The following is a 263,603-nucleotide window of genomic DNA, read 5'->3' as shown; positions in this document are numbered from 1 at the left end:
TAAAGATCAGCAAAACTCGTTCCTGTAAGAGAAGCTCATCTGGGAGGCAAGGTCAAGCCCTGTGGTCCTCAGAAAAGGATCCTTGCCTGGAGGTGCTTCTGCTTGTGCCCCTGCTGTGGCCGACTGTGATGGCTCCCATCTCCCCATTCCTTCCTCCCACCAACGACTGCCTGGTCGTCTTGGTTGTAGGCATTCCCATTTTGCTCAGGAATTGACAGCCATTTCCTTCAGGGAGTCCTGGCTTCCTTTCCAGTCCCAGGGGTTGAACCTTGATGGTTAGACAAATTGTGGTAATTCCATTTCCTCCGTCAGTGATTGGTTTAGGAGTGAGCATAGAACCCGCAATTCAGGCCAATAAGACTTTAGAGAAGATCTGCAGGGAGAGCTTCTGGAAAGTTCTATGCTGTTCAAAAGGAAGGTGAAGAAAGTTTTTTTGTTTTGTTTTATTTTGAGTTTCTGGAGATTGAATCCAGGGGCTTACATATGGTAGGCAATTCCCCTCCCATTGAGCTATATCCCGACCCCAAGATGTTTCTCCTTTGAGATAGTTGGATTAGGATATGATGCTTAGAGCTACCATAGCCATCTGGCAACAACAGAGAAATAAGTCTGGGGCCAAAAGCTGCCATGACAAAACAAATAGTGTATCAGTCAGGGTTCTCCATAGAAACAGAATCAATAGGATATATAGAGACATGTGAGGAGATTTATTACAGGAATTGGCTCACACAGTCATGAAGGCCAAAAAGTTCCACAATCTGCCATCTGCAAGCTGGAGAACCTGGAGAGCTGACGATGGAACTCCCAGTCCAAGGCTGAAGGCCTAAGAGTCAGGGTGGGGTGCTGGGATAAGTCCCTAGTCAGAGGGACTGAGCACCAGGAGCTCAATGTCCCAGGGCACCATAAGGCATATAACCAGATGTGAAAGAACTTCGTATTATAGTTAGTGTCTACTAGCAGCTGCTCAGTAGCACTGGGGATTTACCTGTTGGGGGAAAGAGTTTTTAATTCATTCCTTTCTTAGTTTTCTCCCTGACTGACATAGTTTGTCTCCACATGCTGTGTCTCAGTGAGTACTTCATATTTGCCATTCTTACTCATGAAGATGTGACTGAGCTACTAACTTTGTAGTCCATCCACGCCAGACACCGATACAGTAAAGGACAGGCTTTACCCTGCAGGTGCCAGCATCTTCATTATCTGTTGTTGTTATCCTTGACATTGTCATCACCAAAGCAATCAGTCTGAGCTCCTTGAGAGCTTCTCTGTGCCCTGTGCTTCATGCAAAATAGGCATTCAAAAAATGCTGGATGAATGCGTTGAGTGAATTCTTTTTGCAGATAGAAGACCAGAGAGATTTGAGACTTTAGAGAAATGTTTGTGGCTCTATTTTTGAGACAGAAACCCAAATGCTAACTAGTTTTGTTTTGTTTTTGCCACATTTAATGAAAAACCAAAGGACGAAAAGTAGGTACCAACACCCCCTTGCAAAAGAAAAAAAAAAAAGAATAAAATGTCCTCTCACCTTTCTCTTGGTCTGTGTGCTCTCTCTGGAAGTGTTGGAATCTAAGTGATCTGACCCTGTGAATACGTTTAAAACAGGCATTTTCATGTCTGCAAGAAGATCTTTCTTTGAAGCCCAGAGAATTCCATCTCTGCTGGTTACAAGCCTTGACTGCATTGGGAGTGGAGAGAGGTACCTTTGTGTGTGTGTATGTGTGTGTGTGTGTGTGCGCCCGCATACACAGTTAAGAGGAGGATACACTTATGCCAGTTCTACAGTATTTATTGGACAACTTCAAAGACACAGACTGTATATAACATTGCTTTGAAGAAGTGCCTTCATTGAAAATGTCTCAGCCAGCAGACAGGGTAGCTACAGTAAAGAAAAGATTGGCTCTATTCACCTCTGAGTACCTCTCCCTGAGAGAAGGGCAGATTTGTGACATTTGGGCATACATGGGCACTAAAGAAAATGTCCTCCTGCATTCTCGTGGAAACTTCATTATCTGCCTCAGAGAAAAGAGGCTGCTTCTTGCTAAGATTAAATGTCTCAAGAACCAGATCCTGCTCCCTGAGAGCGATTGAATGACCTCAACAGAGAGGAAGGAGCCTCATGCTGAGACCAGGTTTCTAGGAAGCTAATTTTGCTTCAGAAATGAAGTTTTCAGTGGGACAGCGTGTCCACAAAAGTTTCATGGAGGCAGGGACATGGCAGAGCATCATGGTGAACTCTTTCCTCATTCCTGGTCATCTGTGTGAGGATATAAAAATGACTGGCTGAATTACCAACCATTAGCACTAATCCTCCAAGCAACGTTGTTTGAATCTCTTCCCAACACTTACTTAATGTTCCTTATGAAATAGTGACTTGCTTATATGTATGTCTCTTTCATTAAATTTTAAGTGCCTTGAAGCCTGGTCCATGTTTCAAATCATCTTTGAACCCCAGGGCCTGAAGATACTTACAGTAGCAAGCACTTGGTAAATATTTTGAAATGGAATTAAATCATTATGTAATAGTGAAAAGGCCCAGACTCAATCAGTTGACAGTTATTTACCAAGCCTAAAAGAAATAAGGCAGAGACTGTAACTGAAGGTATTTGGCTTAGACATCGAGAAGAGCCTGGGGGTTGGAATCAGACCCTGTTTTGAATCCCAGCTTCCTCACCACTGATGGTTCTAGGCTGAGGTGGTTAGTTATGCAGCCTCACTGATCCTTGGACTCAACCTTTGTAATACGGAGATAAAACATTTCTCAGTGGGTTGTTGGAGAGGTTAAATGAGGGGTTGTTATGAATTGTATTTTGTCTCCCTCCAAATTCATATATGGAGCTCTAACTCCTCAGTATATCAGAACGTTACACTCTTTGGAAATAGGTTCATTGTGGATGAAATTAAGTAAGATTAAGTATACCTATCCTACCCTACTCCAAGATGGCTGGTGTCCTTATAAAAAGGGAAAATTTTTAATCAGATACACAAGAGGAACACTATGTGAAGATTGGGGGAGAGATCAGAGTGCCTACAGGTCAGAAATCACAAGCCAAGGAACACCCAAGATTGCCAACAAACCACCCCAACAAGGGAGGCCCGCAGAAGGAACCAACTTGATCTTGTCTTCTAGCCTCCAGGGCTGGGAGATAATACATTTATTTCTGTGGGAGATAATACATTTATTTCTGTTTAAGCCTCTCTGTGGTAACACGGAGATAACACATTTCTCCATGGGTTGCTGGAAAGGTTAACTGAAGGGGCGTTTTGAATTTTGTTAAGACCCTCCGAGCAAAGTCAACTAATGTAAGTGGCATAAGCAGTGTACACAGGGCAATGCCTGCGATAACAGGCATTAAAAAATTGTACTTATTATTCTCTTTTTCTATTGTGCTTCCCTACAAGTTTATGTTTAAGAGTGACTTTGACAGAAGGAAAGCACTTGATGGTGACAGGGACCACTGAAAGCCACCGAGAGTGGTGATGTAATGATTTGTGTTGGGAAGGTGGAGTTTGGCTAATGAGTACAAGTTAGAATAAAAATGTGAGGAAATGATATTAGGTGAGGGAATGTTACATGGTTGGAGAAGTATCCTCCTCGAAAGAATCACAATTTCAGGAAGTTACTAAAAGTTTCTCTTTCTTCCCTCCCCCCCAGTATTTTTCTTATTAAAGCTAGACATAATGACAACTGAGAATTTGTATTCATCCCTTTTCTATTGTTGTAATGAAGTACCTGAGGCTGGGTAACATAAACAGAGAAGCTCATTTAGTTCATGGTTCTGGAGGTTCAAGAGCAATGGTGCCACCATCTGTTTGGCATCAGTGAGGGTCTCGTGGTGGATGGCATCCTAACAGCAGGAGTAGGTATGGAAGAGGTCACGTGGTGATAAGTGAAGCCAGTTTTTTTAATAAAAAAACCACTCTCATAGGAACTAAACAGGATCCCATAAGGGATATGCTAACTCTTTCCCAAGACAGCACCCCCAGTGACCTAATTACCTGGCACTAAGCTCCGCCTCTTAAAGGTTCTACCACCTCTCAATATCACCATTGAGGATCAATGCATGAACCTGTAGGGGACAAACCCAAGCCATATACAGACCATAGCAGTCTTCACAGCATATCCTTAAAGCTAAAAGAAAACCAACTAACCAAAACTGAAATCAAATAAATCATGAATGTTTCCCAGTTTACTCTTACAGTTTGGGAATAAGACCACTACAGCTTTGGTGGAAAAAGTACAACAAATTCTTATTCTATTTCCCAGCAAAACAAAGATCTTCTCTTCCCATGTCCAAGTTTAAAAGCAGTAGATTATTTATGGTTTATTCATTCATCCAGAACGGGGTTCTGAGCAGGATTCTCCCTCCATCATAAGGCTGCAAGTTGAGGTGCTGCGATCTCCTCTGAGCAGCTCTCAAGCTAGTGAGCGAGCAGTAGAAATGGCCCCACCAAGAGAACAGAGCACGGAGAGGCTTAGAAACATCCGTGGTGAGCTGGGAGAAGCAACCCGAGCAAAGGAAGTGGGGTTTCTCAGGGGGTTTCTCTTGAAGGATGAATAGGAGCTGGTCTAAGGGACATGCAAAGAGCAGATGAAGGGTGCTGAGTGCAGCATCTGGAGGGGGGAGGAAAGGGTTTCTCCTGAAGGAGGAAGTGGGAACTGAGATTTGAGGGAAGGAGGAAGCCTGGAACCTCAGAGTGAAAGAAGAATAGTTCTCGGGCTCAAAGGGACCAGGCAGGAAGAGGCGGGAGATGAAGCTGAAGGTAGTGGCCGGGGTGAGGGCATGGAAGGCACTCTTGGCCAGTCTTGGTTTTATCTTGTGGGGCAAGTAGATAATTTTTTATTGTGGTAAAAAATACATTAGTCAGTCTTGCATCACTCTGACCAAAATGCCTGACAATGACAACTTAGAGAAGGCAAGGTTTTGGCCCACAGTTTCAGAGGTCTCAGCCACGGTCGGCCAACTCATTGCTCTATCCTGAGCCGAGACAGAATACATGGTGGAAGGGCACAGTGAAGCAAAGCTGCTCAGCTCATGGCGGCCAGGAAACAGGGAGAGGCAGGTGCTGGAGAGAAGATAAACCCTTCTGGGACACACCTCCAGTGACCTGCTGCCTCCAGCTAGGTCCCTCCTCCCAGTCGTCCAGTCCCTGATGAATATATTAAACAAACCACTGCCGAGGTCAAAGCCCCCTGATCTAATCTTTTCCCTAGAGCCTCCTCTGAGCACACGAGTCTTTGGGGGACATTCCAGATCCAAACCATAATAATATACATAATATAAAATTTACCCATTTTAATGATTTTTGAGTATGCAATTTAGGGATATTAAGTGCCTTCAGTACGACAACAATCATCTTACCACTATCAGTTTCCAGAACTTTTTCATCACCTCAAGCGGAAACTCTACTTGTTCATCACTTCCCCTCCTCCACCCTCCTTCCAGCGGTAGCCACAATTCTACTTTCTGTCTCTATGAATTTGCCTTTTCTAGTACCTTATATAAGTTGAGTCCTACAATACTACAATACATGTTTTTTTGTTTTTTGGGGTTTTTTTGGGTTTTTTGGTCTAGCTTACTTAGTTCACTTAGAGCGTTTTTGCAGTACATCTGTTTGTAGCCTATATAAGAATTTATAGGCTAAGGGCTGGGGCTGGTGTTCAGTGGTAGAGCACTTGCCTAGCACATGTGAGGCATGGGTTTGATTCTCAGCACTACGCATAATAAATAAATAAAATAAAGGTTCATTAACAACTCATATATATATATATATGCATTTACATATATATATATTTAAGAATATAGAATTTAAGGGCTAAGAATTTTCAAAAATTTCATTCTTTTTAAAAGATGAATAATATTCCATTTTGTATGTACCACATTTTGCTATTGCCCTCATCTGTTAATGGACTTTGTTTTTGCCTTTGGGCTATGGCGAATGATACTGCTGTGAACATGGGTGTACAAGTATCTATTTGAGTCCCCACTTTTAATTCTTTGGGGATATATAGCCCAAAGTAGAGTTGATGATTCACATAATAGTACTGTATTTGACTTGGTAAGGAAAAGCCAATTGTTTTGTACAGTGGCTGTGCCATGCGACATTTCCACAAGCAATGCACAAGAGTTCCGATTTTTCCATATCCTTGACTATACTTACTATCGTCTGTTGGGGGTGGTAATCGTATCCATCATACTGTGGGGTGTCTCCCTGTGGTTTTGATTTGCATTTCCAATGCATAGTTGATATTGAGCATTTTTTTTTCATGTGCTAATAGTCACTTGTATCTCTTTGGAGAAATGTAAGTCTTTTGCATAGGGACTTTTGCATTGGATTCTTTGCTTTTTTTATTACCGAGTTGTAGAAATTCTTTGTATATTCTAGATATTGATTGTTTATAAATACATGATTTGCAAATATTTTCTTCCATTCCATGGGTTGCCTTTTCAGTTTCCTTATAGTATCTTCTGATGAACAAGAGAACAGGATGTAATTTTAAGAAAGGAATTGATATTTTCTCTAGAGGGTGGGTTGAGTGGGACAGGGTCAAGGGTCAGGGAGACAAGTAAAGCCATCACAACATCCAGGCAAGTGGTGAGGGGGTCTGAGCTGGACCAGAAAATAAATGGAAAGGAAACCTTACTCCGGAGGTTCAAACACAGAGAATTATGGAGAATAAAGGGGCAGAAGAAGGAAGATGTGTTGGGCAACTTCAATACTCAGCAAGAGATAATGAGAACCTGACCTGAGGGAGCAAGAGTGAGAGGAGGAAAGAGGAACACATTTGACAAGAATGAGTCCTAACTGATCGGATAGGTGTGGGGAAGGGAGAAGTGATTGATGATTCCAAGCTTGGGCAACCCTGTAAAATATTGCTTTAATTTACAGTTAACAACCTACATTAAATTAGTGTTTGACACAGACTAGACTAGAGGTGTCTTCCTGTAGCAGGATGATGTACTTGAGCCTGCCAGGAATCCTCCCTCCAACCCTCACTTTCCACTAGAATCAGTTCTTATAAAAGCATCGTCTGTGATTTATCACTGCTGGCAATACCATTCGCAAATCCTTTTAGGAAGGGCATGGGATAATTAATAAATGTTTTTAAAAAGGAAGGAAGGTCCTTGCTTAGCATCTGGACTGCCATCTTAAATGACAGCTGCCATTTTAAGAAAAATTTCACTTTCCCGCCTAAAGGTAGTTCTGAGAAAGGCTCACCACTCCCTCAAACCAACCCCAACCTTAACCTCCACATGAGGACCCACCCGGCTCTAATCCCTGAGCCTGCCCCATAAAAGTACCGACTGAAAAGTCAAGGCTCGTCAACGGAGATTAAAATGCACACACAGATAGCAGTGACAAAGATGAAGCACTGTATTGCAAGCTGCTGCTAGCTTAGATAGGAAATGAAAGTCAGTTACCCTAAAACGGGAACCCCCTGGGACCAATCATAGTAATAGTCAGGTCATCATCTGTGGTGCATGAGATTCATGGGGGTCACGAGCTGTTCACAAGCCCAGATGGGTGAACCAACTGGAAAATTTTTAAAACAACCTGTTATCCGCCCATTGGCAATTTGCCCGCCGCCATGTTACATTCATGAACCCATTATTAGAAAAACCCAGGGAATCCCCAGGGAGACTCCCAACACCGACCCCAAGCCTGTTTTGCCTCTCTCTATCTATGGAGAGATGTGCCTTTATTTGTCAGCTCTGACAAATAAACTCTTGTGTGTATCTCTGCCTGGTCTCCATCTTTCATTTCTCATTCACCTGTCACCTGGTTCCTCGCTTTTCTTTCAGAGAGAAAATAGTGAGAGATCCAGAGAAGGCTGGGACAGCCCATCTGGCTACAATGAAGGAGGCCAGGTGGGTGGAAGCAGCCTAGGAGGCTGAGGAGCCTAAGGAAGGTTCAGTAAATGGCAGGAGAGACTTGGGGGTGGGCAGGAGGAGGACTCAGGAGTAGGTCTCCCTCAGCACACCAGATGCCAGTGAGGGCCTCTGCACAACCAACCATGGTTTTCTGAGCGCAGCCCCTGGGCCTGGGTCACTTGCCTTCGGCCTAGCTGGAGGTCTGCAAGCACATTCCCACAGCTACCTCAGGAGCCATCCCTGGTATCTAATAGGATGATTAGTTCATCTAGAACAAGCACGGGCAGCATATTCCTTGCAAGACTCAAAGACTTAAAATAGCCACTCCTTTCTCTCGTGTACTCAAGGACAAAAGACCAGCCCCAAAGTATATTAATTACAGTATAAATTGTAGTTGCTGAATGAGCTTGCAGTGAACAAAAATGGGGGTTTGAACTAAAAATCTTAAAGGTCACTTTGAATTCCAGTAGCTAGACTTTTCTAATTGTTTTCAGGGAAAGAGTCTTAAAGGAGTGGACTCCTTTTTCAATAACCTTTTTCTCTGACTACAGAGTAAAATGTGCACTTTTTAGAAACTTTGAAAAATGAGGAAAATACATATTTTTAAAAGTGATTACTCAAAATCCTACCACATTGAAATTGCCATTATTAATATTTCATTTTTTTCAAAGCACCAAGTTTATATCTTATTTTATTTATGATCATTCTACATATACAATTTTCATGCTCTTTTATAGTATAATGTATCATAAATATTTTCCCATATCATTACAAACTCCTTAGCATAATATATATTAGTGTAGATCTTTGATTATGCCTATGGTAAATTCCTACAGGGCTACTAATTGCTAGAGCAAAGGACATAGAACTCTAATGCTTTTGGGTTTTTTTCTTGCAGACCTTGGATTTGAATCCAGTGGTAATCTACCACTGAGCTGCATTCTCAGGCCTTTCTATTTTTTATTTTGAGACAGAATCTCACTGATTTGCATAGAGCCTCACTAAATTGCTGAAGCTGGCTTTGAACTTGCAATCCTCCTGCTTCAGCCTCCCAAGTCTCTGGGATGACACGCAGGTGCCACCGCACCTGGCTCCTGTATTTAACTTTGTGAGGAAACATCAACTGTTCTGGGCGGTTTCTATTTTGCCAAGTACAGTGGCTCTCAATCACCATGAACTACTGAGTGGTATATTGCAAAATATATTACTGTGACTACTAAGATATTTAAATTTGTGGATGATATATAATTTTGTCAGAGCATTTTTGATGTCTCAGTCACAATATCATCCCGTATAACCATTTGTCACAACCGGGAAGATTGATGGGAACTATGTGAGGTCACATCAGTGCCTGCTTGAGGCTTCTAAGGTTCCTTTGCGTTTGGGTCCAGGAGGCCTGGCCTTTCTACAGTCTCTCTTCTTAAGTTTTCAAAAAGTCTCTCTGCTTCCCATGATGCTTCAGAGAATAATTACAGTAATTCTTGGTCTCTCTGACTCAAGCTAGTATGATTAAGCCTTTATTCCTTACAATTAAAAAAAAACACACACACAAAACCTAATTGCAACACCAGGCACATCCTTCAGGACTGAAAGATACCAGGCTCTATCAGATAAGTAGCCTGAGGAGGTGGACATGGAACTCTAAGTGGACGTCTCAGAGAGGCAGGCAGCCCGGGCAGAGTGGGAACACCTCACCAGGCAGCAGCCTGTAGAAGGGGCCGTGGGGTGACCCAAGCTTGGCTGGGCTGAGGCCTCTCTTCAACAGTCCCCCACAGCGGCTGAGTCTGGAGCTCCAGTGGGAGCTGCATCCTGACCTTTGCTGTTGGTGCCCTTGGTAAATTCCACTCCCTCTACACTGGCTGCTTCGGCTCCAGCTTCTCCAGCGCCTGTCACAGTGAGATTCTACTGCAACTCCTTTCTCTTGTTCCTGAGCTCTTTCTTTTGTAAGTAATGAATGGAAGATTGTCCCTCCACCACCCCACCGCCCCCCAAAGAGTCAGCTTCATTGGAAGAGAGTATCTAACAAGAAGTTTTTAGAGTTTTCTGGAATGTAGTAGCCTCTCAGTTGAGTTTCTGAGATGACAGAATTCCCCCTGTTGTTCCAATTCCTTTGAACGTGGATGTCACAGGAGCATGAGGGAATTAGGTCCTTGTGCTCCAATTACTAGCATGAATTGAAAATTTCTTCTCCCTTTTTTTTCTCATATAATAACTAAGAAGTTTTAATTTTTAAATAATACCTCCTTGCATTAGGTGGAATCCCGCCAGCCAAGCCCACACTGATCCTTGGGCCGAGCACGGGATCTCAGAAGGGGAAGGAAGCGGTACAGTCCCATCCCCCACAGCAGACACTCCACCGAGGCAGTCAGCGGCCACCATCCGGTAAAGCTGAAGGATACACCGCCACTCTCCTTCAGAGTGCAACATCAAAACAGGTTTGTGTCAATCAGCTCACCCCCCAGACATCGGGAATTCGCATAAAATCTCTCCTAGGCTTTCCTGGAGAGGGAGTATCAAGCTGAGCCTCCATAAAGACTAGGGGGAAACTAGAGACACCTGACCCCCAACCCCTCCTCCCAGTAGCAGCCAAAACGAAACCTGGCTAGCCAGCGCTGGGGGAGGGGCAAGCAGAAAAAATCAAAGTGATCCTCCTTCCTGTGGAGCACAGATAACTCAAGGAGAATAGGAAGATGGCGGCGAAGGGAGTGCATCACCCCAGGGCGCCGCGTCACTAAGTGGGAGAAAGACAATGCAAAACGGCTGAAGGATATCTTTGGGAAGTTCCAGTGAAATTGAGGTGCTCCAGAATCTAGTGCACAGATTTCCATCGTGCGAAGTTCGGCTCTGAGAGCTCCATTTCCCCGCACGGAGGGTCGCATAGCCTGACAGGCGATCGCCCGGAGGCTGGAGTCTGTGGCGCGTGCCGGGGAGCGGCAGGGTGCCGGAGCGGGGGATCAGCGATACGGATCCGGGGGGGCTCCCGCCAGTGGTACATCAGAGCCCTTAGTGCTGAGTTCCGGCTTTGAAACAGAGGAGAGAAGCGGCCCAGTTTGGTTCCAGACACCGGTCGGACCACAGTGGAGGACAGCAGCCGCCATTTGGGAGAGATGATGTAATCATCCCCATGTTCTACCCATCTCAGCTCATTCAACTACGGAACAGGTGATATCAGGCTGGTATTTGCCTGCGTCTAACAGACAGATTTCTTGCTCAGGCTCGGGGCGGGGGGGTTCTTGTGGAGAATACTCCTAGAGGCACGTGCTGGGCAAGGCATGCGCTGGGCACTGAGCAGCTGGATTCTGGTTCCCGGGGCTAACCTGGCCCAGGTCTGAGGAAACTGCGGAGACTGCCGGTGGAGGCCAGCTCCAAGTGGAGTGTGCGCTGAGCTTGGGGCGACTGGGTTCTGACTCCCGGAACAGTTTTGGCCTGGGGCTGGGGAACCCGTGGGGTCGCTCCCTGGAGCCAGCTCCCAGCGGAGAGTGTATCGGGATCGGAGAGGCGGGGTTCCGGCTACCTAAGCTGCTTTGGCCCAAGGCTAGGGAACCGGCAGTGACTGCTTCTCAATCAGGGTCCGGCGGGGTGCTGTAGGGGCAGAGTGGAGCTTTCACCTGCGCCCAGAGCAGGCCAAGTGACCCGCCGGCGTGGTACCATGACACCCCAAACGCAGCTGGGGCTGAAGAGAGCAGCCGCCCACGCCTAGAATAGGACCAGCGATTCCGCGGCGCGGTAGCCAAGTAACCTCATTTGGAGTAGAGGCTGTGCAGAGCTGACATCCAAGCAAGCAGGGCAGGCAGACCTGCAGCCAACTGGCAAGACAGGCCAGGTAGCTTGCCAGCGTGGTGGACACGTAACACCGAGGCAGTCGCGTCACACTGGTTGGAGTGGGGATGGAGCAGGGTCGCCGCCCGGGTCCGGAGGGGGCTCAGCGACCCATTGGAGAGGTAGTCAGGTACCCCCATTGGGAGTGGGGGCTGTGCAGAACTGCGACCCACCGGCCTAGAGGTCTGCCAGCGCGGTAGTCTCGTCACACCAATTGGAGTGGGGGCCCAGCAGAGCCGCCACCCACATCCAGATCAGGACCAACGACCCCAGGGCGTGGTAGTTACGTTACCACAATTGGAGTGGGGGCAGAGCAAAGCCACCACCCGTGCCCGCAGCGGGGGCAGACCTGCGACCAATCAGCGGGGTAGACAGACCACCATAATTAGAGGAGGAGCACAGCCAATACCTGCCCTGCAAGGGAGACTTCCCAACTATACAAGAGCAACATAAATAAATAGGGGGTAAATTTCAAAAACACAACAGTTGCACCAAGCAGAAAGAAACGCGAGCAGTATGAAAAGACAAGGAAAGAAAGGACCACAAGCAATGCAGGTCAACTCAACTTTAGAAGAGGTAATAGCTGCAACAGATGGAATGTCAGATAAAGAGATCAGGATTTATATGCTTCAGATGATCTGGAGTCTCAAGGAAGACATGAGACAGCAAAATCAGACAATGAAAGATCACATTGACAAACAAATCCAGGAAGTAAAAGATCAATTTCACAGGGAGATAGAGGTAATAAAAAACAAACAAATAGAAATTCTAGAAATGCAGGAAACAATAAACCAACTTAAAAACTCAATTGAGAATACTACCAGCAGAGTAGATCACTTAGAAGAGAGAACATCAGACAATGAAGACAAAGTATTTCAACTGGAAAAGAACATAGACAGCTCAGCAAGTCTGCTAAGAAACCATGAGCAGAACATCCAAGAATTATCAAAAGACTAAATTTAAGAGTCATTGGGATACAGGAAGGCACAGAGCTCCAAACCAAAGGAATAAAAAGTCTATTCAGTGAAATAATACGAGAAAACTTCCCAGACTTGAAGAATGAGACAGATTCCCAAATCCTAGAAGCCTACAGGACGCCGAATGTGCAAAATCATAAGAGATCCACACCTAGACACATTATAATGAAAATGTCCAACATACAGAATAAGGAGAGAATTTTAAAAGCTGCAAGAGAAAGAAAGCAGATTACATTTAGGGGTAAACCAATCAGGATAATAGCTGATCTCTCAACACAGACTCTGAAAGCTAGAAGATCCTGGAATAACATATTTCAAACACTGAAAGAAAATGGGTTCCAACCAAGAATCGTGTATCCGGTGAAATTAAGCTTCAGATTAGAAGATGAAATTAAAACCTTCCACGATAAACAAAAGTTAAAAGAATTCGCAGCTAGAAAACCATATCTTCAAAAAATCCTTGGCAAAACATTACAGGAAGAGGAAATGGAAAATAACATTGAAAACCAACAATGGGAGATAGGACAGTAAAGAGGGGAAAGTAGTCAAAGAGGATAACAAATCAGGGTTAGTAACATCAATAAACAAATATGGATAGAAGAACAAACCATATCTCAATAATAACCCTAAATGTTAATGGCTTAAACTCACCAATTAAGAGACACAGGCTAGTAGAATGGATCACAAAACAAGACCCAACAATATGCTGTCTACAGGAGACGCATCTGATAGGAAAAGATATTCATAGACTGAAGGTGAAAGGCTGGGAAAAATCATATCACTCATATGGACCGCGGAAACAAGCAGGCGTGTCCATACTCATATCTAATAAAATAGATTTCAAGCCAATGTTAATCAAAAGGGACAAAGAAGGACACTTCATACTGCTCAAGGGAACCATACACCAACAAGACATAACAATCATAAATATATATGCCCCAAATAATGGTGCAGCTGTGTTCATCAAGCAAACTCTTCTCAAGTTCAAGAGTCTAATAGACCACCATACAATAATCATGGGAGACTTCAACACACCTCTCTCACCACTGGACAGATCTTCCAAACAAAAGTTAAATAAGGAAACTATAGAACTCAATAACACTATTAACAACCTAGACTTAATTGACATATATAGACTATACCACCCAACATCAAGTAGTTACACTTTTTTCTCAGCAGCACATGGAACCTTCTCAAAAATAGACCATATACTATGTCACAGGGCAACTCTTAGACAATATAAAGGGGTAGAGATAATACCATGCATCTTATCTGATCATAATGGAATGAAACTGAAAATCAATGATAAAGGAAGGAAGGAAAAATCAAGCATCACTTGGAGAATGAACAATAGGTTGCTGAGTGATCAATGGGTTTTAGAAGACATTAAGGAGGAAATTAAAAACTTCCTGGAGTTAAATGAAAACACAGACACAACATATCGGAATCTATGGGACACATTGAAAGCAGTTCTAAGAGGAAAATTCATTGCTTGGAGTTCATTCCTCAAAAAAAGAAAAAACCAACAAATAAATGATCTCATACTTCATCTCAAAATCCTAGAAAAAGAAGAGCAAAACAACAGCAAAAGAAGTAGAAGGCAAGAAATAATTAAAATCAGAGCTGAAATTAATGAAATTGAAACAAAAGAAACAATTGAAAAAATTGACAAAACTAAAAGCTGGTTCTTTGAAAAAATAAATAAAATTGACAGACTCTTAGCCATGCTAACGAAGAGAAGAAGAGAGAGAACCCAAATTACTAGCATACGGGATGAAAAAGGCAATATCACAACAGACACTTCAGAAATACAGAAGATAATCAGAAATTATTTTGAATCCTTATACTCCAATAAAATAGAAGATAGTGAAGGCATAGATAAATTCCTTAAGTCTTATGATCTGCCCAGATTGAGTCAGGAGGATATTGACAACCTAAACAGACCAATAACAATAGAGGAAATAGAAGAAACCATCAAAAGACTACCAACTAAGAAAAGCCCAGGACCGGATGGGTATACAGCAGAGTTTTACAAAACCTTTAAAGAGGAACTAACACCAATACTTTTCAAGCTATTTCAGGAAATAGAAAAAGAGGGAGAACTTCCAAATTCATTCTACCAGGCCAACATCACCCTGATTCCGAAACCAGACAAAGACACTTCAAAGAAAGAAAACTACAGACCAATATCTCTAATGAACCTTGACGCAAAAATCCTCAATAAAATTCTGGCGAATTGGATTCAAATACATATCAAAAAAATTATACACCATGATCAAGTAGGATTCATCCCTGGGATGCAAGGCTGGTTCAATATACGGAAATCAATAAATGTTATTCACCACATCAATAGACTTAAAAATAAAAACCATATGATCATCTCAATAGATGCAGAAAAAGCATTCGACAAAGTACAACATCCCTTTATGTTCAAAACTCTAGAAAAATTAGGGATAACAGGATCATACCTCAACATTGTAAAAGCAATCTATGATAAGCCACAGGCCAGCATCATTCTGAATGGAGAAAAATTGAAGGCATTCCCTCTAAGATCTGGTACAAGACAGGGATGCCCTCTCTCACCACTTCTGTTCAACATAGTCCTCGAAACACTGGCCAGAGCAATCAGGCAGACGAAAGAAATTAAAGGCATAAAAATAGGAAAAGAAGAACTTAAATTATCACTATTTGCAGATGATATGATTCTATACCTAGCAGACCCAAAAGGGTCTACAAAGAAGCTATTAGAGCTAATAAATGAATTCAGCAAAGTGGCCGGATATAAGATCAACACGCATAAATCAAAGGCATTCCTGTATATCAGCGACAAATCCTCTGAAACGGAAATGAGGAAAACTACTCCGTTCACAGTATCCCCCCAAAAAATAAAATACTTGGGAATCAACTTAACAAAAGAGGTGAAAGATTTATACAATGAAAATTACAGAACACTAAAGAAAGATATAGAAGAAGACCTTAGAAGATGGAAAAATATACCCTGCTCATGGATAGGCAGAACCAACATCATCAAAATGGCGATATTACCAAAAGTTCTCTATAAGTTCAATGCAATGCCAATCAAAATCCCAACAGCATTTCTTGTAGAAATAGATAAAAGAATCATGAAATTCATATGGAATAATAAAAGACCCAGAATAGCAAAAACAATGCTAAGCAGGAAGTGTGAATCAGGCGGTATAGCGATTCCAGACTTCAAACTATACTACAGAGCAATAGTAACAAAAACAGCATGGTACTGGTACCAAAACAGGCGGGTGGACCAATGGTACAGAATAGAGGACACAGTAACCAATCCACAAAACCACAACTATCTTATATTTGATAAAGGGGCTAAAAGCATGCAATGGAGGAAGGATAGCATCTTCAACAAATGGTGCTGGGAAAACTGGAAATCCATTTGCATCAAAAAGAAGCTGAATCCCTATCTCTCGCCATGCACAAAAGTTAACTCAAAATGGATCAAGGAGCTTGATATTAAATCAGAGACACGGCATCTGATAGAAAAAAAAGTTGGTTATGATCTACATACTGTGGGATCGGGCCCCAAATCCCTCAATAGGACACCCGTAGCGCAAGAGTTAACAACTAGAATCAACAAATGGGACTTACTCAAACTAAAAAGTTTTTTCTCAGCAAAAGAAACAATAAGAGAGATAAACAGGGAGCCTACATCCTGGGAACAAATCTTTACTCCACACACTTCAGATAGAGCCCTAATAACCAGAATATACAAAGAACTCAAAAAATTAGACAATAAGATTACAAATAACCCAATCAATAAATGGGCCAAGGACCTGAACAGACACTTCTCAGAGGAGGACATGCAATCAATCAATAAGTACATGAAAAAATGCTCACCATCTCTAGCAGTCAGAGAAATGCAAATCAAAACTACCCTAAGATACCATCTCACTCCAGTAAGATTGGCAGCCATTAGGAAGTCAAACAACAATAAGTGCTGGAGAGGATGCGGGGGAAAAGGGCACTCTTGTTCATTGCTGGTGGGACTGCAAATTGGTGCAGCCAATTTGGAAAGCAGTATGGAGATTTCTTGGAAAGCTGGGAATGGAACCACCATTTGACCCAGCTATTCCCCTTCTCAGTCTATTCCCTAAAGACCTAATAAGAGCATGCTACAGGGACACTGCTACATCGATGTTCATAGCAGCACAATTCACAATAGCAAGATTGTGGAATCAGCCTAGATGCCCTTCAATAGATGAATGGATTAAAAAAAATGTGGCATTTATACACAATGGAGTATTACTCTGCATTAAAAAATGACAAAATCATAGAATTTGGAGGGAAATGGATGGCATTAGAGCAGATTATGCTAAGTGAAGCTAGTCAATCTTTAAAAAACAAATACCAAATGACCCCTTTGATATAAGGGGAGTAAACAAGGACAGGGTAGGGACGAAGAGCTTGAGAAGAAGATGTACATTAAACAGGGATGAGAGGTGGGAGGGAAAGGGAGTGAGAAGGGAAATCGCATGGAAATGGAAGGCGATCCTCAGGGTTATACATAAGGACATATAAGAGGAAAGGAGGGGTAAGACAAGATAATACAAATCGAAGAAATGATTTACAGTAGAAGGGGTAGAGAGAGAAAAGGGGAGGGGAGGGGGGATAGTAGAGAATAGGACAGACAGCAGAATACATCAGACACTAGAAAGGCAATTTGTCAATCAATGGAAGGGTAACTGATGTGATTCAGCAATCTGTATATGGGGTATAATTGGGAGTTCATAACCCACCTGAATCAAATTGTGAAATATGATGTATTAAGAACTATGTAATGTTTTGAACGACCAACAATAAAAAAATAATAATACCTCCTTATTGAATCTGCTCAAGCAATCATGGAGAGAAGCAATGAATGGGGATCGATTGATAGAAAACCAGGACATTCAATAGCTAAAAAGCATGAGTCAACATAAACCTTGGATACTCTCAGAATAGTAGGGGCCATATGATTTCTTTCTTTATTTTTTGCTCCACACTTTTCTCTATACTTTCTTTATTCTCTCTCTTTTCCCTTATAGTCAGTTCATATCAGGATATCCCATAGGTGACTTCAGAAATAAGTAACTCATCCAATATTCACATTTGGAGCCCTACAACTTTGCTTTGAGCAAAAGATTGTAGGAGATCCCAAGGATAGCCAAAGGGCTGGCTATCCCAACTGCCATTGTAAAACTAGAAGCACAGCTGGATGTAGCTCATGGTACTATGTGCTGTTAACATAGGCAAGACCTTGGGTCTGACTGTCAGGATTTAAATAAATAAATAAAATTTATAAGCAGACTTAAAAAGACAAATACATGAAAATCCACACTCAATATGATTAATGTTATGGTTTGGATATGAGGTATCCTCCAAACACTCCTGTTAAGGCAAAAATATTGGTTTGGATATTAGGTGTTCCCCAAAACTCACATGTGAGCTGATGCAAGAAGGTTTAGAGGTGAAATGGTTGAGTTATGAGAGTCTTAACCTAATCAATGCATTATCCCTTAATAGGGGTTAACTGAATGGTAACTCTAGGCAGGTAGGGTATGGCTGGAGGAGGTGGGTATTATTGGGGGGTATATATTTTGTCTGTGGTGAGGCCATGTGTCTGTGTGTCTGTCTCTCTCTCCATTTCCTGGTGGGTGTGTCCTTAGCTGCTTTCCCCTGGTACACTTTTCCTCCAGGATGTTCTACAGCATCTTGAGCCCAGAGCAATGGAGTAGGCCATCTGTGGAACTAGACCTCTGAAACCTGAGCCTCAAAGAAACTTTGCCTCCTCTAAGTTTGTTCTTGTTGGGTGTTTTGGTCACAGCTACTCAAAAGCTGACTCAATTAGTCATTAAATAAATGCAAATTACAGTGAGATAGGGTTTCACATCCACCAGGACAGTTGGAATAAAACAGACCACGAAAGTGTCTGTGAGGATGTGAAGAAATTGAAACCCTCCTGTGAATTAGGTAATGGTGATGACTGTATAGTCTGCTAAAAAACACTGATTTGTACAATTTATGAAATGCACATCTGCTTTGTATTCGTCAGAATTGGTTAACTACTATAAAAAATAAACTAAGTTTAACTATTTTAAAAAATACCTCAAAATTTCACAAGGTGAGAGAGGAGATGCTCAATTTCAACAAGGAAGATTTTAGAAAGTTTCTCAGGACAAACAGGATTGAAACCAGAACCTAAAGAGCATGGGTTATTGTGATTAAAAACCATTCACAGAGTGTTTATGACTTTTCTGTGAATGTGCAGAACACAAGTCCTTTTTCTAATTCTCCATAGACATAGTATGATCTCTTCGTTGCAGATGAGGAACCCAAGGCTCAGAGAGGTCCAGGGTCCAGAGCTAGTAAGTGGCAGGGAAACAGCAGGATTGTTTGAGAGGCAGCTCTTGAAATGTGTCGGGTTCGAGTTGTCTTCATGGAGGAGATAACATGTGCAAGGGCAGCAGATGGGTGAGACCCTGCAGGTAGGCTGGGTGTTGGGACCATCCCTCCAGTCAGCGTTTAGAACTGGGCGGGGATCAGTATGAACGGACAGGCAGGGGTGACACGATGGGAGGTGTTGTGTGCATGGTGGAGAATTTTAGATTTCATTCTGTACTCTTCAAAGAGCCAGCGCCTATGAAGCCAGAACAAGATATCTGTGCTTTGGAGAAAGGACTCCAACAACAAGAATGGTGTGAGCCCACGGAGTCTGAAGCCGACACAACTGGTTGAGTCCAGGAGAGAGGGGCTGAGCCTGGGTGGGTGCTGCAGAACTAAACAACAAGGAGAGAAGAAACTATAAAGCCAATGTCTCAAATGGCTTAAAGCGTTTTCCCCTCCCCTTGCCCCTCCCCCTGCTCACATGTGCTAGGCAAGCGCTCTACCACTGACCCCCTGCAACCCCAGCCCTAGAAACGCTGTCTTGTCCCAGGCCTGCGGCCACCTTTGCTCTGTGATCTACCTCGAGGAAGTCTTCTGTCTGGAAGAGGCAAGGGGAAACTTCTGATTAGCTAGCAGGTGGCATGGTCCAGGAGCGGGAACTCTTTGTAGAAGGTGCAAAGCGTATTGATGGAGTATACCATTCAGCAGATTCCAGACATAAATCTGTTCTTTTCTTTGCCCAGAATCATGACATCTGGGATGAACCTCAGTGTGGTGTTGGAGTTCAGTGCCAGGCCTAAGATCAAACTCCAGCTCTGTCCCTTGTTAGTTAAGCAGCCTTGGCTTTGGCTTATTAAGCTTTGTGTTTTCCATCTAGAAAATAAAGATGAGAGCAATGATACCTTCATGGCATTGTTGAGTAGCTTAAGTAAATTAAAACATGCAGGAAGAGTTTTAAAATTTTCCTAATTGTCATGGTTTAGATATGAGGTGTCCCCCTAAAGCTCATGTGTGCGCCAATGCAAAAGGGATTGGAGGTGAAATGATTGGGTTATGAGAGCCTTAACCTAATCCCTGTGTTAATCTGCTGATAGGGATTAACTAGGGTGACTGCAGGCAGATAGCGGGTGGCTGGAGGAGGTGGGTCGTTGGGGGGCGTGGCTTTGGAGTTCATATTTTATCCTTATTGAGCAAAATTCTCTCTGCTTCTTGTTGCCATGTTCCCAGATGCTTTCCTGTGGCCCCCCTTTCCACCACGACCTTCTGCCTCACCTCGAGCCCCACAGAGTGGATTTGGCTTTCTTTGGGCTGAGACCTCTGAAACCATGAGCCCCCAAAAAAACTTCCCCTCCTCTAAGATTGTTCTTGTCGGGTCTTTTGGTCACAGCAGTGAAAAAGCTGACTAAAACATCAAGAAGCTGTTTGAAACTCTTGTTTTGGAATCTCCCAGATCCTTTTAGAAAACCATCGAAGAACAATGTTTGGCTTATATCATTATGGAAGCAATATTGTCCATTCGTTCTTCAAAGATTGTCATCAATAATTGCATCTGAAATCAGTCCATGCCATGAGAACCAGCGCAGGTTTTGAAAACCATGGTGCAATCAAGGCTAATGACGGACTGGCTGTCTCGCAGGTTGCTGTTTAATTACGGTGAGTGGCACGGCGGCGATCGCTGTGTGTTTATCTTCTCACTCTGTGAAAGAGTAGGAAGGCAGGGCATTTTCAAAGAAGTAAAGCCGAGATGGAAATTAAAAATACTGTTTTTTTTTTTTTTTTTTTTTTCCTGTGGTGACACCCTTTCTTCTCCAATTTCTTTCTTTTTCTTCTTTTAGCCGCATTCTTATGCCTGTGTCATAGTGGTTGAAGCTTCTGGGTGTTATTATTTGCTATCACCACCAAGAGGATTGCTCATCGTGGCCACTTAATGGACTGATCCCTCAACTCGTGAGATCACACTGAGCCTGACTCCTGTAGGAATGGCAAGGCCACTCAGGGAGACCAGTGTGCCACTGGGCCTGGCTGGCCACGCATTTCTAATGAGCTTTCCATGGAAAGTACAAACGTCCAAATGCTTCCCAGCAGCCTGCTGTGTCCAGAGCAAAAGGACTGGAGACAGCTTCAGGACAGTACCATAAGCAGGTATCAGTGTGGACAGAGGACAGTTATACCCACAGAGGTGGCGCTGGTGGTATGACCTGGGAGAAAAGGGCTCCGTTCTGGAAAATCAATTCCCAATATCTTGGCAAAGCAAAGATCATGAAACAAAAAGGGGAGCAAACAGCAAAATAGGGTCTGAATTCCCCCCTCCTCTGCCTCATTCTTCTCTTCCATCCGTGGCTGCGTCTGGGTCCCTGATTATGGGCTCCTATTACTCCTCCCTTCAAGAGTAAATGCTCCCTGCTTTCTTCTGTCAATCCAACTTTTGAAAATGAGATAAAAGAAAATATCAGATTTTTTGCTCCTGTGATAAAATACCTGAGAAAATCAACTTAAAGGAGGAAAGATTCATTTTGGCCACATAGTTTCAGAGATTTCAGTTCAGGTTTGGCCAGCTCCATTGCTTTGGGCTTGAGATGAGGCAGAGCATCATGATGAGGAAGATTTGCTCATCTTATGACAGCCAGAAGCCGACAGAGAGAGATAGGAAGGGACCTGGGACAAGATATGGTGCCCAAAGACGTGCTCCCAGGGACCTACTCTGTTCAACTAGATCCCACCTCCTACGGTTTCTACCAACTCCCAATAGCCCGTCTAGCTATGAATCCATCACTAGATTAGTCTATTGATGGTCTTAGACCCCTCGTGATCCAGCCACTTCCCAAAGGCCTCACTCTGAACACAGCTGCATTGGGGATCAAATCTTCAACGAAGGAGCCTTTGGGGGACATTTCAGATCCAAACCATAATATCAAGGAAATAAATAAATTGATGGTTGGGTGCAGAGGCACATGCCTATAACCCCAGCAACTTGGGAGGCTGAGGCAGGAAGACCAGGAGTTCAAAACCAGCCTCAGCAATGGCGAGGCACTAAGCAACTCAGTGAGAACCTGTCTCTAAATAAAATACAAAATAGGGCTGTGGTGTGGCTCAGTGGTTGAGTGCCCCTGAGTTCAATCTCTGGTAAACCACCCCCCCCCCAATAGAAATAAAAAGCTGTAATATTCAGAACTAGAAAAGCAAGTTACGGGGCTGGGATTGTGGCTGAGCAGTAGAGTGCTCCCCTAGCATGTGTGGGGCCTGGGTTCGATCCTCAGCACCACATAAAAATAGAGGTATTGTGTTGTGTCCATCTACACCTCAAAAATAAATATTAAAAAAAAGAAAAGCAAGTTACTCAGAGGAATTCACACTTCATTGAAATACCAATTAGAACCATTAGCAAGATGTTAGCACTGACTCTGAACTCTGTTTAGGTTTAGCCCTGAACCATTCAGAAAGAGATGGGTGTCATCATTATAATCAAAATACACAAACAGTTCTCACTTCATAGGTGTTTATCAGATATATTGGACCTGTGTGTGTCTTGTAGTTATCCCAAAGGAAGATTTAAACACACACACACACACACCAGTCTCAAGCCTTCAGCTAGGTTGGATTTCCCTTTAAAGAATTAAGAGTTTTGACTGGGTGTGGTGGTACATGCCTATAATCCCAGAGATTTGGGAGGCTGAGGCAGGAGGATCGAAAGTTTGAGGCCAGCCTCAGCAACTCAAGGAGACCCTCAGCAACTTAGTGAGACCCTGCTTCAAAATTTAAGAAACGGCTGGGGATGTAGCTCAGCAGTAAAAACCCCTAGGTTGGATCCCCAGTACTAAAAACAGAGTTTAAGAGTTTAAACATGGCCTTGAAGGATAAATAAAACTAAGGCAGAAAAGCAAAGAAGACTAAAAAGAAAACATGTTTGTTAATAGTTAAAATATTGGCATCTAATTAATAAGAATCAACCAGTTGGCTTTGTGCTGATTCCCCTCTCACCGTGGACCTCCATTTCCACGCCTGCACAGGAGTGTTGATGGCATGAGCGTCCATCTGACTGTGATGCTGGGAAGACACAGTGAGTTGGTCCACATGTGCTATGAATGACCCACTGCCATCCTGATGCAGCATGGAGCAAAAACGAACAGGGCACATTCCGGGTATCTTAGGATCACAGGTGTGGATTACCCCGCCAAAGCCACTTTTAATTTCATTATTCAGAAAAATTAACCGTATTGGAAAACCTTTAAAAAAAAACAGGCAAAACGAATTCATTTAGATTTATATGGAAAGCGCTAGGAGAGCAGTCTATTCCTTTTAGTACCTTTCTTCAATAAACCTCTGTTTTCCTTGGTTTCCCTTTTATAGACAAAGGTAATGGGTACCTCCAGTGTCTTAGGCAGCTCAGGCTCCAGCCACAGAACAGCACAGACTGTGTCACTTGAATGATAGAAGCTTATTTTTCTCCGCTGTGGAAGTCCAAGGTCATGGTGCCAAGCTGGTCAGATTTTGAGGGGGACCCTCTCCTAGGCTGAAATGGCTGTCTTCCTGCCGAGTTCTCACATAGGGAATGGGAGGGAGAAACTCTGGCTCTTCTCAGGGCACCAGTCACATCAGGAAGACTCCATCTTCAAGACCTCATCTAAATCCAATCATCTCCCAAAGGTCTGACCTCCTAATACCATCACATTGGGGGTTAGGCCTTCAATGGATGAATTTTGGGGAGACAAACATTCAGTCCACAATACAATTATACTTAAGCTAGGAGTGGTGGCACATGCTGTAATCCCAGCAGCTCAGGAGGCTGAGGCAGGAGGATTTCAAGTTTAAAGCCAGCCTCAGCAAATTAGTGAGGTGCTTAGCAACTTAGTGAGACCCTGTCTCTAAAATATGAAAAAGGGCCGGGGATGTGGTACAGTGGTTGAGCACTCCTGGGTTCAATCCTCAGTACCAAACAAACAAAAAACAATTATACTTAAAAATAAGGAGCAGGGGGCCAGGCCTGGTGGCACATGCCTGTAATCCCAGCGGGTCAGGAGACTGAGGCAGGAGGATCACAAGTTCAAAGCCAGCTTCAGCAGCTAGGTCCTAAGCGACATAGTTAGCAAAAACCTGTCTCAAACAAAAAATAAAATAAAAAAGGCTGGGGATGTGGCTCAATGGTTGAGCATCCCTGGGTTCAATTCTTGGTACAAAAAAAGAAAGAAAGAAAGAAAGAAAGAAAGAAAGAAAGAAAGAAAGAAAGAAAGAAAGGAAGGAAGGAAGGAAGGAAGAAAGAAAGAAAGAAAATAAACGCACAGGGCCAGGTGTATAGCTCAGCGATATAGTTCTTGCCTAGCACATACAGGGTCCTAGGTTCCATCTCACTAACTGAAAATGGGAAAAAAAAAAAAAAGAAATAAAAAGAAAAGAAAAAAAAATGAAACTGATGTGCTATAAATGGTTTCATAGGACCAGGCATTTAGGAGCAAAATATAAGCACAATGTTTAGAAATAAGAGAAAATTTATGATGATAAGGGTATCCTTGAAGATTAACATGTAACTTTGCTGGGGAAGGAGAATACTGTTTTGGAAAGCTGTATTTATAGTGTTTGAAGATGTTTAGAGATTCTAACAGTATGGAAAGTCAAAGAGGTGACAAGGCCAAGAAAACATTTGGTTTTCATTCTTTTTATGTAAATATGTTTATGGTCAACTTAATGATTCTGGCTCATTAGGAAGTTTATTTTGTAATAAAACATGGAGCAGATTCAGCCTGTGCTGACCAAGGAGATCTGCTGCTGCTCCTGCTTCATGGGGAGGGCAGCTGCAGATGTCCACCAGTCTGCACCTCCCTCCGTTCTTCCCTCTCTCTTTTCCACATCCCTTGAAGAAGTACCGAGGTCCACTGTCCCTGCTGTGGCTGGGTGTGAGAAAGTGCGCGGTGATGGTGGGAGTCCTCTCCCATGGCTTAAATTAGTCTGGGAAGGGAGCAAAGGGATCCCGGGGATTCCCAGAATGAGTTTTCACAGTGAAACAATACTTATCAAAGCAGTTAATTTCGAGAGAAATTCCTGTCCAACAAATAGGCCAGTGTGGCTTGTTTTGTGACCATCATGTACATGAGTCCCTCCACAGAAGTTTCATAATTTCGCCCTGAGTTTCAAGTCCTTCAAGCTCTGCTGGGTACTTCTGTAGACTATTTTAAGAACCTCACTATCATATAAAATGTTGCTTTTAAAGAATAGTTTCTCTGAGAAAGAAACAATACAAGCAAAGTACAATCTGTCCAGGACCTGGTAAATTGTTTTCCACCTAGGTGCCTAATACATGTTTGCTGGGCTGGGATTGGAGCTCAGTGGTAGATCACATTCTTAGCAAGTGTGAGTGAGGCCCTGGGTTTAATCCCCAGCATACAATATGGCAAGAAGTAAGAGAAGGGAAAATGAATACACTTGAAGCACATATTGAATGCTTCTCTAGATAAAGGAATTATGATGATTTTTAATTCTCTTCAGACTTAGCTGAGCTTTTCACATTAACAAAAATTTCCACAACGAACATGTAGTATATTGAATAATATAAAAACTAGCTTTAAAAGTTCACAGTAGGGATAGGCTTTCATCTACACAGGTAGGCAGTGCTTGTTCTATGGCCTTCTACTTCTGAAGATATCAAGTCAAAGGAGACCCTTAAGAAATCTTTGGTGCCCATCACTGTCTGAGCCTTGAATCTCTTCAGAGTTTAACACGGGTCAATAGTAGAGAGCTTGGTCCATTCAGGGTGGTCTATGCAGATGAGAGAAAGAGAGAGGAGGGAAAGAACAGGGTGTGTTGTACTCAAAGTTCCCTTCATGTGTAGATACAGACAGAGAGGCATGTGCACACACATTATTTATTTCATCACAGGAGAAGTTTTCAGGCATGGCCTACAAACCCCAGGAAGAGGTTGACTGTATTTGGATAAATTCAGCAGCAATCCCCCTTCTACTTTAAGAGGGAACATGGTGAGGGGGGTGGAAAAAAGTACTCCAAATTTGAGGTTCAAATGTATCTTTGAAATAACAGTAATTATCATTAATAATATAATAATATTTCAAAATTCTATTTACTGATTTCTTACCATGAGTCAGGCACAATGCAAAGTGCCTTACATCATTGCCACCTCATTTTATCTTCCATTTACTTTCACAACAAGCTTGTTGAAGAAGGAACTACTAGTTATCAATCCCATCTTACAGATGAGGAAAAAGAGGGAAAGATATCAAACAAGTTACCAATGGGAACAGGGATGGTGGCTGCCAGCCCCTGATTGAAACTCAAATGTGTCTACTCTCCCCTCTTAACCACTCCTTATCAAGTGGCTACACTACAAAGAATTCGGGTTACAAAGAAAAAAATAAACTAGAATATGTATAATAATAATAACAAAGAATATCCAAGTTTCATTGCAGGAACAATGTGACACTAGCCCTTCAGGCTGATAAAAAGATGGAAAACGGGAAGACCATTTTTTAAAAAAAAGCTAATTTCCTAGACATTAATGGGTGATTACTAAGTCATTTCATTAAGCTGAATTATGAATTTGCTTTTCAATTAAGTGTCTCATCACTGCCACTGCTCTGTGTCTCTTTCCACTTCCAACTTCATCTTGGCCAAACGTGGGAAACGACTGGGTTTGTGAGTAATCCGCGAGGCCCTGGGAGGACCTTTTGCCTCTATTGTTTTCTTGGGTGTCCTCACTCTGGGTGCCTGACATTCCTCGCGTGTCTAAGGCAATCAAGGAGCAGTGAAGCGCGGGGGAAGCAGCACAAAAGACATCCAAGGCTATCGGTGTAGGGAGATCAATTCAGGGCTCACATCAAACACGCAGCGTGCCAGGGAGAGAGAAAAACACGCTTTTCCAGAGAGTAGGAAATTGGTTGACCTTCTGTGAGATGCCGCAAAGAACTGGACGCATGAAGTGGTGGACAGTGATATGATAATTTTAGACCCCAAACCATCCCCCAGCAGGCGCGGCCCCAGCCCTTGGGTCCTAGGAGGCCAGCAAGGGGAGAAGGGCGCGGGGCTCCGGTCTTGCCTTCCAGCGAAGCGTCCACCCAGTCGCCGGTGCTTCATTCATCATGCAGGCGCCGCAGCTTCGGGGCAGGGTGGAGGCGGTTGGTTGGCCCGGCCGGGGAGGCTGGCTGCGCCCGCAGGTCCAGCGTAGCCTGGGAGGGGAGGGGCCGCGCGCAGGCCAAGGATGCCCAGCCTTCTTCCCCCGACTGCTGCCACCAGGCACAGCCACGCGCCGGACCCGGATCTCCCGCAGAGCTGCGCCCGCGCGGGCCCGCGAGCAGTCCCTCGGCTCCCACGTTACCACCCAAGTGACAGGCCCAGGAAGGCCACAGGGACACAGCTTTGCAGTCCGAGTCTCCTCTCCAGTTGGCCTCCCCGCGCGAGCGCGCGCGCGCGCAAACACACACACACACGCACATGCACACGCACACACACACACACACAGATATCCCTCCTGCAGCCCGGCGGCCCCCGAGCCCGCGCCCCAGCCCTGCCTCCCCTGTGCGCCGCGCCCGGGCGGCCTCCGCAGGCCCCTCCCCGGGGGAGGGGAGCAGGACGCGCGCGGGAGCCGGGCGCGGGGAGGGACTGGCGGCGGGGGAGTGTCTGGCTGCCCCCGCCCCTCGAGTGAGTGACTGGGCGAGGAGGTCCCCTCCCTCCCTCTCTCCCAGCCAGCTCCCGCTCGCTCCCTGCCCACTCCCGGGGGGACGATCCGTGCCGCGGCCGCCGCGGCCACCGCTTCTTTCACACTTTAGTTGGGAGCTGCGCGCCGCGCTCAGTTACTGGAGAGCTGGCCGCGCGCCGCCGCCTCCTGCACGCACGCACGCGGGCCCGGCTTCGGGGTTTTCTGCTGTTACTCCAAGCAGCGGGGAGGAGGGGGAGACCCGGACACACTGTGGGGAGGAGGAGGAAGAGGAGGAGGAGGGAGGAAGAAAAAAGGCGAGGAGGCAAGGGGCGGGGGGCGGGAGGCTTGCCACCTTCAGCCCCCCCGCGAGCGCCCAAGGTAAGCGGGAGCCATCACCAGCCAGCCCTGGGGCGGGGGGAGTTGTCGCCGCTGCCCGCCCGGGCTTGGCTCCCCGGGCATCCCCGGGTAGGTTGGGAGGGAGGCCTGCGGGGTGTCTGCCGCGCGGAAGGGATGGGAACCGCGGTCGTGGCGCTGCCGGCGCTGTGCCCGGGCCGGGGCTGCTGCTGGTGCGGGGCTGGTGGGGCTGCTGCAAGGGACGGAAGCTTGGGTGGGGGAGCTGCAGGGGGCGTCTGCCTGCCGGGGTGGAGGGGCTGGGATGCGGTTGGGGCTGCTGACGACTTTCGTCACGTCGAGGCCTGGGTGGCTGGTGTTAGACACCCCTCCCTTCCCACCCGCACCCCCCGCCGCCCTCAGCCTTCCTGCTCTTCTCTAGCTTTGCCTGTAAGCACTGTACTTTGCACGCCGGAGCTGCAAAGAAAAAACAAAATTTAGATCCTTTGCTAAGTATCCAAGTCCCTTCTCTTGGCTCGTACCGACTGATGTGTTTATGTGGGTGGTGGGATTCCGGGGTTCCTGAAGTTTTGACCTTTCCGGGGTGGCTTGTTTCTGTGCATGTTTGCCCTCCTCGGCGTATTTATCATTCGTGCTCATTCGAGCAGCCAGAGGGTGCTTGGTTATTGTGTACGAAACAGATTTCACTCCCCTCTGCAGGCAGTTTGCGAAGTGCGGCCGCCGCGGCTGCCTTTGGTCTGCTGGTTAATGCCCTTCCCTATCATCCACCCTGCCCCCTCTCTCTACAGAGGGACTTTTTTTCTTTCCCTTTCCCCACTTACTGTTTGTGTGAGAGAAGTCCCTGGGCTCAAGGGCTCTCACCACCCATTCATTTCTTTTCTAAAGCTGTGAATGGCTCAGGCATCTTGGTAAAAATTGGGGTGGTTTTCTTTGCTCCAAGAGTTGCACGGTCAAAGATAAAAATAGACCCACATAAACACGCATTAATCCTGAGAGATGGCAAGCACCGTTTGAGAGAGAAGTGATTTATTTCCAATAGGAAGTTGACAGCCTATGAGATACCTCCATGCATGTGGGGTAGGAAAATTGTTTTAAAATAGATAGAGCTTATGTTCTCTGGCTGGAAGACAGCCATAAGTTCAGTTATTGGAGCAACTCTGAAAGTGATCCGCCCTGATCAACCAGAACCTCAGTGAAGACACTTACTGTGACTCAGACTTGGGAGGGGGCTGACACACCATAGATTCCAAGCAGTACTTTTGTTTTTCTTTTTTCTTTTAGACCATTTGGGGAAATGACAAGTTCATTACACAGACATAGGTAGCGAGCCTTCCTGTTCAAGGGGATGGGCTCACCTTCCACCTAATGAGAATAACCTTTCATTTCGGTAAATTTGGGATGTACCAGGATGGGAAAAATCATGGGTGGAGAGGGCCTGAGCTACTTCAGCTCCAATGGGGGAAGAAGATGTTTCTGAGGGTCTTTTAGGTCCAAGATGCTGAATTTGGGGTTTTTCCTCCCCTTTTTTTTTATACTACTAGAGCTGAGTTATAGGATCAGTAAGAACATGTTCTGTATTGGTTGTTTAGAAGTGCTGGTGATCAGACATGGAAATGAATTTGGACTTGATCACCTATTTTTGTTTTGCTGCTTATAAAGTAGGAAGTGCTAGTGTGATAGAACAACCCAGTGTATTTATAGGCATTGTACTGATGCTGGGACTAGCACTTCATGGATCACAAATGCAGCACTGAAATGTAATCTCCCCTAATGTTTCCTGCTGTGCAGACCCAGCAGAGAACTGCTCTAGAGGGCTGCTGGGAAAGTCATGAAGACAAGGGATTGGTGGATGCTGCAGGAGGGGTGAGGTGCCCATGTTGTCTAGATGCCCATCTCATCTGGGGAATAGTTCCCCTCCATTATGGCCTTAGGTGGTAGAGAGGATTCATATCCTCCCGTGTAAAAAGTTCATCCTAAAAGGATGTGAAGGTTCTAGCTTCCTTCTTCAGCACTGACTCAGTTTCACTTTGAGTTGAGAGAACGGATTTCTGTTTTCTAAGCCAGTCAGTAATTCATCCTTCCTCCCCTCCCACCTTATTTTGTTTTATAAGGATTTTTGGCCACTGTCAAAGGTGATCTGGGCGTCTTGTATAAATCAAGAGTTTGCCCATTAATTCTTGCCATTTGTGGTGGCTGATTAAAACACTGGACCAAGGCATCATTCGCAGGTTGCTGGGGCCTCTGCACTGGGTTGAATTTGGGATCAGGCAAGCTCTGCCATGTTATAGTCAGAGCAGCTTGTTCTAGGCCCTTTGAGACCCCCTTTACTGGATATGTTTTTTTTTTTTTTTTTTTTTTTTATCAGAAAAGACAGCAGCAGGGGCTGGGACAGGGAGTGTTACCATTCCTCCCATCAGAACAGGAGAGAGCAGGAGACTTACTCCTATAGGGTCTGAGTATCCCAGGCTTCATTTGAACCTGTTATATCACTTGCAACCATATGAAGCACCTTTTCTGGCACACACATTTAAATACACAGATCGTGGGTCTCTCTCTGTCCTTCAAAGTTTCCTTCCAGCTCTTCTTTGAGAATGGCCCCAAGGAGAGAATATGACAATTAATTCTGGAGGGAGACTATAGAAGGAGATTGCTGACTAACAGAGAAATAGTCCAAACCTCATTGTCTTCTGATACAGTACTTTGTTTTTCTCCAGCTTGTTAGCACTAAACAGAAGGGGGCGGGTGGCATTGCTTTTGGGTGTCTTCAATGTATCTTCCCTCTTGCTGTTTTGCTGACATCTCAGATTGTGGGCACTGCTTGTTTTATATGGCTTAAACTGTTTAATTCTGGACCTCCCCATGGTGGAATGAAATCAGACTCATCGGAGAGTTAGAGATGAGGAGAGCACGTGGATGGACGGCAGCACTCCAGTGAGCCCTCTGCATGGTACATTGCTGCCTATCAGTTGGAAGTGAAGATGGGACTTAAAATACCAGTTTACATGAAAATAGTTTAGATATAAAAATTGATATACCCCCACCTTTCAGGAATATATTGACTATGTAAATCAACTCACATATCTTACAAATAGGAATTCACTCAGACATTTCATGAAACTTAGGTTCATGAAAATGCAGAAATCTTGAAAACATTATTTTGGAAATGGATCTAATGAAGGTTCCCAAGGTGAATGGAGGGCTACAGGAGACGTGTCGGTGTGTTTATTAATGTTTATTAATGTTTTTAGCAAATCAATGCATTTTTTGTTATTTCATGATTCTTCTTTGAGCTTCAATTTTAAAGCCCGATAGCATGGGGGAAAAAAAGTTGTGTTTAAGTAGATTCTTGTTGAAACATGGAAAGCAAGTTGCAATAGATAGTATAAAATACTGCTTAGAAAACTTCAAACCAGGGCTTGAGTGCAGGAAAAATTGAGACAGTGAAACTCTATTTTTCAAAATGGTGACAGTTTGACTTTCAGATATCATAATTCAAGAGCTTATCTGAAGTGGCATGTAAATTATATATATTCATATTTTAAAGTAGGCAATTATTTAGCTTGACTATCTCAGTTCTGAAGTTTAATTTTACAAGTTACAGTTGCAACAAGAAGCAACATGACATGATGTGGTTATGCAATTAGGACAGGAGTTGTTGGACGGCTGCTGGGCCCGGAGAGACACAGGCATGAACACACATAGTGTCTGTCTTTAAGAAGTTTCCTTACTTTCTTATTTAGTATGTTGCTGGAAAATGCATGTCCTAGGTTGTGGGCTGGTCACATAATGTGAGGTTGCTTTCTCCTTTCATGTATGGAAGGACATATCACTTCCCTTGTCTGAAATAGAAGCTGAGAAGCCTGATGAGCCAGGCTGCTGGAGGGCGGGGTGGATGGTCTTGCTCATCTCAGCAGCCCCCCCCAGCAGCTGGCACACAGCTCTGCACTTGGAAGTCACTGGGCGAGTGATCAAATTGAAGGAATTAACCTAATTAGTTAAGATCTGTAATGTGTCAAAACCTTGGAGACATACATTAGATGCAGACATAAATTTTAATAAACCTGTGTGATGGTTTATTAAGAGTTCCCTATTATGCCTCAGGTAGGTTTTTTTTTTAATGTTGAAACATATTTGACAAGTAAACATATCAAATGTGATGTTCTGTCAGATATCTGGTATTCCTAGTGGGGGGGGGGCATCTTCACTTGGAATAGACACAATTTCCCTATTTGAGGAATACTCATTTCCTCATGATAGTGGCTTGGCCTTGTTTGTAGGAGGGTTCCTGAAAAACAGTGCCTCCTACTTAGCGTGCCTTGTGGTTTTCAAGGTCCTGTCTCATCTGACACTTGACTGCAGTCATAGCATTCAGGGTTTTCCATGCTGGGGTCTCTCTTGAGTGCCTGGATCAAGGAGAGGTGGAGACATACCGGGAAGCTCAGGTAGCCCCAGCTCTTGATTTATTACACTCACTGCTGCTGCCTCTCAAGGAACTTGGGAGAAGGAAAAGTGGAGCCCTGCCTGGTTCCTGGAGCTCCCCCAGGCTCCCAGCACCCTGTGGCTCTCTTGGAAATCTGTCCCCTCCCTTGGGCTGACTTGACCTCTTGGTCCTGCCCAACATCCCTTCCACCTTCCTCTTCTTTCTGAAGCTTTTTCATTTCTACATATTTCCATCCCTAAATCCCTCCTGCTTTTTACCCCGCCACCATACTTGAGCCTGCAGGAGGCGAGTCTTTGGTGCCCGAGGAGCTGTTCAGGCATTTCAACCCCTTCTCCAGAGTCACTTTCTCTCGGACTCCGCCCACCTGTTTGTCCAACCGTAGACTTCCTGCTCCCAGCCTGCGTCTCCCTTCTGCCCTCGGGCCCCTCTGCTGCTGTCCTACTTTGCCCCACGCCTCCTTCCCGGTTCCTCCCACCCACTTCTCCCCGTCCAGCCTCAGATCTTGCAGCGCTTACCTGCCTCTGCCTGTCTGCCGGGCTCCCGCCACCTGAGCAGATGTGTTTATGGCATTCACGAGTTGACAGCCGCATACTTCACGCCTGGTTGCGGGGTGGGGTGGGGATCAGAGCACCTTCCAGCTTAGGGATCTTTGTGTCTTTGTTTTCACTTTTGATTCTCCTGTGTTATATTGTTGACTTTTTAAGCCTCTTAAGCCATTTAATAATAGCCGAAGTACTTTGGTTCTTCACTTAGCTCTTATATCCTCTGTTGGAGGATAGATAAAGGAAATATCTTGATGATTATTGTTATTTTTAAAGATTTGGGACAACAAATCTTGGAAAGCGTTTCTGAGCTTTTCATAATAGCACCCTTCCCAAAGCTGCAATGCATGCCAGATTCTCCTTGCTAATCACTCAAGTGGAACGGTATATTTAGAATCATCTTCCTTACCCTTTTCTCCCCAGTTAGTTAGATAAATATGACTGTAACTTGAATCACGTTTTCTCCCCCCTCATTGTTGTGGTTTTACTGCTGTTCATGAAAATTTTGTAAAGCTCACAAGGGCACATTTATGCCTAGTAAAGATTCTTTGGCTAAGACCTAACTTTGTTGATTTCTCCTGTAAGTTTGTAGCCTATGTTGTGTTTATTAGTAAGGTTAGTGGGGGGGGGGGAGTGGTAAACTGAGGATTACTACTGGAAAAACATAACTCATTAACTTATCGTGTGTGAATGTGGATTGGTCTTTTTAGAAAATTGCACTTGAAAAAGTAGATCTAACGCAAATTGTGCAATATCCTTAGTGCTGTAGGGCTTTTGGAAGAAGGCGCTTTAGGTAAAGCAGGGAGATGATTGTAGTAAAGTAAGACTTCCCTTTTTTTCTTTCTCTCTCTCTCCCTCTTGATTCTTCCCTTTGTAATATTGGGGTTTGAATCCCAGGGCACTCTATCACTGAGCTATAGCCCTAGTCCCTTTTTTTTTTTTTTTTTTTTTTTTTTTTTTTTTTTTTTAGACAGGGCCTTCCTAAATTGCTGAGGCTGGCCTCTAATTTATAAGCCTCCTGCCTCAGCCTGCCTCCCCAGTCACTGGGATTATAGGCAAGTGCCACTGAACCTTGCTGAATTCCATTTTTGTTTTTGTTTTGTTTTTAATGAAGCTGGTTCTATTGGAGTATGGTGGGTATTGCTGTAGTTTCAGTTCATTGTTAAAGACACAGTTCACTTCTCTTGGTGATTTATGGCTTTGCCAGTCAGAGCTGGGTAGGAAAAGGGGACTGAGAAGTGGGTAGTTTTCACTAAGATATGGGAACTTTTTTTTTTTTTTTTGGTATTGGGGATTGAACTCAGGGGCACTCAACCACTGAACTACTTTGTATTTTATTTAGAGATAGGGGCTCATTGAGTTGCTTTGTGCCTCACCACTGCTGAGGCTGGTTTTTAACTTGCAATCCTCCTGTCTCAGCTTCCCAAGCCGCTGGGATTAAAGGCGTGTACCATGGGGCCTGGTTTGGTTGCTAAGGATGGAACCCAGTGCCTCACACTTGCTAAGCATGTGCTCTGCCAGTGAGCTACACCCCCAGCTTTTGGGGATTTTTTTATACTGGCCATCACAGATGCAAGTGGTAAATGACAGTGTCAGCAACAATTTAGGAGATATCATGTGTGCTACAGCCACCCCTTAAACCCCAAAGTCAACAAGGAGGTCTATGTGTGCGATAGAGCCCCTAGAGTCACACTACCATTTCTTTCATGAGAGGGTCAAGAGGCCCAGGGTCGAGGGAGGAGATGCTGCAGGTGAGGTCTGCACAGAGCTTTTTTGAGAATAGATAGTTCATACATGCCAAGGAGCGTGTGACTTGAACACTTTTTTTAAAAAAAAATTTGCCAAAAAGTAATTTTCCCAAGATAGTTGTTGTAACAGTTCTTACAGTTAACAGGTTATAAAGGAATAAGCAGCACATACTTTGTCCCATGTCTCAGGCAGACACTATTTTGATGAAGGAATTGACCAACCAGGAACCTTTTTGAGTTGCTTCATATTTGCTGAAAATTCAGTGTTCTGACATGTGTCCAGGAGTCCATGATGGTCTAGATAACAACTCCCCAAACACATCTTACACTTACCACCTTCAAGGTCTCCCCAACACCAACCCTCCTTGTCTTGGAATATCTCCCTTTTATTGTTTCTCTTGAGGTTGAAGCAGTTTCTCAAATCTCAGCTCAAATCCCATCTTTTTCAAGGAACCCTTTTTCTGCCATAAGATTAGGTTATCTATTCCTTCCATGAACTCCTGTGAAGTTTATTTTGTCTTTTTTATTTCATTATTCATTCTTCATTTACATTCTTCTTTTTGTGCAAGTGCTGAGCATGGAACCCAGGGCCCCCGTGCATGCTAGGCAAATGCTCTGCCACTGAGCTATACCCCAGACCATCATTTCTAGATTTTTTTTTTTTTTGGCCCCAACCAAATGTAAACTCTTCTATCTTTTCTCTAAGCCTGAAGGGTCAATTGTGCTGAATAAGTAGCTATTGGTTAATTGACAGCTAGTCGTTGATCTGAGGCTTGGGATTTTTTTTCTTTGAAAATCTTGCTCTCATGTACCAAAAGAGGAAGTAGAGTCTGGACTGAGAAAAGATAATGGGAATTAGAAAAAAAAAATTGTTGGTCAAGGTTAAGGCACCTAATCTTTCTTATTAGCTCAGATAATTTATTGAACAAACATTTACTTTTGTTTGATGCTTTGTGTCATCTTGGTGCCTGGCACTAGAGAGATGCTGGAGATACAGAGATAACAAGGCCCAGCCCTGCTTTGGTGCGGTTCTCAGATAAGCAGGGGAGTTGACATGCCAGCCATGATGTATAGTGAATAGACAGAGGTGCTTTGGGAACTGAGACAAGAAAACACCCAGCTGGGTCTAGAGATAGGCCAGCAGTACACCCCAGTTTCCCTGGGGCGGTCTTGGTTTAGTCTCACTGTCCAAATGTTAATCATAGCACCCCTTTACTCTTGAAGAAGGTCCCAGGTTGGGCAATAGGTTATATGGTTCCCCAGCATCGAGAAGTCTAGAAGGCTCCAGAGAAGGAGGTATTTGGGCTAATCTATTGAAAGCTGCACAGGAGTCCTCTGGGCTAAGGCTCACACTTCCAAAAATATTGGGGCACTAACATTGGTTCAGTCGTTTTATTTTTATCATTTTACTGTGGACTTGTAGGTTGGTTTGTAGATTGACATCTGGGGACAAAAGGTTTGGGGGCAGATGGAAGATGAAGTAGGGCATTTCAGGCAGAAGACACACCACATGGATGTAGATCACTGTGGCTGGACTTTCCGTGTGTGATGGAAAACTGGGGAGATGAGGCTCTTGGACCATGCAAAGCCTTTAGGTCGTATTATAGGGTTTGATGTTTGCTCAAAATACAAGCAATGGGCTGGGTGTGGGGGAGTCACATGCCCATAATTCCAGAGATTTGGAAGACTACGGCAAGAGGATCCCAAGTTTGAGACCAGCCTCGGGAACTTAGTGAGACTTGTCTCAAAAAACGAAAAGGGATGGGAATGTAGCTCAATGGTAAAGTACCCCTAGGTTAAAATTACTAGTACTCCCCTTCTGCCCCCCAAAAAAGGAAAGAAAGAATATATATATATATATATATATATATATATATATATATATTCATTCATTCATTCAATGGAAGACGTTGAAAGATTTAAAGAAGGAAGAAACAGAATTTTCCCACAGATGGTTCTTTTGTGAATGTAGGTAAGCGACTAGAATAGGGACAGAGACAGAACGGTGAATTCTAGTACCAACTTGGTAAGCCATGCTGAGAGCTGAGTTAATCCCTTCCAGTGGAGAAAGGAAGCACTTAGGAGAAGAATTTCGTAAGCAGAATTGATAGGTCTCAGTAAAACTGGGCATTAGTCAGAGTGATGAAGGGAATAAAGGATAATTGCAAAATTTCTGGATGGATCCTACTTGAGGTGGGCAGACATGGCGTTGTGTGGGGAAGTAGTAATTAACTCAGTTTGAAATCATGATGTACTCTCTTAGGTGGAGGTACCTGCTAGATCATTGAAATTCTGACCTGAATTTCAGAGGCGAGTTTAAGATAGAGTACAAGTTTGATTTCTCAGGGAATCGTCTGATCTCCATGGTGAGGTCAGGTCCCTCCCTCTGGCCCTCTTGCTGCACCACCACTTCTCCCCGACACGTGTTCCCAGTATTATAACCGCACCTTCATTTCTGTGATTCTTTGATGATCATTAATCTTGGTAAGATTTTTACCTCTTTTTTTTTTTAATCCTCTCGATTCGAAATGACACCCATCACACAAATGAAGTGCAGCACCTATTTGTTGGAATAGATGAGGGAATGAATCAAAGTTTTTTTTCAAATGTGGGGTCACCATTGTGGGTCGATGTGAGATCGATCACTCAGACCCAGTGAATTCCAGGAAAGGCTACCCAGTAAGATGTGTGATAGAAAAGGATGGGGATGGAATTTGAAAGGTGCAGGGCCTCAGAGGCAGGAGAACCAGGCCAGAGTGGGGAGTGTCAGGAAAGAAAGAGGACCAGTTCTGGTAGAATTCTAAGCACTTAGAATTCTCGAGTGGAGAAATAAAATGATACCGAAGAGGGTTCCTCAGGATTTAATGTCTGTTACTAATAGAGGTGGAAATCTTTACCTTATGTTGGAGGATTCCAGGTATTTCCTCACTGTTTAAAAGGCTGCCTGGGTACTTTGCATTGTGATGTTATATTGGCTTATGGGGAGTCTGAATTTTTATCACTTTGTTAGTTTTGTAGGCCTTCTCTAATTTATGCCACCACCTGATATAGTAAAAATTTGGAGCAATGTTTTGGGAGGATAATGAAACAGCATGTTTAATCATTTATGAGTGTGTGTATTGATTTATAAGGGAATAAAAAAATGGGTATTTACATCCTAGCAGATGAATAACCGTCAACAGTAGCGACACATTAAGCTTCAACTTTATAACAAAGGATGGTTAATTGTATAATTCCAGAAGTGGAGGCTGAGAAGCGGTGTCATTAAAGGTATGTCATATAAATAGGGAAATCTTTTTTTTTTTGCTCTTGACATATCATATTTCATACATTAGATTCAAGTGGGTTATGAACTCCCATTTTTACCCCAAATACAGATTGCAGAATCACATTGGTTACACATACCCATTTTGCCATATTAGTAACTGTTGTATTCTGCTACCTTTCCTATCCTCTACTATCCCCCGTCCCCTCCCCTCCCATCTTCTCTCTCTACCCCATCTACTGTAATTCATTTCTCTCCTTGTTTATTTTCCCATTCAATAGGGAAATCTTTGGCAGAGATCATCTGTCCTTGTTCTCAGTCTCCACTGAGAGTCTCCCCCTAGAGGTGTGGGAGGCCTCTTGATATAGAGGCTTTAGGTTCAACAGACGCTATCCCAGTTCATCTTCCTCTATCTATCTTGGTGATTCTGAATAACAATGGCAATAATTGAAAACAGTAATAATAGAAGCTAACAGATCTTGAGTGCTTACTCTGTGCTCAGGTACTGTTGTTAAGTACATGACATGTATTATCATCTTTAGTGCTTGCAACACTAGTTACAACAACTACTAAGAGGGCCATTGTGTTTGGGATCTTCACCAAGGTCTTATGGCTGATAAGTTGGCGGTGCTGAAACAGGAATCTAGGATCTTCTGCTCTCCAGAAAGCTTTTAATGATCAACTACTCTGGGCCAATTCTGCTCTCCCTCTCCCAATTTCCCCTTACCTACTGGGTCTTTCTGGAGCCAGTCACATTGTATTATCTTGTCTTTGCATAATAGATATGTCTAAAAGATGAGGCCTGGGCTGGGGATGTGGCTCAAGCGGTAGCGTGCTAGTCTGGCATGCGTGTGGCCCGGGGTTCAATCCTCATACAAACAAAGATGTTGTGTCCGCTGAAAACTAAAAAATAAATATTAAAAAAAAAGATGAGGCCCCTTTTCTTTTAAAATAACCATAATATCAATACCATACCTAAAATTTTTAAACAATAATTCCTTCTTGTTGAATATCCTGTCAGGAAGCAAATTTCCTTGATTGTCTCACAATTGTTTATTAATGATTACTTTGTCGTATTCAGGGTCTGAACAGTTTCTGAGAGATGAATGCATGGATTTTAACAAAATTTATGTGTTTCAATTCCTTGCACTTATTTCCTTTGAAGCTCAAATTGTCTTTGGTCAGCAGGATACTCTTTATTTATGTCTTCCATTTTCTATTTTTCCCTCTTCCTTTTCGACCCTAGCAGTTTGTGGAAGAAGCCCCCCTTTTTGGCATACAGGATTCCTTGCATCGTGTAGCTTGCTGATTGCTGCTTCTTTTATTTTCCTGTGTTTCTGGTATTCCCTGTAATCTGGTAGTTTGACCTGAATTGGAAGCTTGATCAGATGCTTGGGTAAAAGTCCATGGTAGAAAGTGTTATGTACGGTTCTTTACGTCACCTCTGCATTTGTGGACACACAGCCTCTTGGGGAAGTTCAGACTGATCATTGGATTTAGGCGTTGTCAGCCTGATTTCCCACAATGAAGTTGTCCCAGGCCCTTAGACACCATTGGTGGCCCCTGTCATTTCAGTAAGGGTTATAAAATTCTGATATTCTGTTCTCCCTTCTACATTTGCTAGCTTGAGTTTTTCCCTCAAGAATAACTTAATTGCACCAATTCTGAGGTTACTTGAGTTCTTGTTTGTGTGGGAAGGTTAAGGCTTGGTTTTCTCCATCAGTTTTAACCACCATCAGCATAAGTTAATTTTCTAGTATTCTCCAAATAAAACCAATGAGGTATTTTTGGTTGTTTTGTTTAAGTATCATTATGAATGCATGGATTTTAACAACATTTATGTGTTTCAATTCCTTGCACTTATTTCCTTTGAAGCTCAAATTGTCTTTGGTCAGCAGGATACTCTTTAAATTGGCTTCTGAATCTAATAGACTTTGATGGCTTCTTTACTTTCTGGTTTATTATTCAGGATATTCAGGCTATTTCAGACTTATCTTGTACTTTATCTACCCCAGCTCTTCGTAGTGGTAAATAGTATTTAGAGACCAAAGTCCATGTTGTAGGGGCTCTCGTTGCCTCAGGGCCAGTCGTTATTTGTAGGTTTTTTTCAGTGGACAAAATTAGAAAAATATATATGTATGCATATCTATCTACTGAGACACAGATATAAGCTCATGTGTATGTATATATATATATATGTTTTTATGTATGCATTTGTGTAAGACATTACACATGTACATAAACATACGTGCATTTTGCATGTTGTTTTCTGTTAAGTGTAACAATCATCTTTATTTTTTTCCTCTTAGAAAAAAGGTAACAGACTGTAGTTACACATCTTCCCTTTTGCTCTAAAGAACATATTTCAGAGATTACTCTGGAGCCGTATATGGAATTTTGTCACTGCATTTTACAGCAACAAAAATTCTGTTGTGTAAATGTATCTAAGTTATTTATTTGGATAAACGAGGTTGTTTCTAGTGTTTTGATTTTTGCATTGTAGTGGAGAGCCTTTATTTTTGTTGAGGGGGGTTTATTTGCAAATGAAGCTAAAACCTGAGCTGAATTAGATGCATAGCAGAACTAACTGTGTAATGAACAACAGCCTTGGGAATATTTATGTTGGTGCCAATCTATCTTTACAATAGTTTTCTAGAAGTGGAGTTGCTGGATCAGAGGATAAATGCATTTCAGTTTTGCCAGATATGGTATTCCCTTCCTGTCCTCAGGGTATAGTTTCACAACCCCAATTGGAAGTGTGATTTAGTACTACTAAATCCTGTAAATACAGTTTTTTTTTCCTATATGTTCATATCTATGGTAAAATTTAAGTTACAAATTAGGAATAGTAAGAGGTTAAAATAGAACAATTATAAACATTATACTGTAATAAAATTTATTTGGAACTTGCAAAATATTTATTTCACACTAAGTGGATGCTCACATTTGGTATTTTTGGATCCTCACCAACAGGTATCAGTGAAACCTTTGTGTCTTTGTTATCTAGATAGTGAGAAATGATACTCTTATGCAACTTTGATTTGTATCTTGAATATCATGAGTCGGCTTGAGCTCTTTTTCTTATTTTTATAGATCATTTGCTTTTCTTTTTCTGTGAATTGTCTTTTCATAGGGATATTATTCTTAATATTTGAACTTTTTTTTTCAGTTTAGCATCTTCTCTTCTTTTCCAATTATGCTTTTTTTTCCTGTTATACAAATTATTTCCCTTGTTTGGTCAGTTTTATGTCTTTAATTGCCTCATGGATTTGAGTTGGTTTGAAAAAAATTCCCTTACTTCCAGGTTATAGAACAGCACTGTCCAATAGAAGTATAATCCAAACCATATCTGTGCGTTTTCAACAGCTACCTTAAAAAAAAGTAAAAAGAAACAGGTGAAATTAATTTTAATAATATATTTTATTTGATCCAGTATTTCAAAAGTATTATTTCAGTGAGTAATGGATATTTGAAAGGAATTGGATATTTTACATTCTTTGTTTTCTGCAGTAAATTTTTAAGAATGATGTGTGTTTTAACTTTTGACATACCTCAATCTGATCACTAAACTTTTGTTTTAAATGTTTTATCTGTATTTAGATTTCACATATCCAAGTTGTTCCAAGTGTACTTGGAAGTTTTCCAGTACCTGAATCATCAGTTTTTCAATTAAAATATAAAGTTAAATGAAGTGATATTCAATTCCTCAGTCACATTTGCCACATTTTAAGTGCTCAGTAGCCACCTTTGGACAGTGGCCGCCATTTTGGAGAGCATTATGATACGGAGGGTCACTCATATTTTCTTCTAGTACTTGTGTGGTTTTATCATTAGCATTTAAACCTCTGACCTTATTTTGATGAATGGTACTGGAAATGGATCTAGCTATCTTTTTTCTACATGATTATCTGGGTTTCACAAACATTATTAAAAAGTTCATCTTGACCCACTGATTTGAGATGCGCTTCATTATAGAATTAATATCTGTAAATAATCAGCTGTATTTTTGCATTTTCTATTTAGTTCTGTCCCTTCATGCTCCACTGCCCTGCTGTGTTAATCACAGAACTGTATAATATAACCATTCATGGTGCGATGCTATCTCTTGTCTACCAGATTGGCAAACCTGTCAATCTCAGGCTTTTGGCAAGAATGTGGAATAAAAGGAATATGCATATGATGCTGGCGACATTATAAATTGGTACAGCGTTTTGGAAAGAGGCTTGGAATGTTTTGCAAAATGGTCCTCTGATTCCCCTTAGCCATCAGCATGGCAGGGCATGCTCTTGATTGAGCAGGTAAGGCTGGAGTGGGAGAGTTTTTCTCTAATAACTCTGTTTGCCATGCAAATATTATAATTTTTTTCATTTGAGTTGGGTCACGTAAGAGCTTAAACTCTGACACATGTGTGAGGACCAACAGAGCAAGCGGAGCCATTCATAATAGCACAACACTTGAAGCAGCCCACGTGTCCATCAGTAGTACATTGAATAAGGACATTGTGCTACGTTCATCTTAAAGCATAGTGAGAGTAACCACAGGTGTGTATGTCATACTATATTATTCTTCTATCTTGCTTCTCTACCCAGCATTATGCTTTTGCGATTCAGAATGTTGAGTGGAAAAGTAAGAGAGAAGAATAATGAATGCAGTATGATTCTATTCATGTAAAGTTCAAAAATGCTAAAATAAAGCAATGTATTGTTCACATGTGAGAAGACTGTTCAGAAAAACAAGGGGATGATTGAAATAATCTGCAGGAGGGCTGTAGATTCTTCTGGGGTGAAGGGTAAGTTGTGCTTGGAAGGGACTCACACAACACTTCAAAGGTACTTGTGATGATCGGATCAGTAGGTAGGTACATAGATACTCATTTTGCTTTTATACATTAAGAAAAATGTGTATCGCGTGGTTATTTTTTAACAAGAGAAACAAAACAATAACAAAAATCCAGACCCAGGAATAGGCCAACGAGAGCTCAAATAACCAAATTTATGCTTGAGAAGAACTTCTGTCAGGTATGAAACACGGGCTCTTTTTCTTACTTAGCAGCAGTAATTTTTGATTGGTTATATGGAAGATCAAAAACAAAAATTTGCTTTTAGTGTCTGTGTCAAGCAGCAAGAAATTTGTCATCGTGTGGTATGCACACTTAAGTAACTATTACATGGTACAACTAGTCATGTGTTTGTGGGTATTTTGACATTAAGTAATTTTTTTGGTACCACTTACACAAAAATATCATCATGGCCAATTGTTGGTACCAGCGATTGAACCCAGGGATGCTTTACCCCTGAGCCCTTTTTTGTTTTTTATTTTGATAGAGGGTCTCACTAAGTTGCTTATGACCTCCCTGAGTGCTGAAGCTGAGTTGGAACTTTGAATCCTCCTTGCCTCAGCTTCCCAAGTTGCTGGGATGACAGGTGTGTGTCACCACGCCTGCCTTCATCATGGCCAATTTTAAACTTTATTTATTGAGAGAAGATTATTGAAGCACGTGCTTATTCAGCATATGTTGTATACCAGATGCAGCATGTGCACTAAGTCATTAATCTGGAAAATAGTCCTGTGAATAATTAGGTACAGTGTTCCTCTTACGGATTAATAAATTGATATTCAGAGAGAGTAAGCAGCACGTCCAGAATCACACAGGAAATACATGGTGGCATTTTAATGCAGATTTATCTGGTTTCAAAGCCCATTTTCATAAATTCTGTTCCAAGTATCTTATTAAGAACTTCAGATGCTGAGACCCATCCCAGGAAATTTTGTTTCAACTCTTCTCAAAATTTCAGAGAAGGAAATCCCTGACTATATTGGGGCAGTTCTTGCAGTATCTAAATGAGTTGTTTTTTTTTTTTAAAGAATAAGTTATACTTCATGTTTGTACACCATTATTCTATCCTATTCTATTTATTTATTTGTTTGTTGTTTTTATGTGTTGTTGAGCACTGAACCCAGTGCCTCACATGTGTTAGGCAAGTGCTCTACCACTGAGCCACAACCTCAGCCCCCTGAGGGAGTTCTTGCTTCTCTGTAGTACCATTAGGCAGTTGCTCTCCACCCCTCTGACTTTTACAGATTTGCAGGCCTTAAAGAATTTGATTGACTGGACTGTGGGAAACTCGCCTGGGTTTCGCTCCTTAGTTTTCTAGTATGAAGCCTTTCCTAGTTTTGCATCCTCAAGATTAGCCTGAACTACAAAACCTGTCTCTGATTGGCCTGTGCAAAACCTTTGCAGTCCATTTTCCCATTTTTGCATTAAGACTATATGTGTCTATTTCTCCAACTTGTCAGACTTTAGTACCTCTTGTGGTATCTTCATTCTTAAAGAATAACCTGTGTATCCCAGATTGTAATAACTAATTAAACTTATTCCCCTCTTTTATCTGTGTCATTAGTTAGCATGTTTTTAATCAGACTCAGCACTAATAATTCTTTTTTTTTTGCTTTGAAGTCTGTAGATGATTATCTCCACAATTCTCCTGTTCCTACCAATCCTTCCTTCTGATATTTTCACCGGAATATGCTGCTGATATAAGGGATGGGGTGGGAAGTATGCAAATGAGCATTTGGTTGCTAGGGAACCATTTACACAGAACTGGTGACTTCCACCAGTTATGTGGAAATCACTGAGGAGCTGCCTGGGGTCTCTGGCCATTCTCTTTACATTGGTGCACCTCCAGCTTTGAGCTGGCAGAATTTCCTGGGTACCTCGGGCTTGCTGTTTCAAGGGAATGAAAATGACAATAAAGCTGGCATTGGGGCTGGGCTCAGAGGTAGAGCACCTGCTCAGCATGTGCAAGGTCCTGGGTTCCATCCCCAGCACCAGCAAAACAAAAAATGATTTTCTAATCAAAAGGAGGTCAGCGTAAGAGAAAAATGATAAATTTCTCTTCTGACCTTTTTGATCTGTGGTTCTTTGTGTGCCACTCCATGCCCAGGAGGAGAGAGATTTCATAATGACTCTGAAACCATCTTTATATGTTCTTCCTATTTTCATTATGTTTGAGTCTCTGCCAAGTTTGCTCTAGGTTCGAATGTTGAGGAAGATACTTTCTTCTAGTACAATCTCTTTTAATTTTTTTTTTCCTTTTGTGGTGCTGAGGCTGGAACTCAGGGCTTCACACATGTGAGGTAAGCCCTTCACCACTGAGCTGCATGCCCACCCCCTCCTTATGTCATCTCTAATAAAAGTTCGATGATGCTGTTATCTCCAGATAAAATCTCTTACATGTGTTTTGATTTTTCACTTTTTAAAAATCATCATGTCTCAGACTACTCAATTAAAAAAAAACGAACCAGATTTTCATTTAGAGAATCAGATAAACTCCTGTGATGAGCAGGGAAGTAAATGAGTGTATCCAGAACGGAAGGGCACTGAGGTCCATCTTGGCTACCTGATCAGATCACGTTGGGGACCATTCTTTAGATCTTAAATGTCAATCACAATTAGAGTGAGGGCAGGGGAGAAATGTCCTTAGAAAAGAAGGAAAGGAAACCTTGATATTTATGACCAAATAATGGTCATAATGGTTCTTTGGAAGATAGAATTTGCATTAGAAGATGTGGCAGGTTACTTGCTCAGTGCCATGGAGGCTCAGAATCACAAAGGGATGCATCTGGATTAGTGCCCCTTGTCTCCACACAGCCTGAAGATAACCTCCAAATGTACACTGTGAAGTGCATTCACAGTGTTTTATCCTGATTGTTCCTTTAAAGGGCTGTTCAGGAAGGACCTGAACCTTCTGTGTCTCTTCATGGGGCTTTGAGGGGCCAGCCACACCTGTGAGGAGGAGTAAGAGGAAATCTGGGCCGCCAAGCTCCAAATTTGGATGTGTTCATCAGAGTAAATGCATTTCCCCCTCTTTTGATTGTTTCTCACCCCTCCTTCTCTATGGAGTTGAGTCTTTGATGTGGAATCAACTATAGCTATACCATTTAGTATGTCTAAAATGAGGGGGGAAATTAAATAAGTATCTAGATGGCATTTCCCATAATTGAATGAATATACAATTGCATTTAGTCTGGTGGCATTTAATGTGAAAAATTCTGAAAATCTCGCAGGAAAGATTTTTTTTTTTTGCAGCTGCATGAACATCCCCCACCCCGCTTACCGGTCACATCCTGAACTCAGCCGTATCCACTTGGTGCAGTGTAGACACCTGTTAAACAAGCGAGTGCATGTTGGTCCAAAAACCCACAAGCACTGTTTCCTCCAGAAGCCAATAAAATACATCATCCTGGGTGATTTTGATGCTTTTAATAAATATCTTACCTGTTCACCTGTGAAACATCATGCCTTTGGTGGGAATGGGGGAAAAGGTGGACAGAAGCATTTAAGGAGATGTATTAGGTTGCAAGCAAATCATTCATGGCTATCGGGATACCAAGTGAATATTGTGTTTGACATAGCAATTTATCTTTCTTGTATTAAATGTAAAGAACTCTCTATAAAAAGTCCCATCTATCAATCAATCTACGTTGGTTACAGGGAACAGTGTGAAGAGGAACCAGGGTTTAGTTTTTGCACTGCTTAGACAGATGGATTTTACGGTAGTTGGACTAATGGATATCTGGGGAAGAAAGCCATAACCTTCCACCAAGGTGTGTGTGGTGGGGTGGGGGGGCCGCAGGGGAGTCTGAAACCGTCTGCTAGGAGCAGGGAGTCTGGGTTCTTATTTGCACTTTTTATTAACATGGCCTCTAACGTTGTTATCTCAGATGATAAACACAAGATAGAGCAGTTGGGGAATTAATAATTCAGTAGGACTGAGATTAGGCAGCTAAGATAGAAAAAAAAATATCCTAAATAGAAATTACAGCGATTTGGTATCACCTTGTTGAGTAGGTAGCTGACTCAGTACACTTAGCAAAACATTCAAATTGCTGTATTAAAACTGGAAAATGTGTAAGCATGATATTATTTCATCACAGTGGGGGACAGTTTATTTTTGTTGATGGTGGTTGATTCGCAAATCAAACATAAAGCCTGAACTGAAGTATTACTTTTCATTAACTAGACAGACAACTAAATGAATTGGTGCTACAGTGGGCACCCTGGGAAGATTTGTGCCTGGAGCAGACCTTACCCCCAAAGACTCCTTCATCCCATCAGTGGGACCCATCTGAGCGGAGAGCCGGCTCTGCTCTACTGGACATCTTATTGCTTTGATTTTATTTTTCATTCATCACTCATTTTGTTGAATCCATATCAACAAAGGATTATCATTTGGATCATTGGCCAGGGCCTGCAGCTTTGCTAAATTGAGCTATCAGTTGAAACGTTCATTATCAAGGAGGGATTTTTTTTTTTTTTTTTAAATCTGAGTGAGGTGTTGGAGAGGAGAGAGAAATTCCCGATTAGCACTTGGAAATGGGAATAGTGCATGAGCTGCTGCTAGCTAGATTGAATGTCAAGGCATGTCCTCCCCAGGCTCTGCCATCCTTTGGGAATAGTCGTCTGACATTTGAAAAAAGCATTTGTAAGGCTGGTCAGGTTTCGCCACCCCTTCTCTTGCATCCCAATCTGATGAAGTCTCATGCATAACAAGAGTGGCCAGTTAGGGTCCTTTCATTGAATTTTGACAATGGTCCCTCAGAAAAGTTTAGAACAAAGGCTGTGTCTCTGTCACAGAGCTGTTCTGGCAGTGACCTCTAACAGGTGGGTTTGGATGTCAACATTCTTTCTACCACGAGTTATTGTAGCAGAGAAGGTGAAATATGGGCAGTTTCCAACTTGTTTATCTCCTATTCATCACTTTTCTTTCTCACTCAGTGTTCAAAGAAAACTTTCTTCCTTAGTGTTGTGATGACCTTGGCCTAGCAGGGGGCTAAAGTGGGGTGGGCTCTTGCTCTAGTTTCTTCTTAGTTCAGATGAGGTTCAGCTGAGGAACCCAGAAATAGATTGTTCATTCTTGGTAGAAGGTTCTTCAAATGTCGGATGGGCTTCTGATCTTGACCTTTTGTAGGAAGAAATCACCTCACGGTATTGAGGGAGTAAATGAATTAAGGTAGTGATGGAAATTTGGGGAGTGTATAACGTGGGCTGGAGGTGGCCGGGGGATGTCTGCAGAAAGTGACCTACAGGCAGATTTTCAGCACTAGTACTGTCTTAGGTGGCTTACTAGAATAAAGGGGTTTGTAATAGAAAATCTTGGTGAATTAAAACAGATAGAATGTGATATTTACAGAGTAGAACTCTTTTTAATTCTTTTTTTTTGGGGGGGGGTACTGGGGATTTAACCCAGGGATGATTTACCACTGAGCCACAGCTTCAGCCCTTTTGAGACAGGGTCTCACTAAGTTGTATAGGGCCTCGCCAAGTTGCCGAGGCTGGCTTTGAACTTGTGATCTTCCTCTTGGTCATGAATTAGTAACTCCTTGCAGGGTATCAGTTAACTGGCAGAGGAGAACCTTGATCTGCATGCTCTGCCCCACCTTTGAAGCTCATCTTCTACCTCCCATACCCTGGTTCGTTTCTGAAGAAAGACTGCTGAATTGAATTCAGTGTTGTGACGCCAAGGGCTCTGGATAGTCACTGTCACTTCCCATCTCAGTGACTTACTGTCCTAAGCTCTTCCTCTGGTTGGCCTTGCTCTTATTTATGTTCCCTCCCTAGCAACATTACTGAGGAGCTACCAGCAGAAGAGAAACAAAACTTTGATATAAATTGGTGTAATGGCAAGGACAGAAATACAGCAGGATAGGGATAAAGTATGAAAAATTGGCAAACATGAGAAATAAAAGTGATGTATTAACCTGTTCTATGGAGAAGAAGCTATAGAGACAGTAGGAAATTTATTTTTCAATATGAATGGAAATAAAGCATCTGATCAGATATTTTAAAATAGTATCTAGTAAATATATTGCAATGTTCTTTTTTATTTATTGTTCTAGTCAATAAGAGGGAAAAAAAACATGTTATCAATAAAAGATCTGTGGACTAGTTTGTCTGTTTAGGAAATACAGCTCTGGAGGTAATGTCCTGATAGTTACCTAGGTAAAGGTGTTTGGAGTAGTTAGAAATTAGGGTGTGCTGAAATACAGGATGTTTTCCAGGGAGATTCTTGGATTTTATGCTTTCATCCTAAGTTTTGGAGATGTTGAATGAGTTTGACCAAATTGGTAATAGCACAAGAAATATAGTTTCAACCTTGGTTTGGTTTGTGATATTGAAACAAACCTGGTCCATTTGTTACCAGGCAGACATATTTGTGTAAACCGAAATAAATCACAGTAAACTTTATTTGGACAAAGTTTGTGATTCATGATGGTGTTGAACACGAACTTGTAGTCAGTCTTCAGATTTTCTTCTAATACAGCCTTTATCTGATGCATTGAAAGGCTAATTTGCCAACAATATTTGTTCCCTAAATTTCTGCATCCACCAGAGTCGCTTCCCTTAGGCAACACCAAAACCCTACATTGAAAGGAAATTTTTCCAATTTAGACAAAAATGCCCCATCGATTGTTTTGTTTTGGTAAGAGGGATTGAATCCAGGGGTGCTTTACCCCACTGAGCTACATCCCCAGCCCTTTTTATTTGTTATTTTGAATCAGGGTCTTGCCGAGTTGTTTAGGGCCTTGCCAAGTTGCTGAGTCTGGCTTAGCACTTGGAATTCTCCTGCCTCAGCCCCCTGAGTCACTGGGATTATAGATATGTGCCATGACTCCAGCTGGTTCTTTGTGTTTCACTGTCTTTGTTTAAAAACGAATACAGGGAACAGAGGGAAAAGTTTGTGATCAAATGCAAGACCCTTGGGGTTCTTGAGGTTCTATCTGGTTACAGGTTTGGTCTTTAAACAGCCTTGGAAAAACCTGCCGGCTTGTCTGAGCTCTTCTGCTGGAGAGTTGGTTCTGTGCATGTCTTCAGAGACCATCAGCTTCTGCTCCATCACAAGCCAGAATTTATCCTTCGTCTTCCAAGTTTTCCTTAGAAGGTTCTGGACTGGATGTGAGATACGAACTTATTTGATGTTTTCCTGCTGTGCTAATGATATAGCTGGGATACCTAAAATTATGCAAGAAGGATTATATATTTAGGAATTATTTAATAAGGCTGTTCATCATCTAATAAAATCTCAAAGAGAAACTGGGAGAAACATACTTTGTATCTACTTCTCTCTTGCTTTATTGTAGAAGTACAGATGACTTTAGGTGGCTACTTAAGATGATGGTGGATTCTCTCCTCCTCCTCCTCCTCCTCCTCCTCCTCCTCCTCCTCTTCTCCTTCTCCTTCTCCTTCTTATCTTTTCTTTTCTTTTTTGTTGCTAGAGAATGAACCTAGGGCCTCACACTTGCTAAGCAGATGCTCTACCACTGAATCCCATCCCCAGCCTCCAGTGTGATGGATTCTGTGGAGAATATTGTCATTGGGTGGTTTTTCCATTTCCATTGTTTTTAGTTTTTTAGTTCTTTAAGTTCCTTAACCTCCACTTTAGAAGGCATCCCTGTGAGATCCAATAAGGACTGTCTTAAAAACATGAAGCCACATTTAATTCCCATTTAACGGAACATGGTATTGCCACCCCTGTTAAGGCCAGGGAAAGTCACCTCCCAGTGATTGTCAAAGGCCAGGTTAGGTCACTTCCCAGTGCTGTTCGCAGGCCAGGAATGGGTCTTCTTGTATAAGGAATGTGAGCTTGAAGGTGACTCAGGATAGCACAGGTACCTCTCCATGCTTGGGAAGGCCTGCAGCGGGGAAGCAGTATCTAGGTTTTTATTTACTTGCTTGTTTCTTAAAGAAAAGACAAAGAAGTTAAAACAAAAAGGGCGTATAGATCCAACAGATGAAATGGAAAGAAGTTTCTTTCCGTATTTTTTATTGATGCATTATAGTTGTATATAATGGTGGCATTTGTTGTTAACAACTTTTTACTTGCACACAATATAACAATAGAATTTGGCCAATACTATTCCCAGTACTTCCCCTTTCCCTCCCCTGGTCCCTTTATTCCACTGAGAAGCTTTTGATTTATGAGATCCTTTTCCCCTCCTTTCTAGTGTCCATCTATGAGAGTTTGGCTTATTTTGCTTAACATAATATTCTCAAGTTCCATCCATTTTCCTGCAAATGATATAATTTCATTCTTTTTTATGGCTGAATAAAACTCCATTGTGTATATATAACACATTTTCTTTATCCATTCATTCGTTGATGGACACCTAGGCTTGGATCCAGAGTACAGTCTCTAAGTCTCTTATGGTATTAGAGGTAGTCTGTGGCTGGGCTTGGTGGCACACCCCTGTAACCCCAGCTACCCAGGAAGGGTAAGGCAGGAGGATCCCAAGATCTCTAGTTCTAGTTCAGCCTGGGCAACTTAGCAAGACCTAGTACCAAAAAAAAAGAAAAAAGTCTATAAATCTAGCAGCCCTGAGTTTCCCTGTTGTCATAAGAAAGGAAAAAACACTATCAGTTACAAGTTTTAGTTATAAGATAAAAATATACCATTGCTTTGGACAGCTGTGGCTGTTTTTGCTACTCACAGAGTGAAATTTCTCCTTATGAAGGGACACTGCATATTGACACCCTAACTTTGCTGGGAAAACCCAGGTGTCTTCTTGAGCTTTTCTAGAAATAATTCTGTTGATGAGTTCAGGCAGGGAGTATTGTAAGACACCACATTTTACACATCCAGAAGAATTAACTCTCAGGATATAGTCAACTTAAGATCCCAAGAGCAAGTGGAAGAAACCGAATCTCTGTTGCTCTTCTTGCTCTCTGCTCCGTGGACCCGTGTGCTGGGGCGATCCTGCAGTGACCCTACGAGCCGTGCCTGAATTTCTTCAAGCAGAGGAGTGGCTGGGGCGCCATGCATGCTGGGTCACCTGTGTGTGGACGTGCAGAGTAAAATGTATGTGTGAGAAATCCTTAAAATGCTAACCTTTGTCTTGAAACTGCAGAGGTTAAATCTCATCTCACACCCCCATAAAAATCATACAGTGTATTTGTAGTCAGTTCTGGAAATTATTTGAATGAAATCTCACAGTATTAAGAATGACTGAAGTAAGAGAATGAAGAGTTGCTTTGGATTAGCATGGAGGTCCTGAATTAACAGGTTAATGATGCGAGAGTTGTGGGTTTTTTTAAGGTTCGTTAATGTGTCTGAAATCTGTAGACTATTTCTTTCTTGTTTTGCCCAGCTACAGAGCTTGTCAGTAAATCTCTGAAATAGCGGTAGTCAGATTTGACCATCTCAAGGGAGGATGTTTTATACTGGAAAATACCCAGAAACCTGAGGCATTGGGTCTGAGGATGCGGGTGGCTGTCTCTCCACAGGGATTCTGGGAGAGGGATGTAGGAGATGTGGCAGGGCATGTCAGCCTTGGAAGAGGCTTCTCGACCCTGGAGAGTGTGGACTGTGTGTGTGTGTGTGTGTGTGTGTGTGAGAGAGAGAGAGAGAGAGAGAGAGAGAGAGAGAGAGAGAGAGAGAGACTGCAGCATCTTCAGGCCTGTTTTTCTATTTATACTTTGCCAGATATGTCAAAAGAAAAAGGAGGAAGGAGTCTCAAAGCCAGAGAGGAGGAGCAGGAACAAGTCACTCTGTCTCACATTCGCCTATTTCCCCTCCGGGTGCACGTTGAAGTTGCTTCCTTCTGCCACCCAGGCGAATCCTGGGTACTACTGTGTACCTTCTTGTGTGGTTTATAATAATAATAACATGATGCTCATGGACACACAGTGGTCTTCAGAAATAGAACATGTGACTTGAGAACTGTAGCATCTCTTCCCACCTCCTGGGCCTAACACTGGACCAGAAGTTAGAAGTTGCTCAATAAATGCTAATGGGATTAATATGAGTAGACCCCGGGAAAACCATCTTTGGGCTGCTTCTGGAAGAGAGGGCCAACATTCATTGGCAGAATCTCTGTTGAGCATTGGCCTTACTGTGGGGATTACTGTGTGTGTAAATACCAAAGCTTGACTCTGTAAACTTGATCTAAGTTGGGGAGCCCTTCTAGGGGAAAAATGATATTAGAAAGGCAAAGTCATAAAGCCAGCCCAATCTTAGGATCTGGCTATACAGGTCCCAAGGTAAAAAAAAAAAAATTATATATATATGGCTTTATTGAACAACCAAAGTTGACTGCTTCTTGTTGGTATTATTACTTTTCTAAAATCTTAGAGGGAAAGCAAAGCACCATTATTTCATTTATCATCTCCTGAGATAATTTGTTTTGTTAGGTCAGAGGTGCATTTGAAGATCAATACTTACTGAACAGTGTGATGTGAGGGGATCTCTCCCCACTTCCCTAAAGCCTAAAACTGGAGTAGGAGTTAGTATTTGGCTAAATATGTGATTTTTTGGCTCTTGTCTTCTTGGAACATTTTAAAAATGGTAGGACGTTCCCATGGCTTTCCTGACTCTCACCCAGACACTCAGGATTGTGGGCTCTGGAGCACAACCGTGGAGTGCAGTGTGTGTGGGGGTACTGGATTAGAGGTGGGCCTGGGTGGTCAGATGAGCTTTATGTGTTTAAAGACAGGAGGCAAGGGTCCCCATTGTTGGCTTTGCTATTCATTAGACGTGTAACCTTGAAAAAATCTCTTAACCTCTTTGGAGTTATTTTCCCTAGGACTCATGACCAGATAATGGTCAGCAGGGTCAGCTGGGAGGCTCACTGAAATGACAGTGAGCTTAGTTCTCATGAGTGGACTGTTAGGAAGAGACACTACCTTATGTTCTTGGTCCCTTCTGCACTCAGCTTGTTCCCTGTCTGCTTCCTGGCCATGTTGCGATGCAGCCTGGTGGATCCTTGCCAGGTCACTAGTCTCATGCTCTTGAACCTCTGGAACCGTGAACTAGACAATCCTCTTCTTTATAAAGAAAGTAGCCTCGGGTATTTTGTTCTAGCCACACAAAATGAGAGAGGTCCTATCTGGTTTGAGGTATCCATTGGAGGTCTTGGAATGTACCTCCCACAAATAAGGGGGAACTGCTGTAATGGGGGCCCTTCTTCCTTCTACCTGTTGAAAACAATTCAAATAACATAAACAGCAGTTCCAGACCAAAAAGATTGCTGGGGTAAAATCTTCACAGGACCAAGATCCTCCTCCTAAAGAGATGGTGTATTGAAAGGAGGTCTGGATGGTCACTCTTGGCAAACTGTACATCTGCCTGTCTCTTTGCTGGTGTTTGTTCAGTAGTGTTGTTTGGATGAAGGCTCTCTAAACACTTCAATTCCAAGATGTCAGGTAAGACTTATGCTTATTTAATCATCTGTTCCTTGAAGGAATCATGTATTTTAATATTTCATTTCCATTCAGTAGAGGACATTAACCTAAGAGAATGACAGTGGGAAAAGAATCAAGTTTTGTGAAAAAATAATCAAAATGTTAGAGTAGGAGGCAGCTAGCAGAAATCATTCATTTTAATCATTACATGTATGCCTATGTGTCTAGACGAGAAATGTTTTCAGTGTAGCTGTGGGGATTGTGTGCTAAATCCAAAGACCTTGCCATTGCATAAAAACAAACTAAAACCACGAATGTCCATCACCAGGCACTTTTGGACTTCCCCTTCAAGGTCAAGTTATGGTCCTCATGAGAAGCCAGTTTCGTGACGTCACGGTTACATCTCATTTCTGTGAAAATCAGCATTCCTCACCATGAGTTGGCAAGACTGGCTCTGAATGCCTGTTGCTTGCTTCCCAGAGTCAAGTACATCTTCAAAGAGTGGCAGTTTGCTGCCCCTGAGCCATGGGAAGGGGTCACAGGCTGTGAAGGCAGCTTAGCAGAGTTTCAGAGATATGCACCTAACGTGTCCTGTGTTTCTGGGAGACGTGTGAAATACTAAAGAGGACCACTTGGAAAGGCTGGTGTACATCAATGTAAAATTTCAGAAGCACTCACTTTAAAACAAAAATTGGTCACATTTATGTCTATGATTTTGATTGACTTTGATTGGCAGTTGCTAATGAAGGGTTAGAAAATGAGAGATTGGAATGAAGCCAGTTTAGTGACAAGGACCGTTCAGGTCCTTAATCATAGTTAAACTCTGATTTCTTCGAGGAATGAATGATTGAATGAGAGTGTGTGTGAGTGTGTGTAGGGGGGCATGGCAGAGAGAGAAAGATGAGAATTCTGGTTCATTGATGTTCTGTCATCAGTGATTTCTGCTCTCTCCTCCTGTTTTAGGCTTAGCAATACCTGGGTAGTAAGAGGGAGGGGGTGACAGACTAGGGCAAGGCAGGGCATGCTGCAAACTAGTTGGATTACTGTCAAAACCCTTTTTGGTGAAAAGAAAAGCTGCATATAAAGAATATGGCCTTTGCTAGCATAAGGGAAAAACAGTCAAAATTTAGAGCTGCTTCCATAGCGACAATGCTATTTTTTAAGTACAGTGAGATCCTCAGTACACCCTTCCCCCAAACATACCCGGGTGTCAAGACAGCTCTCAGAATGGTTATGGAAGTCTTTTCATTTAAAATCTTTCCCCCTCTCAGGACAGCCTGTTTGTTTCACATTACTAACCAGGGGAAAAAAAATCGTTGCAAATTATAGACCTCAAAAATTAGTATTTTAGGATTGCTATCTGGATTAAAACAGTTGGAGCCGGGTTTTAAAATTTGGGGGTTTTAACAGTTATCACAAAAGGAATTCTTGGCATTTCTGCGTAATCAAATCTAATTTGAGTCTTTGATCTCAAGACGTAGAATTAACAAATAAACGGAAAACTTGTGTTATCCGTCTTTCACCTGAGTCAGGCAGGGTCAAACATGGAAATGCTAGGTTACCCTTTAGCCTGTGTCCCTAGTCACCAAGATCACCACCTCCCATCTCAGAAAGGTGACAGCAAATGCTTTCTTCTGCAGTGTCTGGTGGAGAAACCACCAGGTGAACAAGGAGGAGAAGATGGTGAATGCTGTTGGACGGGAGGCCCCACAGGTGGCCAGGCACCACGCTCTGTGATGGTGTTGGCCTCTCTCCCCTTCCTCCATGTCTGTCAGGAGTTGGGGAAGGTGGCGATGTTAGGTCAGTGGTGGCCTTACCTCTGGCTGGACTTTCCCAGTCTCTCTCCCCATGCAGCCTATTCTGAGCCAAACGTGGGTGACTGGTTGGATTGTTTGCCCTTCTGCAGAGAACCCCAACCCTTTGGGAAACTTGCTCATTGACCTGGTATCCTTTGTGGCTGGGTGTCCACTAAGACTTTGGTCCACCAGTGTGATGATTCAAAGGATAGAGCTTCCAGTAAGATTATCTTCACTTTTCCTGCTGCCCTTCGGGACCTACTGGGCTCAGCTGTCCAAGTTGACTTAGCTTTTGCTTGGTTAGGCTTAGGAGTGGGCTCTCCAACTACTCCCAACCCCACAAACTGATAAGAAATGATTGCTGGGCATGGTGGTGCATGTCTGTAATCCTAGTGACTCTGGAGGCCAAGGCAGGAGGATCACAGGTTCAAAGGCAACCTCAACAGTTTAGCAGTTATTGAGGCTAGGGATATAGCTCAGTAGCAGAGCGCCATGGGTTCAATCCTTGGTCCCCCTGCTTCACACACACAAAGATTGATTTACAGAGTGGCATCTTTTGTAGATTTTGATTTTGCACATAGACTTTTCTCTTTTGATATCAAGATCTGTACCCCTGAATCTGTAAAAATCCCAGCAGGACCATTTGCAGTGGTGTGGTCTTGGTTTATTTATTTAATCTTTCTGAGTCGAGTTTCCTCCTGTGTAAAATTAGGATCACAATGTCTTGCTCACTGGCTTTCGGTGAAGTTGAAATGAGAAAACATGTTCAACACAGAACCTGGGGCATAGTGAATTATCATTAGATGGTGACAGTCAAGTGTTCCTGTTCTTTAGTATTTTTTAATCTGTTTTGTGTTGTTGTAACAAAAAACCAAGGGCTGGGTAACTTACAAAGAAAAGAGGTTTATTTGGCTTATGATTCTGGTATCGAGAAAGTCCAAACATAGTCTCACAGGAGCTGGAACTTGGGAGAACTAGTGCTTCCTAGAAAAGCACTGGTTCTTCTTTAAGGCTTTGAAACACTTCTCAGAGTCACCATATTCCAGCACCACCAGTTTGGGGACTGAGCTTCTAGCATGTGAACCTTGGGTGGACAAACCATATCCAAAACCACAGCATTGAGTAACTCCCTTTTTGGGGTTGGTTTCTGCAGGGAAAAGAAACCAGTCACCGGTTTACTAAGCAGGAATACTAAGTACTTCCCAGAATCATAAGAAGTCGAAGCAATAAAAGATCTTAGTTTTTCATTCCGCAGATATTTATGGGATACCTGCTACATACCAAGTGCTTGAGATGTCACTGGGTAAGCCACCCCGACAATCCCCAGCCTCAGAGGGCATAGCCTCTGTCTAGCAGGGGAGAGCAGATGGTAAGCGACTGACACAGGAAGTCAGTCAATTTTGCCATTTGTTGGAAAGTGTTAAGTATTGCCTAACACTTAAAGAAAGAAAAGGAAAAATAGGGCTTAAAGGACATGTAATGTTACACTAATTTCTAATCGTGAGGGAAACATCTATTCAGAGATTTGAAGGAGTTAGCCTTGTAGCTGGGGAAGAGTGTTCTTGGCGGGGGTGGGGTGGGGGGGAGCCAGGACAGGGGAGGTCACGGGCATGGAGGCCAGTGTGGGGGAGGGCTGAGGGCACAGGGGCCAGAGAACCTAGGGCCTGGGGGCCGGCGGAGGGCTGCAATTTTTCCTCTGAGAAGCTGAAGAGTTGCTAGCGGAGGCATGAAGGACCTGACCGTTTCCATAGCACCCCTGGCTGCCCTGGGAGTGGGCAGTGGAGCTGGAGGGTGCACGCAGCAGAGGACACCGTCAGCCCCTCCCGGGTAAGCACAGGCTCTGGAGCCAGGGCTCGAACCCCGAGTCGGCCTCTGTTCCACTGTGGGTGTCAGACATCCCAAATCGAGGCATCTTGGGGGACATTTTCAAACTACCCTGTTAATCTCTGAGAGCCAGGGTGTAGGCTGGGCCAGAAGGAAACTCACAGGCTGATTTCATTTATTCTACTGATGATGCATTTGGGGGGATGAAAGCAGGGGCATTTAGTTTCGGGGTCTTTGTCCACACAGCTGTGGGTTTATGGATGGCTACGTCGTGTAAGAGGTAGGATTTCATTAGGTTGGTGATGACACGTCATTAGACTTCAATTCCCTAGGTCTGGTTAGCCACAACCAAAATGCCTGAGTGGTGTTAAACAGTGAGGTTTAGGAGAATATATCATTTTTACCTAAAGAAAGGTAGCATTGCTGAGGCATCTAATTTTAGAGATAAGAGGAAAAAATAGCTTAGTCTGGATTTGCCTTTTCATTTTTAGCAGCGGTCAACACTGGATCCTCTCAGACTCTCTCTCCTCTGCTTCCGGGAAATCCCCAAAATGTCTTTTTTGGCATCAAAATATACTTTTATCCTCCCTGATGTTTAACCTGAAGTTGTTAAAAATAGTTTAGTGTCTAAAATAACCCGACATTACTCTTCCCTTAGTTATAATTTTCTGAGTTTTTATTTAACTTATTTTTGTGGTCCTGGGGATTGATCCCAGGGCCTCATGCATGTTAGGCAAGTGCTCTACTACTGACCTCCTCCCAGCTCTTTATTTATTTTTTGTTTGTTTGGTTGTTTTGAGACAGGATCTTGCTGAGTTGCCCAGGCTGGCCTGAGTCTTGTGATCCTCTTGCCTCAGCCTCTCAAGTAGCTGTAATTACAGGCGTGTGCCACTGTGCCTGGCTCTGAAGTTTAAAGCCCGTGATTAAAAATAGATAGGTAAATAAATAAAAGCGATAAATAAGGAGAGTTATAGTAATTAAAGATTAATCAGTGCACAGATGTCAATCATTTGGGAGAGGAATGATTGTCTAATTTGGGGTGTTCTTGGTCTTTTTTGCTTCCTGTGGTCACTTGGCTTATCTCGTGACCACAAACCTAACTCCTTTTTACTGTGATTGAAGGGAAAGTGATGGCATTCTTATTTATCCATTGGTATCCATGAACTTTGTTAGCTGCTAAGTGAGGCGGACATTAGGGGCAAACTCCTACACTTAAGAGGGGGAAAAAAATCCCTGCTGTCCCCTGAAAAGACTGGAAATGCACTTTCCAAGGTGTTCCTTCCTTTGGTTTCTACTAAAACTCTTTGGATAAGCTAAGGTCACCAAGTCACTTTGACTTGTTATTTTAGGTCACCGACAGTAATCATGATAATGGTACAGGGCTGGGGGCTGCCACAAAACTGAGGCATCACAAAGGTCCCCTGGTTCTTGCAATCATGCCAGAAACGTTTCAGTAACAGGCATGAGTTTACCAGGAGGAATAGGAATGGGGAAAAAGGGGACACTCTGAAGGGAGAGGGTGGGTCCTCTCAGAGAGGAGAGGGTGGCATGTCCCTCCTGCTCTTCAGTTTTATCAGGGGTCCCAGGGAGTTTCTAGAGCCCTGCCCAACTCCATCTTCTGACTTTTGATTGACAGCATAGGGAATTGCATGGACCGACTCCATGAGAGATGAGTATGGTGTCAGAGTTGGAGTTTTTAAGAAGATGGAGTCCTGCTGTTTTGGCCTCAATTTCCTGCCCTCTTAATCAGTTCACTATCCTTTAAGTAGCCCCCATCAAGACTGGGAGGGTCCACGTAGCCTGGCAGGCTGTGACGTGATCTTAAAATAATAGTTTGTCTTAAGAGGATGTAATTATGGCTGGGGGAGGTTTTAACATACCAAGCCCTGATCTTCCAGGTACTTATCTCTCAGATAAGACTCTCTGTGGTTTTCAGTTGCCCTCATTATCTTTGCCCTGCTTACCCCTTCATGGCTGACCAGCTACCTAACGGTGATACTGAGCTGAGCCTACTCAGAAATACGTCTGCCATCTTTCCCTTTAGGACATGTGCTCCGGGACCTTGATAGTAAGCAGACTCAGAAATGTGTCCGCCATTTTTCCTTTCTAAATGTTTGATCTGTGACTTTAAACTGAGCATGCTCAGGAAAGGGCCCACCCCCTGGGCTTTCCTATATGTATAGGTCTCATAGTAGAATCCCTATTTTTCCCATGTTTGGAGGGAGCATGGCTCTCAGTACCCCTAGTGCTTTCCATACTCACTGTGAGTAGTAAATGTTTCTCCATTCTTTTGTACCCTGGTTGTGCTTTTTGGCCTTGTGCTCACCAAGATGCAAACCCATTGTGTTCAGTTACAACCTCACACTTTTGCCATCCTTTAGGTGCGTTTTCTGTGCTCCGCACCCCACCTGCTGTTACCCTTCTTGAGTGTGTCCTTGAGCTGCTTGATCAAACCAAAAGTTGATTTTGAGAAAAATGAAGTTCCTTCAAGCTTTAAAACAAAACAACAATACTTAACATCTGCTGGCATTTGGCAATTTCTATTGTTTCTGATAATTTTAAACATAAAATTTCTCCTTGTTTTCTTCCACTTTACAAGCAAATTAGGAAAGCAACTGTGTTGCTTTTTAGTAAATATGTATTGGGGAGGGTAGAGGTTTCTTTATTTCCGGTTCTCCTTTTCTACTTAGACGGAGTGGTAGTTTTCAGTATCAAATCACTGCTTACCGCTCCCATTGGTCAAAAATTCAAGATGATGAGTTGGATGAGTAGGAAATATTGTTCACAGCGGGGCTGTCTGCAGTTTGGGGATCGTTTCAATTTCAGCTTTGGAATGGTAATTAAGTATAACAAGTATCTCTGAACTTGAGCCAGAGAGTTACTGTGGTGCTTCATAAAATCACCTGCTCCTGGGAGCTCTGGTGTATCTGGGCATGTGTGTGCATGGGTATGCACATTTGTATGCATAAAAGTGTGTAAATATGAACTGTATACCAAGAGAGGTATCAACCAAATATTTGGGAAGGAGATCAGAGGAGCATTCTTATACAAGAGGTCTCATGGAATGGCTTTGGATGATGGATTAGATTTCAGTGGGTCAAGTTTGCTGGAGAAGGAGTATCAGGCAGAGAAAAGAGTGAGCGATCGTGCTGGGGCAGGCAAGAATGATGAAGGTCCCCCCATGATCCTTTCCACTCCTTCTCTCTTCATTTGCCTTTTAGAACTCAGGTTAAACTTCACCCTGTCCCAGGTGCATTCCTGAGGAAGAGTGTGGTTGGAATGGATACTGGAATCAGACTTTTATTTGCTGTGCTCTTGAGCAAGTTCCTTAAATAATAAGTGAAATTCATATAACCCTGTATGCCAGGCAGTTTTGTTGGTGCTTTGCTTTGGTTTAGCCTTTTAATCTCTACAACATCCCTACGAGTGAGGAACTGTTTTTTTTCTGATTTTACACTGGGGGAGCTGAAGGTCTGAAAGGACAAGTTTGTGCACATAGCTCTCAAGAAGCAGCACTATAAGAGTTGAACATTGGCACCTGGATTCCAGAAACGATGCTCTTGACTACTGCATCTAGCTCTGCTATGCCTCACTGTGTTGATTTGTGAATCTGTGGTATGGTTTTCAGCACTGTGTTCAGCATGCAGTAGGTGCCCCATAATTGCAATTCACTGCTATCATGAATCTTCCCTGTCCTTCCCGTTTGAGGGGTTTTTCTTCTTGTAGATGATTCTCTGATAGCATTGTTGCAATGGGCTGTAACTTATTTGTCTGCTTCATGCATTAGACTGTAAGCTCCTTGAGGGCAGAAGTTCTACATACAGAACTTGTCCCCTAATGGCCCAGACAATGCTTGTTGAAAATATCTGGACTGCCATGATAGTCCTGCTGCAGGAAAATCAGCACTGTGGAGCGGCTTGTATCCACAACTTGAAGTCATTCACTAAAATCCGGTTCCTACCATCTATTAGCTTTGTGTCTTATTCAAATTGTTTGTCCTGCCTTAAGCCCCCTACTTCCTTATTTATTTGATGGGGATGATAGAGTTGTAGACGGTCAAGGAGCTAATCCACACCAGGGATACACCAGAGTGTCTGTGTATGCTAAGCAGTGAACTGTTGGATTTACTATTTTGGTGTGACTGCTGAAAGTTAGGTCCTCTTCTCCTGGTTGGAGGTACAGGGATAAAGATTGTCCCCTCATTCAGGGACTTTGCAGTCTCACAGAAGAGTCTGTCATCAAATGCATTCATCATACTTGTGTGCGGTAATATACAACAGTAGACACAGCTTGGAGCAACTGTTGTGGGGGGAAGGGGGCAGCGGAGGAGATGTCTAAGTTGGGTTTCAGAAAATGAATAGAAATTCACAAGGCAGAGCAGGAATGAGGCCCTCAAATGCCAGAATTGTGGACTTCATTGAATAGGCAATGGGGAACCATTGAAATTTTTTGAGTAGCAGGGTGACATCAACAGAACTGTCCTTTAGGAAGACTAATCTGACAAAAATATGTAGGATGAGTTAGTAGGGAGAGAAGTGAGGAAATAAATATCACATAGACCTTTAGTGGAACCTCCTACGTGGCTTAGAAATCCACTCTGCAGTGTGGCCCTTACAGATGGTCATCCAGCTGAGGATGGATGCACCCAGCAGAGGAGGTGTGCCACCCACTGAGGCAGCCCCCCTTTCCTCTCTCCCTTCTCTACCTCCCTCTCCCCTTCCCACCCACCCGTCCATGTATCCGTCTATCTATCCACCTTTTAAGAGTGCCCTGTGTGGGGTTACTGGGGTAAGTGCTGGGAGCTTGAGGTTGAATACCATAGTCCTGGCCTTGAGGATTTCACAATCCCGGGGTCACATTTTACTTATTATTGAATAATGGTTGTTGTTGGAAAGTTCTTTTTTCTTTGGCCTGAGCCAAAAATCTGCTGTCCTTGAAGCTTCTCTCTTGCTGGTCCTACTTTTTCTGGTTTTCTCCATACACGGTGTTCACTCCTCTTTTATGTGACTGCCTTTGTCGTATTCACAAACTCTGTCACAGACCTTCCTGATCTTCTTTTTAGAAAATCCCAGTTCTCTTATAACAGCCTCATAAATCAAATTCGTAAAATTTAAGGCATTCTGGAGCTGAATGAGACTTTGGAAGTCATTTAGAATTCATACCTCAGCCCTCATCTCTTTACAAGTAGGATGTGAGTCACAAATAAGTTGTGACTTGCCTAAGATCACAGAGCTAGTGAGGGACAAAACCAGCACAGTGTCCAGACTTGCAGTACTTCCAGGGCTTTCTCAAACTGTCTGTCCTGATAACTGTTCCCAAAACGTTCTGCAAATATTTAATATCGTTCAAAAAGGTGGAACCAAAAGTTGAGTGTCGTGTCTCTAGTGACCTTGACCAGAAGCCAAGATGAGAGACAACAAAAGCCAATGTCGATAGGGGCCGGCTTTGCACAGCCTCACGTGGATTTTCTCACTCAGCCTCCCAGCAACCCGCAGAGGGTACAGTAGTGTGCCAGTTTCAAGATGGAGACACGGAGCCTCATGGGAGCGAAGTGGTTTCCAGCCCATGGCCACAAGTTAAGAAGTGGACAGCTGGAACTCTGACTTGGGGCTCTTTGACTCCAAGGTCAGTCACTGAGCTCCTGCCACAGGACACCCTCCTTTACACTTGTCATCTCTGAGCATGTCATAATGGAGGTGCACTAGCTGAAGCCTAGTTTTTGGAGTCCTGTGTTGAGTTTGTGGTCCACAGTTGCCTAGCCCTTTAGAATGGGGCACTGAGGGGCACTTCTGCAAGTTTTTACACCTGCATGGAGGGCTTAACTTCTACTGAAGGTTGCACATTGGTTTTGCCCAATCTTGTTGATCAGGAGTGAAGTAAGACTCACGAATGAGGCCCGCTTGGGCGTGTCTTCTGGCTCTGACCCATGTGGTTGGGTGATGGGTGGCAGCGTTCTTAGATGTCAGTCGAGATCAGTGGTACTGACCTCAGTGTGGAAGTGAGATGAGGCAAGACAGTGTATGTGGGAAGACTCCAAACCAGTAAGTGAACACTAATCCCGGTGTTTTAACATGTGAATTGGAGCCAGCCTCGGGCTCCCTCAGACCGGCTAGCCTTGTTCTTGACTTTCTCAGATGATTCTTGCTGCCAAGAATGTCCCTACCCTCGCCCCTCTCAGTCCTCAAAATACTACTCAGGCTTGATGAGGTGGTGTGTGCCTGCAATTCTGGCAACTCTGGAGGCTGAGGCAGGAGGATTGCAAGTTCAAGGCTAACCTGGGCAACTTTGTGAGAACTTGTCTCAAAAAAAAAAAAAAAAAAAAAAAAGGAGTGGGGGAGAGGGTTATAGTTCAGTGGTAGAGCACCCCTGGGTTCAATTCCTAGTGATCCTCCCTTTCCTGGGTCCACCCCCCCCTTATACACACAAAGTTAACCTGCAAAAGCAAAGGTAGAGGGTGATTTTGAAAAGCCTCCCTTCTCCACCAGAACTGACTTTTCTTGCCAGTGCGTGTTCATGCAGACTCTGTTTACAGCCTGCAAAAGCCCTTCCCTGAGTGGGTCTTCATTGTGTTTTGCCCAGACCTCCCTCTCCCCCAGCTGGAGAGTTCTTGAAAACCCAACCTGTAGAGAGTTCCTCTTGGTGATCTTCCCTTCCCTGCCTGTGAAAGTCAAGGAGTGCTTCAGCGGGACCTTTGATGGTGGCCTCCCAGATCTATGTGCCTGGAACTTCCCTAGGTTCCCTTTTGGCATCAGTCCCATCAAGATAAAGATGTTGGTAAGGGTGGGGACCAAGGAGAAATGTGGCCCTCTGAAGCTCTTCCTCCAAATTATGACCCAAGCATGAACCAGCTGTGCCACTGTGATGTAGTGGTGAGTCCTAGAATGGTAAGAGCCTGGTGTCTTGCCAGGGTTACTGCAGGAGCCTCCCAGTGGGGCTCGGGGAGAGCCTTCCCCCAGAGGAGTCTTTGTCAGAGGCCTGTCTGTTCACATTGCTTTTCTGCTTTAAGCCCTCTGGTACCACACCTTTTTACTTTTGGACCAGGAGTTCTCGAGAGACTCAGCCACCCCTCCTGGTTGGCCCTCTCTCAGCCCGTATTGGGACGCACTCACGGGCCTTCTTTCCATTAGCTGAGCCTCACGGGTTCTTTGTTCTTCTAGACATATTCTTCCCCCTCTATTTTAATTTGCTAACTCCTATTTTGATTCTTGGCTTCACTGTCATTTCCTTCTGTAATCTAAGTTACCTGGGAGGCGGAGGCAGGAGCATCACAAGTGTGAGGCCAGCCTGGGCAACTTAGTGAGACCCTGTCTCAAACTAAAAAGTAAGAAGTGCTGGGGAGGCAGTTAAGGGGTGGAGTGCCCCTGGGCTCAAACCCCAGTACCAGGAAGAGAAGTCATTTCTTCAGAGAAGTCCTGATGCCCCTCTCCCAGGTCCCGGTGCCTTTCCTTCATAGTTCGGATAAGTACTTGTTTAATTACTGTTCACTTACGACCTGAACCTTCCAGTAGATTTCAAGTTCCCCCAGGGTAGGCAGGGACCTGGAGAGTCTGTCTCTAAGCAACGTGCTCCACACAATGGCGGACTCACTGGAGACGCCCAGCAGGTGACAGCTGAGTGAACATAAATGCAAAGTGTGATCTCACCCATTCCGGTTCATTTATTGAGAGCCCTTTGTGGGCACAGGCTGCAGCTCCAGCTCACAGTTTACCTGGCAGATGCCATCTTCCCGAGTTCCATGAGTCCACAGGGAGTCCAGAGGCTGAGTTTCCCACGTAGGTGTTGCAAGGTGGTCCTGTTTGAGCTGAATCCAGCTCATACTTCGCCATGTTACTCTCCAGGTATCCGACTGTCGCCTGCACTGCCAGACTCTTGACACTCTCGTGGACCAAACTCTTCCTGCCCACCAAGACCTCTATCAAAAGCAGGATATAAAAGTTAACTTGACATGGGATTCTCAGTGAATCCTTGATAGAGCCTTGTGATTATGAAAATTTGCTAAAGGCCCTCTTCAGCTTTGACAGAAACCTGGCTACAGGTTTGGTCTCCTGAATCCCCCACTTAACAACAAAAGCAAAAACACCTGGCCCTTGTCTTTGTGTTTGCACAAGCTTCTCTTCCTCCGTGGATCCCTGAAGCTTTTTCAGAGAGGCTCCAAGGTCAGGATGTCCTCATCTGTCCTGGGTTTCCCGCCCCCCCTCCTAGATCTTTCTAGTTATTTTGCCTTTCACTTCTCACCAGCAGGCGTAGGGAACTGAACCCTGGGTTGTTAGCTGGAGACCAGGGTCGTCTTTGGCCAGGTGCTCTCGGGAAGGATATTTAACTTTCTTGGCCTTGGTCCCTCATCTATTAAATGATGTGGCTGATATGAATGAACTTGTTGGTTCTGCCTGTAGCTCCCGGTATTAGGAAGCTCTACTTCCTAATCTACTGACTTTCTAGCTCCAAAATATAGACTGAGTAGCTCTGTCTTCAATTTTAAGGGTCTGCATTTTTCCATCTTCACCAGAACTTGAATAAGTTCTGGTTGTCTTTCTTCTTCCCAACCCCACCTTGTTTTCTCCTAGGATTTTTAGCTCATTGGGGGCGTGACCATCCTAACATTCTTCCAGATTTGAACCACTTCTGAGCAATGACTTTTGTGTGCTTCAGTCCAGAGCTAGAATGCTCAATGACTTATAGAAGCCAGTGGCCCAAGTTTTAAGTCCTGGCTCAGCTGTCTGGCCTTGGGCAAGATACTTCACCTCTCTGAGTCTCCTCTCAATGTCTTTAGAATGAGGATAATAGATCCCACTTCAGCTGATGTCGTTGAGACATTAGTACCTCACTGAGCCCAGTCATGTGTGCATGGTAGGCACTCTGTCAAAGTTAGGCATTTTAAATATTTGTGTCTCTCCATTTTTCCACCACTGGGACTTTTCCCAGTAGACCTACACTGAATTCTTTAGCTGTCCCGTATGGAATGTCGCTGTATAGCAGACTGTGTATGGATGAAGATTTGCAGGCCTACAGGTTTGCTGCATGGAGAAGAGCATTACTACCTTGAGCAGCTTTGAGGAGGAAGGGGAGAGGAGGCAGGGAAGGGCCAGAAGAAACGATTCTTTTTCTGAACATCGCGAGACATGGTCTATCTGGCGATGCGCATTGGGATCAAAGCATTTACAGAAGGGAGGGAGGAAGTAACGTGGACTGGTTATACTTCGAATAAAATGTACGCACGCATTTAACAATAGGAGCATTGAGTTGCAGTTGATTATCGACTTAAGTAATATTTTGCAGACATTTAAGCAAGTGTTTGTTAATTTTGACAGTCCAGATTTCCTCTGATGGTCTGGAGCGGATTGTTCTTTTTCTTGAGTCACAGGTGTTTTGATAGGTCTGTGAGAAGCCTGTGACCCACGAGAGAATCTGGGTCCAGAAAGGGGAAGAGGCTGGCTGAGCTAAACCCAAGCTGAGATTTGGATGTTTTCCTGGGGATCCAAATGGAGGGTGCCATGCCATTGCTGCATGGTTGAGGCTTGTGATAAACAAAGGATCTGGCTAGGAAAATGGACTGAGGGCAGGGGCTGTGGTCACATGACCGTGGCTGCCCTCCCTGTGTGCTCCATCTGGACTCCTCCCTGTCCAGCACACACTGGGTCCCAGTGTCCCAAGACTCCACACACACTCATTCGTCATCAGACATCTCAGGTGTCCCTGAGTGTCCAGCACTTGGGCTTCGTGGGTGGATTCCACACCTGTTCTGTCCTTGAGAAGCTCCCAGTCTATTTCTTTCCTATTTATGTCACCACTCGGTAACGCTGGCCCTCAGGTCTAATGTTGGAAGAGTAAAGAGAATCTGGGCTGCAGGGAGATGGCGTCTTTGCTCTCCTGAAGCTGACTGTGGTGTTCACATCCTTCTCCTCACCCCCACCGTGGCGGCTGGTCATAGGAAAGTTCTTTGTGCTTGCGATTGACATAATTTTTTCCTTTAAAAAAAAAAAAAAGAATCTTTGCGATTTTCCGATTCTAAAATTCGGTGATTGTATGATTCTGAATTAATTTAGGAAAGCAGGCAGACAGTTTTTGAACGTGTTTCCATGGACACTGTGGATGTTGTGTTGAGGTGTCTGCTTAGTCACATTTGGCGCCATCTGGCATAGAATTACTGGATTTTGGTCTGAGGGCAACTCAAGGTACTTAGAGGGATTTGCTGTGCTTCTGATTCTCAATTGAAATGTTATAGTTGCTTAGCCTAACCACCAGACAGTATTTGATTTGCCAGGTAAAGCATAGTATATAATAATCACAACAACAACAACAACAACAACAACAACATTATTTTTTTGCTTTCAATAATTAAAAAATAATTTTTGCATAAGTATATATCATGTGATTGACTTTGGGATATACTTACACTTGAAAAGTCATCCACTGTTGATCTGAAATTCAAATTTTACTGGAGATCTTTATTTATTTACTTACTTATTGCAAAATTTGACAGCCCTGCATGGCATCTGTTTGTAACTTGTGACCTTGCAAACACATCCATGCAGGTCATAACACTGCAAAAGGTGTTTATCTAATGGTAAGAAATTTTTCTTCCAACTCCAATGCATGTCCTCTACTCCAAGGCCCTCCTCAGACAGAAAGAGTTGTTGATGCTGCAAACATAACCCATTATATTTTTCCTGGGACTTTGGTTAATGCTTCTTTTACCTCAAGGTTGAGTATTTCTGCTGTTAAGGAAGTGATGAGCAGTCATTCTATCAAAATTCTCAGAATGTTCATAAGTACAGTTTATCTTAATTAGCAGCCAGTTACTAACATTTTGCAAAACAGTCCTTTTAAAAAAAATTAAACCGTATTTGGTGAAATTTGAATGTATAATAATTTATGAGTGCTTTCTTAGCTTTCCTTTTCTTATCTGATAAAATCACTCTGGAATTTATATGGGTCAGGACCTGTTACCTGAAGTGCACGCCAACATCTATCCCCCAATACCAGATTTTTCTACAGTTCAACTTTGGTTCTCATTAGCCTTGGAATATTTATAACTATACCCATTCATCATTTCTTCTTTTAAGATCTGGTGCCTCTGTGAGGAAGAAGGAAAAATACAGCCCCACGTCTTTGCAAAATTTATAGGCTTTTGGTGAGTTAAAGATATTTGCTGAAGTCCTGACGAGAGAACATGAGAGGTTTGCAAAATTCTTGAGATAATTAGGAATTCCTCTGCCTTAGCTTTTGCTGTTTTTAGTGAAGGGGAGTGAGGCATGGAATATGAATTTGATGTTTTTCATTGTTGTATTTGATTTCAATAGATAAGTTACACACGCACACACACATTTTTAAATCCTCATTCAATCACACATTCTTTGATACTGAAATTCAGGACCAATGGTATCTAAGCTAGACCCAAGACCTACATGCTGGTTCTCTCAAGTTCTTGGGGGAGAAGAACCACATGTAGCATTCTTTTTGAGGCTGTCCCCAGACATAGGTAGATGGACTTTTTTCAAGGCCTGGAGTCACCAGGCAGGCAGTTCTGCCATGACCCAAGGAGACAGAGTGTGGCCATTTCCCTTGGCCTGTGGTGGCATAGCAGGCCTGGCAGCCCTTTCCCTGGTCATATGGACGGAGTTTTGTATGTATGCATGGTGATTAATGGCCTTCATGATCTAAATTCAGCCATGGAAAATCCCATCTCCTTCTGCTCAGGCTGCCCAGAGCTCTCTGCTGGCCTGGTGTAGAGAAGAGTCCATGTGCAGACGGCTTTCTTTCCCAGGTCTTTCTTTTAAGAGGACGGAGGGAGGACTGAGTCAGATATATAAAGCATACATTGCCTGCACAGATGCTTCCAGTGGCTCTATTACCTGTAGAATGAAAGGCCATGGAATCAACTCCAGTTCCAAGTGTAAGATGGAGACCATTCTCTATCTTTCTAGAACATTGTTATCCAGGGGGACTATAAAGCAAGCCACATATGTATTTAAAAATTTTAGTTGTCACACTATCATATGTAAAAACAAATGAAATTAATTTTAATAAAATATTTATTTCATCCCGTGTAGCCATAACATTATTTCAATATCTGGCACTAGTCACATCTGGTGCGCTCAGTAGCAGCATGTGGCAAACAGCTCCCACATGGGTCTGAGAAGTTCTAATCTTCTGACCTTCATTTTTCTTCCCTCCCTGTCCCCCAAGGGTGGGACTGGAACTCAGGGCCTTGCACATGCTGGGCAAATGCTCTGCCATAAGCTACCTCCCCGTGGTAGTCTCTTGACCTTAGCTCCCTTGCAGTCTGTTCCCCACCTTCCCTTTCAATCCTAGGAACAGTGCTTGCCTGTTTCATACCTGGGATGATTTGCAAGAACCTCTCCCCTGCCTGAGGAATTCCTGTTCTTCTTTTAGACTTTTACAGTGTCACCTGTTCTAGAATCCTTCCCTGGGAGCCTTCCCTGCTTACTCCACTCCCAGGCGCTATCCGATGCCTTACTCCTTCAAGGTTCCCCTCCCCCTACTGTAATTAGTTTCCTGATTCCGTGTCCATCCTTCACTAGACTGTGAGCACCTTGTCATAAGGGGTCTGTTTCCTGTTTATTTTTCTTTAACTAGCACTTAGCACAGCATTGGAATATAGTTGGCATTTAATGGCTCTCCAGTGAATACCGGGGAAGAACTATCAGTGTGGCTGAAGGCAGCAGGCGTGTGTCAGCTAGGGTCTGTGTGGTGTCTGTCAGTGTTTGTGTGTTACCCGATCCTGACGTTACGTGGTCAGGTAGATACTGCGATTAACACTAGGAATGCAGAGGCTGAGGTTCCATGCTGTCAGTCAGCAATTGTTTGTGCCTACCAGCTACATGCTGGGCCTCCCCTGGACTCTGGGGAGTTGGACAGGCCACCCTTGGGGAGCTTAGATTCGATGGAGGGAGGTGGGCTATACATATGTAAGCCAATGAGATCATTTCAGGCAACTGCAAAACGCTAAGTAGAAGATAGTGTGGTGGATTGTCTGGGTTGGGATGTGGCCTTGAACCTAGAGGACCCTCTTAAGAAGCAGTATTGGACCGAGAACTCAGTGTGGAGAGGGATAGAAAATGAGAAGATGTCCATAAAAAGATCCAGGAAAGAGCCAGAATGGGAAGCATATGTAGAGCATGTTCCTGGGAAGGAGCTGGACGTGACTACAGAACAGAATATCGTCACACGGAGATGGCAGTAAGCAAGGAGAGCGGTGGAGGGATGAAGGGCAGAGTGTAGGCAAGGCCTGTGAGAGTTTGTTGAAAGATGCTGGATCATCACTGATTATCCTTCCAAAATTACCCAGAATCCCCCTACTTCCCTCTTTTATGAAGAGGATGTGTAAACTTTTAACTCTCTGGTCCTTCTTTGACTTCCATATTTAGTGTGTCTCTTGTACCAACGTACACTTAAAAAATCTGTATGCTTTTTCTCCTGTTTTTAAAAAAAGAAGAAAGATGTTGGATTTTATTCTAACTGTACTGTGAAACCATTGGTGGGTGTGAGGCAGGGAAAGGCATGAGTTGTCTTATACTTTTTTGGGGGGGTACCAGGGGTTGAACTCAGGGGTGCTTAACCACTGAACCACATCCCCAGCCCTTTTTATTTTGAGACAGGGTCTGGCTAAGTTGCTTAGGGCCTTGCTAAGTTGCTGAGGCTGGCCTTGAACTTGCAATTCTCCCAAGCCACTGGGATTACAGGTGTGCACCACTGCATCTGGCTGATTTATGGTTTAGAAATATCATTCTCCCCGGTATGTGGAAGATGGTTTATAGAAGTAAGTAGCCATTGCTGTCGAGTCTGTGAGAGAGAGAGGTTATGACTTGGACCAGGTGTGGAAGCAATGGGAGATATGGGATCATGTTAGATTCGGGATATAATTGGAAGTATTGGTAAGCTGTGTGAAGAAAATCAAAATGAATCTCTGGATTGGACGCGTCTCATTGGGTGTATTGACGGAAGTAAGAAAGTTATAAGGTTATTTTGAGGGAAGGGAAATCCCTAACTCTGGTTTGGCCATGTTAATTTTGGGAGAGGGAGACGTTGGTGGAATTTAGATATTCCTCTGCAGAGCCCGGGAAAGTGGTCCAGGATGGTGGCTTATGTTTGAGAGTCACTCATCTATAGACAGTGTTTGAATCCAGAGGCAGGTCTAGGACTGAGCCTCCAAATTTGAAGGATCAGGTAGAAGAGAAGGTCAGAGCAAAGGAACCTATAAGATGGGGGCATGGGGGGGAACCAGGAGAGTTTGAGATGGCTCTTAGCTCAGCTAAGAAATTGTTTCAAAAGGAAGGAGAGCAATTTTCTTCATTGGGAAAAACAAATCTGAAAAATGTTTTCCCAGTTAAACAAGAAAGAACAATTGGTGTCCACCAACCCTGCACCCAGGTGAGGTAGCCTGACACAGAAGACCCTGTGGCCGTCGCTGAGTGGGAAGAATGGTACCAGGTGAGGACAGCAGTAGAGAGGGACCAAAACCCAGCAGGAGCGCGAGAAGAGAATGGATTTGAGGATGAGAATGAGCCAACAGAGGTGGGAGGTGGGGATGCCGAGGGAAGAGGGAAGGGGGAAGACACAGACGTCCTTGAAGGAGAGGAGGGTGGGGAGGCCATCGGCCTGAGCAGAAGGAACCTTCTTGCCCTCTAAGTGGTTGGAAGGTGGGGCACCGGGAGTAGATGTGGCTAAGTTCGTGGCATTTCTGCTGGGCAGTCAGAGTCGGTCTCTTTATGTGTGGCACCTGTTTTCTTGATGAAGAGCATCATAGTCGTAGCCAAGGGGAAGGGATGAAGTGTTTGAGGTTTGAAGATTTGGGAGAGATCAGCATGGGGAATAGGGAATGGGAACACGCACATACAGGGGAGGTGGGAAGGGCATGTGGCACATCCAAGAGCCCATTAGAAAGGTTCAGGACGGGGAAGACTGGCTTCTCTCCTTGGAGTCAGAATGGCTTTGGAACCTAAGTCTGCCAGGAAGATCCCATGACTTAGGAACTCATTTCCCTGAAGGTCAAAGAATGAATCTGATCTGTGTCTTACTGTTGCAACCCCCACTGGATCGACCAGTTAGAACATGAAGGTAATGACCTTTTGCTCCCCTTTGCCCTTCTTAGGACTTCCCTTCCAACTCCTGCTTATTCGTTCACTCCATAAATATCTGTGCGACACCTAACCAGTGGCTGGCAAGGTTCTCTGTGCTGGCAATAGGGCTGTAAACAAGGTAGAAGGTCCCCTATCTCAAGGAACAACTGTTCTAAGAGAGGTGTCAGCCACCACCAAGTAAAGAAACAGTTGCAGGTGCTCCTATCAGATACTGATAAGTGCCCTGAAGTCAATAAACTTGAGTTGAGTGGCAGTGAGATCGAGTGGCTGGGCTGTGGGCAAGTACTCAAAGGTCCCTTTGAGTGGAGACCTGAAGGGTAGGAAGAGTCAGCTGTGGGGGAATCTTTGACAACCTGGAACTTTTTTCAGTCCATTGTGGAGAAGAGGAGAATAGATGAAAGAGAGCCTGCGGGGTGGGATGATGAAATCCTTGATTTTTTTTTTTTTTGGTTGTGGTTCTGAAGGTTAGAATGTTTGAATCTCACCATGGAAGAAATTTCAACCTAACCCGCCCTCTCTCCCTTCTATCTCTGTCTACACACACACACACACACACACACACACACACACACACAGTCACACGCACTTCATCAAACTCTTCATTTCAGGAAACAAAATCAATCCTGTAAGCAGAAAAAGGGGTTTGGTATTCAGATCCAGCCTGCTCCAAAGAACACAGAAAATTGACCCAAAACACAAAATCAAGGCTCTTGTTTCAGAAACGCAAACAAACAGCAATAAATAAGAAAATCTTTCCCTAACCGGAAGTTCCTCCCGGACCTTCCCTAGCTCTTGTTTTTCCTCCTATCTTAACTCTTATGCGTTGGCTCCCATATGGCCCCAGCGCCTTTTCCCCTGGTTACACCCTGTGTAAAGGCCGCAGCAGCTGTGGGCTAGAGGTGGGCGGCGGGTGGCTTGTGTGCTTGCTGGGTGGGGCCCAGAGGATCTTTTGTATAATCTGCAGCCATAACAACATTTTATGGGCTTTTCCCACTTAAAAAAAAAAAGAAAGAAAGAAAGAAAGAAAGAAAGCTTAAGAGTTCATAGTTGCAGGAGCTCTGAAGAGTCTCTTCTTTCTCCTGATCCATGGAATGTGGGACTCAGCTCATTTCCAAACTCCACGCTGCCCTGGTACTCGAGCAGGTGCTAGGTTTGTGTTAAAAGTCTTATTCTGCTGTTGTATTCCCTCTTCAGGATTCTGAGAGCTGGAAGGGGTCTTGGAACTTGTCCAGTCATCCAGGGAGGTCCCTTGGCTCCTCCTTGGTGGCAGTGCTTCTTGCCACCCAGCCCCTTGAATTCCACAGTGCTATCCTCCTCACCTTTTTGACTGTGCAGCGCATGTAGCTGATCATATCAGTAAGCCATGCTGGGTCAATAGGCAAGTTTGCTCAAAGTCAGACGCAGACTGGGCTCTGGGGCTGGAGGTGAGGTGTACAGGGAGGAGGAGGTAATATGTCGGCAGAATTTCAACCCATTGGTGCCCATCTGGTCGGGCAGCCCCGTAAGCTAGCCCACTGGATTGTGGGCTCTTTGAGGTAAAGGGTTGTTTTGGTCATTCTTGAATACCTTTGTGTCAGTCAGCTTTCTGTCACTGTAACGAATGCCAGAGATGATCCACATATAAAGAGAAAAGGTATACATACCTTGACTCACAGTTTTGGAGGTTTCAGTCCATGATTCATTGGCCCCGTTGCTTTGGGGCCTGTGATGAGGCGGCACATCCTAGAGCGAGCACATGGTGAGAGAGGCCCATTCACCTCCTGCCCAGGTGCAAAAGAGAGACAGGAAGAGGAAGGGGCTGGGGTCCCATGATGCCTTCCAAGGCACACTCCCAGTGCCCCACAGCGTCACCCCAGTCCCCACCTCTTCATCTTTCCACTACTTCCCAACAGTGCCAAAGTGGCAACTAAACCTCTACTGTGTCGGCCTTTGGGGGACATTCCAGATCTAAACTGGAGCTCCTCAGTTCCTGGAAGAGGGTTTCTCTAGCTGGTAGGGAGCCCATGATTATATGCTTCAAGTGCAGCAAGTCTCTTCCGTGGAACTGGACTACAGAGATTGATTTATTAGCTTCGTTGATAACTAAAGATAAACCCCTGGGTTTATCTTTGGTTATCAACTAAAGATAACTTTATCTTTATCTTTATATGTTGTGAAAACTGTTGATCCGTTTGTCCCTGTCCTGTTTGCAGCATTGGTGTGAGTCCTGGTCTGCTCCCGATTGGCCACTCTGTCAGGAGCACTTGCCCTCATCTGGCCAGCGGCTTCCTCATCTCTACATGAGGCTAAGGGCGGAATCTCATGTGTGATGGTCGCTGGGCCCTGCTCCAGGGCCATTTGACTTCAGAGCCCTGGCCTGTGCCACTACATGTATCACACACAAGAGAAGGAGGGATTACATAGCAACAGCAACAGCACAATTCTGTGATTCAGTTAAAACTAGATTTTGACTAACAATGCTTAATTTGAAATAAAATACCAGAGATCAATCCAATCATTTATAAAGTACTTGTGATAATAACCCAACACATGCAGCTGGACATTATTTTATGTTTGGAGTTATAAAGATGATTAAAATGAAAATACTATGAAAAGTGGCATAGAGTGTATAATGATTTCTTGACTATTTGTTGTTGTTTGTTGTTGTTGTTGTTGTTTGTGGTTGTTCATTCAGAAAAATTAAAATGAAATAAGAATTCAGCTTGGTAGTAAGTTACTCCAAAGAAACCAAACCCTGAGAAATGATAGAAGACATGTCTCTTGATTCTACTTCTCTAATTCTGACTGGGGCTGAGTCTCCTGAGAATGAGGAGCCACTGAGATGGATTTTTAAATGATTGTTGGGAGAAGGAGGTGGGAAGTGATTTCTGATATCTACACAATAGATACTGATTGCTTTGGTAGAACTCAGCATGAGGAGAATCGCTTTTAAGATAATAGCACTAGAAAACATGTCGATTTCTTTAAAAAAAAATTAGAGGAATCTAAATATTTGCTTTGAGGAAATTCAAAATGCTATCAGCTTTTTTTTTTTTTTTTTTTTTTAAGAACTTTACTAAGCAGTTAAACAAACACATTCCAGTATGGCAAGACAATAAGTATGGAAAAATGTCACTGATTCTGTAGAGGCCCCAGTATGACAGCATGAGAATGTGTGTGTGTGTGTGTGTGTGTGTGTGTGTGTGTGTGTGTGTAGAAAGAAAGGGAGGACAAGGAGACAGGAGAGGGTTGCTCTGTGAAGTTTGTGAAGTGTATGTCACTTAAAAGTACCTGTTAACTTACACCTTCAGAATTTATCTTAAAAAATTATCAGGAAGCATGGGTTTATCTTTTTTTCAATTTAAGGGACCTGGCTGAGAAGCCAGCCAGATTCTAGTTTCTGTAAGAAAATCAAGTCCTGAGAAGATCTTGCATTTCCTTTTGAACACTGGTGCCAAAGACACATCAAAGATGGGGGCGGGGGCTTCTCCCTGTATTTGGAACTGAGAGGGTCCTCTACCTCCTAAGTAAACTGAAATTCCACTTACTCCCTTTGAGAAGCATCAGGGGAGAAGTGCCTGTGGGAATTCTTCTGAAGGAGGAAAGCTTCCTCTTTTGTTCATGGAAATTTCCATCCCCAGCATACGTAGGCATTTTCACCTCGACACAGGCTTCTTCCTCTTTGTGATTGAGTTATTTTTAGTGAGTTGCCATGTTTCCCCTAGTCCCTGTTTAACGATGCTATGTCTTTTCCTTCTCTTTCTCCATTAATTAATTCCCACAGCTCTTTTCTTAAAACATTTCTTACACTGAGAGATACTTGAAACATTTTTATCTCTTAAAAGAAAAAAAAAAAAGAAAGAAAAAGAGAAACATCTGGTTTGTCTAGAAATCGGATATCAGATCTGTCCCGAAATAAGAAGCTTGATTCCAGGTTCACACCTTTGTGTTAGGAAGCAATTCAGATTCATTCACTGGTTAGTTCCTTTATTCTTATTTGACCTGAAATCACTTTTTTTTTTTTTTTTTTTTGCTTTTAGATAGGAGAGCACTAGCAATGCTGTGTGATGGTTATGTGGAGTGACTACAGTGTTCCCCACGTGCACGACTTTGCTTAAATCGCACGTGACAGCCTCATGGGATCAGTTAGTTGTATCCTCTCCACTTAATCAATGGGGAGGCAGAGCTAGACATCTTAACCCCTGTGTTTATACTGCCTACTGATATTGTATAGTAAATATTTAATTCTGAGCTCTTTTTTGTTTTGGAAATTTATTGGTGTATGTAAAGCTGGTATAACTCCTAGCTAATAATGGAATTTAAAAAATCTATTTTAGAAGCAGGTCAAAGAATTTGACAACAGTAACAGAAGGGTGCAGGCCCTTTTTGCTGTAGTTTGCATCCAGCAGGATTGATGTTTGTAGGACTTGACACTCACTGGTAGTGTGAAAGATGTCAATGAATGTCACAGCCAGATTCTGGGACTTCATTATGTAGTAATCGGTAAATGGAACAGACTCATAATACAGTGCACTACTTCGGATTTTCAGGTCGCATGGAGCTAATCCGAATCCCAACATGCTCGCTGCTCTCCGATGACCTTGCAGAAGGCCCTTCTAACCTCAGTATATTCATCTATAAAATGGAAGTAATAACTGAATAGGAAAATGTATGTGAATTGCTTAGAGCCTTACACATAATAAATATTCAGTAAAATGGTAGCTGTTAGTAGTGATCATCATAATCATATGATATGAGTTGGAAAGGATCTTATTAAAGGTCAGACAGACAGTACAAGTTCTGGGTCTACTAGTAATTAACTAGAGACTAGTTAATGCAAAGTGCATTTTCTCAGAATGGAGATAATACGTAACAAAGGATTATACTAAAGACACTATGTCTGATATCTGAAAGTGTTTAGCACTAATTGATCGGGGTTTTCTTGGTACCAGGGACTGAACCCAGAAGTGCTTAACCATGGAACCACATCTCCAACCCTTTTTCTTTTTTATTTTGAGACAGGGTCTCACCAAGTTGCATAGGGCCTGGATAAATTGCTAAGGCTGGCCTGGAACTTGGGATCCTCTTGCCTCAGCCTCCCAAGCTGTTGGGATTAAAGGCATGTGCCACCACACCCAGCACTAATTGATCTTTATAAACAGTGTGGACCCCCTCCCTTTGCTCAATGACTTTTTGGGACAGGGCAGCTCTAGGGTCCTGGAATTACCAGAGAGCGTTTTTATACAGAACTTTGGTTTTCCTGTGACATTTGCCAGTTAGGCTTTAATACTATGATGTCTGATTGAGAAAGTTATTTTTATTCTCTGGGTTGGTGACTTTGATGAACTCTGGAAACAAAGGATTCACTTGATTTTTAAGATTGAAGTTCTTATTCTTCTGTAGCTGATCTTTATCTTCCTGGGTACATTCTGTGCCAAACAAAAATATTCATGTATATGAAAAAAAAATTCCAAATCAAAGAATATGTCAGTGCCTCCCTTTACATCAGCATGTGAATTGGAAGGTTCAGGATGCATTTGTTGCTGGTGATTCAGAATTTGATATTGAGATCATCAGTATTTTAAATAATTGACATTGTGTGACATTTTAATTTCTTTCCCCTTCTCTGCTTCTCCCTTCCTGTCCAACTTTGCACGAAGCACTATAGTTTGAAGTCAGTAATCACAATAGTAATATGCAGGGCTGGGAATGGGAAGAAATAGTAAGAAAGCCACTACATGAAGAACTTTCCTGTGCATTTTTCTCAAGGGAGCTCCCTCCTTAAGGGCTCTTCCCTGGGGTTTGAGTGCAAGGTCCCTCATCATTTACTTAGCCCTTCCACTTTTCCGTGCACATTTATTTGATTCCTGAGGACTACTGCTGTGTGCCCTGCATGAAAAACTCTGGGTGAGATGATTATGTGTGATGTAAGCTCTTCCCTAACCTGCTTTTCTGTTTTGGAAAACTCTGGGGAATACATTGCCTGTTCCGAGATGTATAGTTATCTGGTTTTAAAATCCTAAATTTGGTTCACCACTGAGTGCCAGATATTATATTCCTCTGCCTAACAAGTCCATAAATACCCGGTTAACTTTCCTCCATTCTCCCTCAGACGGGTTCACCCACTGTAGCATCATTCCTCATGAACATAGGCTTGTTGATCTCAAAGCAAAATTTTCTTTATAAACACAAAGTTTCCTTTACCTGTAAAGATCAAGTGTGTGCGTGGTGTCACTTAAAGTGCGCTGGGACAGCTCTTCACTCTGACTTTTTTCTCCAGTAATTACCCTGTTGTATTATTTCTCTGGGGTCCGTATCCCTCCTTCCTAGAGCTGTCCCCTGCTTCCTTGGGGGACCATACTGAAGTCTCTGGAAATTTATTATTTTATCCCTTTATCCAACTGTCCTGCAGAAAGGATGGTGAGATAAGGTAGGTTCCCTGGGCATAGAGTCCTGGAAAGGGGGTATCAGGCACAGAAATCAAAACAAAGTACAAAGCGCACCAGATTCCACTACATTTGGAGATGTGTCCTGCCTGGGCAGGAGGTGAGGGGACCCAAACCTGACAAGTGGCCCTGTACCTGGGCAGCACTTTCCGTAGTAACTGGAAGTACCGCAGGACCTTTCAGAATAAGCTGGTAATTGAAATATTTTTCAATTAAAAAATGTTTCTGGGGGAGTACAGACTCCAGAAATGCTTTTCATCTCGGGTTGGTTAGCCTGCTCCTCTGGAAGGTTCTACCTCCTCATGCAGGCGGTAGAATGACCCCAGGGTTTAGCCAGCAAGCCAAGGGGGACTTTTAATAATAACCCCAGGGTTGTTATAGGAGCCATCCCAGTCAATCCTTCTTCCCATCCATCTACTCTCAAAATGGACTGGGTCCCGGGATGCCTACTTACTAGATGTGAGGCTTTGGGGGAGTCACATTATATTCGAGCCTCATTTCTTTATATAAAAATGAATGCCCATGTCAGAGGTTGTTGCGAAGAAAATCATGAAAGTGCTTCATCCTGGCGCTGAAGGAACACATGCTGAGCCCAGGTAGGGGTCAGGCTGAGTGCACAGGCAGACTGTTCCTGGACTCCTCCAGGCAGAGACAGTTCTGCCTCTACCTGTGGAATCCTCGCAGGAAGAGGGGTAGAGCATTTTGCTCAGCGGTCTCTGGGGCATGGTTTGTGCTGTAATATGTGGTGCCATATGGGAAAAGAGCAAGAGGGTGGATTACCACTTTCAAGGGGGGTAGAAAGACCTCCCAGCAGAGGTGACTTTGGGATGGACCTTGATAGATGAGTAACCTCATGAAAAACGTAATCCGCTGCCCTTATGTTTTGCACTCATGGTGGACTGTCACTCGTCCTTGATATTGGTATCCTGCATTAGCTTTTGACTTGTACATTCATCCTAATAAAGCGGCCTCACAGTTGTGTCTGTGAATGCATGAAAAACAGACGTGTTCAGAAGAAAGTTTTCAGGGTATAAAATTTTAGAATGAAAAATCAATTAGTTTATCTTCACCCGTTTTCATGAGACGCCTGCTCTCCAAGTCAAAGCAGGCTTTTTTTTTTAAGTCTGGAGTTGTTTCTGAAGACACAGTGATCCCAGTACGCGGGACACTTCATGCATTGGAGATGTTGCAGTGTGTTCTTCTCAGGCAGGGACGGGAGAGAACTCCAAGGCCAGGAGGGACACCGTCTAAGTGGGCGAGTGGATGCCTCACGTGGGCCCCTTGGGTGGGCAGTAGTTAGTGGAGCCTGGTGGGTCTTGTGGGTGCATTCTGTAAAATGAAAGTTTAGATCCCTAGCGGGAAAATGTCATGTAAGGATAATGGTGACAATTAATTACAAGGGTATACACGACTTTGAATCTCTGTTATCATTTCATTATCATAATGATGTCAATGTTTTTGGCAAAATATTTTCCTTTCGGGATAGAAAGAATGTGATTATATGGACTCTGTTGACAAGATAAAAATAGTTACCCCCTTGAGTGACATGGTAGAGACTTCTTTTCCATTAATTTTCTTGGGACAGTAAGCATAAAAATGTCTGATTTTGACAAATTCAATGATAGACTTTAAAATTTAGGGAATGTTCAGGATTCTTGATTAAAGTACATGCAAAATAAAGGACTATAGTATTTTCTTCTTGATGCCTTTAGGATCTCCGTGGTGGGTGCCAGTTATGGCCTCACTGCTGTGCTGAGGTGTGCAGGGCTACTTGAAATGGCCCCAGAGGGCGGTGCTTCGTGGGTGGAGCGGGCGGGTTGCTTTTTATATTTCTCTCCTCACAATCCACTGCCTTTTATTGCCTTGCTTTTTCTTATTCTTCTACCTCACCTTTTTCACTGTGATTCATCAACCCCATCTTAGGAAAAAAAAAAAAAATCCTACTTTTGTGTCTTCCAATGGAATTCAGCACTCCCTGTAAATTGTTCTTGCCAAAACATTGAACTCTAATCTGATTGAAACATCATAACAAGTTCAGTCTACAGAATATAAAGGAATCAGAAGAACACGTTCAGCAACACTTCAAGAATGCAGTCAGCCACCTCCCAGAACAGCAAAACCCAACCCCCAACCTTTACCCAGTGACCAAGAGAAAAAGACAGGCAGACACGCAGGGCAGGGGGAACCCGTCGCTTAAAAGAGATGGAAGAGCCTCGTGGGCCAGTTACAATGTGAGGACCTGACTTGGATCCTGATTTTTTAAAAAAAACAAAAACAAAATGAGAATAAAGAAATGAGGCCAATGGCTACTGCCAGTTGCTCCCTCCCACCTCAGAGATGGCCCCTGGCTCAGGTGTCCCTGACATTCTGCTTCTCAAGCACTCCACTCGGGAATACTGTCATTCAGGATTGTCATTAGTGTCAGTTGCTTTCTAATTGTTCACGGGGCTGTAAATTCACTTGCTAGTACCTTCTTAGCATCTCTGGGAACGCCTAGCCTTTGCTGAAGACCCAGGGTTTGTAATCCCTGCGAGGTTGCTGAGTGCTTGTGGCCTGGGCCTCCAGAGGCTCTTGCTTTTCCACCTCTGAAGGTCACCTTGAGCTCTCTCAGGGAGATGGTGGCTGGGAGACCACAGAGCTTTATCTCTTGGCTTCCATTCTCCAAGGAGAAGAAAGTGAGAAAGGAAGTGTGTGCCCTGGAAGGGGTGGTGAGAGACGGTTTTTAGCAGAAGTTGTTAACTTCTGGATTAGGGTAACTGGATTGTGTTCCTCCCCCAGTTCCCCTGCTCTCTCCTGTTTCTTAGTGACCCCTTTAAGATATGTGAATAAAGCGTTTGAAGTAAGACTGTTTTCTTAATTTTCCTGCCTGAATATGTGTCTTTTAAAATGAATTAAGCAGATCAAATTCTATTTTAAATTTATGTTATAGTACTTTTAGCAATGAAAGTAGGGTTTGACGAGATTCCTTAATATCCAGGAGCCACGGAATTCAATAACGACAGTGGGCCCCTTTTCCCAGAAAATTGTCATTTAAGTCTTCTGAGAACCGTTTTCGGCAGAAAAGGCTTTGTCAGTGATTTTGACATTACATATATAATACCGGTCAACATTAAGATCACCATGTCTAATATATTTAGAAATCCATGGATTAGCAACTCTGAGTTTTATCTCATTGTGTATTATGTATCTCCATGTAGCTCTCCTTCCCTGGTTAGTAACCTCATCGTGCCAGGGGCTCGGTGGGAAAGGCGGTGGATGCTGGGACTTATTAATCCTAAAACTAGGGAAAGAAGGCTTGGATCTTGGAAATCACAGAAAAGCCTCCCTGTCTGGGAGGAAAAAGCATGGGAGACAGAACACAAGATGGCAGGGGCTATTTGATGGTAAGATCGGAATGTGTGGTGTATTAAATTCCAGGCATCATTGGTCGCTTGCCTAGAAGAGAGCATGGTGGGGGCCTGGGTGGGGGGCTGATACCGCCATGGAAGATGGCGGGTGTTCATGAAGGGCTGGTCACCCAGGCTTCAACTGGAGAAGCTCTTGTTGCCGGACTCTCTGGAGTCAGTGAGGTGGAGAGCACAGCATGTTTCTGCTTCTCAGTAGCCCCAGGCCCAGTGCCCCTGATCCTGCCCTGTCCTGGACTCCCCATGCCTCCGAGGAACTTGCTGCAACACTGAATAAGAACAGTGCTAAGGAGAGAATGTGTCATCTGCCCACTAACGTGTACATTTTAATGGATGTCAACAGTGCCTTAAAATGAGACATCTGTGAGCTTTATGGTGACAAGTAGCAGAGGTGCTATTCCCACTGAAATACCTGCTTTGAAGGTTGTGTGGCACACCCAAAATCGAACACACACATACACATGTATACACACACACACACACACACACACACACACCCCTCCAGGTAAAGGTCATCAAACTGAACATAACCATATTGCCTGTCCTTTCGCTTTAGCTTTCCTGTCCTCCGCTATGGCCATGTCAATATCATACTCCATGAAATTTTATGTGAATGTAAGTATTTATAAGGATTAGGATAGAACCTAACCTAAATGAGTTATTTTAATCTTCAAAATCAGAAGTGAGGATGAAGGCAAGAAAGTTTCAGGTAACCCCTGAAGTTACCACCAGTATAAAAATTTCTTATTAAAACTCTGATTTTTTTTTTAAAAGAACCACATAAAAATAATGGACTTGCCTGTTATTCTCAGTTTGAAATGTTGGTTTTAATCTCAATCTATCCATCAGTAGTTGTAATATTATATTTTGTGATCTAATGTATTCTATATACATATACGTGTAAGTGCACACCCCCACTCTCCACATTCACAGGCTTGGCAGTGGGGTTGCAGAGCATGCCAAAAACACAGTTGAGTTTTGATGATGCATGCCTGCAATCCTTGGTGGGCTAAGGCAGGAGGACCACAAATTCCAGAGCAGCCCAGGCAACTTAGCAAGGTGCTGTTTCAAAATACAGAAGAACAAAAGAATGGTCATGAGCTCAGAGGCAGAGCGCCATAGGTTCAATCCCAGTACTGCCCCCCGCCCCCCAAAAAATATAGCTATAGAATATTCCCCCAAATGAGTGTCTTGTACATTGAGGGCCTCTTTTGCTCCAGGTTCACAAAAAGGGCACTCACAAATTATAAGCATCTGAAGGTTCAAGTTCCCCATGTTTATAAACTTAATGAGCAAATGCTTCACTGATGATTACATTCTTTATAAATAATTTTGTTTTTAGAAATAAATGTTAATGTTAGTTTGTTGTTGGAGAGGAATAAAAGTGCTAATCAGTCCCCAAGTGATCCTTTGCTTTCCTGGAATGCAAAATATTTTGTGACATGGAAATCACAAGTCAAAGCTAGAGCCGATCACTTCTGTGAAACTTCTCTTTTGGTGGGGTATGGAAATCTTCCCAAAACTCTTTGGCATGGGCCTTTGCACAATAAAGTGTTCCACATGAGAACCCCATCAAGAGCCTGGGGGAGCTTATTTCTTATTCACAGGATAGGAAGTGGGCTGCTGGAACGCAGTGAAGGATGGTGGTCATCATGCCTCCTGGGAAGGGCTTAGTCCTTTAAAAAAGATGTTGGGGCTGGGGATGTGGCTCAAGCAGTAGCGCGCTTGCCTGGCATGCGTGCGACCCGGGTTCTTCGATCCTCAGCACCACATACCAACAAAGATGTTGTGTCCGCCGAGAACTAAAAGATAAATATTAAAAATTCTCTCTCTCTCTCTCTCTCTCTCTCTCTCTCTCTCTCTCTCTCTCTCTCTCTCTCTCTCTCCTCTCTCACTCTCTTTAAAAAAAAAAAAAAAGATGTTGGGTTTTAGAGTCCCCAAAGCCCGGTACCAAGCCAAATCTCTTCTCCTTTTGCAAGTGTGTGTGTGAGAACAACTCTATCAGTCTCAGCTCATTGACAGTGTCCCCATTGGAGATAGGTCAGTGGACATCATCTTGTTTGTCAGAAATAGCAAAACGAAAAGATTGCACCAGGAACAAACTCTATATTTTTGTGTTTGTGAAATAAGATCATATTTTCCCCCACATAAGATCAGCTTCACCCCATCATGGCCAAGTGACAAGGGGAAGAAGTAACCACCACGTTCATCATTTGCACATAGGAAGGCTGTGATTCGTACCTTTCCCTTTATTGAGGCAGAGTCTGGCAGTGTTGCCCGGGCTGGCCTCAACCTTGCGGTCTTCCTGCCTCAGCCTCCCCAGTAGCTGGGATTCAGGCTTGGCAGTTCGTACATTTTTCGTCATATATCTCTATGACTCTTGGCTCGGAACAAACTTTGGATGATCTTTTTATCAATAAATAACACACACAAAAAAGGTTCTTGATAGTATTATAAAAAATCGATGAAATTGTTTGGGTTATACAGAGCAGGAGCAAATTCTCCATTTTCCTTTTTTTTATTTCTTCTGTCCTTTGCCCTTTGAGCTCGCTTTATCTTCCCAGTGACCCAATATAGTTTTATCATAAACTGCTCTATTGGATGAGAGATTCTTAAGGGCTTTAAAAAATTCAGTAGCTTTTCCTCAACTCCATTGTTTTGTACCTTAAAAGCTTTCCTTGGCCTTGTAAGTGGAAAACTTTCAGTCAGAAGCAAGCATGAAACCTTTTGCTGGCAGCATTGCTGTGTTCCAGAAGCAGTGAGTCTCTATTCGGCCAGGGCCATTTCCCTCCTAAACAGTACCCACCGGGAGCTATGGTCTGCCTCTAGAAAGATCTTGTAGCTGGGAATCGTTCTATGGAACATCTCTAAGTGATGAAGACCACAGCCACAGTGAGGAGAGGAAGCCGGAGTTGCTATGGCCACGTTCATCTTCATCAGCTGAACCCCATTTCCTTCTGCAAGAGATACTGTGAGCAGCCTGGAGAACACACTTTTAATTGACTTTTGCATTCAGACTTCTGCACCTGGAAGTCCCCCACCCCATTATTGCAGCATTGCCTGGGGCACAGGTAGAGAAGGAACTGGTGCTTTGGAGGTTCAGCTTTTGGTTTGCAAGTGCTTCTTTGCTTTTTATAAAATGTTGGTTTGAAGCATTGCGTAATAGCCAGTGTAGTAACACATTTTTATTAGAACTGCTGTTCTCAGGAAACTGGGGTTTTGTTTCCCTAAAGGGAACCACTCAATGTAAATATTGGTCTGTGTTCTAATGTTCTGTCTTTTCATTAGTTTGCTGACTGTACTGATGTTAATATCCTCTTTATCTTCCAAAAAGCCTCGACTTTGTTAGATGCTGTCACCTAGTTTAGTTTTTAATCTCTGAAGAAATCTCAACCAGAACTGTTTTTTTTTTTTTAATTTTGATTATTTGGTTTGAACTGTCATGTTTGACTTGCTCTTCAAGACAACAGCTATGAGTGTTCCTGTGTGAAACCTCAGAGGTGAAGGGACAGTGAGGGCCAGTTCCTCACAGTCTTTATCTACTTAGGTGGGTTTCAGCCTAAAGGAAGCTGTTCCCCCTGCTCTGTCTAGATGGTGCTTTTTAAATTACAGTTTGAAAAGTGAACTCTGAAAGAGAAGAGAGATTATATTTAGTCTTCCTTTGCAGATGTTGGAGAGATTGAACTTTCTTGAAGACAAGTAATTATTTTATGGAAAGAAATTCAATCTGCATCATATGGGGACTCTAAGTAGATTTATGCAAATATCTCCGACTGGCAGCAGATCCATAGGAAGATGCTAGAAGGAAAAAAAAAATGTACAGGATGGATTTTATTTGTTTATTTACAAAAGTTGTGAGTAGAGAGAAGAGAATTTGGGATATTTAAAACTTAACCCTTGTTCAGTATTTTGAAATAGAATTGAAAAAAAGGGATAGGACTATTTTAAGTTTTAGTATATTTTTATATACTTCAGTAGGATATGGTAGAATGAATTAGAAACTTTTTTTTTTATGGATAACCTATTGTCACAGGTACTTAGGGCCAATTTAATGGTAGGTCTCTTAGCAGTGGGAAATATAACCCTACTTATTAGCATGTGGGAGAGACTGGGTCCTTTGAAAGGTTCCAAGCATCATGACATCCTTACCCCAAATTCCTTACAAATGATAAGCCACCAGTCAGAAACAAGTGCAAAATTATTCTCAGACATCTGCATTTTTGGGGAGGAATTGGAGAGTAGTAAATACCTTTCTTTTATATAGATCATTTTAAATCAGTTAATTATATCCTTTTTTCAAAACAGTCTAGATTTTGAAAGTAGGAATTAAAGTTTAATGAGATGTGATTAGTCATGAGTGTCTAATAATAGAACTATTCTGACATCTGAATTTTGAATTTTTCCGAGTTCTGCTGTTAATGATAGCAAAGGTGTTTGCAGGTTTGTCCCTCACCTTATGACCTGACAGTTCACAAGGGCGGGTGGGATCCCGTCAGACTTTGGGTACCACTGTCATTGTAAAGGGCCAGAGGGAATGTAGAGCTGATTATGGGTGGCTTTCAGATTCCTTTGGTTACCTCTTCTACGCAGAAACTGGCCCTTGGTCTCGATCTTCTTACTCATCTATTCATGAGGATCAGTTCTGTCCAAAGTAAATAACCACTTGGAGCCATTCAGAAATGGCACACTCGCAGTCAGGCCCAGCCATGAACTTTCACCTCCGGCAGTTTCACCTCCTCACAGTCAGGTTTTCAAAGTCTGGGTCTCTTGAATGTGGCAAGGAGCTTCAGAGGTCTGTCTTGCCAATTACTAGGCAAGCTGCTTAGCCACTACACTTGTCAATAAAATCTATGAGAACCACGCTTCTTCAACTTCAGCGTGCCTGTGAATCACTTGGGATCTTGAAGGGATTGCAGCTTCTGAATTCTAGGGTGAGGCTGCCAGGTGCATCTCAGTCCTGTTGGTCCCCAGAATCACACTTTGAGAAACAAATTCTTAGACAGTGGCTATGAGACACCCAGTCTCCTTCCACCCTCAAATCAGAAACTCTCTCTTTATACATTCTTCCCAACTGTTTTCTTGGTCATCAATATTTTCCCCTTTGGGGTCCACAGTGAATGTAATGCCACAAATAGTTAACCTTTCTGGGATTGCTAATATCAACATCTACTGTAAAACCCTTCCAAGTAACACTTAAAACTTCATGTCTTTTTTTTTCTTTTCCTCACATCTCCTGTGTATCTAATACTGGCACATACTGAGCCCTGGATAAACAAATATCTGTTGAGTGAGGTGGGGGCGGGCGGTGAGTATCTAATGCTTGACTTTGGGGTGTTACGAGTCCCATTCACTTTTGGTTTTCAATGAGAGCACACCAAGAAGCTGCAATGGTTCTTGGTATCAAGTCTAAGTCCTGAAACTTGGTTCTTGCCTGCTATGGATTGTCCCTTTGCTCTCTTTTTGGTGCCGTGTGCTTATCATTTAACTTTTTTTTTATAATTTTTTTTTAGTTGTTGATGGACCTTTATTTTATTCATTTATTTATATAAGGTGCTGAGAATCAAACCCAGTGTCTGACGCATTGGAGGCAAGCACTCTACCACTGAGCCACAACCCCAGCCGTTAACTTCCTTTTTGATTCACCAAGTTAGATAATTCCATCACCAGATCTGACAGCTTAGAGGCATTATGAAAAGTTTGCTTTTGAAATAGAAACTTGATGATCTTCAGAAAACTGTGCCCCTATTCTTTTATGGGAAAGGTATTTTCACCTTTCCTCTTGAGGAACAGTTGTGATCTTACCAGCCCCGGATCTCACATTTTTCATGTTAAAATTCTCCCAGACTGCAACTCAGATTCGACTTTCTTTGCAGTCTTTCTTGATTCCACCCAGAGAACACTCTGTAACTTCACCTCCTGTACCAGATGGATGCTGGCTAAGCCAATCATCTTATCGTGCTGCAGTTTCTTACCAGCTCATCTTTTACCCTCTGAGGATTAGTTTCTAAAGACAAATCTTTCCTGTCTACATTTGATGACCTCTGGGTGTGCCTAATATAGTGCTGGCTCACAGCAGTAGCACCTGTGATCTGGAAAAGACTAGCATATGAATGGTTTGAGTATTGGAGGGGAGGGGAGAAGAGCAAACCAGGCAGAAAATAGCATCGGGGGCAATTTTCTGGAAAAGGCAAGGGTGATCATTTGGTTTGACGTTACCTCTTGACCTATAATTGTGGTAATCGCTCTCAGTATTCTAGAGTTGTAAATAAATGATTCATTAGACGGTGTTACCCTATAAACAATAAACTGAAGACACAAGAGTATTCTAACATAGTTCTTATTTAAAGGAAAGAAAACTTATGGAGGACACGGAAGTGATGAGAATTTCATCTGTGATCTTGAAAGATACATTGGTATGTTAGAGAAATAGTGAGCAAATATGAATGGCACTGTTGACGCGTTTCCCAAGGCTTTATGGTCTCCTGATGCCTAGACCAGCCAGACAGGCGGTGCTGAACTCTGTCGCAGAGAAGCAAAGGGAGGGGTCATGGATTCCAATTGGAGGGAGTCGAGTACAAGTATTGTGATAGAAATCTTTCTTATGCAGACTCTGTTTCTCTCCCCGATCAGCCGGCAGCCTGACCTCTTTGTGATCATTCACAAGATCATGGGTTTGGGGCTCTGCCCCTGAAAGCTGCTGGCCCCGTCTGGCGTTGTCTGGGCTCTTAGGGACTCTTGCCTCTGCCCTGGTTCTTTGTGCCTCTTTGATGGTTGTCTGGCTGTGTCCGTGTGCTGGCTTTCCTCTTCTCTTTCCCCAGTTGACTTTGTAGTGGGCTGTGACACAGATCAAGGAAAAGTGGGATGGCATCAACTTTGAGCGTACCAAAGCATTTTTGTGAGTGTGACAGTAAAAAGTTTGTTGAGACAATAATAGCCTTTTTTTTTTTTAATCATTTAAAGCCTTCCTGATATGTGTTCACTGATTTGTAAACACCTGTGTATACTGCTTCAAATCCTCGGAATGACCCTACAAGGTAATTGGCATTATGCCCATTTTATAGGAGAGGAAACTGGGGTTTTGAGGGATGAAGGAACTTTCCCTGGATCTCATGGCTGATTCCACCCCAGTGTGTTTGACTTCAGAGTTCTTTCAATTTCCTGGTTCTGTCTTTTTGTGGGTGGTGTTGAGTGTTCTGTGCTAAGGATGGAGGTGGCAGAGTTTGGGCTGGGGACCAGGTATTTGAAGGGCTGATCACTAACCCCATAGGGGAGGTTACCACTCTTCTGTTGTGTGGGTTTGCTCTTGTGGTGCTTGCCCTCTGCTCATCTTCTGCAGTATTTGCTTCTCTTCCGGCACCCAGATGAGTGTCAGGTAGGAGACATTGTATGTCATAATCCCATAGTTGCTCATTCATCTGTGCTGGGTCTTGTTGGAAAAAGAAAATGAGAGGAGTCATCTCTAAAGGAGTTAATATACCTACTAAAGATCTAGACTCTGTGATGCATTAAAGAGCTATGTCATGTGCCTAACACACGTACCTAATAGTAGTTGGGTGTGGTTTCAATGCTGCTATAATTTGAATTCAAAAGTACTTTAGTTTAACATCTTCCTTCACTTATACCAACTCTGACTTTTATAACAATCTGACTTGTTGCCAGTTGTTCACAAGAGATTTGGGAATTTTCTTATCACAAAGTTAATTTTAATGCATTTCTAAATATATGCCCTAAAAAAGAACTTTAAAAGAATCAAACTTAGACTAATTCAGAGCTTAAGGGACATTCAAATTGTGTTGGGAAACAAAAGGACGACAGAATTATGGAACTCCAAACAGGGAGAAAGTAATGCCTGCAAGAATGATTTGGTTGCAAATTTAAATTACTAGCAATTCTAGCAGTGTTCGTATATCTTTATTGTCTCTATAATTCTTTCAAATGTTTTCCCATCCCTTGAATAAAATGTGTGTGTGTTTTTAAACAATATTGCAGTCATAATTATATTTACTCAGGCATTATTTAACTCTATTCTGTGTAGAGTTTCATGTTATGCTGTTTGCATTTTGATCGCTTTCTGGGGAACATTGACCGTTACAGTAATGTTTCCAGGGTCCTAAACTTGCACCTCAGTTTCTGCCATCTTCCCTGGAAGAGTAGATAGATAGTAGTATGGAGAGTAGTTTATAATAAATAGCCTGACATCCCAAGGGGTTTATCACTTTTAACAGAATAAGCTGTATTTTCCTAATTATGAGTTGTTTCTGGAGCAGAGGCTGGAGAGTAAATTAGACTTGTGTGTGTGTGTGTGTGTGTGTGTGTGTGTGTGTGTGTGTGGTGCTAGGGATCACACCCAGGCCCTCCCACATGCTAGAATGATTTGGTTGCAAATTTAAAGACAAGTGCTCTACTACTGAGCTCCACCCCAGCCCCTAAAATCAGCCTCTTTTAAGGTTTTTTTTTTTTAGGGCAGAGTATAAAGTGTTAAATTTGTACTGGTAAGGAATTGATGCGGGGGTGCGGGTAGAGTGCCTAAATTGAACTTGTAGAATATTGAGAGAAGCAGCACTGAGCTCCCTTTCATTTCCCAGTGACTGAATGACTTGCTGAATTTCTCATAAAAGAAATTTATTCCTCTTCATTGTACCGTTCATGGATTTAAGATCCCAAAGCTGCTCTGGAATTGTTATGGTCAGTCTCAGTTTATTGACAACGTCTTCATCTTTGAGAATCAGCTGGTCTTGGCAAATGGGCCTTGGCCACCTGTACATCCTTACAGCGCTCGGAGTTGAAGGTAAGTTGTTTAAAATCAAGAGAGAGTGCTGGCTTTGAACCCTCAGGGTCTGGCTGGGGAGACAGACACAGGAGATGGCCATGAGGACCCCAGTCAGGGAGGTGCAGGGCGGGGTGGGCACTGTAGAGGGGCGGGGCGGGGGTCACAGCTGCTTCCCAGGAAGCAGATGCTTGGAGCCAGGTCTGAGGAGTCTCGTCGCCCTGGCAGGGAGAGACGTCACTATTCCTCAGCCTCCCACAGCAGCTCAGCACACCTTGTTCTTCTCCCCATTTCTCTCCAGCTCTTTTGGTTGTCCTTCGGGGCACACGGGCCTCTTCCATGCCCAGGGCAGCAGAGCCATGCGTGCCCTGGAAGAAGGCACGGCTCCTCTGTGGAGGGCTGGCATCCTGGCTGCCTGTCTGTAGACAGGCAAAATCTTGTTGGTAGGTGGAGATGGAAATAGTTTAGAGGGGTGTCGGCCAGCAAGAAGGAGGAGGAGGAAAATCACTCAATAAGTCCTAGACTCTAGTGTTGGTCCAGCTTGTGTGGGCAACTGCTACCATTTTGTTTGCATTGAAACCAATAGGCAGCTTCAACAGACATTCAATAGAAATGGAGTTGTGGGGCTGGGGATGTGGCTCAAGCGGTAGCGTGCTCGCCTGGCATGCGTGCGGCCCGGGTTCGATCCTCAACGCCGAAAACTAAAAAATAAATATTAAAATTCTCTCTCTCTCTCTCTCTCTCTCTCTCTCTCTCTCTCTCTCTCTCTCTTTTTCTCTTTAAAAAAAAAAAAAGAAATGGAGTTGTGTTGGGACTGGAGGTATAGCTTAGTGATGGAGTGCCTGCTTAGCCTGCGCAAGGGCGTGGTTCCATCCCCAGCACCCCCTCCTTCCAAAAAAAAAAAAAAAAGAAAGAAAGAAAGAAAGGAAAACAGAAACTGAGTTGTGGAGGTGCCAAGGAGAGGTAGTAAGGTTGGAGGTGTTATAAATGGCATTGAAAAGGCTCCAGTCCTCTCACTTGACTTTTTTGTTTACTAAAACGTTTACTCTCAAGCACAGGAGATCAAAACAGGGGGAGTACCCTCTTTCCTAAAGGTAGGGCTTCTCTTTCACCTCACTAGGAGCACCTCAGATCTGGATTGACTTTACTGGCATCTCGAGGCATGCTGTCTGTGTCTTCTAAGTCGTCTAGCTACGACTCTGGCAGCTCGACGGGGCTGGTGGTCGTGAAAGGCTCCGCAGATGGTAGAGCAGTGAATAAGCATTGATTGATTTTGCAACTGGGATACCAGCCTTTGCTCTGAATTCCGAGGCTCTCCGTCACTGTTTGACATTGAGACAGGTGTCCTTCCTCCATGCCAGCTGTGGAGAACCTGCTGAGGTTTGCTTCCCTGTTGTCATCTTAAACTCTCAGCATCACCACTAACAGCAGCCCTGTCCCACTCCTGTGACCCAGGAACAGTCAGAGCGTTCAACCAAGCAGACTTTGGACTGGCCTGTTCCTCTTGCAAAGTGTGGTGGCCTAGTCCATCTAAAGAACTATTCTGAAGTCAGTGGACAGAGCTCCCCAAAGCCTTACACACTCTGTCATTGGCCTTCTTGACAGAAGGTTATCAGTGTGCAACTTCTACTAAAGGTCATGTGAGCTGGTGGGAAGGGAAGTATCATAAAAGTACCCTATCTGGGCGCTGTGACCTTGGGCCTACCACACAGGTTTCCCTGGTCTGGAGAGGTATGGGAGGTTTGGGTCTCTACTTCCTAGGACACCACTGCCCTTACTGCTTCCCAAAGATATGTCTCCTTAGTGGGCCCCCTTCCTATTCTGCAGAACCAGAGCCACCAGCCGGGAGACGGCCAATGTTTATAAAGGATGCTCTCTCTGGCTGCTGCATTTCCTGTCTTAAAGATTGATGGTCTTTAGCTGTTTTGCTGATGTCATTGTACATCTGTTTTTTGGAGTGAGGATAACAGGGAAGGAGAATGGCTAAATCTAGCAAGAACTCATTACGCCATGAACGATGAAGGTTTATTCCTCTTTGATTTGTTTGCTTCACTGGGGAAAACAAATGATCGTGTCACCCTGTAGAGAATCTCCCTTTCCTTCTGATGTACAAATAAACAGCCTCCCACGTTGCATTTATTTTTGCTGCTGCTGGGATAGTTGATTAAAAAAAAAAGCATTTTGTTATGCTGCTTTTCTATATGATGACCTTCATAGTGGAATAGGGAAGGAAACGCTGTAAAAGACACATCCATATTTTTAACAGGTGAAGGACCCTTAACTGCAATTGCCCAGGAGAAACCACAGCCCATTAAAGTGAGACGGATGAGCTGGTAAGCCAAACCAAGTAACAGGAAGGAGACAGGATACTTGATTTCTTGACCTATCTTAGAAGGGATCAACTTTTATTCATTATTTAAAAAAAAAAATTAAAGTGCCCTCTTCTTTCCATCCTGTCTTCTTCATCCTGCAGGATGTACCTGGTAATGGGTCTGTTTGTTCATTTTCATGTTCATCTAGCCTGCAGATAGCCACATGAAGTATCGGAGGTGTTGGTTAGTAGAAGGTTATGAATGCTAGTTAATTTGATTTTCCGAAGGCAGAAGCTTAAATGACGGCCTTGTAGCCTCTGGTCCCCAGTGCTGTGTGTACTTCCTGTTTATGTCCCTTGATCTCAGGTGTTTGGAGCCTGGCAACAGGCCTCTGTGTTTTGCGAGCTTGTTTCCAATATTGATTTGTCATTAGCCAAACCTGACTTGGCAGTGACTTCGAGGGCCCGTTCTTGGAGGGATGCAGATGCACGCCACCGAGGGCACAGATTAGAAGGGGATCTCTTGACATTCTGTTGCTAGGTTACGGAACACTCAATTACTGAACCTTGTACCTAGCATCCATATTCTAAAATTTTTTATTTATGGTTGAAAGCAGCCACTGTACATATTTTGAGGGCAATACAATGAGATATAAAATGAATAGAACTAAGTAGTTAAGACACATCTCCTCAAGAAAATGAGGATAAGCAAATATGTATGATAAACCAGTTGAAAGATTGGATTCTCCCCTCCTCTCCAGGCAATGTAGAATCACTGAGCTCAGGGAGTTAGTTGCTGGGCAAGCCTTTGTACCGTCATGGTGTTAGCTCAGTCGTGAACTAGACCTTGTAATGAAAGTTAGGTAATGCACCCCGTCCTCTCCTCTGGTTGGAGGTAGGGTTGGGTTGTTAATTTTGGATATAGGTTTTTCTTTTTTTTCCCCCTTTTATTCCTTTTCTACTCTTCTATTCATAATTTTTTTATCACATGGACAGAAGTTTTATTTAAAAATAACTTTTATTCAGAGAATGATTTTACCAAATTGTGGTGTAATTATAGTAACCACATTTGACCTTTATAAACAATCTCTTAATAATTAGATTTTTTCAACTACACTTGTGGTAAAAGCTGGTTTTTTTTTTCTTAAAGAAACAATTTCCATTATATCATGAGAGCAACTATGAACAGAACAGGGAGGAAGAACAGGAAGAAAAGATTAACATTAAACAGAGACATGAGATGGGAGGGAAAGGGAGAGAAAAGGGAAATTGCATGGAAATGAAGGGAGACCCTCATTGCTATACAAAATTACATACAAGAAGTTGTGAGGGGAATGGGAAAATAAACAAGGAGAGAAATGAATTACAGTAGATGGGGTAGAGAGAGAAGATGGGAGGGAAGGGGAGGGGGGATAGTAGGGGATAGGAAAGGTAGCAGAATACAACAATTACTAATAGGGCATTATGTAAAATTGTGGATGTGTAACCCACGTGATTCTGCAATCTGCATTTGGGGTAAAATTGGGAGTTCATAACCCACTTGAATCTAATGTATGAAATATGATATGTCAAGAGCTTTGTAATGTTGTGAACAACCAATAAAAAAAAAAAAGAAAGGTAAAAAAAAAAAAAAAAAAGAAACAATTTCCATAGTTCTCTCACCCTGCAAACCTTTGCTTTCTAACCCAGCTTGTGGAGTAACAAAATGTTTATTAATCTGCTACTTTGTGCAAAGGATTGCACAGGATCAAAGACGTGGAAAACATGATTTGCCTTCAAAAATTTGTAAATAAATTAGAACCTCAAGGGGAAAAAATGCACAGAAGTTAACAACGTGAACATCAGTAGAGGAGATGGCCCAAGGCTATGCATATTTCCTGAATGAGAGTTAGGGCTGACTTCAGAGGGAGGACACTCCATGTGGGCCAAGTTGGACTGAGATGGAAAGGTAACTGCAGACATGTAGCCACACAGATAGGTGATAAATGGGCTCTATAGGCATTTTCTGGTCACCTTAGAGAAGGGGAAGATGTGTGGCTTGGAGCAACATTTCCTAGAAGTGATAAGATTTGTTCTGAACTCTCAAGGACGGGTTGAATTTGAATAATTGGCAGAGATGGAGGGAGGGCACAAGCATATATAAGGGGGCAGCTTTGAACAGAGGGGTTAGTAGATAGAGACTGGAGCTGAGACAGTGGGATCACAAATTTGAGGCCAGCAACTTAGCAAGGCCCTGTCTCAAAATAAAAAATAAAAATAAAAAATATGTAGCTCAGTGGTTGAGTATCCCAGGTTCAATCCCCACTACTACAGGGGAAGAAAATAAAGAAAAAAAAAAAAAGACAGCTAGATAGGATTAGAGATGTAGATGAAAATCCTAAAGTTCTGGGAAGGAGTTTAAACTTTCTTCTAGTAATGTTCTTCTGAACCCAGGCATGCTTTACCACTGACTTACACCTCCAGCCCTTTTAATCTATCTATCTATCTATCTATCTATCTATCTATCTATCTCTCATCTATCTATTTATTTTGCTCATTAAGTTGCTGAAGGTTTTGCTAAGTTGCTAAGGTTGTCCTTGAACTTGTGATCCTCCTGCCTCAGTGTCCCAGATCTCTAGGATTATAGACATGTGCCACCAAGCCAGCTTATTTATTTTTAACTGAGCACATATTCTGAGCCAAGCCCTGCTAGAGGCTGTAGATACAACAGGGAATAAGAAATATATCGGCTATTTCTCTCAAAGAGTTTACACTGTAGACTCATGGGAAGGATAGATAGGTAATTGGGAATTAGAACTATCTTGCATTATGAAGATGTCTCTGAAAGACATCCAGGCCAAGCCAGCACAGTGGTGCATACCTGTCATCCCAGCAGCCGGGGAGGCTCAGACAGGACGATCCGGAGTTTAAAGCCAGCCTCAGCAACGGCGAAGTGCTAAGCAACTCAGTGAGACCCTGTCTCTAAATAAATTACAAAATAGGGCTGGGGATGGGGCTCAGTGGCCGAGTGCCCCTGATTCAATCCCAGGTACTCACCCCCCTCCCCCTCCCCCCCAAAAAAGGACATCTGGGCCAAGGCCTTGAGGGAAGAGAAAGTGGGGTCACATCCTCAGTTAAATGTATTTCTGCTCTGTTTTGGATAAAAGTTTGTCATCATGCCACACACTTGTGCCCTATTCAGATAAAGACACTAAACACGTTTCAGACCAGAACAGAGTGTGACTGCCGCGTCTTGATGCTGAGCCATGGTCCCCCTTGTGTCTTTTCTGCCCCATATTGTCCAGTTCTACTGAGCTTGTCACTCTGGTCTCGTTCTTAAAGCACACACTGGGGATAATCAGGAAAGAACACCTTGTTCACTAGCCATGCGATTTTAAATGGGGAACCCTGGGCAGATTTAAAATCATTTTTTTAGTATACCCTGTCATTTTTGGTAACCTTTACGGGGTCACATTAGCTTCAAACCAGTAACCCTAGGTATTCCTTAATGGCTTTTCAATGGCTAAACAAGAGCTCCAAGGCCTTGCCCTCTCTTCTATAGCTCTGTCTCTCAACCCCCAGTAAACATCAGGAATGGCTGCAGGTGCCGTGGCCGGACTCTTGGTCCAGAGTCATGAGCAAGCTCAGGGGAGGCAGGAGAGTGCAGGGTACTCTAGGGTGTGGCCATCCCTCAGCTGACTTGACCCTGTCTTCCTGGGTCTGTTCTCTCAACCCTTCACTTTTTGTCTTCTTTTAATAGATGATTGCAGAGAGCATGTTTTTGGCTGATTGCTACAAAATCAATGAACTTCCCCAAAGTCTTATGCATTTCTTAACAGTATGAAAATGGAGATGCTTTTTTTTGTTTTTTGTTTTTTTCTTAACACAGGAAGTCGAGGGCATTGGGTTTGTGCTATCTGAAAATGACATTTATCATTTCAGTCTCATGGGCCTTCTGAGGACACCCTCCTTAAATAGTTCTTTGTTATGGGAAGCTAATCAAAAGTTTAAATTTGAGCAAGAACCAACAAGCAAACAAAGACCTTGATTTTTCAGATGGGTGAATTTCAGAAGCACTGCTAAACATCTGGACTCTGATTGAAAGTGAGAAAATGCACCAAGGACAGGCTCTCTTAGCCATTTTGGAATCTCTGGTCCTTGGTGGAATATTAAGAACTAAGCAAGTTCTCAAAAATTCATTGTTGAAATAATTAGCACAGTTTTATAGAGCAGATGAGAGCCAACCATATAAGTGATAAAAGCTTTCTAAAGCCCATTGTGGGGGGATAATAGTACATATTACTCTTTTCTTACTTTCTTAAGGTGTGAATACTGAACATAGTTTTTAATCACCTGTTGTAGGGCAGCAAACACCTGTGGTGGCTCACATAACATCTTAACTTCAGTCACTCGTGATATATTAAGAAGTCACTGCCTGTGCAGGTGACCTAGGACATGGGGCGGAGAGGAGATCACTCCCTGAGAGCTCCTCACATTTCTTTGTTAAAAGAGGTTTCTAAGAGACTTCATCCACTGGACATTGATTGCACATCTACTATGTGCCTGACACTGTGTGCAGGGTGGGGCGGGGAGTGGTAATCCAAAGAGGAATGATTAGGACGTGGTCACGACCTTGGAAATCTGCCTGGGGAAGGAGATAGACACATAGCACGTAACAGGAAGTTGATGTGAACTGTGCATTCATGGGGGCCATAGCAGAACCCAAGAAACCCCAGAAAGCCCACTGACCCTCCACTTGTGGGCACACAGCCTTAGCCTTTAGAGCTTTGGATATCCCATGCAGAGGTGACTGCCCCACCCCCACAGCAGAAGCACTGGGCACTTCTCGGGGCCATCTGTCAGTGCTGCACATGGGCCAGGTGCTTCTCCTGCTATGGAACTGTGTCTCCATTTCTATCCGTGTCCCGTCCACCTGCAGTTATCTTTGGTCCAATTCTTAAAAACCACCACGCTGCCCAGATTAACCAGTCATCTCTCTTCCCATCTCTTCTTTCTATTCCCTTTTGCCTCTGCTTGTATCATCTGAAAGCTCATCGCCATGACATTAAGTCATGACGGTGGTGATAATGACAATAGCTCCCTCTTATTTTGTTATTGATTATTTGCTATATGCCAGATACTGGCCTAAGTACTTTCCATATAGCATCTCATCTATTTCACTCAAAATTCATGAGGTTGTATCCCACTTTATAAATGAGGGCCCAGGGCACTGTGAAGGAAGGAACTTCCCCAAAGCTATGTGACTCTTTTCCCACAAAATATTGGGTATAATCTTTGCATTGTTAGAACTTTGATAGTGGGGAGGGGGAGGAGACAAATTCCTTCACCCACAAAGAAGTTTTATGTTTTATGTGTTTGTTTTCTTTACATTTGTAAGGCACTTCCAGATCTTGAATTGTTCTAGATAGAGTTTAAAGGTTCCAGGAGGCAGAATTTCAGTCTTCTAGAGGTGTTTCTTGCAGTTAGCAGCCCTCTAACCAGCAGATAGGGTAATTTACTGAATCTTTGTAACCACAGATTTTTCCACAGACCTGTGCTGAGGGAGAGATCTTAGGCCAAAGGGAGCATCTAGTACTTTCTGGATAATATTGTTTATTTTAGTAAGAAGAGGGGGAAATAGGAGGGAAAGGGTTTGGGGTAAGAAAGAGGGATGTATGTTCAGATTGTTTTTAAATTTCTAGCATTCAGATCTTTTCAAAGTGTAATGCATTACTTTATTAAACTAGTGCTAATTTTGACCTTAGGAAACATATCCATACTCAAAAACAGCAAATTAAGTCCTCAAATAAATACAAGCAGGCTTTTTTGTTTTTAAACTATTCTTCCATTTGCTTGCAATGACTAGCTTAGGTGATTCATCATATTTGTTCTATTGCCTACCTTGCCTTTTATCCACCACAGTACGCAGGTTGAGGCTGAGGTACAAGCCCTTTCAGCAGAAAACTTAGGGATTGAATTGACTTGAAAATGTGCACTGTGCTGGACGCATGCAGAACTGGAGGCTTTCTAACTCAGTGACGGAGCCCCACGCTGCTTTTCAGATGTGTGCATGGGAAAAGGGTTGCTGGTGTTAACTCTTGTCCTGGCCCCATGGAGGTAACCCAGAGTTTTCTGAGAGGTCCATTCAGCTACAGTGCTGTGCTGTGATTTGTGGTGCAAGGGTGGATCAGCAGCTGAGCACTGAAAGCGCATCTTTGCTGTCCTCGCCATCAGCAAATGTTTCTGAGGCTCTGCTAACAACACTCTATTGCTAGGCATTCTTCCACCTCTTGGTGCATAAAATATAGTTGGGGCAGCACTATTTAAATTAGCTTGAAATATCTCCTGACTCTCAAGAATGCTTCTGATCCCTTGTTCCCTGGAGCTTACACTAGTCATTGGAATTTTATTTTATCACATTATTGATCTGTGAGCCCTATCCAGATGCTAGCCCATCAAGGTCAGGAATTATACCTGTTCTTTAGATTTCAACACATGGATTGCCCTGGATGGTCGCTGGCCAATCTGAAAGGACCATGGTTTATTTGCTTTGATTCAAATCAAAATGTGTGGTTGGTTTTTTTGTTTGTTTGTTTTAGTAATTCATACTTGTTCTACTTTCAAGTTCCATTCGCTTCTCGATTTCTCGTTCTTCCTTTCCATGTATTTTCTCTCATTTTCTCCATCTGCTTCTGGGTGTGCTTGGGTTAGGCCAGCAGACCTACCTTCGAGACCCTCTGGGCAGGTGGGTTTCATCCAGTGTAAATGCAGAGGGACTGGTGGGGATGTCCTGGCCTGGGGGTGTACTCACAGAACGTGGCCTTGCACGTGGAAGTGCTTTTCAGAGCATTCATCATCGACTTAGATGTTCTAAACAATCCAAAAAAGGAGGGGAGACACATGGCGGTTCCTGACAAGGAGATCCCGTGGATTTGTCCCAGGTGACGTGGGGAACCAGCAGCATGGCCGTCACAAAAATCACAGTCGTAGGTTCTTCTGGTAAAAGCTCAGGGTATAGAAGGTTCCCACAGACAAGTTGACAACTTCCTACAAACACTTGGTCTTGAAAGTGGAAGAAGAAAAAGAACTTGAAGTCAAAGAATATCTGCCATTGGCCGCGGCTTCTGAGAAGCCACACATTTTTTTTCTGCGTAGGTCCACACTGATGTGGGTGTGTGGTTGATCAGGAGCTGATGTTTTCCTCCTTCACCTCCACAGAAACAATATCCCCTACACAAATTTCTGTGTACATGTACAGGTAACCCCCAAATAAAGTGCAAGGTAACGGCACACAACTCTGAAATCCTTAGCTTGAAGAACAGTTATTCCACAAACCTTCTAACCAATTCCCTTAAAGAAACATTGTTAAAATTAATTTTATTCATTAAAGGAAGGATAGAAAAGGGGAAATAGGGAGCTGAGTTTTGTTCTGTTTCCAGCTCACTTACAGTTGAAATCAACACTCTTGGGCCAAAACATCATTGGTAATAACTTTCAGGCCCTTTAGGGCTTCTGGAAAAATTAGATTGCTTTATTCAGGCTGGGCATAAAATCCAAGAAAGAGACCCAGAGCTTTGTCCCAAGGCAGGTGTGTGAAGGGTCAGGTTGGAGCTTGGTACTCTCCTGCCCACTCCAGTGGTCATTCCACTTGACACACTGCCTCTTTGCTCCCACATCTCCCAGCACCAGTGTGGGTCCTCTTACATAGTATTTATTACTGTCACATTTCTGAGGGACACCTCTGTGCAATCATTATTTGCAGAATTTCGAGTTTTCCCATAAAGCAGCAGAAGTCCGTTCGTACGAATCCTTGGAGTTAATAGCATATTGTCACCTGTCATGCCACCAAAAGAGTACGAGGCCAGGAGCCGGTGCACCACGATGCCAGTAACTGCAGGCACACAGGAAGGTTTGGCTTTCCCAGATTATCCTCATGTCAAACGTGACATCCCTGTATGTATTATTTTTAATGTTCACAATGAAATGTGAAATGGTGTTAACAGTAGCCCAAGGATACCAAAGCTTCAAGATTAGAAATCACTTTTAAGCTTCCTTTCTTCTTCCCCCCAGTGGGCTGCTGTATTAACACTCATTATAGCGAAGCAAAGCAGATGGGCAAACAGACTGATTAGTTATTTATATATATATATAATTTTTTTTTCTTTACGGAGCTTAGATGTTGGCTCTTTCTTCAGTAAAAGAAAGGAGTTTTTAGATGTCGCCTTGTTTTGATTTCCCTTTTTAATCAGAAGTAGAAAGGGGGCACTTTGCTCCTGATCTATTAATAATGCAGCTACATTCTTTTCTTAACTGCCGACTTCATAGCTCTCTGTGTACCCATTGCCACCAAATAAGTGCAAGGTGAGGAGCAGATGTGCGGTGATGCCAGTTACTGCCAGCTGACAGGAAGGATTTCCCTCCAGTCCCTGCAACCCCATGTCGTGAATTCATGTTCTTTCTGGCCTGGGATTTCTTTATGGAGTTCATCACTGTAATATTTTGTTTTTTTTTTTTTTTTACAAGTGCCTTTTTTTGGCAAGGAAAGTGTCTAAAATATTTTTGCCTTTTTTATCCAAAATGCAAGAAGTCTTTAATTAGTGGGGAGTGAAATTACTCATGATATTATGTAAACAGAAATATTTTCCTGTAGCCTTTAAAAAAAAAAAAAAAAAGAAGAAGAAGATCAGGTGTTGCTTTCGTTTTTCTTAAAAGTAGACATGGCTTATTTGATTTCTTCCCAGTCTTATAAAAGTGGGTTTTGGGATGAAACCATACTTATGGTTCAAAACTTAAAGTAAGGAAGAGAGACATGGTAGCCAGGTGTGGTGATGCATGCTCGTAATCCCAGTGACGCTGAGGCAGAAGTATCTGGAGTTCAAAACCAGCCTAAGCAACTTAGTGAGGTTCTAAGCAACTCATGGAGACCTGACTCTAAATAAAATTGTAAAAAAGGGCTGGGGATGTGGCTCTGTGGTTAAGGGCCCCTGAGTTCAATCCCTGGTACCAAAAAAAAAAAAAAAAAAAGGAAAAAAGAAAAGAACGTATTCATTTGAAAGTAATAGACTTGGGGAGAGAGACCGTCCCGTGGTGTAACACAGAACATTCTGGAACATTCCTCATAGGACACTTAAAGAGGCTTATGGCATGGTATGAGGAGAAGAAGGATTCTGTTGCCTGTCTGCACATTTTAAAAATCTGTTTTTGAATTTGAATTGGATTCTAATTTTGCTGATTTATTTTATCCAAAGAAGGACAGATAGCTTATGAAGACGGCCTCACGTTTGGTGAGCCTGTGGTATTGTGGGTTATACTTGCTGCAGGATAACGTGGACACAACCCCATGGGGAGGGTTTTACACAAAGCCCTGAGTATTTAATTGAATCTCCTGTTTTTAAAGGTGCCTGATGGTCCTATTGCTAGATTCTTTAGCTTAAAAAAAAAATCATCCTCAGTGAAACTTCATTTTAGAAGCTCCTATCAAACATCAAAGAGATGCTTCAATTTAATTTTCACACTGTAATCTGCAACTTGAAAAATAGCAGACTGTTAATAACAATACGTGAAAATGAGATTCTCCCAGAGGCTCAATGTTGTGGTCTCTGCTTGAGCACCCGGAGCACCTTCAGCTGCACCTACAGCCGCACCTAAGTGCTGTGGTTTCCAAGAGGAAAAATGAATAGAGGGGGAGGGGGAGGGGAGAGAAAGCCCTAGATGCTAATGGAAAAGTGGAAGCTAAAAACCAAAACAAAGCAAAACAACACACAAAAAACCAGAGCTTAACTGAAGGGACCCTTTTCTGAGCAGAGATGGTTGTGCTCAGAATTCTGAAATTCTGTGAGCAGGTCTCAGTGGGTTGAGGTTAAGTGGAAAGAAATTTGGGGGGGGGCAGGGGGGAAGGAAACCTTGATGTTGCCTCAGTCCATAAAGAGATGCAGTTCAAGGGTGCTTTAGTGCTATGTCTTTAACTGGGGTTGGGTCTCAAACCAGACACTCCTTTTCCCAAAGCCGAGTCAGGTGCCTGGGGATCGGATGCCCTGGCATCCTCTATTTAACCTGGGGTAACTGGACCACATGGCTGCGAAGCTGATCTTCCTGATTATCTCCTTCTCTGGGAGTTCATATCCATGGAGAGAATATGAACTCCTGTCTGTTTCCTACCGGAAACCTCATACCTGTACACCAAACACATCTGGCACTTAGTAGTTTTGAACAAATACCTCTGGATTAAATAACTGTTGTGTTTATATACAGGATCTAAGGGACATAGTAAAAAAACACTTGCCTCGGTGATCCAGGATTAATTTGATGAATTGGTGCTCTCCTGCCCTTCAGGTGACTTCATAGTTAGCACCTTCAAATAGGTTCATAGTTAAAATATATTTCTGATGAACTTATAAGACTTGAAAATATCACTCTTAAATTAATTACTGTAAAACATGTAGTGTAGTTGTTTCAAAAACAAAGTCTACACCTGCTTATGACTTGGAGAAAGCTCAGATTGAACAATAGTTCTCTTTAAAACATACAAACATGGCCAGGAATGGCTGTGCCTGCCTACGCTCGAAGCCGCTCTGGAGGCTGAGACAGGATCTCTTGAGCTCAGGAGTTTGTGGCCAGCTGTGAAACATAGCTAGAGCCTGTCTCAAAAAAACAAAAACAAAACAAAGCAAAACAAAACAAAAGCCTATCTAATTAAACTTCCTAAGTAATTTTGTTTTCATTGGATATAAACTGTGTCGAATCTGCTTGTTAACATGACCTTCGCCCCAATACATGAATAACAGAAGCAGTCTTTTTATGTGTGTGTGGTACCAGAGATTGAACCCAGGGGAGCTCCACCACTGAGCTACACCCCAGTCATTTTTATTTCGAGACAGGGTCTCCCTAAATTGTCCAGTCCGGCCTCTAAACTTGCAATTTTCCTGCCTCAGCCTCCTGAGTACCTGAGATTACAGGCATGTGCCATGAGCAACTAAAATTCTTAAGTTTTCTTTTTGCTAGCCTTCTTGAATGTATTTGATTTTCAGGTAATGTCAACTTTTTCAATTCCAATAAGTTTTTTTTTGTTGTTGTTGTTGTTGTTATCAACAAAACTTTTGGACACAGAAGAAACATTGTGGAATGCTTTTCAAAAGTAGCACAGGATAATTCATCTTAAACTCTTTAACATGGGTAGTTTAACTTCTTGTCTGCAGTTTCACTTTCCACAGATTATGTCACTAGGAGTCAACAAAAATATTAACATTGGTCTTGACTCTATCAAGGGACACTATGTTCATTTAATTATTATATCATCTTGTGACCATGGTTCTATTTTATCGTTATTTCTATTAATGTCTTACTAGGTCTGATTTGGAAATTAAACATAGTTTTTACCTTGTTTGGTCCTCTCTGTGGTCTCAGGCATCCACTTGGGGTCTTGAAACACATCCCCCAAGGAGGAAGGTGAGGTGACTATACTTCTTGGATAACTTGAGAAACATGACGTTTCAAAGATGAAACTGGAATGAGGAAGAGAAGAGGGAGAAGACGACTAGAGAGGGTGGCTGTCAACTGTCTCTTCCTTCTGAAAATCCTCTGCGGGCTCTGTTAGCCTCTCCCCTTCGTGCTTCTGTTTTTAGTCTAAAGAGGTGGCAGCAGAGAGTGGGGCCAGGCCAGGTCTCCCCTCCCTGTGGACACGTGAGGCTGTCTCCTCACACTTCCTTTTGGGACAGCGAGGCTCCTCCTGCCTGGGAGCCCACACCTGTGACCTCCCTTGATGATGCTGGGGGTGAGACAGAGGAGGGAAAGTGCCCACCGGGTGTGCATAGAGCAACGGCAGCAGAGTCACAGTGCCTCGAGGTGCCGGCCCTTCGCAGCCTCCTGTTAGGAGGGCTTGACCCTCCTCCTACCCTGAAGCCCAGTCCCTTCTCCCATCCCTCCCATACTCCGGGATGTTTCTTCGGGAACTGAGACAGGTGGGCAGAATGGATTTCCACACTCATGCACTATTCCTCACCATGTGTGCAAACTTGGATCAGACAGACCCCCTGGGCCTGGTTTATGAAGCTGGATGAGGGCAGTGAGGCTTTCTCCAGGCTCTTCCCATCCCCCACGTGACCCCTCCTAACATAAGCACACACACACACCAACAGGCTCTTGCTCAGAATGGTCCTGCCACCCACCTGTTGCCACGGTCCCGTCAGGCTGGTGAACTTTTACCAAACCTCTAAGACCCCAAAAAACACCCACTTCCTCTTTCCAGTTCCTGACTCCACCCAGTCACAGTGTGGTCTGCTGTTCTGAGTTCTGAGGGCTTTGTGAAACCTTTATCACAGCACCTATGACACTGCACTGCATCGCGTCTCTCTCCCGTCAGACTCCTGAGCTCTGCACACCAGGATGAATAACACATGGGATGAGCAAATAGAACAAATGAATAAACAAGTAGAAAGACTACAACTTTCAAAAATATTACTGCTGAATAATTTGTGTGTGTGTGTGTGTGTTTGTGTGTACGCCTACCTATAGGCCTGGATTTCATTTAGTGTTAAAAAGATGAAAAATGTGAGCCGAATCTGATGTTGTATGCCTATAATACCAGCGACTCAGGAGGCTGAGGCAGGAGGATCTACCTCAACAACTTAGCAAGGCCCTGTTTCAAAATAAATAAAAAGGGCTGAGAATATAGCTCAGTGGTAGGATGTTCCTGAGTTCAATTCCCCATACCACCCTAAAGGAGAAAAGAAATTTATTAACATGCAGTTACCTAAAGTATAAAGAGATAAATGCTTCTGGGTTTATAAAATTTCTCCCCCCCCCCAACCCTCTACTTCCTATTAATGATGTCACATAACCCATGAAAAAGTTGAACAATTATACAGACTATAATGTTACAGTTGGTATTGATTGCAGTTTGCATTTGGCTTAATTTAAGATCATTACCTTTGTATCTGAGTTCAGGTATTGGATGCCCTAGGCTAATTTGAAAAATCCTCTTTGCTGAGATTTTATGGTTTAAATGATTGGGTTTCCTGATCTGTGGATGCTCTGAGTGCTCTAGGAATGAGGGCGTACGTAGGGTTGGCCCCTGTGGGAAGCTCCTAGCCACACTTGGTAGCGCTGTCTGTGAGCCCCAGGAGTATGGGTCCTTCATAGCCAGCAGCAGGTGCCGGTTCTGATGGAGGCTAAAGGAGGCCAGGGGTTCCGGCGAGGCCTGTGTCCCAGGGGGATGGGTGGAGGTGAAGGAGTGGACAGGGCTGGAGTAGATCACCTACAGGGCTGCGATGGCTGGGTAAAAAGGAAGGAAAATAGAAAGCAGTAATGATCGTGGTGAGCTCTGCAGACGCTGAGGGTTCTGACGGCTCGTGGGGTGGGGCAGGGGAAGGCCGAGTCACTCTGCTGACCTGAGCATCGTCTCTTTCATGGTGTATCCTCAGTGCTCTGTCCGCCTTCGTGAGAGGCCAGTAGAGGCCCTTCCCAGGGGTGGACAGCTGTTTGCCTTTCTTCCTATCCCTGCCTTTTCTGCTGGATCCTCCAAACCTTCAGACGGCTAAGCAGAACATCGTCCAAAGAAATTTTAAGAGCTTGTCCCATCTCCTTCCTCCAAAAGTGTCACCTCCGGTAAAATAAAATACTGAACTATTTTCAGCCCCAGTGAGAAAGGTGTAAGGTCCCTGTTTCATTCTGAGCAGGACGGCTACTTCCTCCCGGAAAACTTTGAGGGGCTGATAAGTGGTGGCCTGGGGGGGGAGGATGAGGGAGGGGAAAAGCCGTTCTCAGTCCCCTGCACTGGCTGGATCTCAGGAACGCGCTTTGCCTGCTCTGAAGGTTTTTGAGGTTCCAGAGCCTCAGCCAACCTGTGCGTATATGGCGTGCCTGTGTGGCAAGTAGTACCCAATTACTTCCTTGTGTCAATAAATATGTGTTTCTTGTAGCTCTCCCAAAACTTCACCCTTGGGGGAGGGGGGTGTCCTCAGATTTGCTTTCTGAGTGGGAATTGATTAAGAACAGGACACTGGGCTTCTGGTCTTCAGCGCCACGTCCTGACACTGGCGCCACAGGCGTCTGCATGAGTCCTAGCATGTCACAGGTCACAGGCTCAGAGCCGTTCCACCCCACGGGTTTTGCTGGAGTCTCCCTGGCTGATCCAGCTCTCTTCTCTCGCAGGTGCGCACATCTTGACCGACTCAGCAGAAGGTGGATTTTCTTTGTGTTTAAAGAAAAAAAAAAATGTCCCCGTGTCTGTAGAGATGATTTGCAGTTCAGCCCGGCTGAAGCTGACCGAATGAGACTATGGGCTGTGCCTCGGCCAAGCATGTTGCCACTGTTCAAAATGAAGAGGAAGCCCAGAAAGGGAAGAGCTACCAGAACGGAGACGCGTTTGGCGGTGAGTGCTGTCACGCGGCGCCCCTGAGGGCTGGTTCTAGGCCTTTCACTTTGGTGATGGTGAACAAGGGTAGCCATGGGTGTCTTATGCCATTGGGGTGAAGGGGTGACAAGACCCAAAATCAACCCAGACCTTCGATTTCCTGACCCCACATCATGATTAATCGGGGCTGTGCGGAGATCATGCAGGTCTTAGGCAGGAGTTAGCATTTAGATGGAGTTCTGAAGAACCAATAGGATTTAAACAGGAGCATAGGACAGCAGCCATCGAATGTCCTCGTGGGGAAGAACTGTTTAAGACTGAAAAGTCCAAAAAGGGAATGAGTGAGGGAAGTTTCAGGGTGAACGGAGTGAATGGCATGTTTTCATATTCTAAAATAACACATGAGATGAATTTGTAGTCATTTTTTAACTGCTCTATGATCATTCAAATTGCCCTCATGATATCTAGTGCAAAGGTCACCAACTGCCAAGTATACATCTGGCCACGGATATATTTTCTTTGCTTCCTCCTCCACCTTAAAAATCAGGATGTTTCTCATAAAACCCCCGAATATGTCCAAAAGCTCTTGCAACCCTGTGTCTTCACTCCTTGAGGTGACATTCAGCGGGTGGGGTAGCAATTGCCCTTCCAGTCAGCCTGGGGCACCCAGTGAAGTGCTCACCCTTGCCTGCAGATGCATACCAAGCCCAGGCTACAGTTACCTGCCTGCCCACTTACAGCCTCTTGAGTTTCCTGCTCTTGAGTCTGCCCCTGGAATCATCAGTTACTTCCCTGATGAAGTATGGATACGTGTACACGATTCCAGCCCCTAGAAGGCAGAGAAGCCTTCGTTTTGCTGAACGACTTTACCAATAATATCTACCACTTGCCATTCACATGGCCCTTTTACTTATCAAAACACCTCTTCATCTCCTGCTGGATAAGGAACCTCATTGAGATAATGTTTGCCTTGAGTTGCATCGTTCGGTCACTGTCAGACAATTCCGTTGCTTGTACGGGCTATATAGCTTTTAGTCCATTGTAACTCTTGTTCTGGTCCTCTCATGAAGAATTGGGATGCTATTTCAGAGCCAATGCCTTATGAAAATGAAGTAGTCTGAATGAGAAGGTCGATTTTATTCTGTTGTTTTAAGGAGATGCATTTGCTGGCTGGGACACATTTGCCTCTCTTGGTGACTGCCTATAGAAAAAATAACGTCGGTATGCGCATCTTAATAAAACTAGAATCCAGGGTGCTGAAACCATGGTTTCTGGGAAAACAGCTAATTCGAATTGGAGTCATTACTGTCACCCTCAAATGCTTAACTTTTAAGAGAAAATGATCTAACATCAGGGATTTGTTAGAATTAGCTTCCATGGGAGGCCTCTGTGTCAGTATCATTTTTGTGATAACGCTCCTATGTCTGGGGCTGCCACCATATGTCAGACCCGGGAGGCATTTACATTCATTTTCATGTTGAATTTTCACAACAATCCTGTGAAATATGTGCCATCCGTTTTGCATATCTGGAGCTTGAAACACAGATATGCTAGCTGGTTGAAGATTGACTGTCTATTAAGTGACAGTCTCTCACTCTTTATCTCTCTCTCTCTCTCTCTCTCTCTCTCTCTCTCTCTCTCTCTCTCTCAGATTTGTCCACCTGTCTTTTCTTTTTCTTTCTTCTTTTTTGTATCAGGGATTGAATCCAAGGGCACTTAACAACTAAGCCATCCTCAGCCCTTTTTGTTTTTTTTTTATCTTGAGACAGGGTCTTGCCAAGTTACCCAGGACCTCACTAAGTTGCTGAGGCTGGCTCCCTTGTCACTGGGGTCACAGGTGTGCACCAGCACACCCGGCTACCTTTCTTGATGTTGTTTCCCCGATGCCCAGTCATCTCCGGTTGGCCACTCATCCTTTAATGCTGTGTAATAAGTGTAATGCTACATGCCATGGAGATTACAGAGGTAGATAATCCGTGAACCGTGCTATGTGGGACTTCATGAGAAGATCAGGACGTGTTGTGAGGCAGAACACACCATGTACCCGAAGAGGGAAAGATAAGGATGGGGGACAGAGTACTGGCAGCCTTGCTGAGACGGCATCCTCAGAGTAGCTTTCTTAGTGGCAATTCTGAACCTGGCCCTCAAGGGCTGCGGGAATCTCACCCTGCTGGATGAAGGGCACAGGAGGAACCTAGATGAGGAAAGGCTAGAAGTCATGTGAGGTGTATTCAAGAATCATAATAATCCAGTTTGCACGGAATGTAAAGTATAAGTGGGAGAGAGAACTGAGGGTTAAATAGAGAACTTTTAAATGCGGGCTGGGGTTGTGGCTCAGGGGTACCGCACTTGCCTAGCATGCTTGAGGCACTGGGTTTGATTCTCAGCACCACATATAAATAAAAAATACAAAAAGTCCATCAACAACTAAAAAATACTTTATAAAAAGAGAGAACTTTAAATGCCAAATTGTAATCTTGAGAAGGATAACTTAGACTCTAAGAACAAGATTTGGTGATAGTAGAGATCCTGTGCTTACAGTCTGCTTAGTGATGGGAACACCTAACCACCTATTTCCTAATTCAGTCACAATCACATAGCCAGGAAGACTCTGTTGTTCTAGTGAACCGTAAGCATCTTGCAGATGTTAGCATCTGATAAAGGATCCTGAATTAGTCAACTTGACTGAGTATTAGACTACCGTAAGATCTCAGTGACATTAGACAGTAAGCATTTCTTTCTTGGTCATATTATGAGTTGGTGGGCTAGCTGGGGTGGCACTGATCCACTTCCCTCTAATTTTCCTAGTTCTAGGAGCAGTGAACTGAGGGCATTCCTTCCCTTAAAGAAAGGCAGGAGTGCAAGCCACACACATGAAGCTTTGTAAATGTGGCTTAGAGCCAGCTTGCTGTCACTCACACCCATATTTTGCCAGCCAAAGCAGGTCACACAAACAAGCCCAAGGTCAAGAGGCAGAAAAGTACACTCTGACCGCGGCACATTCATGGCACAGGGTGTGGACATAGGGAGGAGAGTAAGAACTGGGGCTAATCCATCTCCTCCAAACCTGCCTTGTCATTGCTGTCTCTGTGGCTCCATATAGTCTGTACCCATAGGTGCACTTTGGTCCTCTGCTTAATATTCTTCATCTCTACAATACTTACTTAGCACCATTATCTTATTAGTCTAACATAAATATATGCAAGTTTGTGATATAGTGTTAAATAAAGGTGAACAGAGCTTCACCAGTCAAGAAAGACTTTTTTTTTTTTTTCTAGCTTTACCAGGGTTCTGAGGGTAGAATTGACGGAATACAATGTCAATATTAAGTGCCAGGACTCTAGATGTTACTGTCTGCTTGAGTTTAAATATGACAAGAGAAGGTCCTGCCTGTGTTACTTTTCTTAAATTAGTTTGCCAGGAGACATTTGCAGAATCCCAAGATGATTCCAGACGGTAGCAGATGAATGATACGTCTGGCTCGTCTTTAACCATTTGGTGTCTTTGGTTACCCATTGTTCCGGTGATCTTTGATAGAATAACAAATGACCGGAAGGTTTGAAACAGTCCTTTCTTTCTCATGATTTTGTGGGATGGCTGGGGTGCATCTGCTCTTCTCTCCTGGGCAAGGTCATGCAGCTGCATTCAGCTGGGATCTCAGCTGGACTCAGCTGTCCACCATGGCTTCCGGTCTCTGTCTGCAAGACCTCTCTTCCCAGCTTTTCACATGGCCACTGTCATGTAAGAGGAAGTGGAGACTATCAGGCCACTTAAGACCTGAGCTGGAAAGTCCAAGAATGTCATTTTTGCTGCATTCTGTCGGTCAAAGCAAGTCATACAGGCACTCCATCCCCGAGGAGGGAAAGAGTTGGGGAGCCATGTTTACATAGGGTTCCGTACCCTTGGGGAAAGGTAATTACAGCCCTGTGACTGGGTTTTATTCCAACCAGGGCATGTTTTTCACTGACTAGCATGGTCTCCTTCACTTTTTAAAAACTCAATGTTTTGAAAATGTTATTACAACCTGTTGTTGAAGATTTGACAGGATCTGTGAAGGGTGGCTTATTGGAGATGGCAATCAAGTGTCTCTGAGAGTTAGTATCAGCCCATAGTAGATTCTTTTCCTAAAGGTGTTAATTCATAGTTTCCAAAGACACAAACTGGAGAGCTTTGAGGTTCAGTGTCTTTATACAAATAGTAATTTCTGTTTTTGTGAAGCAGTTTGGTCTCCATGATGTTTGGTTACTCCAAATGTGTGTGACAGAATTATGTAGAATATTCCGCCATTGAGGATTAAGTGACAAATGGGCATCTTTTTTTTTTTTTTTGGTAGTACTGGGGATTGAACCCAGGGCACTCTACCACTGAGCTATGCCCTCATATCTTTTTATTTTTTCATTTTGAGACAGGCTCTCACTAAGTTGCCCAGGCTGGCCTCAAACTTGCTATCTTCCTGCCTGAGATTACAGGTGTGCATAACCGCACCTGGCAGAAATCATGGTGTATCTGAATTTTGATCCTGACTCCTAGATTTCAAAGAATTTAGGAGTTATTTGATGAGGAACTTTATCACTGATATTAACCTACACATTTTCTTACATTTTCAATGTTCAAGCATAAATGATTTCAGGTCTCAACTTCTGCTTTAACGTACTGTGACCCTTTCAAAAGTCAGATCCTGGCTAGAAGGCTCATCTCCATATTGGAATTTTCCTCCCCTTAGTGGTCAGGGCAGATGTGAACAGTGGTCAGCAGATCTGCAAAGGTCATTCAGAGGACAGCGAGCAGGTTGCCAAGACCAGCTTGCAAAAAAATAAATGACCAACAGTTGAACAAATTATCATGAACTAGTTAAGCAAGTTCTAAGGGAGCCAAATTGTATTGGATTTCTTTCTACAGATTCACTGAGCCAACTGAAGTAGGGATATGGGGTGGATTCAGGCCTTAGTGGGGAAATTAACATGTCAAAACCTGAGATCCTTGGGGCTGGAGATGTGGCTCAGCGGTAGCGCGCTCGCCTGGCATGCGTGCGGCCCGGGTTCGATCCTCAGCACCACATACCAACGAAGATGTTGTGTCCACCGAGAACTAAAAAATAAATATTAAAAATTCTCTCTCTCTCTCTCTCTCTCCTCTCTCACTCTCTCTTTAAAAAAAAAAAAAAAAAAAAAAAAAAAAAAAAAAACCTGAGATCCTGAGCTCTCAGGGTACCTGCAGGGGAAAGAAACTCACACTTTGACTTTCTTATTTGTGCCTTTTCTATTTCTATTCTTCCAGTAATGTAGTCACTCTGGCTCTTGTCTGTTCCCAGAATCTTACCCTCTTCTTCAAGTGTCACTTTTCTGATCACTGCCGTTGATCAGGTGGCTGTAGCCCCTCACCCAGAGGATTCCAGGGTCCTTGGTCTTCTTTGTTGTTTATTTGTTTCTTTGCTGTTGTTAACTGCAGATTTTTGGTTATTGTGGTTGTTGTTGTGTTGTGTTTTTGCACCACAGTCAGGTTGCTTTTTCTAAAGTATGCCTCCACTGGTGTTGACTCTTCTGCTCCAGAACTTTGTGCCTAATCTTCTCTAGTAAAATCCCATGTCCTTCGTCAACACTCAGGATCTCGGAAGGTGGCTCATACGCACTTTGCCAGCCTCGGTTCATGCTCTGTTCTTCCAGCCAGACTCCACGACTCACCCCTGTGACCTCATCCCACACCTCTGTGCTCCAGGCCTTTCAGGAATGGTGACCTCTGCTGGACATGGGCCTTTCTCCCGCCTTCATCTCTTAAATCCTGCTGCATTTTCCAAATGCAGACTCTTGTATAAAACCTTTTTGGATACCTGCAGAAATTTCTCTTTCCTGCCATCCCAGAATACCTTTTTTGTAGTCTCATTGTGTTTGATGTATTTATTTCTGTGTGTAATCTCTCTTAGTGAACTGGTGATCCCCTGTGTGGCAGGGGCTTTGTGATCTTGAGAGGACCCAGGGTTCCCAGAAGGCCAGGGAACAGGAAGCAGAGGACCTGCTCAGGAATCGGGTTGGGCACAGACCATACCAGTGCCTGCTTATGACATGGTGACCTCAAGTGCTGCACAGTTTGGTTTGAGGACTAAGTGAGTCTGATGTGTATAAACACCCCCATGAAGTAGGTGCCTGGATTACTATAATAAATTCTTTTGGAATGGTAGTGCAAGACTGAGCAGCAGGAAAGCCAGCAAGAATTTGGCTGTAATCTATCACTTGAGTTTTATATTGCTATGTAGCTTCAGTTAAGTTCCCATCCTTGGCTGGACTTAAATTGAGAATTCACAACAGGGATGTGGACGTGTGTGCACGCGCCTGCATGTGTGTGTGCTGCGAGAAAGAGAGAGAGATGGCATTATGCCAATCTGCTACCCACCTAAAATTTCTCTAGGGACCTATTTCACAGGGTTGTAGTGAAGATTAAATGAGAAAATACATCAGACATACTTAAAAATTGAATGCAGTTACAGGCAAAGTAATAGTTCAGTGTTCATTCCTCCAATAATTTCTCATTGCATAAAAGGAAGATTAAAGATACCCATATTTGCAAGACAGAAACAGAAAATGGTGTCTGTGCTGTTCAGTGCGGTAGCTGTTAGGCATGTGTGGGTAGTCCAAATGGGGATGGAATGTAAGTGTAAAGGGCAGTTTTAAATTTCATACTAATGAACATTTAATATGAAAAAGAATGTGAAATATTTTATTAATAATTTTGCTATTGATCACATTATTGGCAAAATGGTAATTTGGATATGTTGGGTTAGGTAAAAGTGTTTTAAAGTTAATTTACCCTGCTTTTATTCAATGTGGCTACTAGAAATATTAAAATGTAACTCATGCCAGGCTCAGTGGTACATGCCTGTAATCCCAGCAACTCTGGAAGCCAAGGCAGAATGATCACAAGTTGGGGGCTAGCCTCTACAACTTAGTGAGACCCTGTCTCCAAATAAAAATATAAAAAAGGGCTGGGGATGTAGCTTAGTGGTTAAGCACCCCTGGCTTCACTCCATGGTACAAAAAAAAAAAAAAAATGAGGACTCCACAATGTCTTCAGCTGAGCCTCACCAAGCTCTTAATGGCCAGAAGTATACAGGGGCCTCGTAAAACCATAGCCAGTCCACTTTGGCCAAGGGTTTTAACTGCATTTTCTAAGTTGAGCCCTTAGCCCAGTGTCTGACACAGACACAGTCCTCCCTCCTCCTGGCCACTCTGATGGGTGCTTGCTTCAATGGGAGAGAGGAGGCATGTATGGGAGCATGCAGCCAAGGGCTGTCAGTTCTGGTCTTACCAGCCAGGGTCTGATTCCTGCCCACCAGTGCTTATCTTGTCTTTGACAAGTAACTGGATTCACATCCAGAACTCGGAGATAACAGCAGCATCCACCATGTGGAGCCTACGGGAGGGCCAACGAGTTAATAAGACAGGGTGCCTAAGACAGGCCTGGTGCCGGGTACTGAGCACTCCAGCATTAGTTGTCCAACCTCTTCACCCTTGTCCCCTGGACCACCATAAAATCTACACCATGCGGGTGGCTGCTTTGGTCCAGTTTGGTCTAGCTGAGTTAAAGCTAGTACATGTTTCTACTTTGAAGAGTTTTCTAACACAGTCAAAAAAAATGCTCTATGCATTCTGAATTAAAAAAAAAAAAATCCAGGGGCCACTTTTCCTTCATTTGCCACCCAGGGTCATGTTCTTTTAGTGGCGGATACCTTTGTCACTCATTGCTGCCAGGCACCTGACTGCAAGATGAGGGAGCCTCTGAGTTCTTAGGACCATGGCAGGGTGGCACCTGAGAGATCCAGGGAGCCCCTTGGGGTTTCCTTTCATTGCTTTCTCAGGGGCCTCGTGTGGCTGTAGCTGCTTGGTGTCCTCAGGCAGAAGGAAAGTGAACTTGACCCTGGAGAAGAGGGTGGAGAAGCTGCTGGGCGCCTCCAGCCCTCTCACAACATTCAGTGAAAGGCACAGAGGACTGTGGGCAGGGCTTGGTTGGTGCTGGGGGAAGTTCTAAAAAAGAGACTTACCAGAAGAGTGGAGGTGGGAGGTTTCTTTACCCATAGCACTTCTCCTCGGAGTTATTTTCTCCTGGGTGACATCACAGAATTCAGAAATTCAAAACAGTGGCTGCTTCCTGGAATCCTGGCTGGTGTGACAGAAAGGACCCGCTCTGCCATGAGCACCTGCCTGGCAGCCTCCACCTCTCCGTGCCCAGCAGGCACCTTCAAGCCTCTTTAAAGCCGCAGGTCTGCTCTGTGGGGACCAGCACAACCCCTGCCTTCTGCACCAGGAGCTTGAAACCTGGCTGTTTCTTCTGCCCCTGAATTTTTACACAGCATCCCAAACACAGCTATTAGCCAGGTGCAGTGGCAAGCACTTATAATCCCAGCTGCTCAGGAGACTGAGGCAGGAGGATCACAAGTTCAAGACCAACCAGAATAACTTAATGAGATCCTGTCTCAAAGTAACAAATACAAAGGGCCGGGGATGTAGCTCAGCGGTAGACCACCCCTGGGTTCAATGCTCAGTGCCATAAAAAAAAAAAAAAAATCAAAACCACCACAGTTAGACTCATACTTTACAGTTTGTAAGGCTTCTCATATGCAGTTATTATCAATATTTTCCCCACTTGGTAGAAGAGGAAACTGAAGCTAAGAAGCATCCCAATTCAATAAAAAAGTAAAATTGCGGCTAGAATTGAGGCTGGCGGTTCATGCCTAAGGAAGATAACCCCTTAGGAGCAAGAGCCCTATAGGTGCCATATCTGAACCACTCTTTTCTCAGGACTCTTTGGGAAGTAATTGTTAACTAGCTGCTTGAGCTCAGCCTCAGCTTTTAAATAAGGATGTCTGGAGACTCTCTTCTGGTAATTAAGGCTATGTTTGACCTGAAACGTAGTGTCATGGTAACCGCACAGTTCTGGAATCTGGCAGATTGGTTTCAAATCCTGGCCAAGCTACTCACTAACATGTAGTCTTGGCAAATTACTGAGCCTCTCTCTGCCTCAGTTTCCCCCATCTGTAGACTGTGGGAACTATAGGACTGTTGTGAAACTCTCATTATCTCGTCAAGCCTTAGAATGCAACTTGGCAGCAGATGAGAAGCACCCAGTGAGGCCATTTACTATTATTGCCATCACCCTTGAGGCCTGAGGACGCATAGGCCTCTGATCTATCTCCTCGAAGCTTCTGAAAGTGGTTGATGGGTCTTCCCTGATCAAACTTGGGGAAGTGCTTCATGTGTTTCTGGCAGATATGTAATTCTCCAAACTTGAAAGAATCTGCCAGTTATCACACAATCACACAATCTTTTTATTTTGGATTTTAAGAGATTTGTGTTTCGATGGTTGGCTCTTTCTTTGACCTAGACTGGATTTTGTTCTGTGTAAAGTATGTGTCTTTCAACCAAAAGAACAAAGAATATGACTTAAGATATATCACATAGTCATGGATATAACATTATCCATATTTCTGTGGAAACATGGATTTAATTAAAGATGAACAAACTTTATTTTTGTTTTTAAGTCAGTACAAAAGAGTAGGGGGATATAACCCAGCATTTTTCTATATTTGTGTGTGTCAGGCAGAGTGAGGATGTTTGTAGAAGTAAGGACATTTATTTCTTTTAAAACACCATAAAGAGGCCAGGACGGAACAGATGATACCCCTGTGATTATAATTGGAAAAATGCATCTGTAACCAACTAAAATAAAAAGACAAATTAGGTACTATTTCAACTCACATTTTATTCTTTAAAAATATTTGGTGCACTGCCTCAGGAGGCTGAGGCAGGAGGATCACAAGTTCAAAGCCAGCACCAGCAATTTAGTGAGGTCTGGAACAACTTAGTGAGACCCTGTCCTAAATTAAAAAGTAAAAGAGGTAGGGTGCCTCTGGGTTCAATCCCCTATGCCTGAAATAAATAAATAAATTGATGGATTAATTTAAAAAGAAAAAATAAACATATTTGGTTATTCATGTTATTATAGTTGAATTTCTCCATTTAGCCCATCATGTTAGAATTGTTTTAACTGGAAAATGTGAAATTGTGAAAGTACTTTAAAAATACAGGTAATGGGGACTGGGGTTGTAGCTCAGCAGTAGAGCACTCACTTATTACATGTGAGACTCCTATCCTCAGTACCACATAAAAATAAATAAATAAAATAAAGGTATTGTATCCAACTAAAACTAAAAATAAAATATTAAAAAAAATACAGGTAGATGCTTTTTAGGTTACAAAATGTTTTCTTCATAATGATGCAAAATCCAATAGAAATAGAAAAAGATTTGATAAATTTGGCTACATAAAAGTCTTGAATCTCTGCATGGCAAAAACCAAACCTCCATAAACTAGGTTAAAAGACAGAGGTCAAACTGAGAATAATATTTGCAGACCAAATATTAAAATAAATATTTAAATAAAATAAATATTTTAAAAGGCCCTTCACAATACTGTAAGGAAAGAACAATCAGATTGGAATATGGACAAAAATCTGTGACCAAGCAACTTCAAAAAAAGGAAGAATATAAAAAGGCCAATAAACCCATGGAAAAAATACTCAGCTTCTCAAATCGTATAGTAAACCACACCAAATCCCCCCCCCCCAAACAGAAACAAAAAGCAAAACAAACATTTTGTTAGCCTCTTCTAATTGGGCAGGACTGAGCATCTGTCTTGTGTCACAATGGGGAAATGTCAAACCAGAACAAAATTTCTGGGGCACAGAACAGTAACGTATATATCACACATTTAAATGAGCATGTCTTTTGTTCCAGTGGTGCCACTGTTAGGGATTATTACCAGGAGCTAATTGAGATAACCTATATGTGGTTCAACCCTGTGTGTTCAGGGGTCTTTTCCTCTGTTGAGAGGAAATAGAACCATTCAAGATTAGGTCCTCTGTATTTATCGCTATGGAAAAAAGAATGCAACTTATTGTTATAAATGAAAAGAGGACCTTTCCACAGCATATCTTGCTTGCACATTTTCTTTTTAAAAAATGTATCCAAAATTCTGTGTCTGTGCATAAAAGAAAAGCTTGAAAGGCTGTCCATCCACCAGAACTTCCACAGTGGCAGTTTCTCTGTTGTGGAGTTTCAGGTGATTCTTCTTTTATTCTTGGTATATTTCGGTATGACTTGAATCTCTCACAGTTCACATTTATCATTGTGTGCAATTTGGATGTTTCCATCTTCCAAGGGGCTGCTTCGGTTGTGTTTTCAGGGCAATGTGTAATCTCTCCCAGATGAGAAAGTGCTTTCACTGGAAACAGCCTCAAGGCAGCAGGGATTCCCCTGATGGACAGGTTTGCCCAGGTAAACAGATGGGGTCTGATCACTGGGTCTTGTGGGTTTCATTTAAATCCTAGCATTTCACTTCGGACTCTGAAACACTTGCTAACTGGCTCGTCTGCCATAGGCATCGTGCCAGGCACCAGGCTACAGTGATGGGTAAATCTGGTCTCTGCCTTTAAGGAACTGATAAAGGGGCGACAGATGGGCATCTCAACACAAAGTGTCAGTATCGTGTGGCGATAATGCAGAAGGGTCTCTTATCCCAGGGACACAGGACCCACAAAGAGGATGATGAAAGTCTCCGCTGAGTCTTCAAAGATGAATAACAAAGGAATGGAGGTGGGGCGGGAGTTTGAGGCTGAGGGACTGTGAGAACAAAGGCTCAGAGGTCCACCATGCTTGTGCCTGTAAAGTATGTCACAGGGAGTCTGAGAACCTTGACCAAACCAGCTGGAAACAGCTCACACTGAGCTTAAAGATTTGGGAATTTTACACTGACTTCCCCCCTCCAAAAACTAAAAAGGGGTCCTAGAGACAGTACAAGAATCGTGTTAGGGATGTGGAAGTTGGTTCAACATTTGGGAAACTCTGGAGTGTAGATTTGATACCCATTCCATCAGTGGTCAGCTTCAACTCAGGTTAGATAATTCTGGACCCTGAACTAATGATTCCCCAACACAGCCCTGCATGTGTGCCGACGCTGTATTATTAAATCAGGATCTAACCACCCACCCACCCAAGACAGGGTGTGACGATGTGGTAGTCTTCCCCTGTGGGATTAGACGTGACTCCTACTGTGCGTTGGTGTTCTCCCCAAAGTAGTCATTTGTGGCCCTATGCATCATATGTCACATGTGTGTCACATGTGGTAGAACGAGAAACACCAAACCAAGATGCTGGTCACTTCCTCGAGAGGCAGGTAGGCTCTTGCTGCAGGAGAGCTCTCAGAGACTTGGCTCTCTTTTTTAGAGGGTAGGTGGGACCCAGTGGGGGAGGGGTCCATGGCCTCTCTGTCCCCATGGGAGAGCAGGAGGAAGGACCACCATCCACCCACCCACTTCCCCCAGCGTAACTCAGCTGCGAACTGTGTTTTTGGTTTGGAAGTGTATGATCGTAAATTGTCATCACAGTTGGTTTCTGATAACAGCGCTCTTAACAGGGAGGAAAATTGCTTCACACCGTGAAGTGCGCCCTCAGTAATGGTTCTCCATCAGGGGCTGTTGATCGGAAGGTTGGAAAGGTTCCCTTGGAATGCCTGTTTATGAACAGATGCTGCGTGCTTGAAGGTGGGGGACACAAAAGAAACAAAACCAGGTGTCCCGTCCTCAGAGAGTTTACTGAGTTTTAAAAGAGAAGACATTTATGCACTGGAAATTGAGACTAGAAAACTGTACCAAAGTGCTATCCTGGGCTTCTGTTCCCATAAAATGTTTACCAGGGTGGTGGTGCTAGGGTCTGATTATTCCACGCAAAATTCATATGTTGAGCCAGGCACAGTGGCGCATGCCTGTAATCTCAGTGGCTTGGGAGATTGAGGCAGGAGGATTGCAAGTTCAAAGCTAGCCTTAGCAATGGTAAGGCACTAAGCAAGTCAGTGAGACCCTGTCTCTAAATAAAATACAAATTAGGGCTTGGGGATGTGGCTTAGTGGTTAAGCACTTCCCTTGGTTTAATCCCTCGTACCCACCCCCGCCCCCCGCCAAATCATATGTTGAAATCCTAACTCCCCAATGTGATGGTATTGGGAGGTGACTGGGTCACCAGAGGGAGCCCTCATGAATAGGGCTGGTGCAGCTCTCACCAGACATGAACTTGCCACGCCCATTGACCTTGGACTTCCAGCCTCCAGAACCTTGAGAAATGGACTTGTGTTGTTTGTAAGCCAGAAGGAATCGTGGCTTAGTGTTTTGTTACAGCAGCTGAGCTGAGGAAGACAGTGGGCAGTGGGAGAAGTCAGCGTGGGCCTGCCTCGGGAATAGGTTGAGGTTATGAGAAAGAAAGACATTCCCTGCTTGGAGAAAGAGCTAGCTACTATTCAGTTAACCGCCGTTGTTTTGTGACCCCCGAGTGTGAGCTCCTTGAAGACAATGTACATAATTTAATTACACATCCCTGGTGCCTAAACCAGTGCCCAGCACATAGTTGCTCAGTAACTCATGAACAGGTCCTGGTTGTAACGACAGCTGTTATTTACTGGGCCATGCACGTTCTAAGGTGAGGGGAGGCTGTGAGGAGGAAGTGGCCTGCCTCAGGGTCCACAGGTCATGGTGTGCATATCTGCTCGGGAACTTGGCCTTGCCTCCTTTCTAAACCTCAGTGAACATCGTATGCTTTTTTCCCCCCTTGGCAGTACTGGGAACGGAACCCAGGGACACTTTGCCATTGAGCTGTATGCCTAGTCCTTTTTATTTGATGGAAGAACGAAACCTGAGGTCGCCCATCCTTCCTTCTCTGCCAGGTTGTTGTATCATCACATGCTGATGGATTGAGCTTGTTCTGTGTGGGGTTTCTGGGCACTGGCCTGACTGTGGGCACTGATAACTTAATGCCTCTGGCCCACACCCCTCAGTGCCAACTTCTTGCCATGAATCATCAGATGACAGGGACCTTTGGGGATCTAAAGAAAGAGCACACCCTGTCATCAGCCGTGTTCAACGTTGAAAACATGCCCTCATGATGTCACCTCCCTCCTGAGCCAGCTCTTGCAGCTGCAGCCTGGGGAGCTTGAGCTCAAGGGAGGTCCAGGGCACTTCTGATTCAGAGGCTCATGGGCATGTTTGGCTCTGGGGTTCCTTGGACCAGAGGAAAGCCCATGTGCATTCCATAACTAATGTACCCACATGTAAAATGGATAACTCATCCCAGACTCTCTAGACTTAGGGATAAGAAGACCACACACAGAAGTTATTGGAGTTGATGTTTCATTTATTTATTTTTTTATTAAGGATTTTTATTTGTTTCATTGCATTAAAATACGAATAATATTTTAATGCTAAAGGCTTTAAAGTTAAATGGAAAAACTGGTTATGAAAGATATATAGAATGATTCCATTTATTAAATGAGAATGTGTATTCAGTGGATATGTGCATGAGCTTCAGAAGTCACCAGGTGTGTGCTGACCAGGAAAGGTCAGTAAGGATTCTCTCTCCTGGTGCCCCTCACAGTGAGCCTTTGTGCTGCTTCTGCACTTCCAAGATATTCCAAATCTCCTTTTCTAAAGGATAGTGTTTTGAGGAATTGCAAACTTAAAAAAAAAATCACTGTGGTGAAATTTACTTCTGCAAAGATGAAAATGTGTTATTTATGAGAAAATGACATAGAGAAGTTTCCAAACCGTTGTTTGTTTGTTTAATACTTTTTATGTGCCAGGCACTATTTTAAGTGTTTTATTATTTATTAATTCATTAAATCTTCATTACATTTTACAAAGTAAGTTACAGTCTTACAAATAAGGAACCTGTCAGTTGAGACCCTAAATCTCTATGACTTACAACCTTATATGCAAGTCCTCTCTTGGCATAAGGTCATTGCCTGTGTAGTTATAAGAACAGCAGTGTAGTTGAGACCCCCGTTTATTAAGGAAAAAAAAAAACAAAAAACTCTGTTCTGCATTTTTATTTGCTTACTGCCCAAAATACATTCCCTTGTTTTTGGAACTAATGAACCATTAGGAGTGATTACTGATAGCAAAGTTTCTTTGGTCTGTGCCTCCCAAGGCCACCCTCAATGCCAGAAATCACTGAATGACAGTGAACTTCAGGGTTCTAACTTTGGCTTACACCGTACATTGGTTAAGCAGTTTTGTTTTACTTTACCGGTTTTCAATCCTGTACCCAACAGGTTGCATAAGATCTGAGAACAAGCCGGGTGCCATGGCACACACCTGTAATCCCAGCTACTTGAGAGGCAGAGGCAAGAGGATCACAACTTGGAGGCCAGCCTCAGCTAATTTAGCAAGACCTTGCCTCAAAATAAAATAAAAAGTACTGGAGGTGGAGCTCAGCAGTAGAGTGCTTGTCTAGAATGTGGGAGGCCCTGGGTTCAATCCCCACAACTGCAAAACAAACAAATAAAATAAAATAAATAAAAAACAGATGGTCAGCCTGGTAAGCTTGAAGCCCTTGACTTAGCAGTTATAGATCTGGGTTGTGTTTGGATTCCGCCAAGGAGGAACTAAGCTGCTGGTGAATGGCGGAATCTTCTGCTTCTCTTTGGGAGTGAAGGTTAAAGTGAGTGATCTCTGCCGAAATGTTAAGTGCTGACATTCAAAGCCTTCACTTCACCTGTGCCCCAGACGCTGGACAGTTCACGCCTCTGTGTGGTCTGTTTCTCCCCAGCCATGGGGCCCTTAAAAAGACATAGATATGATAATGTCATGAGGATTATTTTTAGAAAGATGACATTGGTGGTAGTTTTCAGCTGTTAATAGCTTTGTGGCGCAAAGTCCACGGAGCTGTTGGTTTCTTGTTAATACAACTTATTCCTTGTAAGAACTACAAAGAAGTATCATGTCTTCTGTGGCTTCGAAAGTTTCTGAGCTACGCTAGGAGTGGTGGCACATTCCTGTAATCCAGTGACTCAGGAGACCAAGGAAAGAGGATTGCAAGTTCAAGACCAGGCCCAGCAGTTCTGTCTCAAAATAAAAATACAGAGGGCTCGTGCTGCAGCTCAGTGGTAGAGCACCCCTGGGTTCAATTTCCAATACAAAAAATAATAAAAACAGACAAAAACCCCTAAACTCACAGAAAGCCAAATTCTAAATAAAGATAATAAAGGATATTAAAATGATAATAGTTTTATGACCGTATGTATATTTTTAAAACTATATACATGTATGTAATATATATATATGTATATATATGTATGTATGGTAATATATAACTAATAAGGAATATTTAAACTATACATACAAAGAGTCCAATAGTTTTTAAAAAGTTGCATAACATTTAGAAAGAAGGGCCATAACTGGGGAAGGGGCTTACTAGTGATAGTTCATGTTTGAGTTATGATATACATGGATATTTAAATTTTTATTTAGAGTATATTTTCAGAAGCTCATGTGCATACCTATTAAGAATTGAAGGCAAAAGATGAGGGGTGAAATTAAAAGGCCTAGTGTTAAAACAGCACACCACCAAAACTAAAGAATTTCTTCAAGTCGTGAAATAAAGCCACAGAGGTACAAATCTCTATTTAGACAGTGTTTCATTTCCATTTTGGAAACCACATTCTAGATGAGCTGCGTTGCATTTGAATTTCCTTCTAGCTACAGATATCCATGCCTCACTGTGTAAATGTCACTGTTGATTTTGATCTGTAACCACAGAAGAAATTGTTGAGTAACACGTACAGTGGGATTTCGTTTTTAATGTTACACTAAGCGTTTTTGCATGGACTGAGTCGTCCGTGTAGCATAATTCCCTTTATTAATATCTTCCAGTTCTCACTGCCTTCTTTCACTCAAGAAGCATCTCTTCATTTACAGATGCTGAAGGTCTCAAGTTTTGAGGGTGGCTTTCCTCTTTTTGTTCCTTGCCCTGTTTCCCCAGATGCAGCTGTTAAATAGCAGAGTTTTCCAACGAAAAACACTGTGCTTTGACTCTGAGAGAGGTCTGAAAATCACAGTTATTTATTCAAGAAATATTGAGCCAATACTATAAACTGGCTTTTATTAGGGATGGGACTTGTCATAAGACCATGATGGTCCTCATTTCACTTACATCCTGGGGGTGAGCTGGCCAATAGCCAGAGGGTCAGACTGTGTGGCCAGGCAGAGAGAAGGACATGGAGGATAATGGAAAGGGGACAGCTGGTGACAGGATGGCTATTTTAGATTGATCTCTCAGAAAAGGCACATGGGAGGCGCCGGCTTTTCACAGGTCCTGGAGGAAGCAGCCAGCCCCAAGAGCACCTGGGAACAGAGTGTTGCGGGCGGGAGCCAGCTGGGGGTTCCAAGGAGGAAGCTGGACTCTGGAGGCTCTTGTGCCCGGAGAGTTTCTCTGGTGATAAACACAGAGAGGCAGCCAGGGCTCTGGAGGACTCTGGATTCTATTCTAGGAGGGTTTGGAGAGGAGGTACCCTGGCTTGACTCTAAACTTAAAGGCTCACTGGGGATGGGGAGGGATCTGTCAACAGGTGCAGTGTTCCAGCCACACAGGAGGACTGAGATCTGGTGTTCTGCGCTCAGCAGGGTGACTGCAGCCAACAATAAGGCCCTGCAGGTTTCAAAATCACAGCGATTTTGAATGTTCTCGCCACAGAGAACTGAAGTGTTTAAAGTGGCAGAAATGCTAACTACCCTGATTCGATCATTACACAGTGTACACCCGTACCCAAACATCGCAGAGTGTCCAATGAATATGTATAATTATGTGTCACTCAGAAATAAAACATAAAATTGTAAAGGTTTACTCTGGTTCCTGTGTAGGGAATAAACTGTGGGCAGCAGGAGTGAAGCTGGTGACCTGTTAGAGGCTGGTCCTGTGGTCCCCACGAGCCAAGAGGGGTCTGGACTGGGGGAATTGGTGGAGGTGGTGAACCTGGGTCAGAGCTGGAATTTATTTGGGGAATGGTTAAGTTTGAGAGCACATCTTACGCATGGCTTTCTCAGCTAGGGGTGGGAGAGGTGGGTGGGAGTTTGTACAAAGCTCCTCCTTGGTTTTATGTTCAGAGGCAACCGTGTACTGAGGTTTGCACCACAGGATGTAAAAGCAAAGTCTTGCTCAAGGTGGGCCACAGGGTTGACAGGGTCCAAATTCTGCACTTCCATTTTCTGTCTTGTTCTTTTACCTTCCTGAGGGGTCATCTGATGCTAGCTGGGACATCCAGAGAGGTGCTGATACTGATGCTCTCAGCAGAGAGCCCTGCTGTGCATGGGCCCAGGGCTGGCCCAGATGCAGGGTGGCTCCTGGTCTCCAGAACCTCCTGGGGCAAGAGGCTATTCAGCTCTTCATCTTATCTCACAGAAATCACTACATTTCCTTTCAGTCAACCCTGAGTGTGAAAAGGGACTTTCAGACTGGCCTTGTTTGCTCAGTGTTGGGGTGTTGGTTGAGGCCGGGGTGTCTGAAGAGGCCCACTCCTGGTCTCACCTCCCTTCCTGTGGTAGGCTCTTCCTTCCTGGATGTGGTAGCCTCTCATTTCTGCACTCTGGTTCCTCATGGCACTCTGGGCTCCAGTTTCTACCTTCGAGGACCCACTCTGACCCTTGGTCCCTGTTTCCTGTCCTCTTCACTTCAGACCCATCTCCCCAGCCTCCTACAACAGGAGAGACCCACATCTAAAAAAGGCATAGCCTTCTGTGGAGGCAAACCAAGCCCCGAGGATTCACTGTGACTGCCTTGTCTTTTCCAGGTTGCCTTGGTACCATTTAAGGAAAGAAGTGAGTCCAGCACAGTTCCCCCGCTACCACATTCTTCTTAGAGTAGCATGTAGTCTTCAGGGTGCTTAGCAAAGGATGCTCTTTTATACCCAGCAGAATGTTATAGAAGTGGGGAAAAAAATCCCCTGTAGTGAGGTATGGTAAATGCATAAGCTTCTTGTCAGATACACTCATATTTTTTGTAGAAAAATGGACTTTGAAGGTTTGATTGTTTGATTTGCCTTCCCAGATAGTCAGAAGAAGAGAAGAGGAAAGTGATAAATGATAAATGAAGATGAAATTGTGAAAATAGTCAAATGGTCAAACGGAATAGGTAGAAAAGGGAGCAGGTAACAAAGGGATTCGTGGGTCAAGACCAGGCCCACCCATAGAACATCCCCAAAGAAACATCACCCACTCTGGTTAGTGGATACTAAGCCAGGTGTGATGGCATATGCCTATAATCCCCGAGATTTGGGAGGCCGAGACAGGAGGATCACAAATTCAAGGTCAGCCTCAGCAACTTGCAAGAACCTGTCTCAAAATTTAAAAATAAAAAGTTAAAAAGACTGGGGATGTAACTCAGTGATAAAGCAGCACGTGGGTTCAACCCTCCAGTACCAAAAGAGAGAGAGATGGTGAAGTCCTTCCAAAGGGAAGATTCAAGGCTAAAAGGAGGAGTGGACAACTGACCATGCTCTGTAGGGGACAGTTGCCTCCGGTGGCCATATTTACTGTTTCTGGAAACAGGTGCATGTGGTTGGTGGGGTTTAAAAGGCACTGAGCCTGCAACTCTTCCCCTTCTTGTCTGGAAGACATCTCACTGAGTATGTGCTGCTGTGACCCCCAGAGTGCTCTGTCCATCCTGCAGGGTGGTGGGGAGCCTTGTTTACCCACTGGTTTCCTAGGGGGAAGGGGCTCTTTTTACTCTTTCTGTGCAGATTCAGATGTAAACCAAGCAAGAGAAACTTCATGTCTAGGTTTCTGCATTATAATTGAAAATCCTTGAACTCTGTGATTTTACTTAACTCAGACTTTGGGGTGCAAGTAGCATCTCAGAAAGATAAATCTCCTCTTGTGAGAAGGCAGTGAAGAAGATGTGCCAACTTCCAATCTCTCCCATTGTCTGTTTGTGTAGAATTATGTTGGCCTTTTATTTTGTTATTTTTTATTTCTTTTTAAATTTTTTCCTTTTGTAGTACTGAGGATTGAACCCAAGAGTGCTACACCACTGAGCTACACACCGTGCCCCCAGCCCTTTTTATTTTTTGTTTTGAGACAGGATCTCACCGAATTGCTGAGGCTGACTCCAATTTATGATCCTCCTGCCTCAACCTCCCCCAGTAGCTGGGATTACAGGTGTGTTCCACCAAGCCCTGCTGTAGGGGTCTTTTTAGACTCTGTTGTAGTTTGAAGATATCTGATTTAAATCATCCAAAATCTTAGAAATTACAGTTCTGTTGGTTACACACATCTCTTTTGGGGAAGCAGAATTCAGGTTTCAGAATTTCCAGGATTTCTTCATCTGCATTCCAGTTGCTTTCAATAGCTTACAAGTAGACGGTGGGCGAGGGTTCCTAAGGACCCCCTCTCTCTCCATCCGCTCAGGTCCTAGGGCTCTCAGGACGGGGCCTGGCTGGCAATCGCTACTCCATGCTTGATCTGAATGAATCCTCATTCCCTCTCGCCCAGAGAGAACTATGCAGAGCCGCTACCATCTTCTCCAAACAAATTGAGCAGAATGTGTTACGAAAATAGACTCGCTCAGACCCACCGGGGTGCAGCAGAGTGCTCCGAGACACGCGCTGCTCACCATGAAGCGACCAGGGAGCACGCGCTGCCCGCGCTCCCGCAAGGCATCCTTCCCAAAGAGCTCCTCTCGGTCCGGGTCGGGACACACTTCAGTCTCGGAGGGGAGAATAACTTGGCGAGCCCCATCCACTGGAAATGATCCCTTGCTTTATGCGAACGAAGCTCCTGCGGGAAGAGGCACGGGCTGGTCCGAGAGCTGAGCAGAGCGCGCCCCGCACCCTCCCCCGCGCCCGCTGCCAGGAGGTCTGCAGTGAAACCGGGTCGTGAGTGTTTTTCACAAGGAGAGGAACTGCACTGTTTTCCCACAAAGTAGATTTCAGGTGTGTTTTCCCAGTTTGCATCTATGCAACGGTAGTGCTTCTGCCAGGGAACTACTTGAGCTGAAAAGGCCTCCATCCCCTTCTTCCTGCTCTTGGTAATGACATGGCTGCACCGAAATCTTAACAGTTGCATAACCCAGATACAGTCGCCCCCCCACACACACACAAGCCAATCCGTGCAGAGACATCTTAGAGGAAACCCTGGATCCCCTTGGAAAGCTATTTGAATTTTTTACTGAATAATCTCCAAGAACTCAAAGGGGCATCTCAATTCATGAGCCACAGCTCAGCATTCTGAAATCTACCCTCTGCCAATCTCTCCCTCTCTGCCTTTCTGGTGACTTCTTGTCGGCTTCTCTTTCTTTTGACTGTACCTCAAACATCCTCTCTTCTCTCTAATCTCCCCAACTCTCCCTCCAGCCCAGCCTGCTCAGGGTCGCCTGCTTCCAGCGGGCTCGGTTCTTTTCCCCTCATTAGCTCTTCCGGTGACAATCCTGGCTGCTGGTTCTCAGCTCTCCTCACCCCTTCCAATCTGCATCACAAAAGCCTGCCGGCCCATCTGGCTATAGCTCTCCTCTGCAAGGTGGCTGGGGGATGAGGTCCTGGGATGCTGGATGCTGCTAATCTTTTCTTTACCAGAAATTCACTGAAGTCAGAACTCAATTAAAGGAATTAAGGCAGATGGGCATTGAGATCATTAAGATGGGCTTCTTCCCCAACACAGGCGAGCACGTGCGCGTGTACACACACACACACACACACACTCACACACACCTTTACCCAAATGGTTGAATGTTTGAGTGAGCAGGAGCTTCTGAAATGGTTCAATCAGTTCTTAATCCTAATCAGCCATCCTGTAGATTCATGACCACTGGTGGGGGTGGGGGTGGGGGACAGGGGGGGCAGTGAAGAACCGAGGACAGATGAAGCTGCAGAAATTTATTTCCAGTCCTGGAAAAAGAACTCATGTTTCAGAGCCCCCTGATGACGCCGGAGTTGTATAATTTTATCTACAAAGGAGGGCATGTGAGAAACTGTGCTAGTATCTTCTCATATTTTCTATTACTGCTGTATAGTTTGCCCTAAAAAAGAATACCACTGCTTGCACTGTATGCTGCGTATGAATAGTGTCCTTTATCTGAAATGCTCCAGAGCAGAAGGGTTAGAAGGGTTTCAGAATTTGGATTCTTTTGGATTTTGGAATATTTGTAAATGCATATTGAGATGTGCTGGGGATGGGACCGAAGTCTAGATAAGAAGTTTATTTATGTTTCACATTCACCTTGTACACGTAGCCTGAGGTAATTTGGTAACTTCATGCAATATTTTTAATCACTTTGTGCATGAAACAAAATTCCATGGTGTAGAATTTTCCACTTGTGGCATAATGCTAGTGCTCTGAAAATTTTGGATATGGGATTTTTGGATAAGGGTTGCTCAGTCTGTGGGGTGTGTGTGTGTGTATGTGTGTGTGTGTTTTAAATGCCTGATCTGAAAAGTTTTATCTTTTTTTTGGTGGGGGGTGGAGGGTGCCAGGGATTGAACTCAGGAACACTCCACCGCTGAGCCACATTCCCAGCCCTATTTTATATTTCATTTAGAGACAGGGTCTCACTGAGTTGCTTAGCACCTTGCTTTTTTGCTGAGGCTGTCTTTGAACTTGCAATCCTCCTACCTCAGCTTCCTGAGCTGCTGGGATTTTACAGGCATGCGCCATCATGCCCAGCAAACCAAATCACCGTTTCAGATAGCAAGGTTTTCCATAGACATTGTTCTAGTTACTATATTGAAGAGGAACACTTCAGTTTTCTGCTATCAGGTGCAGCAGTGCTTAGATCACCAGAGAATGGCACTCTGCAGTACTGACTTCAGATGGCATGTGGGTCCCTCGCTTAAGTAGGTCAGGAATGACATTTTCCCCCTGGTTAAGGCTCTAGAGATTTGACCAGGGAGGAGATGATGGCTTTCCTGGTGGTATCCATGAAGGTTAGATGCTCTTATTCATATCTCTGTGGTTTTTAAAGTTGCCCTGATCTTTTCTGAATCCATTTACATATTTAATGCCTATACCATGCCCTGAAGAAATCATTCTCTGTGCTTTGTGGTTTTAAACAACAAGGACGGATGTGGTGATTAAGAGCCTGGGGTTGGACTCAGACCAGCACTGCCACTTGGCTGTTAGAGAGCGGGGGCCATCTAGGAAACCGAGGCAGCAGGAAGATCCCCCTTTCAAACTTGTTATCAAGTCAGAAAGATTTCAGACGTGTCAATCAGAGTAACAGGAATGAGTTTTTCAACTGAAGGGACAGGAAAAGGGAAAGGGGACATTCTCAAGGGAGAGGTACTCTCAAAGAGGAGAAGGACAATGTGCCTCTCCTACACCCCAGTTTTATTGGGGATCTCAGAGAAGTTTCTGGAGAGTCCTGCCCAGGGGCACCTCTACACTTTTGACGGACAGCAGGGTGACATCAGATTTTCAAGTCCCCACTACCACGACAACTCTCAGTCACTTTGGCCCAGGCTGATCGGTTCTAATTGATTTCTTCACCATACATTCTTAAATCTTAAATTCATAGATTTTTATGGTTAGGAGGAATTATCCTTATCTCCCTGAGTTCCAGCATCTGGTCTGTGAAAAGGGTCACAAAATTCTCCCCGTTCAGGGTCACATGGGCTCCTCTGGTTGACATGATTTGGGGTCTGCATTTCTTTTGCAGAGAGCAAGTAGTTGGCTGAGGAATGTGATGTATCCTGTCCACTGAGGCCAGGCAGGGCAGCAGGTGAATTGCTTCTGGAAAAAGAAAGCATGTGGGGGTCAGCACAGTGGGCCCATTTATGGACTTACTCCCTTGACCTTGTGTTCCCACTCTCCGCGTCTGTCTGTCCCCTAACCTGGCCACTCTCCCTGTAGCTGTAGTGGGGACTTAGAACGCTGCCTCATGGGAGCCCCGGGGAGGATGGAGCCTAAACAGGGGACAGCATGATGCCTGGACAGGTCTTGATCCCCAGTGGTCACCTAGGGCACCCTCGCTCTCTGGGGACAGTCTGCTTCCCCAGCCCCCCTCCCCCATTCTGCTTGGTGACTGGCAGTTATCACTGGACCTTGGATCTGAGTGCGCTTTCCTGAGGGAATCTAGGCTGGCTCTGCATCTGCTCGCGCCTTCTGTCAGGGTTTGTCAGAAGATGAATGTTCCGGGGCCCTTAACGACTGGCTAATAGTTCTTTGGTCACTGAATAATGAACCCCAAATGAATGAAGGAAATATCTTGTCTGGCCTCTGGGATGATTGAATGATTGGGGAAGGAGGCCTGCGGGTCCAGTCTTAATTATTCAAGGTGCCGTGGTGAGAGGATTTGTCATGTTGGGTCCTTTCTGTGGAAACTCTGAGGCCTAAGGTCACCCTCTATGCAGCTGAGGGGCACTGCTCATCTCGTCCCCTCAAAAGCAAGAACAAGGTCCTAAGGATGCAAACAGAACACACCGTCCACAGACCTGGGCCAGGCTGGCCAGGGTGTGTCCAGAGGAGATGGTCAGGGACCAAGGGCAGAGCCTTAGCCTATACCAGTGGTCTCAGGACTTGGGCTCTGGCTGAGTCTTGTCACCTGGCTCTTTGGTTGGCCCTGTCCTTGACCTCTCTCTGCACCCCCTGGACTTCCCCGAGTCTTCCACACTGAGTTGCTTACACTTCCCCATCTGTCACGCTCTCTCCACCTTTGAACTCTGTCCCCTTGCTGAGCCGTCCACCAGTCCCCTTCCCAAGCACCCTTGTTCCTCAGTCCTGGGGAACTGAAGTTTGTCACCTCCTCCAAGACTCTCCCTAACCTGACCGAGGTCCCTCCTTTCCACTCCACAGCCACCACCCCACTAGTGTGCTTCTCATGGCCGTGGACACTCCCGACTCTACTGGCTTGTTTTCTTATGTCCTCCCCTCCCCGGCTGTGAGCACCTTCAGAACAGGACGGCTTCCTTTTCCTGGATACGCTCCTGGACTGAGCAATGACTCTGGCATGTAGTAGGTGCTCCATAAATATTGTTGAAGTAAGGAAAGAGAGAAACACAGCACGGATGGCCGGCGCTAGCCCCGCACTTGACTCAAGGTCAGAAAATAGATCCTTCCCTTCATCTTCCTGCCCAGAATCAAACCAAGAGGTTTTTTGTTCATACCTGGTTGGGCCAGAAGGGTATCCACAAAGAGGTGTAATTTACAGAGATCTCATAGTAGTCAATAAGAAAAACGCTGCAACTCCATTAAGAAATAAAGAGCCAAGAATAGGAAGAGATGCACAAAGAAGTCCAGATGAATGATCAGCACATGGGGAAAGCATCCAGTGCCACATCAAACTAAAAAAAAAAAAAAAAAATTATTTTTTTACCTTTCAAGTCATTGTATGTTTTTTAAAAGGATAATGGCCTTCATTAGTGAGGGTGCAGCGCTGAAATTGGTCTTATCCCACCATCTTAGTCCTTTTGTGCTGCTATAACAAAATGCCACAGACTGGGTACTTTATAGACAACAGAAATTTATTTCTCAGAATTTTGGAAGCTGGGAAGCCCAAAATCAAGGCCTGGTATTTGGCATCTGGTGAAGACCTTCCTACTGTGTTCTTAGATGGCAGACTACGGAAGCACAAAAGGGATAATCTCATTCCTCAAGGCATCTGTTAGTCAGCCTGGGTCACTGTGACCAAAATACCTCATATAAACAACTTAAAGAAGGAAAAGTTTATTTTGGCTCCTGGTTTCAGAGATTCCAGCCCAGGGTCGCCTGCTCCATTGTTTTGGGCCTGGGGCAAGACAGAGCACTCTAGAGGAAGGGTGTGGTGGAGGAAGGCTGCTGAGCTCACGGCAGCCCAGAAGCAGAGAGAAAGAGAGGGGCCAGGGACAAGGTATGACCCAAGGCCTTGCCCCAGGTGACCTGCTTCCTCTCACCATGTCCCACCTGCCCACAGTTTCCGCCACCTCCCAGTAGTCCATTCAGCTCTCAGTGGATTAATCCACCCGCGGAGTTAGAGCCCTTAGGGTCCAATCACTTTCCAAGAGCCCCACCTCTGGATATTGCTGTATCGGGGACCAAGTCTTCAACACCTGAGCTTTTAGGGAACATTCTAGACCCAAACCACAGCACCATTTTATCATGGCATCAATCCCATTTCCCAAAGACCCCACTTCTCGATATCATCACAGCGGGAATTAAGTTCCACGCGGACTTTGGAGGGGACACCGCCATTCTAGCTGTAGCCAGCACCGGAGCAACAGTAGGTGATACCACCAGGCCTTTGTATCTGGCTTTGTTTATCTCCCGTCTAAATGTAAAGAAGCATAGGGTTTTACTATAAAGGAAGACATCAAAGCATAGGAGAATTGCTGTGGTGGTGACATTAACATTATATTATGAGGTCTCCTAAAGGGCCTGAATGTGAATATGTACCATCCCTGTATTCCTCTAGTAGAAATTATGGCTAGGCACCTTTCATGCCCAGTCTCCACAGATTCAAAGTCTCAAAGTATAATCTTTCTGCTTGTTATTTTTGAACAACTTATATTTTTAGATCATTAAAATTTTTTAGATTGTTTTCCTTTAGTTGTAGATGAACACAATGACTTGATTCATTTATTTTTATGTGGTGCTGAGGATCGAACCCAGTGCCTCACACATGCTAGGCGAGTGCTCTACCTCGGAGCCACAAACCCCAGCCCAGATTATTAAAATTTAATGTGTCAAACGATCTTATTTTGAAATGAGTTTTCCTTCATGAGTTGGATTTGAAACAAACTCTGGAAAGATATGAGCTATTTTATATTGAAGGTGCCAAAGCTTTGCTTGAGAAATGTTCAGAACATTAAAAACGGGCTGTTTGGAATTATCCTAGAAATTGCTCAGTGTTCATTATTACACCGGAGCTGACTCATTCATTTCCAACAAGTTTGCTGACCGTAATTTCTAGGAAGGGTCTTATGAGGGTCTTCACCTGCGCGTCTACTTTGTATATGAATTTGTTCCAGATTTAGAATCTGTCCTGGTGAACTGTGGCAGTGGAATGTGGCTCATCTGCTGGGCTCAGGAGTGTGCTCTCAGCAGGAGATGGCTCCCAGAGAAGGAGCTGTCCCCTGAGAGGGTTGGTTTTCCTTGGGTCCCATTTCCTGGGCTCCTGCATGCCCTTGGAGTTGACTCTCATGGAGTCCAGACCATCTTTGGTGCTTAGACCATACTGAGAGAGGCTTTGCAGATGAGGATCGATTGGAGGGGAACCAGGCCTGGACACGAAGATACAATCAGAGCCTGAACTATTTATTCTCTGCTCTTCAGTGCCTCTGCTGTTAAACTTCTCTTCAGTCAAACAAATATTAGTTACTGACATATTGCTACAAATAATGAGGAGTATAAAAATGCGTTTTGGAGATTAGGATGTTAAGAGAGACCAGTATAAAAGCGTGATCGAGAGGTTGAGTATGTGAGCTTTGAAATCACACCACCTGATCCCAGCTCCATCATTCCCAAGCCCTGGACCAAAGGAAGAAAGAGAAGGAAGAAGGAAGACAGAAAGGGAAGAATGAAAGGAAGGGAGGGTGAGGGAAGAAGGAAGGACGGGACAGACATTAGCTGAATTTGATCGAAAGCAGCAACCCCCCCCCCCCCCCCGCCCGCTAAAGGTTGGGTGTGCCTGGCTGGCCCTAAAAAGTAGCTGTGGACCCTGGATCACTCATGGCACATATCCAACTTCAGTGTTTTCTCTTTTGTTGCATTCCCAGAAGGGCACCAATCAGAGATTGCCAATTCAACAAGAATCATCTTTTAATTGGGCATAAAGAGCAGTGTTGGGTAGCCACGCGGGGCTCATGCCTGCAATCCCAGTGGCTCCAGATGTTGAGGCAGGAGGGTTGAGAGTTCAGAGCTAGGGTCAGCAACCTCAAGGCGCTGAGAAACTCAGTGAGACCCTGTCTCTAAATAATATGCAAAATAGGTTCAGTGGTGTGGTCCAGTGCCCTTGAGTTCAACCCCTAGTACCAATAAGAAAAAAAAAAAAAAAAAAACAGTGTGGGAAAAGAGGAGTTTGAGAAAGGGCTTTGGAGACATGCCTTAATGGGTTGCTCCAGAGAAGTGTGGGGAGGGTCCAGGAAAGCTGCAGGATGCAATGGAAACTTAAGGAAGGGTCATACAAAGGTTTAGAACTCTGGTAGAAGAGGAGATTGTTTGACCTCAAAGACACACTTTGCCTCTTTAAAATATTGGCCTAGGCCCAGCCTTCCATCCAGGTAAAGAGAAAATGTTTCCTTTCTCCTTCTTTCCCTGTCTAGGTCCCAGGCCCACTTCCTCCCAAGACCTAGTCCAGGGTGATTGTCTTCTCATGACATTGCTAGTTCCTTTAAATCCAGAAAACCATCTCTTTTTATGTAGTTTCTGTGCAGAAATGCTTTTCAGAGTGCAGACCCTGCAAATGTTGTAGTTTTTGTTTCCTTTCAGGTGCACTCCTTGTTAGAAAATACCACTCTCTTAGTTCCAAGCAGATCTTTGACTTGGTCAAATTCCCATTTCCAAATAGTGTCATTAGTGGGTCCAGGGGATGGGCCCTCTGGGTGTGTTGGCTATCAATGGAGGCTGCAAGAACTCATTGGCTTTGCAGATGGACGATCTGCTCCCAAGTTACCTTTATCGTTAACAGAATTGACTTTAAAAAGAATCAAGTAGAAGGAGAGAGGTGCTGGATGTGTGTGAAAATTCCAATCTACTTTGACACCTTCCTACGGTGGTCTTCTTTTGATCAATGACAAATAATCCCAGCCCCTCCCTGCTATAATATCAGGGTAAAATACTAAAAATATCAGCACTGCATGCTTTTGACCCAGATCTATTTTGACTAGCACAGCCTGGGACTGTTTACATGGAGGGGATGGGAGTCAACCCACTGCTCCTGATGTGCATTTTAATAAGCCACCTGACAAGATCAACAGGAAGAAAAGAAAATCCCTGGCGAACAGGTGTGGGGGGGCCTGAGGAAGAGGAACCCTGCCCTCCCCCCTGATTCAAGTCCCCACACTGTTGGGCTCCCAGGACCCCCTGGCTGGTAACACTGCCCTCATTGTCCCTGGTGTGGGCTCTGATAAAGGGAGCCTAGAGTTCCCAACGAATTCCCCCGAGCCTCCAACCAGAGGAAACTGGATTTCCATAGCAGTCGCCTGGCTGTCATAACCCCCAGTGCTTCTGAGGAGGGCTGTTCCTGACAGCTGCATCTCCATGGCAATGTGTGACACTTTGTTGACGAGTTGTCTCTTTCCAGATGGACATCGCCATTCCACGCCGCCGGACAGATTTTAGTATTTGCTTTGTGCAAATTGCGGCTTCTCCCAGGGTCTTTTTGGTTTTAGGCGGTGATGGGTTTTTGTGCAGGGTGTCCTGTGAGCAGGCATGATGGCTGTTTGTTTTCTCTTTGTGTTCCCCTCACACTGACGGGGCTGGCCAGCCGGGATTGTTAAGGACACGTTCCAACCTCCCTTCTTTCTCAATTGGAGGAGAGTCTGTCTTGAGGTAAAAAGAAGGAAAAAAAAAACAAAAGCTTGCGGTTGGAAGAATGCTACTTTGAAAGTCACATCGCCAGGAGCTTTTTCCATTTCACCGGAGATAAATATTCGAAAAATATTAATCGTTTGCTACTTCCAATTCAGTTGCGTTCCCTGGAGGGATAAGAAAATAAAGACTGAATACTGCCCAGCTACTCAGTGTGCATCCGAACTGAGTTTGTCTTGGCACGTGGGAGAGGACATGCAGAAGCAAATAGGTCCTAAAATCCTACCGTTTGAGGATTTGGGTCTTATAGGCAAAAATAATAGAATCCACTAGAATTGTGGTGTATGTGTGAGTACACACATCTATATATATAGACACATATGTATACACTCGACATAAATACAAATATGACATGTGTTTTATGTATCATCTATAACAACATGTTATTTATATTTAAAGTCATTAGAGAGTTGTTAGAAACAACTAAAAATCACAGTTGAGTTCAGTTAAATATTTGTAATTATCTCACTGAGTCATGACTTACAAATATTATGCCCCTGCAAATATTAATACCCCTCCAAACGAAGTTGGGAGGCCTGTTGTAACTTTCTTTTAACCATTATTTTTATTTCTGTGTAGTTGTATCAGAGCCATAATTTGTCACTGTCTTTTCTTTTTAAATTAACAGTTGTTTTTTTCCAACTCCTGAGTGAATAATCCTTAATTAAATAGATCAGGATTATTAATTGACTTTCACTGTTTTCTGAATACAAAGTTGGAATGTGAAATCCTTTCGTGTTGTAATTACGCATCAGAATCCATTGATAACGAGCTAATGCATTTAGGACTTGGAATTCTTGAAGGGCTTATTACTGAATTCTCAACGCTAGTTTCTCATCTTTCTTTGGAAAGAAGCAGCACCAGTACCTATCTTGAATGGTCAGATAGAAAAAAACAATTGGTTGAGTCATGAACATGGAGTTCTTATGTGGACATATGCAAATGAATCACCTTCCTAAGGATGGTAATTTGTGGAAACACTTAACCAGCACAATTGCTTGAAGAAATGTGGCCTTCACAAATGTCTTCAGGGCTAATGTGTTCAGGGGTAACATCAGAAAACCTGAAACTACATTAGAAATTGGCATTAGAAATCCTAACGCAAGGCACTATGTAAGAATAAAGTTGTTGTGGCCAAATAATCATAGGCAATAAGAAAAACATTCCAACTTTTTAAACAAAAGCCCGAAATCTTAGTGATCCATGATAGTGCTCTATGATAGCTGTCTATCATAGTTCGACATTGCTCCTTACCATATGCTATGCAGTCGTCAGTGTGTGTGTGTGATGAAATTTCCTAATGCCTTCCTTTGTGTGAATTTTCCCCCACAAATTGGATTAAAGATGACTCAAAGTCACACCTATTTTTGAACTTAGGATGTTCCAGTCATTTCCTGTTGAAGGGAATCTGATGAATATGTCATCGCCGTTGTCACCAACCCTCTGTTTAGAGAAGTTCATTAGCTGTGGGCTTTCCTGAGCTTGTTCTGTAATGGGTATTGATCTGGGATTGGTGTCCCCTCTCTGGCTATAGCAAATTCTTGGTCCCATCCATTCCCTTCTCTACTTTCTACCCTTAAGTGATAGATCTATGTGATAAATACTGCTGCTTTTCACACATATGACTTTACAGAGATGAAATGAAAGCATACATGTGGGGCTTATTATTATTATTATTATTATTATTATTATTATTATTATTTGGTTTTTGTAGTACTATGGATTGAATCCAGGGCCTCACACATGCTAGGCAAGCGCTCTACCACTAAACTATATCCCCAGCCCCGAAGAGTAGCAAATGAATAATAAAGAAATGAAATAATGTCACATGCTCAAATTTAATATAAGGATCATAGAAAGAACATTTCTGTTCCCAATTGTTAAGGTCTATTTTGTTCATCATCCCAATTCTTTTGTTTTAAACAATGCTTTAGGTTTTTCCAAAAGAGAAATTAAGGTCCAGATGTACTGCTGAAAATTGCTGCTATAGGCATTTTGGACTAATATTTTCTTGGGGGAAAATAAGAACATTCTCTCGAGTCTTCTTGGGGCATTGTGGGAGGTGTCTCGGTATGTGTGGGTTCCAAATAGTCCAAATAGAATAACCTGTTTCCACTCACCACTCACTCTCTCTGAAAGGAGCAAGAAGTCAGACTGTCATTAGCTGAGCTTTCTCCAGTCAACAGAGAAGAGTACCTCCTAAAAGGACCGGATCCAAGACCCCGGTTAAGCCTCTTCTAGATTGTTCCAAATGAACCACATATAAAACAGCCGCAGGGGAAAGGGTCTAACAAATTACGCTACTGGGCTTTTCTAACTGACACTTTTCCATCATTGTGGGAAAAATTACAAGATGTGTTTTCTTTTTTTGGCACTCAGATGAGTATAGGATCAAACCAGTGGAAGAGGTCAAATACATGAAAAATGGGGCAGAAGAGGAGCAGAAAATAGCAGCCAGGAACCAAGAAAACTTGGTAAGAATGGAATTTCTCCTTTGACAATGAATTTTGGTGATACCATTGTAATACAATCCACACTGCATGTTTCAGCTGCAACTCACACACTGGCTCCGGGTTTCTTGAAAGCGCTGCGGTTATTTATAGCCTGCCTGGAAGCTGCACCATTACTCCTGTATCCTGTTTGTCTGAATAAGTCCTTCTTTAATCTTGATGGGAGTGCACCCCGGAAAATGCAGTGCACTTATTCATGTTTTTAAAGTTCTAAATTTAAAGGTGGGGGTGGGGAATGGTGTAGGATTGAGATTTATGGGAGGAAGTTTGGTTCACTTGGGGCTTTTTCTACCCCCCCCCCCACTAACTCTTATCCAGGTCAAGGTGAATTGGTAAAGTTTCTGTACTCTGAGCGTGTAATGCCATTGATAAAGTTGCCTTTCAAGGGGAAATAATGTACTTCCAGGGTGGGTCTCCACCCAGGGTCGGTGCTCCCCACTCACAGTGTTAAAGGTATGAGGGTTCTGAGTTAGTTAGCAGGAAATTGTAATGATAGGAAATAGGAAGTTAGGAACTTTTTTTTCCATATGAATCAATATATACCTTAATATTCCATCTCTATAAAAATATTTAGCTGTCTTATTAGATGATTTCTTAAAAAAAGGTTACAAATAATTGAGAATCTACATCTATTCAGCAGTATTGGTGCCAAACAGCTTTTATATATATTTTATTCTTGAATTGTTTTCTTTCATGATTGAGTGAACGTATTTTTGAGAAGCCTGCAATATTGTAAAGTATTTCCACTTCACTTAAACTCCTCTTTCTATTATGTGCAGTTTTCATCTTTCTATTATGTGCAGTTTTCATATAATTTTCTGTTATAGCAGAGGGAGGTGGCCAGAGAGTAACCAATGCACAGTGGCTGTTTAAGGTTATCATTTTCCTTGATACTCTAGTGAATATTAGAAGCTATTTATTTTTTCTTTATTCTCTTCTGAATGCGTGAACTGAGTACTAAAGTATCAACAAGTAAATATTAGATCTTTTTTTTTTCTTCTCGCTGGAGATTGAACCCAGGGGCACTGTGTCACATCCCTAGCCCTTTTTTGTTTTTTATTTAGAGACAGGGTCTCACTGAGTTGCTAAGTGCCTTGATAAGTTGCTGAAGCTGGCTTTGAACTCTCGATCCACTTGCCTCAGCCTCTGGAGTCACTAGGATTACAGGTGTGCACCATCATGCCCAGCTTGAATATCAGATCTTTTTTAAAAGTGAAAACACTCTTGATAATTAAATGTTGATTTATAAATGTGATTTGGATCTTTGTGTGTGTGTGTGTATGACAGAGAGAGAGAGAGAGAGAGAGAGAGAGAGAGAGAGATTTGGATCTTAAAGTATCACTTAGTGACAGAGATTCATGCCTACAATGAGGATATATTTTACCATCAACATTAAAGCCTAGGGAAAGGTAACAGTGATTAACTAGTAGAAATTATTATGATCAGACTTTATTTTTTAAACTGGAGGTAGAACCCAGGGTTACTTTACCACTAAGCTACATCCCAGTCCTTTTTAATTTTTTTTTTTTTAATTTTGAGACAGTTTCTTGCTAAATTATTGAAACTCTTGGTAAGTTGCTGAGGCTGCCTTAGCCCCCAAGTTGCTGGGATTATAGGCGTACACCACCATACCTGGCCTGGGTCACTCTTACTCATTGTTAAAACCACAGGCTAAGTGTTGCTCTCTGATAGAAACCTTTAGACCTCACCAGCTGTGCTAGTTCTCCTTTAGTCTCCCTGACTATATTTGTGTTTTCCTCTACAGTATTCAACCCAGCTGTTTTGGAATACCTCTGAGTAATTTGCTTAATGTACATTCCTCTTTTAGACTGTAAGCTCATGAGGGTAAAACTGTTTCATTTTGGTTTACAGTTAAGTGTCCAGCACCTAACAGTGTGTAGCACCTAGTTGTTACTTCATAGTTGCCTAAGACCTCCAGTCACTTTGGCCCTGTGACCACAGTTTCTGTGGCTGGAGGAGATGATGCTGGTTGTCTGAGACTAATGATGAATCATTTATACGTCAATCAATTTATGCACTCTCAATTCAAAGATTTGCATTTGTTCCAATTTTCATCACTGCTTAACATCCATATATTATACTTTGCTTCTCTGAGACTTTAATTCCTTCTTAAGGTAGTGTGAAGTCGTAGCACTGGCTTTGAAGATTATACATACATAGATCTCAATATGGACTGTAGCTTTGCCATGGTTTATAATTTTGGCCAGATAATCTAAAACTTCTCAACTTCAAGTTCCACATCTGGGGGCTGGAGATGTGGCTCAGCGGTAGCGCGCTCGCCTGGCATGCGTGCGGCCCGGGTTCGATCCTCAGCACCACATACCAACAAAGATGTTGTGTCCGCCGAGAACTAAAAAAAAATAAATATTAAAAAAATTCTCTCTCTCTCTCTCTCTCTCTCTCCCCCTCTCCTCTCTCACTCTCTCTTTAAAAAAAAAAAAAAAAGTTCCACATCTGGAACCTGGGAGATAACACAATTATTAAAAGTATTAAAAGAAAATGTGGAAGATTATGTTTAACATGTTAGCAAAGGGAAGTTTCACTAAACAAGACAGAGAACACAAAAGCTGTCGAGAAAACACTTTTTCTTTTGTGACATCAAACTGGATACTTTTGTAAAAATAGGATGACTGCAAAAAGTAGTTAGTTGGTAGGTAAGAGCCTGGGAGAAAATATTTACAATGGTTATAAGGCAATGAATTAATATCTGAGACTTTGAAGTACACTTGTAAATAATTAGGAAAAAGGCAATCCATTAGAAAAATGGGTGAATGAGCAGTTGATTCACAGTAGAAAATGTAGAGGATAGCATATGAAAACACATCTTCATCACTAGTACAGTGCCTCGTCCCCCGTACTGGGGACTGAACCCGGGGCACTTAACCACCGAGCCACATCCCCATCCCTTTTTATTTATTTTGAGACTGGGTCTTGCTAAGTTGCTTGGGACCTCTCTAAGTTGCTGAGGTTGGCTTTGAACTTGTGATATTCCTGCCTCAGGCATATGCTACCATGCCCAGCTCTTTTATTTTTTTTTTTTTCATACTTGGAATTGAAGCCAGGGTTGCTTTACCACTGAGCTACATCCCTAGTCCTTTTTAGTTTTTATTTTGAGACAAGATCTTGCTAAGGTGCTTAGGACCTCACTAATTTGTTGAAGCTGCCCTCAAACTTGGGATCCTCCTGTCTCAGCCTTCCAAGTCGCTTGGATTACGGGTGTGCACCGTCATGCATCTTTCTCTGAAGATACAAACTGCTGCCCAAGCCATGCTCAACTGGACGGCTGGGGGGCTGCTCTCAGGAACACCTCGCTGCTCTTGTTCCCACAGTTAATTTTGTGTTTTCCAAGAACTGATGTGCTGGTTCCCAAATCCGTTTCTACTGGTTGAATGTCATTGTAATTATGTAATTTAGTTAAATATATGCAAACCAATGAAACACAAGTGAGGAAAGAGCTGTTTCAGTGAAAATTAAATTGAATGCTTTGGAAAGTCTTGATGAAGGGAAGTTACTAAAAGCTTCCTGTTAAATTAGATTAAATTCAACACTCGGACTATTTCACAAGGTCTTTACATTCTCACTTCACTTAAGAAACCAAAATAGGGACTCTGGGATGTGCATTATGGATATGGCTAATGTGAAGCCCAATGTGGAGTGGTTCTTTACTGAGAGGAGAAACCTGGTTCCTATATCAAGAGATTAGAGAAGAAATGCACATCTGTGTATTTTTAAATAAAATATGTTGCATGTGCTTATATCTTTTTTTGTGTTACCCATCTTTAACTCACTGTCTTGTTTAATTGTGTGGGTGGTGTTACCTAATACAACTTTAATGGTAATCAGGGAAATGCAAATTAATACACAATCCCATTCTTCACCCATTAGATTGTCAACGACTTGATATTTGATGATATCAAATTTTGGCATGGTTATAGGAAAATATGTATTTGCATACTGGTGGTAAACATCACGGAGGGCAGTTCAGCAGTATCTATGAAAATTTAAACATGCATGGCCTCACCCAACACTTCCACATCTTGCTCTGCACCCAAACACTTACCCAGGTACCTGAGGAGGCTCACACAGGACATTCACTACACATTGTTTATCCGTGAAAAATAATAATAACCATCATGCCTGTCAGTAGGACAATAGTACTGCACACCATAATAGGAAATAATTATTAAAAAATGAGAACCATACAAACTGTTATGGAAATGTCCTGCAAATTGTAGAATTGATATTTTTAGCATGATGTCATTTAAGGTTTTTTGTGTGTGTGTGTGTGTGGGGGGGCTTATTGTTGTTGTGGTTTTGTCTTTTTTTTTTTTCTTTTTTATACCTGGGAATTAGTCCCACTACTGAATTTCATCGTCACCCCTTTTTATTTTGAAACAGGGGTCTCACTAAGTAGCTCAGGTTTTTTATATTCCTGCATCAGCCTCCCAAGTCATCCGATTACAGGTATTTGCCCTCATATCCTGCTAAGATTGTTTAATTAAATAAAACAGCAAGCAACACTGTGCATTTTTCATGAGTATCCATATCTCTGTAGAGATTCAAAGACAAAACCTGGGTGGATCTATCAGTAATGGGTTCGTCAGTAGATGAGGCACTGAAGTACACTGAGGCTGCGTTTCCTACTCTGCAAAATGGAGATAATAATTGGACCCATTTTAACAGGAAGTTGTGAAAATTAAAGAAGATATTAGCACAGCATAGAAAATGCCATTGTTGTCTATTGTAATGTTATTTTTATTAGGGTATTGTGCTGGGGAGGGAGGAAATGAGAAAGAATTGAGTGTGTGGTCAAGGGGATTTCTATCCTTACATTTAATGTTTTAATTTTCATTTTAAATTGATGTATTAAAAGGGGGATAACATAGAAATTCCAATTTGGACTACTTTGGAATCTTTAAGTATTTGGACATTTTCTCGCCATTGGTACTAGATTCAGAACCAGGGGGCCTTTTACCCCTGGGCCTGGTGAGTTTGTGAGAGCTTCCATACCTATCTCCAGTGCATTCAATTTCTAATAAATGTCAGGATATCCGGCTGCAGACATGAAGACTTGGAAATTAGGAAACATCTTTGATGAGACAGAATGCTCTAGCAACCCATCAGAGCCTCCTCCTCCAAGCAGTGGCATCAGTCAGTGAAACTAGGAAGCAGCCCTGACCCAGAGAACATGCTGTGGGTAAAGCAGTCTCCTGTAATTAAGGAGGAGCTCCTGTTCTCCAAAGCACTGAATTGATTGATAGTCTGAAACAAACCAGAGAATGTTCTGCAATTCCATTCAGTCAGTGGTAGTCAATAGGAAGCTAGGTGCTCAAGCCCACAGTCACTGTATCACTGTCATCATCAAAGTATACCTTGGGAGGAATAAAAGGTACATGAATGAAGGTTGTTTTAGTAGTCACTGATAAAACGTTTTGTTATGAGTCAGATACATAGATTCCCATATAGGCGTTCTCATAATTAGGAACTCTGTAAGAGTCCATTTGACCTCTCTTTAACAAATACTGCCATCTTTACTTTTTCTGTGATTCTTAGAGCAACTAATATAGTAGCAAATTGACATTTCTATTTAAAGATTGTTCTGCAGATCTTAGAAATGACTATTTACCTTTGTATGCTTGTCCTCAAATGCAAAGTCAAGTAATTATTTTTAGAAACCAAATAATGCAAAAGACTATGACTTAGCATCATCCCAATTTCCCAGGCCATTTAAAAACCTGCAGCACTTTTGAGAATAAGGTAAAATAAACCGACAAGAGTGAAGCTGGTATTAGCAAACAAAATGTCCTGGTATGTGGAGCACCTCTTCTTTTTTCTCTTCTCTCTTTCCAGGTGTGAATTGGATTTGAGATCAGGTTAGGGTGGGTGAGTTGTTGGGAGTGGGCTTTGTACTTGAGGGGGGTACTTCCTGGTTTGGGGGCCTCTAGAGGACCAGGGAGTTCCCCAAAGCAGAGTGAAGATGGAGAGGGGTTCTGGGTGTCTGATAGAGACAGGATACACCCTTTGGTAGAAACATAAATATCATTTTAGTGCCAGAGTCATCCCATAGGATCTCTTGGGTCTCCTTCCCTGTTCTCTTAGGCTTTGACATCAGCCTGAAGTTCATCCAAGTAATTGGAGAAACAGCATCAGGATCCCAGGTGCTATCTCCCTGCGCGTTTTAGTTGAGCGGCTCACGCGAGCAGAGGGCATTGACAGTGTCCTTCTCCTCCATGATGTTTGTTGTGTGTAGAAGGAACAGGCGGGAAGAGTGGCACCTCTTCATCTGTCTTGAAAGACTTCCTTTCTCCAGCTACCCTGCGTTTTTGTGTTACTTGAGCCAAGCACATTCCAGGTCTTAGAGATTATTCTGGCACGTGGCAATTTGTTTTAGAGCAGAACAGGAGTAGTGTTTCTGAGGACAAGGGATTTGTTGAATCAGCCTTCTAAATTTCAAGTGTGGGACAGAAGCAAAGTTCCTGATTCAGGAGCAGAATATTACAAGGATAATAGTGCACACAAAAGTGCTTTGTATGCATAAAGCCCAACACAGATTACAATGATTGTTGTTATTACTGGTTAAGAGGACACCTGGATTCGTTTGGTATTCTGTTGGTATTTTTTAATAGAAACACAGTCAGGGCACAGCATACTTCTGGTTTTAAGTAAGCACTGACCCTTCTTCCTTGAACAAAGAGCTGTGGCATCATAGTGGACTGCAGTCTCCCACGAAGAAATGGCAATGTTAAAGTGTTTCTCAGCTTAACATACGCAGACATCAATGACGCAAGGGTGTTTGGTTTGTTTGGTTTGGTTTGGTTTTGCAGTGCTAGGGATCAAACCCAGAGCCTCATGCATGCTAGGCAAGCACTCTACCACTAAGCTACATCCCCAGCCACTTAAATTAGGTGGTTTTTGAAGAAACTTCTATAGTCATCCAAAAAGGAGGGGGTAGGAGAGCATGACAAATCCTATCTCGAATAACTTTTTCTCTTACCCCTATTCACACTGAACTGACCAAATGCAGGTGAACAGTGTTCGTTAGGATCCCAGTGCCACGTCTCTCTTGAACAAGTCCCTGTTTCATTGTACTCTGTTCTCACTACCAGTGTGGCTTTGTGGGGGCACTGAAAGGAGTGTAAGGATTGACCCAGCATAGGGGTAACTCCGGAAACTCTAGATGAGATGGACACACACAGCAAACAGAGGCCCTAATGAAGTCTCGGGAGAACCAGAATGGAATGGTGGGTGCCAACTGGGAGATCTGAGGAAAATCAGAAGCTGCCATTTCAGTGTGCCGTGAAGGAAACCAGGTTTTGATTGACAGATGAAGTTGGGAAGGGATTTCAAGCAGAAGGAAAAGTTTGAGCCGAGGCATGAATGACAAGTGGTTCGGGAGACTGATGGGATATATTGTGAAGTGTTTATTTGGCTAGTTGATGTCGCTTTTTTCCTTTCTTGTCAGCATACTGATTTCGGGTTTACCAGTAGTCTGCAGCATGTGTAACTACAGAATAAATAGAACAGACCTCTGCAGCTCTGATTAAAAGATTGAGGGTGTGATAATGACTTCCCTTTCCCAGCATTGTTACAAGAGTGATTGCCTTTAAACATGCTTTCCTTGGATACAAGGTCTGTTATGGTTTTGATGTGGTGTCCCCCGAAAGCTCACATATGAGACAATGCAGGAAAGTTTGGAAGAGAAATGACTGGGTTATAGCCTTAGCCTAATCAGTGAATTAATCCCTGATGGTATTGACTGACTGAAGAGGTAGGGTGTGGCTGGAGGAGATGGGAAGTGGGCCGTGACTATGGGGTTTGTATTTTATACCTGGAGAGTGGAGTCTCTCTCTGTACTTCTTGACCACCGTGATGTGAGCTGCTTCCCTCTGCCTGCCACACACTCCTCCCTGAGAAATGGAACTGGCCTTCTATGGACTAAGATCTCTGAAACTGTGAGCCTTCAAATAAACTTTTCCCCCTCTATCGTTGTTCTGGTCAGATCCTTTAGTCACAGTAGTGAAAAAAACTGACTAAAACAAGGTCCATCTAAAAGTTGTTGTCGGACCTATTTGTTCTTGACCTCCTCCTGCCCAATAAATGATAGGCTCTAATTTGTCCCTTGAAACTTTTCTTGCTCAGTTCTGGAAATTCACAAACACCAGCAATACTTAAGATTAAGATTTCTGCCCTCTTCTTCAAGACTGGAACCCTGACATTTAAATAGAAAGCGGAAAGTACTTTCATCAAGGCCTGATTCTGTTTGATCCACATGGTCATCTTAGAAGTTGGATCTGAATATTATTAAAACCTGGGCATTTTTTGCTCAGTGGCCCAGATACCAGAGGGAAATGAGTGACACCTGAGGCTGGACCACCAGTATTAGACATAGCCGGGTGTCTTTTCTGCAGGTTGTTCAAATTTCTGCCTTATCATCTATGGGATACTAAAAGTAAAACCAAAGCATATAAGTTTCATGCATCTGTTGGCAAACTCTGTGAGATAGCTTCACCCAGAATTAATAATTTATGCCCTGGAGGAGAGAGTTTGGAAAGAAGCCATAATGTTTTCAAGGGCCTGGACTTGGTCATTGTCCCTCTGGGCGTCATTTGTGAACAAATAATACCCATTGTTAAAAGAGGTGCAGGAATTTTCGTCTTTCAGGGGTTCTTGATGATTCTGAAGATGATTCTGTAGCTGTCATTCAGAAAAGAAGGAAATAAATACCCAGCCGTGAAAAATTCATGCATCTTCTTTGGAGACATGAAGATGTATTGTTTAGCTTGTCAACAATATAATAGATATATGAAGGTGCCGTTGCTCCTGCCTGCCTCGCATTCAGAATAGGACTAATTGAATTTATTTACTCGGTGCTCTGTATCATAGTACATGCCGGATTTCTTTCTTCTTTGAAAAGTGAAACTATTGATACTGATAATGTATTTTCCAAAACTTAATGAACTGACTCTTTTTTTTGTTTGTTTGTTTCTTTCGGGTGAGATGCTACCCCACAGATTCTCATTTACTGACAAACTTCTGCTCATAACTGAATAATTTGGGGATTTGCCTAATTTCAAATAAATACTTTTTTATGGATGTTTATAGTTAAGGATACTTTGACTGGAAACAAGTCAAGAGTATTGTGATGGGAACTGGATATGAGGTTGGGGTTCATCTCAAATGCAAAGTAGAAGGCTCATCATTAGGACGGGGCCCAGCAGGACTGACAAGATTCTGGTCCCACTAACAAGGGTTCTTTCACTTCTCCAGAGTCAGAGACGTGCTGAGCCTGAAAAGCACGGCGGGGAACAGCAGCTGTAGATAAAAAGAAGGGAGAATCTCATTCCAGTCAGGTGCTCCAGAGTGACATCTTAACACACACAGTGTTTAAGCTCATATCAAAGGCTCTGAGCTGCCAAGAGCCGGCCATCCAGTGAGACAAAGTCAACTAGGTGTAGCTAGTGTATTTATTTCATTTCTTCCTGTTGTTTAATTGCATTTTTAAAATTAACTTTTCCTTTTTTTTTTAAAATAAACATTCTACTTGCGTGAATTACTTTAAGCCATTCTTGGAGAAATGCAGAAGTGAATAAAAACAAAATTAGTCATACATCTCGTAATCACCATTTATGTTTTCATGCCTAATATACATAGAAAATACAATATTTCCTAAACAAAAACTAGATCTTAATTCCTTCCAAAGCTAAATATAGTCATATCATATGTCTAGCAGTCATGTTCCAAGGTGTTTTTCCAACTGATTTGAAAACCTGTGACCATATAGAAACCTTCATGTGACTGTTGGTAACAACTTTATGTATAATCACCCCAAATGGGAAGCAACCAATATGTCCTTCAGGGATGAGTAGACAAAGTGTGTACATCTATATAAGGGACTATTACTCAGTGATGAAAAGGATTGAGAAATCAAGCTATGAAAAAAATATAGATGAGTGTTAAATGCATATTACTATGTGAGAGAAACCAGTCTTTTTCTTGAGATCATTAGTGCTGAAATTTCTTGTCAGCTTGGATAGAACTTGGCAGGTACTAAAAAAAAAAAAATCATGCCATCGGCATTCTGATGCTAGTCAGGTACTAGATGATGTTTTTGTTTTTGTTTTAGAAAATGAGAATTTTCCCAGGCACAGTGATGCATGTCTATGATCCCAGCAATTTGAGAGGCTGAGGCAGGAGGATCACAAGTTCAGGGCCAGCCTTAGCAACTAATTGAGACCCTCAGCAATTTTTTTGAGACCCTGTCTTAATTTGAAAAGGACTAAAGATATAGCTCAACAGTAAAATGTCCCTGAGTTCCCCAGTACAGAAACAAAAAAGAAAAAAAAGTTAAGAAAAAAATGGGAATTATTTGACAGCCATTATGGTTTGGCTCTGGAACATCTCCCTAAAAGCTCATGCTTTGAAAGCATGATTCCCAATGCAGTAAGGTTCAGAGGTGGAGCTTTTAGGCAGTGAATAGGGCTCTGACCTCATCAATGGATTAATCTATTTGCTGGATCAATCCATTGATAGCTAAATGGACTACTGAGTGGTAAGGTAGGCAGGCAGGGCATGGCTGGAGGAAGTAGGTCACTGGGATTGTGACCTTGGATACTCTATCTGTCTCTGGCCCCTTCTTCCCTCCCTCCCTCTCTGTGCTTCACAACTGCCACACCCATCCACCATGATGTTCTGCCTCACCCCGGGCCCAGAGCAATGGAGCTGGCTGACCACAGACTGAGAACTCTGAAACTGAGCCCAAATAAACTTTTCCTCCTCTGTGGTTCTTATCAGGCATTTTTTTCCACAGTGATGAAAAGCTGACTAACGCAACAGCCTAATGGTACACTAACTCTTAATATCTCTAATCATTCTTTTAAACCCACATTGTTTTCTAGATAGAAATAAAACCACCAACTTTAGAAGATAACCCTTCTCTTCATTGAGACACAATGCCTTTATTTTATTTATGCTTATGTGGTGCTGAGGATCGAACCCAGCACCTCACATGTGCTAGGCGAGCACTCTACCACTGAGCCACAACCCTAGGCCCCATGTAGTGTATTTTACCATGCACACACCCCTGACCAAAAGATCCTACTTGCTTCAAAGACCTATGGTTGCTTCTCCATGGAAGAAAGATACATCAACATCACTGTCCCGATGATCTGTTGTTGCATAACTGACTGCTGCAAAATACAGTGCCTTATTTATTTTCTCATGCTTCCACGGATGGACAGAGGTCAGCTAGACAGTTCCTGCTAGGGTCTCTGCACTTGCAATAGGATGTAGGCTCAGCTGGGCTAGAAGTTCAAGACAGCTCGCCCACAGGGCTAGCAATTGTTGTTGGCCATGAGCTCAGCTAGGACAAGTGTCCACCTATGACTTCTCTGTGGCTTGGGCTTTTCACAGCATGGTGGTCTCTGAGGGCGCTTCACAACTGTCTTCTTACAGGCAGTGGTACTGTTTTGGAAGCTACTTGTCAAAGCAGTCATAGAGCCTCCCAAATTCAAGGGGGTGGAAATCCAAACTCCTCCTCTTGATGGCAGAGTGGCCAAGTTGCATTGCAGAGGAACACAGGGAATGGGAGGTACAGTTACCATCTTGTTCAAATATGTGGGTGGATAGAGACCGCTTTACAGGATTGGCATCATGAGAAAGCTGACTGACTTCCAAAACCTGGACTGTGCTCTTTAATCTAATTTCTATTTTAAAAGAAAAGCTGATAAGCACATTGCAGTGATACACACCTGTAATTCCAGCTACTCAGAAGGCTAAGGCAGGAGGATGGCAAGTTCAAGGCCGGCCTAGGCAGTACAGCAAGATCCAGTTTCAGAATAAAAAAGGCCTGGATGTAGCTCAGTGGTAGAGCTCTTACCCAACATGTGTGAATCCCTAGGTCCAATCCCCAGTACTATCAAAAAAAAAAAAAAAAGAAAAGAAAAAAACAAACGCTGATAAAGAAACATCCCTTTGTACTTTTGTACTGTGGGAAACACCTTTTTTTTTTAAGTACCAGATATACCAGATACACAAAAGGCATAAGGCATATAATCCCAGGAGACAAAATCAATTATGCTGTTCATCAAATCTTCTCTGATACTGGCTGACACACATGATGAACCGAAGAAAAGAAGGCCTTGGCACTGAACCTAGCCAAGCTGCTTTTTCTAACCAGATGTTCTTATAAATTCCATGAATCATGATCCTTTGTCTGTAAAATCAGATGGCGGCTAGACATTTCTGGGTTGTTTTAAGGAACAAATTAGGTGATTTGGGTGAAATACCCAGTCGTATGCTACAATACTTAGTTAAGTACTGAATAAAGATAGTTCTTATTCCTCCTATTTCTATTTCTTAGTTTCCATATCATGTGCCCTCAACTTTCTAGAAGGTTCCATGCACCTCTGCTTGTTAAGTATTGTTTTACTGTTTTGTTGAACATCATCCATGGAGTTTTTAAAATAAGATTCCAATTAATTCCAATTTCAGATCTTCAAACATAAGTATAAATATAGTATCATAATAGTAACATTTTATCTTACTCCCCTATATAAGTGTCTTCATATGGCAGTGGATGTTGGATCATTGTGTTTAAGGTGGAATACCCCTAGTCTTAATCTTTGACTTTCAAGTTTAAATTGGTTCATGTTATCAGAATTTGAGAAAGAACAAATTAAGTGAATTTATAGAGAGAGAGTGGGAATGCATATTTAGATAGAGTTTGTGATCACTCACTAATGAGGAAAAACTGTGTCTACCTCTAGGCAGCCCTCTTGTCTCAAGAGCCTGCTCATTAGCTAAATGTTTGGCATATCTCAGTAACCCCAGTAGCCTGTATAATTCAAATTAGCTTTGAACACAAGGGTGTCCCACATCTTATCTCCCTTTTCAAGGCATCCTCCTCCTCCGAGCTTTCTAATAATAGTTCCTCAGCCCTGAACTGATCTGAGGATAAAGGGGAAGAGAGCACGTCCACCAAATGAATCTTCTCTTTTGGTGTGTTTAAGAATGTTTCAGTAATTCTTTTTTCTTTCTCCAAAGTAAAAAAAATCTGTTTTTAAAAGGGAAAACATTCTTTATGGGGTCAGAGTTCTTAACAGTTTCCCAGTCGTTAAAGAGAAGACAGAAAGATTCAATATAAAGGAGTGTAACCTTTGAAGTTGTTGATTTAATAGTTCCACAAAATTCAAGGAGCACTGGAAAATCAAGGTCTTGCAAGTCTGACACTGGTCTAGTTGTCTGCTACAAATGGAAACATCGGGATCCTGGGGAAAGAAAATGCATTAATCCTTTCATCCATTCACTCATGAAACCAGTATTCATTAATCTCCAGTTTTTGTCCTTGGTTTTGGGTATCATGAGGAATACCCAGCCCTGTCCTTCAGGATGCCAGCCAGGGAGCACACAGTTTCCATGGAGTACGCCAACCCATATAATGGGGGAACACATGGTACTTCCACACCTAAGCCAATTTAGCGTGCCCAGGGAGCCTTCTGGGTGGAGTGGTCCCCTTATGTTCTCATTTAGCAGATCTACCTCCAGCCTTAAAGCTTCATGGAAACCAGTACAGAGAACCATGGGATCCTGTGCTTCATCCTTTACATATAATAAAAGATGCTACAGTGTTGACAGAACCTGAGTTCCTAAGGACACAGTTACAGTTACTTTATAACAGAACTATTGTGAAGAGCAATGCTTGCCACATAGCAAACACAATAAATATTGGCAAGTTGCTATTACTGCTAGACTTTACCCCATGGACCTTGGAAAGCTGTCAAAAGTTATTATCTTGCTATGGCTACTCCAGATTCTCCTTGTGCCTCATCTTAAAATTTATTGATGGTGATTAAATATTATTTAATTAAATATTGCTTAGTCACTAGCTAATATTTGTGAAGTGCTTAGAACAGTGCCAAATGCTGTATGCCTGTTTATTTTATATCTCAGTCTAACTTAAACAAGTGTGCTGAGGATTAGAGATGTCACTTTTTCAATTTTCAGTGAGTAAGGTAAATTCAGAGAAGTTGAACTTCTTGCCTGAAGTCAGACAGCTAATAAAGTTTGGAGCCAGTATTCAACCTGTGTCTCGTTTCATATCATGGCAACTGCATCTTAAAATTTGATTTAAAAGACGTACCATCACAACACATTTTTTTTTTCATTTTGGTAAGATGCTTTCCATCTTTGATCAGGAACTGTAGTCCTAGCCAGCCTAAATTTTGCATTCCAGTTTTTTTCTTAGCATTCCATCATTTTCTATTTTCCTTTATAGTCATCATGTTAAATTTTAATGGATGTGCAAAAGTACTGTAATTGATTTTCCTCAGCTTTTATTCTACTGCTGAGTATTACTGTGTTTCCTGTTTTTCATTATTATATAGCAGATAATGCATCTGTAAGCATACCCCAAATAAAGCCATTTCTTCCATTGATTTATTTCCTTAAGTTTCCAGGACTGAGCTCATTGGGTTGATGGTTATGAATAATTATAGTGTTTTTGACATACATTACCTATGTCTTCCATGCAGCAGTGTATGGAGATTGCCAATTTTAACACTAATATGGATATTTTCTTTCTTTAAAAACTCCTACAGATTTTTTAATACAAATGATATTTCATGGCAATTTTATTTTTTGCATGCTCTGATTACTAATTCTGTGAAATGTATTGTCACCTATTTTAATAAACCTTAATATGTTTCTTTTATAGTTTTAAAGTTGTTTTATTTTTTAGTCTCCCCTTTCCCCACTGATGATGGGGATTGAGCCCAGGGGTGCTCTATCACCTCATCCACAGTCTTTTTTATTTTTTATTTTGAGGCAGGATCTCACTGCATTGTTCAGGCTGGCCCTGAACTTGAGATCCTTCTGCCCCAGTCTCCCGCATAGCTGGGATTACAGGTGTACATCACCACGCCTGGCTCGTTGAGTGTTCATCAGGCAGTTAAATGCCTGAAAGTGTGTGTGTGTGTGTGTGTGTGTGTGTGTGTGTGTGTGTGTGTGAGAGAGAGAGAGAGAGAGAGAGAGAGAGAGAGAGGGCAAAAATATGGAGATGTATAATAATCCATCATCATTATCATGGGATGACAAGAGCAATGCTTGCCAAAAGATAGGAGATGGTTTAGGACAGAACTGCTCAATAAATGAAAAGAGCCAGGCAATCAGGTGGGAGGAAGATGAGAAGACAGCCGTTGGGGGAGGAGCTTAAAGACAAGAGAGTAGTGATCTCTCAGATGACTGCCCAGCGTCTGTTGAATGGGGCTGTCAGGAGGTCCTTGGTAATCTTGACAAAACCAGTCCCTGTAGCTTTTTTAAAAATAAAGACAGCCTGATATTGGTTTGCCTTAATGCCATTCAGTGTGCAAACATCTGCCTCTCTCTGAGATGTAGCCTACTAGAGGAGGAGGCTATGTTTCTGGGTCAAATAGACCCAGGTTCAAATGATGACTTTGCAACTGGCCAGTTGTCTGGGTGACACTGAGCAAGAATCTGAATAGCTATACTATCTTTACAATATCTTCACCTTCATATTCTTCACCTTTGCAACAACTTACAGAGCAGTTAGAATTAAATAAACTGATGTCAAATGCTTAGTGCAATGCCTGACACATAATAGGTTCATTGTACATAGTAGTTGCTATAAAACTATTATTATTCCTTTAAATACTATATTTAATATCAATAGGGGGCTGGGCAGAGTGCTTTGCCTAGCAGTTATGGGGCTCTGGATTATACCTCTAGCACCACAAAATAAGTGATTTTTAAAAGGAAGATGTATCCCATACATGCCCTGTTCTTCTGGTCATAACTAGCCATAGAGAAAGAGAAGAATGAAGCAGTTAAAAGCTGAATTATAATCCCACTGATTTAGCTCTGAGCCTTGGGCAAGTAACTTTATCACTTTGGGCCTCAGTTTCCTCATCTGTGCAATGGAGACAATAGCCCCCATCACATAGATTTATTTTGGGGATTAAAACATCAAAGAATGGTAACTGCCACCTAATAAGTGCTTTGATGACAATAGTGATGCCAACAGTGATGAAGACAAAAAAGGAGATGATGATATTGATGTTGATAGCTGCTTTCTCTTTGGACCAAATGACTTTTTACTCCACTTGGAAAATATAAGGAATTTTTTTTTTTTTTTTATCTTTTGACTTTTCACCGTCCTCGCCCACACTTCCTTAATTTATCCTGAGGATCTTTTTTTTTTTTTTTTTTTTTTTTTTTTTTTTTTTTTTATTGGTCGTTCATAACATTACATAGTTCTTAATACATCATATTACACGGTTTGATTCAAGTGGATTATGAACTCCCGCTTTTACCCCGTATACAAATTGCTGTATCACATCAGTTACCCTTCCATTGATTGACATATTGCCTTTCTAGTGTCTGATGTATTCTGCTGTCTGTCCTATTGTCTACTATCCCCCCTCCCCTCCCCTCCCCTCCCCTCCCCTTTTCTCTCTCTACCCCTTCTACTGTAAATCATGTCTTCCATTTGTATTCTCTTGACTTACCCCTCCTTACCTCTTATATGACATTTTGTATAACCCTGAGGATCGCCTTCCATTTCCATGCAATTTCCCTTCTCACTCCCTTTCCCTCCCACCTCTCATCCCTGTTTACTGTAAATATTCTTCTCAAGCTCTTCGTCCCTACCCTGTCCTTGTTTACACCCCTTATATCAAAGGAGTCATTTGGTATTTGTTTTTTAAAGATTGACTAGCTTCACTTAGCATAATCTGCTCTAATGCCATCCATTTCCCTCCAAATTCTATAATTTTGTCATTTTTTAATGCAGAGTAATACTCCATAGTGTATAAATGCCACATTTTTTTTATCCATTCATCTATTGAAGGGCATCTAGGCTGGTTCCACAGTCTTGCTATCGTGAATTGAGCTGCTATGAACATCGATGTAGCAGTGTCCCTGTAGCATGCTCTTGTTAGGGCTTTAGGGAATAGACCGAGAAGGGGAATAGCTGGGTCATATGGTGGTTCCATTCCCAGCTTTCCGAGAAATCTCCATACTGCTTTCCAAATTGGCTGCACCAATTTGCAGTCCCACCAGCAATGAACAAGAGTGCCCTTTTCCCCGCATCCTCTCCAGCACTTATTGTTGTTTGACTTCCTAATGGCTGCCAGTCTTACTGGAGTGAGATGGTATCTTAGGGTAGTTTTGATTTGCATTTCTATCCTGAGGATCTTTATCATTTGTTCCTTCTTCCAAGGTTTCCCTTATATTTCTCTTCTGTCACTTTTGTTTCAGTGATCTCGTCACTATTAGAATCCATCACAATCAATATTTAGGACTTTTTTTTTCTTGTGTGGCTCTTTTAAATCAGCAGCTGTCTTTCCCTGAATTGATGATCATGCTTACAAATTGCCAAGTGGAAAATGGATCCCGTGACTTTCTAAACCCTTTCAGTATCAGTAGCCCCCATTAAGAGATTTTCCCCTTTTCTTCTTTCCCTGGGATTTGGGGCAACATTCTCTGGTTTTTGTAGAAATGGTACTGGGGTTCTCCTGGTACACACAAAAGCGTCTTGGAGTGCGTACAGCTGTTTTCCCTCCCCACAGGTCTCCAGTCCTTCCCATTCTTTTGTTTACTCTGTCCATTTCTACAAGGGAAAAAAACGAAAACTAGTAATTTTCACCAATTGAAAAAGATCTGGTTTTACACTGAACAATGCTTTTGTTTGCCTTTGTGTGTTTTTCTGCTTACAACACAGAACACAATTTTTTTTTTTTTTTTTTTTTTTTTTTGTATTTGACGTTGGCATTAAATTTTGGAAAATTGACTCTCCTTTATTCTTCCCTGGTGAACTTCTCCTGCTTGCAATACATCTCCACTCTCCGATTTCTGTCTACCATCTTCCCTCACCTTCCTTTCATCTTCTGATGTTTTTCAACTCTCCATTTACGTTTCTCGTATCCAGTTCTTATTCTCCAGCCCTCTTTCCTAAGGCGTCGAGTTTTGTGTTGACTTCAGGCAGTGATGATCTTAACTTCTGTGACAGAGTGAGCGCCTCCTGGCCTCTTCTTGTTTCTTAATGGGAATATTTCTCTCTCTCTCTCTCTCTCCCTAAGAATGAATAACAGCTGTTTCCTGAATATTTTTTGCATGATGTGCAAGGTTTATTTCAGGGGAATTACAATTGCTTCTAAGATCTTTCTAGTTTTCCTTTTTCTTTAGTGCTATATCACTTTCTCATTAAGGCCAGATTTTTTCCCCCTATTTTCTTATACTTTCTAAATTTTGAAGGATCTGCTATATGGAAGCTGACTTTAATTTCCATTTCTTCCTGTTTGAGGGGTGTTAAGAACAGGTCAGTCAGAACTGATCTCTCTCTCTTTCTCTCTCTCTCTTTTTTTCTCCCACTGCCTCATACTTTTGAGAGTCAGTAGTGTGCTTCCTACAGTTGAGGTTATAGATCAGATCATTCTAAGGGGACTTTTTTCCCTTGTTCCAGCCATGGGTTATTGCCAGCATTTACCCCACAAAATGTTGCTGAAATATTGTGCCATTCGTGTGGTAGTTAAAAATAAAATTAAAATCTACTTCTGAATTTTCTCAATTCTTAACCTTTGTAGATTTTATATATATATATATATATATATATATATATATATATATATATATATATATATATATATATAACTTTTCAGGCAATTTGTATTTATGAATATATTTGTATATGTTTATATACATACATACTTTTTTACTTAGAGAAAGAAAGTTCTTGCTTCTCATTCTGATTTTCCTCAGAAAAACCAAGGTTTAGCCTTTGTTAATGATAAAAATCTAGGATCGGCATGGCGTGATAGCCATGGAGTCAGAGGAAAATGGCTTTGGATCCTGATCCGCTCTTGACTGCCTGCATGACCTAGGGCTGTTCGAAACATATTTCTGAGCGTCAATATTTTCAAATGCAAAACAGTCGAGTGATATCTATCGTACAAGACTGTCATGAAGATTCGACCCGAGGAGCACCTAACAAGTCGCCTGACACTTGGCAAGTGCCTAATAAATGATTGCTGCTGTTAGCATCAGTAAATTCAAAGTGGTGGGGAAGCAGAGTCAGTTCTAAGATTGTGTACATGTGAGCCAAAGTAGGAAGAGCTATGATTGCAACTTGACAGTTATGGTTTTTAATTTAGGGAAAAAAATAAAATAAAACTCTGGACCAAAAGTCAGACCAGGGACACCCAGCCATCATCTCTCTGTGTGGTCTTGGTCTAGACACTTCACATCTTCATCCATCGTGGGAAGGGATCGCGAGCAATAGTGATGACCCCCAACTCATCCCGCCCAGTTCTGTATGCCCCTCGAACTACCCTGGGTATTGAAATTATCTTCTCTTTCTGTGTTTTAATAAATAGCTGATTATGCTACTTCTCTGCAGAAAGCCCTTCCCACAGTGGTTTCCTAATGCTCTCGGGTGATCGCCAGAGGACATGACCCCTCTCTGGTCTCTGGGGTCCACCAGGCAGATTCTGGCCCACCTGTAGTCAAGCCCTATCCTCTCTAGAGCCTGCCTCTCACTGTTCCCTCCCCTGACTGTCCCCTGGACCCTGCCACCATTCCCTCTTTCCCTACAGATTTCATTTTGGCTCTGGAACCCTATACTTCTCCTTTGCAACCTTTTCCGCCATTGTCATTGAAGTCCTGTTTGCTCTGGGCCACGTCTAGCTGTTAACAGCCCTTTCCTCAGTACCTAGCTCATTGCCCTAGGTGATCAAAAGCAGTAATATTCATGGGATGAATGAATGGATCCCATCGTTAACACATGCAAAAGGAGGCCATCTTTGGCTTTTCCTAATCCTTACAACCTATCGAGGTTGTATGCCAAGGAGCAATGCTTCATGAACAACTTCAAAAATAAATGTTCCACTATGATTTTTTCTGCTATTTGTTCATGCAAAAAAAAAAAAAAGCAGAATTATATTGCAATCCTCATTTCAAATAAGAGGTAAATCTTTTTTTTTTTTTATTGTACCAGGGATTAACCCTAGGGATATGTAACCACTGAGCTACATCCCCAGCCCCTCACCCCTTTTAAAATATTTTTTAGAAGCAGAAAAAATCAAAGTGATAGAGTGCCAGGGATCCCAGCAGCCTGCAGCAGGGCCCGGAGAGCCAGGCCAACTGATTCGCGTGGCCTGCCCTGCGGCTACAGAAGGCGTGGCGCCTCAGTGAAGCCATTAATTGGCAAGCAGGGAGGTTAGGGAAGGCCATTAGGTGGAATCCCACCAGCCAAGCCCACACGGACCCTTGGGCCGAGCTCGGGTTCTCAGAAGGGGAAGAAAGCGGCACAGTCCCATCCCCCACAGCGGACACTCCACCGAGGCAGTCAGCGGCCACCATCCGGGAAAGCTGAAGGATACACCGCCACTCTCCTTCAGAGTGCAACATCAAAACAGGTCGGTGTCATTCAGCTCACCCCCCAGACAGCGGGAATTCGCATAAAATCTCTCCTAGGCTTGCCGGGAGAGGGAGTATCAAGCTGAGCCTCCATACAGGCTAGGGGGAAACCAGAGACACCTGACCTCCAACCCCTCCTCCCAGTAGCAGCCAAAAGGAAACCTGGCTAGCCAGCGCTGGGGGAGGGGCAAGCAGAAAAAATCAAAGTGATAGAGTGCCAGGGATCCCAGCAGCCTGCAGCAGGGCCCGGAGAGCCAGGCCAACTGATTCGCGTGGCCTGCCCTGCGGCTACAGAAGGCGTGGCGCCTCAGTGAAGCCATTAATTGGCAAGCAGGGAGGTTAGGGAAGGCCATTAGGTGGAATCCCACCAGCCAAGCCCACACGGACCCTTGGGCCGAGCTCGGGTTCTCAGAAGGGGAAGAAAGCGGCACAGTCCCATCCCCCACAGCGGACACTCCACCGAGGCAGTCAGCGGCCACCATCCGGGAAAGCTGAAGGATACACCGCCACTCTCCTTCAGAGTGCAACATCAAAACAGCGGACACTCCATCCAGGCAGTCAGTGGCCACCATCCGGGAAAGCTGAAGAATACACCACCACTCTCCAACAGCTTGTAGCATCAAAACAGCCAGCAGCAGGACCCCGGAGATCCAGGCCAACTGATTCGCGCGGCCTGCCCCGCAGCTACAGAAGGCGTGGCGCCTCAGAGAAGCCATTAATTAGCAAGCAGGGAGGTTAGGGACTGCCATTAGGTGGAATCCCACCAGCCAAGCCCACCGCCCACGCCCGGAAGAGGCCCAGTGATCTGCCAGCATTGTAGTCACGACACCCCAATTGGAATACGGACAGAGCAGAGCCGCCTTCCACTCCCGGAACAGGCCCAGAGAGCCGCCAGCGTGATAGACACGTCACCCCAATTGGAGTAGGGGCACAGCCGCCGCCCGCACCTGCAAGGGAGACTTTTCAAGTATACAAGAGCAACATAAATAAATAGGGGGTAAATTTCAAAACACAACAGTTGCACCAAGCAGAAAGAAACGCGGGCAGTATGAAAAGACAAGGAAAGAAAGGACCACAAGCAATGCAGGTCAACTCAACTTTAGAAGAGGTAATAGCTGCAACAGATGGAATATCAGATAAAGAGTTCAGGATATATATGCTTCAGATGATCTGGAGTCTCAAGGAAGACATGAGACAGCAAAATCAGACAATGAAAGATCACATTGACAAACAAATCCAGGAAGTCAAAGATCAATTTCACAGGGAGATAGAGGTAATAAAAAACAAACAAATTGAAATTCTAGAAATGCAGGAAACAATAAACCAACTTAAAAACTCAATTGAGAATACTACCAGCAGAGTAGATCACTTAGAAGAGAGAACATCAGACAATGAAGACAAAGTATTTCAACTGGAAAAGAACATAGACAGCTCAGCAAGTCTGCTAAGAAACCATGAGCAGAACATCCAAGAATTATGGGACAATATCAAAAGACCAAATTTAAGAGTCATTGGGATACAGGAAGGCACAGAGCTCCATTCCAAAGGAATAAACAGTCTATTCAGTGAAATAATACGAGAAAACTTCCCAGAATTGAAGATTGAGACAGAATCCCAAATCCTAGAAGCCTACAGGACGCCGAATGTGCAAAATCATAAGAGATCCACACCTAGACACATTATAATGAAGATGTCCAACATACAGAATAAGGAGAGAATTTTAAAAGCTGCAAGAGAAAGAAAGCAGATTACATTTAGGGGTAAACCAATCAGGATAACAGCTGATCTCTCAACACAGACTCTGAAAGCTAGAAGATCCTGGAATAACATATTTCAAACACTGAAAGACAATGGGCTCCAACCAAGAATCGTGTATCCGGCGAAATTAAGCTTCAGGTTAGAAGATGAAATTAAAACCTTCCACAATAAACAAAAGTTAAAAGAATTCGCAGCTAGAAAACCATCTCTTCAAAAAATCCTTGGCAAAACATTACAGGAAGAGGAAATGGAAAACAACATTGAAAACCAACAATGGGAGGTAGGACAGTAAAGGGGGGAAAGTAGTCATAGAGGATAACAAATCAGGTTTAGTAACATCAATAAACAAATATGGATAGAAGAACAAACCATATCTCAATAATAACCCTAAATGTTAATGGCTTAAACTCACCAATTAAGAGACACAGGCTAGTAGAATGGATCAAAAAACAAGACCCAACAATATGCTGTCTACAGGAGACGCATTTGATAGGAAAAGATATACATAGACTGAAGGTGAAAGGTTGGGAAAAATCATATCACTCATATGGACCGCGGAAACAAGCAGGAGTGTCCATACTCATATCTAATAAAATAGATTTCAAGCCAAAGCTAATCAAAAGGGATATAGAAGGACACTTCATACTGCTCAAGGGAACCATACACCAACAAGACATAACAATCATAAATATATATGCCCCAAATAATGGTGCAGCTGTATTCATCAAGCAAACTCTTCTCAAGTTCAAGAGTCTAATAGACCAACATACAATAATCATGGGAGACTTCAACACACCTCTCTCACCACTGGACAGATCTTCCAAACAAAAGTTAAATAAGGAAACTATAGAACTCAATAACACAATTAACAACCTAGACTTAATTGACATATATAGACTATACCACCCAACATCAAGTAGCTACACTTTTTTCTCAGCAGCACATGGAACCTTCTCAAAAATAGACCATATACTATGTCACAGGGCAACTCTTAGACAATACAAAGGGGTAGAGATAATACCATGCATCTTATCTGATCATAATGGAATGAAACTGAAAATCAATGATAAAAGAAGAAAGGAAAAAGCAAGCATCACCTGGAGAATGAACAATAGGTTGCTGAGTGATCAATGGGTTTTAGAAGACATCAAGGAGGAAATTAAAAAATTCCTAGAGTTAAATGAAAACACAGACACAACATATCGGAATCTATGGGACACATTGAAAGCAGTTCTAAGAGGAAAATTCATTGCTTGGAGTTCATTCCTCAAAAAAAGAAAAAACCAACAAATAAATGATCTCATACTTCATCTCAAAATCCTAGAAAAAGAAGAGCAAAACAACAGCAAAAGAAGTAGAAGGCAAGAAATAATTAAAATCAGAGCTGAAATTAATGAAATTGAAACAAAAGAAACAATTGAAAAAATTGACAAAACTAAAAGCTGGTTCTTTGAAAAAATAAATAAAATTGACAGACCCTTAGCCATGCTAACGAAGAGAAGAAGAGAGAGAACCCAAATTACTAGCATACGGGATGAAAAAGGCAATATCACAACAGACACTTCAGAAATACAGAAGATAATCAGAAATTACTTTGAATCCTTATACTCCAATAAAATAGAAGATAGTGAAGGCATAGATAAATTCCTTGAGTCCTATGATCTGCCCAGATTGAGCCAGGAGGATATAGACAACCTAAACAGACCAATAACAATAGAGGAAATAGAAGAAACCATCAAAAGACTACCAACTAAGAAAAGCCCAGGACCGGATGGGTATACAGCAGAGTTTTACAAAACCTTTAAAGAGGAACTAACACCAATACTTTTCAAGCTATTTCAGGAAATAGAAAAAGAGGGAGAACTTCCAAATTCATTCTACGACGCCAACATCACCCTGATTCCGAAACCAGACAAAGACACATCAAAGAAGGAAAACTACAGACCAATATCTCTAATGAACCTTGACGCAAAAATCCTCAATAAAATTCTGGCGAATCGGATTCAAATACATATCAAAAAAATTATACATCATGATCAAGTAGGATTCATCCCTGGGATGCAAGGCTGGTTTAATATACGGAAATCAATAAATGTTATTCACCACATCAATAGACTTAAAAATAAGAACCATATGATCATCTCAATAGATGCAGAAAAAGCATTCGACAAAGTACAGCATCCCTTTATGTTCAAAACGCTAGAAAAATTAGGGATAACAGGATCATACCTCAACATTGTAAAAGCAATCTATGATAAGCCACAGGCCAGCATCATTCTGAATGGAGAAAAATTGAAGGCATTCCCTCTAAGATCTGGTACAAGACAGGGATGCCCTCTCTCACCACTTCTGTTCAACATAGTCCTCGAAACACTGGCCAGAGCAATTAGACAGTCAAAAGAAATTAAAGGCATAAAAATAGGAAAAGAAGAACTTAAATTATCACTATTTGCAGATGATATGATTCTATACCTAGCAGACCCAAAAGGGTCTACAAAGAAGCTATTAGAGCTAATAAATGAATTCAGCAAAGTGGCAGGATATAAGATCAACACGCATAAATCAAAGGCGTTCCTGTATATGAGCGACAAATCCTCTGAAACGGAAATGAGGACAACTACTCCATTCACAATATCCCCCCAAAAAATAAAATACTTGGGAATCAACCTAACAAAAGAGGTGAAAGATTTATACAATGAAAATTACAGAACCCTAAAGAAAGACATAGAAGAAGACCTTAGAAGATGGAAAAACATACCCTGCTCATGGATAGGCAGAACTAACATCATCAAAATGGCGATATTACCAAAAGTTCTCTATAAGTTCAATGCAATGCCAATCAAAATCCCAACAGCATATCTTGTAGAAATAGATAAAAGAATCATGAAATTCATATGGAATAATAAAAGACCCAGAATAGCAAAAACAATACTAAGCAGGAAGTGTGAATCAGGCGGTATAGCGATACCAGACTTCAAGCTATACTACAGAGCAATAGTAACAAAAACAGCATGGTACTGGTACCAAAACAGGCGGGTGGACCAATGGTACAGAATAGAGGACACAGTAACTAATCCACAAAACTACAACTATCTTATTTTTGATAAAGGGGCTAAAAGCATGCAATGGAGGAAGGATAGCATCTTCAACAAATGGTGCTGGGAAAACTGGAAATCCATTTGCACCAAAATGAATCTGAATCCCTATCTCTCGCCGTGCACAAAAGTTAACTCAAAATGGATCAAGGAGCTTGATATTAAATCAGAGACACGGCATCTGATAGAAGAAAAAGTTGGTTATGATCTACACACTGTGGGATCGGGCTCCAAATTCCTCAATAGGACACCCATAGCGCTAGAGTTAACAAATAGAATCAACAAATGGGACTTACTCAAACTAAAAAGTTTTTTCTCAGCAAAAGAAACAATAAGAGAGATAAATAGGGAGCCTACATCCTGGGAACAAATCTTTACTCCACACACTTCAGATAGAGCCCTAATAACCAGAATATACAAAGAACTCAAAAAATTAGACAATAAGATAACAAATAACCCAATCAATAAATGGGCCAAGGACCTGAACAGACACTTCTCAGAGGAGGACATACAATCAATCAACAAGTACATGAAAAAATGCTCACCATCGCTAGCAGTCAGAGAAATGCAAATCAAAACTACCCTAAGATACCATCTCACTCCAGTAAGACTGGCAGCCATTCGGAAGTCAAACAACAATAAGTGCTGGAGAGGATGCGGGGAAAAGGGCACTCTTGTTCATTGCTGGTGGGACTGCAAATTGGTGCAGCCAATTTGGAAAGCAGTATGGAGATTTCTCGGAAAGCTGGGAATGGAACCACCATTTGACCCAGCTATTCCCCTTCTCGGTCTATTCCCTAAAGCCCTAACAAGAGCATGCTACAGGGACACTGCTACATCGATGTTCATAGCAGCTCAATTCACGATAGCAAGACTGTGGAACCAGCCTAGATGCCCTTCAATAGATGAATGGATAAAAAAAATGTGGCATTTATACACTATGGAGTATTACTCTGCATTAAAAAATGACAAAATTATAGAATTTGGAGGGAAATGGATGGCATTAGAGCAGATTATGCTAAGTGAAGCTAGTCAATCTTTAAAAAACAAATACCAAATGACTCCTTTGATATAAGGGGTGTAAACAAGGACAGGGTAGGGACGAAGAGCTTGAGAAGAATATGTACAGTAAACAGGGATGAGAGATGGGAGGGAAAGGGAGTGAGAAGGGAAATTGCATGGAAATGGAAGGCGATCCTCAGGGTTATACAAAATGTCATATAAGAGGTAAGGAGGGGTAAGTCAAGAGAATACAAATGGAAGACATGATTTACAGTAGAAGGGGTAGAGAGAGAAAAGGGGAGGGGAGGGGAGGGGAGGGGAGGGGGGATAGTAGACAATAGGACAGACAGCAGAATACATCAGACACTAGAAAGGCAATATGTCAATCAATGGAAGGGTAACTGATGTGATACAGCAATTTGAATACGGGGTAAAAGCGGGAGTTCATAATCCACTTGAATCAAACCGTGTAATATGATGTATTAAGAACTATGTAATGTTATGAACGACCAATAAAAAAAAAAAAAAAATAAAATAAAATAAAATATTTTTTAGTTGTAGGTGGACACAATACCTTTATTTTATTTATTTATTTTTATGTGGTGCTGAGGATCGAACCCAGGCCTCCCATGTGTTAGGCAAGTGCTCTACCAGCCCAAACCAATGAGGAGAAGTGTTTTAGCTCTCTGAAATAATTCCCAGTCCTTTCGCAACTCCTTACACCGTCAGCTGCATGAAATACGTCAACAGCATGATTCCTGTTGAGTGTCATTTAAAACAGCAAATGAGGATACCAAGCAAACGGTGAATTGCAAATTTGCTTTCTCCACTCCTATTAAAAACATTCCCTGAAAGCAAACGTGGCACGGTGGCTGGCTTGGTGTTAGTTGAGTAAGGCTGCTGCTGTTTGGTCTGTGTGGGCTGAAAGCTGGTCACTTTCATCGTCAGAACCAAATTCTAGTCACATCTGAAGCCTTGCTGTCCTTCTGAGAAGGAAATACAAATGCCCTACAACTCCCTGGCCACCTTCCTGTGACTTGAGGAAATGTACTCCAAGCATCTCATAGTTTGTTTCCTTGTTCAAAACCTTCAGAATTTCCCATTAACTTTGGACACAACAATCTACAGAGGATTAAATAAATAATTTATATTAATAGGACATGTTGATCATCCAGTGAAACATAAAATGATGTTATTCTTAGCATTAAATCATATCACTTGTGGAGGAAACGTACAATCCTACATTGCTGGTGAGACTGTAAATTGGTGCAACCACTCTGGAAAGTAATATGGAGATTCCTCAGAAAACTTGGAATGTAACCACCATTTGACCCAGCTATCCCACTCCTCAGAGTATACCCAAAGAACTTAAAATCATCATAATTCAGTAACACAGCCACGTCAATGTTTACAGCAGCTCAATTCACAACAGCTAAGCTATGGAACCAACCTAGGTGTCCTTCAGCAGATGAATGGATAAAGAAAATGTGGTACATAAACACAATAGAATATTACTCAGCCATAAGAAAAGAAGTAATTATGGCATTTGCCAGCAAATGGATGGAGCTGGAGACTATCATGCTAAGTGAAATAAGCCAATCTCAAAAAACCAAAGATTGAATATTCTCTCAAATATGCAGATGCCAGCACACAATAAGGTAGAGGGTAGAAGTTCATTCTGGTGGATTGAACAAAGGGGAATGAAGGGAATGGAGGGAGATGAGAATAAAAAAGACAATAGAATGAATCGGACATAACTTTCCTATGTTTATATATGAATACAGAAGGTTTGAGTTAGGTACATTATGTACAGCCACCAAAATGGGATCCTAATTAGAATAAGTTATATTCCACGTATGTATAATATGTCAAAATACCTTCACTGACATGTATATCTAAAAAGAGCAAATTTTTAAAATAGCAAAAAGAAAGATTCTATCACTAGCCCTGCCATTCTAATGCTGTATGAGTATGGCATTAAGTCAATAAAGGAGAATTATAGAACTTCTGGCTCACTTGGCCATCATTTATGGTGCAGTCTGCACAGGTGATAGCTCTGTGAGCCTGGGTGTGTCTTTTAATCTCTTTATCTGAAAACAAGAGAGTTGAACCAGCTGACAGAGGCACAGTCAGCACCATATTATCAAACACTCATTGCTTGCGTGTGTAGCGCTAGCTGACGTACCATAGGGCTGTTGTGGAAGCTTCATAGTTCAGGGACCCAGGTTCCTTCCATCTTTCTCCTCTGCCACAATCAGCACACTTCAAAGGCATGATCAAAAAAAGGGACGCACAACCTCCATTCATACCTCTCTGGCCAGAATGCTGTCACCTGGTCACACCCCACTGGGAGAGAATGTGTCACACAGTGGTCATAGACACCTGCCGAATGTGTGAGGAGTAGATTTTTGAGGACAACCAGCAGTCTCCTGCCCCAACATCAGAAGTCCTTTCTAGTTTTAAAAAAATAATACTACTAATGAATGAAAGTTCTGTGTCTATTGCCTACCAACCGGTGTGCTGGGGGGAACCAGACACTATCAGTCTTGTGCAGGTAAGTATTTGAAGGTGGTGGTGGCAGAAGAGGAAGTAGATGGAGAAAAGGCCAACTAGAGTGACATTTTAAAACCCAAGAAAGTACCTTGATGGCGTGCACATTTTATGTGAAAAAATGGAAAACAAATAAGAAACCTACTTTCCCCTCTCTATGCCTAATCTCATAACTTATCAAGCAATGAGTTAACTGGGACTTTCATTTTTTATATTTTCACACCCAAGTTTTGTTGTGCATGAAAGGAAAATTTAAGTTTCTGTTGAGAGATTTCTGTTCTGTCTGATGTTTGAGTTAGGTACAGCTGAGCCCTTTGCCCAGTTTCAAATTGAGTTGTTTATTTTGTTGCTGTGTCTTTAAGAATTCTTGATCTCTTCTGGATATTAACCCTTTATCAGATAGATCTTAAGTCTCTTTCTCCATTCTGTAGTTTGCCTTTTACTTTATTGGGTTTTTTCCTTAGCAAAAATGTTTAATTCTCCGGATGTCCCACTTTTCTATTTTTTCTTTTGTTGCCTATACCTTTGGTGTCATACCTGAACGATCTAATATTGACAAAACATCACCTAGGCTGTCTTCTGAGAGTTTTACAACTTTAAGTTTTATATTTAGGATTTTTATCTGTGTGAAGTTAATTTTTGTAATGGTGTTAGGTAAGGGTCTAACTTCATTCTTTTGCATGGGAATGTCCGGTTTTCATAGAAAGTTTATGGAAAACACTGTCTTTTCCTCATTGAAATGTCTTGGCACCTTTGTCAAAAATCCCTTTGCCATAAATGCAGGGGTTTTTTCCTGTCCTGTTGTCTGATTCTGTTTCTGTGTGTGTTAGTACTACACTATGCTGATAATTATTGTAATTTTGTAGTAAATTCTTCTAACAGTTTATTTCCTGGAATCTTGCCTTCCAGGAATAAATTGAATTTGGTTCTGGGGTGTAATCCTTTTCGATATGGCTTGAATTCAGTTTACTAATACTCTATTGAGGATTTCTGCATCAGTGTTCATAAGGGATGTTGGTCTGTAGTTTACTTTTGGGTGGTATCTTTGTCTGGCTTTAGTATCAGTGTAATGTTAGACTTACAGAATTCGTTGGAAATGAGTTTCAATTTTTTTTTTTTTGGAAAAGTTTGAGAAGGACTGGTGTTAGTTCTTCTTTAAGTGTTCAGTGAAGCCAAACAGTGAAGCCCTCAGGCCCAGGATGTTTCTCAAGGTGTTTTAACTTCTGAAGTTACAGTGGTCCTGCAATGCTCCTTTATGCAGTGTAGAAGCCACTAGTACTCTAAATCTCCAGGTCCTCATGGGAACTACGTGAGTTACTTTACCTAGCAGAAGGAGAATGGAGGTGTAATATGTGTCACAACTAATGGAAAACCTCAAGGTCTCCTGCAAAATTCTACAGATTCCATTCTGCCTACCATGGAGGCTAGCAAAGTTCTGGATTACTGGTCTCTTTTGGTCTACATTGCTGAGTGAGGACATGGTGTGGAGCAGCCCCCACTCCAGACCTGATGCACACATAAATAACTGACAAATAGACCTTTGCCATTGAGTTTGGGAGATGTTTGTTATCACAGCATAACTGACTGATACATACAATTGACACCCTACCTGTGAATGATGAATGATAGGGGATCAGTTATTAATGTCTGTGAAAGTTAACTCACTAAATAAAGACTCATCATTGTCCATAAATGTCATAGAAATCTTGTGCATACTTCATGCATATTTTTGTTTCTTCTAAACACTTAATTCAAACACTAATCACTAGAACTCAATTTAGTTGTTGTCTTTTCTTGGTAGTCGGTAGTAATAATATATTAAGTAAACTCATATCACAGAACTGAACATAATTTTTAAGCTATATATAAAAAGTACCAAGATTTTAAAAGAAATTGACAGGTGTGTGGTATTTCCTTGGTCATGCACTTTACACCATTTTGAGTTGGGCTTCAGAAGTTTCTAAACTCATTTTGGAGAAATTCATTATGTTTAAAAGATCTCCATGTAGTTCTGGTGACCTACAATTTGTAGCATAATAGCTGATTTTTCTGATCTTTAACCTGTACAGGGTTTATACACAGTTGTGGTGCTTACATACCAGTTTCCTCCTCTATGTGTTTTATTTTCAACTATTTGGTAGAACCATCAAAGTATACTTATACGTTTTTAAATAACTGTAAAAAACTAATTTACCTATTTGAAAGCCAATTCCAAGAATAAATAATAATGACTAACATTATTGTCTGCTTCCTGCTTGCCAGGGGTCCTAAGTGAACCACATAAACCATCTCATAAAATCCTCCTGACAATCATCTTTCACATGAGGAAACGCAGGCACGGTGAAACCAGCACACTTACTGAGGTCCACCTCGTTGGGGAGTCGAGGGCGTGGGGATTTGAAGCCGCCTTGTCTGGCCCTGAGTCTCCATCAACATCCACTGTGTCTTCCTGCCTCTTGAAAAGGGTGCCTGGGAGCCCTGCATCTTTTATTGATTATGCCTAACCACATCGTCAACAGTGCAGATTAAATATAAATTACACATCTTTCCTGGTACAATCAGTGTGTGATTTTTCTCAGGAAATCCCAGCTTTTATTCATTTGTTGGTTTGTTTGAAGTGAGCGGTTACAGGGACAGCATACTTGGTGATTTTCGCTTCATCATCTTAAATGACTAAGCTTGAAGTCATCATCGTCTTCACCACAAGAACTTGCTTTGAGCTGGGTACAGGAGGCTGAGCTGTTGGGAGGCTGAGGAAGGAGGATTGCAAATTTGAGACCAGCCTAGGCAACTTAGTGAGACCTTGTCTCAAAATTTAAAAAGGGGCCCCGGTTGGCAAAGTGCCCCTGGGTTCAATGCTCACTCAGTACTAAAACAAACAAACAAACAAAACTAGCTTTGACCTAGTAACTGTCCAGCAGCTCTTCTCCCCTGCTAACTGGCAAAATAATGACCTCGCCTACTCTTCACATCTTGGGCCAAGTCTATTTACAGCTGGTCTTTTTGGATGTCCTTAGGCTACAGAATAAGGGTATAAATCTTGTGCTCAAACATTGGCAGAAATTACAGGAAGAAAATATCATTGCATATTTGCTTAGAGATCTCATCATGGTCTTACGACGAACTCAGGAGCCCAAAGAGCCTAAAATGTTTATGGCGCTCTTCTGTTAAAACTTTTAAAGCAGTGGTCTGGCTTCCTTCTTTTGCATGATAAGCAGAGGAAACCTGGCAGTCCCAAGGGGAATCTCATCCTGGTTGGCTCTTTGAGAAAAGCATGCCCAGGAGTGTGCTTCGTGTAATCCTCTGGAGACTGGTGGTACCACAAGTGGTCAGAGCCACTCAGACCTCTGATTTCGAGTGGGAAGGTGACAGCATTTTATGCAGCTTCAGGTGGGGGTGGCATGTCACTTTGGCCAGCGTCCTCTTACAATTTTATAAGTGCAGAATTTCTGAGTTTGCTCAAGTTCTGGGAAAGGAGGGATAAGGATGATTAATTGCCTGAACTATGCTCTTGTTTTTGCTCTTAGGCAAATTCCTCTTCCAACAGGGTGCCGTCTGTTTATCTTGTCAGCACATTATTGTCACAACTTGTTGGGAGGCTCATCGGCTTAGCCACTTACAGTTGCCTAACTGAGCAGAAACCCTGGCCCTGCTACAGGATTTCACCTGAAGATCCTATCAGAGGTGGGGATGTTGAGGCCAGGACGATTCATATAAAGCTACTGAAAGCAAATGCCGGGTGGCAGGCACCGTCCTGCACACCTGCCATGCCTCCACTCAAAATGTGCTCCTCATATCCCTACTTTACAGATAAGACCATCTTCAGCACTTAGGTGACTTGCCTGGGGGAAACAACCAGTGAAGGATGGAACTGGATTCAAATCCAGGCAGTCTGGCTGCAGAAGCTGGGAGGACCCAGTCGCAGCTGAGGATGGTGAATTATGGATCAGTAATGATTCAGAGGAAGGAATGTCTATTTTAGCAACATATGGTATGATATTATTATTATTATTATTATTATCATCTGAGGTTATAGGTTCTGGCAAGCCTGTCGGAATCCTGTCCTATCGCTGGATGAGAAACTTTCTTGCTGGAGAATCCTGAATCCTCCCTACTTGGAGAGGTTGCAGAGCCAGTGAGGACATAGCAGACAGGTTATTAGAAAATGTGAGTGCAGCCTGTGTGCAGCAGTGCCAGTGACAAGACAGGGCCATCACTGTACCTGCCTGAGCATCCAGCAGACCTTTGGGAGGGAGAGTCAAGTTCAGGGTCACGATTCCAGAGCTCCTCCCACTCCTGCTTTTCAGGCACTTCTGCCTCCCAAGGCCACTGCATCCTCAGGGAGGAAAGAAAGAGATACTGTTCCGTGGCCTCCTCCAAAACCCCCTTTGACCTTGAACAGAGAAGAGTGCTTTGGGGGATGACACTGCACAGTGCAAGTAAAACGTTCTCCCACCCCCGCCGCCTTGGGGAGCTGAGTGCACGGCCTGGCCTTCCTGAGGGAGCCAGTGCCCTTTAATTTCCCTCCCCCAGACCAGTGTAGCCTGGGAAAGTAACGGTGATAATTAAATCATATTGTCACTTACCCATGTACTAAGTGAGAAATCAAGTGGTTAGTTTAATAGCCACTCAAGACCTTCGAAGCTGCTCATTTATGAGATTAAAGTGATGATCTGATATCATCCGCAAACCAATTTGTCCTGGTTTGGGGCCCCGAAGGTCCAGGATATGCTGTCTAGAATTTCACTGTTGTGCTGTGTCTGCTGCATCTTTACAACAGGTTGGTGTGTTGTCATAAACACGACTTTTAATGACTTCTGGCAGGATAAACAGATGCATTTAATAATTTAGTGACATGTCATCGAGAATAGTGTTAATTTGCAAAAATACTAAGTATACATTTGTCTTCATTAGCATGGTCCTGGAGGTTGTTGGGGGTGGAAGACAGAAGTGATTTCACTTGCCTTTTTCTAGTGAGGAACATTTATTCTTGCTTCTCTCAATCATCACTGGCTTCACATCTTCTTTACAGATTTTTTTTTTCAGCAGTGTTCATGATTGACCCTAGGGCCTACATGTGCTAGGCAAGTGCACTGTCACTGAAGTATGTCCCTATCCCTTTTTCAAATTTTATTTTGAAACAGTGTCTCACAAAGTACCCAGGCTGGCCTTGAACTTGGCAATCCTCCTACTTCAGCCTCCTGAGTAGCTGGGATTATAGATGTGCATCCCCACACCTGGTCTCTTTATAGATTTTTATAAAAGATAAATTGTTTTTTTTTTTCACCCAGGTTCATTTATTCTTAACAGGAACCAAAACCAAATAAAGACTCAATTGAGTTTATATTGGATTTGAGACTATGTTAGGTAGCTTTTCATTGCTGTGACAAAATACCAGACAAAATCAATTTAAAGGAGGAAATAGTTTATCCTGGTTTACAGTTTCAGAGGTTTCAGTCCATGGTTACTTGGCCTCTTTGCTTTATGCCTTTGGTGAAGTAAAACATCGAGGTGGGGAACACACACACGGCAAAGCATAGCTGCTCACCTCATGGTGTCCAGAAACCAGAGAAAGAGAGAGAAAGGGGCCAGGAATAAGATACACCCTCCCTTGGCAAGCCCTCAGTGAGATCTACTTTTTCCAACCAGTCCTCTTTCCACTACCTCCCAATAGTCCATTCAATTATGAACCTATCAATGGATCAATCCATCGATGAGCTCAGAGCCCTCCTGATTCAGTCACTTCACAGAAGATCCACCTCTGAACATCGCAGCACCCAAGACCAAGCCTTCCACGGATGAGCTTTTGGGGACATTCCGGATCCAAATTATAACAGACACTATTGTGATACTTCATTTCTGTCCACTTAAATATGTCAATATTTAGTTCTTGTTGATCCAGTTCAGTCTGGTTTTGTTTTTGAACTTCCTGTTTGGCATGATTGAAGGGAATTAATGTTTGGATTTGGATCACTTCCGATTTGAGGTTTATAGCTAGAGATTCATGGTTATGCCTCTTATCATCACTTAATGTTGTGTGCATTTTTGAGACAGTAATCAAAACAAGTCACTTCTTTCATACTCAAATTCAGTGGTTTATTATTTTATAAAATTAATTTTTAATGGAAATTGTTAAATGATGAAGCAGTGATGTGGAGGACCAGGCATGGCAGCTCTCAGGCTCTCATTTTGCAGTTAGCCATTTGGAACCTTATCATTGGACCTTTTCCTTTGCATTTCTGTTATTGTGTGGTGTGTTTCCAAAAAAGAACTTTCAGAATTAAACCCAGGTGGGTAGATCCCAACTTTGAGGTCAGCTTGGGCAACTTAGCAACACCCTTTCTCAAAATAAGAGCCTGGGGAGATAGCTCGGTAACAGAGCACCCCTGGGTCCAGTCCCCAGTACTGGAAAAACAAAAACAAAACCACATCAATCAAAACACTGGATGCTGTTTATCAGCCATTAGTTTAGCAAAATTGTTTGAGAATTTCTGGTGCTGGCAAAGATTTAGGGAAACTCAGGACTCCCCTGCTTTGTAGGGTCCACCTCTTTGGTAGACAGTTTGGCAACCTCTTTCAAAGTTTGACTGCATGCACCTTATATCTTGGGAGTTTACCGCTAGGACGTTTTCAGCCACGGTGTCATAGTTATCAATTACTGCATAATGAATTACCACGAAACTTAGCAGCTTAAAACAACAAATATTATCTCACACCAGTTGAGTCAGGGATTGGGAGTGGTTCAGCATTGATTCCACTTGGGGCGTTTCACCAGGTGGCTGTCAAGCCGTGGGCACAGGTGGCCTTCAGGAGAATTCATTTGCAGGCTCACTCATGCTGTTGGGAGGCCTCACTTCCTTCCATAGCTGCCTGTGCTCCTTCATGACAAGTACAGGCTCCCCCCAGAACAAATGATCCAGAGAGCAAGCCAGTGAAGAGCTCCAGAGAGGGAAGCTGAGACTTTCCAAACCATTATCTTCTAGTCTTCTGCCATGAACTGTTGGCCACATAGACCAGTCCTATGGGAAGGGACCTCAAAAAGTGTGGATACTGGAGACTGGGAGCTTCTCTAGGGCCTCCTAACACAGAGGCTAGTCTCAAACACCTAAGCAGTGTCACTGAGCTAAATGGCCATCTGTACATGAAATAATGACGATCATGTTGCGGTTTGTGTTGCTGCTGTTTAAAAAAAAATGAGATCTATATGTGCAGATATGAAGTCATCTTTACATTATACTAATGAGTAAAGAATTATGATAGGAAATGATGTTGATGTATGATTGGAAACATTTTATATAAACTTTCAAATAGATACATACAAATAATCTGGTATAGCATTCTTTTTTTCCAGAATGAAAAACTTACCAGTGATTGTCACACAGATCCTGCTCACTGTAGCTGTTCCTACCCTGGCTTCAGCTCTTCATTTGCAGGCTGTTGTTGGGAAGGAATGACAGGTAGAGGCTTTCTGCCTCAGTATCCTCAGCCAACTGGGCGAGAATTTCTGTTTCAACAAGTTTTGCCAGTTCCCAGATGCCTGGTCGATCTCTAATCTCATGAGTCACTAGAGCTTTGTCTCACTGGGTTGCCTGCAGCTTGCTATCCATTCTGAAACCCCCTGTGGCCCCAAGCAGGCCTCGAGGTACTCCAGGCCAGACTCCACTTGTTTCTAGAAGCAGCTTATTTCTTTGCAGCCCTAGGGGGAAATGCTTCAGTGAAAATTCACCTTCAGATTATAAACGGATGAAGTCCAGCTTTTGCTCTGCCAACTCTGGGTTGATTCCTCATTTGTGCACCTCATTTATTTAGTTAAGTGCAAGTAAATCTGCTAGACACCTCCGTCGTGCCCCAAGTTGGGATATTTCTTTCAATAAAACGTCTCCATGACTCTCTTTTTAAATTTATTCATTCCATAAATGTGCATTCAGCATCTACACTGTGCTAGGGACTGGAGAGTAACTGTGAGCAGAAGGCCGAGGTTCCTGTCCTAATGGCTCGTACTGTCCTCAATGGGAAAGTCTGAACCACTCAGTTAAGCATCATGCAATGACTACCAACTCCCACTAAGTGCTATGAATTAAAAGGCTAGTGCATATGTAAATCAGGGAGGCCCATAGTGTCCATCAAGGTTATACAATGCCTTGTGCAACTTAGGAAAGTCCTGCCCTTGAAGTGGGCAGATTTTTATTTATTTATTTTACAGTAGAATGCATTTTGACATATTGTACACAAATAGAGCACAACTTCTCATTCCTCTGGCTGTACATGGTGTGGAAATATAATCATATTTGTATACTGGGTAATAATATCTTTCTCATTCTACCATCCTTCCCATCCCCACAGCCCCATCCCTCTCCTCACTCCCCCCTACACAAACCATCCCTACCCACCCCCTCACCCCACTATGGATCAGCATCTGTTTATCAGAGAAAACACTTGGCTTTTGGATTTGGGGATTGGCTTATTTCACTTAGCATAATATTTCTCTAGTTCCATCCATTTACCTGCAAATGCCATAATTTCTTTCTTCTTTAAGGCTGAGGAATATTCCACTGTGTACATGTATTACATTTTCTTTATCCATTCATCTCTAGAAGGGCATCTAGGTTGGCTCCACAGTTTAGCTATTGTGAATTGAGCTGCTATAAACATTGATGTGGGTGTGTCACTGTCATATGCTGATTTTAAGTCCTTTGGGTATAAACCGAGGAATGGGATAGCTGGGTCAAATGGTGGTTCCATTCCAAGAGTTCTGAGATATCTCCATTCTGCTTTCTATAGTAGTTGCTCCAATTTGCAGTCCCACCAGCAATGTATGAGTGTACCTGTTTCCAAAGTGGGCAGATTTACAGGCAGCTTCCAGGTATGTGCAAACCTATGGGCACATAGTTTGGCTACCGACTGAGCCTTTTTCTAGTTTGCACAAAGAATTCGCGTTTTGCAGCTGGACAGAGCTCAGCATCATGGTTCATACCTTGACCAGTAGAGCACCCTCTTCTTCCTCGTTCCTTGACTAAAAACTCTTAATCAGAACTATCTGCCCAACTAAATGCATGCCCACACTCTGGGCACCTGTTGGGGAGATCTGAGATCTGAGATGAGTCCTGCAGGATGGATAGAGGGATGAGGGGTGACGGAGTGATCATCCAGAGCCTTCCAGGCAGAGAAAATTGGATGCTAAGAGTCACCATACTGGAGAGAGGCTGGCCTACTGCAGGAACCTAGGCTGGAGAAGGAGAACGAGGGCAAGAGTGGGCAGAGCAGAGCAGGACCTCCCAGGACACAGTCACTATGGCCACATTGAAAGTGGCCTTGTTGGCCTTATTTCTAGAAGGCTCTGAATTATTCAGTTTCCTTTTTTGTCTTTACGTATAATCATTCTTTGCTTATTTAAGTTAATGTCTATGAGAGTACTTCCTTACCAATTAAAGATATATACAAACTTAGTTTTTTTTTTTCCTTTCTCTTTTCAAAAAGGGCATGGCTACTCAAGGCAAGTTCTTGGGTTTGCTGCTGGGAACACAGTTTCTGGGAACTACAAGGAGGAAATCTAGGAAATCATGAGGACACTCTCTTCCCTTCCCTAGGACCAGCACACACATGCACACAAACACGAAAATGTTCTCCCCGGCATACAGAGTCGAGAGAATAAAACCAGATGTGTTTGTCTATTTTTCTTTGGCAGCATTTCAAGTATTTAGAGTTTTGGCAACTCTCATAGGGTAATTATAAAAATTGAGTAGATTAAATAAATGAATGTATCTCGTCATTTAGGAGGAGAAAGATCAAAACCAACATGTGCTATTCTCTAGGAAGACAGTGTGGGTGAATATCAGACAAGGATCTGAGTAATTCTGGTTTGACATTCATAACAATCTGAGATGTTGACCCAGGACATCAGAAATGTGGCACTCTGAGGTACACAAGTCAAGTGATTGGACACACACCTGCTGCTGCCCCTCTGTCCACCGCAGACATTGCTGCCCATTGCTCAGGCCCTTCCTCTTGCTGGGCCTTGTGTCCAGGTGTGTTTCCCACAATCTGCTGACACCTCCTGGTGGTGCCTTGGGCTGGGTCCCTGGAGGAGAGGGGACTGTTGGTAACAGGTACTGGTCGGGTAATAAGATAAGGTGCTTTTAGGAGGCATAGCAGTCCACATTCACAATCCCCATCACCCACCACTCGAGTTAGGGAAAGAGAGCTGGTTAAATTGTCCCTGAAAGAGAAAATGAGTCATCAACCAAGAGGGACTGACCCAGCTCGGTGCTTGGTGGGAACTTTCATTTACTCATTCACCTTACCCACACTCATCATAGACTTGGGCTGGTGTGTGCGTAGACGAAATGGTACACATGGAATCTACAGTGAGTCCGTAGCTAGAATCCAGAGTTCCCAAGAATTCTATAGACACAGTTCAAGAAGATTGAAATGTACAGTACTCAAAATATTGCATCTTTATTTTCTCTAACGACTGACATTTGATTTCTGATTTGGACAAATGTGCAGGGTAACTTCCTTTAGAGAAGGAAAAGAGGTACTCAGCAAACAAAACCCAGTTATGAAGAGCTGTTTCTGTGAGTTTTCAACAGTGGAAGTCACAGTTGTCTCCATATTTCATTTAAGTTATAAAATAAGCTGGGCATAGCGGTGCACTCCTATAATACCAGCTACTTGGGAAGCCAAGGAAGGAGGTTCTCAAGTTCAAGGGCAGCCTGGACAACTTTGTGAGATCCTGTCTCAACGTCAAAAGGGCTAGGGATGTAGTTCAGTAGAGTGGGCCTGGGTTTGTCCTTTTGACAAACTGATTTTCAATCTTTTGGGCAAATACCTAGAAGCAGCATTGCTGGATGATTCTATTTTTAGTTTTTTGAGGAACCTCCATGCAAATTCCCATAGTGGGTTGTACCAACTTACTGTATTTTTTTTCTTTTTGTTTGATTGCTTTTGTGATGTGTAAAGGAAGGGACTGCCAGCCAAGCTGTTCTGGGATATTCTTGGTAGGTGTTTTCCCCCATTTTTTTTTTTTTTAGTACCAGGAATTGATCCCAGGGATGCTTTACCACTGAGCTACATTCCCAGCCCTTTTAAAATATATTTTCTTTAAAGACAGGGTCTCGCTGAGTTGCTAAGTGCCTTGCCGAGCTGCTGAGGCTGACTTTGAACTCACAATCCTCCTGTCTCAAACTACTGAGCTGCTGGGATTACAGCCATGCACCACCACACCCAGCTCCCCCAATCATGTTTAATAGAAAGTTTATCACTACAGCCCCCAAATAATCAATTTCCAAATGTATGTTTATGTATACAAACAGTAGTAGATTTAAGTAAATGTTTATTTCATCAAAAATACCTAATAATCTATAGAAAGAGCCTTCAGAATTGTGGCTAAAAGACAAAACATAGTAGTTGTTGGGATTGTTATAGAGGTCTTTCCTTGAAGTCCCAGTAACTATTGAATATTGTTATGTAAAAACAAATAGCATAAAAAAGTGTTTAGGAATAAAAATGATTTAATATCCATGAAAGCATACAGTAATACATTAGATTATAAGGCTTATTATCTGTTTTTTTTAACTCTTTGAGATGAGTTTGTTTTAGTTTTATAGACTGCCCAATTTTCTTCACCAAATAAAAAACAAAAAGCAAATTAGAATGTTACATAGAACTTATTTGCTAAATTTTCTTTGCTGCCTTCCTCATTTAATCTGGGAGGGCTGTTGAGCAGGAGTTACAGAGTAGAGCTGGCCATCCAGAAATAGTTTAGTCACTTATTAGTTTGGAAAAGATTAATATACTGTACTCGATTAGACCATAACTGGCCATATAAAGATTGAAACATTTCAGTCAGTGATCTGATGAAAGAAAAAGGATATCTTCTGATAACAGAACAGTTCTGGAGAAGATAGCTATGACAAAATTTCAAAAGAATACTGAAGGGGGACTTGCAATCTGAAACACTAAAATATGTAATAAAGTTACAATTATTAAAAACAGTGTTAAAAATCAGTATATTGTGGACGTGGAAATCAAAGGGAACAGAATAAATAGCCCTGAAGTATACACACTGACACATGCATACATATTTGCATTCACACACACAAGCATGTGATCCCTGGAACACAGCAGACAAATGGGGGAAACATACATTGATTGTTAGCAAACCGTCAACACCAAAATAAACCACAGATGAAGTAGAGAATTCTGTGTCTTAAAAAAAATATATCTTTTAAAAAAATCTGGGAAAAAAAAGTGGGTGAGTATTTAACCAATGTTGGGATGGGGAAGTCGATTGAATATAAATGCAGAAGAAATCACAAGAGAAAGAATTCTTTTATTTCATCCTGTTTTAATAAAGATAGTTTGTGTGTGAAGAACAAAACTAACTCAAATTACTGCAAAGAAATAAAGAGTTACTACAACTAGATCTCAGGTTAACCCTAAGGCAGGGACTGTGACTGGTCTAGACCTTCCAAAGTGAGAAAGGGGCAGCTCTAGATTCTGGAAGGGCCAGGATCTGAGCCCTGGATTAGAGGCTCTTCCGCTGCTGGGCCCATTACTAATGAAGCTCAGTTGCACAACTTGGGTCTGCTGCTTTCTGGTTAGCTGCCCTTCCTGTTCTGATCCTCCACATTTGATGGAGGGCAGACCCAGTGCCTCCTCTGAGTGGGACTGAATTCTCTAAAGATGCAAAAGGGACAGAGTCTCTGGGCAGGGCAGAGATGACTCATGCCCAGTACGTGCAAATTTGAAGCTTCTTAGATGAGAAAATAGAGTAAACATTTAAAAGAGAAATACCATTCAGGGAAAATATTTGCAGCAAATATTACAGGGGAAAAAAAGATTAATACCATTAACACAAAAAGCGTTTTTTTCTGACAATAGAAATTCTTAACAATGCAGTTGTTAAAATAAGTAAAGGATATGAACAGACAGTTTGCAGGAAAAAAAAAGGTATAGGTGGAAGGGAGAAAAATTAATCTTATTAGTAATTTAAAATGTAGATTTAAGAATATAGTAATTTTTGTCTAGGAAATTGGCAACAGTTTGTGAGGTTTTTGTTAGTTTATTTTTGAAATGATGCTGTCACTTCTGACAAAGATTTTGCAAGTCAGACCCTCATAAACTGCTACTTAGTGTATAAATAGGTACAAGCTTTCTAGATAAAGATATTTCAGGCCAAAAAAGTCATAAATATCAGTTAATAATCTTTCTAAGACAATGGGATTCAAAGTTATGTACAAAAGTGGTTATTCCAGCTTTTCTTGTGGCAATGAAAAACTGGAAATAACCTAAATTCCCGATATTACCCTAATGGTTAATGAATGTTGTATCCATGTACTGGAATAGCATAAGCAACTAAAAGTCATGTGTATAAAATTCCCTAAAAGTCATTTGTATAAAATTCCCTATTACATAATTCCAACTTTGTAGATTTGTAGACAGCACGGAGACAAGAGGTAAAACTGAAAGAGGGAATATCCTAGATTGGCAGGGGTGGGGGTGGGTAACCAGGGATTGAACTCAGGGGCACTCTACCACTGAGCCCACATTCCCAGCCCTATTTTTGTATTTATTTAGAGACAGGGTCTCACTCACTGAGTTGCTTAGTGCCTTGCCAGTTCTGAGGCTAGCTTTTAACTTATGATTCTCCTGCTTCAGCCTCCTGAGCTGCTGGGATTACAGGTGTGCCCACCACACCTGGCCAATATCCTAGATTCTTAATGGAACTTAATTGGTAGGATAATTGGTGATTTATTTTCTACAATGTAAAGATTACTTGGAATATCAGAAGAACATCAGCAATAACATGTGGTGTGTTTATCAAACTAAAGTTTATTTTTTATTATTATTTGACCTAGAAAAGAAATGTGTCTGTTTGGAAATGAAATTGACTCATGTATTTCTGGCATATTGGATAAGAAGAGAGTCTGCCTAGGACCCATAATAGATGTTCAGCCAATGTCCCTTGTACATGAGGCTATCTCCTCCTTTTTTTTTTTTTTTTTTAAATAGGTCTCCCTATGTTGCTGAGGCTAGGTTTTTTCTTGATTCTTCATATAGTCTGGGTGCAACTTTTCACAGATAACCAGGATGAAGGAAGCTGTGTTTTGGGGTTTTGTTGTTGTTTTGTTTGGGGTTTTGGGGGGGGGGCAGGGGTGGTAGTAGGCATTGAACCCAGTGGCACTTGACCACTAACCCACATCTCCAGCACTTTTTATTCTTTATTTTGGGACAGGGTCTCCTAAGTTGCTAAGGCTGACCTTGAACTTGTGATCCTCTTGCCTCAGCCTCACAAGTTGCTGAGATTACAAGCATGCACCTCCATGCCTGGCTTTTTAAATTAGGAAAAAATATTTAGTTTTTAGCCTTGTTTATTCAAATACCCAAAGGAAACAAGCTAATTCCACTTTTTTCTTGAAAATATCTACCGGATTTCCTTTAATAATCCTAGGCACTGAAGTTATTTCACAAGCTATTTTTTTTTTAAGAGAGAAAGAGAAGAGAGAGAATTTTTAATATTTATTTTTCAGTTTTCGGTGGACACAACATCTTTATTTTATTTTATGTGGTGCTGGTTCCATCCTCAGCACCACATAAAATAAAATAAAGATAAATAAAATAAACCCACACATGCCAGGCAAGCGCGCTACCACTTGAGCCACATCCCCAGCCCACGAACTATCTTTTAATAATTTTAAAAACCACATTGAATCCACATAAATTGTATTCTACTTATTCTTAAATCCAAGAGAAAACAACAAATAAATAAAAGAAATAAAAAGTAAAAAACATCCCTTGCCTCTTTACTTTCTGCCTTTGTGGCACCTGCTTTAATGAACTGCCCGACCTTGTCTTTACTTCCCTATGGTCATGGGTTTTCCCCCATTTTATAGACATTGGCTTAGAAGTCATTAGTAAGTGGTGACTTTGAACCCATCCACCTGTTAACTGGGCTATCAAGTCTCATTCATTCATTCAGCAAATGTAACAGACAGCCATTCAAGGAAGTCTGCATAACAGACTCGTCTCCTGTGGTTTGGGACTCACTTTCTTTGTGACATGATTTATAAAATCTAAGAACAATAAAAATTATGGAGATTCTCCTAAAAATTCCTTGAAACTTATTGACATAAAATAGGATTCTTTTAATTTGATTATTAGAAGATTCTTTAAAAGAGAAATAAAAGTTTAAGCTTTTTTATTATTTACGATATAGTTTTAAAGTGTGTGCACCAGTAATGCACATGGTTCTCTGACTCCTGAGACAGTCCTTTGCCTCCTGGGCTAGAATAGTCTTTCTCCACCTGGCCCTTATTCTCTGTTACCCTGCTGTGTGTGTGTGTGTGTGTGTGTGTGTGTGTGTGTGTGTGTGTGTGTGTGTTAAGTGCTTCTCACTACTTACTTGCTGTTATTTGTGTCTTTGCTCATTTTTATTGCCCTTGGCCTTCACTGGTGTGAAAGCTCCATCAGGACACAGGGTTTTGCCCCATCCCCACACGTTAGCACAGAGAACAATGCCTCATCTCCATTGAAGCAGATGAATGAAGGAATGAATGTCTCCACCTCTGTCTGTTATGTGGGACCACACTTTCTCTTCCCTGTTTTGAGGTCCCCATCTAATGGGTGACTTTGAGGAGTCCCAACACTACCATGTAACTAGCCATGCACCTGCCCTGCTTTGGCCCTATGTGGAATCTGCTACTGGACCTCTGACACAAAAAGCCATCAGTCTGTGCCAGGCAGAGGCCCGATCAGTACTGCTGATGTCTGCACCAAAGTAGCCTCTCAGGTCCAAGTCCAGGGCTCTGCTGCTGCTGCTTCTGTCACAGAAAGATCCTCATCAAAGTCCACTGCTCCAAGGAACTGTGCTGTACTATGATGCAGGAGTGAGTGTGCGTGCACGCACACACACACACACACACACATACACACACACATGCACAAACACCTGTTACCTTCCTATTCCAGACTCCTGGGCCAGAGCATCCTTCCTGTGTTCCTACACTGTTTTCCTCTGGTGAAATCTCACATTCTGGCTTTACTCTCAAAATCAAGGGGAGGTATGAGAGAAAGAGGGTGCCTGGGATGGGGATGAGGCTTGACTAGGTTACAAGATCTGTGTGCAGAAGGCTCCCCTCCAAGGGAGGCATTCTCTGAAGCTAGCTAAATTAGCCTGTGGCAGGAAGAATAATTTCCCTAGCTGATGGGGTGCCTCTTGCAAATGATCACTGTGAGAAGCAGCACACTGGCCCTCCAGGCCATCTGGACACAGTAGACCCCTGAGGTGAACTCATGGCAGCCCCAGGCAAGGCCTCCTGCTAGGAAGAGATAAAGCTTGGCTGCTTCCTTTCTTCTTTGTTCCCAACTGTACCTTAGAGCTGCAAGAAATGTTATCCTAATGGGTGATTGCTCTCCCCCTCACACCCGCCCCCCACACACAGGCATTCGCAGTGTGCACGGTATAGATTCTCACAAGGTTTTGTTTGGCTTCTTGGCCAAATGAACAGAAGTATGGGGCGAAGCTGTGGGGTCATTCGAGGGTCCAACTTTCCAAAAGGACCCAAGGACCCTGCCGGTCACTGCTCCGTTGCCTGGTGGCCTGTGCTCCTTGGTTGTTAACAGCATCCCCAAACTCATTCTTCTTCCAGAGCAAAGGAGGGCCCAGCTCCTCTGCTGGTGAAGGACCCTCTCTCTGTTCCAGAAGGCTTGGCTCTCATCTGGGCAGAGGTGAGGAACTTGCACCTCAGCCAGAGGTCAGGCCCATCCTCAGGAACGGAATGAAGCCGACCTCCTGGTTATTTAAAAACAAAACAGGAAGGAAGGAACCTTCCAGCACCATGGCTGGCGCGTTGGCTACTCATTCTTGTTTTCTGGCCTACGTAGTCCCATCAATACTTGAACCAGGAATTCTTAAAGCCCTGGCTTTAGAACAATCCAGTGTCCTGAGGAAGAATGCAGGAGGGGGGACAGAATCAGACCTACTAATAGTAGACAGGGGACACCTGCAGAGTGGCTGGGCCCGATGCCACCAGGGCAGGGTAAAACATACGCCACACTCACTCCTTAAAAACAAGACCTTTATTGTTAAGGAAGGAGGAGGTGAATGGAAGACTGTCTTGGCTTAGAGAATCCTTTTCTATTTTTTGTCCAACTGAGTCACTTGTGATAAAAGCGGCCTGAGCATCACAAGACTTACTAACCTTTGTGTCATTTCCCCTCCCACACTGTTCCTGAAATGGCTATTTTTTCCCCTATCAGTTTTTATCTGGCTCCAAACAATACATGGTTTCTCCTCATTGGCAAACATTACAGCGACTTAGGGATCACTGCTGGTTTGTTTGCATGCCTGTGAGCTGCCCTGGGCCCCCATTCTTGTTCTATCAGATCAAAATTCACAGTGTGTGTGTGTGTGTGTGTGTGTGTGTGTGTGTCCCAGCTCCTGACTCTCATGAATATCAATTGGGGGGGGGGGTCATGAATTAATCATTGTTGTTCTTAGAGTGTTGGGTTAGTCTGAGATGCTCAGTTGAAAACAGATTCCCTTCAGGTTTTAATTTCTATTTAGAAAGTATTTAGATTGATTTTGGTGTTTTTGAGTATACATTAATTTTTAAAAGCAATTTTGTCTTAATTTAAAATCCTACCACCAGTAGCCACTGACTCTAGCCGTTGGAGTTTCGTACTGTCCATCCAATCCCTGTGATTTGGGCTTGCCTGTCAGATGTGAAGTGGGGAATTCCAGTCCTTAAAAGCCTTCACTGAGATAAAGCCCTTGTTTTTTATATTTTAATTCAGGCGTGTGTCTGTATACAGCATCTCCTATGTCCTGCTCTATCTGCTTGGTATTCAAGATGGTAAGAGCAAAGGGCAGCCAGCTACAGTATCCCTGGCCAGCTTTCCAAGGGCACCGGGTTCCTCCAGCGGTTCATCTCCTCTTGTTACCACTTCTCATTAATTCATTAGCAGCCCTAGAAGGAGGAGTCACTGCAGCTCTCTGTTTTGCACACCCACCAGCTCCCTCGACCCATCACTCACCCACCCGTGAGGAGACTTCACCGTGCATGTCACAGAATATCAGCTCTTTAATGTTCAAGGCTCTTACGTCTTCTATGGCCCTGATTGTGTGAGTGATGACTGCTAATGTCACTTGCAAGGCTTTCAGAGCATTCGTTCTTGGCCAGGTGACAAATTGCACATTCTTTTATTTCCTTGTATAGTTACCAGAACATTTTTTAAAATGCCCATTTTACATGACAGGAATTCTGAAGTCAAAAGAGTCATAAACCATTAGGTCATGAGTAAAAGCATCAAGGAATCTTATTTTTTAAATTTATTTATTTATTTTTTAAAATTTATTGCAGTACTGAGGACTGAACCCAAGTATGCTCTATCACTGAGCTTACATCCCCAGTCCTTTTTATTTATTTAAGACAGCATCTCTCTGACTTACTGAGACTGGTCTCAAACTTGTAATCCTCCTGCCTCAGTCTCTGGGATTACAGGTAGCATCTAGGAATCTTTAGGAAGAAGATTGAAGGTCAAATGCAACCATCTGCCCTTCTCCAGCATCCCAGCACAGGGACCATTGACTACTGACACCATCCAGGGTGAGAGGACAATCCCAGTTCACCGGGCTGCACCCTCTAGTTGTTGGGTCTCTGGAGTCAGGTCCTATGGATGACCTTGGGCCAGGAAGTTCAGCTCTCCATTTCTTCCTCTGAAATGGAATTGCTGTGGGTGTTAAATCAGCCAATACACATCAAACTCTTTGGACTATACCTGGCAAGAGCTAAGTGCTCCATCACCGGGAGAAGGTAACCCTGGCTCTGTAGGCATAATCATGGGGTAGAAAAAAGAGGCAAGGCCCCCACCAAGCTGATCGAGGGGGAGTCCAAAATGGGCCGATACCTGATCCTCTGAACATGAAAATTAAGTTACCTGCTGTTTTCTGAACTTGAGTTTCCTTCTATATAAAATGTGAACAAGGAGCTGGTTTGGTCCTTAGTACAGATTCACTGTCACAGGCTTATTTATTTTAAAGGTTGGCAAGAATTTGTGGAGATGTCTGGTACAGAGCAGATATGCGTTAAACAACCAAAACACCATGATCAGTCACATTTTCCTCCTAGTTGAAGAAGCCCAAAGAGAAGAATATGTTTGCTTTGCCTTGGGAAGTAATACAGCCCTCTACCTGTCCCACTGGTGTGTAATCGATATTAAATTATATGGGAGCGTACTTAAGGTTTGGAGCCTCCAGGAACCAAAGAAAGGACACACTGTAAGCTTTTTGTAAACCTGAGATTCAGAATCTTTAAAGTCCTACTAGAAAGTATAAGAAGATTTGTATAAACCTCCATGACAGGAAAAACATACCGGGTCATGTGAGCCTCGGGGAAAGGCACCCTGAATCTTCATGAGGCAATTCAGACTTTTTCATTTCATGTATTATATAGTAAACTCTGCTTGCTGGAAAATCTGAGCTTAAGAAAATCATTGTTTGGTGTGTCTTTTCTGCAGATGATGGAGTGGGGGGTGGGGACCAGACTCCTTTGCAGCCTTTCACCCCCAACACTTCAGGCTTGTCCCCAAGAGTAGGTTCTCTAGTGTAGTAGATGTGATCTTGGGCCCACCACCCCAAAAAGCCAAGGCAAAGATGCCCCTATGAAATTAATTCTTCACTTTACCCTGAATAATTCTTTGATCATGGATTAATGAGATGGTGACTAATGGCAGCCCTTAAATTGCCTGTTTTAGTGAACAAATAGGAATTATTTTTAATTAGTGCTCCAATTGTCTATATGGAAATGACAGTCTCTGATGTGCTTTTAGGGCCTTTGGAAAACAGTTTATTTTCTTAATTCTGTTAAGCTTCGCCTAAGCGCTCTTGTTTACAATGCCATTTGTGTTCTCTGGGAGAACTCTTTTGCTAAGCAGAGACACATTTCCAGCCTTTGTGGAATAATCCAATTTTAGGGAAGAGCACCTTGACAAAGGCACTTACCATGTTGAGAATAAATTGCAGAGCAGGGGTTGGCCTAGCCCAAGGTGAGCCTCTCAGTGCCAGTAAGAAGGCGTGTCAGTCGATTTCAGAACTGGTTCTCTTCCCAGCCCTCTACTCTCCTTAAAGACATAATCACGTACAGCTCCTCCCCCCCACCCCAAACACACACAACCAAGTTCATGGCTGCAAGGGTGAGGAAGGAGGAGGACACTTGCTAAACTTTACCCGGCTCCCTTGAGCAGACTACAGGCTCCTTCCTGGCCTGGTACATTCCAGGTAGGTGTTAGCTGGATGGCAGCAATACCCTCAGTAATGAGATGAGGCCAAAATTGGGCATTTTAGGATCATGAGATATGAATGGTTAAAGGATGTCATCAGATCGCATGACTTTCCCCCAAAACTTCACTGTAAGTGTTTGATCTCCTAAGTCCCTGAAAAATAACTTCTGTTTTGAAAAAAAAAATACAAAAAACAAAAACAAAATAAAACAAAAAAAGAACTACTTTTTAAGATAGATATGTTTTCTGAGTTTCTTTAAATAAGACCCTTTGGGGAATTTTTTTTTCCTGTTAGTTTTCTTTTTATTAAAAAAAAAAAAAAAAAACATCTAGGATCAGTTTTCACCCACCGAAAGTGCTTTGAGGTTTTCTTTTTTTTAGTCGATATATCCAGAATAGTAGTTTCATCATTGCCAACTGAAAAAAAAGGCCCGTGTGATGTGTGTGCTGCCGAGAGCTGTTTCCAAGAACAAACTAAATGGTTCCAGAAAAGGAGAAACTCATGTGGTTTCGCGGATAGTAGGAAAATCCAAAAGCTCTCAGATCTTCTAATCATTAGCAAAAATTATCTTCCACTTGGCGAACAGAAAGAAAAGATAACATTAAAACTGAGTCATTTTCAAGGAAGGAACCGTTTTCTTATAATAAAATGGAATTAGGCCGTTCACCTCCACCTCCACCTGCAGGGAGGTAGTCAGAGCTCTCCCTGTCCCCTAGGAGTGCTCCCCGGAACTTGGATCAGCCCTGTACCACATCAGCTCCCATCTGGACAGGTTATCAATCAGCACATGTTCACGGGGTTTCCTTTGGTCAAGCGCTCCTTTAGCAACTGCATAAAATATCAGAGTAGCTGGTAAAGGCAAGGCCTCCATCTCCAGGACCTTCACCAGTTTGGGAGAAGCAATGGTGTGATGGTCAGAGAATAACGAGAGAGACAGTGATACCTTAATACCTGTGTTTGTCTACACAGCGCCTTTCAACCCACACAAATGATTCTTCCTCGTTTCCTTTATGGAAGCAAGTACTAAAGGGCTGGAAAATTGTAACTGCTGGAATTAATTATTTTTATTCTTAAAAAAACTTAAAAACTTACTACTAAAATGGTTTTGTATGGAGCTAAGTAGAGTTCTATAACAAATAATTTTTAGGACACTAATGAAAGTTCAGAGAAGGGCATATATTTGTATGTGTCTTTCATTCCTCGTCATAGGGCCTTGGGGTAGTTCTACGTGTTGTTTGACCTTTGATGTGTTTAAATGCATCCCATTTTCTATTTTTGACTGGCCCATGTGGTTAAAATAGTGCAAATGCTTCTGAGCGTCCCAGCCTTCCTATTCTGTATTTCCTGCATTGTGATTTATTTTCTCTGATGCCGATTCATTCATCCCTTCAACTATCTCTTGAGCAGCTATTCCAAGACAGATGCTGTTTAGGAAGTGAGAGTGTCAGCATCGTGATTTATCAACAAGTATTTAGGTAATTCAGTTTAATGGTGGAGCAGGAGGGTGAGAACTAAGATTTCCTGATTGTTAATGTTTGGGTTCCACTAATTTGATTTTGTTCCTCCTTTACATCACACGTTCTATTAACTGCTGCGAGACACACATCTTTGCACCATCAATAATGCTGTAGAAACTGGGCCACCTTCTTTGCATTTAACACCTACATCTCATTATCTTTTAATTAAGTTCTTGGACATGCAAGTAGAGAGGGAAAACAATGGATTATTAATGCTTCTGCGGAGATATGAATGAACTGTACATGTAATGAATATAACTTATTTTTAAGTCTTTTTCTGCAGTATGATATTGTGTAGGTTAACAGTTTCCAGACTGTAGCTGAACAGATTTTAATTAAAAATTACAGCTCACCCTACCCCCCCCCCACGTAATACCGAATACAGTTTAAACGCCAAATGGACAAAAACCCTAAAATTGTTCAACAGCACCCCCTAGCATACGTAATTTTAGGCTGTCAGACTAGGAAGCAAATTCTAGTTGTCTTTTTCTGGAAAGTGTGTCTTTTTTATATGTCTGGTTATATGGCACATTCTTGGGATTACTTCTGAACTAAATGGCTGAAGGTAACCGTGAACAGAGGGTGCATCATATAGCCAAATCATATTTCGTAAAAATATTTTCAGAATGATTTTACTTAACTCTGTCCATAGATTTATTTGACTATGTCCAGTTATTATTATTATATTTTTATCCTCTGTCCATTGCCTTTGCTTTGTTTGCACAGCTTAAGGAGGATTTTATGGTTTTTGGAGTAGTCGTCTAGGAAAGAAAAGAAACAGAGCAGAGGGAAATTCCTAAGGTAGATTGGGGAAGTCCTCAATGTAGATACAGCATTTATGACTGTCCTTGGTGAGTGTCCAAGACACAGTCTTTGGGCCTTGTATTCTTGGGCAGGCTCTTTAACCACTTTGTGGCTCAGTTTTCTCCCCTGTAAAATGGGGTCATAGTAATGGTGGCTGCCATCTGGAGCTATTGCAGTTAATGCACACAGGGAATATCCAATCATCTTTACTATTATTGCACCAGGGACACTTAGATATGGTCATCTACAGCTTGGGTTCTAACATCAGAAAGACCTGAATTCAAACCCTCTGAGAGACTTCAGGCATATTTCTGAAACTCAGTTTTCTCCTCTTAAAATGGTGATAATAAAAACTACTACATACAGTTGGAAAAAATTAAAAAATATATATAAACACATACACACACACACACACACACACACACATACACAAAGTGCCTAGAATGAGGTGGAACAGGCCACACATGGCTGATGAGCTATGCAGAATAATAATAATAATCCTCTGGGACTAAGAGTTCAGGAGACAGCGATGTCAACATTCTGTAAGCTGGAAAACAGGATAGAACCTGACTTAGCAAACTCAGGAAAGCCAGTTACACTGTACAGCCAACAGAAGGCTCAGAAATTGGAGGACATCGCACCAGGTGCCATTGGAAATGGAGGAGAAGAAGGACCTAAAAACAAAGAGTATGGATTGGACGTCTAAAAAGCAGGTCCCCAGGATGTAGTCCCCATTCTTTTTTTTAATAGTTCTTTAGTTATACACGGACACAATATCTTTATTTTGTTTATTTATTTGTATGTGGTGCTGAGGATGGAACCCAGGGTCTCACAGGGGCGAGGCCAGTGCTCTACGGCTGACCCACAACCCCAGCCCTGTGGTCCCCATTCTTACAGCCAGGCGCTATTAAATAGGGCGAGGAAACCAAGCTGAAGTCAGGTTTTAAGTAGAAATCTACATTCTGAATGCCAAGGCTCTCTGTCGTCTTCCCCACTGGACCTGCAGGAGTAGATTCTCCTGGTAGGCGGTGAGATGTGCCTTCTCTCTTCTGTTTACCAGCCCAAGGTCGCCCCAAGCACACTGCCCTTGGAACTTACAGAAGTAACTCCCAGCACTGAAGCCATGATCCCCATGCCCACCTGAGCACACACAGCTGCCAGGCAGCTGTCCCCGGCCCCACATGTAACTGGGAGCAGAGAGCCAGGGGTCCAGGACTCCTGAAGTTGGACTTGGGAGACCTGTGCAATGAGGCACATGACCTGACTGTCCTACTGGCTTCCTAAAGGAGGCTTATTTCTGTTTGGGTATTCACTGGTTGCTTCTTCCTCTCAAGTTCCAAGCACACCCCTGGATATCTCCTGAGCGGTGTCTAGCACGTAGCGCACTAATGCAGCCCCTGCCGCTCAGAGTGAGTCCCCTTCAGAGTGTTTCACCCTCTTCCCACAGGGCACGCCATCCCCTAGCCCGTAACTCCTACCTACAGAAGTTCCTCAGGAGAGAGGGAGGAGCCCTCAATTAAAGAGCAGGCTGTTGGCTGGGTGTGGTTGAACACTTGCCTGGAGTGTGTCTAGTCCTGAGTTCTAATCCCAGCGACTCCGGTGACTGAGGGAGGAGGATGGTAAGTTCAAAGCCAGAGGCCCTAAGCAACTCACTGAGACCCTGTCTCTAAATAAAATACCAAAAAAGGGCTGAGGATGTGGCTCAGTGGTTAAGCACCCCTGGGTTCAATCCCTAGTACCTAAAATAAAGTCCTGAGTTCTATCCCCAGCACAGCAAAACAACAACAACAACAAACCAGTAATATGACCTTCAAATCCTTTAGTCTGTCCAGACATTAATTACCACTGATGTAGAAAGGACCACCCTACACCATCTTTAAAAGGTGTCTTTCTTGCTCCCAAACCTTACAACATTGAGACAAAAAAGTATTTCAGGGGAAGACTCTGAGGTTGACCTTGTTACTTTTCAGAACTGTATGTATACCGGTACTTATTATATAAAAGGAACAGGATAATACATTGTGTAAACAAATAATAATATCTGAGAATTACTGATTACCCATCATATTCCAAGGACTTGAATTATCTTATTTAATCTCATTGTATGGAATAATAATGCTTAGGAGAGAGATTCTGTTGTCTCTGTTTTGTAGATTAAGAAATTGAGGAGCTGGGGTTATGACTCAGTGGTAGAGTGCTTGCTTAGCATGTGTGAGGCACTGGGTTCAATCCTCAGCACCACATTTAAAAAATAAACAAATAAAATAAAAATATTAAAACAAACCAAAAAAAAGAAATTGGCATGCCTGTAATTTCAACTATTTGGGAGGCTGAGGCAGGAGGATGGCAATTTTGAGGCCAGACTGGGCAGCTTCGCAAGACCCATCTCAAAATAAAAAAGGACTAGAGATGTAGCTCAGTATTAAGAGCGTTCCCTTAACATGCATGAGGCTCGGAGAGTTTATTTCACTTAAAAATCCATCAACAATCAATGGCAGAGTCTAAGTTTTGATGATCTGGCCCCCTCCAGAGCCCTGGTTTTTTAGACTCTGCCATGAACCTCTCTTCTGAACGCTGGTCCTTCCCCCGTCAGGTCATTTGGCTCTTTCTGACTCTTCCAGCTGATTTTGGCTTCTATTCTGACTTTAATCTCTCTCCCTAGAAAATTCTGTGGGCCTTCTCCCTGTCAGGTGGATTATTAGCACTGGAGTCATAAACCAAGTGCCATATTTCCCTCGCAAAGTTTGTTTGCTCTGAGTTCTCCAAGTCCACAAGCAGGTCAAAGGCTCTGCAGATGAGACTGCTCGTTGTTCAGGTGCTGCCCATCACACCTTATTAGTGCCATCCTTTCTCCAGTACAGCCAGGTCCACACGCTGATGTTGGCCAGTGGATTGTGTGGCACACGAGTTTTCTTGGAGATTAAGGACTGTGTGAACATAAGTAAATGTTTTAACAGATCTAGGAATATGAGTCTGTTTTCTCTTTAATGTGGATTTTGAAATACACAAAAATAACGACAGAACATTTAATAGACTCGATGAAACAAATGAGAAAATGATTTTAAATGTTAGGAGAGACTGGAGCTGAGAACTCCCAACCCTTGTTCATTTTTTTTAAATTGAGGGAAAATAATATACCTAACGTAAGGTTTGCCATTTTGACCATGGCGGGGGCGGGGGGGTATACAGTGCAGTGGCATTAAGTGCATTTACCTTGTTGCAAAACCACGGCTGCCATCTAGTTCCAGAACTTTCTCATCTTGCATAACTGAAGCTCTATGTCCATGAATCACGTATCCCATTCATCCCTCCCCCACCCCCTGGCCACCACCATTCTATTTGCCATGACTGACTGCTCTATGTTGCTGTGGGTTTTGCAAAAAGATTTTACATGATATGATCAATATTACAAATGAATTACAGGTGACTTTTATTGCCATTATGACCTAAAAGACTTAGAGTGAAAACATTGCAAAGATATGTGGAGTGAAATGGTGCATGTTAAGCGTTTTTTTGTTTTTTTTTTTTTTCTCTCTCTCTTTGAAATTACTTAAGACATATTGGGAAAAAAAGATACCCTGAGGTTGTTATAAGTAAATTTAAAAGCAATGGGACCTGTGCACCTGGATGAATGTTCTTTTTTTTTTTCTTTTGGGTGTTCTCCAGATTCTTTCTTTTCTAATTGGTGCATTACAATTATGCTATTTAATAGTTAGACTCATCCCCCCCCTTTTTTTTTTTGGTACCCAAGATTGAACTCAGGGGCACTCGACCACTGAGCCACATCCCCAGCCCTTTTTTGTATTTTATTAAGGGTCTCACTGAGTTGCTTAGTGTCTCATTTTTGCTGAGGCTGGCTTTGAGCTGGAGATCCTTTCTTGGTAACCTGGTGATGAGCACAGGCTATTTTCCCTGTTCACGTAGACTCTGGAAGGTTCGGTTGTTCAGGTGATTGAGGAACAACAGTGCAAGCAGTGGTTCCCAAGTAGGATGCGGATGCAGCATCAAATAAATGGCCACTTCTTTCATTTCCATCTTTCATTTCCACTGAGGTGGAAGGTGCGGCTTTCCTAGAGCACGGTGGAAGGTTCTTGTGCACACAGTTGAGTTCTGTGACTTGCCTCGTTTTGTCAGAGGCCTCATTTTCTCTTCTTTGGAAGGTTAAACAGGGGAATACTACTTTACCTCCAAGGGACAGTACTCTCCTTTCAAAGAAAATCACCAGAATGGACTACTCAATAAAATAAAATTTTGTACAAGACATGAAACTAGAAACGGGTCATGGCCAGGTGGTACTTTTTTTTTTTGGAGACGGGGACATAACAGTGAGCTAAGGGTGGGAAAGGTCCTCACTATTATCGGCTCAGGAGGACGTCGCGGTGCTATAAAGAGGACCAGGGCACAACCACAAGTCGTAAGGCCGAGCACAAGAAGCCAAGAATGGAGGGCTCTTTAACCCGGTCTTTAAAAAGCAGCATAATGACTATGCAGTGTCACCCATCCAAAACACTCCCTGGGATTGTAGTTCTCTGTTGACCACGTATAGAGGATATCTATCTGAAAGAAAAACTGCCACCTAAATATGTAAAGCCATTCTCTCCTGTCCAGTGTAAAAACAAGGAATTAGGCAGACATAGCAAACAAGTCTTATATTTAAATGAGATTTAGATATACAGTGCTGGTGAGGGATGGGGGAACCTCTGGTCTATATTTCCAATTTGCCAATTTCCTTAGTGTAAGTTCTTCTGCCGAGGCTGAATTTAAACTGTTACCAGCTAACCTAGAAAATTCCTAAATATTTAATAATTGGCTCTCACTAGTAAGGATCAGCTCTAGCATAACACTGGATGTGTGTCTTATTTAGTCAGCATAAATAACCCTGTAGAAAATTTGACTTTGAGTGTCTCTGGAGAGGGCTCCTCTTAGCAGCTGGACTTGGTCCCCGTAGCCCCTGTTTTTGACCTAGGGCACTCATCCCCTTATGTTGGCTGACCTTGACTTCTTTGGGGTTGAAAGGAACAGTTACTGTTTCTCACCAGTGGCCTTTCCAGGGTTGAGGCCTATGTCCTTAAAATTGGGGGTGCCATCCAGAGACTGATCTCAACTTTAGATTTTGGAACATGAGCAGGGACTTGGAAAATGTGTGGCCCACTCTGTCCCCCATCCTCTTTCCACATTGAAAGAGATGCAAACCCAGAGATCCTATCCCCTTTTGGCCCCAAACTCTTACTTTGGGCACACTACATAAGTGGTCACCTCCTGGTTTCAGCTGAAGGATTTTATAGTTAAGCTTGCCAAAACACGCTTCAGAGGATTTCTTTGGAAAAACAGGAAATCATCTTATATTCCGACCTAGGCGGCCCCATTATTCACGCAGTTTATTTATTTATTTTTTGCCTTTTACTCGAGGAGGAAAAGAGCTTTTGCTGCAGGTGAGGGTCAAGGGATGAGGGAACAAGCAAACCCGACTCTGAAGACTAATTTTTCTGGTAGGACCCAGAAGGAGCGGAAGAAGAGAGGAAATGAGATGAGAGATCCCGAACCCGTTTTACACAAGGTAGACTCAGGAAGCTCAGGTTCATTATCTCAGCAATGAAACCCTAATTGTAAAGAACCTCAGAGAGGAGAGAAATGGGAGCAGCGGTGACATGGATCATTTGTTCTGATCTTTCTCAAGTGACAGGCCACCGTGTCAGGCTGCAGTGCCCTCCCATGGACCAAATTTGGGGGCACATGTATAAGAAAGCTTTTCTAGAAGGCTTAGAAACTCCTGGCTAAACACACCCCCTTTGAAAGGATGTCAGGATCGATTCTGTTTGCAAAGTTTATAATGAAGTTATTTCTAGCAGCACATTTCTCTAAAAGGAGAGAGAGAAAAAAAAAGAGTGGTGTTCACAGTTTATTGCCTGAACATATTTCCATTTTAAAGAGTTTTTCAACCCCCCAAATCCAGCCACAGCCGGTCTGTACTTGGGAGACTTGGGCTAAGAGTCCATTAATAATGAAACATGCCAAATTTGCTTACTGGCTGTCAAGACTGTGTATAGACATCTAGCAGCTGACTGTGTCCACACTGTAAATTAGTTATAGCACCACAGAACCGATGTTTGTATTAGCTGAAAAGCCAGGTGGGGAAGGACCATTAAAACACCGACCCCCCCCTCCTTTACTCTGATAGGAAGCAGACAGCTGAATTCAAAATTAACCAGGACTCACCACAAAAGGGCGGCAAGCGGGCACCCCCATACATATGTACCATTTGTACCTTTCTATGTATCAGTTTTAAATAAATTAAATTTTAAAAGTGCTGGGAAAAGAAATCATTTAATTTTTTTACCAGTTTGAAACTTAAACCCATTATGTGAGAAAAATAAAAATAAATAAATAAGCATACTTAAAAAGTCATAATACATACAGAGATCATATATCTTACATAAATCCACATGTACTAACAGAAAAAAATTGCACTAGAGAGAGGTCATGGGCAGGTGAATAAAGATGGGGAGACTGTTGCTTCCTTCCCAGCCAGCGCCCACTCTCTGGCGGGGACCCTCCACTCACCACCTGGACAGTGGCGGGCCCCTGACTGCCCAGCTGACCAGTGTTTCCCTAGGGTTCTTGTCTCTGGGGCTAACAGGAAAGACTGTCTTGCCTATCGGGTGGCAGAGTTGGAAGGATTGATCTAAAGTTGCCAAGGGGCTCGTGAAACCAGGATGCTAAGCAAAGATGAGCGAGGGGGAGAGGGGTCACTGCCTGACTACCTGGGCCAGTCAGGCAGGCTCAGAGATCCCTCCCTGTTAGGTAAGTCAATAAATCCCTCTTCTGCTTGAGGTCGATCAAATTGAGTTTCTGGCTCTTTTCATCTAGAGAGTCCTAACAGACACAGATGGAGTTCTCAAAGCACTCTGACCTCACTTCTCACCCGCTCCTGTCTCCTCATCCGCACTTCCCTGGAGAGTCCTCTCTGGTCTTTATTACCAACCACCTTCGGGTTCACCCCTCACAGCCACAGTCTGTCACAATGCCCAGCTAAAAAGCCTGCCCTTGTTTCCTCACCAGGATTGTTGCAACCCACTCGCTCCCTCTGTGCAGAGTGATCTTTCTAGAACTCAGATCAGTCAGGTCCCCTGACTTCTCTACCTAAAAACCTTCAGAGGCTCTCCCTTACTCCTAGAATAAAATCCAGAAGACTTAATTTGCCTTGCAGAGCCCGAGGCTGTGGCGAAGGCTCACAGCTCGGCTTCATCCCACCTCCCTTTGTGGCCTGGACTCTGCACCCAGCTCTGAGCCCAGGCGGCTTGTCTTTGTTTCATACTCCACACCCCTCAGGTGTCCAAGCTGTCAGACCAGTGTCCCCTCTGTCTCCACTGCTTTGCTGTGACATTGTCCCCGCCCAATGCATACGTGACTCAGCTCTCACCTGTCCCACTCCTGCAGAAATCTATTTCTTCTAATTCATTCTGTTTGGGCCATCCAAGTGTAGGCCTTGAAGCTTGAGTTTTATTCACCTTAAAAAAAAAAAAAAAAAGAAGAAGAAAGAAAGAAAAATCACCTCTGCATCAGTAGTGTCACTGTTCTTTTTCTTGCCCAGAAAACTGCCTTTACTTAGAATGTGTACTACTACCACCCCCTACTCCCCCACACATTCACTTGACCTCAAATTTTATCAACTTTTTTTTTTTTGTACTGTGGATTAAACCCAGGGGCACTTACCACTGAGCTACATCCCCAGCCCTGTTTATTTTTTTCTTTTGAGACAGAGTCTCCCTAAGTTACTGAGCCTAGCCTTGAACTAGAAATCTTCCTGCCTCAGCCTCCCAAATCACTGGAATTACACGTGTGCCCCACCACGCTCCGTACCAATTCTTATCATCATCGTTGAACCATTTGGATTTTGTTTCTCTGGCACTTAGAGTTGCCCCATGAGGACAGGGATCTCATTTGTCTTTTCCCTGTTGTCCCTCACAGCCAAGCAAGGTGCCTTGTGCGTAACGGGCACTCACTGATTCTCTCCACGGCTCTCTCTTCTCCATTCCCAGAGCGGCTATTTTATTAATATGAGTGGTCTTCTGTTGTGCTTGTTTTACATGATACGCAGCCCACGGAAGCAGGTACTGCTTTTATCCCCACTTCATAGCCGAAGGCACTGGAGCACAGCGGTCAGGTAAGGTGCTCAAGGTCGTTCAAGTAGAGCGGTAAGGAGGCCTGACTCCAGAGCCCGTGCTCTACCTACTCTGCAGGACCGCTCAGCTCAGCTGCTCAGAGGATCTCTCCAGATCACTGGCATTGCTTCCTGGGGGCTTTTCTGCTTCCATCTTTGAAACACAGTTCTGACATTTGGTCAGAAGCTTCATAAATCCCCTCAGTGGCTTCTCCTTGTTTCAGAAGGAAATCCAAATTCTTGAGTCTAAGCTGCTTGGGCGGCCCAGCCCTCTGCTCATCCCCATCCTCCCCTGCACCCCTGCAGTCCCAGACTCTGGGTGGTCCTCAGTCCAGACTACGCTCTCTCCTTTCCCTGAAGTGTCCCCATTCATTCTCCTTCAAGACCCAACCTGCTGCCTGGTTACCACTACAAGAAGTTTCCCTCCTTCCCAGAGTTGTTCCTAGTGCTTCCGCCATGTTTTACTCTGTCCTTTAAAAACATCTGTTTCCTTTGTTATTTGTTCTTAGTGGGTGAGGATTGTATCTGACCTCCCAGCACTTTCTGGCACCTAAGTACCATTAAATAATGCTTTAGTGAAGAATAGACCCCTTAATTTCTCCAGTATGGTTTTCCACTAGTACTTAGTCATATGCTTTTGATTGTAAGCCATGAACCTGGTTTTAATATTGATTTGGCCGGAGAGGAGTGACTGTCGAAGGTGGGATAGACTGAGTAACGATTATCCCTCCCCAAAGATGTTCATGTCATAATGCTCAAAGTCTATGAATGGGTTACCTTGCGTGACAAAAGGAACTTTGCAGCTGTGATTAATTAAGGATCTTGAAATGGAGAGGGCTTCCTGAATTCTTCAGGTGGACCCAATATAATCACAAGAATTCTTTTAAGAGGGAGGCAGAAGGATCACAGTGAGAAAAGGAAGATATAAAGTTGGGAGCAGAGGTCTGAAGGAGAAATGCCAAGATGATGAGATGGAAGAACATGAGGATGAAGAAGCATGCCTTGTGCCAAGGTATGCAGCTTCTAGAAGCTGAAAAAGAAGGAGATATTCTCTCCTGGAGCATCCAGAGAAAAGACAGTCCTTCAAAGCAGTTTTAGACTTCTTTCACTTCTTTCTGTGTCTGAGCCGTCATTTTGTGGCCATTTGTTAAGTTACCGTAAGCAAAGAATACAGACTTTGTCACCTTGGAACATGATGCTGCTGTAATAAGTACCTAAAAAATGGGATGAAAGCTTTGGAATTGGAAAGTGATCCGAGATTTGAAAATTTTTGAGGAAAATGATAGAAAAAGCTTAAATTGCTTTGAACAGACGCTGACCACTCTGCTGGCAAGGGCTCAGAGAAAAGTGATGAGCATGGTAGATAAAATTCATATCAATTTGTCACAGACAGACTGTTGGTGGACACGTGGACCTAAGGCTGGTCGCCATGTTGTACCTTGCAGTCCCAGTGACTTGGGAGGTGAGGCAGGAGGATGGCAGGTTCGAGGCCAGCCTAAGCAACTTAGTGAGACCTGTTTCCAAATAAAAAACAATAAAGACTGGAGATGGAACTAGGTAGAAAAAAGAAATATGGAGGTGAAAGGCAGCATTCCCAAGAGATCTACAGGAATTGAGGAATGTGTTGTTGGAAGGTGGGGAAGAGGTGATCCTTGTGATACAGAAGCAAAGGGCTGAGCTGAACCTCTTCTCAGCTGTATGGAAAGCAGAACTTGTAAGCAATGAACTTGAATCTTTGGCTGAGATTCCCAGCAAAACATTCGAGTCCCAGCCTGACTACTTCTTGCTTCTTATAGTAAAATCTGAGAGAAAAGAGATAAATTGAGGAAACAACTATTATATAAAAAAGGAACCATCACTCTATGGTTTGGGAACTTCTTGTTCTATCCACATTGCAGAAGACACTGAGAACTAGGAGACTATTAGGAAAGTGTGCTCTGGATAGAAGGCCAAGGGTGTGGCTGGATAACCCTGTGCTAATTCCTGGGAAGGATCGAAAGGTCAACGTGTTTAGTCACACAGATGGCTCTCTGAATAGATTAGGCATGTGATTTATGAATTTACTCAGGCATCTCAGTAAAAGCCAAGAATAGGGATGGGTTGGTTATCCACGAAAATATGTGGAGGAACCTTTTGTCTAGTGGAGTGAATTCCCATGACAAATGCAGAAGACCCAGGAATTCTTTTTTTTTTTTTTTTTGTACTGGTGATTGAACCTAGGGGGAACACTTAACCACTGAGCCAAGTCCCCAGCTCTTTTTATTTTTTAATTTGGTGACAGAGTCTTAATAAGTTGCTGAGGATGGCTTTGAACTTGCGATTCTCCTGCCTTAGCCCCCTGAGTCACTGGGATTACAGGCCTGCACCTCCACACCCGGCCAAGCTCATGGATTCTTGAGGATGTTAGACCACCAGGAAATGCCCTTTTGAACTGAAGGGAACCGAAAGGATTCTGTGAAAGAAAATTGTCTTATTCCAAAATTCTACAGGCAGGAAACAAACTGATGAAACTACTCAGCTGCAAACATGTGCTGCCCTTCAGGAAGAAAGAGTGACTACAGAGACAAGAGTTGCAGACCCAGAAGGCAGAGTCCCAAGCCACAGAGAATTATTCTCAGGCCTTGAAGCCTAATGGAGTTTGCCCAGTTAGATTTTGGAATTGTTTGGATTGGTGATCCCTTGTTTTTTTTCCCTTTTTCTTCTCTTTTGAACGAGAATACTTACAGCTGTCATTTTATCCATATCCACCATTGTATTTTGGAAGCAGATAACTTGCTCTCTAGTTCCACCAGTTCATAGATGGAGAGGAGTTCTGCTGTAAGGTGGCTTGTAGCCAGAGCTTCAGCCAATTGAATTTAGATGACGTGGATAATGAGACTTACAACTTTGGAGCTGATGGGACTTGGGTGGATTTGAATCTTAAGTAGATGCCATAATGGGTTGAGAACTGGAGAGATGTTGGGATGGGTAAATATATTTTGCATGTGGAATGGATGTAGCTCTTTGGGAAACAGAGGGCACACTGTGATGAGAAGCACAATAACATCTCCAAAGATGGCCACATCCAAATCCATGGAACCCATAGATACGGTTCTTGACGTGGTAAAAGGGACGTTGCAGAACTGATTAAATGAAAAATCTTAATATTATCTTGAATTATGTGGACAGACCCTCTATAGCCTCAAGGGTCCTTATAAGAAGGATCCTCTTATGAGTATCAGAGTTAGAGATAGAAGACTGATGCAGAGGTTGGAAAAGAGAAAAGTGCTACTCTCTGGTTTTGAAGATAGAGAAGAGGACCATGAGCCAAGAATATAGGTGGTATCTAGAAGCTAGGAAAGTCAAGGAAACAGATTGTCTCCTAGCACCTCCATAAAGTTTTATAGTCCTGTGGACCAGTTTTCGATCTGACTTCCAGAAGTGTGAGATAATAAATGTGTGTTGTTTTAAGCCACTAAATTTGTGTTAATTTATTACTGCAGCAATAGGAAACTAATACATCAGATTCAATTTTGGGGTTAAAGATAGTTTTGGGTATGTCCAGACAGATGAGGAGGGCCGGATTCTGAGTTTAAACTTTGCCTGGCGTATACAACATAGCGAATGCAAGAAGAAAGATCATGCCTTTATGAAAAACTGGATTGTTTAATTTTGTTTTTAGCTTTGACATTTACAGTTTCTCCATGTAGTGAGAAAAACCTAAGATTTTAGTTTACCATGGGAAATATTTAGCAATTCTATACAAATGGTAGCTTTTTATTTGTTAAAATATTTAATGCATGTAGATGATACATTTTTTGTGCTACTATTTTGTCAACTTCAATCAAATATACTTTTTTTTTCTTCTAGCCCTGTTTTTACTCACTCCAGAAGTCTAGTTTTACAGCATGATAATTCTGTGCTCCTCATATCTTAAATGCAATCTTCTAGGCACCAGGAGGCAGGCATAGTTGACAGTTGAATTCTTAAGACCATTGCTCTTGTTACTATGGAACACCGTGAATGTGATTTCCATTCTCAAATATTTGTGCTTTTTGGATGGTTGGAAAGGAAAAATGAGAAGTGGAGAAACCAAGGTGTGTGTGTGTGTGTGTGTGTGTGTGTGTAGTCTTTTGGAGTATAAACTATAGATTTTGTTGTGTCCAAGTTGCATTTAGCATAATTCACTAATGCTAACCACAATGGTCAGCTAACCAGGTAGTTGTAGCCTATTTTGAATTCTAACCTCCAAATGGCATTTTGTCTCAGTTTAAACCTTCAGTAAAGGTTTTCTTTCATATTCCTAATGAAGCACATATGTGTCAATATAAATAAGATACTTGGCAGAGTTGGACATCAGACCACACAGAAGGAAGGGCTCTGTGATCACTATTAAGTAGTTCTGGCATCATACTTTTTTTTTTTTAAATTAGGAAGATGGTGGCTACTAGGGATGTGTATTAATATTCTAGCTCTCCTGTCAAATACATAGTCAGATTGTGTTTTCCCCATTCTTGAATTTAGCAATCCTGTGACATACTTGGGTCAAGTCAATAGGAGCACGTAACCTTCGCTCCACTCCAGCCATAGTGACCTTGAAAGCACATGTTGACACGGGGCCGAGTGCTCTGGGACTGGGATGAGCAGAGCTCCTGCAGCCTGCATTAGACCTGGATGGTGAATGTGCTCTCTTGAACTCCTGACGCGGGGAGCAGCTTTTCTGCTCCTAGTGTCAGGATTCTGGGGAATCTCCCTTATCCTTACTAATAGAAGCCTCTTGGGCAAAAATTGCATATGATTCCTCCAAATTCACTGATTTTCTTCATGTGTGTGATATTTCTTTGAGAAACTTGAAGAGACAGCATTTTTTCAGAATATCCTTAACTTACAATTCCCAGCAGAACCTTTAACATGATTGCTTATTTCTATTAATTACTGACATCATGACTTAATGACTTTGTTCTAGATGTGTTGGTATGCAATTAAATCTGTTCTGAGCAATTTCTTAACACCTCCATTTAGTTTCTAAAGATTCTTTTAAATTTTTTCCCGTCTACTTTGAGAATCAACTATGTGAAAAATATTAGTTGCTTTAAACACTGATTTGCCTCACTTTATATTGTTTGATATAAATTGAGATGCACAGCATGATATAAAACACTCTTTCATTTTATAGAAAAAAAGATTTCTAAAAAGCTCAGATTTTTCATCGTGACTAAATAATTCTAACAAAATTCTAATAATCTTCATGGGCAAGTAATTATGAAGTGTTGACTTCACCTAATGGTAATGGCCCACATCTGGAGGCTGGGGACCTAGGTCAGTGGTAAAGCCCTTGCCTCACATGCACCAGGCCCTGGGTTGAATCCCCAGCACCACTTTTATTCTATGGCTGCATCTGGTGGCTTGGGCATTTCCATTTGCAAACATCCAGTGATTCTGGTGGAGTGAAAGCAGCTCATATAATCACCAGCTTTTGGAAAGACAGAATTTAAAGTTCTTTGCACTTGAAAGCGACCACATCCAATCTCATGTTAATAGCACTTGAAAAATCACATGCACAATGTCAAATGAGATTGTTTTCCTTGTGATTACATCCTAGGGGTTTCTCCGTAAAAGCTGAAAGGATTATTTATTTTATATCCAAATGTGTTCCTGTTTTTAAAATGCGTGTATATACTCCCAATCTCCTGATTATGGTTACCATAGTATTTACTTTATCTAGTTTTCATGCACTTTCTGAAATGCAGTGGTTCAAATACACACACACACACACACACACACACACACACAGAGTCATGTGTAGGGCAAACCCTTTGAGAGTTTCCATTTCATGCCTTTGTGTCCTTTCTCTGCGTGTAGATCTTATTAGCAGTCCCAGGAGCTGTTATTTGTACTTCAGCCCCGGCTACTTTTCTGACCCCGGGGATTCTGTGTCAGACAGAACTTCCTACCGTTGGGCCCAGAAGGAGAACATGAGATTTCCCCACCAGGCCTCCAACTCAAGACCAACTAGGAAAGGGAACCTGGCTGAGCTCCTGCTCCTCAGTCCTCTGGCCCTGAGACAAAAGAGGCCAAGAAGTGAGAGGAGAGAAGAAGTTGCATCCCTCCCAAACAGAGAAGCTGCTCTCTGCCCACACCCTGACCCCTGGCATTGCCTCCTTGAGAACGGAGGAGGAGAGGTTCGCGGGATGTCTCAAGAAGCGAAGCCAGGGACGCCTCCTGGTAGGCTCCCTTTCCCACGGTGGCTTGCAGCAGCAGCATAAACACAGTCAGTCTGTCTTCGGCATCGCAGAAACTACGTCGGGAGTAATAAGTTTACTCTGACATGACAAGTGTACTCTGTTCACAAGGAAATGAAGTGATTCCAAGCAAAGGAACAATGTGTTCCGTTTGCTGTTTCAATAAGCCCATCATTAACTGAGAGTAGGGTGCCAGCAATTTTGAAAACTAGATGCTTTTTCCCACTGTCAGAGCCCCGTAAGTGTGAAAATCCAAGGGGTTGCTGCTTGGGCAAGCCTCCTGTTGACCTGAGGCAACTCTGTGGAAGCCCAGGGCTCAGCTTGAAAACTGCTCTGCAGACCAGCAAATGGGGAAATCCGAAATGCAATAGAAGTTCTGGAACGTTTTAAAGGATCACCTAGGACTCTTGTTTAAATTGCGGGTTCCTGGGCCTCAGTCACAGAGACCCATGCTCAGGGTGCCTGGAGGGAGGCCTGAGAATGTGCGTTTTTATCAGCCTTCCAGATGGTTCTGACACAAGTGTGGGTGGACCACGAAAAATAACCTGCCCTTTTCGACGGCTGCATCTTAGTCCCTGTGGTTGCCGGTTTATTTTAGATAGAGTACTTAGTTTACAAAGGTCACATACCATCAAAACCATTTTCGTCTTGCCAAGGGAAACAATCTCTTAGTCACCTCTTCCATCTCCTCGTTGAATTCTCTTTTCCTATTCCTGGAGCAGCTCAGCTGTCACATGGCTCTCAGCCCCCTCCACTGGGTCTGCTCCATCTCAGCTGCTTCTAGGGGTAACCTCATGTCTCCACCGCTCCCACAGTGACCTCCTTCTCCTTCTTCCTCCAGCCCTGCTGGCTTGCTGCTGCTTCTCCTTTTTAAAAATGTCTTATTGATATTTATCTTTGCACTCCTGGGGATCCAACCCAGACACCTCGCATGTGCTAAGCAGGTGAGCTACCACCGAGCTACACTCACAGCCTCCTTCTTTTTTTGTTTGTTTGTTTTTTAAAGTAGGCAGATGTCTCTAAACCTCCCTTTCCCCCAACAAAACATTCCCAAAATAGAAGTTAAATGATGTTTATAATCAAATATTAAACTGACTTCTTTTCAGAAGTGCAGCCAGCCAGCAAATATACAAACACTCCCATGTAGTAAGGTGCCAGGTGTTTGAGATACACAGAAATATAAGAATGAGCCTTTGAGAAATCACATTTTACAACCAAAGCCTACACTGAGACCCCACTACCTACCCAATGGCAATCATCAAAAAGACGACACCAAGTGCTAATGCAGGGGACGGGGAGAAGCTGGAATCATTACGCGTTGTTGGAGGGGTGAAGTGCTGCAGCCCCTTTGGACAACAATTTGCCAATATCTTAAATAGTGAGACATAAACTTACTATGGAATCCAGCATTTCTGCTCCTAGGAATCTGCTCGAGAGAAATGAAAACCTGTCTGTCTGCACAAAGACTTGCATGTGAATGTCTATAGCAGCATTATTCATAACCGTCCAAATGCCCGTCAAGTGATGGAAAGGAGAATAAAGGGTGGTATATTAGTACATTGGGATGTTATTTAGCAATTAAATGAAATACTGATCCATGGTACAACAAACTTCAGAAATATTACGCTAGGGCTGGGGATGTAGCCTTGTGGCAGAGTGCTTGCCCAGCATCAAGGAGACCGAGTTCAATCCTCAGTACTGAGAAAAAAATATATGCTAAGTGAAATGCCAGATGCAAAGGGCTACATATCATATGGTTCCATTTATATGAATCTGGAAATGCAAATTCACTGCGATAAACAGCAAATCTATAGTTTGCCTGGATCTGCAGATAAGAACAGGGATTAACTGCAACTGGTTATGAGAAAGGCAGCTTCTGGGAATGATTGTTTTGAAACGAGATGGTAGAGAAGATCACACAGCTCTACATTTACCAGAGTTGTTTAATTGTACCATTATAAGGGGGAAATCCTATGGGAGATAAAATTTTACCCCAGTAAAGTTATTAAACTTTTTTTAAAGTAAGGTATACAGCATAATTAAATAATCAGGGTTTTTTTCCTATGCAAATAGAGACACACTATGGTCAAAGTATGGTCTGCAACAATTTATTTTTGTCATTAACCTCCAATGGGAAATTCTACATGCTAATAAACATGAATGTTAGCATAGCATAGCAAATAAATATATGCTATGCTATATTGACACATTTCAAAGCTGTAGAAAAAAGAGGAGATATGATTCATGTGACTATTCAGATGCATCTGGCACTGAAATGTGTTGTAATTTAAGGAGAATTTTATATATAATAAATGCCAGTAATTCAAATTGAAAAAAATTATATATATAGTCTGCAGACCCTTGGGTTCCCTAAGGAGCTATTTGCCTTTTTCGTTGTGTGACATCTGTACTAGTGGTACAATAGCAGCAGTAGATAAGCTGCGGGTATCTCAATCGAGGCAGTGGCATGAAACCTGGTTAGTATTTGCTATGATTTGATTGTGCTTTGCCTTCCAAAGGTTCATGAGCTGGAGGCCTGGCCCTTAGTGTGGCATGTTGAGAGATAGTAGAACCTTTAAGAGGTGGGGCTCAGTATGAGGGAAGAGGTCATTAGGGTCATTAGGTTGCTGGGGCACTGACCTCTGAAGAGACTAATGCTGGTCTCAGGAAGTTATGTAACTGTCTTGAGAGTGGGCTGTTATGAAGCATGCACACTTGGCTCCTGCACAGAGCTATTTCCCTTTCTGTTTCTCCATCATGTTGTCTTGCAGCCAATGGGTCCTCACCAGAGGCAGAACAGATGGGCTGCCTGATCTTGGACTTTCAGCCTCAAACTAAACTAAATAAACCTATTTTTAAAATACAATACTCAGCTTCAGGTATTTTGTTACAGCAATAGAAAACAGACAGATATAGTAGTCATTGTATTCACCACTACCATGGACTCATAGCAGAAAAATATAGACTATTTTCATTTCAGAATGGCCTTGATGAAACAGTACAAATTATTTAGTTTTATTAGTTTTAGTAAATCTGGAGGGCTTGGATGCATCTTTTTGATAGTCTATGTGATAAAATGGGAAATACACAGAATGCATTTCCTCAACGTACCAAGTACGATGCTTATTATGAGGAAAGCACGTGTACAGTTAATTGGGTTGTCAGCTAAACTAGCAGTACTTTTTTTTTTTTATAGATGCCATTCCTACTTAAAAATGAAATCCTAAAAGATAAATCCCTGATATTCAGACCTGGGGATTTGGCTAATCATTTTCTCAAAAATGAATGAAGAGAGCCTGTCAGTTTCAATTAAATAATTGACAGTCTTTGTTGCCAGTGATAAAAGTCAAATAGTAAACCCACAACTAGAATTTTGGAAAATTTTTATATCCACCATCATGAGCTTGACAGCGGCAGTCAAGAATTTTCTGATAAGATGAACAGTGGTATCAATAAATGAAAAAAATTCATATTGTGTAATGAAATGTGTCAGAATTTGAAGATTATAGGTAAAAGGGCTTTTATACTAAAAAGTTAGACAACCACCGGCTTGGTGGAGAACAGCTTGGACTCAAATCCCAGTCCCTCCACTTAGCACTGGTTGCTCTCAGAGGAGTATTACACATCTCCAGGCCTTGGCTTGCTTATTTATAAACTGGGGACAGCAAAGGTACCTCTCTCAGAGGGGTATTGTAGGAAGAAAATGAGTTTATATATAAATACTTATGAACACTAAAGCAATACATGTGTCAAAATTTGAAGATGTAAATCATTTAGAATAGTGCCTGACTTGTCGTATGTGTTCAGTGTTACTGTTAGTTTTGGTGAATGAAAAATGAATACATTAACATACTTTATATTCAAACAGAGATATGAAAAAATGAATACATTATAAATGCATAATAGAAATATTTTGTAATTGTGTGCGTCTGTGTGTGTTTCAGCTGGGGCTTTGCTTCTCTGGTCCTGGGAGTACATACCTGTGAATGACGCAGTGCTGAGGACCAGGCGGTCCTCTCTCCTGACTGTCCATTGAGCCACTGCTGTCTGGGAAATTTTTTCTTTACTTAACAACTACACAATAGGTATTCAAGGAAGATTTGATGAGGCATGTAATTATAAAGGGTACAGTTTAATAAACTAAATAAAAATGGACTACAATTGTATGTCACTTAGATTCTTAGAGTTAAGAATACAAGTCTTCTTTCCTGTCATCAAAGTTTTGAAAATTTTGGTATCATCCTTTAAGCTCACAGAGTTTGGGAGATGGGCTGTGGATGCAGCTCAGTGGTTGAGCACTTGTTTAGCATATGCCAGGCCCTGGATTTGGTCCTCAATACCATGAAAAAATAAAAAGAGTTTGGAGATTGGGTGAATAGAGAAAAAGGATCAGGGTCTACCATCTCACACGGACCCATTTTCGGAATTGAACCTAAGAGGACAGACAGTTTAAGGGAGAAAATATCCAACTTGGAAGGACATGTGTCCTCAGCCCTGCAGGGAGACTACATTTGAGCTAGTTTCATCTTTTTAAAAAGAAGTCAATAGTTTGTTGATATTGTCGTTCAGTCTGCCAATATCTGCTAAGCACCTTCCATGAAGAGCCAGGCATCCCGGCCCCCTGTGGTGGGTGAAGAGGGTCAGGCCCTACCCTTCTAGAGCTAGTGCAATGATAGTTTTCCAATTTCTTCCACCTGTTTTGTAAAAGACAAGATAGTTCATTACATCAGCAGCAGAGGAAGCAGTATATATTTCACACTTCATAAATGCTCCTGAAAACATCGTTAAGTTTAATGTAAGGTTAGGAAGATAGGAGACACGACAAGAGAATTATGGTAGTTTCTTTTCCTAGAAAAACATAAACAAAATTACCATATGTTTTAGAGAGCTGCAGATAAGCTCATGTTTGATGATCAATAACAACCACAGCATAAAAGTCACTGGAACTTCATTGGCATAACGACCTTCGGGTTGTCTTGGGAGAAACAGGAAAGTAAAAGAGTCCATTTGGGGACATCCGTTCTACTGTCATCTCACTTCCCTCCACATGTGATGATGTAGAGCTGGCCCACAGCAGTTTTTATTCCTCCCCATAGACGGGGTCTTAAATCATGGCCATATCTCGAGTTCCTTGAATATCTGTTGTCACCTGTTACCGAGGGTCAGAACAGTCTTTGCTTTTAGTAGGCGGGTAAGCTTTGTAAGGAACTTTGAAGTACTTTGAACATTTCCCAACAGAAGAGCCATGTAGTCTCTCTGCCACGTGGCTGGTATACTAAGAATAAAGAAATCAGATAAGGTAAAAAGCCAAAGAAATGCTTCTTGAATACAGTCTAGAATTGCATTTTATTAATTCAGCCAAGTTCAATCCCACTACTTGTTGTGGGGTGAAAAGAGTCGTTATTTTTAGTTGTGTTCTTGGCCTTGTCACAGCTGGGGACTTGTGCAAAGTTGATGTCCCTGTAACTACAGTTTGTCTTTCACCAATAAAACACACTGAAGTCCGTTCACCTGGCCAGTGACCCTGATTCTACTGCTGCTCCTCTTTTTGATGTGAGAACCTTCTGTTCTTTGACTCTCTGGCTATTAGAATCAAGGAATTGAACACTAGCGGCACGGTGTTTTCTAAACAGTCATGGCTGTTTATAAAGCTAATTCCTCCTCCTGGACAGTGTTTCCTGTTAAAATGTCTGGCGGGCTCCACCGTGTTGTGTGACATCTTTGCAAGGACTCTTGTCCTTGTGAAGGAACCAGCCGCGGTATAGAGTCCCAAACAGATCTAACTAACTTTCCGTGATGAAAATTCATGCTATGGTTTAATTGCGGATTCTGATCTTGTCTCGTATGTGTGTGTTTGTGTGTTTCAGGAAAAAAGTGCCAGCTCAAATGTAAGACTTAAAACTAACAAAGAGATTCCTGGATTAGTTCATCAACCCAGAGCAAAGTAAGTTCTAGTTCCTACTTTCCTTATATTGTTTTTAAAGCTGAAATTGTTTTCAGAGTGAGCTCCATTTTGCCTACCAGGTAATAAAGACTTATTATAAAGCTTTAGTAAAGCAGACAGTGTGGCCCCAAACAGAATAGAGAGTCCCCAAACACACAATTCTTATGAAAGCTGACAGTTCCAGGCCAATTTGAAGAAAAGAAAGAGAAATCGCTTCATGATTGTGGGACACAGAAGAATTTTGGGTAAGACTCAAAAGGTGTCAATTTTAAGGAAAATCAGTGTACTACCGTGAAATTAAGAACTCCTACTTATCAAATCAGCAGAGACCACAAAATGGGAAGACCATATAAATGACAATAACTGGGTTTCCAGAACATAGAAAAGAATTCTGCAAATAAATAAGAAATAAAATAAGAAAACGTGGACCAACAAGCATAAGACACTAACTGCCATTTGAAGAAAAAACGTGAATGGCCAATGTATATGAAAAAAAAAATGTTGCATCTTACCACCAGATTTGCAAGAATTAGACATACAGAAAGTTGACCAGGATGTGGAACAAGAGAAATTCTTAACCTCTGCTCATGGGAATATGAACTAGTGATTGCTTTGGAAAACCATTTACATTGTCTAATAAAATTGAACCTTTACCCTCCACTCCCAGATGTATTGCCTCAAGAAACTCTTATAACATCCATGCCAGGAGCATCATTGTTTACATGAGCTTTTGAGGATAAAACCATGTCCATCAAAAACACAATGGATAACAAAACTATGACATATTTTTATGGTGAGTATATTCTACATTGGTGAGAATGAATGGCCCATCCCTACACATTGAGTCAGAGGAAACTCAAAAACAGAATGAAGCAATATATAGTATTTAAGTATAGATAAAACAATGAAGAATAGCAAGGGCATGAAAAGTCGTTAAATTCAGAACAGTGGTTCCTTCTAATTGCTTAATATGGGTAGTGATTATGTGGTTTTTCTTTAATAATTATTTTTAAATGACCAAATAACATATTTTCTATGTGTTTTGTACTTCACAATTAAAAAGTTTAAAAAGGGCTGGAAATATAGCTCAGTGGTAGGACAATTTCACGGAGAGAGTGAGGTTCAGTTCAAGCTCCAGCATGGGGAGGGGGAGCATTTAAAGAAGTAGTAAAAGAAGAAAGATCCTTAACTTAAAAAAGAAGAAGAAGAAGAAGAAGAAGAAGTCGTCATATCACATGAAACACTCTGAGTTTCCTCTGACTCAATGTGTAGGGATGAGCTATCCATTCTCACCAATGTAGAGCATACCCACCATAAGAACATGCCACAGTTACCCATTATGTTTTTGATGGACATGGTTTTATCCTCAAGAGCTCATGTAAACAATGATGCTATGAATGTTTCGCTACATTTCTTTGATGAATGGGGCACTTAAACATATGATTATTGATTACCAACAAATGACAGTCCACAAATATTTTAATGAAATAGAGAATGCATTTTTTTAAGTTAAAAATAACTAGTAGTTTTCTAAATTGTTCTAGAACTGACTACCTTGACAATGAAATGTACTTTCTGCAACCAAGAAGCTATCTCTACTGTGGTGTTTTTGTTAATCAGCTCTTCGTCACTGTGACCAGAATACCCAATAAGAGCCGCTTAAAGGAGAAAAAGGTTATTTTGGTTCATGGTTTTAGAGGGTCAGTCCATGGCAGGCCAAATCCATTGCTCTGGGCTAAAGATGATGCGAGCATCATGGCAAGAGGGCATGGCAGAGGGGCACTGCTCCACCCGTAGCAGCCAGGAAGCAGAGAGGGGGAGGAGCTACAGGGAAGATGTACCTTTCCAGGGCAAGCCACTGTGACCCACCTCCTGCAGCTGCACCCCACCTGCCCACAATTACCACCCAGTTAGTCCATCCTAACTGGGATCAGGTTACAGACCTCATAATCTAATTGTTTCACCTCTGAAATTATTAATGCATTAATACAGGAGCTCTGGGGAGACAAAACTATGACACTGTTCTACCTAAATATGAACCAATTACGCAGGTACAGATGGCATAGTTGCCTCCTTCCTCAAAGCCAATTTGACTACTACATGATCGAGATAATAAGCAAAAGAAGTCATTGTATCTCTGGGCCTTCTAAAATTTTGAGACAAAAATAACCTCGGTCATAATCACTTTAACCTAGCTTAATATCTGTGCATGGCCGCAGCCAGGGCCACCTGGGGGTAGAGGTTGGTGATTTAATTTTTACTTTTGGAGAAAACTGAACTCTTTTGAATCCACTTAAGTGGTTTACAAGGTCAGTGTAATGATATCACCTTTTTTTCCACCCTTAGGTAAATGTTGTTCTATAATCATGACCTCCCTATTGTGCCTCACTACTAATCACTTTTGTGCACTTCGTCTGCCTTTGGGGACGACAGATATCTGATAACAGCCAGGTCCCCTTTTCATCCACGCCCTCTGAAGACGGGAGAACCCAGGCCAGCAGTCGAGTGCTTGACTAGCCTGTGCGAGGCCCTGAGTTTGATCCCCAACCCTGAAATCAACGACAAAGTCATTCAAGGCCTCTGAAATACACTGTTTTGATAGATTGATTGATTGTGATGCTGGGGACTGAAGCCAGGGCTTCACACACAATGGGCAAGTGCTGTACCACTGAGCTTCCCCCACAACCCTGTGCCATGTCAAATGCTTGTCTCATGTCTGACTTCCATGGAGCCATTGAATGGGGAGTATTTATTTCTCTGCCCCATTATTTACCTTTGACACACGGACATGGCACACTTTGTAGACTACAGTGTGCCGCAGCTTTCAGGGAAGTTTATTAAATTGGCTCATGTGTTTACATTAAAATTATGAAGAAAATCCTCTGTTTTCTACACAGCTGCATGCTCACTCGTGTATGTGTTTTAAACTGAATCAGAACATCGGGTACCTGAAATTCAGCTAAGAAATCTTTCTGGAAGGTCATGGGAAAAGTTTTACTTTTCATCCTCTGACATGTAAAGACTCAAGAAACATCATCTTTTACGATGCAGATAAATGAGATAAGATAAGGCCGCGGGTATAGGTCAGTGGTAGAGAGCATACACTTGCCCAGTAGGTGTGAAGCCCTGGCTTCAGTCCCCAGCATCACAATTAGAAAATCTTAATGTGTTTTTGAATGCAGGTTCCTAATATTTTAGTAAGGATTTTTGCATCTTTGTTCATCAGGGATATTGAGCTGTAGTTTTCTTTCCTTGGTGTGTCCATCTCTGCCTTTGGTTACAGGATAATACTGGGGCTTCCTAGGATAAGTTTGGGGGTGTTCCCCTCTTTCGATTTCATAGCCTAATTTGAGAAGGATTACCATTAGTTCTTCTTTAAAGATCCGTAGAACTGAGCTGAGAATCTCTCTGGTCCTGGGCTTTTCTTTTCTGGAAGCGTTTATTTTTGCTTCAGTCTTGTCACTTGCTACTGTTCTGTTTTGGTTCATGCATATCCTTTTGGTTTGAGTGTCATATGTGTCTAGAAATAAGGAATGGGAGAAAATCTTTGCCAACTACTCTTCTGACAAAGGATTAGTATCTAGATTACATAAAGAAATGCCAAAAATCAAATAATACAATCAACAAATGGACAAACAGACATTTCTCCAAGGAAGAAATGCAAATGGCCAACACATGCATGAAAAGTGTTCAACATCCTTAGCAATCAGAGGAATGCAAACCAAAACTACACTGAGATGTCATCTCACTCCAGTTGGAATGGCAGCCATCAAGAATATGAATAATATAAATCCCGGCAAGAATGTGGGGAGACAAGAACACTTACACATTGTCGGTGGGACTGCAGAATAGTACAACCACTATGGAAATCAGTATGGGGATTCCTCAACATATTAGGAATGGAACCACCCTATGAGTCAGCTATTCCACTCCACTTCTGGTGATTATCCAAAAGAACTGAAGTCCGCACGCTGTAGTAAACCTGCATTTCATTGTTTACAGCAGCACAATGCACAATAGCAATGTTATGGAAACAGCCCAGGTGTCTGTCAACAGACGAAATGATAAAGAAAATGTTGTGTGTGTATATACAGACTGTGGTATAGGTACCCGGCCATAAAGAAGTTATGTCATTGCTGGTAAAGGGATGGAAACAGAGAGCATCGTGCCAAGTGAAACAAGCCAGACTCAGAGAGCTGAGGGATGAATGTTTGCCCTCATATAGAGAAGTGAGAGAGAAATAAGGGATGAGAAAAAGAGGGATCTCACAAAAATGGAAGGGAGAATGGGAAAGGAGAGGAAGAGGGTAGAGATTGAGGAAGAGGTAAAGAACTGTGAAATGAAATTGACCAAATTATGTAATGTGCACATACATATATGTCATAATGCATCCCACTTTATGTATAATTATAATGCACCAGCTAAAAATAAATAGGGCTGGAGTTGGGTAGAGCACTTGCCTGGCCTGTGTGAGGAACTGGGTTCAATTCTCAGCACCACATATAAATAAATAAATAAATTAAATAAAGGTCCATCAACAACTAAAATATCTGTATACATATAAAATTTAAAATAAATAAATAAAACAGATAGAAGACCAGTCATGCAGACAAAGGAGACCAAGGAGAGGAAGGAGGGAGGGAAAGGGTATTCCTGTAAATGACATGGGGCAATTTACATTAAGTGTACATGCGAATGTGTCACAGTGAATCCTACTATTATGTATAATTTTAATGCATTAATAAACACAGAATTTTAAAAATATAAATACAATTAAGTAAGATAGTGAGACTCCCCACACACACCATGAGCAGAAAGACAGTCGCATTCCATAAAGACAGGTAACCCTCATACCTTCACTTGATGCCACCGTAGGGCACATTCTTAGTAGCTTGTTATCTTGGGCAGGTCTTTTGAGTTTCCATTTTCTCAGGCAAAATTGGAAGTGAAAAATTCTGTGTCTAATAAGGCTAGGGATTAAATGAAATAATGTATGCCCAGTGCTTATCACACTGCCGGTGCTTGGTGAGAATGTCTTTCATAATTAGAAAATAAATAAATAAGTAAATAAAGCCCTGTTAACAGGAGGCTGGATAAATGAACCGCATTACACTCACATAATGGAGTGGTAGTCAGCAGTTTAATCAAATGTTCTGCAGCTTTGCACAATGCCAGATAGACCCTAGAAATATATTATTAGAGGAAAGAGTAATTCCTAAAGGATCACACTCTTTATAACGTTAAAACAACTGGTGCACTCTTTATAACGTTAAAACAACTAAAACCGGTAATTGGCTTTTTTAAAAGCTTACCTAGGGATGCAGGGAAACCAAATCAAAGTCAACTGACAGAGGGATGGCCACACTGGCTTGGCCAAGCACACACAGTGGGGACTAACGTGGAGTTAGCCGTAGCTGGTTGTCAGGGTTCTAGCTGTTGCTTTTGTTTGGGCTTCGGGGGTGCTTATTATGCTGTTGAGGTTTTTGTTTTTGTTTTTGAAAACAAAATAATTAACTCAGTCAATAAAAGTGAGCTGTGTAGGAGTCTGCAGTGAAATGAAGATTAGGATGAATGTTCCCAGAAGTCCACTTGAAAGCTAATGATGATCATGGAGGTATAACAGGATTCAGGCCAAGACTTAGCAGGAGCCCACTGGGTGACTCAGCTGCACTGTTGGAGATGAAGGGGAGGCGAAACTTTACCCCCTGTCCACCCCCCCACGGGGGTTTCCAGCCTGAACTGAGTTGACAGATGAACAGGGGAGAAGCACACAGAGAGGCACAATAGCAATGTTATGAAAACACGTACATGTGCCCAGGAGCCCTCATAGGAAAAGGAAGATCCAAAGAGGGAGCCACACCAAAGTGTTTCTACACTAGGTTGGACAGAAAGAGGCCATTGTGGGAAAGAACCTGAAATAGTGGGGAAACAAAGGAAAGTAAGAGGGACTCTAACAAGGTCTGTTTGTATGGAATCCTCTCGGCTCCCATTCCCCGTCTCTAGTACTAAGAAGACTTTTTTCCTCCTGGCACAGGGAGAGCATCCAGCCATGGCAGTTTTATTTTCCTGCCTTCAGGAAGAAAGTGTGCCTCCTGCAGTCATGGGTTTCAAGTATCTTGAACTCAAATAATCATTGTGCCAAAGTGGCCTATTTGGGGGTGGCATGTTCTTCCATCCTTCACAGGTGACGTATTATTAGAACCTTGCTTCCTCTTTTTTGAGGGGGTGGGGGCTTAGGCTTTTATTATTTAGGGACTGTATTTTTTTATTTGTTTGTTTATGGCAGTGCTGGGGATCAAAGCCAGGACATTGCACATGCCAGGCAAATGCTGCACCCCTGAGCTACATCCTCAGCCCTGGAAACTTTATTTTTTATTTTTTATTTTTTTTTTTTTATAGAGAGTGAGAGAGAGAGAGAGAATTTTTAATATTTATTTTTTAGTTCTCGGCGGACACAACATCTTTGTTGGTATGTGGTGCTGAGGATCGAACCCAGGCCGCACGCATGCCAGGCGAGCGCGCTACCACTGAGCCACATCTCCAGCCCCAAGTCATAAACAATTTAATAGCCCCTTTCTGTTACTTGAGGACAGACAAGGAAGCCAGTAGGCCTCACCTCCTCTCCCCGCCACAGTCACTACCATCAAATCACACATTGGAAAGATTTTAAGAATCAAGTTGTTACCCAGGGACAGCTCCTCACAGTGCAACTTTTATTCTCAAAAGTGAACACTGATATGAATGCTGCTATGTTGGTCAGGTCTCCACATGGGAGGATAAGATCTGTGTTTATCCAGGTGAGAATCAATTGATTTGACGCAGATTAATTCATCAGGATAAAAATTCTGACTCTGCCCCTGTTGAAAAGATTTCTGTTCTTCTATCTGGAACGAACCCATGCAGAACAGGGAAGCAAGCCCCGTACTTTCAGATTTCACCACACAGGTAGCTGGGACCTTGTGTGGTGTGGGCATTTGCTCCTCTGGCAGTGTGTACCACACTCCCTCCCGGTGACAGCAGAGTCGAGAGCTTGTCTAGTGCACGGGGGTTTGATAATAATAATTCTTGTCCAGTTGGTAATGAAGTTCTGATTTCAAGGTGACAGGAGTGCACCAGTCTAGTGTGTGACTCTGCTCAGTGGGTCAGAGACTGGAGAAAAGGCCGGTGGGCATGTTCTGATGCACTCAGATGAAGGACAAGCAGCCAGCATCTCCATGACGCAAAATTGAAACCACTGATGCTCTTTGTATTTGCGTCACCATCCTGAGGTCTGTGGTCTTCACCTGTGGTCTCCAGCCCTGCTACAGACCCCTGAGTCTGCAATCAGTGATCACAGAGATGGCAGACGTGTTTACAGAGTTAAGAGGCCCTCACTTGTCCCCCTGATGTGTGTATGTATTAGTACTCACCAAATGTCGCAGTTTTCATGTTGTGACCATTAAATAAAGAAGCCAGTGGAAATCAGTAATAATCATGGGTGCTTAGCAGTAGACAGGACCTCAGAGACCAGCCTGCTGGCTTATAGATGAGGAACTTGGGGCCCCGCACCTCACCCGAGCTAATCAACTGTGCTGTCTCTCTGAAGGGTCACGAATCACATGAATTGAAATAGAGAATACTTTGTCAATTGATTAACAAGTATTTATTGCCTTCCTATTACATCAAGGTGAAATAGCCTATCCAGCCAGAAAATTTTGACTATGAACTCTAAATGACCTAAAAATGTCACTTTTTATGAGGTCTCTTGGGATTTCCAAGGGAAGCTATGTACACATATGCTTGTTGATCTATACTAAGGTATCTACGTATATCTTTTTAAAAATATCTTTTTAGTTGTTGATGGACCTTTATTTTAATCACTTATTTATATGTGGTGCTGAGGATTGAGCCCAGTGCCCCATACATGGGAGGCAAGCGCTCTACCACTGAGCCACAACCCAGCACTGTGTGTATATCTTAACGCCTTGCCTGTCCGGGGCCTGCAGCCGTCCAGCAACCTCATCTGTCAAGTCTTTGGCTAAGAACAGGAAAGACACCAAAAAAGGAATCTGAGCAGCCAAAGTGTGTGCAGAAGGACTCACCTGGTGTGTCACGGGAAGCCCTGGCTCCTACCACAGAGCCCTGTGCACTAACTTGAGACACAGCTGAGCAAGTCGGCCAGACGGAGACCTGGCACGGATGGAAGCAGCCGTGGGGGAAGCTGAACAAGACTCACACCTCTCAGACGTGAAGGGATGAGGGGAAAATCTCAAAGGCCAGCAAAGAACTAAAACTCTGGAGTTTTAGTTTGCTTAGAGACAGCCAGTTCCACCCGTGCAGGTGGCCCTGGCCAGATATTGTGGTGATTTAAGATCATAGGAATGGCCCTGAGTCAGTAAGTGAAAGTTGAGTAATGTCATGGTGGGTCCTCTATTAAGACTATACAGTTTAGAAAGGTTTGCATCCAAAGCAGCTCCAACTAAAAAATGCTTTAGTACGTAAGAAAGTAAAATATAAGGGACCTGGGAAGTGGCCTTTCCATCCGAGGTTACAGAGAGAAGACTGGTCACTGCATTATCATGCCAGACTCTGCTCTGCCTTTCAGACCTGTGTAAGATAGGTTCCATTCCCCAAATAGGACACGGACTTTATTTGAATGAGCAAACAGAGGACGGCAAAATGAATGACCAAGTACTTTGTGAGCCGCAAAATGATTCAAGGTGTCAGATATTTGCATTGTTTTCCTTTTTTATCAGAGCTGATGCTCATGGACGTTAAATCTTGGTTTTACACATAGGGCAGAACCTCCTCTGAGCCCCACTGTTGCAGGAGGCCTGAAAAGTTCTGGGTCACTTGTCCCTCTCCCTGTGGCCCCTAAACTGTGAGGCATTGTGGTAAGAGGACATCAGATGGCTTCTGCCCATACCTGGCTTAAAGAGAATAAGCCATGGTAGAGCCCACCTCCCTCCCACCCCAAACAGTACAACCAGTAGGCACCAACAGTACCTGCAAGGACTCTGCACATCTCTTACCCAGCATCTTCAGCCTCCTTGGAACACTCAGCTATTTGCTCAGGAGAAACAACCATCCTTAAGACCATGTTGCCACGGTGGCCCGTCGTGCCCACACCCTTCCCATCTGTGATGGTTCTCTGCTCACCTTGCCTTCGTGGGTTTTGTCCCCACCAACGTGTCACATCTTACTAAGCAGCTATTCCATAGCATAGGACAGAGAAGGCAAGGGCTGCTCAGACATGCCTCCTGATGAGCTCCCCAGTCCCCGTGCCATCAGTTCCAGACATTCGTGGTGCATTCACTGTCACCAGTGCAGAAAGTGATAGGGGGCAACGTGGGGCCATCGCTGTGTCCTCTGTTTGTCTCCATCCCTCACCTGTACCGTCAGCCAGATATCAGGCTGATGCTGATAACCTCTGTAAAATACGCATTTCAATATAACTGGGATGGATTTTCTTTATATGTTACACACAGGGTTGAGATATGCCGTGTTCTGCTTGCCCTTGCTGTATTTCTTTTTAAATCACAAAGACATGTACCTCCCAGAAACATTACTCTAAATAACATCTGTACACTGAAAGGAAATTGGATTCCTTAAATGGTAGGTACTGATAGACTACTACAAAACACATTTGCAGGATTACTTGGAATGACATTTATCCGTAATATAACTTCAGAGTATTTTAGTGAAAAGGTCTACAATAAATCAATGTCTGCCCCAAGTTTAGAGATTTGCCATTTTTCATTTGAGGGGGTTAGGTTTAAGGAAACATTGAAATATGTGCTTAACTACTGTCTGTTTTTTTAGCATGCACATCTCTGAAAGCCAACAAGAATTCTTCAGAATGCTGGATGAAAAAATTGAAAAGGTAAGAAGTAAAAAAAAAAAAAAAAAAAAAAAAAAAAAAAAAAGAGATTGATTATATGTTTTAAGGGAAATAACTAATCATTTTATAAATGAGGAATAAAATACTCTCTGTCTGTGTTGTAAGGCTTTTTGTAAGGGGATGTGTACAGAGTTAAAATAAAAAGTGTGGGTGAAAATTTGAGAGGTGATGACATGCTGTCACTCATTAAAGTTGCAATGCTGTGAGTTCTTTAAAAAGTAACCAACCTCGGTTAATTCCTGTCTCAGAATAATGGCTTGTTTATATCCAGCACCCACCTGTACAGTGGTGCTATAGGTAAACAAACAGATATTAACTGCATTTCACAGACCAGGAAATGGAAGCTCAGGATGCTCTAGTAACAAACCCAGATTTGCAACTCTATTGCAGTAATTACCCCTTACCTGAGGGTTCCCTTTCCACAGTTTCAGTGACCCACAGTCAAACAAGCTCCAAAATTATTATATGGAAAATTCCAGGAATAATGCAGAAGTCTGAGATAATTTTGATTACACTGTATTGCTATAATTGTTCTTTTTTTATTATTTACTGTTAATCTCTTACTGGGTCCAGTTTGTAAATTAAACTATATTATAGGTATGTCTGTACAGTCATGCACCGTGTAATGATGTTTTGGTCAGTGATGGTATTTACAAGGGTGGTCACATGAGGTTGTCACCTAGTGATTTCTGTCACCTAGTGATTTTTTTAGCTGTCCTAATGTAATAGCACAGCACTTTACTTATGTGTTTGTCGTGATGCTGCTGTAAATAGACCTACTGTGCTGCCAGTCACATAAAAGTGTGGGATAGCCAATGTGTAAGGTATGTAATCCTTAATAATGATCATAAGGGACTGTGTGACTGGTGTACGCACCGCCCACACTATACTCCTTATAGTTATTTTAGAGTGCACTCTTTCTAGTTAGCAAAAGGCTCGCTGTAAAACAAGCCTTGTTAAAAATGCCGTGTTACCCCAGAAGCAGCCCCATGCCTCTCCTGCTTACTAAACCTCTTGATTGCATCCAGAAGCCACATCAAGTGGTTGACCTATACCATCTAGGTTTGTGTAGGTGCACTCTACAATCTTTGCATAATGACAAAATTACCTAATGACGCATTTCTCAGAATGTGTCTTTATCATTAAATGACATGTGATTGGTAGAGAAAAACAGAATATATAGGGTTTGGTGACCTCCTCTGCTTCTGGAATCCACTGTGGTCTTGGGACATACTCTCCATATATGAGAGGGAGAACTGTAGTGATCAGGTTGAAATTCCAGCCCAGCTCTGTCTGACTCTGTGTTGCTTCTCGAGCAGTGTGTGGATTTACATCGACAGTGAGACGCAGAGTTGATCTTTGTGGAAATGGAATCCACAATTTGATATCAGATTGCTATATGTTAATCAACTGAATGAAACATGGAATGTGGTAATATTTAAGGGTTTATGTGTAGAATTTAAATTCAACACTGCAGAGGAGTAAATTTTAAATGTTAAAGTTATAGATTTGAGTATTACAATCTGCAAACTTCATTCCAAAGAGTAAAATCTAAATTTTAGTATCTCTCACTATGGTTAAGGCACCACAGGCTGATTTTACGATTTTTCAGTTTTAATTTTAATTTTTCTTGCTTTTCATGGCCCTTTTGCCTGAGTATTTCTTGTGAGTTCCTAAGTTATGATGCATTTCACTTAACGGAAGATAATGAAGGAGGTCTTAAATTCTTCAATGTCTCAGCAATAGACCCCATTTTGAGGTGGACCCCTGGAAGAATAACCAGTTGTTTAATCTTCTGCCCCGCTAAAACACACAGCAGATACCTCTAATGTGAAAAATAGCCGTGGATAATGAATTGAAATGGTAGTTTAACTAAAGTGTTCCCCAGTTATGCATAAATATTTAAGATGACTTTTCAGATAGAAAACTTCATCTAGACGCAGTTACCAAGTTTTACGTATTGGTTCAAAAACTGTTTATTTAGCTTGTTGATAATATTTGTTTTAGTGAAGAGAGACATAAAAAGAAATATTTTGCTCCCACTGTAACAATGAAGATCTTTTTTTTTTCTGCTTGTTTGGGGTTTTTTTCCCCTACTAGCTTCTTGGTAATAAACAGATCTGCTGGTAGTTAGTGGTAGGCTGGAAAAATTAAAACCTGAGTTTTAAGTTGTTTTTTTAAACAACATTGACAAACTCAGACAAGGCATTTAAGATGACCTAATCTCTTTCCAGCTTATTTCCATAATTGAAATTCTACCACCTTTTACTCAAAACTGTAGTTCACTTCTTCCATCTGAAATTTGATTTCTCTTTTTCCCTTTGCATCCAGGATATAGACTATGTTGTGTTTAGTGGAACCAAAACAAAGTTTGTAATTTGATCATTTACTGGATCATTCCCTGGACAAAGGAGCATTTGTAGATTCAACATAAACAATGTTTCCACTATTGAGTGTGTGTGTGTGTGTGTATGTGTGTGTTTTCTGGTGGTGGTGGTGGTGGTGGTGATAGTGCTGTTGCTTGCTGCTCCAGGGATAGAACTCAGGGCCTTGTGCAAGGAGTGTGCTAGACAGGGGCTCTACCTGTGAGCTACACCCCCATCATCAATACGTTTATAGTTAGAGAAAAGCTGTTGCTTCAGTTGACATGCACCCAGTTGATTTCTACAAGAATTTTCTCTCCTGAGCCATGCTTTTCTGTTTTTCCTCTCTTACCTAAAGTTCATCCTTCTGAATATTTTGAATATGCTATCCTATATTATAATTTAAATATGAAGCATCTTCAAAAATTAGAATATTGCTTCTTAATATATGTGTTTGGTGTAGTGTCATCTTTGGTGTTTGTTTATATTGCCAAAATTGAAACTTAGATTCTTCCAGATTTTTTCCTGGGCTTTTTCCATGGTTAAATATTTCTTTGGTCAAGGCTAGCATGAGGACAATCATGAATGTAGCTCAGATATATTCTTTGAGTTTTATAGGGTTGATTTAAAAAAAAAAAAAAAAAAGATTAAACTTGCCTAGAATTTTGAGCTAAGACACTGAGTCATGTGAGAGACCTTGAGTTTTAAGATTTCATCTTCTCCCAGAAATCTCTAGGAATTCCATTTTTCTTCCTTAAATTGCTCAGAAACTAAATCAAAGTGAACTTTTGGAGACATTGTCCTGCCCTTCCTGGACTCACCCGTTGCATTTCCTGGATATTTATGGGGCTTGGTTCCTGTTTGCCTTCCAAATCCCACCTCTGGATACCAAAGGAAAATCTCTACTCCGTGTCCCTCAAAATAGATGTAAAACACCATTAATATACAGAAGCTGAGGCTGTTGGATGGTTTAATATTCATGGTAAAATTTACTTTGGACTGATTTTGAATGACTCTAGAGTTTGTCACGTGCAGAACTGCAGTTTACTTTTGCACTAAAGTTGGACAAATGGTTTTCTAAGAAGTTGATAGTGACCTTTCCCCAAATGCAATTAAAAAAAAAAGATTCAGCATGTACTCACAGCAAACATTATGCTATTTTTCTAGGGAAAAAATAGGAAATATGGGTTACAAAATAAATGAGAAACAGTCCCTTTCCTTCACCAGTTCCATTTTTAAAGGGAGTTTCTTTAGAATGTGATTATTTTCCTGGCAGAGGAGTCTGTCATCCGTCACCACCACCTTCCCCACCCTGGCCCCCCTGTCATGGCTGAGATTGTCCTGTGCTGAACACAAGCATCTGCCTCCTAAGTCAGGTACTGAAACTTCAGGCCATTAACAAGGCTGTTGGGACAGTTTCTGGGACACTTTGTGCCTTCCACTGTGCTGAAACAGAGGAGGCCATGCCACTGAGCTGCATCCGAAGGTGACCAAGGGAGAGAGATGTGGTCAGAGCAAAGGAAGTTCAAAGAAGCATTATGATCTGCTTGACTTACTTTTGCCTTTCCTTTTGGAGAATTAAAAAATACTATGAGTCCATGGGAGCCCCCTCATTTCTTTTTATCTAATCATGTTTCACTCTGATATCTACCTATTATTCCATTAGTAGTTGTGCTCAACAAGACACGGGCTCCTAATTTTATCTGAAGTACTGACATTTGCCTCAGTTTGCAGCTTTAAGAAAATGAGTTTGCTGCAGAACAAGGTGGTGATTTTTTTTTCACTGTATCTAGAGGAGAAAACCCCTATCTAGGTTTAAAAATTGGATCATAGGGGAGTTTCTTAATATAATACTAAGTATAGATAACTTCAGATTTTAAGGTATGCTTTCCCCTGGTGCACTTCAGTTTATTGGTAAGAAGCTGAAAAGATCAGTAATTTTTCTTTTTTTAAATATCTGCAATAGTAGCACCTTCTACAGGCAAAACAAGAATTTATAGTGTGCCTTATGAGGATGTACAAACCCATCCAATAACTAGAGTCTTTTGCTCTTGCAAAGAATACCCTGAATAGTGAGTGAGGAATGTCTCAGGACAAGGCTTCTGGCATCTTGCTAGTTTTTCTGAAGCAAGGCTTCTTAAACTTCACTGGGCCTTGGGCATCTTTTTTAAATCTTCTAAGAATTACAAAGACTCTCCCTATAAAAATGCATATCGTATCTCAAACACCATAATTTCAGGTTTTATAATTCCATGGAACCTGGCCCAGGAAAGAACTGGTAGCTTTCTTTATGGCACATTTCATTGATGTGATTCCCTTTCATCCAGGGCCCAGCTGTATGTACCCAGGTAGTAACCTTATCCATATATATCTTTGGCTTTAAAGAGAATTAGGATACCTAGTGCAAATGACTCAACACAAACCCACTCTCCTCCCTTTGTTTCTTTCCTTTTTTCTTCTTAAAAACAGTTCACAGTGTGCCCAAGACTGAGCCGTCGGCATGCCTAATGTATCTCGAATCTTCCTGTACCATGTTGAGGCTCTGGCTTTGTTGACCGGAATTATTCAGCTCGATGCTTTGAGGAAATGTCTGAGAAAGAGCAGAATTCTAAGTCAGCTGACTTTAAAAGATGTTTATCTGTACAGTCTTAAATCTATTGAACAGTCATTTACATTTAGAAAACATTTGAGTTCCAGAAGTGACCTGATCCCCTTGGCCCCAGAATAATATAGCTGATGAGAAAGGTCATGGTAAATCCGCATTTATAAACTTATTTCAAGGGCTCCTTCTCTTACTATCACATCAGGTCTGTCTTTCCCTCATTCTGAGTCAGCAGGTCAGAGGTCAGAGGGTGCTTGCTTTTCATCTGGTGAAGAGAGGGACTTGCACACAGTTCAGAACCAGGATGTGGAGCTCTGCGTGTGGAGGACTCCTGTGGAGGCTGTTTAACCTCAGAGTTGCTGTAGAACAAAAAGTAATGTTTGGCCCATGCGAACTGATAGAATGGGTTTTACTTTCTGGAGGTGTGTTTAAAAATCTCCTCCATCACTCCTCCCACAAGTAATGAGGAAACCTGAGACTGTTGTGTATAATCCTAAAGGATGTCCCACACCTGTCCCCTGTGTACAGAGGAAGCCGTACGTGTTCATGTGTGTTCCGGAAGTGGGCTTGGCTGCCGTGTCACCCCATGGAGTAATTTCTCGCAGCATATTGAGCACATTGTGGCCGTGCTTTTGCTAACAAAACCCTTCTTTGTGTCTCCTCTCCTTCGTCCCCTTGTTTGTCTTCTCTCTCTCCCACGTGTTCCTCTCCCCATTTGACGGCCAAATTGAAGCCTTAATTACGAAGAGCCAGGGTGTGACTCAGTCCCGTCTCGTTTTTATCCCTACCACGTAGCTTTATGCAGATGACTCCTTGCTCATCCAGATGGCGACCCTGGTGTAGGAACCACTGGCCAAAGTGTAAGAGTAAGCTCACTCCTGGCGTTCCCGGCTGCTGGTAGGATTGGGTGGTGCAGCCAAGAGAGGGAACCAGGCTCCAAGCCTTGGCCTCTGCTCACTTTCTTGTTTTCTGGAGAGTTTGATTTTCAGAGAAATCTTGAAGTTCTGTCAGCCTGGTTCTTTAGGGAGCATCAAGAGGAGTTAAGCTTCTGAAGCAGAAGAGTCCTGAATGCAAATAAAAACCATGCCATTCTGTGCTCGAGTCCTGGCTGACTGCTCTGAATTCAGCAGCAGTAGGCAGCAGTCAGTGATTGGTTTCATTTTGCCAGTGGGCAAGGGAAGGTAGCCCAGGGTACCACTAGAAGCCACCAAGCTGCAGGATGCTGGGGTGCCTTGTTCCCTTGGTCTGTTCCCATTCAGCTTCTCTTTTCTCTTACTCTTCTTTAGCTATCCATTTCCCTCCTCCCCTATGATCTTTCAAACACAAGCCTGGCTTCAACCCCACAGATAACACTCTGGGATAGAGAGAGTGCTGATATTAGTAACTACTGCTACATTATTTAAGAATATCTAAAATAATTGGATGCATTGAACATATCCCTAAAGACAAGAATTTGGTCTGGCTTTGTCTGTTTCCCTAGAGCCTAGCACAGAGCGTAAGAAACTTGCCAAATGATTGAATGGTGCAGATAAGACCTCTGGGAGTCAGACAGAGGCAAATGCATGCAAAGGGTGGAGATATGATTGGAGGAACCTGTGGTAAGGGTTCAGTGTGATAGGAGGTGCACAGCTGCAGTTGTAACAGCTTGGAGCAGCATAGCAATATACAGCAGGTGTATTGCCAGAAAATAAGATAGGGGTCCAGGGGAGGAGGCATCATGGTGCAAGAGAAAGAGCCTGTGCTTTAGACCCGAGCCAAATCCAAGGACTGGCTCCTGTCCCCTAGCTGTGAGACTGGAGCTCACAGGCCACTTGCAGAGTTTTTGCTGTTGTAGTTATTTTGTAACTGGTAGCATTTATTTTGGTTGAAGTGGCCTATGTCCATATCATCCATATCATTCATACAGGAGGGAATGAGGGGTGGGTGGGGCCAAGACTGACTGAAAATGCAGTAAGACAGAAGTTCTCCTTGCAGATGGAGAGTTGGAACAGGACACTTCCCAGCACAGGGTCGGCCTCCCTGCTCTGTGGTAGAAACATGCTCAGGAGTTCAAGCCTTGTGAACTTTTATAGATCCATTAAATCACCTGTGCTGGCTTTTGAACTGTGATTACAGAATGAGTCAGGGAGTCAGTGGCTTGGGCACAGCTAAATTCCCTATCTATATTTTTTTTCTGTTTGAAGGCTTCTTTTTTTTTTTTAATTCCTGTGAGTGTTGTTTTCTTTTTTCTTACTTTTATGAGCCTTAAAAAAAATATTCATTAATATCGGCCTCAAAATTCATATAGTAGCAACAGCAACAAAATGTTAGGAAAGGCAGCTCTCAACAAAATCATCTAAATGAGGAGAGGGGCTTGTGATTCCTTTAATCAGCTTGCCTTGAATGCACTCTCTGGACTCAGAAATGAGCCAGGGCCAGGGGAGGTGCCAAATGGGCAGTCAGAAAAGTCTTGCCTATAGGGCGCTTCAACTATGACAGCTTACCTTTGGAGTTGGAAAGATCTTTAAAGGGTATCATCCAACTTACTCCCAACTTTTTCTTCTTCCTCTGTGGCAAAGAATGAGACATGTCCTTATTTATCAGTCAGAACGGTGTTAGGAGGCTTAGTGTGCTCTGCATATATCTTGAAAATTTTTATTCTGAGGTCTCTTGTTATTTTATTCCTCTCTTTGAAATTCCACTGGTTTTGTGGAGGCACAAAACCTGCTCTGTTCCCAGAGAAAGCTATCTTAGAGCTGATGCTTCTGGACTGCCCCCACTGGAATGCCATTTTCTCGAACCCACAAAAGGAGTACTGAAATATTTTATGCTCCTATTTTCAAAGTTGATTATTGGTGGTTTGGAGCTATGTAATCATCCCCTGCTCCCCTCTGGGCTAGTAACAAGTTGAAAATAGACACTAGGAGCCAGGTGGGCCTCCAGAGTCAGTATCTGCCTTATTAAAGAGCAGAGTGATCCCAGATGCAGGTCCAGAACTAGTTTGAAATATATCTTCAACACTGAGAGCATCAGGAGGATTTGTTGTCTGAATATATAAAGAAGAGCCATTAACATAAACTAATAAAAACCATCTGTCAGACTTCTTGGTATATATCCTTGGATTCTCTTACACAGTCAAGTGTACTACAGAATTCTTTGTTCAGTGGAAGGAAGGAAGGAAGGAAGGAAGGAAGGAAGGAAGGAAGGAAGGAAGGAAGGAGAGGAGGAAGGAAAAAGGGAGGGAGGGAGGGAGGGAGGAAGGAGAGAAGAGAGGAAGAAATGAACCATGTATGTGTATGTCCATAACTGTAATAATCAAAGCATATTATTAAATAATTAGAGGAATATGCAAAATAAAATTGTATGGAATTATATGAATTAAAACATAAATGACGTAGTACATTGTTTATAGACAGACATCCAACAAATATTTATTAAACACAAGTCATCTGTCAGGTGTTGATAGTCCCGATAGTCCCGCAACACACACACACACACAAACACACACACACACACACACACACACACACACTTGCATGCACACATAATGTGACATGTTACATGATCTTTTTATAAATGGCAATTATTTAACGATATTAAACATTTAAGCATTCATACATGTGAAAGCACAGTGTGTTTGATCTAGTATCAATCTGACATGAATATTAAAATATCTGAAATAGCTGGAGGCTGAAGGTGGAGCTCAGTGGTAGAATGCATGCTTAGCATGCCTGACACTCTGGATTCAACTCCTAGCACCAAAAAGTAAAATAAAATAAATTGGGAAAACCACTATTAAGCCTTGACTCTTGTTGGACCTGGGGAATGGGGAATGGGACTAGGATAGTAATTCCATCTCTTAGGTGGGCCGGGGAGAGACTAAAGCAAATGATAGAAAGTAATGCTAGTTCATACAGCTGAGTGGAGATGTAGCATTTGACCCATTCTTTATTCCTTTCTGTAACTTTTAAATCTCTAAAAGTCAGAGGAAGTCTATGAAAACAGGAAAATGTTAATGACCAAATGTCAAGTGGAAGAAAAGCAGATCACACAGTGGCCACTGGTCTTGCTCACAGTCCCACTGTGCCCAGCATGGGCAACCGAGTGGAAGAAAACCACCAGGAAGCGTCAACCCGTGGGCAAGGAGCCTTGCTCTGAGTCACCTGAAATGCTCCTATTTGAGATTTCATTTGAAATCACAAGTGTATCCAAGGGCTGTCATAGTCATGGCCACAGACACAATCAAATTGCCCATCCTGTGGGAATTGCTGTTCTTATTGACCAGTTGGGCACATGGGTGACCACTCTGCATTCAGTCAGTGCTTGGTAACCCATGAAGCCCAATAGTCTCCACATACTCAGTCAGGTGTCTCTCAGGTGTCCTCTGAGCCTCCCCCAGCTCTGTCTTCTCAAAGTGCTCACTCCCAGGAACCATGTAGGGCTACTCAGGCCAGGGGACTCCGCAGGATGCATAATGAAGTCCCATGGACCCTGCTTGTCTCCCTCTTCTGGGGTACCTGCAGCTTGGCCCCTGGAGCCATGCCCTGGAAGAGTAAGAAAGCCAAAAGGAAGTGTTCTCCGCATCCCTGGGCCCAGGGTACCACGCCTCTCTGCCCCCATCTGGCCAGTCCGCTGTTCTCCACCTACTCCCGACCTCATTACTGCAGCACACACTTCCTAGTCTGAAAGCAGAGGAAGAACGGAAAGGCGAGCCCTGGGATCCAGGGTGTCCTTGCTCCTGGTGGGGAGGAAGGAAAGGAACGAACTTGAGAAGCCTGTCACTCATCTCTCCCTCTTTGGGCAGCTCAGCCCATGAAGCAGTAAAAGAAGAGGCTCCCTCCACTGTGACTGACGGGATCAGTCACAACCAGAGAGGCTCAGGGGCTGGGAGGAAAGGGTCCAAGGGAGCCTGCTGGGGTCTCTAATCCTGCAGGAATGCTGATGCTCCTAGGAGTCCTTCCAACAGTTTCCAGGTACCCGTAGGAAAAGAAGATGTGGGCTTAGTCTCCCCAAACCTCCATCCATGTTCAGTACAAATTCTAGGGCAAAAGCAATTAATTCAGGACAAAGAGTTTGTCTGGAAGGCACTTCTCCATCAAGAGGCAGATGAATTGAGAGTCCAGATTTGCTAAAACCATCATCCAAAAGAAAGTGAATCTCAGGGGAAATCCAGAAGGGCCCAGTCTATCATGTGGGCTGTCCTAGATTTCCTGGCTTGGGACCACAGGGGTGGTATGTAAATCTTAGCTCTTACTTTTAGGAACACATTAATTGAGATATCCTTTAGCATTAAGTCCACCGAATTGCCTGGAAGTCTTCCACAAAGAATTCCACAAAAATTTATGGTACATCTATTTATCATTATAAAAGATCAGTCACAACAGGAAAATGATTTATAAGATAATGTTAAGTTTAAAAAAAGCAAAACAAAAAATCGTGTCTATCGTAAGATGGAAACCGTATAAAAATGACATGCACATGGACAGAGATGAAACTTGAAAACTCTGATTTATTGGGGAGATGAGGTTGTAGGTGAATTTTTAAATTTAATTTTGATTTTGATTTGTTTGCTTATTTGCAAAATATGAACAATTTTATTAAATAACATTTTGCAGAATTCTGGCTCTATCCTGGGAGAAATCTCAGGATGGAAATTGCCTCTGCTGTTTGATCTCTTTGGGAAAGGGCAGAAACCCTTGAGCAACGCTGGCCTCTTAATCCACTGGTGCAAATTCTGTTTTCTGGGCCACTGGTAGGCAAGCTGTAACAACTAGGCCACATCTAATTCCTGAAACAGGAGTGGTTTTGACATGTTTACATAGTTGGGAAGGAAACAAAGGATTTTCTAGCTTGTGAAAAATCATATGAAATCCAAACTTCATTGCCCACAAATACAGTTCTATTGGGGTGCCACCATGCTGATTTGGCCACTAATATTTACGGCACCTTACAACTGCATGCTTACAGCTGTCGTCGAGTTGCAGCAGAGACCATATGGAATGCAAAGTCTGAAATATTTACTGTCCAGCCTTTCCCCAGAGGAAGTCCCCCAGTCCCTGCCCTAGGACACCAGTTCAGCGCAGCCTGGAAAACCTGGGATGTCCCCACCTGCTTTTTCCTTACTCCTGCTTATCTCCCGTTGCCTGATCGAAGACACCAGCATCAGATAAAGCTCAGATAAAGATTGAGTGCCAACCTCAGATAAAGCCTGAGAATTATGTGCCTAACCGCTTCTAAGCTACCCTCCTTATGGTGGGCGGAGTGGAGGTTCGGGTATAATAAACACTCCGTGGGGCGGGGGGGGGGGTGTTAAAGCTGTTTAGTTAATACTTCTCCTCTCTTGGAAATGAAAAGCCCAGTACACTGGGATTGTTGTCACTGCTGTATAATCACGGTGATCGTTCTATATATGGTCAAAGGCACAGCTAGAGGCTGTCACACTCCCCTGCTCATTACCCACCAGACCTTCCTCCAACTGAAATAATAACGTGTGAGTCTAATTAGAATAAAGCTCATTAGAGACGGAGACAGCCATTAATGCCTCGATTGATTTTTCTAATGAAGTAAGCCGGGGGAAGGAGACTTTAACAGGGCAGCTAATTATTTTTGCTTTTCTTCAGCATTTCTTCGGCGTTTAAAACTGTTGTTACAAATTGTCATTGGACCATAAATGAAAATGCTCGAAAAGCCATCTATGGCTTAAGAGGCTCCTGCCCTTGCAGACCTGGGGAAGGGGTGGGAGGTGGGCACTTCCAGCCCTGCAGCCCTGTGGGAGGAGCTGGAAGCCGGGCAGCCCCTGGGGATCCCTTCATTCCACTTTCCAGCCTCCTCCTCGTGGAGTTTGATCTGGATTCTGGCTGTGGGACGCAGTTATCCTGCCCCTATATTGCTAGTTCAGGAATGACCAGGTTCTCAGAGAAACATGACTTTGTGGTTGCCTCTGGGTGGTGACACATGGAGGAACAGGTTGGAAACAAAGGTGTTAGGAGACACAGAAGGAAGATGCCTGAAGTTCAGGTGGGACAGTCATACTTTATTAATCAAAATGCTCTTTGCTGCCGGGTGCACTCCTGTAATCCCAGCAGCTCAGGAGGTTGAGGCAGGAGGATTGTAAATTCAAAGCCAGCCTCAGCAACAGCGAGGCGCTAAGCAACTCAGTGAGACCCTGTCTCTAAATAAAATACAAAATAGGGCTGGGGATGTGGCTCAGTGGTTAAGTGCCCCTCTGGGTTCAATGCCCATAACCCCCTGCCCCCCAAAAAAGCTCTTTGCCACCAAGAAAGTAGTGAAGTCCCATTGCACAGGGTAAAGGGCTGAGGAAGAACAAGTAGAGGAAGAAACTGAGCCTCAGGAAGCTCAGAGTTAGAAAAGTCACGCCCAGGAAGCAGACAAGAGGTAGGAGAACCTAACTGATGCACAAGCCAAACACCAACAGAGGTTCCCAGTGACATCTCAGCAGGTAAAGAAAGGATAGATTTCTGTTGGTTATTCAATCAGTCAACAAACAACAGGGATCTGTTTGATGATGAGTATAACAACTCATTCCAGACAAAAAGGAGCCTTTTTAAAAATAACTTGTGTCATGAGCCTTCACTATACAACTTCATATTTGCTTTCTCTAAACATGAAATTCAATTCTCTGACTCCATTGCTATACCTAAGAGGTTCTTTAACTCCGAGCTTGGTGTTGACAGCAAAAGACTGCTTAAGGGACCTGACTGAGCACCATGGAAGAGCTGGACATGCTCCATAGGTGGTCTGCAGAGGTAAACATAGGTATTACGTACCTACCTGGGTTCCCCCTGCTTGCAGCCAAGCTGCCCTTCTGCTAAATTCCAGCCTGGTCTTTCATGGAGGGCTGTGCCTGGCCTTTGCTCATACTTTGGCTCAAAACTTATTATCAGTTGAATTATTTAAAAGGTCTTCTTCATTGTGATTCTGCAAAATGTTCACATCTTCTTTCTTTAATCAAAGCACCAGGATGCTTTCTGTCCAGCACCTGCCCACAGCCCTGCCCTGCCTCCCCCCGTGTGAAGTGGGCCTCACAGGAGTCCATTAGGCATCAGGAAACCCTTCCTGCCCCCTCGTACAAGGGAAGCAAACGTTTTGGCCAGAATTACTCTACAACCTGGTGGCGTGACAGAATGCCCCTGAATGGGGACTGATTCTCTGGGGAAAATTTCACTTGACACAATATTGAAACCACATCATAAAGACCAAGAAGAGAAGGCTGGAGGATGGGGTGTGAAGGGAGAGAGCAATATGTGAGAACACTCAGGTGCAAGAGGGACCTGCCCATCTTAGACACAGCAGGCGCTTGGTCCTGCTCGGTTCTGTTTGTTTGGTAGGAGACAGTACAGGAGCCAAACCTTAGTAGCCATTTTCTCTTCAGGATATTAGACTGATTTTTTTTTTCATGCCTAATAAAAATACTGGAATGTAAATGTGTGTCTGTGTATGTAACTACTTGATGGAGGCATGGTTTACCTACCTTAAAGCTGACTCACTTAACATGCACAATTCAATGATTTGTAGTAAATTTACCCAACTGCAAGACCATCAATCACCACACTGTAGTTTTAGAACATTTCCATCACTTCAGTAAAACCTATCCTGCCTGCTTACAGTCAATCCCCAGGCCCACCTCCAACCACATATTTTATTTTCTGTTCCGATTTCTATGGTGACTATGATGAAAGATATGAATCTTTATGATCCTTAATATGTATTGACAAACTGCTTTTGTCGCAGCCGAACCATTTTATTCAGCAGCAGCAATATACACAAGTCACATACTGTTGTAGACACTCAAGAATTGGGCACTACTATTTTTAAATATCTAGTTATTTTCATTTTTTTTTTGATGACTGAAGCAGATTATTTTCCTGTTTGAGTGTCTTCAGGTTTTATTTTGGTTTGACTGAATTTTCACTTTGTGCACATTCCCTCTCACGGGGATCCTCTTACAATTATTTTTTGTCTTCTCGTGTAGGAGCCTTGTAAGTGTTCATCATTTGCATATTATAAGTTGCAGATATTTTTCTTAGAGTGAAGTTTGCCTTTTTATGTTGCTTTCTTTTCTTTATTTTTTTTTGGAGGGGGCAGAGGTGGAAAAGTCCATTTTCAAACATTCAGTTGTGTTCATATTTTAATTTTTCTCTGTGATCTTTTGCCGTTCCCTTGAGCTTGAAGAGTTAATTCACCTTCCATGTTCTGTTATACTGTTACTAAGATTTAGCAGAGTGCTCCTCTTGGAATCTGTGTGTCTGGGGGTCCCCTTAGTCAGACACTTAATTCTTACATAGTTTAAGCGATGTGTGTGAGATATTCCGTATTAGCAGAGAGTTCTTTCTTTGTTTTTGATGGGTCCATTTTTCAAGGGGAAAACTGAGGCACATTTAAAGGAACAAGACCTAGAAGGACACCATATCAGTCTCAGGGAAGGGGATCAAGATTGCTCTTGGTCTGGAAAGATGAACCGGAGGGTTCCAAAGGCCAAGACCAAGGTCTTAGCTGGGAGCTGCAGAGAGGCAGGATTGGGGCTCTTGGGAAAGTATCCAACATGTTCTAGCAACAGGTAAGTCCCTCTGTGAGGAATGTGGTAAATTGAGGCTCATTCTACATTAGATGGGAGATCCAATAGGAAAATCTCTAGGTCCTCTCCCAACTTCAGAATTTTAAAATATCCCTAGATAGTTTTCAGCTGCTGGCTTTTTCAACAAGTAATTATTGAACGTTTGGCATGTTGCCCATGCCACCCTAAGTCCTGGGGATGCAACAGGGAATAAAAACTTGAGCCTACTCAGAGCTTCTGTTCAAAGGAAAAGAGAGTCAATAATCATGGCAGGGAGTGATAAGAAAACAAAGCAGGTGAGAAGTGCTGTTTTATCCAGGGTGTTCAGAGAAGACCATGAGGTGGCTTCTGAGGCGAGATCTAGAAAGTGAGAAGTAGTGGGTGGAGTGAGAGCTGGGGGACGGGTGCTGGCCAGGAAGCAGGAAGAGCAGAACCCGGGCCCTGTGCTTGCTGCCTGGCTGTGTGAGGATGTGCATGGAACTGATCCAGACATGGCCCAGCTTCTCACTGGAGAGTTTCATTAACTGTTGGGTCAGTTGTCCTCATTTTTCAATATCATCATAAAAGTTGCATTTGAGCACCTACCCTGTGCCCAGCTTGGCTCAACACCATACATATATCCCTAGTAATTCCCACAACTCTACAAGTTGGGTCTTACCATTCCCACTTCACAGCTGAGGAAAGAGATTCGGCACTTCCTCACTTGGAACTTGCACCTACCCTTCCCCACGGGAGTACTCTCAGAGCCCACAACCGATGGTCACATCTTGAGCTGTGTGTATATGAGACTGAATGAACAAAATGCACGTGTGCAGAAAGGTACTGAAGACGTCTACCATACGGCCGCACCTGCAGATGTTTAACCTGAGTAGGAAAAGTGCTTTTCGGTACTTTGAAGGAGCGGTTTCTTTATTCAGTCACTCTTTGAACTGTTCCTCTGTAATCTAGGTGAACTTAAAAGTAGGAGCATGTCTTATCTCTTGCTACTCCTTAATAGCTCAAATTCGGAACTTCTTCAAGTTGAAAGGAAAAACACAATATGGATAATCAAGACGACACGTAAGCCCATAGGCAGAGGGCGTGACCAGAAAATTCTCTGTGGGCAAGAGCTCCTCAGGGTGTTCTGAGTCCAGACCAGAATGTCCCCATGGCTCTTTCAAACAATCCTTCCTTGTTGGCATCATTCGGAGTTTCCATTCTTGCAGCTCTCTGAGGCCTCCTGGGGATCTTTCCTTGCGTCTTTTGCACAAGGGTGGGATTGTGAGCAACAGTCCCCCGTTCTGAATGCATAAAGCGTCTTTACAAAGACTTCCATTTTGGGTCCCTTTAAGCGGGGAGGGCGTGCTTCAGCTCCGAGAATTGCTGGTGTCTCCTGAGCCTGCTCACTCCTACTTCCTGCCTCTGACAGCTGAAGGCTTTCAGGTTCTCTTTTTAGCACAGTTCTTAACAATTTAAACAAGACATGAAGCCATGTCACAGAAGCAAGCTCCCTGTCCTGCCCAGTGGGGCTAGTGTGCAAATGGGGCCCCATATGATACAGAGATGGGCCCCCCATAACAGTTAGATGTCATTAGAACAGCAGTGGGTGGCCGTATGCTAGCACTTACCTTGGATGTGTTTTGATTCATAGCTTCGACTTGCCAAAATATTTGGTTCCCAGAGCTGCTGACAGGTGATAATAACAAAAATGAAACTGATTTGAATTTAGTTATCAAGTCCCTACAGTCATAACAAAAAAGGGCAAAGGTTAGCTCTGTGGTCTCGGGCTTCTCTGAGCTTTCCCCACAAGTAACAGGGCCCGGCTCCTACCCTGCCGGGTTGATATGAATAATAAATGAAATGATAACTGCAAAGCAACTAACGTGTTTTCCTCCGCCATCTTGCAGTAATTATAATAATTTAGAGGAATAAGTACCTAGGAAAGGAAAGTTACAGCATCTTATGTTGATATAGAGGGTTTATTTAGCTGTGTCCCTCAAAATATGGTGTGGAGAGCCTTGCTGGTAGTAGCAGTGTATTTTGTAGGTCCTGAAATGGTCCATCGGCTGCCTAAACAGAGTTGGAGACATTGTTTTATCAGTGAGTATAGCCGTTCTTCGAGGTAGGGGTGCGTCTGTTTGTCTGTCCCAGGTTTCTCCTGATGGAGGAGGTGCCCTCTCAACCCCACTGTGGCTGGCTGAGTCTCTGCTTAGATTCGCAGCCTCATTTAGACATCAGGAGGGAAGGGACTTCACTTTCTGTCTTGGAAGCTTTCTTTGTGTCCGAGGGTCTGTCTGGAGTAGCATAGCTCATGACCACAGTCCTCGCACACTTGACAGCCACAAGGAAAGAGGTCCCTCCTCTCCTGCTAGAGGCCTGGACACAGTCAGTTTATAATAACCACAATTACAATAGCAGCAGCAGTGAGTAATCATAGCCGCAGCTCACATCTATCAATGATATCGTATTTTTCCCATTTAATCCTGATCACAACATGGACTGAGACCATGATTATCCCCAGGAAACCAAAACCTGGTAATTTGTCTCATGTCCCACTTTCCTTTCCTAATAAAACCTTCATCAAACCTCCCTGTCCAGCTGAGCCCCCGGCGTCCCTGTGCAAGTCCCCTCTCTGCACCTCGTGGGTTAGGGGTGGGAGGAGCGCCTCTCTTGTGTTTCCAGCCTTGTGGGGATTGCCCCGCTCCCCATGTTGGAGGTCACACTCCCAGTATTCAGGGACCATGAGGGTCTCCTCCTGCATCTCCAACAGGTGACTCAGAGAACGTCTCCTGAATGGTCTGGGTCACAGCTTGGGGTGTCCTCAGCCTGAGCAGTGTCACCAGGAAGGTGGTGAATGGGGGGACACTGCTAAGTACACACCATCTTCTCAGGAACACTGATCACCTAGTTATACAGCAGGTCAGCCGAGCCTGAAGTTGACTCTGGACCCCGTCACTCCTGCAGGTAGCAGGGGTGGGGGTCAGCAGTCCGATGGTGGTGGAGACCAGCATGCTGAGGGGGGAGGCACACTCTAACAGAACAAGTTGTCTTTATTACAGTTGATTCATTTAATCTTCAACCACCTTGTGAAAAAAGAACCACTGTTATCTTTATCTTATAAATGAGGACACTGAGAGACAGAGGGGTAACTCGATAGGATAGGTGGGTTAGCACCCACCCACTTATGATAGTGCTTAAATATTAGGAAAATGTGAAATGTTTTCAATATACAGTTACTATGACAAACATGGGATACATTTGAGAAACAGTTGTGTGCCAACTATTTTGTTCTTAAAGTACTGGTACTTTGTGGAATACTTTCCAGAGATTTATAAAATTTTGTTTCTAAGTGTTATTTCCCCCCACACACACACACTATTAGGGTCTATACTGTGTGTTTTAAAATAAAAACATTGAAGAATGCAAAAATGATGATAATGCAGGACCTTTCACAAACCCTTATCCGTGACATTGTGCTGCAAGGGGCAGGTGTGCTGGTCTCCTGTTGTATCTGTGGCATATTATTTCAGAGCCAGAAAGAGTGTGTTTTGACCAAGACAACCCAGTGAGGTCAGATGGATAAAATATGTTCAAAAGTGACTCTCACCTAGGCCGTAACCTGCTGTGCTAGTGAAAGAGTCCAGAAGACTTTGCTTTTTCCTGCATCCACAATAAGGTCCTAGACACCTTGCTCAAGATTCAGCAAATTCTTGTTTGTTGTTTTAAAAAATGATTTCAGAATGAATTAGAATTGAGACGTCCCTGGGTTATGTGTACCTCCACACTCTGTGAAATGTTATGTTCCATATACAGGAATAGCAGTCGACAGTGACTCGGTCCATCTTCCTGATGAGAAATCCATCTCCTGATGGATCGTCCATTCGGTCGTTGCTTGGTGCCAGGACCGAGTCTCACACATGCCACACAGGTTGTTATGAATTCTTGACAACATAAAGGAAGGGCTTATTGGGGCCTGGGGAAGACTTTCATGCTTTGAGACATATATAGCTCTAAAGTTTGTCAGCGAGTACTTAGGATGTGTCTACCTTGTGCCCAGTGGTCCCTGATGAAGCCCAGGTTCTGTTGCAAAGAAACAGACTGAAGGAAAATCAATTACCACTATTTCAGGCTCTGCTCTGAACTTAAAAAAAAAAATGAACTTCTCATTCACTTGTTAACTTTTATTTTTCTTTTTTCCTCCAAGGGTCGAGATTACTGTTCGGAGGAAGAAGACATCACATAGCACCAATTCTGCCACTCAGACCAGGAGCTGCTACTGTGTAAATAGGTTACACCCCAGTCAAAATCTTTGCAAAGGTCGGTTCTCTTCAACGAACAGCGCTATAACAAAAGAAGATCGTTCCATATCGTATGCCCTATTAAATTACAGTGTTTCTTAATGAACTTGCAAAGGAATATTCCTAAAAACAAACAAAAACAAAAAAAAATAATAACTGTTCTCGAACTTTCTTTGTTGCTGCTAGTTAAAACTTGTTGCAACTTTTCACTTCTCTTGTGTGCAGGTATGCAGCAAAATTCTGCAATTTCACCATAATGATACTATTGGTTTTACAGATGTTCTTCAACCTATTTTCTATAAGATGAGGTAGTGGTGAACTCAGATATCAACTTCTATTCTAGACCGGTTTCACTTCTAAGTCAAGCATCTCCTTCCCTCTCTCTTTCCTCCCTGTCTCTCCTGAGCGGTCCAGAGACGGACCCGAGCCTGGCTTCTCACTGGCAATGTTGAGCTTTGGAGATGGGATGATGATTGCTGCAGCAAGCCTTGTTTCTCTGTCTGGAAGAAGTAGAGAAGCCATTATCTATTCAAAGCATGTTGTGACCTGACTCCTACCAGTGACCTAGGAGTGGGGCGGCAGGTTGTTCCATCTAATAGGTCTCTTAACGATTAAGCTTGCAATGCTGGCTTTGGTCAGATGCAGATGGAAGTGTGATCACAATCATTTCCAATCCCTCTTCCTCGCTTTTTTTTTTTTCTAAGAAATAAACATTTTACTGTTTTTATGTATCCTTGTCTTCTCCCATTCATCCAACTCAGTGTTTTAAGATGATCCTGGGTGTGGAGTTGAGCCCGCCTTTGGGGTGACGCTGATCATGGGCCTCAATGGCTCCCCACCCATCCGTTAATAATCTACCAAGGTTTAGAAGGGCTCTAAGTGGTCAGAAGACAGGAGGAGGCACCCCACGACTTTTTAGGAGGGCCTGTGAAACTACTCTGTTACCTTTTATTTTATTAGCAAATAAAGCATCTTATTTTGTAATTCACCCCTTCACGATGCTACATGAGCCTGCCACTTCCTTTTCCTCTAACTTCCGGCACTGGACAGGACAGTGAAAAATCATTTGCCTACTCGAAAGCATAGGACATTTACACTGGTGATGATATTTGGAAATGCAAAAGCCAAAAGCCCTGGCTGTGGTGGGGAATGTTGACTGTGTGTTTGGTAGAGTTTATTTTTCCATACTATATGAAGAGACTGATCTCAAAGACAGAAGTAATATTTTTAACAAATATTGTCACAAGTAAATAGCAATCAAAAGGAGAAAATAACTTTTGTATTTTTTTAACGTGTTTGATAGCTTTGAAGAGGGTTCTCTTTGTTACTTTCAGGGGAGGGCACCCTGTTAAATGCCACGCCAGCAGTCCAGGTTTCTCCAGGCGTGCACAAGGAGTGCTGTTAATGTTTCTTTGGGGGTTGTGAATTTCAAGGGTCTCCATATCAGCCACACTGCCACCTCCCAAAGGTGGATAATGAAGAAAGTGGGTAGTTAGGATGTCCCAAGGTCATCAAGAGATCATGTGCCATGAAACAGAATAAGGAGTTAAATTCGTTCTTCCCGAGATGAACTTTGACTTTCAAATCCATTCCCACAAAATTGGTGGCACCACTGATGTGCTAATGGTGAGGTTCCTGATCTCCTCTCAGACTTGGGAAGCAAAACCCAGGGGAAGCAAGCTCCCGTCACCTGCTATAGAAAATGGACTCAGATGTTAGCAACAAAAATCCCTGAAATCTTGTAGCCGGCAGCAGCTATTTTGAGAAACAGCTGTGGTTGTTACATAAATAGAGACACAGCCAAAATTTAAGGCCTTTTATCCTGCTTCAAGCAGAAAACTGCAGGGAGAGTCCAGTAGTCTCGGGTTTTATGTTCCCACCCCTTGTAGGGTTTTTGGCCAAGTGATGAAAATAGTTTTCCTCAACTGTAAACGAACTGCTAAACCCCACCTCAAACTCACTCACTGGGGACTTTGTTCACTGTTATGTGGATGACCTTTTCCCGGATCCATCTTCTGTTCTTATCAAGCAAGAATGAAGCAAATGTTAAACGTCTTCCATGTGACTCCTCTGTTTGGTGTCTCAGACAGTGTCTTCCCAGACAGTCCCCACCTGCCACACGAAGATGAGACTCGCGCCTGTTTTTTTTTTTTGTCTCCAGGTCACGGTTAACATTTTGACGTGTTACACGGGTACATGGAACCACCTGTTTCTTGGGAACCTGACTTTGGAGGGTTTCATAAAACCATAAGTGCTGTCCCCGTGAACCAGAGGCTCCTCACCCGGGGCTCTGTCCCCCCCTGTTTAACACTGGATACGTCTTTGCTGTGCAAAAGTGATTTTTATCTTCGGACGCATTTGGTACCCCTCAAAATAGGTCCAAGCAATGGGGTGATCGAGCTGGGTTGGAACGAAATGCTTGGTTCTGTTGGCAACACTTGCAACTTGTCTGTTTTCCATTTGTTGGTTTTAATCATAAAATTGTCAAGTGACTTGTGTTTGTACTTTATTTTTTTAATGCCTTCTGAGAGGATCTAAAGCAAAAAAAAAAAAAAAAAAAAAATCTTGCCTTTCTTTTCCCCTCTGTGTATTCAAACGTTAAGCAGCTTGTCTCAGATACAAGGAAAAGAATGATCCACGTATGTGCTGGTACGTGCTGCTCCTCCCGTGTAGGACTCGGGGAGTTGGAAGGAGGGAGGGAGGGCAGTGACCTGGTGGATGGAGGCGAGGACATGATGAGGATCAACTGAGAGGCATTCAGCAGAGAGGGTTCTGGGCTCTGGGCTGGAGCAACTGAGGATGCAGCTGCCTAGGGGCCAGTGGGCGGGGCGGAGCTGCCAACAAGATTTACAGCTGGATTTCACACGCCTTATGGACTCCGAGTTGCCGAGTTGTAAAAGTTCAGCGGTGTGTGCATAGCTTTCTTTTGGTTGGCGGAGACTCAGGATCATGGAGTACTGTGCTCATAATTGAATACGTGTTTGTTACTGGCGGACAACCCTAAAAGAGGCTTTTGCCTCTGCAACGCCTCCCAGCCCCGGGCTTAAACCGTGAGTGTAGCACAGTGCTATGGTCTATTTAGGGACAAAGAAGCTACCAAGTCCAGAGACTGGCAAACTAGGTCAACCCTCCGAAACAGCGGGGGCCACACAGCCGCCCGCCCTGGGGCAGGTCCCTCCCTGTCAGCCGCGCCTGTGATCTGAGACTGGGCTTTGATGACTCAAATAAGAAATGGCCTGCCTCATGATCAGCCTTGGTCCTCGCGCCCACCACCCTGGCACCCGCCTTATGCTCACTGTGAGGTGATAAAGCGCCTCTTTGTCACAGGCACGCCCAGGCACCGCCACGCCAGCAAGCCCACAGCCCCAGAAGCAGTCCCCAGGGTGACGGAGCCCGCCTCTTGGCCCCGGCTGATGTCATCCAGCTTTGAGTTATGACTTTGTCCTCCTTCCAACCTCAGTGCCACCTTATTCTGCTAAGGCAGGACTCTCTCCTAATTCTTCTGAAAACAGAGATTATACCTCTTAGGAATTTTACTTCAGTAGCCCATGATGGAAGGCCACCTACCCATGTCCTGCTTAGACACTGAGCAAGAATTTGAAAGTGTTCCATCTGCACTGATCCCTAAGAAACTTGGTTAAATATGTTAGTTTTGTAGGAAGAAAAATCATCAAATTCTTAATCCAGGAAAACACTGACTCAGCATCTTGGATTCTGGGACTCTGATATTTTCTTTCTAAAAGGCAAAACAATTAGTATCTAAGGTTCTCTCCCTGTCCCTCCAGCCTCCCTCAAAAAAGAAAAAAGCAAAAAAAAAAAAAAGAGGTATTAGGTTGTGCTCTGTAATTTTACATAAAATCTGCCCTCCACGCTTTCTCCCCTGGAAGGCACCCTCTCTCAGAGCTTTACTTCTTTATACCTCTTAGAAACTGAGCTTTTTGTTAAATTTCTTAAAACCCTAGTAGGAAAAATAGGGCATTGTTGGTGGGTAGGGAATACATATTTAAAGGCATAATGGAAAAGTGGATCGAAGGAGGAACTTGAGCCGAGCGATGTCATGTTGGGTTACTGGACCCCCATGTGCTGTGTAAAGCTGGCTGAGGCAATTGGCTTTCAAACTATAAATGTCCCTGCAATCAACCTTTTGGAATTTCATGAATGAGGTCTGTGAATTGCCTTTTGCCAAGGAGTGGATGTGTTTTTCCAAGGAGGAAAATGTCCTTGACTTCAGAAGTCCCCGTTTTGTACGGCTCTGGTCAAGGGTCAGGGAAGCTATGGTACAAATGAGGCTTGTGGGGAACATGTATATGATAGGCCTTTGGGACTCAGGAAGTGAGGCCGTGTTTTTCAGGAGATTCCCATACCTTATCTGGGATTTCATCTAATCTTGGAGAAGAGGAAAAAGGAACTGAGATGTTTGACCGATACTCACTCTGTGCCAGATACTGTGCTAGGCGTTTCACAATTGTGTAATCCTCACAGGAGCCCGTGAAGCGGGGTCTGCCACCCCCCTGTTTGCGTAGTGTATTCTAAGTGTCGAATGTTGTCTATCCGATAGCATATTGAATGGGAAATGGAAAGATGTCATTCGAGTGTTTTCACCTGTTTTTATTATAATCGTGCCCCTTGAAACACTGTGAAAACAACCTTGGGCGGTGGGGGGATCCACCTTCCAGATTCTCTGGCTCCTCACCAGCTGGGTTTCCTCATGGGGAGCGTTTCACTTGGCCTTCCTGCATCTGCACACAAACCAAGAGAGGCCCCTGGCTGACAGGACTTGGGTGCTCAGGGGAAAAGGCTTTGGGAGTTTAGGCCCTGGTTCCCCACCCCTGGAATCCTTTCAGCATCTGGGAAAGGAACCTACCAGATGCATCCAGAACAGGCTTCTCGCCGGGTGCTCAGCTCCCTTCTCTGGGTTCCCAGGGTTTGCTCTTTTCAGGGCAGGCTGCATCTTCTTCAGGCTAAAAGCCTCAGCCTTGCCGGGAGGCTTGGAAGAACCCGATGGAGAGCCGTGGGGGAAAGGCCAGGTGGGGTCAGTCACCTGTACTGGAATCCTTTCCCGTGGATGAGGGCTGGTGTCTTTTTGATGGTTAGACTACAGCTGTGTTTTCCAGGCAGTTCGAGCACCAGAACCAGAGGCGAATCTCTTTCCAGGTCTTAAATGTTTGGGGATGGGCATGCAGTGACTTAGAGAGTCATTTAAACAACTGGTTCCAAGGTCAGAAGAGAGGACAGACACCCCCCAGAGTTCCTTTCCTTGCTTCTTAAGACGTGACAGGTACAAAAGAGAACTCCTGTCACAGTGGTCAAAGGTGCTAGCCGGGGAGGACCCGCTCCCATCCTCATTTACTCAGCTTGAAAGAATCAGAAGAATTTCCTTGAGTCACGGGGTCCCATGACCAGTTTTCCTGTGAAATCTGTTCCCCAAACTCTGTTGATTTCTGGGCTGGCAGCTGCCAGATTCTTTCAAGGTGATGTGGGCAATGGCTCTTATCTCTTGGAAGTCAAAGGAATTACTGTGATTCAGAAAGATTCCCTGCTCAGCTGAAGGCCCTGTTCTGATCTGGTCTCCCCTTTCCAACATCAGTTCACTCTTCCTCCCTTCCCAGAGGTTATTTTGAGACCAAGACTTTGAACTTGATTGAGTAAGACTTAGAGTAAAAAGAACATCCTAAACCCATCCATAACTGCCTCAGGTTCCCTGGGGTTAAAACAGCTTGAGAACCTTAGGAGGCCACTGGGCCTGAAGCCGGGGGTGAGAGGATAGCCCCCAGTTTCCTGGCATTTCAGTCCAGGCCTTCAGGGACTGTGCTATCTTGACAGGCAAGTGAGCAAGGGAAGTTTTATAAAAGATGTCCAGCCAGCCTTTCCATTCTAAGCAAGATACAAACCCATAAGAATCACTGCAGTCTCCTGGAGAGAATCAGGCAGCTGCCCTTTTTAGGACCCTTCATTTGAATCCATATTCTTAATATAGACAAAGATACCTGCATAAAGAAAATATAGGTACTTTATGTTATTGACTGGCTTCAAGAAAGGAGGCTGATGACGGATCTCAGTGGTAGGGCGCTTGCCTAGCACGCGTGAGGCCCTGGGTTCCATCCTTAGAACTGAAAGAACTGTTTTGCCTGTCTGTAGTCTTAAGATAATGTCGTCATCCAGATCACCCTGATAATACCAAAGCAGGAAAAACGAGTGATCACTCCCACAAGTTTGAGTTAGACTCAAATGGGAACGTCAAGGTCGGCTGGCTGTCTTGCCTTGTGCCCCCGAGGCACAGATGTGCCCCTGTGGTTGACTCTTTCTGGGCCTCTAGCTGGGTCTTGTGGCTCACCACCTTTCCCAGCCCATGGTGCCTAAAGGACACATCCCAAGCATAAGTGCCAGGTCCTGCCACGTACAACCACAGTGTCGCTCATGCACTCTCCCAGCCATCCATGTGGCCTTGACAGAGGCAGCGGCAGCAGCACCTCCACGGGGACACTGACACCAGGGTGTGAAGCTGGGGTCCCTTCATCTAGGTTGTCCCAGATATAGCATCTTCAGCATGGCCCTTGCCAGTCTCGAGGGCTCGTTCATTCAACATATTATTTATGGACACATGGGACATTCCAGGCCGTGAGCTGATTGCCAGCAATACACAGTTGAACCAAATCCAGCTGCTGCTCTCAAGGAGCCTACTTGAGGGTGGAGACACCCTGGAAGGACCCCTTCTGATGTCCTGTAGGGAAAAGTACTGGGTGCTATGGAAGCACGTCACGGTGCTTGGAGACTCCCTGAAAGCAGTGACATCAGAGCTCACATTCATTAGGGAGAGTGTTACAAAGGATGGTCCAGACGAAGAGGACAGACAGCCTGGGACTCAGCACAGACACTGAGGACCAACCAGGGCCTGCATGCAGTAAAGGGGCTGGAGTCGGAGCTGAAGACGGGGAGAGAAGAACAGAGAGTGAGGACACAGCAGTGAGCAGGGGCGGCCACAGAGGGCTCCAGGGTTTGGCTGTGGATTTGGGGAACGTAGGGAAGAACTTGAGGTGCTGCTCTGCCCTCCAAAGCCCAAGAGCTGCACAGCCCAAGAGCTGAGTGTAGTCTCTCTCAGGCCCAGGATGGCCATCCTCTCTGGAAGTGCACACTTGCTTACTGAGAGGCTTTGTTCCAACAGATCTTCTGTTCCCCTCCTACCCCTACTCCTCTTTCTATCTTCAAAAGCTGTTTGAGTTCAAGGGCTTCAGCTTGGGCTGGATCTGGTTTGGAGACATAGAGAGAGCTCTGGGTCATCCTGACCCTAGAAACATGGTAGCTAAAAATACCTCTGGGAACCAAGCTGGCCTAGACCTAGAGATGAGTGTGCATCTGAAAATAAATACACAGAAACCAGAGAGGACTTCCCTGTATAGTGTATGATTCTAACCAAAGGCAGCTGCCCTGGGACAGCCCTCCCCTAGATGAGGTTACCTGCACCTGGTGGCCAAGCCTCTCCTGGGTCCTGAGTGCGCACCTCCTGAGTCCTGCCAAAGAAAAGTGATATTTAACAAACAGACAGAAGCACAGATGAACTGTGTGCGGATGGGAAATACCCACAAGCCTGGACAGTTGCCGAGAAGCTTTGGGGGACTGTCAGTCAGGGAGGGCTCAGAGACAAGCAGAATCCCTTTATGAAAACAATTTGCAGTGCCTTGGGTGTTCCAAAGAACCAATTCAAAGTACAGAGCATTGGGGTCTTTCTTTCTTTGTCTTTTGTCCTACCAAAAAAATTAGAAAATTTTTAGGCAGAAGGAATAGAATTAGATGCATCAGAACGCTAGCTATATGTCAGTGTGGTTTCCAGAAATCCAAGAAAAAGCTCAAACAGGAGACGGTTCCCTTGAGGGCTTGGACGAATTGGGGCCTGAAGGCAGTTTTCCCAGCTGAGTGACTCTGCTCCTCTGCTTAGGGATCCTGGGCAGCTCTGGCTGCTCCTTGGGGCTGACCTCTTTGACAACATGCCCACACCTGCCCTCCTCTTGGGCACAGCCTGATGTACCCAAGAGAAACACAGCCTTCTGGTCCCATGGCAAGATTTTTACTCCAACACTGACTTTTTCCTAATAGTCCTGTGGTTGTTAACTAAAGGTTTCTAAATCCGCCTCTGGTTCCTGATGCACAGGCCTGGGTCTAGGAGTGTAGAACAGAACGTGGCCTGTGAAAGTCCTAATGCTGGAAAGCAACAGCACAGTAAGGCACCCTCTCCCCATTTATGTCCCCACACACCTGGTCATCTCATGGCCAGGAAAGGACTATGTTGCTCCCAGGCCAGTTATCAAATGGCTGTCTTTGCAATTCCCATGGGAATTGGGTTTTATTTAGGAACATGGTCTTACATTTGAGGAAAATCTAGGACTGTGAGGCATCAGCTCTCAGTCAGGTGTGGCCGATCCTTGGGGCATTGCTCTCTGAGTACCTGCAGAGGTATGCTCAGGTGAGCATGGGAACCCAGGAGGGCAACTCCCTCACCACTCTGCCGGTACATGAAATTGAAAGCAGTGGAAATCATTTGCGGATCTTATTCCATCACATTTGGGTATCAGCAAGAACTTTGTGAGATGCACCTTCCTATATGTGTATTGATTTACTTAAAGTATATATCCACTTATTTTATAGTGATGGTTACATTACAAAAAGCACACAGCACAGAAATTTTAAATGAATAAGGTACAAAACATCATATAAACAAAGGTTCTAGCATTTTTTTTCATGGGCTCCTGAGGGTGACCTTGGTTACCTCCTGGTATGTACACGCCCACTTTGAACACCAACGCTTTAGTACAAATTAGCACACCTTGGTGGCATTCCAAACCACTGTGTGGCACTTAGGTGCGGAACAAGAAAGTGGCAAGACAGACTCCCAGGCGCTTCAACTCTGGGAGCAAACATAAATTTAAGTCATTCAGACAGGAGAACTGTCCCTAGACAGCAGCGGCTACAGGTGCTAATAGCAGGTACCCTGTACAGAACCACGGGATTATTCATCTTCCCTCTCTGGGTCTCCAGAAAAGGACACTGGCAATATCCCAAACTCCCTCCTGGTTGGAATTCTTTGACCCTTCAAAGTGCTTCAGCTGAACTGCGCATGGCACCAGTGGACCCGTGTGGCTTGAATATTATTTTTGATTTGACCACCAAGATGTTATGATTCTGTTCCATTTTGAAAAGGGTCTGAGAAAGTGTACAGGTCTAATTATATATACATATTTATACATGTGTATTTTTGTTTATTGTTACATTTTGACATTGAACTTTCTATTAAATAATTTTTAACAGTTGGTCTGGCTGCGTTCTTTCTTCTGCCTTTCCCCTTTCCTGGGTCGGGGTGGGGGAAGCGGAGGTTAGAAATGTGCAGTGAGGGGCTGGGGTGGTGGCTCAGTGGTAGAGTGCTTGCCCAGCATGTGTGAGGCCCTGGGTTCGATTCTCAGCACCACATATAAGTAAATAAAATAAAGGTCCATGGACCACATAAAAATATATATTAAAAAATACACAAATCCTTCTTAAAGAAAAAAGAAATGGCTAGTGGGGCCCTCCTGGTGGCCTGTCCCTCTTCTCTCTCTTCCCTGTTCCACGTCCATGAGGGCTTCTCCCTTCTGTTCCTAGGGGTTGTTTTTCAGGGTATGTGTTGCATCAGATACCCACTTAGAAGGCCCCCAACTCCGGCTTTCAGGAATAGTACACTTGGTCCCATCAGCTTTGACAAATTCATAAATTCACATGTGTCGAAGTTGCAAGAATGGGGAATGGTCAAAAGGATGCTTTGAGCATTTTCTCTTGTGCACTCCCCACCACACACACACACACACACACACACACTCATGCACACACTCCTAGCTGTGAGACCTTGGACAATTTCCTTCCCCTTGCTGAGCCTAGTAAAAAAACAGTAGTTTTCTCCTGGTTTTGACTTAAGGAGACCCCTTAACAAGTGCTTGATAAATAACCACCTGGAGCTGGGGTTGTGGCTCAGTGGGAGAGCACTAGCCGTTTCCCAAAGACTCTCTTGTAAATTCATTCTGCTCATGTTCCATAACTGCTCCATGTACACCAGGTTCTGGGGTCTCCCAAGTGGGAAGTCAGGGACGTGGGGACTTAAGGAATTCCTCACTCCAAAGCCATTCGGGCCAGAAGGGCAGTGTGAAGACTGAGGCCTGGACTTACCATCTCCCACCTGCCCAACCCGCCAGCCCTGTGACGACGGGCACGTGGGGGAGGCTGGAAACGGAAATCTCCCCCTACGGGCTGCGGAGGGTTTACTCAGCCCTGAGGAGCACGAAGCCCCAAGCTGGTCCCTTGGCTCTGTCCTCCTGGGCATCAGCCTGCCCCGCTCGGGTCCCATCAGTCGGCCCAGCCAGCCCTCAGCCTTCCACCCAGCCCTGGGGTACAGCCTGTCTCCATGACTTCCCAGGGGTGAGAGTGAGGTGGGGGCGGTGGCAGAAGGGAGGCAGGGCGGGAGGCCCCACCCGGAGTGGCCAGAGAGCTGATAACTGTTCCCAGGCTTTTTTCTCCAAGCCATGGAACTGGAAGTTCAAATTTGCTGCTGGGTTTTACGAGCTGCCAAACAAGGCAAAAGCTCAAGGCTCTGCCCACAATAAACCTGAGTCCGAGCTCCTTCTTTCAAAGCAATCTGTATAAGGGGCAAAAATGGGAGTTTAAAAAACCCTTTTGAATCAAACTGTGAAATATGATATATCAAGAAATATGTAATGTTTTGAACGACCAACAATAAAAAAAGAGAAAAAAAAAAAAAAAAAAAAAAAAACCTGTTTTCCCCAGCAGAGGCTCACAGAGGCCGCCAGGCAGACAGAGCTCCGTAACAGCGCCCCCTACCTCTTACACTGACTGCACTGCGCCCCTGTGCCCCGATGGGGACTTGGAGAGCTTCCTTGGTGCCAAAGAGGAGTCAAGGTCAGGAGACCTCTGGATCCCCACAGTGCTCCCTCCTGAGCCCTTGCTAACATCCTTCCAGGTTGCCGGAGGAGCTGAATGGAAGCCCCGGGCCTGATGCCTGGGGTGCTCTCGCTTGGAAAGAGGAGGTGGGAAGTGGGATGGGAGTGATGGAGGAGGAGGAAGCCCAGCTTCGCAGAACGCCGCGACACCCCACAGGTGGAGAAAAGGGAGGGAGAAAACCAAGGAAGACGGGGCAAGAGCAGCGCTGGATCCAGGCAGGTCAGTGGGAGCCCTGTGGGGGGACAGGTACATCTGCTCCTCAAGGGTCTGCAGGCCACCATCGCTTCTGCCCTGTGCACTGCCCAGTCACCACTTCCTACCTGACAGCTCATGATCAGTGGACCAAAAAAAAAAAAGCTCTAACTTCCTCTTCACCCCATCACATTCTAATCCAGTTGCCTCCTCTCCTGCAGAACTCAGCATCCATCCCCTGGCCTGATCCTCACCTGCAGTACTCCCCCCATCTTCATCTCCTTGTGCAAAGTCCACCATCTTTTCACCAGGAAATCTCCCATTTCTCCCACTATGGACTGAGATTCCTTTGCAGGCCAATTAAAATTGACCGCCTGGCAAAGGCCTCTTACCCTATGGCACAACAGGCCAGTCTTCCCTGCCCAAGAACATCCCCGTACCGGAAGGGTCGGGGCGGGTGGGAAGGTGGGGAGAAGGAGTCCCTGGAAAGAATCGAACCCAAGAGGATTCTGGTAGACAACTCCATCTCCCAAGTGCAAGAAACCAGACAGTGCACACTCACTGACTCAGAGCCAAGGTGTCCTGCTGAGGGAGGGTGACCTGTTGCAGAGACCAGTCCAGGTGGGCGGCAGGTCCAAGAGCACAATGGTAATGGACAGGGGACTCTAGAACAGAGTAGAACACACATGTTCAAGGAAGGCATACCAGAATACACACTAAGTATTGTGGAGGAATTTTTCCCCCAGTGCTGGGCATTGAACCCAGGGCCTTGTGCATGCTAGGCCAGGGCTCTGCCACTGAGCTATATCCCCAGAGTCAGAATTGTTTCTAATAAAGAAAAGTGGGACTCAATCTTAACACCCATTTAAAGAAAAGAAAAGAATGGAGAAGTTAACCTCAGACCTAAAAGTCAGGCCAACCTAAAAGTCCTCTGGACCAACAGCCTTGCTTCTGTGTCCTTCTTCTCAGGGACCATTCCTCCTTAAAGGAAGGAAGGAGAGAAAATGCTTCCCACTGAAACATGAAGCCCAGACCGTATCCCAGCACTTCTCTCTCTCGATTTCCCTGAGGGTTATGGGCGCAGTCTCAGCAGCCTCTGAGCAGGCCTACGTGCTCACCAGAGGCAGGGTGTTGCAGATCACCCCGATTATTGCCAGGGCATCCCGGGGTCATCTCCCAATGTGACCTCCCCCATCATCTGGCCAGTCCACTAACCCAGTGGTTAGGGGCTGTGGCTGCTCATGCCCACCCCCTTATACCTTTCCTTTTCCTCTCAGCCTCTTGAGGCCCATCCTTCCTTTGGGAACCTACCAAAAATAGACTCACCACCTACCTGGCCTTCCCCCAGACCCCACACTAGTCGACCCACCACCAAGATAAAAAATAGTAATGAAGTCGGTCTCATGTCAACATGAATAAATCTCAGAAACACAACAGGGAATGGAAAGCACAGAGAAAACACCAAACGACATGACACCACTTAGATAAAATCAAAAGCCTACAAATCTGTATCATAGGTTGTGTATGGATCTCTGTGTGGATGGTAAAAATATAAAAAATATTCAGAGAAAGATAAATACCAATTTCAGGGGAGCAGGAAGAGAGGGAGGGAAATGGTGGGGGTGAGGATTAACAATGTTCTAATCTTGTAAAATATTAGCTGAACCATGGGGAAGTAGCAGTTTGTATGTTTGGACAGGATTCTCTTTATCTCCTGTGTGCTTGTGGTGTTTTATCATCTTTCCTAGGAACAAAGGGCGGCCTGGGTAACTTCATGGCAGGGACACTGGCTTGGAGCTCTGCTAGCTTTTCAAATCTGTGTCTCATATTTCTATGTCCCTTTCTCTGGTTTCCCCACATAGATGGCAAACCCCTAAAGTCTCAGACTGTGCCTTCCTCTGAAGCCCCTTAGCTTCAGTGAGCTGGACATGGAACTAGACTAACCAGTGTGTGGGGATCATGATTTTGCTCATGGTTTGTGCCCTGGATGGGACCATCCAGTCTTCTTGGGTGTGTTCCAATTTGACATAAATCACCTCATCCACATGCATCTCCTATAGGGCTACATGGGTCCTGGATCCTCACACAAGTTCCCCCTGGACTTGTCCATGACTACTTCCACAAGGTCCCAGAGTCCCTCAGGGCCAAGCAGGCCCCAGAATCTTGACCAACATGGACTGACCTGCTGAGATGCTGTCACAGTGTCCCACCTGCAAATGCATGAGAAGAATCAACTGAGTGCTTAAAAGTGAGAAAGATGATAGAAAAATAGATTAGAGAGAGAGAGAAAAAATAGACAATAGATGCTACACATGCCAACTGTCACATCTGACCCTCAAAAGATGTGGTCTGTAGCTTCTGGAATGGTGACTGACAGGCGCCAGGTATGGGAACCAGGGTCTGCATTCTAGAAGATGTTGAGGATGAGGTTTGACAGGTGCAGAGTGACCTGGAGGACAGGGAGAGCACCTGGTCTTGGAGGCAGGAATGGTTCCATGCAGCTCTCAACACACCTGGGGAGAAAGGCCTCCCAGCAGCTCTCCATACAGAACGTGGTTCCCCAAGAGTTTTAGGGCTCGGATGACATCGAAGTTGGATAAGTAATAGCGATGGGTAGAGGCTAAGAGTCTGCCTCTCCATACACACCAAGTCAATCAATAAATACAAGAGCAGGCACCACGTGGGCAGCGCTGCCTGGCTGGTTCACCAGGGGTCTGGTCTGATGGGCCTCCACCACCACTGCATACGAGGGTCACCTGCCTTCCCAGTGCCATGGCCAGACATCAGCTCCGTTCAATCAGGGTTCCCGGAGGTGGGGATGGGGACTTGTCTGGCATTTTCAAGTGTCCCCAGACAACTGTGAGGATTAGGGGACTTCAGGGCCACTTGCCCCCTGGCATGCCACTGAGATGGTCCCCAGCAAACAGCCCTGAGGCGTTTGGGAAGAGCAAGGTGCAGGCGTGTGAGCACACTCCCCTTGGGCCTGTGAGAGCCCCGAGGAGGAATAGCCCTTCCTGGAGAGAAGGTTCCTGGAAAGGACACGAGGAAGAGCAGGCCCTGCCTAGGGAGTCCCCGGTGACACAGGGAGGAGCAAGAGGACCATCCCTCTTCTTGATACAGGAGAAGAGAATGAATCAAGCCCTACAAGACAAGAGCTCAGCAGGCTAAGAGCCATCAAGTGTTTGTCTGGCTTCCAGAAACACCTTTGCTTGAGCCTTTCTGAAGGAGAATTTCCTGAAAATCCCCTAATAGGAAACCTGCCACCTCCATTGTCAACTCTGAGGCCAGGCAGGGATTTACCTACTCCAGGCTGACCTGGGCCTGAGCCTGCTCCTGTCCTGACTGGAACCAGCTGCTTCCCAACACTCCTATGGGAGGCCAGATCTTAGCCCCCAGGGAATGAAGGAGCCCCTTCCCTCAATGCCATTGATGAACCGCAGGGAAAACAAATCCCACCCACTGGACAGCCCTCGTGTGAAGGAGAGATCACTGGTCTCCAGGGACAGAGGGCAGTGGCTGCAGGTCCTCTCTGCAGGGTCCCCTCTGCTGAACACACAGAAGAGCAGGATTCACAGGTCCAATGCCTGGTGGGGGTTGGAGGGTGTGATCCCAACCAGGGCTGCTGTGGTTGAATCCCTGCGGAGGAAAGATCATCCTGGTGAGTCTGGGAATTGCCAAGGGGAATGTGACCCAGGACTTGGCCCATACAGGGCAGGCTCCTGGCTGGAATTTCTTGCACTCCCTCCAATAAGCTGGGTTCTCACGGTTTGCTGTCCTATCTGGAACTGAGAGCTGTGAAATACAGCCCACCCAGACAGACTCACAAACAGCAGTTGCAAAACCTCATCTGCCACCCTCCTTCTCCTGCGGGGACCACAGAGCAAAGAGCATGCTGGGAAGAACACAGGCTAGTTCCCCAGAGCCTTTCTGTGTCAGCTGAAGACTCCCAGGGGGACATTTCTTGTCAGTCACAAACCCAGCACAGGCTGGTACCCACAGGGATGCAAGGCTCCGACGGTCAGACTGCAACGTGAGAGGGATTTTAGATTTAAAGATCAAGCGGATGGCGTGTGAGGTCACAGGAGGGAGGAGCCCTGCCCCTGCACCATCGTGCTGCAAATGGAAGTTCAGGTAGCTCCCGGCTCCCCTCCGACTCCCAGGCTTTGCCCAAAACAGGAAAAGGGGGAGGCTTTAAATCACCCTAATAACTCCTTTATCCTTGAGATTATCTGGTGTTTGTGTCTCTGCTGATACAGGGGGTTTCTGGTGACCCAGGCCCCTACAGGGTTCTGCTAGGGACTACAGAGTTGGCCTCAAAGCCTCTCAGTTCTCCTTTCCCATGCACGATAGAGAAGGGAAATCTTGAGGCGCCTCCAAGATATAAATAAGTAGAGTCACAAGGATAAGGAGAAAGACCCAGGGCAAACTGAAGCCGCTTCACACACTGGGACATGGTCACAGTGAATCCTGTGTTCCCAGTCTCAAGCTCCAAGGGAAACAGACTTCTTAGCAGAAGCTCACTCTGCCCAACACTGGCCAAGTACACACTGCACAGGAGAAGTGTGGCATGGAAGTCATCACCTGGTCCCCAGCAGTGACCGGCTGGTCTCTCATGTAATCCTCCCAATAAAGGAAATGTTGATTCTTTATTTTACGGTTGAAGAAACTGAGTGTCAGAGAGACTGAGTAATTTGCCCAAGGTCACACAGCAGTAAGTGGTAGAGCCACAGTGGCAATTCAAGTCCATCCCACTGAGAGGCCTGGCTTGTAGCTATTCAGTTTTAGTGCCACTCAGGTGTGAGCCTTCTGTCGCCACGCCATGGTCATTGCACACTGCCAATTCCCTCTGTCAGGGTCACCATGGAGTCACCTTCTCCACCTTCCTTCCATGATGCCCTGTCCTTCCCTTCCTTCGGTGGAAACAGCAGTCCTAAATCCGTTCCCCCTCCCTGAATCCTCCCTGAGGACATGCTCCATGGAAAGGCACTGGAGCAGATAGAGCCGGTCCCTGCTCCCTGATGGCTTGGGACCCCGATCATCTCTTCTCTGGCAGCATCACTCCTGGAAGTCCCCCTTGCTTTCCTTCTTTCCCTCCTTCCTTTCTCCCCCGCTGCCTTCCCAAGCTTGCTGCTCTCTTCTCGAGCTTTTCTGTGCTCCAGCTGGACAACCAGGAGACGGTGGGGGCTGGCAAGGGTCACCCCAAGGAGAGTCCAGCAGAAGCATTCTGCCTGATCCTCCCAAGACTCTTCCTGGGAGCCCTGTGCCCATGCACATTACTGCAGCATCCTTGGGCCCGTCACTCAGCTCTCAGACCCCACAGCCCCCTGTCCTGGGAACTTCATTTCCGGGCACATGTTGAGTGTCCACTGGGGTGTCCACACTGGCTGCATGTCTTGCTGGACCCAGGCACAGTGAAGGCTGGCATCCTTTACCCACAGGGTCCCTGCCGTCCAGCCCGGCACTGAGTGCTCAGCTCACACTGCTGATTGGCCGAGACAGGCAGCCACCAGGACACGGGACAAGTGGTAGCCAATCAGCAGCCCCTGTGGCCAGGTTTCACTGTCCGGGACCCGGGGGAGATGGAGGCAGCACTGGTGGTTTGATGAGATCAACCTGGTAAAACTCCTCGGACCCCAGCATCTGTGAGCAGGACAGCCTGGCCTCCTGTGTCCCCGGTGGTTTCCGGGCTGGGGGTGGCTGTGGACCCTCCAGAGCCCTTGCCAGCCCGTCCTCTCACCCGAGGGCTGTGGTCTGAAGAATGTTTTGACTTGCAACATGCGGGCCCATGGTGGTATTGGGAGTTGTGAGACCCTTCTGTGCCAAGCGGAAAAAATGAATGGCCTATTTAGAACCTGCTCACAGTCCACAGTGTGCAGGAAAACGCCAACTCGGAGAGCAGCCCCAGGGAGCTGGCCGGGGGCAGTCATGGCCCTACACTCGTTAGTCCTTCTGAAGACCCAGCACTCGTGGTGGCAAAGCTTCCAGAATATTATGCCTTTGTCCTCGCTTTTTCCTGGCCTCTCTTCAGCCTCTTCCCAGAACACTCCCTCCTGGGGCCTGTGGTGTTCTTAGGCTGGGACTGAGACCACTTTTCCTAAACCAGATGAACTTTGCTCAGGGAAGGAAGGGTGGCTGTTTGAGAAGGCCTCAGACAGCTTCTCTTGGATCTGGGTTGTTGGGTTTGACCTGACGGAGGCAGACAGTGTTCACCTGAGAGAGACAGCTAGCTTCCCTCTAGGACAAAATGGCAGCCTCTGGAGCTTGGGAAGCCCTCTGTGGTGTTCCCATTACCAGAAAATGAGGCTTTATCTCATTGAATCCTAGGGTCAGGAGAGAATGAGTCATGGGTCCCTAAACATTCCACCTAATAAAAACTGACAAGTTTACTGAAATTACAAGTTTGTTTCAAAGATTATCCACCATTAGAAATGGTGTTATGGTTTGGATGCGAGGTGTCCCCCAAAAGTTCACATGTAAGACAAGGCAAGAAGGTTCCGAGAAGAAATGACTGGGTTGTAAGAGTCTTAACTGAATCCGTGAATTAATCCCCTGGTAGCGATTAACTGAATGGTAACTGAAGGGGTAGGGTGTGGCTGGAGGAGGTGGAAATTGGGGAGTGACTTTGGGGTATATATTTTGTACCTGGAGAGTGGAGTCTCTCTCTGTTTCCTGATTATCATATGAACCGCTTGCCTCCGCCATTACTCTTCCACCGTGATGTTCTGCCTCACCTCAAGCCCGGAGGAATGGAGCTGGCCTTCTATGGACTAAGACCTCTGAAACCGTGAGCCCTCAAATAAACTTTTCCTACTTTAAAATTGTTCTGATCAGATCTTTTAGTTATAGCCATGAAAAAACTGATTGAAACAAATGGTATCCAACTAATTTATCAAATTCTCTTAACAGATATAATTCCAAATAAACTCTGATAAACTTTTTGTGTAGAAGTTGATAACTGAATCTGAAATTTATATAGAAATGTAAAAAATCTAGACTAGCAAAAAAAAAATTGAAAAAGAACAAATTTGGAAGAATAATTTGAAGAAGTATTGTAAAGCAACAGCAACCCAGACATTATGGAATTAGAGTAAGTACAGACAGATCAATAGGCCAGAAGAAGAGTTCAGAAATAGGCCCACCTGTGCTAACAATGGCATCAAGTAGTTCAGTGGGGGAGAGGACTGCCTTTTCAATAAATTGTGTGACATTCATATGCATAAAATGAACCTAGACCCTCATCTCAAACCACACACAAAACAGGACTAAAAGTAAGTGTACATAAAAAGTATAAAGCTTCTGGAAGAAAGGTAAAGGATAAAAACTTTGTGGCCTGGAAGAAAGATTTTTAGGTAAAAACACAAAAAAGATGTAAAGCACCACAGTAAGAATTAACAAATCAATCCAGGCACGAGGCACACACCCGCAATCCCAGCAGCTTGGGAGGCTGAGGCAGGAAGATGGCGCAAGTTCAAAGTCAGCCTCAGCAATTTAATGAGGCCCTAAGCAACTCAGTGAGGCCCTCTGTCTCTAAATAAAATACAAAAGAGCTGGGGATATGGCTCAGTGGTCAAGTGCCCCTGGGTTCAATATCCCTGGTACCAAAAAAAAAAAAAAAAAAAAAAGTACAAGAAGAATCAACAAATCAGACTTTGTCAAAATTTAAAACTTCTGCTCTTCCAAAGACACTGTTAAGAAAAATGGAAGGACAAGGCATAGACTGATAGAGTATGTGTAAAGCATAATTCAGACAAAGATGTGTATAATATATGTGTAAATATTTGACAAAAAAATGCTTGACATCATGAGTCAGTAGGTAATATAAGCTAAAACCACAACGAAATGCTACTATACACTAAGAAAAAAAGAACTAAAATATCAGGTGAGAATCAACAAAGAACTTTCATACTTTGCAGGGAGCATCAAAAATAAATAAATAAAAGTACACAGTTTGCAGTTCATTAAAAAGTCAAGCACCCATGTATCATGTCACCCAGAAGTCCCACACTGAGAAAGTGCAACATTTTTGTTAGCAAGAGACAGAAATTCTACTTAAAGAAGCTCAGACAAAAGAACAAGCAAGTGTAGGAGCTGGTTCTTTCTATGGATGTTTCTATGCCCGTCTCTCTCTCTGACTCTCTACTTACCTACCTACTTCCAGATGCCCCTCAGCTTACCGTGGGGTCACATCCTGTTAAATCCATCCTATTAAACCCATCATAAATGGAAAAAAATCATAACTCAAAAATGCATTTAATATACCTAACCTGTGGGACATGGGAGCTTAGCAGCACAGGTCACTGGAGAGTGTGGGCTCTTCCCCTTCATGATCCACGTGGGTGACAGAGTTATGGCTCACTCCACTGCCCAGCATCAGAGGAGAGAATCTTACCACGTATCAAAGGAAAAGATCAGGGGCTGGGGTTGTGGCTCAGTGGTAGAGCGCTTGCCCAGCCTGTGTGAGGCACTGGGTTCCATCCTCAGCACCACATAAAAATAAATAAAAAATATTAATGATGGTGGGATGTGATGGACATTATTATCCAAAGTCCATGTATGAAGACACGAATCGGTGTGACTATGCTTTGTGTACAACCAGAGATATGAAAAATTGTGCTGTTTATGTGTAATAAGAATTGTAATGCATTCCACTGTCATATATAAATAAAAAAAGTTAATTAAAAAAGAAAAGATCAAAATTATGAATTTAAAGTATGGCTCCCACTGAATTCAGATCACTTTTGCACTATAGTAAAGTCCAAAAAGTGTGAGTTGAACTCTTGGAAGTTGGGAACCGTCTATATTTCTGCCTAATCTTGGGTTGTCAACTCCGTAGAGTGTCCTCAGTCTCTCCTACCTCAAACAACTTTCTCTCGTTGGAGAAACAGGGCTACTTGGCCTCCTGCAACTTTGGAAGCATCCACAAAGCATTCATATTAAAATACCACAAAAGAACTTGGTTCTGTTTGGATCAATCCCTGAGACTATTGTCCAGCCTGGGTCATGGGCCCACCCATGATGGAAAACCAGATGCTGGGAAAATAAACCCCAGCCTCCCACCCATCAGTCAAACACAGGTCCCAGGAAACCAGTGTCCTGTCCAGACAGGCTGTGGTCATGTCCTCCTTCGTCTGTTCAGGAGACGAGGTGAACTTTATGCACTTTTTTTTTTTTTGTCTGTCATCTCTTTTCTGGGTCTCACTTTCTTCACCTGTAAAATGAGTGTGTTGAGCTAAATCCATCTTTAAAAGTCCCTTCCAAATATAACTTTCTGGCATTTCTGAGTTGCTTACATTTCGAGTCTTGCTAACTTATCTTGGGTCATGGAAATAACTGTTTCCTCGGTTGATTAATTCATGAGACATTATTTGGCCATTTTATCTTTGTTGTTCTTAGTGATTTCAAAAACACTTGATCTGGGTTCAGCAAAGGAATTTAATCTCTTTCCCAAAGTGCATTTTTCAGTCTCATTCGGAATCAGGATTATGTGATCATCCTCTTTGAAAGATGAGGTATTCAGGGGTGAAGTACATTAGACCTATCCCAACTTTTAATTCTTGAACCCTAAGCTTTCATTATTTCTCATTGATCCTTGGGGCTCTCTGAGGTTATGGGGGCCCATTTGACTTTAGCAGACAATATTTCAGATCAAACTTGCCATTTCATGTTTACTGAGATACCAAAACATGCTTATGAGGTTCAGAGAAATCAAAATCACTGGGGCTTTTGTCCTTCACAGTGACATGGGACTCTGTGCCTTTCCCAAGCACTGCACCTGTCCCTAAACTCCCAACAAACTGGCCAGAAGCTGAGCAGGGGAAGGAAAGAGGACACAAGGAAGGAAAATGAAGTTACCTACAATCAACAGCTGGTTGGTAGGACTCAAACTGAAATCCGTCACCTGACTTCCAGCCTAGTTCCCCTTCAGTATGACCATCCGCTCTCTGGTTCACCTGCAGCCAAAAGTCTCTTCTCTCAGACCCCAAACCTAGCCCCAACCCCTCCCCAGCCCCACCTCCGGAGGCCTGCTTGCTAACACTGTCACCTTGACCCCTGGCCACACTGAGCCTCTCCTCTGGTCTCCCTCAAGCACCTTGGCCTGGCACTGTGACCCCGGCACCTGCCTTTCCTTCAACCAAGCCTAATCATTTCATTGTTCAATGCCCTGAGGGCACCTGGGACACAGCCAAGCTAGCCTGAGGATGGAGGCAGCCTCTCCTCTCATACCTGGGCTCTGTGAGGTCCACCTGGCAGCTCCTCTCACGGCACTCAACAGAAGACCTGAGTCTGTCTTTCAAAACTGCGAGGGTGTCACAGCAGATTCTGGCACTGCCCTCAGGCCCCTGGGGCTGAGGACATCTCTCAGGCTGGCCTGATGACAAGGTGCTTGCTGGGCTTGATCCTAGGCCACAGGGGCATCCACTGCTTGGTGCTTCCCAGATCACAAGCTAGAGTTAGGGTGACCCAGAATGTCCCTGAGCTCTGCACCCCTCTCCAGAGGAACCGGCTGATCTCAGAGATCACTGCTTACTTGGATGGGCCTGAGAGCCAAGGCGAGCAGAACCGAGAGTGTTCTAGTCATTTTTTCCACAAAGTCTAGTTACTTATCACAGCCAGCCAGCCCTTGCTGCACATCTCCTTTCACTCATAAAAATGTTTATTGGACTCTCACTGCATTCTTGGCAAGTTAAGGAAGCTGACAAGCTTTTCTAGAATATTCATTTCCCCCATGCCTCAAAGCTGATGATAAATGTCCCACCATCCAGGAAACCTCTCCCAGAATTTCTGTTAATTCAATCAATGGCGCATGGAATCCTCAGGGTTGGCTGTTCTGGGCTCCTCCTCCACCTGAGCTTTCTCCCACTGAATGGTGTTCCCAGGAACTCTGAGAGTATCTGAAATGGTCCAAAACAGTCTCTCCACTCCCCCCAGACCCTCAAACTACCAGCCTGTCTGAACCTAACCCTCCAACAAGATCTCTCCTCCCTTATTTGACCATTTGGACACGAGAATCCAGTCGTCTTTCTAGCAAAGCATTATGATCTTGCCTCATACTGGCTCAGAAACATGCATTCATTTTCCACTGGTCCTAGGATTCTTTCATCAAGTATTTGTTGAGGACATGCCCTACAGCAACTATCCTGCAAGACCCTGCAAGTCTAGAAAGGAAGTGAGCATAGGCCAGCACGAAGAGTAAGGATCACAGGTGTGATGGCAGGTGCATGGGAGGCTTTGGGAAGATGTGGCAGGAGCACCTAAATGGGTCAGGGAGGTCCCTGGAGCGGGACAGCTGACCTCAATGAAAACTCCCTCGTCTGCATTCAAGGTCTGTGCCCCCTCATCCTCCAAGTGATATGCCCTGAGCATATCACTCCTCTACCTACCGACATACCCTGTCCAGGGGCTTTCCTCATGGGTAGAATTTAAATCTCCAGCTAAATCACACATCAGAGCAGGGCAGGATCTGCCGTCCTCTCATGGAGTCTAGCCTGGTGGTCTGCGCAGGAGTGTTCCGCGTGATGTGTTGTAAATGTCTGAATCGGGTGGCCTGGCAGACACCACAGAGCAGTAGCCAGGCAATGGATGCCCAGCTAAAGATGCCATCTTCCCTCCAGTCAGGACATGAGTGACAGTGAGGTGAGCCACTTCCAAGTCTGTACTTTAATAATGCTGCACACACCCTCCTTCCTGGCCTCTTCTACTGGCTCTCACCCAGACGGAGTGGTGACTCCACGCTAACCATGACCTTTACTATAACCATGAAATGCAAAGGAATTCGACTTCCGGGTTCCCGAAGACTTTGTGTGGTTGACAGAGCCGCCCAGCCTTACCCCAAGTGGTCAAGCCGCCATATTTCAGCTTCCACTGGGGAAAATAAAAATGGAATTCCTGGCCTCACTGTGCCTGTCATCCTGCAAGGCC

General features: G+C 43.3%; 1 protein-coding gene across 2 annotated transcripts; it reads left to right on the top strand.

The window, feature by feature from the left end:
* Positions 1-27,728: 27,728 nt before the first annotated feature.
* Positions 27,729-249,817, top strand: C9H1orf21 (chromosome 9 C1orf21 homolog). Of its 2 annotated transcripts, none has more exons than XM_026392843.2 (6): positions 27,729-28,088; positions 107,990-108,209; positions 139,929-140,023; positions 211,764-211,840; positions 221,642-221,702; positions 240,422-249,817. In XM_026392843.2, the coding sequence occupies exons 2-6, from the start codon at positions 108,116-108,118 to the stop codon at positions 240,458-240,460; spliced, it is 366 nt and encodes a 121-aa protein (XP_026248628.1). In that variant the 5' UTR covers positions 27,729-28,088; positions 107,990-108,115; the 3' UTR covers positions 240,461-249,817. The 2 variants fall into 2 exon arrangements, with proteins under 2 accessions (XP_026248628.1, XP_026248629.1); XM_026392844.2 differs by lacking the exon at positions 27,729-28,088 and adding an exon at positions 28,124-28,175.
* The last annotated feature ends 13,786 nt before the right edge of the window (positions 249,818-263,603 follow it).

Source organism: Urocitellus parryii, chromosome 9 (genome assembly GCF_045843805.1).
Source record: "Urocitellus parryii isolate mUroPar1 chromosome 9, mUroPar1.hap1, whole genome shotgun sequence".
NCBI classification, from domain to species: Eukaryota; Metazoa; Chordata; class Mammalia; order Rodentia; family Sciuridae; genus Urocitellus; species Urocitellus parryii.
The sequence above is the reverse complement of the archived record's forward strand: the minus strand, read 5'-3'. Positions and strand labels throughout refer to the sequence as shown.

Bases quoted from the DNA above. Each gene is read 5' to 3' on its own strand.
- C9H1orf21 (XM_026392843.2), top strand. From the start codon at position 108,116: ATGGGCTGTGCCTCGGCCAAGCATGTTGCCACTGTTCAAAATGAAGAG. The intron at 140,024-211,763 runs GTAAGAATGGAA...TGTGTGTTTCAG, and splicing joins CCAGGAACCAAGAAAACTTG to GAAAAAAGTGCCAGCTCAAA. The intron at 211,841-221,641 runs GTAAGTTCTAGT...CTGTTTTTTTAG, and splicing joins GTTCATCAACCCAGAGCAAA to CATGCACATCTCTGAAAGCC.